We start from the raw sequence: 273,441 nt of genomic DNA on the forward strand, positions 1-273,441 counted from the left end.
ATCAAACTGGCCCCCCTGCTTACTAAAGCAACCTGGCACTGACTAAAGCTCAGGTTTTAATTGAATCTTAGTCGTTGGGGTCGCCCCCCTTCTTCATTTTAGTAGAGTCATAAAATTACCAATACCGTTTTCATAAACTCATTGGGATGACAATGGAAGTTGACAGGCTGCAGCAAATACTTAAGAACACATTCAATACACTATATTATAGCAGGACTCTTGCAGAACACTCTGCTGGTAAATAACTGGTAAAAATCTCAGTTAAAATTGTAGCAAGGCAAGATACAGTATATATATATATATATATATATATATACACACACACACACACACAGGCTGACACTGGCCAGTATCCATGATATTCCTATGAAAGGAAGGAGTAGAAATTCTTTTTCATTGCACATTTTATTGTTTAGCTGCCCCTCTTAGTCAGTTAGTCAACCTGTCATTGGGGTCTTGGTTGACATAGACATTTCTAGCTGATTAGTCATTTTTGTTTGGTTAAGGGGTGGATGACATTTTAGTCATTGGTCAATCATGAAGCACGATAACGTTCATTTAACAATCACACCAGTTAAACAGATCACAGAGAAACTCATTCTTATTTCTTTTATATCTTGTATGCATTTGTAAATGTCTGGTACGAAAACACCTCTCAATGTACAGGCATACATCCTGACTGAAACCGCTTGTGTGTGTGTATCAGCTCTCACAAACTCTTATCTATCTTTAGCAATGCCAATGGATGCAGCTGCTGTACAACACAACAGGGGGCAGCAGACTTCAATCTCTGTGCATTACAGCAACAATTAAGAATGTGTGGGAGAGAGAGATGAGAACACAGTGTTTTGGTTTATATTTAAAGAGGAACCTAAACGCCAAACTTTCACTTCTTGATTTATTCTACGTCCACAGTTTAAGTCAACCATAATACAGGAATAACAAAGTCTCGTGTATCCCAAATGAACTGTACCACATTACCGTCACACTGGCATCGTCTGTCATATTGCTTCACAAAATCAAGACAGTTTGCATACATCAATGTTAGTAGAGAGAAGGTTTCCTTGTTTGATAGTTGTTGTTTTCTTTCCTTTTTACAATTATCAACTGCAAAATGCACAATAAATTAATAAATTAACACACAAGCAATCTGCAAATGTTTTACAGTAGTAGCAATAACAGTGGTTAAAAAAATGATCTCTACTAGTACAGTACGTCAACCCAGTGACAGTCTGACAGCAGATCTGAGCAGTCTTTTCAATCTCGCCCAGTCAGGCTGTCATTTAACATACTACGACTCACAATCTACCACGACACATACACAGCTCTTCTGCTTACAACGGGTATCTCTAGATAATAAATTACACATCCATTTCACTTCAGAGACTGACGGGGAGACAGGCTTTTCTTCAGTCTTTTCTTTCCTCTCTCACTCTTTGTGAATCACAGTTCACCCGAGAAGGGCTTTTGCCAGTGCAACTCAAGCTGCCAGCCTCCCCATTTCATGTATAGATCATACAAATTCAATTTGGGAATAAAATAAAAAAAAGAATAAAATACACGCTGTAACAAACTTAGCTTCATTTAGCCTGACCCCGTCCTCATGAATATCACTTGCTTACATGTTTCAGTAAAAAATAATGATAAAAAGAATACAAAAAGGAGTAAAAATGGTAGAAAAACATTAAGAAGTAAATCCTAATGAAATAATCCATAATACCATCTAGCACTGCATGGCCACACGATTCATAGAAAGGTCAAATAGGTATTCACCCTTTAGTGGTTCCAGCCCACAATGAAATACTGGACTTAAGTTGAACTAGAAACTGATCATTCAGTTGTCCTAAATACAATATGGCTCTCACTTGAATAATATTGTGAATAATTCAATTTCTCCAAGGCAAAATTTACAGTCAAAACTGAAATAAAAATATAAGGCAAATTAAACAAATAAAAGAGTTTAGGAAATTAAGAAAAACATTCTTTCCTAAACAATTTTTAAGTGACTCGGATCACTGGCAAATCTTCATTGTGGCACGCTGCCTTTGCGAGAAAAGCACGTTACATTACTGCAGTGCACCGTTTGTCTCAGACAAGTGCATCAAACAGTCAACAAGATGTGCTGCAAATATGTCATTCTATTAATAATTTACATACAGAAAACAATTACTCTTCAGAGACAGATAGCTGTAGTGTGTGGCGTATCAAAGACCGAAGACATACATCAGGAAAACATAAATATGCTATTCTCCTTCTACTTAGCTTGTATTTATGGTTTCCTTTTATTTATCTCTAGGGAGAGAGAAAGAGAAAATGAGGGAGGGGATATCTGAACTCCTTGGAAAGTACGCCTCCTGCTTCGTTTCTGCCTCCTCCAACTCAATCATTTTCTTGGTCAGTACACATTTCCGATGAAATGTATTAGAAGACTACCTGAAGTGAATTGCCCACTGAAGTCAAACCTACAAAGATACAAGATGCTTTTTCTTCTTCTTCTTTTGGTCGGCCTTTCTCTCTTCATTCTGTACATTGAGACGTTCCTGACTTTGTACCTGCATTGAAATAATTGGCCTGCCATCCAGCCCGACAGCTTTTAAATATGGTTTGGGCTCATACTTAATTGAAACCGAGGCAACAGCCATGTGCAGTCATCATTAGTGCTTCTGACACGGGCCTTTACGTAGTTGTAAGTCTGTATTTTTTCTTTTTTCTTTTACCAGACATGCACTGCTAAGCTGAAATGATTGCCCGCAGTGAAAATAATCTCTTCACTGCTTCTGCAAGGCTCAGCACAAATGATAGATTGAAGTGAAAAGAGAGAGTCTGCCTGCATGCCAAAATTGGAGTGCATCTTGGCATTCCTGAGACCAGTAAGCGTACTCTTACAGTATATTAATATGGTTATCGACCAGTTAGCCTCTGCTGCCCCTTTCAATGGCAGCAATTGGGTAAATCACCTGCTAGATGCCAAATGTTTGACTGTTGCAGAGGGAGAGGGGGGACGACAGCTTTGAGGAAACACCTAATTCATAAAGGATGGATTGATAAGTAAGGATGATATTTTCATACACATCAATTGTCCACAGACTGTTACAACAGTCTGCATGGAGAGCTTTGGCAGGACGCTTCACCTGTATATGGCCTGATATCCTGCATGTTAGCAGTGCATTGCAGTAAAAATCATCACAGAGAACAGGCATAGGATAGGTTATGGCTTTTTGTCCAAATAATTCAGTTTTAATCAAGCCCAACCAGTATTCATCGTGATGATAGACACATGATACTAGAGATGCTTGACTTAAGGTTGGTTGGACTTAAGGTCATTGTTTTGCACAGGCCAGTGTCAGGACTTGACCCCCTTGGCAGGTTCAGTAGACTGCCGCACATCGGTCCACTCTTGCATTGTGCTTTGCAGTGCCTGGGTCTTCTCCTTGTCAACTTGCACGTAGTCCACCTTCTCATCCGAGGTCACGGAGGATGTAGACGGCTGCGGAATGATAAATAAGCAGGAGTGAGATTCTGGCCCGGGGCGAACTGCACTGCGGTAGAATTAAAAACTAAAGCAGAACAAATTGAGTCTACAAAATCATCTGCTTACTTTTCTGTGCGGACTGGGTGACCCTGGCTGGAAGTCCAGCGCTAGGTAGTCCACGTTGCCACACTTCCGAGGGGCCGGGCTACTGGTGCCGCTCACGGCTGGGGAGGTAGACGCTGGGTTCTGCTAATGGGGACGAGAGAGGGAGGTTTCACTCACACAGAGTAAGCGTAGCACGAAAACAAGTGGATCATTAAAAACAAAGAACACAATGTGCTCTCCTGATCTCCCCTCCGGCTTTTGGGACTCACCATAGCCACATAATTCTCTTCACTGTCTGCAGAGTCGGTGCTGGTGATGCTTTGTGTGGAGATGGGACGACAATGCTGGGAGGACATGGAGTTCATAGCAGGCCTGAAGCAAAGCAGACAGGACTGTGAGTGCTTCTACCTTCTGACCGTGCTGGACAGTGTGTGTGTGTGTGTGTGTGTGTGTCAGTGGCCTTAGGTAACCTAGCTTGAATGACTGATATGAGACTCACATGGGCCGTGTCCAGGACATGGTGACTGGGCTCTTAAATGGCAGCTCATCAATGATCCCATTGTTCTTCAAATCAAGAGGTGTTGGCTTCGCTGTGGAAAACAAGAGCAGAGACTGTCAACAAAAAATCATTGTCCTTGTGAAAACAATCAACAAAACAAACAAGACAACCCAAACTTTGGGATCAGCGATGAGCTTTGCTGTCAGGAACTCACATTTTCTGTTAGGTTTGAGGTTTCGGTTGATGGGTGGTGGTGTGACATCACTGAGGCGGCTGGGCCGGTGACACAGGGAGGCGCTGCTCCCCTTACGGGCAGGTAATGTTGCAGAGAATCCTGGGAAATCAAAGTGATGTGGCCCAGGGCTCATAGGGATGTAGATATTTTTAGGGCTGTCAGCCTGGGCAGCGCTGAGTGGCGAGGAGCCAGGATTCATGGGCACGTAGTTGTCATCTGAGTTGCCGCTGTCTGAGCGAGTCAGAGGCGCTTTGGTTCTCTGTTGTCAAAAGAGACAGAGCGTGCATTCCTCTCTGAAACTCTCTGGGCTCAATATTGCAGGAAAACTGTAGCACTCAATTTGAGTAAATATAGTAGAGATGCTTTTTCTATCCATGCAGTTTATGATGTCGCACTAACAGCATCTGTCTGAGGAGGCAGTGCAGCTGAAGGGAGAGAGTGACTCACCAGGTAGGAGCTGAATCCGTCATTGACAGACTCCACAGACTGGCCGGAGTTGTTGAAATGGATGGGACGGTGATGGCTGTTCGTTTCAAACGAGGAGCCTGTGGAGAGAAGCGAGGAGAGAGATCTATGTTTACAACCGACGTGAACTCTAAAAAGAAAAAAAAGGGCTCCTCAAGTAAAGTATTACAGTATAGACAAAAAACGCCTGACATTTCCAGGAGAAAACTCACGTTTCTAATGAAACAAACAGAACACAAGTGACATTTCATTAAATGCTTCGCTGGGTTATAATTAGTCTCTGCAGCACAGGTGTGTGAACAGCCTGTAGCCTCACTAACAAGGGTCACAGGTCAATTCTAGTCTCTGGCTATACAAGGCCTGAGCATGGGCTTGGCGAAGCAGAGAACACAGAATAATAAGAGGCCGCGCATTGTGTCTGCTAGTGTTTTTTTTCTTCTTTTTTTCATTGCTTATCAGCCTGGAACGAGGCATTCTGGAGCGGGCTGTATGGCTTGAATTTCATTAGCGTCTCAACAGAACAGTGTCTGCTAGACTGGCCTGTTTGTTTCTGCTCAGCTGCTGGCGGTAAATCAGTAAAATGAGAGATAGAGGAAGAGGGAAAGAGTGAGAGGGGGAGGAAGAGGAAGCACAGAGTCAGAGCCGCACCGCAAGAGATCGGACTGATGAAGTCAGACGCGCATTTGAAAACAGGAAACAGGTCAAATGTGCGTTTTCAAAAGAATCTGTGCGAGTCAACTGCAATTGCGTTGAAAGAAACAAGTGTCGTTTTGAAGGAACGTATTAGGAAAGCAGTTAAAGCACTAATTGCATTCAGTGTACCTCTGTGCAGCCTGATGTTCTCGACAGCAGGGAGAGTATTCCTGCGAGGGATAACCGACACTGCAGGCGTCACCTCTCCATTCTGGCTCCCTACCGACTGGGGACTCCCCCACTGCCCCTCTGAACCCTGGCTAGGTTTAGGGGGCCTGGGAGGAGGAGCACAAGAAGACTCAGAGCTGGAGGGTGTCAAGGCATTGTGATTCTTATCAAACGTCCGGGGGATCTGGTAGAAGGAGCCAGGCGTCGTAGGAAAGTCGTAATTGTCAGTCGGACGTTCGTTGCTGTGCACGGTGGCGAGGGCGTTGCAGGGTGTCTTGAAGGTGTAAACCTCCTCGTCCTCCAGATCTGGATCACCTAGACCGCTGTGAGCCGGGGCCTCAGAGCTGTAACCTCGTGGAAGCACATAGCAGGCCTCCTGCGGGGAGTCATCAAGCCCCGGTAACTGGTGTTTTCCTGGCTTGGGCAGGCTGTAGAAGCCGTGCAACTGGCCGCCCATGCCGTTGAGACAGTGGGAAAAGCCATGGGAGAGTTTCTGCACCGCAGAGTCGCTCCCAACAAATAGATTGCTTCGCGTGGCCTGGGAGAAACTGGCACTCCTGCAACATGGACAGAGACATACACATATTACACAAATGCACACATTAAGTCTTTATGGTCCCCCAATTTTCACAGTGCCTAAATGCTCCCTCCAAAACAGACATCTGTCTCATACTCCAATGCCAACCTATGAAGGCAATTCCAATGAAATTATCCACATAGCCACTAGATGGCACTGTAGCACTTCAGGTCTCAGCCTTGTTAAAAAACAACAACAACAAACACACCTTGTCGTCACTGTCAGAGCACATTTGTGCAGCTCTAGCATACACATTCAATTTGAGTATTCTTCACATTTCCCTGAAAAGCTGATGCGTTTACATGTTTTCTGTATGTCGTCAGGGAGAGGACATTCGCGCTAAGAGGTAGAATGCTATGACTTTCCCACAGTTCTTCAGCTTCGGTGAGACACCCAAGGGACATGCCTCATTTATTCTGGCTCCTTCGTAGGGCTTGACCTTGAGTGCCTACTAGAGCAAACCTACAGCTTAGACATTTCTAGCCAGTTAGGTGAGCAATGGTCCGATTCAGTTGGCCAATGCAAAGACGAGATATCCTCAATGACTCGTTTCTTTATGTCTGTACTGATCCTCCTTGGGATGTTCTGCATGCGTCAGCTACACTGCAGGTTCCAAATGCTTGCGTTCAATCTCGATTATAAATGTAACCATTTGAAATGAATAATGCATCAAAAGTAACACAATTAATATTGACATAACATTTTGCTCTCTCTGACTTTGTTCCTTTTTCATGTCAGATGGCACGTTGTGTTTCATCAATTCTTCCTCCGTCTCCTTCCTCAGGATGTCAATCATCAATCAATGATCTTGTTCATTACTCTGCCTTCCATCATTGTGGCTTCATGGGGGCTTTTTACATAGATTAATTCATACCATTGGTCCTCAAACCAGTGGAGTTTCATCCTGACGTGAATCATACCCCGCCACCAGATGCCTGTCTTAATTAGCAGACCCACGGAGCAGAAGCTGGCGAGGGAGTGACAGAAATATCTGCATAAAGCTGATGAGATGGATTGTGAGGTTTGGTTTCACAGAGGTCCAACGCAGCAGATTTATGTGCAAATCGTGTGGCTGAGAGGGCAGTTCTACCCCGCACGAGTCTAAACCTATAGGAGTGATGAATTGCACCCTCAACCTCATTGATCATCTACTGTGCCGGCTATCTGCTGAATGGCATCATTATTAAAGCTGCCTTTTGATTCTTAGAAGCGGGCACGGCGGCAGCAGGAGGTGAGGTGAATGTTAATGGTAAAACTCAGGAGTGCATTTCACATAAACACTTGTTCCTTTTGTTCTCCCGCTCAGCATATAGCCGAGATAAGCATGCATGTCCTTATACATACAGTTGCTCAACAACCATCTTTTGGTGCATTGCATATTTTAGTGTTTATTTTGTATTATTGGGATGAATTACCTTTATTTTTCTGATATTTCATACAGCGGACTAACCAAAAACAGACATTTTATCTTTAAATAACTTTAAATATTGCAATGTAAAATTACATTACTCTATGTCAGAACATGTTATCCATATTGCCGATCCCCACCTATCCCTGTAGTATTTTATCATTTTAAATTGAATTCTAGCAAATAACAAAAAACTTGTTTGTTTGTAGAACCACAATGCTCGTAGAAACATTTCCTCCAGATTATCTATTACTCATTTTAGAATATTTTCAGTTTAGAATATTCACTTCAATTCAATATCATTGTTCAAAATGGGCACTTCCTCAGTCAGAGCACTTGTAAAATACATTATAACATTTCCACAATGCTTTGTCACACACACACACACACGTGCATGCACACAAAGCAGTTGGATATTTTTCCCCTGCAACAGTTGTTCCAACCCTTAGGGGCGTCTGAACTGAGGAAGCGTCGTAAACCTGTACGTTGACCTGCATTAAGGGATAACAGGAAACTGACACAGGACGCCTGAGGGTCGAGACCTTTACCGTGCACTCTCTGTCTTCCTGCTCATGCACTGATGGAGGAGGAGGTAGTCCTGGGGTGCGCTGTTGGACAGGGAGCTGTGGTGTGTGTGGCGAACAGGCACATCAAAGGTGAAGAGGACTGGCTGGCTGGAGTGGATGGGGGCAGAGGACTTGCGTTCTCCGGTCAGCGGAGCCATTGAGCCGGTGACATCTGCTCCGACAGAACGGGGCATATGGTGTAACCTGCCATCTGCAGACCGGAGAAATTGGAGTTATTGATTGTTTAACCCATAACATGTGCTTGTTTTATTTTTTTTCGAAACCCAATCTCACGGCTTGTCTTGGGAATTTAAAAGCAGATTGCAATCTTATGCTACAGAAAGTAACAATCTGCCAAATAATTGTTCATCCTTAAAACATTTTCCTTTTGTTGTCACAATTCTTGGAGTCAAAGGGCAGTGTGTAATTCATTTGAAGATTTTAAGCCTCAACATGACCTTGCCTTGCATGGAGTCTGGTATTCAGTAGGTTTCCGCCTGCACTCTGATCAATAGAGATGAGGGATCTGTCTCGAGAGAAAACAGTATCCTTCGGCTTTCTTTTAGGCCGCAGGGTACGAGTGATTTAACAGCCCATGATCCACGCTATTCTTTTTGACCAGTGTCTATGTGCTTTGTTTGGTTTTATTGAGTTGCATTGTTTTGCACAGCGGGACTGTGTGAACGACATGGTGGTACAGTCTTATTGTTTATGTGTGACATCCCTGATATCTGCATCGAAAGGCTACAAAGAAAAGATGAATCTGAGAAAGGGATGCTGCAAATAGACTAGGCAGGAGGCCAAATAGAGGAGGCGCACACTGAGCTGTAGGAGTAGAGAGTGGGCGGCCCACTGATCCATCGACCCATGGTGCTGTGTGCAACACAAGCTGATGGGGGGGGAGAAAAAAAACTCCACCAATCCTCTTGTGCTGATACCAATCTCTCTCTTTTTCACTGTACAGTAAATGCAAGGTACATACTACTTTCATCTATGTGAAGTCAAAAAAAGTGCAAAAAGAAAGACTAAGGTGATGTCTTAAAATTGTATGTTTTGTCCAACAAACAGTCTGGAACCCAAAGATGTTTAATTTACAAGGATATCAACAGAACAAGAGAGTACACCGTCTCATTTTAGAAGCTGGAATCGGTGTATGTTAAACATTTTGTTTTTTATAATTCACTCCTTTCTAACAGACAGGCATTTTGCTTATTCTCCACCATTCTCCTCCTCCTATGTCAGACCTTTACAGAGCACATTATGGGTCCAACTGCCCTTTAAGAAGAGGCTGATGCCCTGTGTGAGTCATAATGTGAGCTGACCATACAGAGGGACCACAGCCACTGCAAAAAAAGCAGAAAACACACACAAAACATGGAGTGTGAGCGTGTGTGTATGCATGTGGGCTGGTTGGAGGGCGGGGGTATTCTGAAGCCCAGTTAGCTGAATGAGGTCACAACCAGGCCTGAGGGGGGAAAAAGGCCTCTGCTGTGGGGTGCCCAGGCCAGTGGACATCAGTGAGATGCCCAGTCCCACCGCCACACAGGCAGGCCCCCCCCCCCCCCCAATGCTCCTCAATTACACCATTGTTCTGAGAGATTCCACTCTCCATAGGCTGGTTAGGCATCATCTCCTTTCTCCACAAAAAGCTTTGTAAAAGCTTTCATCCAGTGCGGTGAGCACTAGGGCACCACTAACATGGGTAGATATATTGATTTGTTGTAGAAAGACAGTCCCCCCCCCACCCCCCCACCCCCCCACCCCCGCCAGAGTGGAGAGCTGCATGGAAAAACACATGCAGGCTTAATGACTGAAGTACTGACGACACAACTTCAAAGCTAAAATGTAATCTGGTTCATTTTCACGACGTGTGTGTGCGCACAAGAGTATGTTTTTGTGCGTGCCCTAAATGGTTTTTGATTAACTGCCACACATGACTGTCAGAATACGAAGGAGAAGAAAGACGACTGGTCCAGTCCTCTGATGGAATAGCCTACATGGCTCATCACTGACACTAATGGGTCTGATGATGTATGTTACCACTGGGGAGAAATTCTATCAAGTCAGTCCACAACACAGAAATAAAGAAAAGAGCAGAAAATATAACACTAAAACTTTCCCTTAGGTGCTTCTGGTAATATTTTCCTCCACTGACTAATGTACTGTCAATATTAGGTGGTGAAATGTTTATTAACCAAAAGGTAGAAGTCATTTGTTACACTGCATCTGACAAAGAAAAGTAATAAAACTGGGAGAGACTGGCACAAGTAAAAAATAAAGGCTAATTATAGTTTTTTGAGTTACGAGCCTGACGTCATCACCAGCGGCTGTTTTCTCTACGACTACTCTGAAACCTCAACATCAAACAAGGCACTGACAAGAGACAAAGAGTTCTTCCCATGACATTCCTTCACTTTTGAAACAAACATCAGACTATCAACAACAATGCCTTAAAGGAGCATTTTGGTTGCTGAACGACATATGGCTATTCTGGGTCAAAGAGCTCCTAAGTTCATGAGCAATTTTTCAATTATGCTCTATAATACATCACCTATGTCTCATCTGCTCTCTGGCCATAATCTAATAGAAGCCGGCTGCTGGACTCAGGGGGCCAAAATTAGAACCCTGCCAGATCACTAAGGACAAGAGCGTCTTTGTAGGGTGCTCATTTCCTCTCAGCCCAGGCAAATTTAGACGAGGACATATGATAATCTTATCTGAAATGAGATATAAAAATAGAGAACACCACTGACCCATTGAATCGAAATGGTGTCTGATGGAAACATGAAGGAAGAGGAAGCATTTGAGTCGTCTCAATACAGCAGTTGTACACTTTTCATCAGGCTCACAATCGCTCCTTAAATATTCCATACAAGATAATCATCGAAAGTACGCCTTGTCCACCTGCCTTTAAATTGAGTACACAAAGAAAAATGCAATTTCCTTAATGGTTCCATACGAGATTGCACTTAAAAATATAGCCGCGGGGCTGAGACAGCTACAAGGAGTTTTGCAAATGAGCCTCTCAGATATGGCTCTGCAGGGTGGCCTGGGTGTGGTGGTGGTGGTGGTGGTGGGGGGGGGGGGGCGCCATCTTGTGACATAAAGGTCAGGGAGTAGGTGTGATCCTCCCAAGGGTCCCGTCAAAGTGCCCTTGAAAAAAGGCCTCTACGTGTACCTGCTCACTCAGTTTAAGTCAACTGGGAAAAGAGCAACGGCTCAATGACTGCAGTGTTAAGTATGTAGATACATTATTTGTTGTCCTGCATGGATCTGCCGGACCAGTGGCTCTTTAAAGCAACACTGTGTCCCAGGAGGCCGCATAGTGGGGTCCATTTGCATGTGTGGTTAGCAGATGGGGGGAAGAGGGGGGGGGGGGCAGACTGACATTACTGGATGAAGAAGAAGCTAGCTGCAGCGGAGGTGGGTTAGGTCGACGCCGCGGAGAGTTTTAAGCGCTGTGGATCGTGATGCTCTACACAGGACGAGGGGAAAATGGCGTCCTTGCTCTGCGGGTTGGTCTGAAGGGAACAAAGTGACGTGGCTGTGTCATTCTCCCTTGAAAACAGCCCACTGTGTGTCAAGCAGAGCAGGCACACAGTAGTGTCCCCTGATCACATTACTCCCCTTTGCCTGCCTGCTCAGCAGCATCACGTGAGCACCGCCTACATCGACTACACTGCGACATCAATTTGCCTCTAAAGACCGGACTGATCAATCACCTTAAAGGCTCAGGGCTTGTCGGGGCCAGTGCATGACAGAGTTCGGTCTAAACCAGCAGCTCATTTTCAACCCTCTGACCTCATTTTTGTAAGGCGGCGGGTGGATAAATACTGTAGACCTGCAACAGACGGATGAAGAGCTGAGACAATTTGTGGTGGAGGTTGAGTGTTGGTTTTCATTGTCTCGTTGAAAAAATGCAAAGGGCTGTGCCGCCGAATGCAGCCAACTGAGCCGAAAAACGAAAAAGGATAATTTGCTCTGACAATGCAGTGCATTACAGAATGGGAACACGCTCGTGTGGAAACTCAGAAGTCATGATGGATGGAGAATGTGATACTTGTGTATGCTCTCAACTACAATATACACTTTAGTGATTTAGTCAGGATGCTTTATACAATCACTCCAATAAAAATAAGTGCATTTCTAAGGGTGAATGCGTTAGATTCTGGGCTGAATCAATTCCCTTTGATTGTGTTTATATGCTGCCTGGTCACCTGTTAACACAGTGTCGGCAAAGCCACAGCTCAGTAAGAACCCAGGTTACCTTTTGGGAAAGAAAAAATTAACATCTCCATTGTGGACTCTCCATTTTTGTGTAGTCTTATAAAAATAATACTGAAAATCTCAAAAATAACAGGGATATTTTATACTCCATAACAAACTGTTTTGGCAGATTGGAGTAAAAATCTTGCAGCACCGGGACAGGAAACAATTTAAGGCCGACCGTAAGAGTAAAAGCAGCAGCAGTGACCTCTTCATTGATAAAAAGCAGAATGTCCTCCACTTTGCAAATACTGTGGACTTGCAGCCATGCTGTAAATCTGCCCGCATAAACGTATTTGCATCTAAACAGTTACATGAAATGTCTGCGCTCTCCTGAACACAGGAAGCAGCTCTGTAATTACGGCTTTATCTGCGCTAACACTACCAGCCTACCAATTACGTTGACTGGGTTATAGTGTGACAGAAGAGGCAGGCCTATCTGCACAACAGAAAGCAGATTGGACTCCAAATTGCTGATTACGAGATGAAGACAGGTATAAACATCTACTTTCAGCAGCAGAATTGCATATAAACAGTCAGCCAAAAAAAAAAAATCCCATTCCAGAAGAGTCCATCTGCAGCTTCCATGTGACTTTAGGCCGGGTAGCAGCCACCAATTAGAGTGATTGGCTTTGCCACAGGGCCAATACTAAACCTGTCATTTCAACAATTGAGCTGATGCCAAATTGAAGATGAAAAATGGCTACACACACACACACACACACAACCAGAATCTGTACACAGAAATCTACAAAGATAACCAAGGATGAAGGAAAACTCAAAATGTAGAGAAATGAAGGTTGATTTATGAGCAGCTATGCTTGTGGCATGAAGCTATCTAAACCAGAGAGTGAGCTGCAGTTTTATTTCTGTTTCTACAGCATACTTGTACCGATAACGACGACATAAAATTCGAAACATTTGCCTGATGTCACAACATTACACTACTACTTGGATGCTTTTGGTTTGTTGCATTTTGGGACATTCCTGTCTCGTCGGGGGACGTTTATGTGTTGGCAACACCAGTCGCAGTTTAACTGACATTTCTCTGGCACGGCTACTGTTGAGGAGAAAAGCAAACAATGGCCACAACTTTACTATTATCTTTCAAAAAAGGTTCCTCTTCAATGCTTGCTGGTATGTCTACATTTCACAGAGAGTAAAAATCTATGCCTCTCTTATGCAAGAATGAGCAAACGGGGGAAGTTCTGAGTCGACTAAATCAACAGTAACATTTATTATTTTGGAAACTAGATGAGATTGATGATTTGTACATCTGCACAAATCATCAATCATCAACACATGGGGTTTAATATAACCCCCCTTTGAATAAATCTAATCTCTTTTCAATAGCTATTTGACAAAAACTGCTGAGTCTGCTGTTGGAAATGCTGATTTAGTAGTTATTCTTTTTTTCCATTTCTCACCATCTTAAGGGCAACAGTTAAACTGAAAAACAATCCTGACTCTTTTTTTTTTTTTTTTCCAAGGGACAGCCAGAGGAACAGACAAAGTGAAGAGGAGGAAACCAAAACAGTGCGAGAGCCGTCATGAAAAAGAAGGAACAATAAAGCAAAAAAAAAAAAAAAAAATAAGGACTGCTGACAAGTAAAAACCTCATCCCTTAGTTGAGATTATCCTCGTCTCGGAGTTCAAACAGCTGGGAGAGAGCCGAACAAAGCCCGTGATTGACGAGATGATGTTCCATTCATTAGATTGTGCTCGGGGGTGGGTCTCCCTGGGTGCATACACACACCACACACCCAGCCATCAGTATCTGATAACAACAGCGCTAACACCCATCGACAGATTGAGAGAATTAGAAAAACACGTAACTCTGTGCTTATGTGTCGGTGCAAGAGGAGCTCTAATGTCCAATTTCTCCTGAAATCTTTTGCTTTTGGTTGTCAGGGGTTCGTCCAAGATTAAATGAGTGACAACTGGCATCGCTCTATTCAGCTCAACAGTTTCGTCTACATTCTGTCGGATTTCTTTATTTTTACAACCTTCTTTGATGATTTTTATGACGGGTGTGCACAAAGTATATTCAAGTCTCTGGTCTCCAGCAGCTGCTGCAGATGCTGCCAGTGGTATTGTGGGATGCACGGCAGTGGCATCAGTAGCAGACCGACCTCAGACAGCTCTGTGGCAGCAGAAACCTGACCTTCCAGGGCCATGGAGTCTCGTTATTTCAACAAAAAAATCAATGCACATGAAGGGCACTTTGGGAGGGGAGAGAGAGAGAGACAGGCGTGCGTGTGTAGAGAGGGAGAAGCCAAAGGAGAGGCAATGTTTATGTTTGTGTGTACTGTACAAACGTATCTGTAAAATGTGTTATATATGGAACACTGGCCTGTTTCTCTGTGCCTTAGATAATGCCAAAAAGATCAGAATTAAATAAGACGTTGAGAATGACTTCTTTCCTGAACGGTCATTTCAACCATATGTCCAGATATTTTCTGCTTGGCCTTTGTATTAAGCATGCCGGTAGTTTTAGTTGGATTGGCCCAGAATTTAAGATATCCTTCTCTTAGCACAGTGAAAGGGGCGGATGGAATTGCATTTGTGCTGCTCAAAGCTTTTAAAAATTAGATTTCAAAAACTCAACATCCAGGTTTCTTTATGGAAACAATGTCCCGGTCACTTTGGATATTTGACATACCTAACAGGAACTACTTTCTGCTGTTAAATGTATTTACATTTATCTTCTTACTGTTTTGAGGAGCACAAACAAAATTAAATTCTCCTCGGTGCATGCTTCAGAGGCAAATATCTTAAAATATTAATAGCACAAAACTGTCTCCATGGCCACCACCAGGATAAATTAAGCTTCTTTGCCATTGCAATTGAGGTGAATTTACTCTTTAAATTCCTTTTTTCTTTAATCAAACCTTTAAGAAATAAAAGTAATTGCAAAACAATCAAAGTAAAATGTCAAAGTAGAATTGTAGGACCTATAATGATGACAAGCACCAAAACATCAGCACAAATATCTTATATATTGTGCAAGGTACTGGCCACAAAATGAATGTCAAATGGTCAGTGTGTGTGTGTGTGTGTGTGTGTGTGTGTGTGTGTGTGTGTGTGTGTGTGTGTGTGTGTGTGTGTGTGTGTGTGTGTGTGTGTGTGACAATGTGTGGGGAATTGAGTGTGAGAGACAGAATATTTATACAGAATAAAAACAGATCTAACCAAAGACAGAAAGAGGGAGAACGTTGTGCAACAATGAGCTGCAGTCATGTGCTGCCCTTGGCCAACCTTCCTCTCAGTCCCAAGAGGCAGCTCACTACTGGCAGCAGAGGCCAACTCTGACTGACAAAAGTAAGTTCAGATCAAAGTGCCGATACAACAAATGCAGCCGGAGTCTCAACAAAATCCTCTGAGAAACACAAACACTTCTACGCTGCTTAACACTATTGTGTAGCTAAGCCTGATCGATCTCGTTCACAATAATCTTAGACTTCCGATTGGCACTAGCTGTATTGGAACAAATAATGTCACTATGTAACATTATGGCTGCAGAATGCAATCAATATGAACCTCAGACACCCAGGCTGATGTGTTCTGGTTAACACCTTCTGTCTGCCTCTGTGTGAAATCAAACATGTTATCTGCGCTTCTTCCGTTCGTCTCCGTCGGCTTGTTTACTTTCAATAAGAGGAACTAACTTCTTCGAACTTTCTTTTTTTCCCCTTTGTTTACCTTTCAGAGAGGGAATTCCCAGCCAGTTAGGAGACACACTGGCTCAGATCTGCAGCTGTCTTGCCAGGAGGAAAACCCACAAAATACCTTTACTACTAAAAGATGTTAAAGTTATCCCTCTGTTAGCTCCAATTACCATCCGCATGTCTGAGTCACTTCATCAAGCTGTAATCACAAAAGCCACAAGTACATGTTTCTGCATCGATTGATAAAAGCTCAGCATGTTGAGCAACAGTTAATGTGTTGGTGGTGTGAAACCGTGGCTCTGATCCATGCGCATCGTGTGCTCACAGGCTGAAAGATCAGGATCGGAGATGTTGCAGGAGGAATACTGATGCAGGTGGGGTGTGCCCCTTCTCTCACATACTCTATTTCTCTTTGAGGTCAAATTAATGGTGGCTTTGGCAAGAGCATACACGAGCAAGGGCTTCAGTTCCCCGTTGGATAGGGCTGTCTCATGGCAAGGTATATCAGAGAAGAATATGATAAATATAGCGTACAGGCGGGCCTTTCTTTTAGGTGTCTAAAATACCCTTTGCTGCTGCCCCGTCCACAGTACATGGCTTTGATCCTCCAAACTGGGCGCGTGCAGACCGCCATCTACTTTAGGTAATACACAGACTATGGAGTAGATCCTCACACAACCCCGCTTCATAAAAGACCCGAGCTGTCCCTTTAAGAGAGCGGCAATGACGTAACAGGGAACCAGTGGTAAATCGAGCAGCTATGCCCTTGAGGAGCAGATGCATGAAAGAATAACATCTACGTTACCACTTTTCTCCAGGATGTTTAGTTCACAATTTAAGGAAATGGAAAATGGAAAACTACTACTAGTAGTACTTAAGGACTGAAAGATATTAAGTGGTAGAAGAACAAGGGAAGCTTATACCTCGTAAGAGTTGCGTAACATTTCCCACGTTTGTCCAGAGCACTGAAACGCTTAAAGAAGGTGTTAGTTTTGGTTTATAATGCTTGTCAAAGTCAGTCAGGGTTTCTATAATAAATACAGCCCTCTGGCATAAATTATGCTGAGAATTTGTATTTAGCTTGGAGCAAAAAGCTAGCACAAAGTGGGGCACTAACAAATTCTAATTTCTAATTTGCCACCAACTAAAATAGAGTATGGAAAATGGATTTGGGGCACAGAGTGATAACAGTTTCTAATAAAGTTCCTCAGAAACAGTAACCACATATTTCGGTGAAAACAGAGTTACATGACCCAAAAAAGCCTGGACGTGATGTTTACACTACAGGGACTGCAACCACTAACGCAGCTGTCATGACATACACCCTCTCACTCCCCCAACCCTTTCTCCCAGCCACACCCCGCTGGCTACAGTTGATACAGTTTTAGATTCATAACAGGGCTTTGCTAATTACCGAACTTGGACCTGGGGGAGCCCCTCCTAATGTGAGCATTATTACACAGCTGTTTTTTATTCCACACCTGCACATATTGCATGTTACAGATGATCAACCATGTGCAAAAATATTAACGTCCACCAGCTGCCAGATGGCGGGAAAACAACATCATGAGTGCAATCTGGAAGGGTAGGATGAAGAATATGAGGGGAGTGTGTGTGTGTGTTAGACAAACTCATGAAACACATGATACTGAATTATGCCGGTCACTATAATTACATTATTGACTTACCAGAAGATATATTATCTTGACCTTTATCATGACATTTTTGCTGACCTGTTCTCTTTACATGCATGTTTGTTTACATGAATAAAGTAATTTTAGACAACACATTGTCAGAATAAACAGCAGGGTTTTCCATTATAAGCCACTGCACAGACATTGCACACTTTTTATTGTTTGTTGTGTGGTTTTATTCATTTAGGATATTTGAATACAGTTTCGATATTCTGATTCAATGTGTGAATTTTCTAAAGAAGTAAAAGTCAATTTCTCTTTGAAAGGGTGCACTTGCATTACTATGCTGATATATTATCATTATATCAGTGTCCTGGCATAAGATGATCTTAGAATGACAATAATATCTGAAGAGTGAGTCCACCCTTAAGACCACCACCCTGCTGATTAAAGGGAGAAGAGTTAAGAGTGTTTGTATCGCCATCTTTAGTTTTGACTCATCATCTTGTAATTGCAGTGCATTTGTTTTGTTTAATGGTTTGAGATCAGAGCAGAGTGCAATTCAGGTAATTAAGGATTGCTCTTCTCTGTCCCAGACAGAAGCCGGTTTACATAAGAACACTGCTGCATAAAGGTGTTATCACTCGCATGTCTTGCCTGAAGCGCTTTAATCCAGCGTGATTCAAGGTTTATCAATGGTAGCCCCGAAAGTGACACAAGCCCTTCTCCTGCACAAAAGACCAAAACAGAACACAGCTGTGGCAAAAACACAAAACTAAGCCTCTGTATCTGCTGCTGACTTTAAAAATGGCCCATACTAAGAATTTCCATCATCCTGAACACAACAGCTCGGACCCCTTCTTTAACAAAACAAATGAAGAGAAAAATCAATAACACTCTCAGACACTGTGTCCATTTATTTGGCAGGGATGTTCCTATTCCACTCTCTCAAATAGCAAAGATGGAAAGAACACAATTGCCAATGATATCATGTGACTGGACCTCTGCTGCTGATTTCTTTTGTGAAAACTAAGATGCAATCTGTTCCAAATAACATGAGAAAGCACAGAGGGAGACTGATAAAAGGGAGGAGTTATTGTATTTGGTTTTCTACGGCATATATGCCTTCGACAACAGAACACATTGTATTCAGTCAGTAAAGATACAGTATATGCATATTATACTGTTTATATTGTGTATTTAGCCAATAAAATGTCTAGAATTTGTGAAAAAGTCCCATCATTATTATGATATAAAACAAGGAAAAGCAGATAATCATTCATAATTAAGAGCAAAGCCAGCAAGTGTTTGGCAAGTTTTGTTAGATAAATGACTTGCAAAATGAATCGATAACCAAATTATGTCGCTCATTTTCTGTTAACCAACAAATTCATGAATTGACTAATCATTTCAGCAAATATTATCACACTGGAAGCATGACTGTCTGCCGTACCAACTAAGTGTTTGAACATTCAGATTTGAGATAGTAGCAGAAGAGCGAACGATTTCCAAAGCTAACCTGAAAAGTTGTAACTGAAATTTGAAATGTTGTAATGAGTTTTTAATGAGTTCATTTGAAACAAAACCACTAAACTTGGTAGAGGTAAAAGCGGAGACGGTGGAGAGATAAACAACACAGTGGCAGAGGGACAGGTCAGGGTTTCCTACCGTGGTTGTCGTCCGACTGGTTGAACCCACACAGCTGGCAGATGGAGCGGACCCACTTGTTCATCTCCTCCTCTGTCTCGGCTACGAGATAAAAAGTGCGGTCTGAGGTCTTGATGTCAAACACAAAGCTGTCCTGGAACTCCTTCCTCTTGAAGGTCAGGCCGGCGTCCACCTGTTCGCAGCAGTGCAGGTCGATGACCCGGATGGGTTTCTTGGAGTGGTCGTTCTTGTAGTACTCGAGGACATCGGGGTCACCGCTCATGCGGCCGCTGCGGAGAATGAACCAGCGTTTCTTCCAAGCCTGGGAAACGACATAGAAAAAAAAAAAAGGTATGAGGACATCACCTCGGCACACACAAAGAAAACGCCTACCCTGTGAGCCAGAAAGTCCAAAATCATACATGTGTTGATGGGGAGAATTTGATAAAAAAAATCAATTCTACAGATTCAGTTTACTTTCTCACTATATGCCATGCAGAATGTTGCTGTGGCAACACACACTCAACAGCTGGACTTCAGTTGTGATGTTAACTGTTGATCAAACAGACCTCAGAGAAACTTAAGTCGGCTCTATTGAGAAGGTTACTGTGCTTTGGCACGCATGCGGTTGTGTGTGGTTTGCTCTGTGCGTTGGAGGCTGTGCGATGGGGGCTGGAGGCAGCAGGTGTTTACTCCCTCCCAACGTATTTCCTGTGTTGATATCCCTCCGTGAGCTATAAGAGAGAAGCACAACTCCTCCACCAAAAACTTCATCACAAGACTGCGGGCTCCTCCCACGCGAAGTGCACGGTGAATGGCACCGCTTTGCTCCAATCAAAACTACATGAACGTGTGTCAGTGGGGCTGGAGTCCTCCACGAGTGTAAATAAACACCCCTTGTCATAACCACATGAGAGGCAGAAGCACACGCTCCAGTTATGATGCAAACGCGAGGAACCTACAATGAAGCGTGTCGATTTTTTTACACCAACAACACAGCTGTTGTATTTGTCAACTGGAAAAGCGTAAAGGAAGAACAGTATGTTTTTCCCAGTGGCTGTCTTAAAGGGCCTCTGTGTTCTCTGTGCTCGGAGACAAAAGAGGAAGATAGACCAGGAAGGGAAAGGGGGAGTAAAGGGGGGTTTGGACATCTGCCAGTGATGCACTTCCGCCAGGCAATGTCTCTCACATGCAGGCTGCTGACACACAGGATCCTGCAGGCCCCCTCTCTCTCCATCAACACAGACGCTGCTGCAAGGCTAACTCCCCCCCCACACACACACAGACACACACACACACACAAACGCAGGGCAGAAAAATGGATCGCATTGCATCTCTCTTGAGCTTTTCATAGAGGTGTTCCTACTGTATCTTTCGCTGGAAATATGTGTGCAACCTTGCGCTTTATGTTATTACCTCTGAGAGGCATTTCAGGGCTAAAATTAATGACGGCTGAATTAGCTGCTTCGGTATCAGCATTCCCGGTACTGTGCATGCATGCTGGCTGTCTGTCACACTGTCATGGGCTCACTGGCACATTGGGACACACACTGGGACACATGGAACAGATCCATCTTTAATAATGGTACACCTGCCTGTGCTTTTACATAAAGCTGTGATCTGCATTCTGCTCAGTGGTCATCGCTGTGGTGCCTCTGCATCAATCAGATCAATTAAAGAGTGTGTGGTGCCGTGAGATGACTTCTCTTCTTTTTTTACTATCACTGCTAATGCTAACTACAGGGATGCGTCTCAATTCCTGTCTGTAAACATTGTGTTTAAAACCTCATATGCAGGTTTTTCCTAAATAAACACTGCCGCAAGACCATTTCTCTCTCTCTCTCTATATATATATATATATATATATATACTGTATATGTATTTTTGGAGACGAGATCCGTCAATCCTCACTCAAAACGTTACTGAAGTGCTATTTCAACATGTTAGCAGTTCTTTTAACAGCAACACATTTGCTTTCTCTCTTTGCTTTTTTTTTCTCCAGGATGTGCAGATTGTGATCTTATCTTCCGTGTGTAGCTGAAGTACTGCTGAGGTTTTGGGGGTATAAGACTTTTTCATTTTATTTTCTGTCAGCCTGATACACAGTATCAGTATGACCGTAATGGAGGGAGAGCCGTGCTGCTGTGTGCATCCTACCACAATAAGTTCAATCAGCTCTATCTGATGAGTTGTGCAATTGTATCGGCTCATTTCTCACGATGAGAGGATGTTGGGAATGTTCACTAATACAGATTACACTGGTAACGGGTGGGAGGGAACAAGATTCCAAAGAAGTCAACAGTGTAACTCCTCAAGTGACCTTCTAAATGACTTCGTTGGACTGTGAAGTTTCTCTTTTCATGAAAATACAGTACAGCCGTCACACTCTTCTAAAGGAACACTGCACACATTTTCTTTCCCCCGTCCAGGTCCACAAAGCTCTTCGGTTAAGTGCCATTACAGCGTTGACAGAGAAAATGCTATAACTCTTGCGAACCCCATTTAAATATTATTGCCTTTTCTGGAAAGAGAGAGCATCACTTAATTGAGACCTGGAGCGCTGCCCAGCTCCAAGAGGTCAGTGCGACACAGCTGGGTTATTCCTGGCATCCTTCAGCTGCGGCCAGCGTATTAACCCAGGACAGCCACAGCTCTCGACCACGAGGGAAGACAACTCATTTAGGAGGCCTTGTCATACTAAAAATAGAACGAGTATTTTCCATAGGAAGAGAAGCTGCTGCCTAATTCAAGAACAAATTAATTTACAGCTCGCTCTGAATGAGAGGGGTGAACAATGTTTCCCTTTGTCAAACTCTCTGCTGAGCTCCTCACAGATATGTTGCATGCAAAATGAGAGGCAATGTCTCAAGCGCGTTCAGTTTCAAATCAGCCCTTTTACACGCAACTGGCAGTGCAGCTTTCCCTCCGTCTCTCTCTCTCTTTCTCTTTCTCTCTCTCTCTCTCACGCACTCTTTCAAATTTGAGCAAACTTCCCCAGTGAAGTAAATCATGGGGGAGGAGGACACAACAAAATGAGCTAACCCACCCACCGCCTGTCCTACAGAGCATGTCTAAGCCCATCGATCACTGTCTAAGCGCTGGGAAGTGAGGGCTGAAGCTGTAAAACTAGGCTGAACTCTCCCGGCTCTCCAACTTTCCCCTCCCCCCCATAGCTTTTGGTTTAAGCTGCATCACTGTTATGGGGAGGAGAAGAAATAAAGGGAGCGAGACAAGCGAGACCCACTGCCCTTGTTAACAGTGGACCACTGAGAGAGTCGTGAGCCACCCAACCACACCCAAAATGAACATGATACCATACATTATTGTTTCAGCAATACACTGCAGACAACACTGGACATGTTGAAGCTTTTGTCATTCTTTCCGCAGAAGAGATCAAAGTCAAACAAAGGTCAAATCTAAGCAAAAAATAAAGAAGACACAACTTCATGAAGCACAAAACAAACATTTGACTGTAAATGAGACGACAGTAAAGATAGAACTCTGTGAAAACATCCTAATACCTAAAACCCTGCTATGTGGATTGTCAGGGTCTCAACTGTACACTGTAAAAAAAATTAAATAGATATTGCCCGCCAGCACTTAAAGCTCTCCAAGAAGAAGAGCAGCCATCCGTATCTATGAACGCACAGCGTTTAGTCCCCTCCGTCTCATTCAATCACCCCATAAAGGCTTGATCCTACCTTGCTCCACCATGGTCTCATGTGTCCTGCGCTGGTGGCAGCCAGCTACAGATACAAGGAGACTACAGTGGAGCACAACGGCCAACACGTCCGCATCTATTTCAGATGACTGGGGAAGGAAAAACCTTTAATAACAAAACTGCGCGAAACAATCTTTTGAGCGAAGTTCGCATCTATAAATAGGATCAGAACTGGTTTGTCTGGCCAATTCCTTTCGTCTCTTTGCCTGTTGATAAGTGGACATGTTTTGTTCTATTTTTGGCAGGCAGCAAAACAATGATGCTGTGGGAAAACAAACACAGTCATACAAAGGGGATACGAGCGTCTGGTATGTGTTGATAGTTCTCCAGGGCTTCACACCACAATTTTAGGAGATAAATACACAGCGACGGCTGATAAGTCACGCAGTGATGGTTCACTGTATTTGCCTCATATCGTTAAAGACAAGCCCAGTCTCGCGTCTTTGTATCCAACTCACTCTGCTGTCCTGGCAACCCTGACTAACGAACTTGGAGATGCTTGTGGCCTAAAACAATTATCCAAGGTGTGCCTTTTACGGCAACAGAGCAAAACATGGTGTGTGGCTAGTAGCCGGCTGTGTCAACAGGGCCGGCCGATAAGCATCAGTCCGCATGTTTTTAAATGTGCGTGAGCAAACATCCAAGCCAAACACGTATGTCATTCGCGTTGCGGGTTAGAATAGTCTTGTTTACCTTTCAAAAGCAGGAGAGGAGGAGACAGCAGCTAGTTGTTTTTGACTCCTCTGCTTTACCTGCTGCTGCAGTACACACACCGCACAGCTGCACAAACACCGGCACTGTGGAGCTGCGGCGGAGCCTCGCAGCCACCTCGCCCGAGTACTGTTCTCTCATCTAGCAGCTCTTGTAAAAGGTCGTGTGCATGTGCCGTGGCAGGGCGAATCGCCTCTTGTGACGCTGAATGCTTTGGCTGCAGTCTGGAGTCTGCAGTCTGGCCTCGGGCCCAGCTCTCACACACACACACACACACACTAACAACACCATGATGAGACGGCATGCACTGGTGCTGGGCCATTACTGCTTAATTATAGTACAAGGTGAAGTGAGAGGGGTCCCATCAGTGTTCTCAGAGGTCCCACTGGTGGGCTTCTAAGGGATGGGAGAAGAGCATGGAGACAATTAAGAGGGGGAGAAAAAGTAGTGGGGGCGGTCTTTGGTATCTAATTGCAGCCAATGGGGACTCCCAGCAGTTCAGTATGAGCTTTCACATAATCTGGAAGCTCTATAAACAACCTTCGATCTCTTGTAATTCATTTAGGGAAACTTATTTTACGGCTGGTTGTGTTTATTGACAATATTGAACATTTGAATAGCCAAAAGTTTAGCTTCTTTTGTAAAACGAAAAAGGAGTTCCTAGAAAAACATGTTGACATCCCTCAAGCAGTGTCGTAGTCAGGACCACCGAGTCCGAGTCCGAGTCATGCCCGAGAGCAGAGTGTATGGAGACCGAGACGAGACCAAGACTTTAAAGAGGTTGAGACAGAGTCGAGACCAAAACCAGAGCAGTGTGTGTTTCATACTGCATGACACACTTCAGATAAAATGTGCAACATGCAAACCAGAGGCACTCCTCAAATTGATCTGAAAGATCCACATTCCCATTTAAAACAAGATTCCTCTTCACTCACCTCTTTAATTGCCTCACAGACTGTAAGTGTGCCATGAGAAATGACTTGATAAACCAATCAAAAGGCTTAGCAGAGGTGCATTTTATGTGGCAACTCCCCCTTGTTTTCTATGAGCAATCACATTAATGATGTTCACTAATAAATCAGACAATGCACAGGGAATTTAGGAATATCTTTGCATTTTGGGTTTTGATATAAAATCCTGATTTCTCTTGGTCTGAGACCTTGAGTGACCCTTGTTTTAAAAGGTTACATACCAAACATTATAATGAATGATCCTGGTTGACATATGTTAGCATGCAGCAGCTTTCCACTTATCATCCTGAATGGTTACTGGTTCTAAGTGAGGACAGCAGACAGAGCCCTCCTACAAGAGTCCCCTGTAATGCATTCATAGCACATCTATTCTATGTGGGTGCTGCTTCCCAGCTTCTCAAAGTTAAAGAAGAACAAAAGAGGAATATTTAGCACATCGATGACTTCATTTCTTGTCCCTTCTGGTGCCTGAATAAGGCTAGAATTTCATAATTCAATAAAAAAAAAAACTCACAACAAAAGAACGGCAGCGAAGGAACGCTTTGCAACGCATTAATTAAAAGGTGGGACTGCTAGAATGGCCATTATTGTGTGAGCGAATGCCCGAACACTTGTGATCCTGGTTAATGTGGTGAGAGGGGACAAAGCTGGACGGGCTGCAGCAGACAATGACGACAGAGCCCCGATTATGTGGTCCTAATCAATAGCGGGTCACACGTCAGCCCACATTCCAGGAACAGATGGGAGTTTCCGCATGTGAGGGAGTGCAGCCCAGTTACATTTGAAGAATATCGCCTGGCCATTCACACGTTCGCACAAAAACACCTTTCAGATTTGCATTGCAACGCTTTCAAAGTTTGACCCAAAAAAACCCTGAAATGCAGAACATGAAAGATGCTCTGTCATTTCACCCCTCCCGTAAGAATCACTAAAATAGGTTTGTCCTATTTTTTGTCTCTGACAGGTGTCCTGTACCTGTATTTACCTATGTGACATCAGTTTATGTAACAGCGAGCTTAAATAAACCACACATGGACATGAGGGAGCGTGGGGACGTTCCTTGGAAGTCTTACAGTTTACACAGAGCTCCCCGTCGCGGCTCGGAGCTAAGATGTTAAGCAGACAGCTGTCCCAGACAAAGTTTATAACAGACATTTCTGGAGCACTTCCAATAAATTCAACGTCACAAACGAAACAGGAGTCCAACAGCGTGCCTACAATGTGTGGCCATTTTGCCTTTTTCAGCAGCTTCGGGCCCATTATCTGTCTTCGAGCGGTGAGGAGATCCAGATGCTCCCGGGTCGGACACGGCTCTGTCCCATCCGTGTGCCCGGAGAAGTAAACATGAAAAAGATGTAAAACAGAATCGCTGAGAGAATAAAAAACTACAGGCGTTTAAAGTCCAACGGATGCATTAGAGCACCGTTAAATCAAACTGCTCAGGTTTCCCCAATAGTCAAAACACTGACCTTGGAAGGCTGGCAGCTGCAAGACATAACCCATGCAGATAACACCCAAACAGGCCCATAAATTATTGTGTGTTAATAAAGAAGGTGGGAGGTTAGCGGGCCAAGACGGACAGGGTAGGAACGTTTAACTGTTTTCCTCATGCACACAATTGCTAAGTTCACATTCTCCTTTTGAGCAAGGCATCAGATTTGAAACCCGTTCAGTGCGTTTAGAGCAGGGCCTGATGTCGTTCCGCTTTCATGACATTATGGGAAACAACATTTCCACATACAATGTCATCATATGGCGGTGACGGAAAACTCCATCCCACAGGTGTGATGATGATAAAAAGGGACGCTGCATTTCGGTACCCACAGTGCTTATTCACTCACTTCACGGGAGCAACGATCTGCAAAATCTGCGGCGCATCCCATGAAAAACAACCTCTCAAAAGCTCTCGGCAGATATAATCAGCCTCAATTTGCAGTTGAACACTTCCATCATTAGGGAAAATGAGTAATCTCTCGCCGTGTCTCCGTATCAGCAAAAGGCTGGGCTTATTTAGCGGGAGCCCGCCCTGACAGTTTGACTAACGGGGAGCATTATCTTTAATCAGAACTCTTTGTGTTACTTCCGCTGCCCCTGCCATCTGCTGCGGCTCATACACGGCTGTGTGCGGAGGGTGCGCCGTGAGCATCTCCTGGTCTCTCTGGCTCTTGTGCACCAAGGTGGCTTTGGATGCAATGACGCTGGATAAAAACACAGTCTCTTCAACAGCACAGAGTAGAGACATTTGCATGCAAGGGGAACGTCTGACCTCAGCTTTTCACTTTGTATTTGATTCTTTAAAACACACTGGTATCGGGAAGGGGAAAGAAATGTTATTGAACATCTCATGATCATTAAAGCCGACCACAGATGCTTGTATGCCATTGTATGCCATTGCAAAGTATATTGCGTGCACCAGCACACACAATCCCACACGTTTCAGTAGTTGCCATTAGTAATATCTTCATGCACACAATACTTATGAGTACAGTTTGGAATCTGGAGTGTGACAACTGAATAAATGCACTTGTTCGTGGTTAATAATTTGTGAGATGGAATACGATATAAAAGGTTGTATCCAAAAGTATTTATGATTAGTCCAAAGAGATGCTAATGAAGTACAATCAATATTTGGCACATTTAATGAACATATACATTTTTCCAACACTTAAATTGATCACTTTGTAACTTATCATTAAAGGAAACTAACTGCAGCTAATAATTTGGGTTGCATATGGCGGAATCCATAGATGTTTTCGTCGTGATAAATCATCAGCTCAGCTAAGTATCTCCTTTGTCATTGGCTCTTCTGGCCATGTAAACACTGTGTTTTGCCATTCAGAAATGGTATTCTTTCGGTAAGCACATATTGCAAAAAAACACAATGTTCCCCAGTGCCGTGGTGTGTCTTTGTCTACACAAATTGTCACTTGCCATGCTGCCATTTCTGTAAACAAATAACACATCACTGCATAGCGGAGCACTCCATGTTTTCTGGAACATGCTGATACCAAATGAATGAAATGTCTGAATAACACCATAAAATAGCCTAATAAACATAATAACAGAGTATATATTTAGCTGAGCTGATCATTTATTATGAGTGAAACTATCACATTGATTTGCTAAAACGATTATTGGTGAAATGCATTAATGATTGTGCATAACGTCATCTGAAAGCCTTAGACACACGTCAGTGATCTGAACCACTTATTACATTGTCTTATTTCATCTCACTGCGTTCTAGTGAACTCTGTATTTGTGCACTGGCTACATTACTCATTGTGTATTTCTATCTGAGCTTTAGTTGTAGGGAAGTTCAGTTCCTACAACTGAACTGCAATGACTCATCACAGTCTGGAGAAAGAATAATCCCGAAAACTAAACTATGTCGGTATTAGAGGTACACAGAACGTAAGCCTTAAAGGAGATAACTGATCAAATATTCAAATGACAGAGATGCACTTCACTTTCATCAGCTTGGCTGAATACATAAAAAAAAACATGTTCCACTTCATCACTGTTTCCTGAATCAAATTAATCATCACTGCTGTACAGAAAAACATCTGCGGGCTAGTAGCTGGTTTTTACCTAGACCACAACCACACTTTGCTTTCACATTTCCAGCTCCTACAAACTATCACCCAAAGGCAAGTGTTCCACATGAAACAGAGAGACAACACATCCTAACGCTCACATTTTAGCATATTTACAGCTGCTAGTGTTAAAATCATATATCCTACAGTACCCATGGCCGGTTAAAATGACTGTCAACTCCCACTTCACTTAGGAACAACGTGTCTAAGGGTTATGAGCACGTTCAAATAGTAGGGTCACTTTTAAAGTGCATAAGACACGTTTTCAGGGGACGCATGCTATCAAACTGTTGGCCGATATCCTGAATTGCGTGATCATTTAGACAATTTCATTGCAATTCATTGTGTGTGCCGTGTTTTCCATGAGAGGAGGATCACCTGTTAACAATCTGGTCAGAAATCTTTCACACTGACAACTTCCCTCAATTATTCTGTCACACTAATCTCACATGTCTCAAAACATGTTTGTACTATTAAAAGAGAGAATGTGTAGGTGGATGTATTTTAGAGCTCCAACATACTGTTAAAATAGATTATTTCCACAGAAAATCACTCCATAAAAGCTCTACTTCCTTGTCGCGAGTGGCATCACAACCCCGATGTGTAAAGGATTTTAAAAATATACAGTACACAAATTACACACTATATGACAAAGCAAGACAATATTCACAGTCCTACTTCACAAACATTAACATGTTGCCAGGAAGAAAATAGCCGCCAGCTAAGGTTACGCTTGCCGGAACCCGTGTATAAATATCATCATATCATTGTTACATCATGAACACACAGACTACTTCCTATTTCAACATAATTCAAATTGATGGTCATTATGGCATTTGAATGGAAGATAGGTGTTGCAGTAATTCACATTGTTGCATGCACTAATTAAAAGTATGTTTATTTTAATAAACACAGGGAGTTTCCTGCACCTCACCAGCTACTATCATGGTGCATCTACAGCACGCTGAACCAGCTCAAACAGAGTTTCTCGGGGGCGGCAGAAAGGCGAGGCTTTAGAGGCTGTTTTGACTGCAAAGCAGGGAGCCGGTCAAGAAGAGCAAGTGTGCTAAGTCACCCGTCCCTGGGTAAATAGAAATAGAAAAAGAAATAGCTGTCAACTGCCTTTTCTTTTTTTTTCAAGCCACACACTGCAACACCAAAGCAAGCATCTCGCACTGAAAGTTCAAATGGCAGCACTGGTATTCATATTTTCAAACATAAACTGCTTTTTCTTTTTGTGCCAATCTCACTTTTATGTCCCTCTATGCCGCTTTACTGAGTGGGAGGCTCCAAACGTATTTCTACTAACTGACATCACAACGGCAAAGCCCATTTGCTTCAGAAGGTCAATCTAATGACAGTCATAAGACATGTAAGTTACCGGCACATGTACGAGCTGGTAGCATGATCCCTGTATGAGTTTGTGTTTGGATCCAATCAACAGTGCAGAAACTAGATTTCTACTGAAGTAAAACCTGACAGTGGAACAATCCAAATGGTACACTTAGGTGTGTTAGAGTTTTAAGCGCCATTATTTAAAACCATCACCGCTGTGATAGTGTACTTTCTGAGAGTGCGGCAAATAAGTACAAACATTCTCACTGCTGGTCCAAATCACAAGTGAAAAATCAATGGGATCTAATTCCCTTCAGAACGGCAGTATTTTCAGCTCAGCTTGTAGAGGCGTGATGGGACACTTCCTGTAGGTACCATCCAAAGGAAGTCTGACATCTGCTAGTGGTGCAATAGTTAAGTTTTGTGCAGAAAACACAGTCTAAACCACAGTTCATGGCAAAGGACAGGATATTATGACAAAGGTTCAAACAAGGCCACCCGGGGATTTTTCACAATGAATGTAAAAAAGAAAATGGATGCACTTGGGGTTGGAGAAGAAAAAGTTGAGAAAGTGTAATTTTGAGACAAACAATTGTGACTTTTAGGCACAAGAGGTTCTCTATACGGGATTCAGAGCATTAATAGAGCAGCAATGTAAAGATATGGTGGAGTGACGTCTCCCTCAGTGTGTGTTGTTATCCGGGCTTCTCTTTGCTTTGTTGACAGAGCCGCGTGTGCCTTTACTGGCCCGCTCACGGTCGCCGCTCTGCACTGCCCTCGTACGGCGGTTATAGCTGATAACGTCGTCACAACCGACGCCGGCTTCGCAGAAGTTGCACCCACCCATCGGTTTTCCCTCAGGTTAACACTATAAGCTCTGTCAGCACTTTCGCCGTTGTTTGCTCGGTTAGCGCTGTTAGCACCGTTAGCCGTTACCTGCCGGCTCAGCAGTCACCATCTTAAGAGCCATTGAGAGGAAATCATGATGCATCTAATGTAAATATAAGGCACCTTTAATTTGTCACGAATGTCAATGACGATTGTCAATGCCCTGCTGAAGGACTACCAAGTTGATCCATTTATAATGTATCAACAACAATTTTCTCAAAGAGATTAATAGTTACGAACAAGAAAAACTTCCAAGCGTTCCCTGTGTTCAGCTTCTTAAATGTGGAAACATGCTGCTTTTTAGAATCGGACTGTTGGTTTCACCAAACATGTAATTTGACGTCACCTTTGCCTCTGGGAAATTGTAATATGTACTTACTAACCTCAGTTAAGGCACCAAATGAAGTTAAAACAATCAACAGATCAACCAATAATGAAAATGATCGGAGGTTCCTTATCTCAATCCCGGTAGGCGAACGTATCCCATAACGATAAACTAATCTGACTTTAATACTGCAGTCTGTCTCATCGTACCCCATTTGTGTAGCTTCTGGGGGAAAGGCCCATTTGAGGGCCCACAGATAAAGTGAAACAAGGAAAATGTCTGTGAGCGCTGGGTGTCTGTCAAAGCAGGAACTGGGAGGCGTTCTCCGTTGACCTCTGAGGGCAAGGACTTCCCAAAGCCCCTCTGCAAAACAACAGCAGACCCGGCAGCTGACAGTGGGACACAGGCGGCTGCTGCTCTGCTGTGTCTGCCTTGAAAAACCCGCCGACACCCCCCCCCCCCTCGGATGTACCATCCACATGGGCAAGGCGGTAAAGCCCTTAGAAACTGGCGGCGGGAGACAGCAGAAGCAACAGCTATCACCTCGCCGATATGATCTGTCTGGAATGTGGCAATGCTGTATGTGAACAGACACGTTTGTGATTACAGATACAGCAACGGGCAGACGGGAAGGTTTAGCCAACAGTAGCTTGATCCCGACCTGAGAACAGGAATCAAACTGTTTACAGTGTGACACGTCGCATGTATGATTCATATTGTGCCGGCAAAGTATGATTCAGACGTACATGAATCCTTTGGAGGACTTCTTATGCATATGTCAACATTGGATGTCCCGAAGGGGTAGGACTAAGGATTTCTTTTGTTTATTACAAGTCAAATAAAAGGTGGTTTGGGGGTTAATGTAGCAGGCATGGCGAAGCCTATTTGAACAATAACAGAACACTGCAAGAGGCACTGAGTAAGCGCTGGATCAGTCAGTTGTTTTCATGTTCCTTCTGCTTATTCTGGACATTATTCAACAAAAGCACTTAGGCCACTCCCACTTGTCCTTAAAACACTGCCCACCTCTGGAAGCCCCCATCGGCCCGGCCCCCGAGAAGAGATAAACCCCGTCCAAGTGATTCATTCGGCAGCACTGAGACACCAGAGCGTGACTGTTACTCCTTGTGGAGAAGCAGCGTGTGTGAAAAGTGACTATACACGCGTCTCCAGTGGCGCTGTCACATGGTGTGAGGGGGGGGGCGGAGGGGGGGGACACAGCAAGTTTGTGCTCATCATGTGTTTGTGCAACAGGGCGCTGTTGTAGAAAGAATGAGTCACTGCTGAGAGTTAATAGCAGTTTTAAACAATTAGCATTTAACCAGGACTAGTCATGCGCGTTACTGAGCACAGGCGTGTTGTCTCCTGTCTTTTTTCCCCCCGCAGTTGCATCCAGGCTTCAACTGCCACAAGTGTTTTTGCTCCCTGATTTTGCATACCATTTGCATGTGGTAGTACCAGTTTTTAGTCTCTCCTAACGCTGCACTGGGACATGCTGGGTGCCACATTTTTCCCAAACCATCCGTGGAAGGTCACAGAAGTTGTATTTTAAAAATACAATGACAAATCATTTCAACGACTAACTACTGATTAACAAAACACAGACCACGTCTGGTTAAAGGAGGACTTCGCTGTACAAAGGGGTGGAATATTGACAGGACAAGTGTTGGTAAGGATTAAAACATTTTTCCCTCGTTGCAAATGATCTCCTAAAAAGACAAAAAAGAGGCACGACAGTACGAAGTGTAGCGATCAACTTGGCAGTTACAGCCCTGAAACTCCTCCGCTCATTCCGATTTAATGACCTATCAAACTTGCCACCGTGTTCTCTTGGGAAACACACCTTCGGGCTGGAATGTCTGCCAGTATGTGAAAGTAGTATCTGAAAATATCCCTCTCCATTACGACGTCAACTATGTCAGATGACAGCAATACTGCTGAGTAAATGGCCCCGATTGTCCCTAGCCTGACTTTAAGTGGAAGGAATTTGAGATGGGCCGATTATCGCATTCACAAGTATGCCTGCTCTGGACACTCCATCTCATGACACTGTTTTCTGGCAGTGTGTGTGTGTGTGTGCAGTTGCTTATAGGTTATTGCTCAGGGTGAGAAGCACGGTAGGAAGGGCTGAGAGGCTGTTCCCTCCTCTCTCTTGCCTGAGGAAGGCCATTATTATGCCTTTTTTTTCTCGTTGTTTATACAGTACTGCTATGAACTAAGCACGTTTTTTTTCCTCTGTGCCATTGCAGCTGCCGTTCCATACGGACCACGGTGGTCTCTGTGTAAACATTAGCCAGCTTTAAGTGGAAGACAATGAGGAAATGACAGGACAATGGAGGTGAAATGGGGGGGGGGGGGGGGGGGGGGCTACATTTGAGGACATTCGAGGATGGATTTCCAGATGAAAACAGTGAGATGACATCATGGCAAAGTCAGCTAGTAGGAACACGGAGAAGGCCCAGCAGTGCAACACCATACATAAACAGTGGACAGCTGTATTTATAGGAGATTGTCTCATGGTTCTATCTGCCGCCATAAATCCTATTATCCGATTTGTTGCCATTCCCCTTTGCCCCGGCACCCAGCAGGAGACTGGAGCAGCTTTTGGCCCATGGAGCCTCATCAAGGCTCTCAAAGGGCTATCTGCAGTTCTCACTGTTGTTGTGACATGAGTTGGCTTGGCTGCCATGAAAATTGGCCACACCAATGCTTCATTAGAAATTACCTCATCATGATCGGATAAAGCCAAGTGGCAGTTTGTGTCTGGGAGCTATCTAGTCAAAATCATAGACAGCTGTCGAGTATTACACAGGCTTACCTCCATGTTGGCCCCCACAGTGGGTGGCTATGTCAAACCTGGCAACTGCTTTTTTTGTTCATGTAAAACATACATTTCTAGTTTATTATGTTCGGGGCTGTTGTTTTTTTTCCTCCAGAATAACACGTGGTGCCTCCTGTAGGTCATTAAAAAGAGAGGAGCGGTCCAGATGGTGGTGGTTGGGGTGCACCTGCTGCTACAATGGGACTTTCTCAGTTTGACACAACTTATCGGAGATGCAGATGTGCACAACACAAAGCGACGTGACAGAGAATGAACTCTTCAGACACGGAGAAACTACGCGAAAGTGGAATTGACTTACATATCTTCTGAGCTTCTTCTCCGGTGGTGACTTCCTCAGCCAGCCCTGGAAGATGATTTCACCGCCGCTCATGTTTGTCAGTGTCTGTTGTTTCCTCTCGCGCTACAACCCGCCGTCCGTCACTACTAGTACATGACGGCTCCTGAAGGCTTGCCCGTTCAAAGTGCTGTCGGCGTTGGGCTCCCACTGGCGCAGTCTGCTCCCCCCATTTGATCAAATAAATAAATCAAGTCAAAGTGGTGCTGGTCGGAGATGTTGCCGGTCGCTCCCGGTGGCACTGTGCGCAACAGCCAGCGCGCAAAACGGGGAGGAGAAAAAAAAGGCGCAACTCGACTCTCGGGGAAATTACGCACGGCCAGCTGATGAGGAGCCGCGGGGAAACTCAACTGATGCAGGGTGAGGAAGTATCGTAGAGTGTCTGCAGTTTGTTTTCCCAACTCACACCACGCCCACTGAGCGACGAGAGGGATGGGCTGCGCTGGGACGAACAGGACGGAAGAACCGCTCCGCCACCAAATAGATACAAGATGCCAACACGAGTGTAAACAATGGAGGAACCGATGTTTTTGTAAAATACTATTTATCCACACTCACACCAAACAGATGTTTAAGTATTTCAGTTTTATTCCAAATACGGAAACACATCGGATTTAACATTATTACATCAAACGCGTGTTGTATGTTTCAGTATAAATCAAAGCTTAAAGATGGAGGTTATTTTTTAAAGATTTTCCGCACTTTGGAAAAGAAAATGTCAAGATAAAAGTCAATATCTGCTGAGAGTAAATTATTCGCATTTTCTATATTGGATGGAATGGGAAAAAGCACCATCTGGTGGACATTTACAATACTTGTCTGTCGCTCTAAAAACCGACATTGTTTTAAAATATGGAAGTCGGTACAGACAAATACAATTATTCATGAAACTAAACACTCCCTTGCGATATGTTGAATAATTAACTGTGGATGAATGAAATTCCCTCTCAGATGTGGTTGTAGGATTATCTTTTGTTCATTGTTGTTATATACTGCTGCAGATACATGTTTGATAATAACTAATCATATTTTAAAAAAACAATAAACCAATAACAAGAAAAACTATGTTGAATATAATATTTATTTGATGTTTGACAGACAGCAAATACGGACTTCAAAATATCTACTTGGCCAGAATTGTGTTTTATAGAAGACAAGAATGGGAAGATCTGGGGAAAGCAATCACATCTTTTATGTTGTCAACACCGAGAATGCATTGCAAAAATCGCTCAAATCCCAATCCAAAGCCACCATGGGGGACGGAGCCAAAACGCCTCAAATCCAGATACCTGCCAATAAATGAACATGTCATTACAACTTTGTTGGTGTGGAAGGACGTCTCTATTCAAATGTTGGTAATGTAAATATGTTTTTTTTCTTACCAGCTGTAGGTGTCTTCTAATCCAGCCCTGGAAAAGTATGATAAGTCATGTATGAGCCTTTGGTCAAAACACAAACTCAAAACCTAAATATAAAAATAATCCTTTATAGCATTATTTTCCTATATTATCAATCAATGTGAAAATAACAAAACTGACTTTATTTGCAGACTTTCTCCTCTGTGCCTAATTGAGGGTTACAAACTCAGACCAGGGGCTGATGTACATATTAGAGCGATAGAGTCATTCACCAGGACATTGTTCTGATGATGCATTTTTTTAGAATAGAAGACAGTCAGTGTTGTCCAACACAAATGTGACAAAGGTTTTTCTTGTCCACAGCTAGTCAGTAAAACCTGCAATTAATGTTAATGTTATTTCATTTGTACAATAGATTCATTGTTTATTGTTCCGTTCTTTTATACCAATGAATAATAGATACATAAATGTAATAGTATATGCAGTATAAAAGTCCATATATCATTTAGTTTCTCTACCACTCAATATGTGTGGTGAGTCAGGGGGCTTAAAAAGCTGCTAACCCATCCCGTTAGTCTGGATTTGAACAGCAGAATCACTAACTTTCTGCACATTGTTGCTCTGTGAGGTGGTGAGAGAAAAACAGATTTCTATTTTAAAAAGACACTGCAGCACTTGTGAAATGCGCCAGCTATCGCCTACTGGGATTATGCCTGATCTCAATTAATTAAAATACAAACAAATTCAAAGCAACTCAGCAGATTTTGACAACCGTAGTCTAAATATATTAGCATGGGCCTTGAACTGCCCCTGGAGTACGAGAGCTTACTCTTCCAGCCGAGCCCTCAGCAGATCCAGCCTCTCCTCTCTCAGCGTGCCCCCACAGAGCTCTCCAACTCCCGGCACCAGAAGATCCACTGCAGCTGCCTGCACACACACAAACGACAGCCGGGAGTCAGCGCAGATATGCAAAACGCCGCGTTAACCCAACTGACATTACAAGGAAGGAACTGAGCTGTTAAATCATTGATTTCGCTCAGCGTATTTAACGGAGTGGTGACGTCTTACCGTATGTTTGGGATGATCCTGGTTGTCTCTCGCATAAAAAGGCTTAAGATCGTACGGATAATCAGTGACAAAGACTGGAACGTTGCCGCAATGTTTCACCAGGTGCTTCTCGTGTTCTGTCTGAAGGTCACAACCCCACTGTGGAAAAGCAGAGCTGAGGTCAGTATGGAGCTCTGAGGGATAACAGTGTTAGCAGCAGACATACAGTAGAGATAGAGATCAAGTCTGCTCTGTTAGTAAATAAATAAAACATCCACACTTACGTCTGTTGGGAAGGTAAATGTCTGGGAGCTGTGGTTTAGGATGTCTATAGCCTCACTGTAGGTAATCCTAAAAGTATATGGAAATAGCATCAGTCATTCAAGGACTTTATTCTTTAGCTGACAATCATTTTACTTTCCATGTTGTGAAAAATCAGAGACTTACACGGGGAATCTCTTCTTCAGCATAGCTTCCACAGTGTTCTAAGAGTGAATGGACGCAATAGGGAAAGAAAAGTAAGTTGAGATAATATTGAAGTCGGATGTATTTGTGGCTGGTTGGTATAAGGAGCCAGGTTATGCACCCAAGTGTCCTTGAGGACTCACCCTGTGTCCAGGAGTCACATGCTTGTGAAACAAATCCACATCCTCGGCACAGTGAGCCAACACATGCTCCGTGGCAGACCTGAACATGTCCTCCATGACCTAAGGAGCGGGGCCCGGTTTAATAATTAAAGCTTTGTCTGGCCAACTGCGCATGAGGGCAGCTTTAAAAGTCACATAAGGCAAGTGTAAAATTTGAAATTCGGTACACAGGAATTGATGTAGTGTGACAACAAGTTCACTTCATCCGAGATCCTCACGTTTAAAGAATTAGCCGGTCCATGATGTCTGCATTTTATCAGACAACTTTAATGCTACTTAGTTTCTTCAGACAAAATGAGCAATATTGAGTAAAAATAAAGGTAAAAAGAATATAAAACATTCTGTTCATGTAGTCCAGGACATATCAATACACAAATCAAAGTGTATTTTCATAGCATGCTGAAATCAATCTGTTCTATGCACAGACATAAGTTGAGTGTGAAGCAGTTAACAGGCTAGAACGTGTTAACCAATGTGCTACTTTGATCGATATCGCCGAGCAACATTGTGTTTGTAGGACAATAACACAGTGTACCTTGGTGAGATCCTCTAAGGACTGTGTGAAGGAGACCTCGGCCTCCACCATGTAAAACTCAGCCAGGTGGCGTCTGCTTTGGGAGTTCTCTGCGCGAAAAGTTGGCCCGAATGTGTAGACTCTCGAAAAAGCCCTGGAAGAGGAGGAGTGACAGGGCATAATTAGAAATCGTCCTCAGTGCGTGTATGATCACTAGAAGATAAATTCATAGAGTTTATCTCACCCTGACATCACTTCCAGATGAAGCTGACCAGACACGGTCAGGAAAGCTGGGACAGAGAAAAACTTCTCACCTTCTTCATTGTCTGGGCCGGACGTCTGCGGTAAGAGCAGAGGTTCTGAAGTTTCAAACAATGTCATTGATCCTTTGTGTTCATATCAGCGCTTCGATCGACAATAACACACTGGATGACACACTCACCTCAACCTGAAAGAGCTCTCCTGCCCCTTCACAGTCGTTTGAGGTGATGACCGGAGTGTGAATCTGCACAAAGCCATTTTCCTGAGAGAAAAAATGAATAAATAAATACAAAAAGTCTTGCTCTGCATCCTATTAAAAACTCCTCCACCGATGAGCTCACCTTGAAATATGAGTGAACTGCTGTAGTGGCCTCACTTCGTATTCTCAACAGAGAGCTAAAGGCATTTGTTCTACACCTGAGATGAGGGAACTGGCGAATATACTCAAGGCTGTGTCTCTCTTTTATTTTGAAGGGAAAATCCTGAAACAAGAATACAAAGCAACAATACTAAATGTCCTAAACAATGGCCATATTACAAAGTTATAACATAAGGTGAAGATAGCACAGAGAGCACAATTACGTCTGATGGTTGAGGAGACTTCTTACCACAGGGTTACAATCTCCAACTACGTGGATTTGGTCTGCTTCCAGTTCAACTGGCTGTTTTTGGTGTGGACTTTTCCTAAGAGTACCTGTGACTTCAACAGCACTACCAAGTGTGAGCAATCTTAATTTGAGAGAAGAGAGGAAGACAGTCAGTGACTATTTTAGTATGTGCACCCTTCATACCTAAACATTATAATGTCAAGGATTATGCACGGGAAATGAAACTGCAGTGCTTACGGATCATTCAGCTCTGAGCTGGCGACGACCTGCAACGACTGCAGAGAGCTCCCATCATTCACATGGAGGAAGAGATTTGCCTTCTGAGGTCTAACGGAGCGAACCCATCCCTACAGCAGAGAAACACATCAAATACCCCGAGGCTGTTCCCTCTGCTACTACAGAAATATCCCCTTTCTCATTTGCATGCAATGTTCATGAACCCGGATGTTGGCAATTTGAAAATTCCACTCCTCATTCTTTCACAATAAAATATTCAAAAATAAAATCACAACTACATGTATACACTGGCATCAATATGCAGTTTTTTTGTACATGATGTGTGGCTTAACGTAACGTAATGATGATCTAGGCTTCATTCATGTTTACTGTGAGGTTGCTCATTTATTCATGCATGAAAATACGCTGACATTAGCTAAGCTGCATGTCACTGGAGCATAGTTGTCAGCACACATGAAACATATGAAGTGATAAGTAGGCGTTAAGTGTTACCTGTACTTTGACACGTGCTCCCAATTCAGCTCCTGAAACAGCTTGGGACACTCTGAGCTTCGCTGGTGTCTTCTTGCAGTAATATCGAAGACTAAACGATGTTCCCCGAGTTAACGTTGCTGCTGTGGTCGTTGCAACAGAAAGCGTTTTAGCTGCAGCCTGAAACATCGTGACGAACGCTGCACTTTGAGTCACGAAAGCATGCTAAAAGCACAAGATGTTGCGACAGCTTGAAGATACAATAAACGACATGTTCAATAGTATATTTATCGTTTTGCTCTAACTTGACTTTCACGTTGTGTCGCACAGGGACACTTCCTGTTTGGGTCTTTCACCATTCGCCGAGCTCCGTCACGTGGATTTCAATAAGCCAATCAGGTGTCGCTATCTGACAACGAGTCTTTTCTTATCGTTGCAGGGTAATGTAGTTTTCTAACAGAAGCCGTAATGCCATTTTAGGAGTTCAGGATTATAATTTTGTTTTATTTATTGCAATTATTCTATCAATGTTTATGACATTACATTTTATGGTGGACACTATAGAGAGACGCATTTTTAAATAAAAATGTGATAAAAATAAGTATCATGGGAGTTTTAAGGGAAGAGCAGTATGCAGATGATGACATCACTTTAAATCCTTTAAATCAGTTTGAGAAAAAGAGAAAAACATTCAGTGTTTGAAGTTTTTAAGTAGATCACTCACTTTTTGACTGAATACAACTGAATGAATACAACTACAAGACATGGACAAATATACACAAAACCTCAGGATAAATTCACAAAAATGAAAATAAGCAATTCATGATAAACATTCATGTTCTCTCTGTAAGGAGCATTTATATTTGAATGTCACCGTCACTGTCTATCAGCAGTAAAAAAAAAATGGTTTTAATGCAAGCAGCATTTTCCTGATGCAAAACCTCTCTTCAGAACCACTGGCAACAACATATCACACAAAAGAACATCAGCCAAAGTTTATTCTACATACAGGGAAAACTGTGAAATATATTTCCAACACCAAAGCGTAACATGTGTGGAATGATTCAATAGTGTAATGAAGCAAACAGAACAGCCATCACAACCACATGGAAATCCTCTTTAATCTTACATGATGTATCTGCCGTCAGTGTGAGGTCCATTTGTGCGTAAACCTCGTTAATCCAATACCCACAACGACAACTGGGTCTATTCCCACCATTTGCTGCTGGAGTAAATCAGATCATGCCAGCAATGTAATAAGATGCCATAGACAATTACTCACCTGGACTCGCCTGTCAGCTCTGGAGCCCCTGGTCTGGGCCTGCCAGCAAACACAGAGCTGGGTGTCTCCACCTCCGGCTGCTTATGACACATCATCATTAAACCCAACATGATGCATTTGAAAAGTCAGCGGGGTCATTGATATTAATTATCTCCAGCATGGATGGAGCAATTATGCACATGGTCTCGTCTTAATGGGGAGCAGAACAAATCCATTTTCCGATTCATTGACGGAGAGTGAAAAAATATGATGGGTGATTTGCTGAGGTCATGATGTCTGCATATCGCATGCTCCTGTGCCCTCAGAGCAAATTTGAAACATGGTGACTGTCAGACCGATTGAAACCAACAATCAAGTTATCTTTAATTTGCTGCAAGGAAAAACAAAAATAAAACAACAACATAAAGAATTATACTATTAATTATAAAAAACACCAGAAAATGTATCAAAAAATGTAGTGTGTATTAACGGAGTAATATACTTCTGAAATCAACTTTCTCTCTCCTCCTCCATAATAAAGTGCAATATCTTACTTTACCATAAGGTAGTGCTGTAGCTCTACGGCACTTCCACTCCTCCCTCTAAATCCCCACCTACTGCAGATTTATTCATTTACCCCTGAGTTGCCTTCAATATATTATTCATTTGCAGCTCCAAGGTCTACTGAAATGGAAACAAGCTGGCATTGTTATGTTCTCTTTGCAGTTCTATCAAGAATAATGCAAAGACCCTGCTGGCTTTCATCGACATCAGATAGTCCAGAGCAACAGTGAATTCAGGTGGCATCCAGCAACTGTTTTCTACGCATCAGTAGGAACAGCGAGGTTGAGATACCCCCCAGTGTTTATCCATAACTAGATTTGTAACCCCCCCCCACCATCCCTCTTTTTTTGCAGGCCTAACACATTCTGTGACAACCTGCATATGGGAGTGATACCTGATGGCGTGTCGCATGTATTTATATTTCCACAGACACACATCCTCCCCCACAAACCACCAGGCAATGTATGCATGAAACAAGGTGAGACAGTATGCTCTGCTGTCTGTATGAAATGAGAAAGAAAAAACACACCAAAGTAGAGAGTTATCCCGTTTACACTCTCCATATGATAAATCAAGAGGACAAGTTAAATGGTGCGTCCAGTGGGAGACATGGCTCTCTGTTCTTGGAGCCTCTACAGGTAGAGGAGTTGTTTGGCAGCGGCCTGACAACCTTATTTGGGCTTAACAACTTGTTCAAATCAATACACGATTAGTCAGCAAAACAAAGGATTTTGCTGTAAAAGCTCGGATCTCAGGGGGATCACTGAACTCAAAGGGCAAGCGCGTCCTCTGCTCTCAGCAGGCCTGTCCACTCTATCGACAGCATCTCCCGCCCCTTCCTTCCAACGAGCCTTCATCAGCCCCACCAAATATTCTGAATTCTCAAATGGAAGGGTGCATTGATTTTATGTAACATGGCTTGTTAAGTGCTGATTAGACCATTATAGTGATGTGATTTCAGGGAATGTGTCTGGGTGACAGAAGGCCAAGCACAAATCAAAAGGAACTAACAACCCTTTCTGAAAGAGATTCGGGCCGCTGCATCGCATCACCTGCTACGACTCTCCGGTTCCTACCAGCAGACTGTGTTTGCTTCGGCTCATAACTAATGGACCGGCTTCAGAAGTCAGCAGTTTAGAAAAACTATCCTTTAAGAGTGCTCAAGACACTCACTGTTTGGAAATGACGATGTTCAGCCATCACAGGGCGATCATAGAGACTATATTTGAAAAGATCAAATGAGTGTGTTTGTCGTGAAATGCTAAACCGATTAGTTAAATGAATAGTCAACTATTTTGATGATTGATGAGGGTTGTTGAATTCATTTATAGTAGCAAAGTTTAGAGTAGCAAACAGTTGCTGTTTCTTAAATGTGAGCATTTGCTGTTTCTGTTCTAAACCAAACTGAATATACATGAGATTTGGAGTGTTTTCAAGCAATTTTCACATAGAGCTTTGGGAGACTTGCACTATTTCATGCCAATTTAAAAGCTGGATTCATCAATAAATTGTACACCTAATTGACAGAAAGTCAATATTGAAAATAGTCACTACTTGCGACCCTAATTCGTGCTGTGAAACATGCTGAGCACTCTGCAGAAGGCTGCAATCAGAATGGAAAATGTTGACCGCGTAACATCAGGTTTGACGTTGCATCTTTTAAGCAGACAAGAATAAATGAAACATACTAAAGAAAAGGAACTGGAGCTGTCCCCTTGAGGGCTCCAGCTGTAATTATCATATTCATCATATGTTTGAGGTGCATTCTATCATGAGCCACATCACAGACAACATTTTCATCACCTTGTGATGGATAATAGTTTTTCTGATCCTGATTTCAAATACCATTTTCTACCACTTTTGTGTAGTTTGGCTTACAGCTTAACTCCTTGAAAAGTCAGCATGCTGTTCTATAAAGTCCTCTGTGAAGTCTTTTGTGAAAAAATAAATAAATTCTGCACTCAAGCCTCCATATAAATCAGTCTCTGGCTGTAGGTAGTTATATTTCTGATTACACTATTGTTCTGCCCTGTGTCGCCCGTTTCTTTTTACATGACTTCCAGCAAAGCTTTCTATGAGATATTGTTGCACTGACTCACAGTGGGACCATCAAATCAGTACCCAACATTCATGTAGAGTGTGGTGTATAATTTGGGAAGCAACAATCGTGCAGTAGTGAGAGTGCATATCAGGAGGTTAACATATGTTTTGGTTTTGATTTTACTGAACACAGAGAACACTGACAGAGTTGGGGTAATTTTTCACATTTCAATTTTGCAGTAGAAGAAAATCCCCCCCCCCCCCCTCTGTGCTGAGGAGATGGAGAGATTTGAATAATCAACCAAAATCACAGTTTAAAAATGTCACAAAAGTTTGGCACTTGAACTTTTTATTTTCTCATGCAGTAGGTACTCTCCCGAAATCAAACTCTGCCAAGATGGATAATAATAGACGATGAAAAATAGAAAAGAAGTAATATCAACCCATCGTACCTAATCACACAGTGTTATTCTCACCCACACGCACACAGGCCACAGTCAAATGAAACAATTCATTCTCATCCCCACTTCGCCCTTTACCGCAGCATCACCTGTCAATGCCGGCTTCCAGGAAGATACGGTGTGGGCTCTGCTTCATTTCCCCAGGTTCTTTAATCTAACTTCCAATGAGGATAGAGCTACCTTATCCTCATTTACAGAATAATTTGCACAAATGATCTTAAATGCTAACTCTCAATTGCGATGCAGGGATTCTAGTTATATCTAGGTCAGCCCGGATGAATCTGGAATTCATTGCCTTACCTTATGCAGGGTACAGAATGAGAACGCCTGTGTGGGGATACTTAGCTAGTAAATCCAGCATTTGTTGCACAATTGTCTTGACTACATGTTGTCATAATTAAATATATATTTGTAGTTATCTGTATAGAAAAAACACTGAAACGGAATGGATGTTTTCTTTACCTCATGCTTTGTCAGCATGGGTCTGATCTCAGTGAGACGACTTAGAAAACGTTCAGCGCACATAGTCATTTTCTCAAATGTCCTGATGTCATATATTTTTCGTCAGGTTTTCGCAAAGGAAAGTGCCTGCTGTGGGATTTTTATGATCTGTAGCTCCACTTGAAGATTTTACAACTCTTTCAGGACATTTTTAGCTGCCTAACATTCCTGCAAACTGCTGTGAACCTACAGAGTTTACCTCATCTGCTTTATATACATAGTTATCACCTCCTCCAGAGGGAGTATGTATTTGTATATGTCTGTCCGTCCGCTTGGGTGTTTGCTTGTGTTTGTGGGTTTGTAACACTACCAGCCAAATAATCAAACACTCGGAACATTATGCAGCCTTTGAGCCAAGAATGCCAGTAAAATAATCAACAGTTCAGAAACAGCAAACTACAAATGAGCAGTGAGAGTTGTTCTTTTTTATTTGTGCGGGAGCATTCTTTCACAGCCCTATCATTGATGTGTCCCTCCCTCACTGATCTATTTCATTCACCTCCCCTGTGAAACCAGGAACTGGTTTCATCCCAAAAGCCAAAACACTATTGCAGTAGAGCAAAAATAACGTATCAGCCTTGACACAGAAAGCGATTAGAATTGGGAAACTTCAGCAGTTCGACATCGACTCCTCTGTAGGCAAGAATATCCGAGACATGTACATTTAATCACAAAGGTCAGAGTGCTGAAGTAACTGGTGTAATACACCTGGGGCAATTCACTGTCTTTTTTCAAGGGCAGCTCGAAAAGTTAGATGATGTTCTCCTGTGTTAAAACACTCCTGCTTGCACCGGAACACGTGTGTCTGTCCTTCTTATGTCCTACTGTCCTCATATATATTATTAAATCACAGGACGAAGCAATCTCCACTTCTTTTGCTTCCTTCCAAAGGCAATAATCCCTTCCAGTAGATGCAGGCAACTGCTGTCTCAGCAGACGTCCGGCCATAAATCTATGACTAATTACTTTAGTTTATCCAGACACACCAACTACACTCTAATTAGCCAAACAATGAATGGTAATGTCTTGGGTATCCATGTGGGCTTTTGAGTTACACTCGCTCACTGCATCAAACTGAAGATGTGGGTATTCAACCAAAGTATTCTCTATTTTTCAGTGTATTTAGGAAAACAAAGGCCTGCATCCAAATGCTGTTGTGTTAATTATAGAACAATTAAGACCAGCCTGAACTATCCCTCAAAATTAAGGGGGCCGTCTATTCACATCTACAGTACAAAGGAGGTGCACATTTTGCAGAAAGCAATGACAAAAGATCACACTGAAGTACACCTCGTGCAGAGAATAATTCTAAAAACAAAATTATTTGAAAACTCTTTCTATTGTCACAGCACAACACTTTCCTCCAGCTGCATCTGATTTATTTATTCATGCAGTCAATTCCCATTCAAGCACCTTTGTTGTACAGCAACAGAGAGACTGAAATATCATCAATTTTTATTTGATAAAACTAAACACATGCACGGTAACCTGGGAGTTGGCACTATGGCTGATGCGCTGTGTTCCTCCTGCAGCATTATGTCGCGGTGAAAAGAACTGGTGTCTTGTGTGCTCAGCAAACATTGTTTTCTGGTCAATCGCAAATTATATTTCAGGCGTCAGGTTGTTATTGTTCATCACCAGTCAGGGGAAGTAAAAAATAAAAAAACAGCTGTGGAAAGTTGCCTCTACTTCTTTTTCTCTAAGGATTTTTCATGGAGATTCTTTATCAGTTTTGACAGCGTCCCTCTGTCCCAAATAAAAGCTGATTTTGCTGCACCAGGGCATCACTTATCAAAACTGGGAGCTACTACTGATTTTCTTTTCCATGGCTTAACTGTTGCCAAAAGTCAGAGGTAGTGTATTGCAGTGTCCTGGAAAGATGAATATAGTGTTTTCCAAGTTTACAAGTGCAGTGCAGTAGTCACATCAAGGGTAGCGGTGAAAGCTGAGGGGTGCGCATTAGAATTATAATCTCGACTCTGCTCCACTGCATGCACATGTACCTACTGGTCTGAGGCTTATTGCCAATAAACAATGATCTTGCTCATGTAGAACGACAGTGTATAAAAACTCCACAAAAGCCAGGAGGGATGGTAGAAATCTGAGTCATCCCATAAAAGGGTTTTTGCATGTGTCTGTCTCTGTCTTCCTGTTTCAAATCTAAATGGCGTTCAGCATGTCACACAACGGCAGTATTCCAGCTTTTCCCAAAAGATCTTTCAAATAGGATGTGACTTTGAAAACCTGAGGTTAAATATTTATTTTTCCCCGACAGCTTTCGTCAGTGTGTTTTCATGCTTTGCCAGCGGTGTGGTGGTGTGTGTCAGTGAGTGTCTGCCTGTGGAAGAGGGGGTGTTGAGGGGGGTGGGGTTTCAACATTTAAAAGAGAGCTTGGTCGGGGGGAAAAAAAATGAAAGAAAACAAGGCTCCTCAGTGAAAATGTGCTAAAAAAACTTTAAAGCAGTTGGACTGGCAGGCTTATTTGTATGAGCAAATGAAACGGGAGGCCAGCCGTGTCACAATCCAAATGCACAACGTGGAAATCCATTCCCCGAGGCTGATCTACATAATAGTATTCGTAATGGGCCCAAAGGTTCTGTAACCAAAATAATTCTGTCAGGCTGTCTTCAGGCTTTGAAGTTCAAACTGAAAACACACAGCAGCAGGATTCAAATGAGGGCGAAGAAAACAAAGCCTCTGCTATATACCCGTCTATGCATCTCATCACTGCTGCTAATGTTCATCATATTCTTTCAGATGACTGAATTTCCTTCTTGAGTACTTGCACTACACGACATACGAGGCATTCAGGTTGGCGAGGCAGTTGCTAAACAGCTGTCTGACACCGGATAGATATTATGTCTAAGTAATGCCGATGGCAATAAGAATATGCCTGTGGCAATGAGCACTTTGGGGATTTTGTCCGACACCAGGAGAGGGGGGACGACGACGACTACCCTTATCCCTTTTTGTCTTTGGTGTAAAATTGCCTTTTAAACATAGCTTCACTATAAATTGCTTGTATCACCTGGAAAAAGAACTCCACGAATAATACGATTTGAGCCATGAAGACGGGTAACGTGACAGATTTATGCAGTTTGAGAGCTCACCCCCAGTCAGGGAACGATTTTGTGTTTCGTCTATGCACTTCACGGACTGTCACACATACAAAAATACAACCAGTGTAAGTCAAGCTAGCACAACCTGATCTCAGCTATTCAGATCAGTTGTAGCCTTGAAGGCTGAACAAGACATTCTAGCTCAATCTAACTAAAGAATTAGCTTCCGCACTATACGAAGAGTTCAGACAGAGGGGGGTCTGAGCATCCTTACATCAATTTAACCTTTAGACCGAAATAAAGCTGACTCGTTTAAAGAAAAAACAACCTTTTCCACTGCTCTATATTTTTTTAATATGGCCTGCTGTTAAATACTTTGCAGCAGCTCAAGCTTATTAAATATACATATGCCTTGTTTCAACCCTGACAACAGAGAATCTCTGCTGAGGACGCATCTTATCTTTACGGCTCCTCTTCGCCTTCGTCTGTGATTAACGTCTTCTCTCTTTCATCCCACTCTCACCTAATGGGGGGGGGAGGCGGCTGTGTAGATGCGTTTAAAGCGTCTTGTTGCGTATCATAGAGAGTTCAGGGTAACAAATTACAATTCGAATTTTTTTTCAAAAATCTTTCCATGTCATCCATCATGCTATCCATCGCTGCTGTCGTGGTAAACATTGACGGCGGCCCCTGACTGATCATCACTGGCGCTGATGTCACAGACAGAAATCAACAACACCTATTTTTTTTCTGTTGTTCATGGACATAAAGTGCTACATGATAAGCTGTCCTAAGACATTAAGCATTAGCAAACCTTTCAGTCAACACAAACACTTCCAGACACTTGGTTTTGAATGAGTGCTGATCTTTTGCTATGAACAGATTTGACCTTAGGTATAATTAGCCTAATAAAAGCATTAGATATGCTGTCAATATGATTTGCATAATGTGCAAAGGCAGTCACTCCTGAATGCAAGCGGTGTGTCCGAGCGACTTAAAAATGCTGCAGTGACATTTCTCTGGGTCCTTTGTTCACACCTGTCAGGGGAAATGTGATGGGAGACGGCAGCTGCAGCTGCGGCTTCCGCCTCCAGTGAGTCCATCAAGACCACTAAAGACCCTGCTGGAGTGCGGCACACGTCAGCCACACACATACGTGCACTCGCAGTATGTATTTCTGAAAAAGCCAAGAAAAGAAATCCACATTTTTTGTACAGCACCACGTCCAGCATCACCCACGGAGATCAGAGAGAGAATAAAGACCGAGTTGTTACGCTTCTCAGTTGCACAAGCTGAGGTAACCGAAGAGGAAACAATGAAAAACAAACAATTTAATGATGTAAAAAAAAAAAAAAGACATGCAAATACATTTTTTCACAATATGTTTTTTGTTGTTGTAACGCTTCTCAAAAGAGGTAAAAACAATGCAGATTGTGACCCTCTGGTAGTTATTACAGTCTGCTGTTGCAGTGCTTATTACTTCTGGTAAGAAACAACAAACTGTGAATTTATGAGGCTCTACTTTACTGATCATTGATTATCTTGGCAATGTTTGTCTCAGCGAAAATGACAAAAAAAACACTGAAAGCCTCTCATACTAGCACAGAGGTCAAAAAGGTGGTGTTGCTCTACAATGGATGAGTACAGGCTCTCTCACAGGGCTCTTACTGTAAGAGTCCCTGTTTTTGTATATAATGCCTCTCATATTACCAGCATGCAGCATTGTACTGCTTAAGGTGCTAGTACTGCACATTATCCGTTTTCCCTTCGCAGGTCAGTTGTATGAGATGCAACGCTGGCCTTTGCGTGACCCACAGAAATATGACACTTTGGAAACCATCACCTCGGTTTCATTTCCGAGGCTTGCACTTCACTGAGTGTTTCTGTTGCCGCTGTGTTTTGTCATCACGGTGGGCATCCAAATGAGAGCTGAACCTTGAGGAAAATTCAGCCTCACTTCTCTCTATGTGGCCAGTTGGTTTACCATTCCTTGCCCCATTAGCTTTTATGATTGGTCCACCATTTGCATAACTGTTAGAGAGGGGAATGTGGACCAGAATGATTTAAGACAGAATCTGAGGCAGTCCTATCCATTCAGGCATATGGTGTTATCAGGCTACGCAGCAGATGTGGACCATCAAAGCAACCGGTTATTTTATGGCTGTTGGGAAAACTCGAACAAGTGTAGCCAGCCTGGGATGCTACAATTTGTGCAAACTGGAAGATAATGTGACAAGGGGGTGCTTTTTGTCAACTGATATTCAGAAAAATAAACGCAGCCGACAGTCATGTAATGACAATACCTGAGATTTACAGGCAGAGGAGAACAAGAGACAACAGGTGTTTCATTCCAGCCATTATTTTCAGGCGACATACAGGATTCATTGAGGGGATGGATGGCTGGGCCTCAGCAGGAATAAGCCTTTTGCTGATTTTAGCAGCAAATAACCTGTGCCAGTGTTTATTCAACACTTGGTTAAAATGATCAGTGAGGGGGCAACAGATAGAGTGTGAAAGCAAGGGGAAGGTATCTCTTCGTGTAAGACTCAGCACAGGTAATGAGAAATAGTTTGTGCATGTTTTGTTTTTGTTTTTTTTGAGAAAAGTTTTGCCTTCCAAGCCTGTCAGTTGTGAAATCCTGCTAAAACCAGGATATACCTCTCTCCTCTCACGTAAATATTTGGAAGGGGTTGGTCCGATTTGAATGTAGTGGTCGGTGTTAAGTGAGCATGCACCAGAGATGGTGTAGCTGTCCAACTCTGACTGTGCTCTGAAACCTATTCCTGCAGAGCCAGCTGTCTGAAATAATAAGAAAAGACAAACGAGCACAACAGCAAAAAGGATTTTGTTTGTTATTTGAATTGCATTGGGATTAAAAGATCATTCGTTATTTGTGGCCATCACGATGTGTTGCTTTAATTGATTTAATGTGCGATTAGAGATCTTTTTGCTGCCTCACAGCACAAATGACAACAGATTGGTGAGGTTTATTTTATAAGGTCGTTCATTGATACCATTAATCCAGCCATTTCTTTCAACGCTCCGTGGCTCATGCTGTATTCTTCACCCTCATTTCAGCCACTCAGTGATGGAGCACAGTGCTATGTGCAAAACGGTCAGAATCACAGGACAAAGGGTTCTCGAGGCAAAAAAGAAAAGTATTGTAACGGACTGAGTTATGTTATAAGTGTTACTGTGTTAGCAATAAGTTGGTGATTGCATTTACGGAAGTCAGTGAAGGCCTCATGAGGATGTTGTTGTGTTGGGGCTGCGAGCCGGGGGAAGAACCGGAAGCTGAGGGTTAAATCGGGAGTACGTTTAACGGTCGGACTGTTGTTTTGGCGTAGGCTACGGCCCACAGTAGCCTGTGTACTGTCCGACAATAAAACACCACAAATAAGAGCACGTCTCGAAGCTTTCTTGACCAAGGGTCGCTACAGTATTGTAGTTATACTGTTTTTAAATATATAGTATTTATCTGTAAATGACATGTAATTTGGACCCAATTGGTTTAGTAACTTATGTGTTGGCTTTATGAATGATGTGAATGGCTGTCAAAGCTCCATTCTTCCCAAAATAGATCAAAAGCAATACCGAATGCTTGTACTTAAGTAGACCTGAATCTAATCATCAGCTACATTTAAATATACAATTACCTGCACTGTGGCAACTTCCACTCTGCAGCTGAGGTGAAGTTATTGGTATTATGATACCAAAAGACTATATTCCTCCAGGCGAAAGGACATTTTGCCTCTCTGCAGCAGAATTCATTCTGCGCAGACTCTCTGCTAGCAGGACTTTCTGTTCCCTGTAAGAAATCCTCTTTACAGCAGGCATGTGGGGCTCGCGGCTCAGGCTGTCTCAAGGAAGACAAGAGCCACCTATTTGGAATTTACTTTGCAAAAAAACTTGCGCAGTCAAACTGACTAAAGCAAATATTAAGGTGTGATGGTTTCCTACGACGCATGTCTGTCACGCATAGAGATCAGCGGTAGCGGAGAAGAACAAATAAGAATACTGTCTGCTTTGGTAAAACAGGCCATCACGCTCTCTTCTGGGCATGGGGCTCAGCTCTGCCTGCAGTGAGTGTAAATGTTCCAGGCTCCCTAGCCGCCACCACATACTGGCAGCTAACTCCCGAGCCACCCCGCCTGCTAACAGGATTAGCCCCCGAGCTCCACTTGTTTCAACGAAGTTATCAAGTTGAAAAACACACAGTCTCCTGGTGGCTCTTGTACAACAAAGGACTGGTCCTCAACTACGACAGGTTAATTAATAGTCAGGTTTTGCACAGCGTCCCTCGAGGCTGCCTTGCCTTGTGACAGTGAAATACATTTACTGTAGAGATGCCGTTATTAATAGTCTTTATTTTACGTGCTGCTGATCTAGCCATATGTTCACTCCATGTGAGAATTGAATTTAATAAGATGTGAGGTCTTAACAGGTGGCAGTGCATGTCTGACTAAATAATGGCACAAGGTGCCATATTACATTATCATATTGCTTCAAATTAGCCTAAAAAAAAAAAGTCTTGTAGGATGAGAATGAATGCATGTAAAATAAAGTGTCTGTAACTTCTAAGCTGTGAAAAAATTATATTAAAATCTACACAATAATGTGTGGCAGTTAAGTGACTATAACACAATCTATCGGATGATATATTACATGTCTCCGTTTGAGATGAAGCAATTCAAATATGTCTCTGTATTATATAGAATATACAGGATTTATAACAAAACACCAAAAATAAACACAAAATATTCCCTTTATTTTTTTTCTACCTTAAGACTACACAGGGTCACTGATGTAGCTCTAAGAGGTATCTACATTTGCATTTTATTTACAGCTTACTTGGATGTCTTCATATTTACATGGTCAAAGAGAAGCGCTAAAAACACAGTGTTGAGAACAAACCCAAACTCAAAATGAGTCCAAAACTTTAGAAAAAGATACAGTCTTATGACGCAACAGTTCTCAGTGCAATATTCCACAATGCAAATATCCTTCATTCATATAATGTTGAACATACACATATATATATATATTTTTTGGAAACAAAACTTCACTGAATCAACCAGCAGCAGAAAAAAAATAACCGTGTACTGTTTACTTTAACATTTGTACAGATTGAGACACTCAATCATGCTTCCACCAGCCCTTCACACACAAACGGGTTCGTCTTTTGATGGACAAATGATAAGGAAGAGTTTTTGCAGTGGCTTGGCATAGTTCAAAAAGTACCAGAAGTCAAATCAATGTCATCTTTTCCAAAATAGTCCTGATTCCTCTCGAGTTTTCACATAATGACATTTTTTCGAATGAACGGAATTGTCCTTTGCGGTCTCCACTGAGGAGGTCACAGACACATGGGAGCTGGAATGTGTCCATGCGGGTTATTTCCAAGGTTGCCGTGTAGAGACGACCTTTAGTCTGTAAACGGGAACTAGTACACCTGCAGGACTAATGCGTTTCAGCCAGCCACGGGACCGAGCGGAGCCCTATTCCGGAGAATGAAAGCACTTTCGATGCTGACCTGGGGGCAGCCCTTAGGGCAAAGGCAATTTGTATTTCATTTCACCCACAACACAATGTGAAGCCTATCTATCTATCTCTCTATCTCTCTATCTCTCTATCTCTCTATCTCTCTATCTAGCTCAGCAGTCAATATGTTTATGTAGTATGTATCACTGATGAGATCGGGCTCTTCAACCAAGCTTTATTTGATTGGACGTTGTGTTGAGGAATACTGACTTGAGCTCATTGATAAACAAACACTGCCTTTCAAATGCAACTGAGATCAGTAAAATGTAGTCGGTCTAATGAAAAACACAGTAATTGATTTAACTAAACCACCTTTCATAGTTTATTCCATGTGTTGAAACACCCTCAAGTATTGTTCAAGTACAACAATTAACAATAAAAGGGACAATTGTTCACATTTATTTTTTAAATTCACATTTGTTATACTGTTAATTCATATAGCTATTTATAAAACAAAACTAAAATGTAGTTCAAAACCATTCCTGTAAAATACCTTTTGTTGTTTAATACAGACATTAATTCCACAGTATTTTCTTACAGGGTTGGCCTTTCGCTATTTTCATAATCAAGTTGTTTGACCACGGTCTAATAAAAGGGAGCAGAGAACAATTTCAGGTTTGCTTTTTTCACTTTAAAAAAAAAAAGAAATTTCCAGTTAAAAATTAAAATACACACAAAATAAAAAAAAGTGACCTCATATCCCTTTGTTGGCTGATTAAGCAGTTTTGCAAATGTTGTAGTTCATAAAGAAGGCCATCAACATGCACAGTCAGGGTGCACCGAAGCCTTCCCAGCAAAGACCACAAATAAGTATCAATCCTCCTCTTAAGAAAGAAAAATAAATCACATCACACAAATGAAAGTGCTTTGACAAGTTCAGCTGGGGTTTTGATGAAGGGCTCTACCGCCAACAGAAATCTCTCTCATTATTTATGGATGACTGGAGCTATGAGGGTTTCAAGTATAAAAAAGAAGTGATTAAAAGAGAAGGAATCTCCTTGGCTGAGGCAGAATGGAGCGAGCTTGTGAATAACAATCTGCAAGTCTGGCAGCAGGGTGAGCCAGTGAACATAATGCATTACCAATACTCCTCTTGGATTTCTTTGAACAGAATCACCAACAGGGATGAGGAAATGGAGTCACAAAAATAAGTCACAGACATCGCACATTTTTCATCCTCTTGCAGTCGCACTTGGAGGGAAAAGACTGTTAAAGAATCATCAAAAGGAGAAGGGCACTCTTCTATTAATACAGTGCAACTGATTGCAGCCATGTTTCTTTTTTTTCTTTTCTTTTTTTTTACAGTATATTAAAAACCAAGTTGAGCACAGTCAAAGAAAAAAAAAAAAAAAAGTGGTCATGTACACAACTGTCTTTGGCAAGAAGTCCCATGTCCTACATCTGAGTCTGTCACTCCAGAACCTTGTGTTCATGTCACCTTCGGCCCATTTCGCTCTGTCTCATGAAATGAATGTTGTTGACACTGTCTGCCAGCTCCGGGTACTGGTCAACCGAAACCACGTAGTATCCGTCGTAGCCCTGCACCTTCCCCGAGCCCAGGAGCTGTTGCTTCTCTGCCTCGGTCCAGGTTCGCGAGCCCTCCTCTCCATCCCTCAGTCTCTGGCGCTCCCGGGCCCAGGCCTGGGCGACAGATCTCTGCCGGGCCAGCTCCAACACGCGGGCCTTCTCCTCATCCACGCTGCTGCCGTAACGCGTATTCAAGCAGAGTGCGCCATATTGTAGTTGGATGTCCGTGATGCGCCTAGTCCTGCCATTGAGAACAGTGTTAACCTGAGACACCGTCACGTTGACGCCGGTCTCTAGAGTGCGCCGGCCCACCGTCATGCCAATGAGGGACAGGTCTCCCTCCACCGAGCCCAGTTTGACAAAGTAGTGGGTGTCCATTCCAGCGATGGTGAAGTGGAGGTCTTGGAGGTAGAACGCGTCGTTCAGCACTGCGGCCATGCGGCGCCCGTCCTCATTGGCTAAGCTGATGATGTCGGTGCTGATGCGGCCCTCTCGGATAGCAAATTTCACCCCCTTGCCGAAGATGGAGCCACCGGAGGCGAAAATCTTCTTGTCCTCTGTCTGAGGACATCCGGCACTTTTAGCTCTGTAGATCTGGCCAAAGCGCTCCAGCTTGACAAAGGCCTTCAGCTGCCTCTGAACCTCACACTGAACGCCCAGCAGAGACTGCAAAACAAAGAAAACGTTGTTTAGTCACGCAGCCCCCGCAGCATCTACATAGACAGTCAGATGTATTTTCTGTTTGTTATCAGACAACCTGGCGTGTAACCTTTATCCTAGACTGTATGGCGATTAAAGACGGTGCCCCTGCGTATGACTGAATGAAGATGATTCAACACCTTGTCTAAAATGTATGTGTATGAATGCGAAGGAAATCCGCAAAAAAAACATGATCGGGGTCTAATATACACTGTGAAACCTGTAAGGAACAAGAACTCATTAAACAAAAACAAAAACACATAATCATCCAATCAACCAGATTTTCTTAATTAAGAACTGGTTCATCAAAGTTTTACTAAACATTAGGTCTGGAGGTCTTTGGCCGCGGTCTGGAATTAGATGGTGTCGTCAAAATTCATTCAACAATACATTTAAAGGTGTAAAAATAAAAGATTACAGGTGGCACAGACAATATCCCATTGATGCCGCATTATTATTATTATTATTATTATTTGATTTAACATCTTGAGAAAAAATAATGATGTAATTGCTTCCCATCCATTATCAATGGCAAACAACAAATACACGATGCTTTGAAGCTGTGAATGTATCACACAGTCAAGGTAGGGGCAGAGGTGTTTGTCAGCAAATGAAAATCTCTCTGATCATTTGTGACAAGCATGATATTATGAAAAAGGGTGAAATTACTGTCTTCTGACAGCCATGCTGGGCCAAATACGAAACAGGAATCTGTTGGTAACTACTGTGTATATATATATAATTCCTTTAGGGATCAAAGCCTTGTATGGATACCGCATTCCCTAGAGCCCAAATTAATACTTTGTCCTAATACTACTTGACAAGAGTTAGTCCTTAGGAAGAAAGAGAGCGACGTTAAAATGAGGCGAGAGATATGAAATGGAAGCTGGCCAACACGCAGCGAGACAGTCGCCTGAACGCATCTGAGCAGCAACAAAAAGGCTCTTGAACACTGTGCCTTCCTGCCATCGCCCGAGATGAGAGGCTGTGAGCGTCTCCGAGGAGCCGACCAGTCACATCTAAAGACCTCCCGACGGTTTCTAATTCCGTCTCGGGGTTCGAGCTGGGTGGGGGCGGGGCCTGAGGAGTGTGGGAGCAGGTTCGCAGTGACCAGCGTATCTGCCCGCTCTTTGACGTGACTATGCGTCAGATCCTGCATGAAGAGGAAACATATAGGGGGGGGGGGGGGGGGGGGCGTGTACAGGGACAGCTGTGCTGTTGGGCCCCTCAGGAGAGACGGCCTGGGGGGACATTTCACACCATGCCACTCCATGTTTGTTTACTGTGCCAACACTGTGACCTGGTCAGCTGTCCCAGCGGCAGTCGGGGAAGAGGGGGGGGGGGGCGAGGGGGCAATGTCCTCCACTTTACTGAAACAGCCTCCTGGGACACTCCCAGAGAGCCATCATTCATGTAGCATGGGGTGCAATCAGCCTCCAGCGAAACCCGGAATGAGAGATCAAGCCTAGTGCAGCACAAACCTCATCTGTCTGGCCCCTCACGGCACTTTTTCAATCGGTGTGCGGATTCAGCAGCATGGCGAAATGGGGGCTTAAATGAAAAGAGATAGAAAGGCAGGAATGCCGAGTGTGTCCAAGATACACCTGCATGTGTAGTTTTAAAGCTATATCCCTGCTTCAAAGAATCCTACATTTAATTAGGCTCTTCTGGCCATCTGCAGAGAGGATCAGCTTGGCATTTAGCAGCTCAGATCACAATTTTTGAAGCAGGATTTCTAGATGAGAATATCATGTCCTGGCTCGCACACAGGGTAAAGACTCATTATCTCAATCTTTCCTCACACATCATTGACAGTATTTACTCCAGAGCTGTGCTGAAGGAAGAGCTCCCTAACAAATCGGAGTAAAACCTTCAAATCTAAGCTAAATCTGCTATTTAAAGCCTCAGCTACGTGATTTACAGTCTATGGAGGGGTCTTCTTCAATATATGCTTGACAGGCTGCGTTTCAATGTAATCATCACTCAAATGGACAATCTTCTATTCAGTGCTTCTGAGTAATGCAAACATAATAGATTCATTTCATCGTAGTCCTTTTGTCAAGAGTGCTTCCAAGAAAGTGATGGTAAAATTTGCAAGCAATCTGTTACCTTCTGTAATTATGGTTTAGGACTTTACTTTAAAAAAACAGAATCTGAGTGTTTCCTTAGCAATTAAACGTATTAAGTAATTTAGAAAAAAAGCTAAAATTGCTTGTTGATTAATTTGTGAGGTCTGTCCGATTTAGTCGGAATTGCAACTCCATGTCTTAAATAAAATCATCTACAACACGCTTCCATCCATCCATATCTACTCTCAGAAAACAGCTGGGGTGTCTTTGGAGTCAATTAGAGCTTTCCTCTGCCGCAGCTCCTTTGTAGATTGCTACCTTGAGTGAGTTCAGAGATTCTCAGTGGAGTGTCAGGCACAAGCAGCAAGCATGAGTCAGTAGCAGGGAGCTTTGACTGTATCCCTCCATAATGCTGGATCAGTCATAACTGGGATTCCTGCTATCATGGTTCTACACTTCATATATGATCCGTATAATAGCTGAGTGCTGGAATGCTTGGGGCATATAAATAAAATAAAAACATATAAATAGTAATGCATGTTATTCTGACAGTAACATTGGATATATTTATGTCCAAGGCCACAGGCAGAAAAAAGAATGAAATTCTTTAGGATATGAAATAGAAAACATTATGTCTGACATTTTATTTTCTATTTTAAATGCTTTACATTTGTAAGTATTTCAAATGAAAGTCCAATAGTAGATAGTATTACAGCATAGTGTCACTTCACTGCTGTCTCTGTTTATTACGCTCGGTTGGTGTGTCATTATGGTTGGTTGGCCAGATCAGAGGTCATGGATCTAGATGACCTTGTGTTGTATCTTCCCAGTAGCTTTTAGGCTCACAAATGTTTTATAACAAGTACTCACTGACTGTGGTGAGGTAGCAGCCAGAGTGTCACTCAACATGAATCTGGCCCCCTGATGGGTGGCATTCACTCGTCTAAGCTGTAACCAAACCCAAGACAACAGTGGCCTCTTCAATAATTCAGGTGAGATGGAGGCAACTTGAAAGGGGCTGATAAACGCGGGAATTAGAGCATGTCTACTACTTCTCAGACCTTGGCTAACAGTGTAAGACTGAGATGAAATCAATGGCCAGTGGTGGGGGGAATGGAGAGTGGATTTCCCTAATGGCAGGACAATTACAAGAGCTGTTTAGCCTGACCCCATTCCCCAAGATGAGGACTAGGGGCAGGGACCTGGTTCGCTGGGCTGTGTTCTGTCCTGATAGCTGGCAGCTCCTCTGGGACTGTGGCTACGCGGAGCATGTCTAGTTGCTAATGATGTTGGGAAGGAATGGAGCAGAGTTGAAAAAGGTGATCTTTGGCAAGGTTAAAGGTGGATTAGGTGAGAGTGACTGGCTTACCTTCGTGCTATCCCACTCCTGTGTCTTGATCTGGGTGCGGACTAACTCGTAGGACGGCTCCATGGCCTCGGTATTCGGCTTGCGATAGCCGGGGATCACGTTGTACAGCTGGAAGCCGAAGGTCACCAACCAGCTGTTGACATCTGCAAGGAAAGGAACAAACATCACGTCTATTACGTCTCAATAGAAATAATCACTCCAGAAGGAATTGATTTGTTCGAATTTCAACAGTTGGCATTCTGTGGTCAAGTGGCCGTCTCCTTGAAATACTGATCAAGCGGTCTGAGCACTTGATTTGTTTGTGAAAGTGGACAAGCTTTATTAAACACTCGAGATGCTGCTGATGGTTAACGTCCACTCCTGCAGGTGCCACGCTAATGACACACAGCTGGGGCCCAGAGAAGTCGAGTGACATCTGAGAGCGTCTGCCGCTCTGATAATTATATACTATAATTCCATGTCGTTTCAACGCAGCCCGGACTTCAACACAAGATATTTTTTTCCTTTTTTACTTCCAATGAGAAGCTGAGGAAAGTGACGCGTCTGGGATTCAAATCCATGCGATCATGTTAACGAGGTTTGTCTAATAGCAGCCACCGGCGCCGTGGTCATAGGTGCTACTGCCATCTGTCATTAATTCTGAATATCACAGAGAAGGCTACAGACATGACTCGGAGGAAAGCCTGTTAAATCTGAGCCGTTTGATATCCTTGCCCCTTTCAATGTGTTCGTTATGGACAGCAGAATCATTGCTGGAGGGGTGGGGGGGGCAAGTTGGCACCTGACAAAGCTTTTTTTAAATAAGAATTTGTTTAAGGACAATGAAAGGACCCTGATAATTTAGTGAAATGAATGGAAATGTCAGCGCCATCAATCACCATTGAGGCTGACTCACTACAGTACATCTAACAGTCTGCTTAGCATCCAAATGCCAGGGAGTCCCCTAATGGTGGACTGTGAAGCTGAACACCTCTCTGTTTGGCAGGCGGCTAAACGGCTTTGTTTAACAGAAAGAAGTAGAAGCCACGACTCCACCTGGACATTTGACTTCTTTTCCTCTCAGTATTGTTTAAATGTATATGAATAAAGGATAAAAGGTATAAAATGAATATAATGAGTAAATATAATGCTGAATGAACTTAAGAGAATTAAATCTCCCATTTGCGAAGGAGCTCTGGCTGAAGCCGATTGGTGTAACCACAGAGTATCCAACGAGTATCCTTAACAATGATGTTTTTCTTCCAAGCCAAAGAGGTTGATACAACCGGCCCTGGCTGAGGTTTCTATGGATCCATTGTGCTCTCTTTCTCCACTGGGGTGCTTTCACTGCCATTTACCTCCTCCCTACCACAAAGCAACACAAAACGATGCGATATTTCTGGGAAGGGACCTGAGTGTTCCACTACAGAGGGGGCTTTGCCGTACAGCATGGTTCCCTTTGAGCACTTTCAAAACGATAGCCACCGGGCACACGCACAAGCACATATGTATGCCTGCACACACACACACACACACATGCACACACACACGCACAGCAAAGCAGAAAAACTAAACCTCAGTGTCCCTGTGAGGAAGCTTTTAAAAGCCTCTATAGCACACTGCTTTTCAATTTAATTTTGGCAGGGTTTGTTCTTCCATTTGTGGCTTGTTGTTTTGAATACAAAACAACGAAATTCGACAAAAAATAAATAAAAAAGCCCCGAAATGAGCAGTATAAACTGCAAGCAATGGCAGTTTATACAGAAATGAGGACATGGCTCACCTCCCCTACACACATGTCATTTTAGCACGATAAAAAAGTTATGTGCATCACTGATTGCTCTAGAAGGACTCACTTAACATCTGTCAACTGCTATTTATACACACTTACTAACCTGTAAACAATTCAAACAATTCAATTATTTGAGGATGCTTCCTACTTCCTTTCATTTACAGCTGTCAGAGGAACACTTCACAGAGTTTGCTACTTTGCAGAGGATGGCAGCTGTGGTTTCAGAAGTTTCTATGGATGATTTTATACTTTGTCATGATGAATTTCTATTTTTTTTATTCTCCGGGTAAACACTGGAATTCAATCCCCGGCAAAGGACGGTTAGGGGAAAAAGTTTCCCTTAAAAAGCAAATCCTCTCATCTCTGTAAAACATAGGTCTGTTAAATGAACTTACCGGTCATGTAGCACTTTATCTCCTCATTGTTGCTGAGTGGATTGTTATTCTTGAACATGTACAAGTTGAATGGCACAATGTGGTTGCTGTTGAGACGCTTCCACACCTCATGGTTAGGTGTTGTCCAGCGCCCAGCGAGGACATCATAGTCCCGTCTGCCCATGTGGACCAGCCTACTGAGAGGCTCATAGAGGCCTCCCTGGTAGCCAATGATGAGCTGGAAGCTGGGGTTGGTGTCAAGGTAGACCTCTCCGAATGCTGTATGGAGGACCTGCTTGATCATGAGGCCCGAGCCACTGAACACAGCCAGAGGGGTGCCTATGTTGTCACAGGCCACATAAAACTCATCCCCGCTGCTTAGCTCCATGGCGAACAAGTGTCCCTGCAAGTCGTAGTACAGCGATGTGATTTCGGAACTGGAGTGATTGTACATGTGGGTGACCCGAGTCGGGCTGGACAAGTCGGCATAGAAGAACTGCAGGTGGTGGCCCGTGCCGCTTCTGCTGGACACCCTCCTGCCCAGGCCGTCGTAACGGTATCTGATGCTCCAGCCGCTCACTTTGTTGTACACCTTGACCAGCAGGCCCGCCGAGTTGTACTCAAAGTAGTCGTTCCCTCGCTGCTTGAGGAAACCGTCCTCGTCCATCCTGTACTGGATATCTCCCAGGCGAGTGATGCGGTCTCTGATGTCGTAGCGCAGCGGCGTGAGGCGCGCGCTGTTCCCGGGGCTAAGGAGGTGCAGGTTGCCGTTCAGGTCGTAGCTGTACCTCCACAGGGGCTTGTCGTTGATGGAGACCACCTGGAGTTGACCGTCGGCGTCATACTCGTATGTGTAGCGCGTGGTGTTGGCGTAAGGCCCGACCTTTAGCTCCTTGGCCACCACTCGTCCCATGTTGTCATATTGCACCATCATCCAGTACATGAGCGAGCGAAAGATCTCATACTGGACCTCCTTCACCCGGCCATACGCGTCAAAGTGTTTGGTGTGGGTCATCACTGCCGTGGTGATGATTTGATTTATGTCATAATAGATCACTCCAAATTTGCCGAACTGCTCCGTCTTGCCGGACACGTCGTCATAGCGATACAAGTCGATTGGCAGCGGCGTTTCATTGATGACAGCCTGCATGCTGGTGGCGCGGAAACTGTTGTCGTAGACATAGTCAAATCTGGCGTTGACCATGCCCTCTTCGCTGAACCTGAAAATCTGTCGGTCGATCAGGGGGCCAATCTGACGGTAACGAATGGTGCAGGTAAAGCCCTCACTCTGCAGGTTGACCGTCTTCAGCATGCCCGCCACCTCGTCGTAGGAGAAGCCGATGCGCGTGGTGTCATAGAGGATCTCCAGCAGTTTGGAAAGCTTGCCGTATTTGTAGATGACCCTGCGGCCCGTTCCCAGGTAGGTGGTCTGCAGCAACTGGCCCTCCTCGCTGTAGTCCTGGAGCACTGAGGCGTTACCTTCAGGGGGCCGGTAGGTGTTCCTGTAGTAGCCAATGGAGCGGGAGGTCTCCAGGGTCTGCCGCGCCACGTTGGGCATGGTCACAGAGGATAGTCGGTCGTTTTTGTCAAATTCAAAGATGTACTGCCTCTGGCTGTAGAGCAGCAGTACCATGGACTGTAAAGAGAGAAGGAAACACTCATACTTAGAGTAGTTTAAATACAGTAAAAGTCTCATTGCATTTAATGTATTTGGTATTTTAGATAAATACACAGTATCACAAAACCAGACAAGATTTAACATTACCTTCCTACTGCGTACTGTCACTAAGTGTTGGTAGGGAATATACAAGACACTGGGCTGGTATACCACAAAAGGACATGCAAAATGTCAAAGGCAGTAACACATTATGCATGCAAGTCTGTTTCAGACCAAATATAATTCCCATCTTGAAAGTGGTGTTGATACTCCTTTGACATTAAGATTTCCTTGAGAGATGATTTCACAAACAGGCTGCTTGGCAAATCAAAAATGTCCATTCGCGCCTTTCTTGGACCAATAAAAGACGTCAGCTCAAAGGCTGTCACAACCGGCTGCCAGCTTCTCAGCACTTAGATGTTGCTGAATAAAAAACGACTATAGACTATTAGAAAGGCTACCATTTTCACATTAGATGTCTATGCTGGAGAACTGCAGCTATTCACCTTCTCCCCAACAATCTATCCTTCAATTAGTGGGTAGAAAGTGACATTTCACTCTGTTCCTCTCATCGGAGCTATTTCAGTTTGAACTTTGCTGTCAGACTGTGGTTACAAAGTATAACGTCTGCGGTGCACCAGACAGGTTTTAATTACATTTCTGCTGATATCTGTGCTGGAGCCTGATAATGCAGCACAAACACTGCTGGAGTATTACAAGTTAACTTTTAACTGAAGTCTAAAATCTCCCGTCAAGGCTCTTACACAGACACACCTCCAGAATTTATCTGTATAACATGTCCCGACCATCTAACAGTACATTTTTTATCTATGAACCATTGAATCAACATTGCAACAACAACAATTCGTACCTTCTCAAGGTAAGTGTAGCTCCACGATTTACCATCAGCAAATATCTGGGAGGAGATTCTTCCACTCTGGTCATACTCCATGCGAACAGACATGGTACCTCTTTGGATGCCTGCCACGTGCCCTTCAGTAGAATACGTGACGTTGACTCCATTCAGACGACTGCTTGGCGCCCACAGAGTGGGCCGCCCAGCATGGTCGTAGTGGATCCGTAACGTGAACTTCCTGTGGTCGTCGTAGACCTTTTCAGTCCTGGTGATTCGATCGAAGTCCAATGACAGCAAGTTCCTATTGTGAACCTATAGGAGAGGACGCAGGCAGTTAGAAACATTTCATTTGAACACAGCAACTCCACCAAGAGGAAATAAACATGTTGGGAAGTTGGAAAGGATTGAGAGGAATTGGTGCGCACTGCTCTTCTGAGGTGGGACCTTATGAGGAGGGCTTTAATCACAAAGTGATTATTTTATATTATTCTTTTCACAGCTGTTAATTACAACAGAGGAGCTGTATCTCAGGACTGCAGGAGCCATTGAAGAGATGAAATTATAAGAATTACCATATTTCTTTGTTTGTGCTAAAAATTCTGTGGAGTCTAAGTGGGAGTATGCCTATTCATGCAAGAAACATTAGAGCCACATCGATCATTAAATTCATTTTCACTGCTTACTGAAAAGAATTACCAGGCGCAGATGACTCTCGTTTTATTTAGCCATTTCCGCAAATTGGAAAAGAGGAGAAAAAAAATCTATTCTTCTCCCGTGTGAATATTGTTGAAATGACACCTTTTTCTTGCCTCTTTTGAATATAGGAGGCTGCACACGGTTTCACTATGATCCGCTCTGAAGAGTGTAATCCTTAAGACCGTGTCCAGGTCAGCACGGAGACTGACCCGCTGCCAGGCTTTATCTGGGAGGCAGCTCCTGTGCTGCAGCCAAAAAGATCCACAAAAGAGTCCCAAAACGCACCACGTCTCTCAGGCAGCAGCCTCTGTTAGAAGAGGCTCCAGAGGAAGAAGAAATCAAATCAGGGTCTTAGGATGCAAGAACTACTTTAGACACCATCTGGCAGATGATAGTCATAGAGGTCTCTGGCATTAATTCAAATGACCTCTCCGATTCTGTATTATCTATCACGTCTTTTTCTTGATGTACATAGTTTCTCTTCAGATGTGCTACTGTCCGGCTTGGTAAACATCTTGGCAAAGCTTAAAAACATCTTAGCTAACAAAGCTGCTATTGGCTACTTTCCGGACCAATGCCACAGAGCAGGCTTGTGTCTGTCATCTGTGAAGGGACAATTACACCAGAAGCAATTAATGTCATTGATACCTAATTGAGAGGATTACTTTACACTAAAAGCAAGAGCAAGCACCAGCAATTTGAGCCCCAGGCCTCCTCCGATGGATCTAGTAATAAGAACGGGAGGGGTCCACATTTGTTATCTTCTCTTTTACTTTAACTTACCATCATAACATGAGTCAGACTGCACCGACGGATGAAAAATGTGTTAAACTGACTAGATCCTTAAAGATAAGAGACTAATATCAAAGACTGAGCTCCTTCTCTAGCATTTCCTAAAACACTGGCAGCAGTGTTTTACACTCTTTCATACGCAGCAGATACCTGCGGTCTGTCCAAAAAGATTATATTGAGATTGCCTTAGGAAATAAAGTATAAGAAAGAGAGAAGGTTATTCGTGCCAGGATCTGTTTCCCCCAAAGACTCAACAGGGTGGAAAAAAACCTCTTACAGCAGAGATCCCAGGTTCCCATGAGAACGGAAACCCACTCAAGAGGAATTATTGTAAATTGGACATTGCCTCTAAAATAAAATTGTCAAAGAAAGAAGAAATACAAGAGAGACTTTTACAGTGCATTAAACCTACTATGTTACAATTTTCAACTTCAGAATAAAACATTACAGCAACATCTGAGCTCTCAATCAATACAACGGCTTTTGTGTCAAATGACAATATGAATCTGTTTCGCGAGTGGAAATGCTTTTCATCGGTTCTCGTGTTTAATTTAACAATTACTGTTTTCTTCAATAACATCAGTTCTTGCTTTTTCTCACATTGCAATCAAAGGAAACACATTCTATCTTTTAAATTGTTTTCAGCTGGTATCTCTTTTGAACAAACATTATAAAACCCGATGATGATACTGAAATGTTAATACAGAGATACCAACATTGTCGCCATTTTTAATTCCACATTGAAGTGGTTGGAGTTTCTTGCTATGGCCAAGTGGCAGCCACAAGGGCTCTCCCATTGATGTACATTTGCAAACTACTCAATCTGAGAGGAAGGTTTGTTTCCATGGAGAGAAACAGAGCTACTGCTCCTCGTCAACATAAATCATAAATGTTGTCGCGGCTAAGAGGGGGTTAGCCCGAGCGGCACGTGACGTTGTGGAGGAGACAATCATTGACCCATTTCACTTTGACACATGAAAAGCACAATACAACAAACACGTGTAGTTCAACTGTGTCAGAGACACAAACTGGAACACAGACAGCAACAAGCCAAACACGTTTAATTCGCTTATTCGTAGCACAACAAAAGATCTGTAAAGACTCCCCCCCCCCCCCCCCCCCCTTCCCTCCCTCCCTCCCTCCCTCCCACTGCCACACACTCATCCACCCACCCACGTAATATCACTTGACATGCCACTCAAGGTCGCTCAATGATTCCAGCTCTGCTCATCCCCTCTGTTCTTGCCATTAGGCTGCTCCCATTTCCTATCTCACCCCTGGGGCCATTGTCTGTAACATACATTAGACGCTTTCGCTTCCAAAGGGACGACGGGGCCATTAAATGAACAGCCAATGACAGACAAAGTGGCACCTCCGCATTAGCTGTGTCGCCTCCCAGAAAACGTGGAAGACAACTCAACCCAAGTTTTGATAAGCCGTACAAAGCTTATCAATCAGGATGCATTTAAAAGGTGCCTTCTTATGTTGCAGCATGGACAAACATCGGGTGTTTATCCCATTATGAAAAGGGACCTGTTGATATTCTATGTGTTTAAACTCTGTCGGCTTAGCAACGTTAGCTTGCTGAGGTCATTTACAGACATTTCTTATCAAATACTAAGACTGTGCAAAAGAGTCGATTGAAGATAAACATCAGCAACATTTTTTGTTTTTGTTTGTTTTTTTTGGACGCAGTGCTAATATTTGTGTGAACGTATCCCTCTAACAGTCTTCCAGTGAACCGGGCTGTTAGCCTATACTTAAGACTCACACTGAGGAAAGCAGAGGTCCTCGAGTCAACGCTAGATTGCACAGTGAGTGGAGTCATGTCAAGCAGGTAGCTGAAATTCAATGCCATTTTTGAACGAGATAGACATTTTCCTCACTCCCAACCATCCGCCTTGCGGTCCCTTTTAAGTGTGTGTGACCAGCAGTTGCTCTTAGCAAGGCGGCGTGCTTACCCTTAATCTTCGCCCGTACACTGTGACCTGGCCACGGGCTTGCTCCTTCCTCTGTCTCCATTCCACCAGGTTGAGGCCATTGTCAATGGCCAGGGTCACGTTCCTCTTGCTGACCGTTGGGTTAACTGTGCCGGCCAGCGAGTGGGGTTCGGTGTGCAGGGACACCTCCATGCCGTTGGCCAACACTAGCCGCAGCGAGCCATCTAGACCGATGAAATAGCTGTTCCGAACTTGTTCTGAGGATGTAGAGGGGGATAGGATTAGAAGAAGAGAAACAACCAGCAAACAACAGAAGCGCTCCTGGTAGCTGATGCAAGAGGACTACATCTAATATTCATCTCAGTGAGACACAATCTTAATGACCTAAAATGGCTGCTCAGCAAAAAGAAAGCCTTTAGCAGCAGTATTTAACTGAACCCCTGCGATAATGTCGGGTCGGTGACAACAAAGATCAATAGTGAGAGCTTTCACAGCGCCAGTAAAGTAAAGTTTTACAGCTGTTGCAGCAGCCTCGAGGATATGGAGGAATGAAAACTATCAAAGCTGCTAGGCTGCCTGTGGACACACACACACACACACACACACGCTCACACACGAGGGATAAATCTGAGCCTGTCTATTACTGTCCCTAGGTGACAACAGCCTGTGTTCCAGCTCCAGACCAGTGACTAATGTTTCCACTGAGCATCTCATGTACGTTCATCAGAGAGAGTCTCCTTCTTGCCTCCTGTCAGTAGACTGACGGGGACCAGCATGAATATTATTCTCATTAAGAACAGTGGCAAATGAACGGCTTGTCAAACACTACGTTAATTAGTTGACTTAATTTAAAGAAGAAAAAGAAGAAAAGAATCACAACATACACTGTAATTTCCTCGTGCCGACATGTCAAGTTAAAGTGACCGTGACGAACTATTTTCTTTGCACAGCAAGCAAAATAATAAAACTTCTCATGAGGAGATTGGGTTTTGTGTTCTTTTTCTGTGCCACAGGATGTGCTGTGCTGCTGAGACAAGAGATATGGGCAGAGGAGGCAGGGCTGACCTTGCACTGGCCCTTACCTCTCTCCATCATACAGACACTTCAGGGGTTGACCAGAGGCCTCGGGGGGCCTACCCTACCTAAAAGAGGCCACTGAGACCAGATGAAGCTGAAAATACTGCTGAATTCGGCACTTCACGCAAATGCGTGCATACGGTCAGGGTGTATGCCCACCTCCCCTCCCTCTGGTCTATATATCCCTGCCTCTGATGAAATATTTTCATACCTGATGGGGACAAAATGTACCCCACCCCTCATAGTGATTAATGCTACTTCAGCAAAAGACCATATGAAATACCTAAAATAACAAGAAAGACCCTGCAACGGTTTATGGTGCAAACAACAACAACAACATCACAAATGGACTTTCAGTGTCAGCCCTCGCTCTTATGTGACTTTAGAGACGACACCCCATCTAAGCCATGTGATGAACGTCTTCGTGCTGTCAACAGTCTGCTGTTCATCTCTGCTAATGGACCAGGGGTTGATCCTTCCCTGACAATTGCAGAGATGTGGGTAATAGAGGGGCGGAATGCAGCAGATGACCCCTCCACAGGAAATCAGAAGAATCAGACACAGGTCCGTCATCAAAGACGACCGTTTTCGTATTCTGACAAACACAATATTTATGTTGACAGCACATTGTGCGATTGCATTTGTAGTGTTTTTTACTGGCAGGTTAAATTAGCATTTAACCTTTAGTTTTGTTGTATATGATTGCATCCCCTATGTGTCCGCAAAGGACAAGGCAAGAGTGTGAAAATAGCGCGCTACCTGATGGATTCACTTTAAAAAATATTATTAAAATATTCCTGCAAATGCAGTGGTTGAGTGCAAGTTAGTGGTGTAACTGCAGTGGTGGCGAAGGTAAATTATAACGTTATCAAATGTTCAAATGTAATCTCGTAAAATGTAGTGTTGGTGAGAAACTTGAATAAATCCAGTTGTTTAAAGGAGATTTTTTCTCATTAATAAAATAGATGTTAGAGATGAATTATAACCTGTTTACAGTAACAGCTTATAATACATCATTAAAACTACTAATGACAAGATAAATAATAATAGTCTGGAGTACAAAGAGAACTGTTTCTACCAAAATAGATCATCAATGATCGGCAAGTATTGGCAGCAAAAAAACCAGATCAGGTATCTCTAAAAGTCATATTAGCTCCCAATTGTCTTTTGTGCGGATCATATCTGTGATCCGATCCGTGACTCTGACCCGTGATACGATCCGAACTGTGAGTTTTATGATCCGTTGCACCACTAGTTCAAGCTACGAAATTGTTTTACTAAAAATCACAATTCTATAAATGTTAGAACGGGTGTCAGTGTCTATAAAGAAGGCCCACTGTGGTTCAGGATTTATTTTTATGAATAAAAACCTTTCAACCCCCCCCCCCCCTGATGTTCTCACAACTCACACCCGGCATACAGTTAAGCAGGGGAGAGATCTGTCTTACACTCACATTTAGGGAGCTCTAGTTTGCATGAAACATAACCAATAATGGAACAGTACACCTCACCATCACTATAAGGCTCAGTATGATTAGTTATCAATAACTAATGATGTCTTTGTCGAAGAATAAAAACACAATGAGCACAGTTAATTAATACAACTGAATAATGACTGATGACGATACATCTGATTGGAGTGACAATTACAATTAAGCTTCCTTGAATCTTACATTTCTCAGCTCCATAATGATAACATGATTAACAGCCTGGAGGCTGAAGCGTGACGTGAAGAGGACAGAAACACAACCAGATGACCAGAAAGGAATCGTGAAGGCCGTGCATTCATGTGCTATGTGATCCCCCACTTGCGAGCTTACAAAGCAGACAATAGTGAATTAATTAACAGCAGAGTTCCTGGCGCCGCTCTTCTCACTGGCAGATGTCTAAGACAAGGTCACAACGGAGGTGACCAGTCCATCGAGCAACGGTGAGAAACCAGAGACTGTCGTCTTCCGTTTCAGAAACAGCTTTGAGTAGGCCAGAGGATGGAGTACACGCTGGAATCTGAATCAAATGTTAGAGTGGGGGAAAAGGCTGTGTGTGTGTGTGTGAGGGGCAGTCTTTTGAAAAGTGAGGTATTAAAGTTCAACGTTATTAACGGGTAATCCATGAAGCAATTGGTCAGGTACAAAACAGGATGTCAGAATGCCTAAATGCGTGAGACAAATCAGGCGGAAAAAGCCACACCAGTCCGCCCTCTGCCTGCATCTCTCTCACTAAATGTCCTAAACCTGGAGGATCTCGCATATGGGCCACCAGCACTGTGCGTTATGAATTGTGTTTTCTGACAGAAAGTCAATATGTGTTTCCATTCCGGCAAATGTGAGTTGCCCGACACATTTCATTAAAACAACAGAGGTGCAACAAATACTGCAGTGGGTAAGCTCTGTAATTGATAATTACTGAGACAATACATCTTCATTTAAAGGTCAGCTCGCCTCAATGCCACAACGCATTGCTAACTAATTCATTAACCCCTCGATATAGCCAGACTAGTAGTGTTTGAGATATCTGTATCTGAAACGTCTGACTCTACATCAGCACATTAAGATAGAGGTTAATGGAATTTTCTTTGTGCCGCTCAAAGCACTGAAAAATGAATTTGAAAACGTCAGAAACAATGTCCTGGTTAGATGACCCACTAACTTCACTGCCAACAGTTTGCATTTGAACTACCTTTGGTTAGCTCACATGGCAGCAGCCCCACGACTCCTTCCAGATGAAGCCAACCAGGCCTCAGATGGTGCTTGGCTGCAAACATGTGTCTATTAGCACATTCAAATTCACTAACCCTGCATGAGTGTGTAGAAGGCGCCAGAAGCCGACAGGTTGGTGGTGATGGTGATGTCCTCTTTGTTGGAGCCCTCTGTCTGGATGCGGACCGAGCTGTCGGCGTCTGTGCGGTAGCTGCTCACTCGGCCCGTCGGGTAAGTGACGTTTGTCAGACGCCCGTAACTGTCATACCTACAAGGAAATACAACGATGAGAACCGAAGAAAGCACAGAGGGGCATGACATCTGGAACTGTGTATAAACAGTAACTACAGCAGAATTCTAAACAGTGCTGTGGCCTAAAAAAAAAGAATACAGAGACTTGTTGAGATTTGTTATATCATAAGGAAGCAATCACAAGCACAAATTCAGGTCAGGTATGCATAAACGCATGCAGGTACAGATTTACTGCAATGAGTTGAGCAGAATGAGTTGCTATCTGACATATACTGTTCTAGTAAGAATTGAGAGTTTTTTTTGTAAAGTCAGATTTTTCTATATTGGTGTGACAAATTGTGGATATGTGTCAACACAGGCAGTAAACACAGCAGCATAAGCGTGAAGGTTCTTCTCGCTTTTGCAATAGGATGTAAAAGTGACATTAATATGAATGATACTCGGTTTGTAAGTAACTTTCACAGGACACACCTGCTTATTAGCTTATAAGATTAGTGATATCACCTAATCTCATTATAACAGTCTATCTATGAAATAGGAGCGCTGAGGTGCGACTCCTTGGAGAGATGCTCCCCAGCCTACGAATCAGTCAGTCCATCACATACAGGAACATGAGTGGCCAGATTGTTTCATTTTGCTCAGAGAGCACATCAGCATCGAACAATTTGGAATCTTTTAGATTGCCAGTGTTCCAGAATGGGAGTTGAGTGAACGGCGCATTACATAGAATGAAGACTCTTATTTGCGCTCTGAATACAGATCGGGAGGCCCTCTTCAATGTTGCTGCCTGCCATAATAAAGCCTCTCATAAATGAGATGGCTGGTGCTGGTTTACGGAGATTTCCTCAGAGCTGCCATCTCAAATATCCAATATGGAAAGGAAGAGTGGGAGAGGAATCATCTCCCAGAGATAAATGCTATCTGATCGCAACTGCACACGGGACACGGATTCATAGATGCATTTCAGTCCGAGTCTTCCACTTCAGGAAATACTAAATATCTGAGTAATTCATATCTAAAGCGTTTGATTTCTTTTGATACTGCTCGTATTTTATCAGCAGGATATTCTCCCCGCGTTTGTCGTCATACAGTCAACGCTATCTGCACTTTTAACTGTTCAATTCATTCAGACGAAGAGAGAGGCCCTGTTTGCCTTCACCTCTGCACAAAAGACAAGAAAATCTCATTCTAGAGCGACGCTGCGCGCCCCAGCTTGATCACTGACCCACACTCTCCGTCTCAATTAGAGCCTTGAGCCCGAGCGAATTCCTCGGGCTTCACCGCCGAGCTCTAATGGCTCCGGCCTGCTTCAACTCAGCCGCCTATTAGCTTGCGTTCTCTGGACACGAGGGGCAGGCAGGTGCAGGGTGCTCAGCAGAAGGGGAGAGGACTGCTTTCCCCCTGGATGGCCACGAGTCCGTTCGGATTGCATCACCTCTGCGTCACATGCTAGCTCTATGACCTTTTCACGCTGAGTCCCAACAATAGGCCGGACACTTCATATCAGCGTCCCCCTCAAGCATGCCTAACCTCAGTCTTGTGCAGAGCTATTTCCACCGCCTCTTGCTGCCTGAGAACGTCTGGACACATGTGACTGATGACTGTGCGTACGATGTAAAGGCAACAGCCATGTGATTGCTTCTACTTCATTAGCGGTTGTTTTACATGATTTAGCTGTTATTGTTGATGTATGAAATCAACCCAGGAACATTTGCTTGAACCCAGTGACTACTAGATGCATTACTGCCCTGTTAATTAGAGGCCAAGAGAACAATAAGGCATCCCTCAGAATGCCACACGATTTAATGGATTTACAGCAAGCCTTAAGCATAAGCACTTATCATTACAACAAAAAACTTAAGAGGTCAGCGGAGCATCTGTGTATACAGTAAATGTCAGAGCAAATGAGGCTGCCAAGGGTTACACCAGTAAGACAGCATAGCAGATGTCTATTGATCTCAAGTCAGTCCTTTGTTCCTGCATTCACCCAAATGAATTTCAATGTATTGGCTACGGGACGTAAGTACACATTAATTAATATGGCTAAAATGTTGAGCAGTGCACTTTGCTGAGCGAGATAAATGGAGTTTCCTTTTCATTTCATTTCGGATGATAGTAAATTATGTTGGAGTGACTTTCAGAGCTGATTATTCAAGAAAAACAAACTCTTTATTGGGCCTGAATGAAACATGGACGGTTGCTCATAGGTATATATGAAGTTATTGTTAAATATAAAAAACAGGAAACTGAAAAAAAAATTATTTTCTTCATATTAACTGTAATATATTTCTAAATAATCAAGCATGTTTTGGATGGAGAGTATGTTGTACTCTCTTCCGTTTCAATTAGGACATTAATTAACAGGTGATGCTCCACATCTGAGTTGTGGTGTTGATAGTTATTTATATTAATTGTTTCCATTTCACTGGCCTCCTGCAACAGACTGTAGGCACTACATGATTAAACACTATTTTCACACTTCGTCCCATTTATGACATTTAATGTACATACTGTACAGTAGCTTTTGTTACAGATGCGATGACAGTCAAATTCTAGAATGATATGCTTGCAGGCAACAGTATCCCTATTTCTTCCAGTGAATCCATTCCCTGTGATGTTATTAAATATAACGTGTAATTTATACATTGGAAGAATGTAATTATTGTCTGTTTTTAAGTATATGTGAGCCTTTTGAGAAATTCATGATATCCTGATCATCCATTGTGACCTTGCAGCTTAAAAAAAAAACAAAATTTTAGTTTCACTGGTGCAATAACATCTGTCTTCTTTTCTTTAAGTCATTGGGAAGATATATAATATTAACAGCAGCCATTTTGAAGTAAGACAAAGACAAATAATTCAGAATCCCAGCCACCCGCTGTATTTGTTGAAGCCGTAGGCAATTCCCTCTACCTTGAGAAATGCTTATGCGACCGTCTCAGGTGACGACCAAATCAAACACAGGTGATAAATGTCTGCTCAGATTAAACAGAGCGTCTGATTATGTGTCAGAGTGTTATATTCCTCCAGCGAGGTGTAACAGATGTGTGACCAGCTTAATCACACTTTTTGGAATGACACCCAGTTAGGACAGTGTCCCTTGGAACAGTATATTAAGCTAAGGGACAAATTGCTCCATTCAAGTCACGAGACCAAGAAATCTGCAGCGTATGGGAGCGTTTTCAACTGTTCCCTATTACTGCCTCTGGCTATTTTTTTTGGCATATATTTCCGGGGTTTCGTCGCAGACCTACGAGTAAAATGTGCCAGCCAGCAGATATGTGTTGTTCCCTTTAACCTAACAACTCCAAAACGAGCTACGGTCTGCAGTTTGTCACTACAAGCAAGGGTGCAGATGAGTAACATATCATCCAGTAATCCTATTTTGTATGATAACAGCAAATAGGATTACTTCCATACTTCCACAGGTCTTGTATTGTGAGTGACATAGACGCCAACACGTAAAAAGGTTGCTTGTGCGCCAAAATACTAAACTCAAGATGTCAAAGAGCTCTTCAACTCTAGACATTTTGTCACTCAAGAATCTTAGCATTAAGTGCTACCACAAGGGTTTCCAGTTGAGGTATTCCAGAAATGACAAACTGTATATTGGATCTAACAGATTTATTTAGAGCCATAAATTCCACCTCTTAGTTTGTTTTGATCTGGTTCTGCTTTATCACAAACTCTCCTGTCGTCTCAGGTCCTGCAACTTTCTTAGGCCATGCAACCAACTCATTCCCTTCACCTGTTCTTCCCGCCCATTGCTCATTCTCTCATTAGTCCCTCAGTATTTGTACCAGTCCACTTTCACTTGGTGTGTTCCTGCCCAGCCTTTCCTAACCCGTCTTATAGGATTCGCCTTTTCTGACCCTGCTTGCCTTTTTGTTGGACCTTAGAAATCTGTCCGGCCCCTTTTTGGGATTTGTTAGCCTTACTGACTGATCTCCTGGTATTGAACTTGCCTGAACTGATAAGTGCTTATCGTGCTTTTGGGTTCAAGTAACGTTTACATTTAGTTGCTCTCTTGGGCGAAGTAATAATCTATGATCAGCTCACCTGGCATTAAGAGTCTGGGTGTAAGGAATATTATAAAGGAGTTTTCTTTTCATGTTTCTAAATATTACTCACTCAAAGAAGGTTGTCCATCCATTTTCATTTGTCTTAGTTGCGAGGAGTCCTGAGCTTCCATGGTAGGTCATTACAGCTAGTTCTTGACCCTGGGCAGCAAGAGTTTTAAGGGCATTGTTGGTGCCAATGGTGAACCAGAATGTCTGTCCATCGGGGACCATCAGCCACAGAGGCATTCCTGTTGTGTCTCGACGGATGTTCACTATGTTTTTGTTCCTATCAGTGATGCTGGTTAGATCTCCTGCTCCCGTGTAGGTCAGATTGTAGAGGTGGTCTCCTGTAGTCAGACTCTGAGTGAAAATGTGGCTGCCGTTGGAGTCGAACAGGTAGAGTTCATCGTGAATGGGAGAGGACACCTCGTACATGCTGAGGGGATTCAGGTAGGGCTTGTTTTTGCGCACAAAGCGGATACGAATGTTGCCCAGATCCGCAATATAAAGCTCCCCGTCCGGACACACCGCCAGAGAAGAGGGTGAATTCAGCTTAGCATCCTTGGCGTAGCCTTCGTCTCCAAAGTAACAATCACAGTTGGCGTCATTCTTGCAGTCACAGCCACTCGGTGCCCCTGCAACCAGGGAGATCTCTCCATTGGTGGACACCTGTCGTACTCTGTTTATTTTCTTTTCATCTGACTCAGCGATGTACAGAACGCCAGTGTGGGACACAGCCAGGGCGTTGGCGGACTCAAGGGTGGCATGGATGGCCACTTTGCTCATGAGGAAATGATCAATCCCAGGCACTTGGCAGTGCATAGGCCGGCCCGCTACAATACGGACTTGATGGTTTTCTGAGATCTTGAGCACTACGTTGTTGTCCAGGACGTACAGGGAGTTGTCCATGGGACTCACTGCCAGGTCTGTGGGCCACTCAAGACGCACCTAACAGGAAGAGAACACCAAGAATATCAGCTTTGGGTCACAAAAAACAGACCATACTTTTATTGATCCACACATTTTCACATTATCAGAGGAAAACGGTCCCTCAAGGGAAGAATGGTTGAAAACTGCTCACAAAAAAAAAGATAGGGCTGCTGTGAAAAAGGTGTGCTATCTCATAGCTTACGCTGGAAGCAAAAACAATTTTTGAAATGATTTATTATCTGATAAGGAGGAAGATAGCAGCTGGTAAAGTTGTTAAATGGGGAAATACAAAAAAAAACATGATTTTTAAGATCAGAGATGATAACAATAGTGAAGAATAAAATGAGAAGAGATCATTCAAATGATCAGATTAACTGAGAAAGAGCACACTGCAACTGATCAGGAGAGCTCTGGACACCTGAGGACTGGGCTTGAGTCCTGTATTTTTCCTCGCTTTGGGTTATTAATTTGTAATGACAAGAGATTGCATAAGTCCTTGAGAAAGAAACTGGAGCACGCTTTCCAAATGAAAGCCTGCCTCTAGCCTCCCAAATTATAAATTATTGTTCTGCTAACAATATATCAGGCTTTTAACAAATTGGAATGATTAGATTGATCCAATTTACCGGTCTCCCTCTTACTTATGATCCCAGGGGGATCTCTTGGGAACATAATATGAAGTGCAATATTTCAATAGAAGCCTTGGAGCACCATCAAAGGAAACTAATTAAAATCTGGACAAAAATACAAAGAAAGGTCCAGATTTTAGGGCACCTATTAGATGGGGGCAGCTTTGGCATTGTTTTGGATACTTTCCCCTACAAATGGGAATGGGAAGGTGAATAAATTGATGTAGCTCTTACTGTGGTTGACTAATTTGTCATAATGACCTGGTGATGCAAATTGCATAAACCCTTATCCCGATAATTGATAAGGGAGAAATCTCTGCGCATCAGGTCATGTGTACTTTGACATTACATACATTGTTACCTCATGACACCATATCATGCTCCTTAATTACATGTTATGGGGGGGAGACTGAATTGTGCACTTTGGGTATGTCAAGTGAGTAGAAAGCTAATAAAAAGTGACCAATGCAACACGTTGAGTTCATTGTGTGAGTGTGTATCACAGTAAAAAAGGACAATGCTTTTTGGCCATGAAGACGGCATCAACCTATTGTCAGTGGTCTAACAAAAAATTCAGCAAAAACTTTTCAATTAAAAAATGAAGGTAAAAATGCCTCAGAGAAATGGTTTTTCACTGATAAATACGTCAAGGCTGACACATTATAGTCAACTTCTTACGACAAAGTCTGCTCTCCATATAATACCTTTTATTTACACGCTCTTGGCAATTTTCTAATTCAAAAGGCAACGCTGACAAAACAATTAATCCAAACCTGAGAAGGGATTCTACAGAGATGGTTCCCTGCCACTCTCTACAAGCAGAGCATTTGTCCACCTTTGATTGAAAAAACGATTTGAGCATCGCACACAGCTCACATCCCATAAACCTCCTTTCATCCCCCACAAAACAGAGGAGGTTTATATAATAGGACATATCTTGGGTCACATACAACAAACAGAGGGGGACCGGCAGTGGAAACATGTCTTTCAGTGAGCAGAAAATGCATTTACTTGGGAAATGAAGGGGAGACTTTCAATTTCTTAAAACCTATTTCTTGTCAACACTAGTGGCTAAATATTTCATGAGCCAGTGTGTGGAGTGGCTCGGGGGAGCTGCCTGTAAGGAGGTTTTCACGCCACTCTGACTGATGAGGGGATTTTCCCCGTGCTGCTGTCCCATATGCTGTAACCCGATCATACCCTCCTCTTTATACAGTGGGACAGCTGTCAGTAGTGCCTGTCTGACTCGGCCGCCACCAGCAAAAAAAACCAAAATGCGCTCATCACCCGAGGAAACGAGCCGCGGATTTGCACCAACACAACTATTTTTAAATGGATTTGAACTTGTATTAGAACTGTAATGTCATTTTCCATTAGCAATCTCTTTACTCTGCCAGCATGATGCCTGTCTGAAGGAGAGTAATGTGTCATTATTTGAAGTCCCTCTCAGATTTGAATTGAATGTCACAGTCAGAACCTTGATAACGCTTTCTGAAGCTGCTAACACCCTTGAAACATGTTCAAATGATCGTGTTTTAAGACATGGATTCCTTCTATTTAAGTTTGAACTCGGCAGGAGGGTGCGGAGAAGATTTTCAAGAGAAAGATAAAATGGAAAAAAAGATTTCTGAAACAGTGAGGACCTTCGGCCTCGGTGTAAACAAATTAAAAGATTCACCAAGAGGTCAAACTCTTGTCCTTTTGCATGATAATGAAAAGTTTGAAGAAAGCTTACAGAGCTGCACGTTGAATTAAGAGTGAGTTTTGCTGCAGTGTGCTCGCTACACAGATGGCATGGCAAGATAACAATGACCTCATCAGGAGAGAGAGAGAGAGAGAGAGAGAGAGAGAGAAATTTGACATAATTTCTTTGCCTAGAACAGGTGAGGTACAACAAAAGTAATGACCACTGTGATGAGGCTTCTCCAGAGAAACTCTGGTCCTAAGTGAGGGATTGGGGAGTGTTTGAAGTGGGAAGCTATGTGCCCTGGATGAATTTTTAATGGATGCTTTTTACTGTCTGAGTGTCTCTGGCAGTGCTAGTGCGATTTGTCATCGTTGTAGAGCTGCAGTCAGTCTGCCTGTGTCCTCGCTGCTGTGGAGCACGGATGGCGAGAGCATCTATAGGCGCTTGTGTTTGTGTGCAGGGAAAGGGGGGGGGGGGGGGGGGGGGGAGACTAAGGGAGCAGCAAGCACAGGTCATGAGGCGGATGGAGCTCCCCCAGGGCTGGAAATGGGCAGCTGGAGGCTTTGCTCCCTCCACTGAATACATCATTTCACAGACACACAGAAAGCTTCTCTCTGCTGGCATCCGAGGCTCCCTCAGGACCTGTTTGCTAGTCGTCGTACTCGATAACATACAGGATGGGGCAAGAAACGGACTGGTGCATGCAGTGCAGGGCTTGGACATCAATCAAATCTTATCATTAAAGCCCGGGAATGTTCTTCTCATGGGAGTAAAACTATAACAATTAAAGACACTGTAAACAACACACACATACATAATCGTGTTCTTTTTGGATTATACATTACTGCTATGGCTTGTATGGCAAAACAACCCCTAACTACCTGGGTTGAAAATTATAATTACAGGAAAGAAAAAAAAAGCTGCTGGAGTATGCAAACAGTCTGTCTCGTCACCTCCAAAGAGAAGTGACTGAGCTAGAGGGTGATGTGACCTCGGTGCAGTGTCCTTGCCTGGGGAATGTGCGTCTGAGGTAGCGGTCTGGTTCATATGTGTGCATGTGTGTCTACATGTGTTTGCCTGCATCATAGAACATGTGTGCATGAATCGAGAGCCAGCTAGGTTAAAGGTCATCATCCCCCTGCAGCTATAGGTCAACAGCCCCTTGCATTTGGGGTTGTGTGGCCACTTGACACAGACATGGAAGCTGTGGGGACTACAGTGCCACCTCTGGTTTCAGCATGGCTCTGTACCGGGGTGCTGTGTTTATTCTAGTTCCTGTGTGTTTTCTTTTGTATTAGCTTATTAGCCATAAGATGATTTACATTTTGTAATTCACTAAGCTGGCACAGATGCGTTTGGGGGCTGCTTTACTGAATTCATAATCTTCAGGATCAATGGAGTTAATCTAAGCAAACACAGACCATCCTCGGTGTATTCAATTCCACATTCTCTCTGGCTAAAGATGCAGGTTTTGCAAAAAAAAGGTGCAACATATTAAAATAATAATTTATTCTATGTGCAATAACAATACATATTTCTATAGCACAAATTGCCTCTTGGTTAACCTAAAGCCTTCCACTTTATCTGGTCCGTATTCTTTTTTGCTTAAAAAACTCTATTATAAATTGTGTGTAATCTACGTATAGTTTCACATATTGTCACATTGTGCTTTTAATGTTTTTTTGCGGCTTTGCTGCATTACAAACTTCCTCTGGATCTGACCTGAACTGAATTATTTCAGTCATCAGCCTTCATTCATGACAACTCAGAGGTTCAGAAACTTTACTAACATGAGCTTAAGTGAACACAGGGAAACAGAATCCAGCCTGAAAACTGGCAGTGGAATCCCAACAGAGTGCCAACAGAGAGCCTGTGGGCTCTATCTTCCCTCCTCTACCTATCCTTTGCAAGTCCTGCGGATCTAAAAACTGGCGTCATGCAGCCGATAAACAAATGTGGATCAAAACTAAGCCGAGGGCCGCTGGATCCCGGCTACAGACACAAAAGCTCACACAGGGATGTCAGCATCCTAAAGACCGGGGTCAGTCAAGGAGACTGGTGTAGGCTGAGAGACAGGACAACACATGCCGGCCGCCCGGGTCAGAGAGGTGGTACCTGAGAGATGTCCATCACTGCATCGCAGCTGAGAGGTCGGGCAGAGGTCAGGTCATTGAAGCCCAGAAGAGTAGAGATGATACCGTTCTGATCAATCCTGCGAATCATGGTCCCATCCACAAAGAAGATTACACCGTACTTATCCACCGTAATGCCTGTAAAATAAAAAGTCGCCCGATGGACAGGAGAGGGAAATATCCATCAGTTATTTTGTTTATCTGCAACTTAATGTGCGGACTGAGCACCACTAAATGACAATTAAGCCCTATTCACTGCAATCAAAATTAAAGACTAATCACGGCAATGAAAGCTGATGCGAGGATTGATTTTTCTAAAAAATCAATAGTGGAGAACAATAGACACATCAAATAGATGATGAGTGCTGTATGTATTGATTCAATTACAACAAAAAATGTCATCAATGTAGGCTCTTTCTCTCATGCTCTCTCAGCCTAAAACAATGAGGCGGAGAATACTACCCTTAGCCAGGCACATCTCTGTATTTTTCTATCACTTCAGGGTCTGTCAGACAATGTTCAAGTAGCTATGCACATCTAGTCACGACAGTTATGGCAAAATGTTCTATTTTCAATGCAAACCTGGAATATACTGTAGCCTTCATGCTGAGCGTTATTTCAGAGCATATGAATCACAATGTCATCCCGATGGAGGACAACAAGTAAGCATGTGATCTAGTGACTAATGCATCATCCAGATATGGAAACAAGAAGAAGACAAAGAAGACCCCAGGAAACAAAAGGAAAAGCATGCTATAAAAAAAATGTAGTTTTAAATAACTGAGCTAGTGAGCTGTATGTACGCGTAGTTAGTGATGGAGGTTAGATAAGACCATTTAACGCATGAAAACTATTATTATGTAGTATTGATCTAGCCTCTGGGACTAATGTCATTAACTATCAAGCTTGAAAAGAAAAAAGACCCCCAAACTGACTTGGCACTGCACATTACATTGATCATAACAACCTCCATTCAATACCTCTGGGGTTGGTGAGAGTGGCCTCAACGGCCTTTCCTCCATCCCCGCAGCGAGCGTCATCGTATGGGAGACACTGGTCGCCGGTGCCCGCCACCAGCTCTAGATTCTTGGCCACATCTTTCACAACATTCATGGATTTCACCTTGAACACCTTCCTGCTGCTGGTGTCCGAAAGGTACACGGCACCGTTCACCGGACTGGTGGCCAGGTAGTACTTGTGAGCGGGGCTGTTGCTGAGAGAAGGGAAAAAAGGAGAGGAAGAAGCCCAAGTCAATACAACTGGAAGGGCTACAGCGCGTTCAAATAAGAAACATTGTTTAATACAATTAAAATGGATTCAAAGCCATTTAGAGAGTCAATTGGGCACAATTACAGTTTAAACCATGGACACGGAAAAAGAATAATGGAATGAGATTAAACATGGCAAAATAGAACGAGATTAAACATGACATAATGGTGGAGCTTATAACTCATCTACAATACAGTCAGCTTAGTTAGAAATCCCTGGTGTCAAAAGAGAGTGGAAACTCCACTCGTCTCTATAAATGTGTTAGATACACAGTAGCCATGTGTGAAAACACTGTCGCATGTATAGATATAGACGTCTAGTTTCTTTTAGAGTATTGAAACAACAGCAATGATGGAGGGGATGCAGAGTTAGGAAGACAAAGAGAAATGAGGGTCTACTCAGAAATCCTAATCACGCCCTCATCCCTGACCCACGAAATCTTGGCAATATTATCTGTCTATACAGTAGCCTAACTGTTGCTTATAGAGGTACAAACTAGTGAGTTTTCTTGGTCCCCTGGGACTTCTTTAGAGAAACCCAAATAAATAGCTGAAGCAATACCACACATATGTGTCCATCAGGCACAGCACAGTAAAAAAATATCCTATTAAACTTCCAACCAAGTCAGCAAAGCAATCCTTCATATCCACAGGAGGTTGCCCAACCTGACAGATAGACAAAAGAGCCAAATATAACCAATCCTGCTGTGGCGTGACGCATGCAATCTATTGGCACACTCAAGTCAGGATATAGGTGTCAGAAAACACAGAAAACAAAGATGACTGTTGGTAGACAAATCCATAGTAGTACAAATGAAGTGGCAGGGAGGACTATTTCCATTAGGAATCTGCTCCTGTATATAATAAAGACATGATCTTCTGCGGGAAAATCAAACCATGACGAATTGTAACTAAAAACACCTGATCCCAATAGGGCTGGGTAACAGAACTCGATACCTTTAAGGCGTCAACCCAAATAACCCAGTACCAAGTAGTAATACAACTGTATACCATCCTTTTATTTACCCAGATCTACAAAACAATGTAGCCATTGACAGTATACACTATAAGACAAGGCAAGATATGCAAGAGGCATCTTATCTTGAAAGTGGCAGATTTGACAAACTTCTGTGTTCCCATAAATGCAGTACAAAGCACTATTTGTACATGGATAAGGGTTCCTTTCTCTAGAGATGATGTCCACATAAAGAAAAGGGAAATAATCCCTTTCGACTACTTCAATGATTTGATTAATTGATTGTAAGAAAATGTACCAACAACAATTTAGCTAATCTATTATGCATATAAATTAGTGGTGTAACGGACCACTGTCCATCCGTGATCCGTACAGATCACCCCTCACGGTTCGGCACACATGTGAACCGCGGATTAATTACACAGTTTACCTTAACCATCACAGTGTGAAATAAATCGCTATCCGCCAATGGTAAGTAAAATATGCGATCAGGACATCGTCATTCATGCTTTCTAGCTGCCGATCTCTGATAATGTTACATTGTAAACAACCAATCCGTGTTGAAAATGACCGGAGGACAGCTGGTAAAGTGGCTGATGGACAATAAACAGAAGTACCATTCAGTTACAATATGATGCGTTCAGGCTCTGTTCAGTGAAAATGAGTTTTGGGCGAAGGTACAGTAAATCATAACGTTATCATGATGTGTTCACATGTGAACTGAAGGAGATGTTTTCACAGCAACATAAAGAGATGTTAGAGATGATCTATGACCTGTTTACCTAACTCTAAGCAGCTTATAATACGTCATTAAAACTACTAATGACAAAATGTGTTTGAATCAATGAAAGTACAATCTTTTATTTCCTTATAATTGAAATTGTGTCCCTTTATGAAAAAACACTATAAATTACTATATCAAAGTAAAAGGATAACATTTAGAATTTCTGATGGTTTACTGACTTCAGAGCGGTTGAAATGATGTTTGGGACGATGGCAAAAAAGCCTGAAGCATTAGACCAGCTGCTATAATCAAACAACAAAGGGATCTGTATCTGTCAATATGGATCATCAATGATCTGCAATTAGTATCAGTGACAAAAAAAACATGATCAGGGATCTAAAAGTTATATTTGCTCCCTTTTTTCTTTTGTGCTGATCCGATCCGTGACTCTGATCCGTGATACTATCCGAACCGTGAGTTTTATGATCCGTTGCACCGCTATTATAAATCATCTAAACCGTTATCAAGTAAACAAATAATTGCAGTATTTCCCTGTCGTTGTCGACTGTTGGTGAGACAAAACAAGGAATTAGTGACCAGTTTAGCAGTGTAGTGTTTAGCGTCACCTTCATGATGACCAGCGTTATTAGGACGGGATACAGCACAGTTCTGCCAGACCTGATAAGCGTTACCCGGAAACCTGTCAGCAGGGTGTCATTCAAAGTGGATTAAGATAGAATTTCAACTATAACCTTCAGGGTTCTTTAAGGGCTTATGGCCAGCATGACAGGGCCAAAGCTTATATTTTTATAATACAACAAGAAAGAAAGACCAGTGGGTCTGTGGGATTGTCAACTCCGGTACGTAACTTTAAATGACAATTGACCTTCAATGAATCAGTGATGACAGCACACTGCAGCAAACCTCAGGCACACATGTCACAATCAGCCCACTGACCAAGTTGACTGATATGTTGGTCTACAGTACATTCCAGGTACAACTGGATGGCTTAGACAAAAAACAACACTGCTGCTTTAGAGTAGGTCAGTATCAAGCCTCAATAACTGGATTCTACTTTGCATTCTATCTGCCATGTGCAATCGGCTGATACCTTATCAGCTCCCAGTTGCATGTAGAACAGTGTTGGTCACCCCCATAGTGTTTGAAAGTATGAGGCGTTATTCCGTGACCTTGAGCCATGGCCACATACTCCATCTATATTCACTGACAACATCTAGTTTGTAGAAGATAATTGGATTTTGCTGCATGCTGGCACGGCAGCGGAGGGAGCGCGGTTGGAGTGGACGGGGACATCCTTAGTAGGGGGTCAATGAACATTGCAGTGAGAACAACCACCTCCCAGTACTATCGCTAGCTCACACATGAACAGGAGGAAGCCATCCGTTTCATACGGACACATGCTGTGTTTTTCCTTCAGAAATCTCCTTTTTAATATGTAAATGTGTTAGGGGTACTGAGAGCGAAGGGACGGAGCTTTGACATTTCTTCAGATTTGCTCTAGCAAACACGGCACGAGTCTGTATGGGACGGTTGTAAGTTGGTGTATGTGAGCGTACTAACGTCTTGTTCGTGAACAAAGACATCCGAGATACAAAGACTGACAAAAAGATAGATGCGGAGAGACGGGAAAAGCAATAGAGAGCATCTGAGCGTTTTGTTAATGTGGCCGTTCTTGAAAATAGAGGCCAGTGACCTGCATCCCTTCGCTTTTCATGCTCAGTTTGACTACATGTTCCCCAGCTGTAGACAAGACCCTTTGATAGAAAATCAATCAATAGCCCTTTGCCCGAGACATGGTATCTAAAGACAGCACGCAGAGATTTCCCCTTGCCGCCACCTGCCAAGCAAAATGAGGTCTTTGTGTCTTGAACCACTGATAAGATCTACACTGAGTTGCCATCTTTTTAGTCGCACCTAGATACATATATAAAAGCGTTATGAAACTTCTTTCCTGTCGTGCTGTTGTGTTTCATTGCATGTAGCAAGATGTGCCTAACACACTGGCAACGCAATGTATGTTCTACATCCCACTCTGAAATGTTGACTCGATTCCTTGACTACTTGACAGATGGCAATTCCAAAACCATTTTAATTAAAGGGACACATTAAAAAGCATAAATCTAGATGACTCAATACTTACATGCCTATATTGGTCAATGTTATTTGACCCCCATTATCAATCCTGAGGAAAAGTGCAGCCTCTACTGAGCCAACAATTCTCTCTCTCTTTGCAATCACACACACAAATGCACTGTTGTGAGCAAGCCACTGAATCCAGAGATTCAGTAAGATCATAAACCGCCAATAAACGACTAAATCTACAGCTTTTTACAGCTCAAATTTAAAGATATGATCTTCTAGCTGCTCAAAAGTGCACGTCTGAAATGGGCTCAGACGGGCACTTTGACATCAAGTATGTGGACTGTGTCCTTTTTCTATATTAATTTGAGCAAATACTGTTTGGCTTACCTATGCCTGAAGTCTTTATTTCTGTTTGCCAAGAGCAGCAGAAAACAAGAGAGGAAAAGAAAGGAGAGGAAATGTTAGTTGTTAGAAGACAGGATTAAAAAAAACGGCTGTTAGTGGACAGATTTATTTAAAAGAGAATCATGACAAATAATAATTAATTATTATTACTAATTCCTTATCTACTCAAACCTCCGTCTTTGCTGACGATAACAGAGAAATGAATCTTTTCCTGGAACATCTTCTGTTAAGACCACATTACATCCTCTTCAGCCGCTATCAGGGCCAAACTGCAGCTGTTACAGGTGAATGAGACAGGCAGGACCATCAATCCTGGGCCTGAGGGCGTTTCTGTCTAGCTCAATCGACCTCAGTGGTTTACGACCTGTGTGCAAACCCATCTGAGCTCATGGTCCTGAGTGAATGTTGGTAGGCTACTCCTCAGTTACCTGAGCTCCAGGACACTGGTGACGTTCCCCGTGGTGAAAATCCTCCTCACATAGTTGAAGTCGCCCACATACAGACTTCCATCTGAGCCACACGCCAGAGCCACGGGGGCCAGCAGCTTGTTTCCGTCAGCAAGGCCATTACAGCTGGGGCAGGAGATGCTGCGCCTGCGACCGTTCCCCATCACGCTACCGATTACAGGAGGCTGCTGGGAGATGAAGACGTTCTCCCCGTTGCCCATGTGAAGAATACCTGATGAGGGCACAGGAAAGAAAAGTAAGTAAAAACACCTGCAACATGTCTAGGTTGAGCAGAGTTGACTGGGCTCTATTTCTCTAGAATTGGATGCGAGCAAAAATGCAAAGACTTGTGGAGCGAGTGAAAACGGATGTGACCAACTGGTTATTTCTAATTTTTGCGATTTTGGTAACCGGAGGTGGGCTTCAACAATAGGCGGTTAAATCAGCTTCTCTTTTCTTTGAAGGCAGCAGTGTTTCCTAAAATGCCAGGAAGTGCATCCGGGCCAGTTTCTCCCAAGACAAAAACAAGAGGCTTTATTATACGATGAATATTTAGCAGCAAAAATATGTTGCCAAAGGCAGATGAAATTGGATTCACATTTTACGAGGCACTTGAAATCCTGTCAACAAACCTTTTTACAAGAAAATGATATTCAGGCAGTTACAATACAACTACAAACATATGAAACTAAAACCTAAGTTACAGTTGACTGTACTTTCCACCACAGTGATAGCAAAGGTTTAACCTAATTAGTCATATTTAGGCATGTTTGCATCCAGATATAAATTACACTTCTGCAAATTGTTCATGCAATTCACATTACGACATTAAGTCAAGTCAATTTTATTTATGAAGCCCAATATCACAAATCACAAATTTCCTCTGTCCTCTTCCACTTCAGCTAAGGAAACCTTTCCCAATTAATCACGTTCACACAACATACATTTGATATGATTACAGGAACATATATGGTTTGGAGTTTTACTTAAAGGTGCTCAAGACACATCTGGCTGGATGCTGCCATCTACACTTCTGCAGATAAACGTTGAATCTGTATAGAACAGCATTCCAGACTGGTGTGTAGAGATGCATAGGGGCTATATAAATAGGTTTGCAAATTCCTTGTCAGAAGGTTTAATTAATTAAGACACCCATGCTGTGTGGGTGATAATGGGCAGTGCCGTTAACAAATGGCGAGCCAAAGGATTAAGACGGAATGCTCAAGTCGCTCTGTTTGTTTGTAAATGGGCAACTGCTCGCTGACACGTTACTGGTGAGAACTTGGTAAGCTAATGCTATTCTAGTGCCACCATGCTGCAAGACGCTCCTGGTCGCTGATTGCAGATTAAAATATATATTGACTAAAAACTTTAAAAGAGAGTGAAAGTCAACACACAGACAATAATCTGATGTGATTTAGAACAGGTCCGTGTGCGCACCTCTGCCAACTGAAACCATGGAAATTGCTCTGTGTGCCCGTGTTTGCAATAAGAGGTGGTCTTAGCGGGTGGAAACACAGGCACAATTTCACGCCAAAATGGGGAGCAAAAAGCCCTTGGCACAAGTGGAATCTCTTGGAGCTAGAAAATTACCACACAGGCACACAATCCCCAAAAAAATTGACTTGCCCCGATTAAAAATGGCAGCACGCCTGCCTCCACCGGCTTTGTGCATGAATAAAAGTAGAGCCATATGAATTTAGTCCATGTGCAGGCATTCAGGCATGCAACCCCACACACACACACACACACACACACACACACACATTATGTTTCCATTAGTGTTGCCAATCTACTCTTGGAAAATGTTCAAATATGTTAATGTTAAGATGTTCCTGCTGCCCAATCAATGTAATCATATTTGAAAGTCAGCATCTGTGTGTCTGCAGGAGTTTCTCTGCTTCTGATGGTACTTGGTGACCTGAGTTCTTTGAGCAGCACAACATTTGGTGCATCAGAAAGGATCAGCCAAGCATCTCCTTCCCGGGACTTGATTTAATATTAGGGACTGCTGCTGCTGGGAGCAGCAGACTGACAGCAATTAAATAAGGGATGATTCTAAAAATGCTGGGCATGAACAGCACATGGAGGTGCCAACTGGGGTGGTTGCATGGGGGGGGGGGGGGGGGGGGGGATAGCTCTCTCCCTCCCCCGGACAACACATTCAGACTTAGCAGGTTTAGTGTGACGGATCAAACTGCAACCTTCCTGAGCACTTTTCATATAAGTATGCCTCATCTCCTCTGATGAGCCCTTCCAGACACAAATAAACTGTAAAGCCTGGCCATTGACAGGCGCTGCACTAAGTTTTTTTTTTCTCTTCATTCTGCCTCTCAGGAGTAATTCGCTGGCAATGGGAAAATTGACCCCCCTCCCCTAAAAATGGACAGCAGTAATAAAAATGTCAGATCTATCTGAGGATACATGACTGCTGAATTGAAAAAAGCCTCAAAATGCCACAGACGGGGAGGACAATTCAATGTTACACAAAAAGCATCATCTGAGGCACTCAGTGGACATGGTGGTACTTATCTGCAGTCGTGGGCACATGCAGAATGTTATGTGTAAAATGCGATAAGTAGCGGCAAACTGAAGAATTACACCACCAAATGTTTCCATCTTAGCAAATGACAAAGTCTATTATTGAGTCCTAATGAGATTTAGTTAAAAGAAAAAAGAAAAAAAACCTGCTCGTTAAATAGGATGCTTGTTTCCAATGTATATTAAATAAAATAATTGTCTTAAGATTTGTAATTTCTCTGATATTAACGTGCAGTAGTTATCTTTATTATGCTATCTTCTTCTTAATCGCTGACACAAATTCTTAAAAAAACGAACTGCACTGCCACACAAATGTATTTACCTCGCTGTGCTTTTAAAACTAAACTTAAAATCAAGATTTCTTTCAGCATGAAATCATTTTTTGAGTAGGTGGTTTAATGAACGAGTAGCGGAGAATAGGCATTTCGAAAGGGATTCGTCGTTGACTCACCGCTCTGGATATTTAAAGCATGGTGCTTGTCGATAGTCCATCCTCCCAGTTTGGAGGCGGTGTTTTCGTGGCCCTGAAGAACTGCTGTCCTCTTCTCCCAGAGAATAAGGTCTGGACAGGACTCATACTCAAAACCAACAGATACTAAGGAAAGATGAAACTAGCATTAATGAAACACATGTCTTCTAGTTGAACAAATATGACATTATATGCAATAACTACTTGATCACCTACCAAATGCTTCAGACAAGCCGTAGACCTTCTGGCTGTAGACATCAGCCTTGTCCCACACAAAGTCATACAAGAGGTTTGGGGCTGCAGAAAACCACTTTCTGAACAGCCGGCCTTCCACAGCCACCATGAGGTGAACCTTCATCAAGTTGAAAGGGATTTGGGAGTGGGTGAGGGTCACCCTCAGTATTGACTTGTAACCTGGAGTCCTGCTGCTTAAATAGCCGAGCTTCATATCGGTCCCTGGTATGGGCACTTCCTCCTGCAGAGACTACGGACAAAAAAGAAAGCTTATAAATGACAGAAAGACAAACATAAATCCCTAAGCTAGCTGACGGGAATTGCAAATTCTGAAGTGCTTATAAATCTATTTTCCTCAGTGTTTAAGGTAGGATTAATAACATGCCTCTGCATGTCCTTTATTTCACACACATTATCAATTTGTCATTCCTTTGGTCAGTGGCCACTGCAGCATTTGTTACATATTTTTCATAGTCGCCCCGAAACAAATATATTGAACCATGTGAAGATTAAAGACATCAATTAGAGGACAATTACGTTCATGCGTTACAGGGAATTCAATGACGGATTTCTTCATTATGTACTTCAGGGACTATTTTCATAATTGAATTAATAATAGAAAGTCCTTCATTTGGACAGTAGTCGTCCCTGCAATCCATATGACAATGGCATCACGAGAGCGCCCTTGGGCTCAGAGCTAGCACTGTCCGATAATATCCAGAGTAATAAAAGTTGGTTTAGTAGGAGACAACGCTGTGGCCTTGGGGATTTTCCACTGAAGTCAGACCTGTAACCTCTTGATGATTCAACAGTAGGTCAGCACTCAACAATATTGTACAGTATTCATATTTAGGATCAAAGGTCAACAGCACTGGTTTGGTTGACCAACTCCTCTCTGCTCTAATTAAATGACCTCTCGTCGCCTGTCTCCACAGAACAAGATGTAAAGTAACAATTAAAACGGCTACCCAAAGCGTCATCGGTCGGAGGACATGTCACTCATGATGCGTTTTTTTCCAAATGTTCACAAGTGTGTCAACGCCTGGTTAAATGATCAAAATCGTCTTTTATAAGGACAAGTGTAAAATGGACGAAGTCATAGTGTGGCGCTCTTGCAGCTCAAGGAACAGCAAAGACAAGGCCGCTATAAATAGACAGGACTGCATGCTAAATTCACTCATATGCCATAAATCTAACGAAGCAAAGTCGGAGACAAAGTAATAAGAGAAGGGCAGAGAGATGCCTGCTGGACGTACAGTGGCCACGCATTCACCTGCCCACGCAAGTGTGTGCTTGCACAAAATAAGACACATGCACGTGTAGACGGATAGCAAAATATATGCAGTCATGAAATATACGCAAAAAAGCAAGTCGTTTCCAGTGTTGCTTGTATGCTTCATCTAGGAGCCTACAACCCAGGAGAAATTAAAAATGTCCAGGCTGTTTCCTGTGTGCGAGGTAATCATCATCACTCTGCAGCGAGGCAGTGCAATGCACATTGTAAATCGCCAGAGTTCCACGGACCAATTACACAGGAGAGATAAAATCACAGCACTGCCACGAGTTACTATTGCATTTGTGCTAGCTGAAAAGTCTTCAGGGTCGCCTCCAGATGTGGGGCATGATTCATTTGGAGGAGAGACCCATGTAGACCACAACCTGCAGGGTCGGTGAAGAGGGGGTGGGGAGTGGTCACCTGGATTTCGGGTACAACGGTGCGCCTTTCAGAGCAGGAGCCGGCGAAGGCGGTGAGCGGGGCCGGGGACACCACGGGCCCGGGCCGGTTGAAGCTGCTGAGGTCACAGCTGGGGATGTCATTCTCCTCGTGCCGCATGACGATGGTATCCATGACAAAGAAGCGTCCCCACGGCAACCAGAGAGTGTGCTCCTGCGTAATGAATGGGGCGCGCTCAAAGTGCAGGGCTATGGCTATGCCGCCGTTGGTCACCAAGTCAAAACTGGAACAGAGAGGTGCACAATGTCAGAGAGGATGAATGTTGACTCACATACAGTGAATGATGTCTTTTTTTCAAATAAAATACTGTGAAAATTTTCATTAGCAATGCATGTAATCGGTTGTGTGTTGCGGATTAAACTAATTCACTGTGAATATAATGACTATTTTCTAATTAAGTGTTGTTATAACAGATCAAACTGTAATAAATTCCTTGTTTTATGAAAAGGAGGCTGTGAAGAAAGAATGCCGTTTCACTATTTAGCATTATCTTTTAGGCGCACACAGGCTGAAAATACAAAAGGACGATTAATCACAATGTTCGAAGCGCATATCTTAATTACTGTCAGAATCTGTAGATTTTACTTGATGGATGAAAAACAGTAGATGCTTGCTGTAAATTCAGGCATGGCTGTTTCACCCATAGCGTGTGATGCACTGCTCCTGTGCTCATATTTATGTGTGTGTGTGTGTGTGTGTGTGTGCGTGAGTGTGAGTGAGAGAGAGAGTGAGAGAGAGTGTGAGAGAGAGAGAGAGAGATGTGTGCCGCAGGATGGAGGCAGCCGCCACTTCTCTATTGATCCCTAAGATGAAGGCTGTCCACTCGAACATCAGTCTAAAAGCCCTGCAATGCAATCCCATCTACTGTTGCATTTAAGGGCCCCTGCCTCTGGTCTGACCTGAGTGGGTCTCAGTAAACAGGCTGCACTCTGGCGATTTAATCATGTCTGACTGCTGCATGGTGACTGCTGCATTGTGACTGCTGCGTGCCTGCACCTGCACTGAATTTCTGCAACTCTTGTCACTTCTCTCTTAGAGCCAATTAGTAGCTTTGCACAAACAGGCCCATGGGAAGCATCTTTTTTTCAAAATACAGGTCCAAATAGTGGCCTCTAATTTGGTAACCTCCCTCTTGGTTTAAGGCACTATGAATAATTTGCTCAGTTTAACTCCCCTTGAGGCTAAACATCTGACTGGCAGTGGCGATAAACAAAGGTTTGCCGTGGTATTTTGCCCTTGGCTGGGTGCGAGCTTGTCCACTAGTGCGGAGGCTGCAGAGCTGATGTGGGCTGATAGTCGTACCCTTGTGCTGCCGCGATCCGTCAGCCGCCGTACAGTCTGCATGATGCCTGGCAGGGCTAAGGCTACGAGCTCTCTAAACACTTCTGGACAGATACCCATGGGCAGCGCGGCCAATCGATTGGAGGGATTCGCCGGCTGTTATCAATCATGACAACAGCCTTAAGCCATGTGACAACATTTATTAAACTACCTACAGCAGCCTTGGTTGCTTGTGCCCTCAGGGAATGCATCAGACTCAAAGAGTTAACCCTGCCAAAGAACTTGGCGTGCCTCATACAAATTATAGGCAATCATTTCTCAGACAATGTATACTTATAACGAAGTGGACTGATAAGTGAAAAATAAGTGAATCAAGGACACGTAAGTTTAATAAGAGTGAGTCAGAACTACTGTATATACTGTAGATGCTTAGCTGACAGGTGAGGTCCCCTTATGTACGTCTGAAGTGAGGGAAAGGACACTAGTATTAGTTCCTCACCAGTTATAATTATATTCAGATTAATTATAAACTGTATCTAAACATAATAACACATTAGTGTCCCCTTTGACAAGGCTGACATGTGTTTACAGGAAAAAAAAAATCACCCACCAAAAACACAAAAAAAATAAATAACAATAATTATAATTCTTATTATATATAATTATAAGTACATGTGAGATGTGACCATTATACATTGTCATCTTAGGATATTCTGAGGGATATTTTCACAAACACAAGTAGTATACAAGTTGTAAAGTGGACACTGGACTTCCCATATCTATACGTGGCTCCTATAGAGGTCATCTCAAGCACGTAATAATGTAATTAGCTGGAGCCCCGTCAGCATTCTTCTCATTATTGGAGAAAAGCATAAAAGGGAACGGGCGTGTCTCAATGCCCAGCCAGTCAGAAAATGGCTACACAGCTGTAAAGAAACTGAACTAACCTCTTTTGTTTAGGCCAGAAAACTTTTCAAGATAGTGGAAAAGGTAATTTAAAACCTAAGCCCTTGGACAATAAAGAACACATCATAAAAATGAGTTGAGACAGCTTTCCCATTTCTAAATGGCTGAACAGGTGCATTTCTGATTTCACGCTGCACTGAGCCAGTTTACAGTGATTGCAGGGGAGTTGCAGGAGACTGGGCATGTTTACAGGGGAGCCCGGGAGATGGAGTAGTGTTTACACATATGCTGGGAGGGAGAAAGGAGTATAGAGCTTTGCGAAGGAAAAAACGGAGTGATGCATAAGAAAAATCGGACATGCATTAATGGGAAAAAGATAGAGATGAGGGGAGCCAGTGCAGTGGAAAGGACATGAGACCTAGGCTCAAGGAAAGTACAGGACATAAGTGAAAGAGTAGTGCCCAGAGAGGAAAGGCTTAAGGGCGGTGAGGGATTAGAGGAGGAGCAGGGCGAGGGGATGGGGAGCAGATGAAATGAGCGAGGAAGGTGACGGCGACGAGGTGGAGATGGGAGATTTTTGTAAAACTGGGAAAAAGAGGAGTGACAAGAAGACGGAAGAAATGAGGAGAGGCAAAGAATGATCCAGAACAAACCTGCGGCAAAGATGTGGGCCTTTAGAGTGCCGGTGACTGATAAAAGTGTCAGGAGGAAGTGGGGCTTGGAGAGCAAACACCAATTCATGCTGTGCTGTGATAGAGAGGCTTGGTTTGCCACAAGACCGTACAAACACTGACTACTATGAGAGATACCGGGGGATTGGAGGTTGGGAGAGTTTGCAATCTGATGCAAAAAAAAAAAAACATGATCAGAGAAGAACACAACACTCTAGAGACAATGTTACCCAAACTTCTTTCTCTCTGGCCTTTCTCTTTCACTCTTAGAAAGTAAGAGATGAAACACATCGAATCCAGCGAGAGGGGTTTTTCTCTGGATCTCTCGGAGTAACTCTACCGGTGCCTAAGCAGCTGGCATCGAGTCGCTCAGTCTTTGTCCACTTGTTTCATGAGAACACTTTCTCCAAGAGGTCTTGTGGTGGTGTAATGAGACATCAAGAAGCTACACAATGAGTTCACTGATAACGTTTCCTTCTATCTTGCAGAAACAAGAGACATGCGGATTCGTCTGAGGAAGGTAGCGGTAAACATGTTTTGTTTGCATTCTTTTATTGACATATGTTTAAAACAACCACACAACTAACTAAAGTTGGATTTATTTTGTCACCCATGACATCTATGGCAAAACAAATGGAGCTACAATAAGAGCAGAGAGAGATGTAAAGCAAATTAATCGCAAGTCTGATTAAGTGAGACCAAACTTAAATGTCTCACTTAATTCCGTAAATCTTCCTTTGTCAAAGAAATAATGTCCATCTGCACTATGTTTCATGGACCCAGCGAGCTGCTTTGAATTGGCATATTTTATTCTTTCCCCTCCCTGCTGCTACTGAAGCATAACTTATGAGTGTACCAGAAGGGCTTTGTTTGATTTCTCTGGGAATTGAGCCGAGAACTCCAAAATTGGACCAAATGAAAGCACAAAGCAGATCAATGGCGGCACAGTTTGCTGTGGCAACTGTGTTTTTTTCCTTCTTTCCCCCTTGCATCATTAGAAATCAGCACAGCTTAACAACGCTCTCTGACAATAATATAAACATCGTTGTCACATCTTTGTATATTTAGGCAGCGGTTGGTGGCATTTGCATTGCATCCCTTGTTTTGGTGTGTGTGTCAATATAAGGACAAGAGCTCTTACCTTCCATCCTGCCGGGTGATTGTGTAACCGTAGGATGGTTTGTTGATGAAACTGATGTTGACGCCAACCAGCGGTGTTCCATCCGAGGTCACTACTTGTCCACGGATGACACAAGCATGGCTGCACGGGGGAGAAAAAGGCCAAAGCAGTTGCAATGATGAAATACATTTTCGATATTCACCAAGAACACTTAAGTTGTAAAAAAAGCATACGGTAAGAATGGATGCTTTCAGAAGGAAATACTGTACACAAGAAAAAACAAACAGCCATAACAGAAACAGAACAACCTAACGCCTCCTAGGATGTCTCTACAGGTTTTTTCATCCAGAATAATGAGATAAGGAAGCTTTACTTTGCTTTTGCTCTAATTAAAAAAAAGAGGATTTATCTTTTCCATTACGGAATGCAAGAGAGGAAAATAATAGGACGGCAGATTGCAAGACTTGCTTGGCTGGTTATCAAGACCTTGACAGATTTCCAGACTGACATCAGGTCTCCAGAAGCTGCATAAATTAGATCTGATCATCAGTCCCCACCGATCAATAGTGGGAAGTCATCCAAATTCACCTCCTAATCTTACTGAACTGATGAGTTGAGACCTTGCTATTTCACGTCTCTCCCCGTCGAGTTTTTGCCCATGCCATTAGCAAGGCCCAACTCATTTTCAGCCATCGTTTCTGTGCTCGTCCGCAAAAAAATCGGTCCCCGAACAAATGCCTCACTGCCACTTCTTCATTAGACCATGGCTATTTTTAATACTTTTGGGTCTTAAACACTGCCACGTACTGGAAACAATTAACACTAGTGTGTTAGTAGCTGCCCTCAACATGTCCTTACCAGAGGCAAGATCATTCACCCCACACAATCCCGGTCCCCAGAAACCCAGTTTTATGTTAATTAGGCCGGGTCTCCTTGAGAAGACCTTGGCTGTCCACCACTGCACTGTAAACAAGCGAGGAGATACTGTTCTGAGTCCTTGGGCTCGTACCCAAAGAGCTATCTTTAATTCTATTTACATACAATTACTACTAAAGTTAGCGCAGCGCGGGCCTAGCCGTCTACGATTAATCATTCATGCCAACAGTTTATTTTAGAGTCTTGTTTGAAGAAGCAATCATCCATATTTCCTTCAGACGGAGCTGAGAAAGTGGAACTATCTCCTTCCTGCCTCTGTGAGCCACATGGGGAGATGATTCTTCGCTGTCAAGACAAATGATTTAAATATTGACATCAAATAGAAGAGAAAGAAAGAGCAACAAAGGAAGCGTGAAGCATTCGCCGCAGAAACGTCCCTTCCGTGCGAGATTTCACTCGTCCAAGAGGATTCACAAAGTCAAAAGGGACCGGCGTCACAATATCTCCACCCTCCAGTTATTCATACATCATCCGCAGAGGGCGCGTTAGGACATGTTGAGAAAAATGAACGCAGCAGGAAATCATCTCGAGTTCATTTTTTTTTAAAGTGGAAGTATTGTGGATAACAATACAGGTCAGGTCTTGGGGTGGAATTTGCCACTGATGTCATGGAAGTTGTGTTGACGCACGACGCTAAAACCGCCTGACTTTTGAGACACGAGGAACTTGCACCATTGAAAACAAGCCCTTCTGAACGGATTCTCCCACCGATGTCTCAACAAAACATTCCTGTTATCCAACTCTTCTAATTGAGTGCGTGGATCAAGTTTGCTGTTAGATGTCTTTTTTTTGGGGACAACACTAATGATACTTACAGCTAACAAATCTGATCCATCAATTTACCACAACTTGCCTGTTTCAGCACAGTTGGGTGTGCAACTGTGGAAAACAAAAGACTTTTAAGGAGACTGAACAACCTTTGGTGAGAAGACTTTTTTTCAAAGATAATAAGCGTCATCGACACACGGCAGTCACACGGCATAAAGCTGTCACAAAATTGGAAAATCCCCCCCTTTTGTCATTGTGTAATTGTGAGGAAACTACACGACTCAGTAGTATTTCAGGCTAATAAATGGTCACCACAGAAGCAACAAAAACATAATTACCTATGCAAATGACTTGATTATAGGGTAAACCCTGATGCAAAGCCCTCTCTTTCCCTGCCTGTGTGTTACCCAGCATACTGAAGAGTGTACAATGAGGAGACGTCAGTATACATTTTCTGCTCTCCAAATATATAATGCTGCTAAAAGGGATAGAGCACACGGAGGAGGAAACAAACAAGATATTTTCTGACACTAAAGGCCTAATGCTAATAAAAGAGTTATAAACAAAATAAAGAAAACGCAAGCCTGCAAAAGAAACGAATGGCTTCTGCCTTGCTATTATAAACCAGCTATCAATCTTTGCCCAAATTGTTCTATAGACAAAGTCCCTGTTTACTATTCAAGTCAGCATCCACTGTTGAGCCTAGGAACTCTCTCGTATTGTGTTTCATGGTGGAGAGTCGAGACCCTTTTACGCAGTGGCAGATGCTTTATTCAGTGGCACCTTTGCAGCTTTTTCGTGGTGGGAAACATCAGAAATAGCACTCGGACATGTCTACGAGCATGAGGAAGCGGTTAAAGGATCAATGAAGAGATGATCAGGTGACCAGGTCAGGCGTATCAGGATGATGCTGAGACTGTGGCTGTAAGGCTCATCAGAGGCCCCGAGCCCCCTGTCATAACCGCTCATATCTGTCAGTGGGTGGGGAATGAATACCAAGCATGAATAATAGATTATCACTGATATTTTTAGGTGAGCCAAGGCCTCCAATCTTGTAGCTCATCTCTGGATCTCTTGATTTTACTTATTTATGGGCTGCATCTTCTGGTGAGAGAGAGGGACAGGAGTATTACTCAACCCTCTGCGCCTCCTCCACTGTCCAGTGAAGAACTGCAAAATGTTGAGTGGTTCTCGAAAGGCCATAAAAAACGTCAATGAGGAATAATGTCACAAAGTGCTTTTCTCAAGTATTCGGCTGACACTTGCTTGAATGGTAAAAAAAAACAGGAAAAGTATATATTCCAACAAATTACGTCTCTTTTTCGCCGCGTAATATGTTCATGTTCTGTGTGAAAGTACAGTTAAAAAACAAAATTGATGTGTGAATTAATGACACAAAATAAATAAATATAATATGTATAAAGGCCTTAAGAAATGAAAGTGTGTTTTACTGCAACCAATGAGGTAAGATGCACAGCATTAGGGTGGCAAACAGCACATTATTTAAACATTTCAACAAGCACCCAATGCTAGGACGTGTCGTGTTGCAGATTATACTAATGGAAATGATCCTGCTCGAGCAGAGACACTTTTGAAATCGATTTTTTTCCTTCAACACCAAAGCAACAGCTCTGCCGGACTAAAAATAGTAATGTCTGAAACTACAACCGTCTGCTATCACTTTGAACAGAAGAAGTAAAAAGCCTCAAATAACAACTCCACGCTGTGAAGTTTGCTTGATTCGTCAGCTGGTTTTGACACCATTTTAGAATATTTTATCACCAGGGACAAAAATTTGAAAATATTCTCAACATATTGTATTCTCAATTTATCTTGTTTTGACTGTTTGTTTCACAGAAGTATAATACGCCAGGATGAGAGAGATCCATAAGCAAGTGGGATGCAAATAAGGTGACACAGCCTCACCAGCGATTAAAGATGAAAAGAGAAGGAGACAAAGGAAAAGAGAGGCAGGGGAATCTTATGGGACTTTGACAGCCATCCTGCCTGATATGAAAGCGCCTCAGATTCCATAGCTGGGGTGTCGTGGGCTCTGCCTCTGGGAGTGGGCCTCAGATGAATTACGGCAAAAGTAATCACAATACATGAATATGAGATGCCTTCTGTGCAAGGGAATGCTCCGTGCATTTTGCCACATTCTATGTTTGTCCATCATCATCTGTCCGTCATCTTTCTAGTTATGCACACATCCGGTCCCTGCCCATTTCAGCCACTGCCGCCTATAGCGGCCTCCACTCCTTCATACAGACATTCTGGTTTTGGTTAAAAAAAAAAGCAAGCGTTTTACACTCTGTAAGTGCAACAACCACAGGATCGTGACTGCACAGGCCTACATTAATAATGAAAGCCACTGATTGACTTGTGCTTGCACCTGAAACGTCAATACTTAAAAAAGTGACGTTAGCGACAATGCAAGTTCAGACTAGATCCCAGTTTGATCAATTGAAAATTAGCGGAGTAGCTAAATTAAAATGTGAAACTTTTACATATAAACGAACGTCTGTCACATTCAAGTCATTGCCAAACAATGAGGATTAAAACTAGCGCTGCCAGGAAAAGCTCAAATACCGGATGTGTCTGGTGCGTTTTATGTCAACCAGCCAGAGCTAAGGGGGTCCAGAAAGACGATGTAATATGGCAGAAGCTATGGCGGGAAATCCTAAGAAGAGTCCAAGAAAAGTTCCTAGTGTGAATGCTCCAGATGAAAAAAGAAAGGGATCGTCGACTCACCTGCAGGCAGCGTCAATAGTGTTTGTGTAATTACTCTCTTTGCCAGAGGAGGGAGACAAAAGTTCTGCACTGCAGCTTTAAATCCAGCAATGGCTAATTCAACTGACTCAACTGAATGAGTGTGATTGATGCACGAGAAATAAACGACGATGCAAAAAAAAAAAAAAAAAAAAAAAAATGAGAATTCAATTTAATATTGATTCCCAGGAGAACATCAGCTTTCATCTTGTTACAATGTGATGGCTGTTACTGCTCGGTGTCTGCTGAGAGTAATGAGCAAGTCACTCACTTTCCGTCGAAGGGGTTGGCTCCGGGGATGATGTGGGTGCTGTCTCGGCCCACCAGGAAGTACACCCGGTCGTAGAAGGTCTGCAGGTTGCTCTGTGAAGAGGACATCTGTGTCTCCTGGATGATGTCCAGGGGGTCCGGGGAGCCAACGCACAGAGAGGTGGTGTGACAGGTTGCCTGGAGACAGCAGTCTGGATCCATGCAGTCCACCAGGCCATCTGACAAGGTCACACATACACACACACACACACACACACACACACACACACACACACACACACACACACACACACACACACACACACACACACACACACTCTCTAATTAAACAACAGCCTGGACACACACCTGGCAAAAGAAACTATATCTGAGCCACTGGGGCATTATTCATTTTGACCGTTGTTTCACTACATGATTGGAGCCGTGTCATGTACATCTCTGTCCTGGAGAACATTTGAACACCGCCAGAATTGCTTTGGATCCCTATCTGTAATTTGCATGAAATAATACAAGACAGAAAGAGCTGCTGTACTTTACTTTCCTAAAGTGGGTCATTGGACTCCCTACCCTTTGCTTTCAGGGGCCTATCTGGCCAGATGGGTGATAAAAATAAACCCTGCTGTCAGGAGTCAGTCAAATCCCCAGCAGCACCCCTTCTTTGCCAGTGAGAGCCCTGCAGTCGCTGCAGAAGTGATGGGGAGGCGTGCGGACAAACAGCCCCTGCATAAATAAGGGATGCTATCCCATAGCTCAAGCCCAGAATGAGGTCTGGAAGAAAGGAAGTCACGTCTTCCACTTGGCCTCAAGAGTAGTGCAGCCCCCTGGCTGGCTCTGTGTGTGTGCCTGGCTCTGCTCGGGGCTAGTTAGCGGGCAGAACAGGGACTTCCTCCTGAGGCCAGCCCATGCTCAGAGGCCTCAAGGCAGCTACGCCGCTTTTTAATAAAAACCCTGTTGTCCAGGTGACTGCCTGGAAGCTATTCCTCCTCCTCTCCTGCATAAGAGTACAACTGAGCCTGGAAAGCATTAAGCAGGTACAGTGTATTCTCAAGCACAAAGGGGCTTCATTCTGTAGTCAAATCATGTCTAGTTAAGAGTCCCTGTGGATGCTTGGCCGGTGTCAGAAGGCACTGGTGTGTGTTGTTTGTGATTTTACCTCCATCGTTGTCCTTGACATCACCGCAGGCCGTTTCCATAGATGTGTCACAGCCAGTGCCCCTCCAGCCCAGCTGGCACACACAGTACCAGCCATTGTTACCCAGAGTGCACCTACCATTTCCATTGCACAAACCAGGACAGCCCTCTGTGTAGCAAAAAGAGACAAAAGACAGTGGTCGGCACGGAATTTTGTGTATTGCTTGTGCACTAACACCAACAATAAAACAACGTGGGCCTGCTGATGACAATGGTTTGCTGCTACTATTTCTCTGACGAAAGTCACGTCAAGATTTTCAAATGGGTGCGGTCGGCTATAATGACTCTCAGCTGAAGTTGATTAATTCAATACACCTTTTGTGAAGCTTCTAATATCCCTTTGCAGTAAAATCAGATAAGAGAGATCTTCTAAATCAATATTCACTCATTACTACAGTAGATTGGTCTCCTGTATCTGCGCTACTACGGCTGAATAATGAGAGCAGTGGTGTGTGTGCTGGCATTCCCGCACATAATTGGATCAGTTTTTATGTGACTTTCGAATGTGACCGTCATAACGATCGTAGCATTACTGCTACCGAATGAGCGGCAACAAGGCTGCATTAGTTATTGAAAAAAAAAGAAGCTTGACTGTATATCATATTATTTGCTCTCTTTTTTGATCAATAACCTTATTCCTTCAGGCAGAGTGTGTGTTCTGTCATTAGGAGGAGCAGAATAAATAGGCGTATAAGGCTGTGCTCAGTAATATTATGCACTATGTTCCCGGCCATGTGACCCCAGGGGAGCTAAAGGCAGACTGGAGCAGACCGACAGGTGAAACATTCCCCTGGTTCTCTCTGGATGGGTCCTCACAAGGGCATACATCAGAGGATTATCTCACCCATTCTAGGGCTGTTTGGCATTTATATCTGGTACCTTGTGAATCGGATCCCCTCGCTGAGGGAGAGGGTAACATCTCAAGATATCAAACGCACGCGTCTGTCACAGTTTGTGTTGTTAGCGAGCTGCCTTGGTAGAGAGAATGCTAAGCTGACCCATTTTATCAACAAGAGAGAGGCTGGGGCGGCTGTCTCGATGCTCTTACATCACGCAGGGAGAATAGGAGTGGGAGCATGAGAGAGCAAGGAAGGAAGAGAGACGAGTACGGCGAGAGGGAGAAATGTATTAAAGGGAGAAATAACAGATGAAGCAAGAAACAGTGATGAGAAGGGAATACAGAGAAGTGTTTAGAAAGCTAAAGGGTAGAAGCAGTAGACTAGATGGGTGTTGTAGATCACATGGTTAGCTGAGGAATGCATCGGTTGCATTTTGGTTGTTGCAATACTGAGAAAGGACAGTATAATGATATGAGTCATAATACGGCCATGGATCAATGACAAATCCACATTTATGCCTTATAAATGTTGATTTAAACAAATGAAGAGCAGCACTAAATTCAATTTGATTGGAACAACAAAAGACTGCCAAATCATATCTCTGACCTTTCCGTCCTTCTATCATAGAAAGCTATATAATATTTCATTGTTATAAATGTTTAATATTGAAACATAATGAAGCGTTTAGCCACGTTGACTGACACATGGCAACCTTTCATTTATACGTTACACTCATACTATAGAGCAGAATCATGGGAGCTGAAGGGCTCCTTTGAAACTATATCTATAAAAAGGTGACTAACAAAAGGAGCAACTGAGATGCAGAATGTTGAACAAAGGGGATAGACTGTGGAGCATTCAAAACTGGAAGAAAAATATATAATCCCGTCTCAATTTTCTTCTCGTTTCCCTGAAGAAAAGGGACTCGCAGTCGAAGGCTAATGCCATTAGAGAGTGTCTTGCCTCCGAGACACGTTTGGACATTAGCCGTCCTTTTATTGAGCGAATGGACAAAACAACTCCGGTTGGACCAGTGGAGACGGATGATTAGTAAGCTCCGAATGTTTATCACAAGGATAAATAAAGATCCGCTCTCTGTTGGCACCGGTTCAACTTAATTGGCAGCCCTTTCAGAGTGGAGCCCCCTGCAGAGCCGTGCCCGAGCCCGCCTGAAACAGCTCCAAACGTGAGGCTGCGAGTGTTCGAAAGGACTCCTCTGGCAGCCGCTCTCGTGCCAGGTGGTCCATTACCAAGGACACAGTGAGAGTGAGAGAGGGAGCTGGAGGCAGAGAGGCAGGGTTGCTGCAGAGCCTCCACCCCCTGCTTGCCCTGCACCAACCAGACCATGAACTCTTTTAATTAGAGAGGATGCGGCCTCAGCACCTATCAAGCCCCGCTCACAGCTGCACACTCATCCATAATGCATGGTGCAGGTTATGAAGCCCCCTTTTCCCCGACACCTCCTACCTCCATCGAGAAAGCAAGGCCGCACACAAAACCAAATATCCAACATGTATAGAAAGCGTCACAACTTGACTCTCCAGGTGTGAAAGTGCTAAGTGGAGATTAGTGTGTGACAATATGGCAAAAAAGGTTGATGGGAGGTGGGGATCTTTAGAATGAGTTGTTTGGAGGTGCGTAGTGTTTGTATATGTCGATGTGGGGGAGGAAGAGCATGGTCTGTGTGTTCATGATTCGTTAAAGCCGGCTGGAGTTTACGATGGCAGGAGGGCAAAAATAGAAGGAAGGAGGAATGTCATACCTTTCACTACCTTATCCAGATAGTGAGCTTGGGAGATAAAAGACAGGACATATAAGGGAGGTTTGAACAGTGCCACTTCCATGACAAGACAGCAAGGCAAGGTGTTAGTTTACATTACAAAAGGTAAATAAATGAATAAATATGAAAAAAAAGGAAAAGTGCAGTCATGAAGCAAAACCATGCAATACAAGCAACACAACAAATACAATCCAACACAGAGGGAGAGAGGGATGGAGACTGAAAAAAAGACAGGGGGAGTTGTGGAGCACAGGAGAGAGAGAGAGAGAATTAAAGAGAGTAAGAGAGAGAGCAACCAAAAAAAAGTGATATCTTCAGAAAGAACATTTCAATCTCTCCCCATTTCTCAACTGCCAGGATCGGCAGGATATCTCGGGGGAGTATTTCAAAAGCAACGTGATTGATGCACATATTACCGCCCTTAAACCTCTCAAGCAATATCGCACAGGGGGTCAGGATGTTTCAACAAAAAGGCGCGTTTAATCTCAAAACACCTCTTTAGACGATGAGGTCACCAGAGGCTCCTGCGTTGGAGGGGGCCCGGATCGGACCTCCCGCTCTCCACAGCATGGGGCTCTGGGGCCAATGCAGAGCTCTCAATAATGAAAATTGATTCAAATTGAGATCTTTGGCTTCTTAATGGATGACACTGAGGAATATTCTTGTTGAGGGAGCGGGGATCTCAATATGGCACTTATAAAAGGCCCATCAATAATGTAAGGCCAGCGTATAAAACATTCACAGACTGAGTCAAGGCTCTGTACTGAAGCAGCTCTGCCCTGAGATATGCATGAGAATACTCTGCGAGAAAAATGATCTTTCTCTTTGAAAATGGAATAAAGCTTTCACCTATGAGACCAGCATTCTCAACTTCTGTCCCATCTCCCTGGTGACTTCTATGTGTGGGAGTTGCATATTTCTGTTCTCTGTGGCAGAGAAGACAGAGATGGCTATTGTTTTCCGACTTCATCTCTGATGCTTGAGCGGTTGCATCATAGAATGATAGAGATTGAGCTACCATGTCCGTTGGCAACTGTCAACTGGGTAGTTTAACCTAGATGATTGGATCATATTTTATATGATTGCCACATATTGTGTTATGTAAAAGCAGTATCTACTAACTACAACATCGATATGAATGTGGAACAAAACATATCTCTCTCTGAAATATAGTGGAGAAGAATAAATAAATAAATTGGAAATACTCAAGTAAAGTACCTGTGTCTCAAAATTGTACTTAAGTTTAATACTTGAGTGAAAGCATTCAGTTACTTTCCACCAATAAAAAGAAGCAATACAAATGAAATATAAAAAAATATATAGAAGAGAAGATAAGACAATGGATGGCACACAGGGGACAAATGGTAAAGTTGCAGGCTTGCAAAGCAGACATCACAATATCCTCTGCATGGTCTCCTCTGCTCTTTAGAGGAGGTTTGACAGCCCTGACGTCAAATATCATGCAGCCTAGTACATTAAAACACTCGTGTTAATGAGCTCAAGTTACACTTTGACGATGAAACTGTCAAACGTCAGGACATCCATCAGCTTAACTCAGCCGTCTTTTTGGCAGCGGGCGTTTCAAACAGGTGAGTGAGGTCACAAACAGTGGTGAACTATGCTTACTTGCTGTGTCTGTTGCTAATATTAACATAATACTGCAGGCACTAATTCTCTAGGATAAGCAAATGCTCACAATGAGGAAGGAACAAAATAGCAAACATACAAAAAGTACATTGTACATTTGGCGAAGATGAGTTGGCTCCTTTTACCTCTTTACTATTCTCTCTGTAAAGGATTTTATCAGAAAATGAAAGGAGCCAACAGTATCAACCCCTTGAACACCCCTGGCATACTCCGCTAAAGGATTATGAAATCCACTACAAAACACTTAATGACTTCCCTCTACAACACAATGAAAACTCAGTCAAAAACTTTTTCCTCGGTTGAAGTGAGCCAGTGCTTACAAGTCAGGCCTTGACATGCAGTAAAGGTCTTGAAAACTTAACTTCTGCAAGTGTGTTCACTAGAGAACAGTTGTTAAGTGTAAACACAGAGCAAAACGTGGTGGTTGATCTGCTCACAATGACCCACTTATCAGTATTTTGAAATAAATAGCAAATGGAAGGGGAGAAAAGAAAGAGATGTGGAATAGGATGGGTAAAAAGGAAAGGACACCTTAGCACATTCCCACATTAAAATGCATGAAGGCAAGCCTCAGATCCTTGAGTAAACCTGTTCATGCTCTACCGAGTTGCACAAATTCAATTAAGCATGCTTTTCCCTCTCTTCTCCAACTGGACCCTTCCCCTCACACCCAGTGCTTCATACCCGCACAGAAGGACAGACAGCGCCTTTGTTGCCCCCCCCCCCCCCAGACACTTCCCTAACGCACACAGAGTCCCCCACCAATACCAAAACCTCTTCCTCTCCTACCGATAGTGCAGTGTTCTCCGTTCCACCCTGGACTGCATTCACATTTGCCGTCCCTGCAAGTGCCGTGTTCGTTGCAGCGAGGGTGACACGCCCTCTGGTCACACCCGGTGCCCATCCAGCCGTCGTCGCAGCGGCAGGTGCCCGACACACAAATGCCATGGCCACCACAGTCCGCTGCACAAATCTCTGTGGGAGACAGGGACATAGAAAAAGAGTGGGGGGGGGGGGGGGGGGGGGGGGTGACAGAGAGAAAAGAAGGAGGGGGGGGGGGGGGGGGGGGGGGGGTGACGGGACAAGGCAACAAGGGTGAAGAAAAAGACAAATCCAGGAGTTATTGTCAAGGAAACGCGGCCACGCTCCACTACCTTGTCTGATGGCAGCTGAAAAGAAATTCCTGCACCTCATAAGGGGCAATCCTTTTTGACAATACAAATCTAATAAGTCCATTATATAGAAAAGACGTGGATTGTGGCGGCCTTAGCAGACTTATTCTTCTCCTTGCCTCTTCTTCTCTTTGTAAAGTCAACCTCTTTTCCGACACAGAGGGGGTAAAGAGGTAGTAAAAGAAAAAAAAATACGGCTGCCATGTTGATTAAACTGTGAAACTATATTAAAACTATATTTTGGTTGTACATGCTGAGTTCATATTACTACGAGCTAAAGGCAGGAAGTACGGCTCCACTGAATTATTCAAGGCATATTCAGGGCATGATTCAAGGCATGAGATGTCAATATGCTGTTTTTATTCTACCTGAGTGCAGTGCGCCACGGGAAGAAGTACGTTTGCGGAATGAAGGGCGACCGAGAGACAGAACCACAGAAAAGCTCGGCTGACGCTTTTGTGTGGCAGCTGAAAGACCTCCCTGACAGGCTGCGATAGAGCCTGGGACTTTACCCGCGTCTCATGAACTCGAGGGAGAGCGTGACAAGACGAAAAGCTCACAGAAATTAAACGCTGACATATTTATTATGAATCTCATTGAAATGTTAACCTCTTTGTAAACTTTAGTGTTTAAAAAAAAAAAGAAAAAAAAGGGAGGCTTAGCAGTATGGCCAACGTGGAACAAAAGGCGCTTATTCCTGGCTTATTAGCCAAGCTAATTCAAATGTGACCGCAGGGGACCTAACTGGAGGTAAAATCTTTTAATAAGTCAATTACTGCCTTTACAGGGCCAATTTCGTCATTGCTACAAATTAGATTTGAGTGGTATTTTCAGCCACAAACCATAACATGACATTACCAGCGTGAAAAGCTTTAAAAAAAAAAAAAAACACTCCCCTGCTAATTGCAGTTTAGCACTTAATCTAGGCAAATGCTAATTGTACACCGGACTTTTGATGATAAAGAGGTACAGTACGCTCGCAGCATTTTGATTGGTGCCCCTTATGACTGCTTAAACACTCACAAGCTAAAAACATAACCATGGAAACGTAGAATATCAGAACAGGATTCAGTAAAAGGGGGCTGCTCATCACTCATTTTCAAGTAATTATTGTGGAAATATGCCTTCGATTGCCTCTAAAGACGACATTAACACAGTTATAGAGGAGGTGCTAATGAACATAATGAGCGTCTTGAGTGAATTCGTTAACAATCATTAACATTCTCCTGTTGGGAGAAAAAAAAACCTACCAGTTCCTTACTCAGATTTATTAGAGCACATCGTGGTCAAAGGAAAACAGACTCAAACTGACTGTGAGACAACTGTTCACTTGGAACAAAGGAGAAACCTTTAACGTGATAAAGATGCAATTACAGCCTGCAGGCAAACCCTCATTATCCGTGGCCAGAGGAGTCAACAGTGAGAAATACCCCCATCCCCACGATGGCCGTTACCATTTGCACTGAAGGGCCGTGTAAACAAACTTTCCTCTGGGTGGGAGAATGGCAAAAACGGCATAAAAACACACATATTAAAGGACATAAAACCTCAGGCATTGTTTTATGGCTGGTAACAGCATTACTTCCAACTGTGCGCACCCAGGTTGTACAGTGCCAAAGCCCCATGAGAAAATGAGTTTGTGACTTAAAAGTGTTATGGGGGGGGGGGAATTAAAGAATCTTGAAAGATTTATTGAAAGCCTTCCATCTTTTTCTTCCCCCAGACTGTAAGAAAATGGGCAGCTAGCTGTGCTACCCCACCACCGAGCTTAGTGTTGTATTAGACCACAGAAAGCTCTACAATGAACAGGATAAAGGCGGATAAAGAGCCAACTCATCGTCATTTACAGAGCCCTTTCTCTACGAGGCAAACTCAGACTAACTGCCCATTTCCCTCAAAATCCCTGGGATTATCTAATAGGTCACTCTGTATGCTTGGAAGATAAAGGGATTCCTGGATCTAAGTGACTGCTGGACTAAAAACATATAATAAGAAATATTTTGTGAGAAAACAAATTATGTTGTCGAAATGAATGCAGCTTACGGCTGAAACTGCCTTTGACAAAAACAGAGCTGATGAACTGATTATCAACATATCAGAGTCCTGTTCAAACTGAGGTATCGGAAGTTTTAATCTGCCAGAGAATAATCATAAAACATGAATGCAGCCTCCCATGAGCGTTTTATAATGTGCAAAACTGTGAAATCTTTCAGCTGGCAACAGTTAAAAGAAGAAAAGAAAATCTAGAACTTTTGCATCTGCCAACACTGAAAGTCAGTGATGTTATATACCTACGTTTGACAACTCTTTAACAATCTACCCCTGAGTTCACTGAGGTTTTTCAGTAAGATATTTCTTTTGGTAAATGTGAGCAGGCAGGCAGCCTGTCAAGAGCTGAACCTGAATTGTGCACGGCTTTTTCTCAGCCTCAGAGCCTCTAGAAGATGTATGCTAGCTGTAAAACTGTATCTGATGCTCAGCCTATTCTGACTACCAAGAGAGAACGTTCCCCGTGGACGGAATGAACACAATGGGAACAATCCTCCGGAGCAGAAAAGAGCTATCATCAGCTGTGAGCCTTGTGCCAACGTGAAGAAAGCCAGAACTCAAGAAAGAGCATTAACTTGCATTAGATCACGGCTCTGACAATATCCCCGCTATGCGCGTTTCCCTCTCTTCTCCGGCTGCCAGCTAACCATGTGGAGCTCGAGGACGAAACCGTTCGGAAGAGAAATGCATTTGGAGCAAAACCAAACCAGAATTTGATTGCTAGCTGCGGACCTCCGACTGATCACTGATGTGAATGATTGAGGCTTTTCATGTAAGCCGTTTTCTTTTTAACATAATCAGAATTGTTTACTTCTGCGAGGAGCCTAGCAATTATCAAAGTTAAATTGAATCAGGCAGTGAAATAAATTCAAACAAAAAACAAAGGGATTTTATCAAGAGATGAAGCGACAGAGATGTCGAGGTCATTGCAATGTTGTTTGGCGGTTGTGAGGTAGTAAAATGCAAACACAATTATTGAAGGTTAAGAAATGATACTTGATACTGTGACATATTCAGAGATTGTGCCGACTATTTCTCATGAGTTGAGGATCGATAAGTGTGAGAGGTTACATAACTGAGACGTGTATAACTACTCATATAGGTATGACTAAGGTTTCTATCTGACCAGAGTGATACAACTGTGAAACAATCACCTGATGTTATGTGTTCTGTCTTTACTTACTCACTTCATACATAAATGATGCTTTGTTTTTTTAATGTAATGCTTCATTTAAATGCCTACCCTTAAATTGGTACAATTACCATCCATCTTTTAACAAGCCGCAAGATAAGTACAAAATTATGGCCTGAATGTTGAAAACAGCAAAAACAATTTAAACAATAATTGTAGTCTGTGCAATATTTTCTGCTTGGTAATCAGAGCAGCTAATTCAGCACCGATCTGTGAAAAGGAATGCTGCCAGTGTGTACTCTCATCTGAGGGAAGCACTCACCTGTGGAGCAGTCGTGGGCCGTCCAGTTGGGATCACAGCTGCAGGTTCCGGTGTCTGCCAGGAACGCTCCGTGTCCAGAGCACTGGTCCATGCAGGACGCCCTGGGGCTCTCACATCCTGGCCCGCCCCACCCCACAAAGCAGTGGCACTCTCCCTGGACACACACCCCTCGGCCTGAGCATGTCGGGTCCAGGCAGTCCACTAAAAGGGTTTGCAAAGAGACAGTGTCAAGACGCACCCAGTCACCTGCTGCTCGCCTTGTTCAGAGGCAATGTGGCGTCTCTATTTGAGCATTACTGGAATGACAACTGGGGTGAGCCGCAGCTCGGCTGCGACTGGATGAATGTACAGAGGGAACTTAAGAGAAAATGTCGCGAGGAGGCCCACTTTCTCCAACACCGGAGACAAGATTTACAGACAAACTAATGAAATGGCACTGGGGCTTATGGTACCAAAGTACAGGTAGTGCCCATGCTCCTGCTGGCATGGTACCTTCAACTCATAATGAAAATTCCTTACAAGGCGCGACGGTGCCTTAATAGGAGCATGTTTCACTAAAATGAGAGCCACGAGGATGAGTAGTTCAAAGCTGGAAAAAAAAACAAAACCCACATTACCAGAAAACTGGGTAAAGTAAGGAAAAAAGCCTGGAGCATCAGTTCGACTTCCTAGGCATGCTCCACTCTAGTTTACAGACTATTTGAAGATCACTGCGACGGAGAAAGCCTTGCACTTGCTTCCCTCTGCTGCATCTTTCTTCCGTGCACTTGTATCTGTGTTCAGTTCATCGGTTCAATTAGTATACAAAGATCATATTAATATGTGTTGCTATAGCATCCCGTCCCTTGACATCTTGTCAAATGAATGCTTGCTTTGTAAGGCACCAGAGTTGTGGGAGCATACAATAAAATTAATAAAATTCCCTCTACCAGACAATAACTGCACGGTACACACAGATGGCAAATGGGCCCCAAGCAGGAGCAATGTCTAGCTCCTGAGAGCAGCAGGCCCCGCCATGGCAGCTCCCCTTTACCATGACATAAATGGGTAAAAAGGCCTTCATAGAAAGACAAACAGGATCTCTCGCCTCTTAGCAGATGGTTTGGGCACAAGGCACAAAGATCAGAGGCTAACTGACAAGAAACTCTCTCCTGGCAATTAATCATCCAGGCTGAAGGTCGCACGGAAGAAAGGTAGAAATGTTAAAGGGCCCTCGTCTACATTCCCCTCCACTCCTTGCGGCCAACACTCCACCCCAAAATAGAATGGGGGCCTATGGATGTCACAAAGCCCCATTTATCAAACTCCCGGGGTCCATTTTTCATCTTGAAATGAGAGCCTTCAACAGCTGACAAACACAATGGCTCCTTCAATCTTATCTGGTCAAGCCTTATCCGGCACCGTGAATGTAGAGTTCCTAATGGATTAACATTATACTTTGCGTATGAAATTTCCGACAATAAATGGACTGTTTCTATTAACGTAACGACTTATATACATGATTTATACAGAAAGTCACTTAGGATGCATATTGTGAAGTGTTACGGCCACAACAATCTTCATAAAGGATGTCCTGTCTTAACTAGAGTACTAGACAGATTGTTAAATAAGCCATAGAAACTTAATAGCCGTTCCCATTATGTGTATTCTATTAAAATGTCACGCACTAACAAGCTGCGATGATGGTTACAGCAGTCATTTTATGTAGAACTTTATACGTTTAGGACACATTACCATGACTTATCAAAACAATCACCTTCTTCACAGTTCTCCCCTTTGTAGCCTGGGTTGCAGATGCAGGTTCCCACGATGCAGGTCCCGTGGCTACTGCATGTAACGTCGATGCACTGGTTGGTGGGAACGTCGCACTCGGAGCCCTTCCAGCCGCTGTGACACATGCAGCGACCTTTAAGGTATTGACCATTCCCGCTGCAGAGCACTGGACAGGCAGCTTTGAAAAGAGCAGACAGCATACATCCATTTGAATGGACCCCTCCAACCATAGCTTCAAAGAATAGCGAGTGTGTGCAAAAAAAAAAGCCTCGATCTGACAATGAGCTTCTGACCAAAATGCTAAATGGCTTCCTCTCCAGTGTACGGTGTGCAGACCAAAATACCGCGCTTTGGCATCCAGTGCAGATGTGACCCAATTCTAACAAAACCAAATATCTGATATCTACACAATGGCGTCTGGGTGTCTGTAGAAAGTAAATAAAAAGAGTTGAATTAAGTGTAGAAAATGCAGCCGATCAACACATGGATAACAGGTGGCAGTGTATACGTAAAGATGTGACTAAAACTAATTTTCATTATAACAGATTGCCTTACGTTGTTTTTATAATGAGGTGGAAAATAAATACAGCCTTGGTTTCAATAATTGAAATAATTCAATATCAGTCCATTAATCTAAAGCTCTCTTCCCTTTACGACCGTTCAAAAGTTCTTTTATGCGTGACACAAGACGCCATTAGGAGAGAAAAAAGGTAAAAATGAATCATCTGGAGTAGAACTGCCTAATTTAATAACAAAGATCTGAAGTACAATAAAAAGTAATAGGAAGATTAAAAATGCTTTGCTCTGGTCACGCAGTGAATATAATTTGGTCGGCACCCTAAAATGTTATGTGTGAACGATGTAGATCAATAAAGTCGTTATGACTGAGGGAGTGACTCACCTCGCCCACAGTCAGGTCCCTTGAATCCTAAAAAGCAGCGGCATGTTCCAGCAACGCAGTCGCCGTTCCCAAAGCAGTTACTGGGACAGTCATCAACAGAATCTGCAAGAGAGCAATCAGGAGCTTTTCTGAGTGATGCGGTTTGAAAAACAATTTTCCTCCCACTCATTTTCTTTGGGTTGATTATTATGCCTTTGCTAATGACAAGAACGGGGGCTCCAACCCTGTCAACATTTCTGTTTCACTGCAAAACATGTTTGAGTGTCGCTAATGTTGCACCAAAATGGTGGAATTCACTGAAAGACTAAACGAGTTTCGATCATCTGGGCTTCGACCAGAAAAATTCTCAGAATTTGCCAACGCACTGGATGTGATAAGTGACATGCATCATTTCACAAACCTAATTTGAAGCTTTGATGCCCACTGCCATGGGTCATGTGCTCATGTTCTCGTCTATGGTCTGGTTTTCACTCGGCTTTAGGTATTGTCAGAGGCAACGAGTGGGCCAGGCAGACTAAAGGCTGTGTGCTCCTGTTTTATCTTTTCATCACAATGACTACAAGCTCTATCTGGTTTAACACTATCTCCAGTCTACATATAAATACGTTTGTTTTTCATCTACCTCTTTTGTTTTGGTGAACATTGCTGGTCAATGGTGATTTACGGTGTTAAATGTCCTTTTTTTGGGGCCCATGACAACAGCGTGTTTTAAACAGTGTTTTAACGTGTTCTTTCGTTCTATTATCAATCGGGTCTTTGAAAAACAACCTGCCCACCAGTTCTGTATAAAAGAAATTATAATAATTAGCAAAACGAAACAATTAAATTTGCCTTGGGATATACAAAAGGTATCTTGGCAGCTTGTCTAAATGTAGTTGGGCCCAAATCAAACAGTGATGTCTCACCGTGTACAGAGACGACGCATTATAACAAATTGTAAGACTAAGTGCTGTTTTGTCTTTTAGCATGTCACTGGAAAAAAAAAATGATTGTGAGACAATTGCAACCCTTAGATCTGACATTCAAATTAATTTCTGAACACGAGATGGCCGCATGTAGAAATGACTTTGTTGTTATGGCAGAAACATGTGAGCTTTAGTTACCTGCTTGTAATCCATTACAAAAAATAAATAATAAGTCTCTCCACCTGCATAGAAATTCATTAATTTTCTATTAAAAGAAACCAAAACATTTTCAATGAAAGTTATACTGTCTTACAACACTGTGACTGGAGTAACCTTGACTCCAACTGACAGTGTGGCGTATTATTATCTTCCTTTGTTTGAGAGCACTTCTGTGTGAGGCAAACAATCAGCACAACACTCTCCGTCATTTTCTCTATTGATCCCTCTAACTTAATCAAAGAAATTGGCGAAATAATTACTTCTACTGCTGTGTTCTGACACTCGCTTTCATTAGAAATAAGAGTGACCACTGAGGCGCTCGACAGCAGCGGGATCCTGAAACATGACGCTCGCTGAATTAAGCCTGAAATGGTGCTGAAAAATATTCAATCTTGTCCGTTGCCTTCAGGCAGCAGAGGCTCTGAGGCAAAACTTGCAGAACAAAGAGTCTCTTGTGCTCCACAATGGGCTAGAAATGTGAGCCATGGATTCAGCTTCCCTTTACTCTGGAGAGTCAATCATCACTGAGGATGCAACACAAGACGGAGAGAAAAGACAAAGATACGGAGAGAGAGAGAGAGAGAGAGAGAGAAAGCGATTGAGAGAGAGACGGAGGGGGGAGAAAGAGATAGAGGCAGAGGAGATACAGAAGTGCTGCTGATGTTTTCTGTGCTGCAGGCTTGCCTTTGCCATGTCGGGTTAGTGGGGGGGATGCAGGGGAGACTGTCCTCCGGGGTGGTGGAGGCAAATCAGCATTTTGGTGAGGTTTTGATGGATTCCACCAAGAACATCTACCGACACTAGGAGGCCTTGGCATTTATTTATTTTTTATTGCTCAGAGCTAGTGAAACCACACTGTGTGCGGCCATTAAAATTCCTCCCAGAAGTACAATTATGCAGAAGAGATTCTTGGCGTGAACCTTAAAGCTCATGTATATAGGGACAAAAAAAAGAAAAAAAACTAAGCGGGGGTTGTAATTTAGCGTTCACCAACCAAGGCACTGAAAGATCTAAAAGAAAAAGATCATACCTTAAACTGCAATCCACTGGCATATTAAGGGGGCAGGCATCCGACATTAATGTGTCTCTAATCGCGAGTATTTCTTTGAGGAACAACAAAACTGTCAAATCCAACACGTTTAATTGAGTGGTCGTGAACTGCAGCGCTCCCGTTCCGAATGCTGACGCAGTTCAGCAGAATGCGCACTTCCTATGTCTGTTGGCTGTGGTTCCTCTGAGAGCAGCGAGGGAAGGCCATGAATATCTCTTAGCCACATACTCAACATAGGCCAACGCATAAATCATGGATTCAAGCAGAGCTTCATTGAAATTCATTACCCTTTCACATCAGGAGAACTAACTATTGTGCGAGTCCTCTCGAGTCGGCGAGGGACAGAGTAGCATGCAGTAGGCAGGTTTAATCAGCGACTTGCCATGCTCTCGGAGGATGCTCAGCACCTTTGAATGATGGGTGGTTGTGTGAGGACGTAGAGAGAGAGAGAGCCTCTGCTATATGGTGAGACAGGATATAGAGTAAGACATTGGTGCTGGGTCTTCGAATGCCGACACTTTGCTCGCCCGTATAGGGAGCCGTGTCTGGGTTGAAGCATGTCTGGCACCAGGCAGCGGGGACAAATGGCTTCATGCTCCAGAGGGCTGTGATACAAAGCATTCAGTGGGACACGTTTCACATTGCCATGGAGCCACAGCCAAGTAATGAGGAGCCCAGATTAAAGACAGGGGTGCTCCATCCACCCAGATGTATTATGGCGTGGCTGTGTGCAGCAAGCAGACCTGTCATGTTACGCATGTTAAGAGCACAAGGTGCTGACGGTAGAATAAGACACGTTGCCCTACCAACACTGTCGGAAATAATTTGAATGTTATTGTCTTATAAACAATGCTGCTTGTGTCTCTCAGTGTGTCTTCTATAGATATTGTTCTCATATATTTCGATGCCCGAGCTGCTTTATTTGAAGGTCAACTCTATCCCTCCATGGCTCAATACAATTCAGGCAGTTGGTGAGATTCAATTTCTGCTGAAGGGCACTTAACCGGTGACCCATTTTAGAAAGGGCCCCTCTGCCTCCCTCTGAGCTCCTCTGGGCAGATCAGCTCTGATACAAATGAACAGAGGCAGAATTCTAGCTCTGACTAACTCTGCCCCACTCCGTCCTCTCCCAATTCCCCATCTGTTGCACGGAATACCTCATCTGCAGAGGTAGTGTTTTCTCTGATGCAAACCACAGGAGGCCTTCACGTACATCCAGTCAAGAAGAAACAAGCAGAAGTAAACACGCGGCCTTGACTCCCACTCCTTGTGTCATATCATATATTAAGTATTGAATTACAGCTGTTGTTGGCACAGCAAAGGTGTGTGTGTGTGTGGAGGGGGGTGGGAGGGGGGGGGGGCATCTCTTGCCTGTCTCCACTTGGTGTTACATTGGTGTTGAGGACAGCTTCTCATCGATCTGCTGCCTGGCACAGCCCCTGTCACAGATGGACTCTGGCCCAGGAGCTTTTAATTAAAGAGCATGTGAGAACAGCTCCCAGCTGCCATCCCTGTGAAAGTCGACACCTCGGGCCCTCTCACACCTTGCTTGATGCGGCGATGCCAATCAACGGCGCTTTAGGGAGAACAAAGAGGAGCGTACAAAACGAAATCACCTCCGCGAGAGAAGGACGCGTGTCTGAAACACGGTTCCGCACGCAGTTAGTCGGAGGAGGGCCATGTCTTCCCTACTTTGATATATGGAAAGTAGATGGAAATTGGAGCAAATCGTGATCAAAAACGACACTAGCAGGAGGGTACAATCATACTTTGAATTGTATGCAAATGGCTCCCAGAAGCTGGACCCCTGATTCGCTCGGGAGACACTCAGGCTAATGAGGATATTATGATCTCTCAATGCCCTACTCAGGGGCATGGCAGGATAGCACTGATGTCCTGATTTTTGTCATATTCAACTTCACCTTGATTAACCTTCACTTAACTTGGCTATTGAAATCTGCCAAAAACTACCTCTGACTCATGCTCCAAGTCTGGGCTGTTTGCTGTGGAGTGCTGCGAGTTGGTATTATAGGGATTATGTGGATTTCTATTACAGGTTTCAGCAGCAGGTCATGCCCAGGGCGCTCACCTATGGAGGTGGTGAGGTAGGAGACCGTTTCAGTGTCTTTCCCGTCGTTGTAGACGGCCAGGTGCCAGATGCCCGAGTCCATGTACTGGATGAAGCCCGTGTCGTGTGTGGTGATGGGCGCCAGGCTCCGCTGCATCGCCATGGGCCCCTCCAGACCGTGGATGTCCTGGGCCAGGAGCCGCCGCCCGTCCAAGAGCTCCACAAAGTCGAACTGTGGACAGACGCACAGAGAGTGAGAAAGACTGATGGATGGACCGCAGACACGCCATTAGAGTGACACATGAGACTTGAGTGCTTTCAGCCCCTCTTTATAGCGGAGCATCATTTGGTCTGCATGAATAACTCATCATTCCGGAGGAGCTTGAGTACGTCTTGGCACATCGTGGCTGGATGGGCTGTGATAATTTCTTAATCCACATATTTTATATGAAAGCCGTGTTTGAAACTATTAAAGTGAAAAAAACAGGGAAGCTGGGGGTGGAGGAGAGGAATGTAAGTTAGTCTTTACCACATAACATCTGCACCGATTTGCTTCATATCAGTGGTGACTCAATGAATACCAATGAGACGGCAGTTCATTTTCATCTACATAAGCAAGGGAGTCTTGACTCTTCGGCCGCTCTATGTGTGATCTGACACAGCACCAAAACGCTACATTATTTGACAAACGTGATCTTTTAACTGAAAAATAAATCACACTGGACATTAATGCAAACACAAAGCCTGCTATGAACAATTTGTTGAACTGCAGCTACGTTTAAAATAGCGGTCTAAACTCTGTGAACCAAGCAGTCAGATATGATTAATCACACGATATATCTGATCTGTGCTGCACCTAGATGGGAAATTAGGGTAAAGAAAAACCTCCCTTTCTTGGTCCCTAGGTGCTGTATCTTTGTGTGATTCATTGATGATATTGAACCTGAACGAAACGCGCTGTAAATCCTTTCTGGAACAAATAAAGTGATTCATAATACAATAAAGAGATTTATGATTTTTTACATGGTTAGATAGATTTGTTTAAACAATATCGTAATTTATGTTCTGCGGCATAAGGGAGAATGAAAAAGAAACTGAATCCTTTAAAATGCAGACATGATTGGAAATAGTTTTTTACAGCTTTACGTTTTGTGTTTCGCAAACAAGATATAATGTTTTGTTACAGAAAACACAAAAATGTGATAATTTACAACCCATAAAACGTTAAGATTTAGTAAAAAAAAAGAAAAATCTCCTTTCATACACCTGCTCAGCAGAATACAATAGATTACCAGTAGTAACAAATGAATGAGCGTCAGTGACATTTCAAATACATATTTCCCACCTGTGTGTGTGACGGAGGTAGGCCTCTCCTTCCATAGATTCCCACTAAGGCATCTTTGCTCAGGGACACGTTAAATTTCAGGTACATGGGATGATCAATGAAGACCTGGGACCTCCAGAAGATTCCGGGGGGAATCTGCTGTGCGACCTTGCGCCCCACGTCAATCTCCCCCATATCTATATAGCTGTCATCTGGGAACAGGCTGTCCAATTTGCCTGCATTGCACAGAGAGTAAATCGGTCAAAGAGATCACACCATTAATCCAGCATGTGGAGGGCCGAGGGAGTCGGTCTGCCGAAGCATGATAGTCTGACCACATCACAGATATTCAATCACATCGCTGACAGCCAGAGAAAGAAATATTATGAATGACCCCTCTGACCATTGCCAGCAATTTAAGTCCCAATTCCAGTGGAGGGAAAGTACAGAACTAAGAATAATCTAATTGGACACCAGTCTGGTCCTCAAACACTATTCTGGTTATAGCCTGAAGTGTTTTGTGTTGATACCTCTGAAATGATGAAATGTGTTTTGAATTCCTGCTACCATTGATTATTACAAAGCAGTGCCATCCGATCATTCGACTGGGGATCAAACTTTGTTAATTTTGTTGAGGCTGCTGACTGACTGGCAAGTTTATTTTTAATATTTTTTATGATCTTTTTTCATAAATCTTGCTCATTAAAGTGAAAGGTTCTAACGCTGTGATTTAAAAGCTTGTACAAATGGAGTTAAAATGGTACGAGAAAATACAACTGCTTCAATACTGTGATATAATTTAAATAAAAGTAATAAAGTAAAAATTGTAGTTGTGGCAGGGAGGGTTCTCTAATGCTAGAAACCTGCTCAGGTACTAGTGAATCCACTGCCAAAAGTCGTCCATATGCTCCATAATACACCTTATATTGGACTCCGTGGAAATGGCGAACATCTGCTTGCTCATGTAGAGGAGCTAATTTCAGCACCGATGTCTACTAAAGCAGACCTCGACACAAACTACCCCCAGGACCTGGTGGCAGACACGGCTTTAGGTTACGCATAGTGCGGCAGATGGCGGTGTTCTCAAAAGTCCATCAGTGGTGAAGGGTTTTATCAGAGTCGACGGGGCACACGCTCCCTAGATCTGGGCTTTACATAATGTTACAACACACGGGCTCCTTTTCCACACGTCGGGGTGTGTTTGTATTCATGCAGCACATTAATGGTGTACTTATCAGGCTGTTTAAATAAATCATAAACAGAGAAGAGTGATAATGGGCCTCATGGTTAAATAAATGGTTGTTGTTCTGCAGGCTTAACTACAACATAATGCTTTGATGGAAAGACGCAGGAAGAGAGAAACTTGCCTGGATTTCAGCACATCTGCATCACCTTAATAAAACATCAGATAGCTCATCATTGTTGCGGTCGACAGCGCTGCAGAATGAGACTTATTTGGAAAACTATGGCTATTGATTTCCTATCAGCGACGGCTGCCGTGCGGGGTCTAAAGCTCAGCTGTAGCTGGGCTTGTTGTTAGCTAAACACACTTTCTGCTGTCTGGTAAATGAAAAAAGACAACTCCTGGATTCATCTATATGGTAATGACCCCGTCCCCTACCTATTGTACTCTGCCAGTGGCAAATCACATGGTTGAATCTGGGACCATTTGTTTGAGAACGGAGTGGAGCAAACTTTCCTCGAGTCGAGCAGTTGGTACCGTGGGGTGAGCACATGCTTTCTTTGGCTGCCAGGAAAAGGAAGCCCAGACTAGGAGATGAAAGGATCACATCCGTTCTGAAGAGGACAGAGTGGCTAATCCCCCTCCAGCCCCTGGATACTCGGTCCCTTAAGCTGCCCCCATTTTCTCCCTCCAGGAACAAATAGCACTTTCCCTCTTACAACAACTTTCATAGGATTACAATGCAGATCCCTCTGCATACCATGGAGACGAGTGAACACAATGTGAAACTGGATGACAAAATAATAACAAACTTGCTTGAGCTCCAAAATGTCATCTTTAAACTTTAAGATTTGAAAAACTTTTTTTTTCCCTTGTGCAATGTTGTTCTTTTCCAATGCGGACGCAACAGTGTACTACAGTAAACTGAGAGTCATGCTAATCATCCTGGAGAAAATCAGACACATTTAGGAAGATTTACTTAATTATAAGTTGGCAAACAAACACATGTAGTAGTAAAAATGCATTATCCTTGTAGAAAAAGGCACTTACTCTCATCTTTTCCCTTGCGGTTAGGTATTTCCAAGCCTGTGTTGCCTAGTGGTGGCAGGCCCAGGTCAGTAGGAAACGATAGGCCACTTGTATTGTCCTCTGACAGCTGGTACATCTGTCTCTGCATCGGTTGCAGGTGCCAGTTTAATCCAAAAAGGTGCATGGCTGAAATATCAAACAGAAAAAACAACCTCAGAAACCATTTATGTGCAGATGACTTTAAACGAATTTCATCCAAGCAAAACAATTATACTCTCTAAATTACATTCAAAGTGACCCAAAGAACTCAGGAAACTTTTTGTTTTTCTGGGGTGGGGGGGGGGGGGGAGGGGTAATTATGCAAAGGTAACAGCTGTGAGCTGGAGGCACAGGAAGTAGATTCCAAAGAACAAAGAACAATATGTGGTTTAATGGTTAATGGCATGTTTTTTTTAAAAGTGCTGAGCAGTGAGATCAGAAGATGGATGCTGTGCTGACCTCGTGGGACAACATCTGTCTCACCACACCAACATCAGCACGGACCCTCCCCAGTGCCGTGTCATTTTTCCAACCCCATTACCTTTCCATTCTTTTGCCAAACTAGGGGACAAAAGGAGGAAAAACAACCCACATCAGCAGAGAGACACCAGGGTGTTTCAATGTGAACACAGTGGATGAAGCATGCTGATATTTTACAAGGTCGACAAAAGGAATGTCCTTTGGAACAATGGCAGCGGAGAGCAGGACAGAGGAGGAGGGGCTGACCATGACAGATCACCAATAAGAAAATGGACAAGACGAGCTTAGCAAGGCAAAAGCCACCTTGGAAGTCAACAGTCAGCAGAAAAGGCCCATAAACTCAATATAGCTATTTTATTGGTTTGTTGGTTCTCTTAAGCTCCTCAAGTAAATAACCGCACAATCCAATTATAAAGAGTGAAATTATCTGAAGGTGTTAGACTGAAGCAGAGAGAAAGGCCTCTCTAGTCCCCTGAATGTTGGTTTCCTCTTTTGTCAAAGACCCTTTTACAAGAACATAAACTACTTCATGTCACCAATCAGTGACTGTTCAGACTGACTGTTCAGACTGACTGTGCCTTTCATTATTTGGATACATTGGGAAGAAATTGATTTGTTAGAGGACTTAACATTTTAAAGATGTAACAGTCTTATTGTTATACCACTGCAAAAAAATAATCAATTAAAGAAACTTCTTTTTTTTTTATACGTATATTCACATTCACATTAGCGTGTCGTCTTATATCACCTTACTCAGGACCTACTCCACTTCCTGCAGTCTCATGTCTAGTAATGAAAGATTTACATTATTTTAAAAGCACAAGGAACTCCAACTAACTCCATCTTAAGTATGACGCTGTTTAGGCACGCACTGATCTAATGTGGATCGCTGGATCGGGTATCGGTGACGAGGGGGGTCGATCAATTCTATGTTGACGTCTGATTACACATGCACGTTATTATTCCTGGAATATGATACTAACACATATTGTGCAACTTCATCATGAAAACAAAATGTGTAGAAGCAAAAGGGTGGGCTTTCTGCGCATCTTCCATCTCAGAGCAAGGTCAGCAAACTTTAGATAAAAAAAGCACAGGAGCACACTGATTGATGCAACCTTAGTGCAAATAGTGAAAACCGCATCAACAGAACTGCTCCTTCATTAGAGTCTAAACAAAAGTGCTTTATTGTTCATTTACCAAACATATTACCGCAAGCTGCTTCATTAAGCAATGGATATCATATTAAATCTCTCCACTTCAAAATCCTACAGCAGTGATCCCCCAAGAATAAAAGGATGTTTACTTGACCAAGCTCAGCTATTAACTTCAAATTGAAATCTGAAATCTGAAACCACCATATGAACTTGACAAAGTGGCAGCTCAAACCGAGCTATAGTGTCTGATGAATCGAACACATTGGGTCATTTCCAGAGGAAACGCAGACGTATCAGAGAACATCACCCTGTGTGTTTCCCCCATTTAGTAGATGAAAAAAACAAAACAACTAGATGTGCACGATAAGTTCAAAGAAAACAAAATATTTTCAAGATGCACACACTAGATAAACAGTACCATATGGTTACTGATATTTTTCGATGGATTTGTGAAGAAAGGTGGGTACCAACAGCGTGGTTATCGGGCAAAACACAACACAAACAATCCCGAAAATCATTCAGTTCAACTGCAACATCAGCATCTGTTCAGTGTCTGTCCAGTGCCTGTGGAAGTGACTGTGTCGGTGGAGGACGACCAATGAGGAGACAGATGGCTTTGTTTGTCATTCTGTAAGCTCCAGAAAGACACTTCTCTTGATTTGTAGCTCTACATCGACTGGCGAAACGGGGGGACAAATAGAGTCAGTGTATGATTCCGGCAGAACCAACGCAAAGTCACCAAGCACGGTGTCATTCCAAGTGTCCTCGTAATCACGTCTTTGTGAGTCCCATTCTTTATCCCGTCCGTCCCTGAGGCCGCTAATGGAAAACGGTTGAGGAGGCGTCCCCCTCCCATCCTAAATCCAAAGATTTTCTTCAACGCCTTCTTGGTATCTCTGATATGCAGAGCATTGGACCGGAGCCAGTGAAGAGCCTCCTGATTTTGTTTCGCTTGCCTTCCAAACTTTGCAAAACATCGTGCGGCGACGCTCAGAAAGTTGCTGCAATTGGCTGCAAAAATGAAGACAGGTCGTGGGAGCAACAAGGCACTTCTAATGAGATGGCCACTGGCAGAGACAAGCTGTGTCTGTGTTCCAGCGATGCCGCTGACCTGTCAAGAGTGCTGCACTCCGCAGCATCGCCCATTTTGTCCTGAGCACACGCTGTGCCCTCCTTTCGCTTATCTCTTTGCAGGAAGTTGGGTCACGCCATGTGCCAATTAGGTAACAGAGGTAATGTAGTAGAAGACTTCTCAGCCAATCCGAGGAAGTCAGCGCTTATTGCTGTGGGTCATCTGCCAGCATTCCTGTGCCTCTATCCTCTGATCTGAGGAGCACTTTCCAACTAGTGCACACTTCAAGGGAGGCTGTGATGAGCTTTTTTCCCCTCATTTAACTAGTCAAAATCATCAAATACTGTTAGCATCTAAAAGAGGCAAACTACCTTGAGGTATTAAAAAAAAGAAAAAAAAGAAAGCCAGGATAGAATAGAGTCTCGTACACACCTTGGTTTAAAAAATACTTCATCCATATGGTTAATTAATCTCTTATAAATAGGTGCGAGACACAGAAGCGATCAGTTGCTCATTTCTCACCTAACTGCATTAACACCTCTCCTCCGTTGGCAGACTGTTGTGTAAATTATCACTCATTGTGTTGTGAATCATTTTAAATTGCACACAATTGTACATTTCCAGGTAAACGGTTGAGACAGATAACTTTTACAGCCACACAGTCATTCTAGCACCACTTCATTCTAATACGGTCACGCTGTATTTCATGAAAAGAAAGTACTGTAGGACTGCCTTGGTAGTCGAGTATTTGCAGCGCATACCGTGTAACCGCAGCATCCCCGGTTGAATTCCGGCCTTTGGACCTCTGTTGCATGTCATACCCCTCTTTTTCTCTCCCCTATTTTTCCAATATACTCAAAAATAAAAACGAAAATGCCAAAAATATAATGTTGAAAACAAAACAAAAATAACAATGTAAAAGAAAGCTAAAGTAAACCAAACATAGACTGACTGGAATATCAAATGTGTGTTCTGGCAATGTCTGAGTGAGGGATAATACATTTGAGCCATTACAAGTCTGGTGCAAATCAATCTTTTCAATATCCACATTGAGAAGAACTTAATTATAGAAAGTATATATTTCCATGTAAATAAATTAACTGGTTTGTAGCTTGGAGACATAGCACCACTGCCATGCTATATTTCTCTAAAGACACTAAAAAACAATAATGAAAGATTATGTATAACTGGTGGGGGTTTATGATTCACTTTCAGTTTATCATCAAACAAGCTTTTTACTTGCTGTTATTCAAGGCAAGTGTCTTATTAAAAATAGCCTATCACTTATTTTCTAATCATTTGTATTGTGTTTTTATGCAAATATCCACTATAGACGCCAATAACAAAGTCAAACATAACATTTAGGATGGTTGACTTCGGGATGGTTGAAATTATTGTTTGAGCATTGCTGTTAGAAAAAATAAAATCTGCAAAATTCCGAATCTGCAGGTCAGACTTTAAAAAATATCAGAATCAACCAAAAAAGTGCAAATGGGTGCATTTCTACTTAGGATGCATCAGGGAGTATTTTCTTTGGTATCCCTGCAGTGAGAAATGGCAGATTTGAATCAAAATCGGAAGGCATATAGGTTTCAACCCTATCACCATGACTTTAATAACTGTAGAAATGATTAATATGTGCCGCAAAGTACAATAACCTAACCTACAACAATACACAACCAGTGTAATGCTACATGCTAGTGAGCTGTATGTGGCTAACACACTTTCAAATTGTCACGCTTTCACACTACATGTCATTCATACACTGATGACATGCAAGGTGCCACCTGCCCGTCAGGACTATCTAACATTCATAAAACATTAACACAGCGTATAAGCACAGCTACGAGAGCAATTTGGGGTTAAGTGTCTTGCCCAAGGACACATCGACATGGACTAGTGGAGCGGAGGATAGAACCCTGCTCTACCACTGAGCCACAATCGCCCTAGTCGTATTCAATCAAGATTACAAATAAGAAGACTGAGTTTGTTTTTCATTTAGAGTAACATCATATTAACAAACCAAGATAAAGCAAATATCAGTTTGGGAAAATGAAAAGCCAAATCAAACAAAGCAGTGATATCCTGCTGAAAGACAGACAACTCTGTGTTGCAGAGGGGCCTTTTCCGAGTTGGACGATCATGCAGTGAAAAAACATTTCTGGGGCCCAACCTTTTTCCGTCCATGGGTTCCATTCCCAGGGTGAATAGACATGAACACAGGAGGATACTGATGACCTTCAAATGAGGAACATATAACAAATGTGCTAATGAGCGAGCGACCACAGAGAAAATAGTGCCATCTTAACACCCCCGACCTTTTTGCACTTCAAAATGTGCCCATTTACAAAGCTGTGACAAAATAAAACCATGCTGCAAGTCAAAACATCTGTCATGAGGCATAATTGGGTTCATTAGACATCTCACCCGGAGTTCCCAATTACAGGCCTCAATAATTAATTGCACTAGGAATTAAATGTATTTTCTCATCAGCCTTTAATTAAATATGGCCCTCGTTCTTGATTGGAAATTCCGATCATAGGGTGAGGTTTGGTCTCCAACATGTTTACTTGTGGTGCATCGGGAGATGTTCTGAGTTTTTGTAGGGTATAATTACACAGTCTGATTAAGCACTATCAGGCTGACGGGGCTCTCTGGCTTTTGGCCAAGTCAAAGCAGTAAAGTGTAGACACGTACTGTATCTCTACTTCTACAGCCAAACCACACTGCTGATGCTAAACACGAGCCAAACCAGAACTTTCTCACACCCGTCGTCACTGATTCGAAATGACTGGATACTTAGATAATATCCATGAGCAGCAACCAGCTCATTCTTTTTTTTTGTGTTAATACAGCACTGTTCTGAATTTCAAATTAAACAATTTAAATGGCTCTGGAAACCCCCCCAAAAAATGAATAATCAGATTTCAGTTCGTTTGGCCTCGAGGAGGAGCAGAAACGATTGCCTCCGTGATTGTTACAGCATAATGCATATCTATAACAAAATGTCCTCAATAAAGATTTAATTTATCTCACTGATGAAGGCCATGCCGATAGATCAGGCTGTTCTCACCATCCTTCAATTTGAAAAAAATATATATATTTTCCGTGCGAGAAGGAAGTCAACAGTGTAGCCATTTATATGTTAAACAGATATTCAAAACCAATCAGATGCATATATTGGGAAAATATATTCAAGAGAAGTATGAATTAGATCCTTATTTGAATTAGTAACTACGACAGGGGCAGAACCTTCATTACTTGTATGACAAGGGTACTGCTAGCTTTCTCATGTAGATCACCAAATCCTTGGAACTGTCTACCAAACTAGGCAACCAAGATATTCAACCATATCTAAATCCACACCTCAAAAATACCCGTTTGACATTACATTTTAAGAAGCTTTACCCGTCTCCATTTGTCCTGAACCCAGTCACTGATTCTTTTAAAATCCTCTCAACTCTCAAATTCCCAACCTTAGCCAAGCTTATACCACTAATTCAGATAACGTGTGGTTTACTTACCTCACCCATGATCCAAAAGCGTTTGCTACGTGGCCTTGAAGGGCCCAAAATCCACCAGACCAACCCACGTTCTCTACATGATCACACTGTTACTGCAGATGCTGCTGTTCTTGTTGGTTGCTGTGCACTCTCTTGTATCGATTTTTGTTTCAGTAATATAACACATATTCTCTTATGCTTTCCCTGATTGATTTAACCATAGCGATTCAAACTCTAGGATTACTGGAATAAACAGAGGATGAACTGGGTTGCCAAGTGATGGTTGGACAGACCAGAAAGAAAATCAACACAAAAATCCACAGAGTTGGGAACACAGATGAGTGATCTCTGAGAACCAACATCACAGCGATTACTTGCAGAATCCTCTTACATGTACATTCAACTTCCCTTTTTAGTTTTTAATTTTGCGTCTTTATCAACTGCTCCTTCGTTTCACTGTTTACAAGAGAAATGTTGTGTAATCAGTCTTGTATAACGATCACACAAATAAATAACAGACTGTATTCTTGGATATGGATATCGTTTCCTTAGGGAATGATAGCTGTCAAAAAGAGAAGAGCTGATCTAATAGCAGAACTCAAATTTCACAGCTGATAGTCCTTAACCCAACTGGGACCCGGGTATGCTGGTCGGGGAATCTTAAATAAAATAAGATGAATATTCTAAACGTGCAAGTCCTCTCCTGTGTGATGGCTGATGTCTTTTTTAATTCATTCCCTATATGACCTATTCACAAGAGCAAGAAACTGGATTGCCTATCTCTTTGAATTCAGTCAACCCAATCTATGAATGATAATGTTATTTCAGACGAGGTGCGTGGGCGAGGAGTCAATCTATAACTCCCTATATAACCAAGCTCATATAAGACCGCGGAGTGCAGATTCAACACTATTAAAACGGATGAGAGAGGGAACATAACCGAGCATGGACCCATTCTGTGTCTGTAGTTAAGTGAGAGGTGGGGCCGGGGGCGGATAGGTAGAGGCGCTCACCACGGCGTGCAGAGGCATTCAAAAGGTGACTCACCGATGAAGTAGGCCAACAGGAACAGCAGTGTTACTGAGATGAGGATGGCGCTGAGAGCGGCGCACTTCCAGTTGCAGTGCTTGTAGGGTTTCTTCAGGCTGAAGGCGGGTCGAGAGAAGGTGTTGCGAGGCAGAGGGCGCGGGGGAGGCGAGTACACCGTGCTGGAGGTCAAAGGGTATCCTGGTGATGTTGTGCAATACATTGGGGACGTTCCACCTGGTTTGAACAGGAAGTGTCTGGGAGGAAGACAAAATCTGGTGTTAGTCTTCACAGAGAGCCCTCATTTCTAAGGGATGTCTATCATCACAACACTGTAGGTTACTGTGTGTCCAAGTGCAGTCCCTTCCACTGGTGAGTAATTCTGCTTCCAAGCACATTCAATACTGTTACCATAGTCACGCCTCTGCTAGATTAGTGAGAATGCTAAAGCATACTGGCTTTTGCTCAGTCGAAACTGCGAATCAATATAAAATCTAATTTACAGGACTAGCGACCGCAGCTGGCTCTTGTTTACGTATTCATCCCTGCGCGGTGCTGAGTAATTCCCGGTAACTATGTATCAAGGCTGTCCACGGGAGAGATGCAGCATATACGGTTGCAGCGAGGAGTTTAGCAGATTTATTCGCCCTTGAAGAACATGGACGGCTAGCTCGGAAAACATGTGTAGAGCTGCATGTCCAAGAGCCATATGATCGGCCCATCAGAGAGCCAGTGGTGGGGCGGCGCTGTTGTGAAGGCCGTTTCACTGACAAGTTTACACAAAGCTCCTGAGCGACAGGGACATGGACGTGATTGAGTGTCACATTACAATGTATGATGTGGAAAGTCACCGAGACCACATTTTATTTATTAAACATCAGGACACATCTCTGGCATATCCTATTCCGGCAATAGGAGATAACACAGGCAACTGTGTTTCATAAAGCGGTCATGCTTAACATTATTCAGAAGCAATACAACCCAACAATGTGACTTGATGCAAATTGTTCGTTGTATCAAACAGGGAAGGGACAAACATGGCAAAGATTGTGGTACAGCAGGAGACGCACGCTAGTGATTGACAGCATTTCAAAACAGAGGATGTCTGATGGAAAAACAGCACAGGCATCACTATTGTTTTCATGGGAAAGCAGATTGTGACAGTGGCGTGAGCCAGATAGCAAACATGCAACATACCCGTCGTTGTACGAGGCATCGTGGCGTGCTGATGCCAGAATGTCCATCTCAATGAGGTTGTCCTGTAAAGTCTCTAGGAATGCCTGCTTTGCTATGTTTCTACATACAGGTGAAAAGATGGATATGAAGCTAGTGTGAGATGTGCGTGCAAGAGACACAGAAATGCCAATACAGTATGTGATCACCAAGCAACATCAACATCAACAACAACAACAACAACAACTGACAAATGGGGGTCAAGACGGACGGCGTGGGACAAAGAAACCAAGGCCCTTATGGAACTACTTCTACAAAGGTGTGAGACAAATAACATCTAGCTCTCTTGATCCCCCTCGTTTGGGCTCTGCCATACCTGGTTTTGTACGAGCCCTGCCCTTCTCTGCAAGCGTCTTGCTCTTCTCTGATAAACATTAGAGTATTCTGGCTCCTTTAAGGTTGTGATTGGAAGAAAACAATGCATCACTCACAAATGAGAACCTTAAGCTTTCTAACACTTATTTCAGACAAAACACTTTTCAATATCTTAGTTTTTAATTACAAATGCACTAAAGTTCCATAGCGTCCACACTGGATAGTATCCTTAGGTGAAGTTGAGTGTCATTTAATGGTTGCAACACTGGAAAAAAAACACATTTTCAGTTTGTTCTAAAGTTTCTAGAGGCGCGTGTCTCATTTCTCCCCATGATGCACTCCCCCTGCAGCAATGCAATGTAGAAATGAACTGTCCACATGCAATGGGCAGGCTGAACACGTTCAGTGGTACAAGAGAAAAGCCTTGTTTTTGATCCCTGCCCCTTCGAGGTTAGTGTGAAGTCTCTCAAGCTTGTGTTCTGGGAAGGAATGCAATTTTTAATGAAGAGAGGGAGCAATACTTGGCAGAAATTCTGAAGAAAATGGTGAGGCTGGAGAGGGCCTTCCAACTGCTGGCACCTCTCCACTGGCAGAGCAGAATAAGACCTACCAGTGCAGAATTTGTCAGGGCCATTACATTTCACAAAAGTGACCAGAGAGGTCAATTCCAATACTATTAATTAAGTAAAAGGGACATTAAAATATGTGTGTGTCTGTGTAGATGTCACTAATGGTTTCAATTTCCTTATTAGAACTTTAGCAGTTGATCATGTCAAACAGACATATGTGGTTTGAGCAGCCCTCTTGCCTGTTGCAGATTCCCTCTCGCCGCCATCTGGTTTCTGCTCCACAGGGAATACCTGTGCGGGATTAACTTTGGAGCTGGATGACATGTAATCATTCATTATCCCACTAACTGTCCTTCCACCATCCAAAATTGATGCTAATTTTCCTGTTGGCTGAACCGTCTCACAAAAACTGAAGGAAGAGACAGTCGTTCTCTTCATGGCCGGTGTTTAGCCGTGCCAGCTAAGCTATTAGCTAGTCTCCTGTCAACAACGGTTTCATTTATGGCAGCGTGTTTTGACTGTATACACCACAGGCAACAGTGAGGGCTAAGGTTTTCTATTGGATCGCTTTGAATAGATTCATCTCATCAAATCTTCTAAATGAAGGAAGAAAAATCAAGGCTACACAATGTCCTTTTTATTTAAATTTGGTCAGCAGGCTACCTGACCACATGAGAAGCTTATAGAGAGAATATTGTGATCATTATGAGGTTTGAGATAACATGCCACGCTATTCTTGATTTCACCCCACCTTGCAATAAGACCAGCAGAAGAAATACCAACAGATATTCCCTTTATTACAATAACACTTGACAGATCCACTTCACACAAGGGCCTCCTGTTGAGAAATGTGCTAGAGAACCGGGCACTGATTAATATGAAATAATAAATAAAACTCAGGGCTGAAGTGGAGGAGCTATGAAGCCATGCTCACGGGAGCCCAAATGTAATTTAGCAAGAACCGTTTCACATCCAGCATGATCGTAATTACTCTTTGTTGGGATTGCTAACGTCGGACAAAGACCCAAAAGCAGCACTTTTCTCTTGTTTGCCACAAAATCACGTTCATCTCAAACGTAGGCCTTCGCCCCTAGCAGGATATTCTCCATTTCATTACTTTGCTCCTTGTAAGCACTGCGGTATTTTAATATGGAGCAGACAGCATGAAAAACTCAAGCTCAGACTTGCCAACATCTCTATACATCGTCGGGGAGACAAGTCACAGGGTACCTCGTTTCCAGGGGGATGTTGCTGTTGAGCAGCCAGTTGTCCTGCGTGCCGCCGGGATCTTGACCACTGGCCGGACCCTCAGGAGGGACAGAGCTGTCTGTGGGCGCGGGGCTTGGGTTACTCCGCGGTGTGTAGTTGCCCCTGTTCAAGGAGTTAATGGAGGCCGCATGGTGCTGATGATTGGGCGAGTGGGAGTGGGAGAGCGGTAGAGGAGGCGTCCGCAGCCGAGAATGGTTCTGAAAGGCTCCGTCTGAAAGTGAAAGAGGAAAAAAAAGAGAGATATTCAACGCTACTGCAGAGCCATTGCGGGTGCATATTCCAAAAAAAGGTTGGTGAAAGTGTGCGCGTGTGCTAGCAGGGTAAGAAGAGCCTTATGGTGTTATTTCAACTCCCCGAGCTGCAACATGACTGATGAATGATTAGCCATAGTTTCACCAGCAGTGCAAAAATTAACACCTAAACTAATTTCAGTGAAGAGCTGCAAAGCCCTTATGTGACCCACTCACAAAAAACGCCCCTCTTCTGCTCATTATTTCTCCTAACTGGTCTCTATCAGAGTGTGCTTTCTGCCTCCCACAGAGACCTGTGGCAGTTTGCTCAGACCGAACACTGGCTTCTGTGTAAATGGTCGAGCTGGCTTCTTCTTCTTCTTTTTTTACTTTTATTTAGCCAGGGAATGATGTTTGAGCATGCATAATAATAATAATAATAATAAACTTTATGTTGTAAAACGCAGTTACAATGCACTTTACAATAAAAACAGAACAGATTTAAAACATAAAAGGAATGAATTGAAATAAAAGCCAAAAACTAAATACCTAAACAAAGAGAGTAAAATAAACTTAAATGTAATATATATATTTAAATCACAGAAAAGCAATTTAAAAAAAAAGTGGGTTTTTAAAAGTGATTTTGATCTCATTTGGCAGATAATTCCAGAGTCTATTAGCTCCTAATGCAAAGGCTCTATCTCCTTTGTGTAAGCATCTGGACCTTGGAACAACAAGGAACGACGCATCCGAGGATCTCGGGGGATAGATATAGAGATAAATAACTTAAGCAATAATAACAAAATCAATTCTAAAAGGTAGACGGTCATGTTTACTAGCAGCAGAGTTTTGGATGAGCTGGAGGCTGATGCCAGAGAACGAGGAGTTAAATCGACTAGTTACAATATGAAGGCACGGATAACGTTTTTTAGGAGACAGATATAGTCTAAACCTTGAAATGCTTCTTAAACGACGAAAGCAGGATTTCATTTGGTTTGTCTAAACTCAGGTTTTGATTGAAAATGACACCATGCAGAGTTTTTCTTTATTAACAATAGCCTTGTGCAGAATGTTTTACCACGGCTTGCCTGAAGCGATTTTTGAAACTGAAACCTCATTAGAAGTGATTGCAGTGGTCACGTACTGTTCCAGAGCTTTTAGCAGCCAAAACCGTCTCTTTTTGTCTCTTCTTTTACCAGCTCTGTTGTCACTTCCCATCAGAGGTATTAAAACTATTAGATATGAAGTCTATAGGAACAGATTGTACCCAGTGGTCCTATATGCACGATTTGATGCTCTCTGCTCTTCACAAGAAAGAAGACCAATGTCCTTGTGCACTCTCTATCCATTTATTTCCACATTTGTTAAGCCATTCATCAATCAATGAACTCCTGGCTTGACTGAGAATGAAAGACTGGCTTTTCTTTAAAGCAGAAAGCCTCCTTTATTTCACAGATATCCCCAACACTAAATTGCCAATTTACAGCAGAGGGAGCGGAGTAGACACATAGAGGGCTTATTTTGTATAATCAGTTGCTTTATTAAAGCGATATCTGCTCGCGCCAGTCAAGGAGCTTAGTGTCATTTCAGGTTTCTGTAGGGGTCAGGAACATGAAGATGCTATATCAACATGTGTCAATCAAGGCAGACTGATGCACAAGCCGCTGAGGTGCAAAACTGAGAACAAAGTAGCATTAAGCTTCGTGGCTTGAGGCATTTTAGGAAAGCGGAGCGAGAGAGAGCCCTTTGTGTTCTCAGGTAACGTGCAAACGATTGGCTCGGCAAGGAAAAACAAGACAGAAATGTAGTTTAATCCTCAAGCACATGCTAACGTCTCTTCCAGCGAGCTTTTTAAACACGCGGGTGCTTTACAGAAAGTTTAGCAATTCAGCTCATCTATATTGTTACTCTGTATGTTTCGTTTGCAGTCAACAACAGAAAGAAAAAAGCCTTCCCCTCCAGACCCTATGGTGAACCTGGCTCTCTGCCTCATAGTGCACATGTTCCATAAGGATGAACCCCAGGCAGAAATTGAGTGCCACATTATGCATCCGCCACACTGATAGATGGTCCCATACTGAGGACACTTTTGCACAATGCTGCCCTCGTAATTAGCCGAACCAGTGAGAGAGAGAGAGAGAGGCGCACCACAGTCCTGATGAACAATAGACTGGTCTGAGGTAAAACCGCACAGATGTTGATGACCTCCCTCCCGTTCCGTAATGTACCTGATCCCTAAAGCCATTAATAAGGTTATGCAAATGTGATGCAAGGACGGCACAAACATACGCAGAGAAATATATCACAAGGACAAATGCATCACTTCGCTGGAATGCATTTAGTGCTCGGTAAACAAATACTTTACTTCCTGTGACGATCAGGCGAATGTGGGGCATTTCAGTGTGATTCATTTTTCTAACACTTCTTTTTTTATCTGAGGACCATACTTGCAATAAATTGAAAGTCACGCTACGGCTCAAAAATTACAGGAAACAGGTTGCCTGTTTCAGTGTCAAGTGTTTCACAATATTGCAGCTTAAAACAAGCTGGAATATTAACATGTCTGCTGTTGAGGCAAACTGTTCCCAAAATGTCACAATAGAAGGTTAGTCTAGGGCGAGCACGAGTGAAATCGGATCAAAGTAAATCAGCTGAACATACCATGGAGTGACAAATCACAAAGCTATTGTATCATCCCAAAGAAAAGCAGCTACCAAACATATTTAGAACCCAAATGTATTTAATCTAAGTTACATTAAATGATTAAACTGGATGCAGGAATAGATTTAGGTTAGAAACATACACATCTGAAATATTTGATCACAATCCAATCCACATTTAAATCAAGTTTCCAAAGTGCCAAGTTTAAGTTATGTATATATTATATACATTTATATGATATATATTTTCATGGTATGATATATATTTTTTGGAATAAAGAACCAGAGTACTGCTGCATTATTATTTGTCAGTAGCCACAAATGATTATAAAGTGTTTAAAAGAATCTTGTACAAATGCTTTGCAGTCTACATGGAAGAGTTGCCGCAGTAAATCTGCCTGCTTCACTCTGCTGTGTATTTGCATACAAGCCATCACCATTTGAATGCATCGTAGAACTCGTTCTCCAGAAAAAGGACGAGCACTGCATCGTGATTTACATTCACTACTTGACTGTATTGCATGTCTTCCCTTGTCCCTTCAATAACCCTTCAACAGCCAGGTAAGTAGTCACTGCTATCTCCGGGGGAGTTGAACAGAAAGACGAGAAGCAGGACAATAAAGGACAGTTTATGAGACAAAGCCACACGACCCCCACATATGTGGTGACTCAGCAACAATTATTCACTGCTATCCAAAAGGACAGAGAAAAAATAAATGATTTTCTTTTGACCCGCTTTGCACAACGAAATTGGCATGAAAAGGAGATTCATTTGTTATCGGAGAGACATAGAAGGGGGACTTGGCTACAATAACCAAACCTTCACGCGACATTCAAGACAGAAGCCTAAAGATATCCATTCAGTCTGGGAATGTGGGTTTTTCATTTTTCTTCCTAACAGATGTATGGACTGGTTAAGGCCTCCTGACGCTATTCTAGATGAGTAATTAAGGCAAATCCATTTCATTAGCCAAGACCTCAACCCCCCATCATGAGAGATAACGTCTGTCTAATGGTTGGATGTTGTAATTGCTGGGAGGCAACTATCCAACTTGTGAGGTACCAAATAGCTGAACTAAAGTTACATTTGAAATATTTAAACTAAGGATTTCTATGGGAGCTCTGAGCATGTTCACTATTTACTCAAGAAAAAATCTGGCAAACGTATCTCATGATAGTGAATCAATACCAGGTGTAGAAGACACGTTTTAAAACATATTATTAAGAGCTTTGGTGGAAGATAACACACACACATGTGCTATCTGAGGGCTTTCTATTTCTAACAGGTTGATGTTGAATTTCAAATGCATTTATTATATGATTTGAAAACTGCAGTGGGGATTCTTGTAGACTTGTATTGGGTTTTATCCAAAGAAGACACAACTCAACAAAGCTCCTTAAATAAGTAATTCAAAATGACCTAAATATGATAATCTAATTAAATTGAGGGATTGCCATACTTTTTTTATAGGTGAAGGTGTGCAGTACTCTACTTTGCCAAAAGCCATGTTGTTTGAAATGCAATACAGTTTCAATTATATCGTAAAATGAACGAACATGAAAGTTTAAGAATGAAGAAAAACATTTTTATAAGAGTACATTTTCTTGTGTCTGTGATTTCAGTGAACACCAACTGTCTGAGTTACACATCAACACAACTACACAACTTGCGTTAGTTGGTGAAAAGAAAATCCTTTTTTCTGGTCGTACATGTTCTGCAAAGTATCACAATCGCATTGACCTGTCAGTAATGATGCCACTGTACAAATGAGAAGTACAAATGTCACCATACCTGCTGCCCTGCCTGACTAAAGATCAGCAACAGTAGTCATGGAAACAATTCAGAAACCTGCACTACAGCAGTACACCTATATTTAAGAGACCAGCATTTATATTTATTTTGGTTATATTTATTTATTTACGTTAGCTTTACGTGTATATCTATGTAGGAAAAAAAACGTTTCAGTGGCATCATTCTTGCCACATTTGTTTACATAAGGAGGAACACTGGGTTCAGACGTGTCGTGTCACTTTGCACAGTGTCCAGGGAGAAGTTCTATTTCTGAACGAGACCAGCGGATCAAATCCACAGCACCGATGATCACACCTGATGAGATAAAACGATGTGACACGCCGCGGACACTCGGCCCGACGCACTGAGGTGTGAGCCACTCAATGCAGAATTAATCAAAAGCTATCCAGCGGCCAGATAAATCATTGAGTCTTACTTACTGCTACAGCCCCTATGGATAATCATAAGAGCAAAGTTTCCAGTTGAGTAGCGTTTGTCTATAAAAATACAAATAGAATTTGACATGAAGGCAGTGAAGCTGCAATATCTCTCCTGGCTCCCTGTAGCCGGTTCTCTCTGCTGGCCCTGCTGTTTCCTCCACCATTAACGAAGTCTGGAGGGAAGAGCCATGCGGGAATACTAGCTGTCTTTCCTGGGCTCATTTGAGAGGTAACAGGTACCACAAATAACACATGGTGGGGGTAACGCTCAGCTCTCGACTGGCTCTCTCGATGGGAACGAGGGGGGAAAAGACCTTCTGGAATCCGAAAGTAAGTTTGCCGTCATTACTAACAAGAGGAGAAAAAGACCTGCTATCGTTCATCCTTCCACCAGCTTTCACTGAGGACACCAAATGAGGTACGGAAGCGAGAAGAACTAGTTTCACACGATGCAGTCTATGAACATGGTCACGTGAGCCGTTGCAGAAGTAAATTCAAACATATAAACATGGAAAAAAAACCATTCTGGAAACGTTTTATTTTTGAAACGCAGCAATTTAAAAACAGGAGGTTTACTGCTGTTTGCAACCTAATCCATTAGGACTAGTCCTGGCATATGCTTCTCTCCGCCTCTCTGAGATCAAATGGATTTTCTGTCATTCTTTTGAGCTGCCTTAGCAAGAACAAGACAAGTGGTTGTGTCTGCTCGACTCTGTGTGTCACTCTGCTGCATATCCATCAGGAGGTTGAAGATTTTGTTAGAGGGCACAGATGGTCTGCAATTATCGTGGAATGAAAGTGATGCATCTCGATATATGTCAATGAAAAGAAGATACGTAGGTATGCAAAACGCATTACCCGTGGACTCCGTGCGCTGACGAACAGCAAGTCAAACGGAACTGGACAAATTGTCTGTTGGCTGCAGTTCATTGATAACTCAACATCAATAGAAAAACGATTCCGTTTGATACGTCAACTCAAAAATGTAACCTCGCGATTCTCTGGGAAAAACAGGGGCACGGCATGCGGGTTGCCATGAGCTACTCATTAAATTATCATTCAGCCTCAGATAGCTCATTCCTCTTGGTGTCCGGTGGATGAATTACTCTCTGGAGTGACCTCTTTTAACCACATTTTCCCCGTCCTCGCAGACACAGGGGGATGATTAAGCAGTTTGAATAAAGACTTATTTGAATTCACGCACAGCCACGTCCCCCAGGCCTTCCACCCACCCAGCCCTTCCTGCTTGGTCAGCTGTGAGGTGGTGTCGGCGGTGCGCTGGCCCTTTCACCGGGGGAGCCCGGCTGCACTGAAAGCCAACACTGGCCCCATGCTGTTTTGCATTAAGAAATGCTAATACGGGGAGGTTGCAGTGTGTCAGATCTTGCAGCTCAGCGTGGCAGCGGGCTTCCCACTGGCAGTCTCCCCAGGAAGAAGCCCCTCAGAGAAAGCCAGGGGCCACGGGGAAACACATGCTCCACAAAAGGAGTGCAGGCCTCAGCGAGCAGCTTCGTCAGCCTTACAGAAACTCTGGCTCAGTGTTCTTCCGAATGAAAACAGGATCGCGAGGAACAACAACAACAACGACAAAAAACAACAACTCTGCAGCCTCAAAGGCTACTAATGTGAATAACGATATGCTGCTGAGAGCATTTACTTGTTCAAAATCCAGCATAACATTTTAAGTCCTGTGTGCGGGCTAAAAGATGACCTTGAGCAAATGCAATCCGAAGTGATAAAAAGCCACCTGTTTTCCAGTGCAACAGATACACTGCGAGCCAATTATTTTAGGCACACATGGTTCTCTGTGGTTGTTTACTGACAGCAAAAAAAAGCAAATATTCCCTGCACTGTGTCAACTCTGAATTTGAATATTTCTTCAATAACTGACCTGTATGTCAAAGAGATGTGATTTGATATTCCAGCTATTTTTTTTACCATGGTGACTTTAAAATTAGCTTTTTTTTTTTTTTGCTCATGTAATTCTTACCGAAAGCCTGAGATGCATACTCAATGCCAGATTACACTGCATTTATAACAACATGAAGTCTGAATGAAGATCATGCATAAAACAGAACACATTACAATTCCATGAATTACCATTTCCATAAATTCGATCAGACGATTCAGGGAAATGTGTAATCTTCGATTTAATCACATTGGCTGAGCAGTTGTGTGCAGCCCCGTTTTGTGAGACAGACCTACACCACTACCGAGCTGGCTCACTCTAGTTTTGTCACCTTGAGAAAATGAAGTTCATATTGCTGAGGGGAAAAGTCTCACTACACATCCAACACGTTTTAATGAAATCATTTCATCCTTTAAATGCTGAAACCAGCCTGGGTTGAGGAATTAACATAAATGATTTGCCAAAAAAAAAATCAACACACAAAACCTGTCAAGGCAAAAGCTAAAAATACAAAATAATATCTACTTAAATCAGGATTTTTCCCAATTTGACTGGATTAGTCACTTTTTCATTAGATTCAAGCAGCGGCTTCAAAGAACAGCCAAAGAGTCAAATAAATTTCAACCAAAAGTGCAAGAGAAGCAGATTTAAATAAACAAAATCTGCAAGCTCTTAAAGTTTTAGGTTGTGATGTGGAAATTGCGCGAGGAGGCATGGAGCAGCTTACATGGCTCATTAGGTGGTTTAAGTGAACAATGGAAGCTCTTCTCTCTCTCTGATTGTAATTGGCTCCTTAGTGTCAAAGATTTTCTGTAATTAAACAATGACAAGCGTCATAGAAAAATCTCAAAGAGAAACTTGAAGATTTCACTTATTTATTTCTACGTAACTGCAGCGAGGTGAAAGGTCCTCGGAATGGTTTTATGTTACAAAGCTATACAAGCAGGGAAAGACTTTGCACCCAAGAGACACACAGAACCCTGCTGTACTTTGCAACTTAAAAGGATTCTTTCAAATCCTGTAGAGGACTGAAGGCGCGACTGGAGCTGAGGATATTCCTCCTCAGTGCTCTCCCACTCCTTTCTCAAAGCCCCGAGGCCAACCTAAATGCTGCACCTATGCAAATCAGTATCATTGTTATGAGACAAATCTGCCGCGGTAAAGGCCATTCCCCCCACCCATGTCCCCTTAAGCACAGTCATGTCACCGCCGGTGACCGGCGTGTTGCTACTCTGGAATTAGGGGGGGGGGGGGGGGAGGAGATTTGCGCCTGGATTAATAACTCATTCTCTGGGCTTTCTGAGCAGGCAGCTGGGGCACTTTGGAGTTTGATGTAATGCAACCCTTTGGGAAGTTAACTTGGAAGCTGGATCAATTATTTAGACCCTTTCATTTTGTTTTGTGGTTGCCGCGCCAGTGGGAGACGCAGCAAGTAGTTGTAGTTGAAAGGCATCAACATTCAAATATTAAAAAAATACCCTATTTGGCATTCAAAGCGATGGCTTCTGGGAGACATGCGGCATAAATGGCTGAGTTTGAATGACAACATTTCATATTTACATATCGACGGATCACAAACAGGAATATGTAACCTGCTGCAGTTACAAGTGTGGAGTTTTGTGACCATAATAATAAATCGGGTTTCCTAAGGTTACCTTGAGGAAATTCTTCTTATGTATTTTTTATTTGCCATGCATTGAGCTCTTGCAGTGTAATAAACAAAGTTCATTGAATAAGTGCACATCAAGGCCTTCCAAGCCAGTAATGGATCCACGAGATGTCTATGAATCTACAGCAATGGGTTATACAGGAACAAACAAAGAATGTCAAAGCAACGCGACACGATAAACTATCTCCCAAATAAAACCTGTAGGTTAGCTGCTGACACGCGCTGACAGCGACTTCCTCAATGGACTGCACATGTTTTACAGTCACTGAATTATTTCCTCGACCGTCAACGCTATGTTTGCAGTTTGAGCCCAAATGTCCTTCTGTCAGTCTGAATGAGTGTTAAGTCAACAGCAGGAAACACTGAGTGTTTCAAGAGGAATGAGTAGCTGACATGTATTAATGAGAAACCACGTAGGGAGTTTTCAATCCTAATCTCCCTCAAGGAGCAGTGTCTGAGATGCTATCAAAATATGACACTACAGTGTGCCTTTCGTGGGGCTATCACTGCTTTTAATACAACTTCAAAGGGAGTCAGTCTTTGCAGCGATATATGATGATAAAGCAGGGACTTGCACCTGGTGTGAAGTAACTTTCTTCATGCCTTGCTTACTTTCTTTATGAGGTGCAGAGGATGCAAGCAGGATGTTTTTGAATATTCTATAGAGGCATTGTGATGGGTTTCTCCCACCAGCACGCATTGAAACTGCAGAGAAATATCTGTGACAAATATCTCCCACTGAACCAAAATTGCCTTTCTCTTTGAGTGAGGCTCTGAACTCTGCAGACCTCGCTTCAGAGAGTTCTGTACTTTTCCTGAGGCTACATATCGACTCAAAGTTTCAACTCTCTCTCATGGTGCTCGAAAAAAGAAAAAAAAAACACACTCTTGCCCACAGCCATCTGCATGACCTATAACACAACATGTCCAGGAGCAGGGGAAGGCTAACCTCCAGAAAGCAACAGTAGTTTGAAAACACAACTCACCATCAGCAGTTGCAGTGGCAGGAGCATACAGGTTCTCTGAGCCAGTTTTAACTAAGAATGAATTGGGGCCAAACTCATCCTCAGAGTCAGAGTCCTGGGCTGGCTGAGCCGCACAGTTACCTAGCAACCCTCCCTGGCTCTCATTGGCTGCAAAGGAAAGGGGAGGGTATGGGAGTTGCTCAACAGGGGAGGAGGAGGCGGATGAACAATGCAGCGGAGGACCTGTGGACCACAAACAGAGACAACAAATGGGGGGGGATATGAAACACACCCAAACATAGGCAACATCACAGAACAGACACACACACACACACGCACGCACACACACACACACACACACACACACATAGGCAAGACTTAACTCTGACACTTCAAAAACAAACAGGGACACATCTGCCTTTGTCTCCGCCACCTCGCCCCAGCTGGCAAGAACAATCCAAACAACGGAAATTACTTTGAGATAGAATAGAAAAAGGTAAATGCCTGCACTGGTTTAGAGAGAGAAAAAAACAACTAGACACCTTTTTGGGATGTTAAATGCAAATGAGCCTTTTGCTTTCTAGAGCACAGCCCCGGTCATATTGTGCACATATTTAACAATACGATAAATAAATCCAATTATCGTTTCTTCCTGTAAAACATGATATGAAGTGTTTTTATTGAAGCTAGTATCGACCGTTTTCAACCAATAATATCATGACATCCATCCACCAATCAATCTGCAACTTTTACAGCGGCGTGCGCATTCTAAGCCCGCCCACCTTTGAGCAGTCCAATCAAATGTGAGGATTTGATGGGGTCTAAATCCCTCTTGTAACATTACACAGCTCAAAAATTCTCACAATACTCACAGTATAGAAGCTAAAGAGGCTCGAACTTCAGTTTCAACAGCAATTAAAAAAAATAAAAAGAAGAAAAAACATTAAAGAATAAGTGCATCTACTAAAATACAACAAAAGAGTATTTCAAATTCCAGACACCATCTCAAATAACTGTCTTTCAACAAACATCAAAAATTACAGTAGCAGATTCAAATTTGTGTGCGGTGCAGAAGGAACATTAATATGCTTCCAGATGTGTCGTGGTTGTTAATGCCCCCCTCCTGTGGAAACACATATAACCCCTGCCAGCAGAGAAATGCATTCAACCTGAACCAATCCTTCCTATTTCTTCTGCACTCTGTGTCCATCTCCGCTTTCCTAACTTCTCAGTAATACAGAACACAATAAGGATCAGACTGGCCATTGACCTTAACAGAAGAATATGAACAATTTACACTTGTGATTATTTATAGCTCCTTATTATATACCAATATGCAACCCTGATTCCTACATACAAATATAGCACGACTTCGTCTTTCAGGGCTTATTGGCTCCAATCCCCATGCTGTCATGGAATGTTAAATCTCCACGGAGCTCCTATTAATGTGTGATTAACTTCTGATGCAGCTCCGTGCCACGCTGAAAATGGAGTACTTAAGTAACATGACTGCAGCGAACAAAGCCATCAGTTTGCCGCCCTCCCCATCTTCCCATCAGTCCGCCGGTCGTGATGTCGAAATTCCTGCTGACTGGACCGCCATCCATCAGGAGAGATACATTTCCTCTCTTGCTCTGTAATGATCCCTGAAGAGTATTAAAATACGACTCACTGACTCGCATCTAATTAGGAAACAATTAGTGATATTAACATATCAGCCGCAGCCCTACACAAGCAGCCAATGCCCACTGCCCCGGAGAGTCACAGTTTGTGCTTCACAGACACTTTGCACTGCACACTTCATTTCTCCCTCAGTCCTCTGATGCTGGTTTGCAGGTAATGGTTGCAGGGACACAGCGGTCATGCTGTGGGTTAATGACCGGGACACTGTTGTACTTGAATGTATAGCAATGTACGACCGGGAGAGGAAGAGCCGCTGAAAAGAGCATCATTACGGTCATGTCCGGAATCCCTCGGTTACATCCAAGACACTGCATTTAACGTGTGTCAAAACAACAACACCCTGCTGAACAAAGTACCACCTGCACAGCTAGTATCTGCAGCTGCAAAGCACCGGGGGCGAGACTGAAGTTCTCGGCACAAAAGACAGAAATGAGCTGAACCGGGTCCCGGTCTGAATATTAAAGCATTTCTTCCCTCAAAGAGAGAGAATTCATCAACGGGACAAGAAAAGATTAAAGTTGTCGGAAAAACGGTCAAAGTCGTAACCTAAATGAGGTCAAAGTGGTCATGCTGAGCCGCCATTAGTCTGGCGCGCAGAGGTTTTACTGTCTCACTGGGTTTAATTGATGCTGGCTTGTGCCGCTCATGCCCGGGCCTCGTGAACCTAAAGTCACAGACAGGGCGAGAAGCCGCAGCTTGAGATGGCCAGTGAAGTCTCACTGGCTGCCAGAGCTGATTGCCTTTGCCTTCACTCACTATATTACAGCAGCAAAGGGGGACCTTTACTTCGGAGCCCCTGGACCATGCACTATTGCTTTAGTCCCTGACATCTTCAGGAAGTGCCCATCACTACCTGGCTTGGCCTGACAGCAAACAGAGACACGCACTGCATGTAAGGTCTTAATCAACTCATTAGCAACCCAATTAAAAGAATAGACAAGGCTGACTGTGAGCTGCAGGTTAGGACAACTGCTAATGATATTTTAATATTTAGTGCAACACCTTCTCGAATACATGTCTTGTAATACATTTTTGGAATACAACTGATGTTCTGATCCAAAGTGAGTGACTAAAGGTGCAACAAGTGACCAGCTGTGATTGTGTTTTAATTCTAAGAAAAAAGATTTACGGATTCTGAAATTCTGCAGATTAGATTCATATTCATAAAATGCATTTCAAGAAATACTTTTAAAGTATAACATTTCCACAGAACAAAAGTGGTTCAGGCAACAATAATCCAGGAGCAGCAAACCTCACATCAAAGCCCTAGTTCAAAGAATGACATTTATTTTCGAGGGAAAACCGATAACAGTATGAGGTGCTGGTATGAAAGACAGAAGCTGAACAGCAGCAGAAACATGAGAATGTGGGCGGACAGCTATGCATCAATACTTTTTTTACAAGCCTACAACTTCCAATAAATAAGCAAGTAGGTGTTCTTTGTTGTACTCAAAAAAACTTTGAGGAGACTCGTGAGTGTTGACGGGCACGCACACTGGCTGTTGCTGAGATGGTGCGAGACTGCTTGGTTGCAGGATGATATGTCATCAACATTTATATTTATACAACCAATGTGTTTATGATTCAATTATTTACTCGAGGACAGGGTTAAAATACAAGTTAAAGTCCTGGATTCAAAATGTAATTAGCATCAATAAGTATTAGCATCAAAATATACTTTAAGTACCAAAAGTAAAAGTAGACTCATAATGCAGAATGGCCCATTTTAAATAATATATTTATGGTAGGCCTATATGGTTGGATTATAATTATTGTGTGTGAATGTGATCATCACTTTAATGTTGCAGCTGGTAAAGCTGGAGCTAATTTTAAAAATGTTATACATTTCATAATTAGGCTATATTCTATTTAATAATACATCATAGTTAATAAGTTGATTACTATTTGATTCTAGCCTTGCTCTCAAAGTGCACCAGATTGATGCATTATGGGTGCAGGAGGGTCCAAAGTCCACCCGCCGCAGTCCCAAAAGCCCTGGTGGGAAAACACACAGCATTATGTTAATCAATCTGTGTATGCATGTCTGCGAGCGTCTGCCTGTGTTGACTAACGAGAGGAGGCAGGAGGAGACATCAGCACGGTTGTTTAAGATGTACGCACCCAAGCTAACTGCTATCATTACTGGAGGGACTGTAGTGCAGAATCATGCATTGGAAACGATGAGCCCAATCACAATGATCAAGTTTCAGCACGAGAGAGAGAGAGGCGGAATCAGTCATTAGCGCTGTGCCTATATACACAGGAACATTTATGTTTAAAAATGCCTTTCTTTGAGGAGGCCCGAGGGAGGGAAAAATTAAATCAGGTAAATAGAGAATATAATTTTGAGGGCGAATGTAGTCGAGTGAAAGAAAATTGAGCAAGAAGAGTCAACATCTTTCATCATTTGTTCCCTCTCTCTTTGTCTCTATACCTAGCTAATCTTTCTGATTTTGCCTCCCACTGCTATAAACTCTGAGGCTATACATAGAAATTCACACATGCATATATATGTTCAAGGAGAAAGAGGTTTTCATTCTTCAAACACATAACCTGGAAAATAAAATCTATGAATACCTTGTTAAATGTTAGTACACACCCACAACACCGAGGAAAGTGAAGCAGATGTGCGACGCCGCAGTGACAACGGGGATTATCTGTTTGCTCAAGGACTACAGCTGCAGGCAGCATCCATAAAAAATGCAGTGTATTTGCAGATGAACACCGGTGGGAAAAAAACAAACATCTCGTCGGCTGTCCTGTACCATCAACTGATGCCGTGTGGCACACAAAGCTTAGAGGACGCAGAGCGATGACTCAGAGTGTCAGCGGCGACCGTGTGTCAACATCACACCGCTACCCTCGTAGGTAAAATGCAGATTGTGTAGAATCTCTATTTTGCCTGCATTTAGGATTTACGTAACAAGACAAAGGCTATATTCACATCTTAATATTCTACAATGACTCAAGCAAACAGCTGAAAAAAACCCCCCATCTCTAATACTGTGTGTTACTACACTGACTTGGACAGTTGTGCAGTAGTATTTGTACACGGGTGTGTGAATGGTTGGCAGATCAGTCAAATGTTGCGTAATTGACACACATTTTGTCATCCATGTAGGCGGCGTGGGATTCGCTCCAAGATACGATGTTTAAAGCTTTTGCCATATTTTCAGCCGTTTGACTCTATTGAATTTTGTACTTACTGTTCCCGCGACCATCAAAGGGCCAGACTCATAATAATATTATAATATTTATTCCGATTTCTCCTGTACTTGTAGTTAGTTTGCATGCAGAGGTCAAAGCGAAATGAACGGATCTATTTTTGTCTGGGCACGTGGCGCGAGAGGGTTAATCCTAAAATGTAGTCGGCTTTATTCCCTACCTGTGGCATTTTGCAGAGCATATCGCAATTCTGGTGGCAAGATTCACCACATTCTTATGCCGCCCACAGCATGCATGCTCAGACCAAGTCAACGGCACACTGGTGAAAGTGTACCTTTACAACCCCTAAATCAGACCGACCCCTTTTATGTCAGCTTCACTTTCATAATACATTCTTCAATCAGCAGACATTTAATTGCACAGATAAAAAAAAAGATCATGAGAGTGATGTGAGGAAGGCCCGCTAAAGATTAATGTCTGATTCTTACCAGCATCTGTCAGCAATGACAGCTTTCATGTATGAAGGCTTTCCTTTTCAGTTGATTAACTCTCTTTGGAGACATCTGAAGGCGGCAGGTATGTGTCGCTTCTGCAGTGCTTCATTTGAGAAGCACGCATTACGTCTGTGATCTTGTGCACTTTAAACTGGGTATATGGAAGGAAAAAAAAAAATCATCTGGAGCGTTAGAGACCTATTTATAAATGCATGCCTCTTGTTAATGTCATCCTACATGCGATCCTCAAGTAAGTGTTCGGGCAAAACACATTTTGTACAGGGTAGGTAATAATCATAATGAATCGTGAGCAGTGTGTACACTCTGTGGTTCTTAGTGAAAATGGGCCATGAGTTTTCATGTTGCTCCGACTTGAACACTAAGTCATAATAACTAATTCATACTGTAGTGCGGGCATGCTATGAGGCATTAAGGATGCATTGCAAGTCTGTTCAAAGGGAAAAAGAGAACAGTTGGGTTTTGGAAACAAGCCAATTATGCCAAACCTAATACAAATAATGGTCATTTAATTTAGTTGTATTTGCCTACAAGGTGCTTTGGCCGACGAGGCACTTTAATTGGATGTAATAGCTTTCAAATTGCCTGGCCATCATCAATTCCTTTTTTCAGCGTTTCAACTTTGTCCCCTGTTGCCCAGCTCTAGGGGCTGTGTTTACACCGTGCAACACAAATGCACACTAGTCAGGATCAAGTTGTCCGAGAGATGTTGTTACAAAGGCTTTAGAGCTGCTAAACCCATGAAAGGAGGTCTGATACCCTTTTTGAGTTGTATTTTTCTAACGGACTGGCAGTGTTTGAGCTCCGCCATGACTGATTAAATGTGCCCTCTTGCCTACTATATCACTGCTCTTGGTTTGGATTGAACTTCAAAGACGGTGGGATGGCAGTGAAAGTCCTGCGTCTGTGTCACTGACGGTCTTTGTGACCGAAGGAAGCAAAGGCACCGGTGGTGATGTTTTTTGGAATGTAACATGATGAAAGATGTGGTAAATATTGGCTTACAGACCGACATACCGGCTCTGGTTGGGTGACATGACCATAAAAAGTATACTTTAAATTAGTTTAAGGACGCTATGGGCAATGTTGCAAATCAATAAGGTGATATTGGATTTACGGGACATTTAGCACCTTCAATTTTCAAGTATTTAAGTGACCAGCTGGCTGTTTTATCTATAAAAAATATTTCATTAAATGTACAATATCACAATATATAGATACTAATAGTCCTGGCTATTCGTCAAACAGACTATATTTGACTTGTGTCCTAACTAAAAGTTATAAATTAAAGTAGAATTCATTCTGCTGGGCTGATTAGTTTTGGTTACTTTATATTCTACATTCTGTGAGTCTGTGATTTGTAGGTCACTTTCAATGACAGAGGGGATTTGCACATACCCAACCAAATTTAGTCAAAACTATTCAGCACTGTTAATGGTAATGTAATTACTTTCATTTCTCTGTTGTTCGATAACTGTGCAAAAAAAGACGAAGATATTACAGCTGATCAATGAGAAATTATGTTGACAATTCTACCAAACAAGTGCACACAAACAGAGTGACACTAAAGCTGATGGTGTCCTCAGTGTTAGAAAATACATGTTCTGTTATTCAGTATGAATATATTTATATTTATATATATTTTTCCCCATCTTTTTGGCTGGAGGTCGACTTTTCACACTTTTTGCAGAACATTGAGGACATATGATCAGTAAAGGCAACGGACTTCACAGGGACTCGTGTGTTTATCAGACGGACAAAGTCACTGCAAGTAATCAACAACTGAGGTGATGCTATAAAATGAGCTAAATTTATAATAGTGCCTAAGAATGTATAAAATAATTTAAAGTTGTATTATTCACTTCCATGTTGTGTGCTTGGAAGTTATCGGTGTATGCGCTCGGGTAATAATTACACACTTATAAGACCTCTCCAGGCGATACGAACACGATGGGGTTATTCTGGTTTTAGCATTATTAGGATTCTCAAATTGACATGATTGTTTTGTATTGCACAGCTGCAAGCCATAACTAGCCTTTTATGAAATTAAGATTTGATAGGTGATCTCATCTCACAACACAAAACAAAACAAATGAGACAGCGTGAAGCTCAAAGGGACGGATTTGAGAAAGTCATAAGCCTAATGCAGCAAACACCGGTGATAAGCTGCCTGGTAAACACGTGTGTCATCTCCAGAAAATGTTTACTTTTCACTTTTTACTAAAGCTAAATCAAGCTCCTGCTGTACGATTACAATTTCCTCAGGTGATGCAATGGCATTAATTTGTCAGGCGATAATAACAATAATTCTGCAGGACACTGCACATCGTCCAACACCCTACCCTGCAGCAGAAATCCACAAACAGACACATACGGCAGAAACATTTGAAGAGGAAGTGGGAAATGGGCTTTTATGAACCAACATCGGAAAAATGATAAAATGTGCTCTGACAGTGCTGTTTACCTGCTAGGAATCAATAGCACAATAACGGAGAGTGAACATAATGCATAATAAGGTTGAAAACAAATTGTAACTACCCATAAATGTTTATTTTTTTTTTTTTTTAGAGACAAGACCATTACTGAGAAAATGGAAATTATATTTGTGTGTAATAAAAAAGCATTGCCGCAGAAGGCACAATTCCATTTAAGGCTGACCCGCAACATTTCTATCAGCACTTTAAACCCAGAATCCATTACTTACAACTACTGTACGCTCTGAAAGAGATATTGAATGCAGAATTAGAAATGGGTGGTTAGAATAAATCCAGAAAACAAGCGCAAATACCCTGGTCATTAATACAGCTATTGCGGTGCCTAGAGAACAGTTTGGATGGTCGAAGTAGCGTTAGTTGGAAATGGGGGATTTAGATCAACTAAGCAGTTGTCAAATTCCCATTAACATGTTCACAGGCCTCAGATAGAGCAAACCTCTACCCAACACTCCTTTTTAAATTACACCCATTAAAGGATGTAATCACTCAGTGCTAATCTATTCCTCTGCATGGAGGAGGAGGAAAATATCAAACTAAGATAAAAAAAAAATAGCAGTAGCACACAAGTCTTAGCGCTCAGCAGAGCACTAATGCCAGAGGCTTTGCAGAGTATCACCTAGGAAGATGAATAGAAGGCCAGAGAGGCTCAGACGAGAGATGACATTTCTTCTCTGGGTGATTATAAGCACAGACTCCTTCCCCCAGTCATCATCTACCCACACGACCGTCTGCCTGGCTTCTGCCACTCCCACCCATCCAGTCCACTCTATTTCTCTGTGCTGGAGAGACCGTCTGCCCCACCAATCCGTCCGAAAGACGACATCTGTTTCGACTTCTCCGTGACAAACGGACGAATGAATCAGACTGGAAATGGGGAATTGAAATCCTAAACTAACGGAAATGTATTTCTCTTCTTGAGGAGAGACCGCGCTGCTGCTGCACTGCCGTGTTCATAGAAAACGGAGCAGCAGCGTTTTAAGTGTCGTGAGGCCGCCTGAACCGTGTCGAGACAGCTTTAGCTGGTGCAGTACAACAATAAAGACATGTTTTCTAACTGTTCTTTAAGAAGAGAGTAATCGCTGACTGATCCATTTTCAAGACTCCTTAGTCTTCGAGACCCAAGCCCAAATTTCTGTCTCTTTACTTCACTAGTCTTTTGAATCAATGTTGGTTCTGATGAGCTCTGACATTGCCAAATCCCTCCATGCAGGCCCATCCAAGCATCCCCGGGGCTTACTTTGTTCTGGGATGAAAACTAAAGGTTCCAATCTCCTCACCTCTTGCTGTTAACAACATCCTGCAGGCATGTCGTGGCTGTTTTTAAGGATCTCCTGGTCAACGCGAGTGTTTATAACTGACATTGTGACAAGATATCTTCTCTAAAAAATAAAGAGACGAAAAAACAGGCTTATAGATGCGTCCACACCCATTTGGTAAGTCCTCCAGACTTCAAAGACATGCACATGGTAATCTGCTTTAAATGGGTGTTTCTGGACCTCTATCACAGCTCGATCATCAACTGAGCCGACATAAACCATGGCTGAAAAAACAATGCTAATAGTGGATAATTATCAGCTTTTACTCCGCCTGCACTAGCTGCTCTATTCCCTCTCCCATAACACACAGAGGCTGGTGAATAAACACAATGGCATGAATAAATAATGACCCCCACAATCCTCTTAAGATCCCCGAATAGTGAAGGGGGGAAAAAAAAAAGACAAAAGTTTACTTTTGGTGTTTGAGAGCAAGCAGAGCCTGAAATTGTAAGCGACTCATTAGGGCTACATGTGGCTTGCCTGGGGCCTTGCTAAACAAAGATGGCACCATCCCCATCCTGTCATTTCTCAGCGCACTGGCCTAATAAAATTCTCAAGTATACCCATAAGAAACTGCTACATTCCCAATAAAAGACAGCAAAGAGCTGAAGCACTGCCTTAAAAAAAAAATGTTTCGAATCAAAATGTTAGCAGTGCTGAGAAGGCCACTGTTGTTTGATTTATGCAGATTTGCTATATTTTGTACAAACGCCAAAGCTCTTAATGCTGAAAGAGCAAATCTTCTGTCTAAACATGATTTCCCCCTCTGATAATGCTCTCCAGAAAGCTTACGTAAAAACCAACAGTTTTTCATTTCAGACAGTTTGTCAGTGTTAAAGAATTGATTTGTGTGTGCCTCGCAGCTCTCACTGAGTGCATGACAGTTCAAAGGGTTATCTAAAATACATGCTGTCAAGAGGCTTGTGTTTCTAAGTGCTTATATAATTCATACCGTAGTGAAATGAAAGCCACCGAGAGTTTGCCACATGGCAAATAAGGTGTGTTTATAACAGAAGCAGTTGAAAGAGTTGGTAATGGTAATATAAGGCTGGCTGCATCCCTTGGACAGGAAGAGGAATGTTGATTTAGTACTGCTAAATGCTAAATACATTTGTGAAATGAGTTTGCATTCAACACAGCGGCAGTGACAAATATTACTGTATGTAGAGAGAACCTTTTCACCTTTTCTGGAGCGTAATTTTAGAGACTTTGGACAAAAAAGGGTAAGCCAATTTCAATTTCATATTTCCACTGAGGTGATAAATATAAAAGAAGTTGCCTGGGGTAGAAGGGGTCCGAGCAACAGTAGAGGAGAAACAATATGAACGCTAAAAAAACTATCCTTCAATACTCATACCAGTGATAATTCAGAAAGCCAATTTCAAATAAATATTTTGCCATTGCTGGACATACACTCTACAATAAAACACTGTTAAACAACATATCTCTCCGCATTGATATTCTTTACCTCAGTCAATCCAATTCATACATTTGTATCGATGTTTTGCTTCTTTTTGCATACGAGTTGTATTCTGGATGTCCAGACTGTGCTGACATGCAGGTTCAGGATTGAGGCCGATCAATTTTTAATTGATCCGTAGCAGCCGTATGAAGCCTGATCCATTTCCAATCCTTTGTTCATTGCACTCTGGCTGCAGGTTGTGTAGACCCTTCTATAGACGAAGCCATCAACAATACGCGTGCACATGTTGGCAACGGTAGTCGCGTTTTGCCCCAGACGTCCAGACTAGTTGGCCGGCTTCAAACATTTAATCAAAACTGTTAACAGCATCAACATGTCTGCTTGTCGCATGACCGGTTGTCAGAATCTACATTCCAACAGCGGACGAATGCTTTCTGCAGAATCAGGATCACGACCTTTCACGACTTTTTAAAGCAACAGATATTCCAATTTAAGTCCGTATTAAGTGGTGACTTTCAGCTGTGGTTGATCGTAGTAACTGGACGCTGTAGAGACCACATGGATCGGGAAAGTCAATGTGTTTAGGTTGCATTAGAGATCTTTGGTGGTCAATGCCCTTGCATAGCTTGCCAAACTGCAAAATCATCATTGTTTACAAACTGTAAAAGGGTCTATTGTTACCCGTTTTCCTTTTTTTAATTTTAGGTCTTTTATTTTTTTATTTTTAAGAATCAACTACTCCTTTGTCAAATGCATTTTTCCTGGATGCTGAAAAATGATAGCAGGCTGAGTATCAGACACTAATTAAAGATATATCGTGTCATGAATCATGCTATATTTTTTGACACTTCCCTTGCATGTGTACAGTGTGAACAAGGCAGAATGATGCATAACAATTCAGATTTTTTATCCCACTTTATGCTTTTTCATATAAAATGTGAATTGCTTTTTTTATGTTTCGAAAGATGTGTTTTTTTCTTTTTTGTTTGCGCTCATAAATTCTAAATGTAATACCTCTGCTTTATTGCCCTTTGTACACAGGGCGCTCATGCAACAGTCAACAACTCTCACTGGACCACCCTGTATAAATAAAGGTTCACCGAATGAATGAAAAAAATAGGATCCTTAATCAAATCACTTTTTATAGCAGCGCAATTGTGACTGTTCAAGTCTGAACAAAAAAATATATCATCGCAGACTGAGTCCAAGGTGGAATTAGATTAGGAGACCCTTTCCTCTTTGCTTTCTCCAATGCTGCACCTTTACTGTCTATCCAGCAATATTGATGTAAAAAAAACAACAATGCGATCTATAACACGGGCGGCTACTGAGTACAATGAGAAAAATAACACAACAATTAAAGTCAGGATGAAAAAAAAACAAGTATCCAATTAGTGGTGTGCACTATCAAGCTGTAACCTGAAGCCTCTTGCTAGGTGAAATATACAGAGATAATTCTTTCAAACTTTCGTAAAGTCAAAATTACTTCTGGACTTTAGGGGAATCAAGGTCATCTCTCAGACTTTGAATGCTATTTAACCATATAAACAAGACAAACGAGAGAATCCTCACTTTAATCTCTGTAAAGGCCTCACAATACAGTAACCAACCATGCACCAGTCCTGTTCTATAGGGTCTAGGGCTGCACGAGTAATCAAAAATGAATCTCTATTACGATTTTGGCTTCCCACAATTAAATGCGCTTCTCAACTAACAGCCAGCCACCAGAGGGCAATCAAGATGTTAGCAGCAGGTAATAAACTGTATATCACTTTAAATTCACGGAATGCAGATGAAGAAGAGCCTTATTCTTATTTTGATGCAAATATTTGAACCGTAGCGGGAATGTAGCACAACATAGAAGAGAAAGTAGTGCTCTGGAAAAAAACACATTTTGTCACTGAAACCAATGAATAATTGTGCTAAATAATCGTAATCTCAATATAGATCAAAATCGTGATTAAAATCCTGCAGCCCTAATGGTGTCATACAGTCAATGCATGTTTGTTAATGTAACATCTTATCAGGCTGCTGACTTACATAAGTCAATTTATTTTGTATTTCCTGAATTAAGTTGTAAAACTTGACGTTTTTAAAACAACTGCCTCAGGTTGCCAACCATTCCTCAGCTCCGTGTGGAAACGTTTCTGGCTCTCCTGGAACTTCGTATTGGCACGAAATGAAAGAGCTAAAACTGTTCACACATCCAACCAGCTGTAAACCACTATTAGGGCTCAGCTGATAATAAGTCAGTTCAAATCGTCTAAATGGCTCAAAGTGCGTCCACGCCAAAATGTGGTAATTCACACAGTCCAAGCATTGGGGGTTTGCAGACGGAGAGAATGCAGCTCCGGTGTGACCTGCTGCAGAGGCTGGCCATTCATACAGCTGAGATAAGACTAGTGTTTCCCGTGTGACAGCAGTACTTTAGGGGAACCACTGAATGCAGAGGGGGGGGGAAAAATCTAAAGCTTATGTCCCGAGCTATTTTCTTCAACATGCACAGGCTGTGAAATTTCACTGCGCCGAGTGACTTTTACTGGGAGAGGAATGATGCAGGAAGAACCTGCACGCTTCAGCACAACAATGAGATGGAACTGCAGGGTCTTAACATGTGTGGAAATCTGTTGTGGGCATTAGCCCTACACTTAAGCATGCTAATGTTATTTTGATTAAGAGCAAAATAATAATTGATCACATAATAGAGTTTATAGTGTAATGTATAGTATATGCTCACGGACGATGCTGTACAAATTAAAGACAAAAAAAATAGTATTTTCTTGTGCTGTGTTTTCAAACTCACACTTTGATCTTAGATATTTGTTATGTGAGTTTTTGTTCAGGTTTCAATATTCTGCACATGAATGTAACACATATGAAGAAAATATGTTTCCAGTATTCCCCAAAAGAATGTAACCGACAAAAGTTCAAACATTGCCGAAAGCCCGAGCCAAAGCCAGTTTTTAATGATGTATCTTTTGTAAATTGAGCGAACCCGAAGGTTCTGTACCTGAATTTGTATCAGAGACTTAGACATATCAGAGGTGACCGGTAATGAGGGACATCTCAGCATGGAAGTTTAATTATTTCTAGCTCGTACTAGGGCAACAGCACGGTATGATCTCTGCTTCCTCGGCATCAATAACAACCGCTAATTGCTTTCACTAGAGATTACTGGTTGTTCAGAGCTGGAATTTTGTTGCAAGATACTGGTATACAATATTTAAGATTATAAATATGTGATAAGACAGAACAGATTAGATATAACATTTTTTTTTGGTAAAGTATGCTCAATTGAATGTATGAGGACAGAAATGAGTGCAACTAACCTGCATCTAGAGACCAATTACACTTGTTGTGGTCAGGCTAGAGGACAATATAGATCTGATATCAGTGTTCTTTTTTATCTTTATAAATTAGAAATACGTTTAACTTACTGGGTGGAAATGATTGGACTCAAACCAGACAACACTTCATAGATACAACTTGTGGAGGTGTTCATTCACCAACTGTCTTTTAAAGTTTGTGAACATGTGCTTTATATTGTTACAACTTTTTCCAATTATATAACAAAAACTTGTTTTTTTGTATCCCATTCTAAGCAGGGAGTGTATTTCCTGGAACTAATAAATACAACATGAGCACAGATCGTTGACAGTATGCTCAATGAATATTGCTAAGAGAGGGACAGAAGTCGTAAGACTGGGTAAGGATGATCCCCCACGGAGGAGGGCTCATCCCGCACCATGTCGTGCTTTGAGCTGTAGCAAGGCCCCTGAGCCCTGGTGGTAAGATGGGCCCTGATGTGCTGTTGGTTTAGACTGTCAGAGGCACTGGCAGGGAGCGGGTATGCAAGTCCACAGATAACAGACCAAAACTGTCCACAAGGGCCTGTAAAACCCAGCAAATTAGCTTGCAAATGAGCCAGAGAATATCTCTACTAATCCATGATCTGAGCGGAGACTCTGCCAAAGAAGTAAACAAATAAATAACTTCACAAGAAATACTGAGGGTGGAAATAACCACGGCTGTGTGCTGGGAAATCACGACTGATTTCTTTGAAGCATCATTTGGCCTGATATTCTGCCGCTGACACGCCTGTGACCGTTTCAGAACGAGCTTCCATGTTGCGCTCGATGCGGTTACAAAATTACAGATCCCAATATTACAGGAAACACTGTCCCCTGCAGCAAATGATCACAGTCGCTGTGTCTCGATCGCAGATGTCAAGCGGCAATGAAGCATCAAAATACCAATGTTTAACAAAAGCGATTATATTTCTGTTCCACAAGAAGACTGATATAATTACCATGACTAACTGAATAAATGGTATCATTGCTCCTGTGGTCCTTCAAACACAATATGCTATACACATGTGTCGCATATTTCAAAACTTTGCAAATACAAAGATATCTGTGAAAGAAAGGCATACATAATCTGTATAAATAGCTCATACTGTTTCAGTTCCTTAGATCTTGATTCTTTGAACAAGCACCCTGAAACATTGCACAGAGGAGTTATTTCTAATTGAAAGCAACACTGTGAATGTAATATAATTGGCTGTGACAAAGAAAAAAAAGCTACATTTTAAGACCAAATGTGATAAATACCTAGTAAAAGAATGATATAATGAAAGCTTTTAATTCTAATGCCATTTCTGTCATGTCATGAAGACATGTTTTAAATGACATTATGAATACATTCTCAATCTGCCTCTTTCTTGTCTCTTGTCACTTTTGCTCCCTGCAACATGTACAGGAAGACACAAGCGGATAAGAATTGATGTTTACTGTAAGTACTGACATGGAATCGACTGATCTTACAGAATATTCTGTGGCACACAGATAATTACAAGCCAGGAGTGCGATCAAAAGTAAAACCCTGCAGGACAGGTAAAGAGAATCCCTCAACATGGTCTGTTAAAAGATTCAAGGGAAGCCTTCGCACTCAAAATAACATCATCTAATTATGTAATTATTACATTTCAATGTGTGCACAGCTACAGTCCACTGGGATGTAAATTCCATGCCATGCTATTATAAATTTAGGATTATTTCATTTACTAAAATAATCCCATGAAACAGTTTTATGTTAACCATTAAATGCTTCTGTATAAAAACTGTACTGATTTAAACAAGAAAGGCTTTACTGACCATATCAAAAACCTCATTAAAATAAAAAAGACTAATAACAAGCCTGCTGTTCCGCACGTCTTTGGATTTTTTTGTCAATTTTATATGAAACAAAAACCAGACAGACCTGATGACAATAATGCTTTCACATATGATAATTGATTTTCCTGCCAAAGTATGCAGTAAGAAAAGTGTATTCCTTATTTGCACATATGCCTTGTTGGGTGTGTGTGTGTGTGCGTGTGTGAGCACATGTGCAAATATGCTACTTCTACTCCAAGGTCACAATAGGAAATCCCATCTCTGTGGTCCCACCACACTGCTGTAAAACATGCTCTAATGAATCCAGCCTTCTAATGCAGCAAACGTCTCGTCTAATTGGAAGTCTGATTTCTCTTCAACCCAACAGGCTCCCAATACGGTGGCGGCGCTTTGGGGAATTGGTTCAAAGATAAAACACATCTTAAGTGTGGAGTGGGCATCAAAGGCATTTGCTTATTCACTGCAGGAGGGCGTGGCCACCAGCATCCGTAAATTCAGCATGCACAGTCTATGAGGTGCAAGATTGAGGTGCACAGTTTTGTATCATGTGTAAAAAATGCTTCTTGTTCTGGGGGTTACTTTTAGAAAGCACGAGAGTAATACTTATGCAGGGGGGGGACAACTCTATGGTGACTCATTGTTTTCATTCATCGTAACGCATCCTAGTCCAGTGGATTACGATCAAAGATATCTCAACTAGGAAACATTGATTCGTCATACAGGACTGTGGTAGTGCTGGTATAAAACAATGAACCACTCATAGGAACAGATTCATTCTCAAGGGGCTTGTACGGGTGATTTCGGAGAACTTGTTGCATTCACCTATTGCATTTTGAATACTAGTAGTCCAGACCTGTTCCAGGAGTCATGTGTCATTAGTTGAGTTTTTCACTAATGGATTGTTCATTGCATCACTTTGAAGCAATTTTGAGTTTGAAAAAGCGCATACAAATTAAACGTCCTAATTATCTTGACATAATCCTGTTTGACTCAGCAAATCGCATTATAGGCTATTATAATTATAAATTAATTAACATAGCCTAACAACATCACCATTTATACTGGCTGTTGATGCTATTGGATAACACTACACTATCATTACGAACGTCTCAAACTGCATCACTTGAGCCTCTACTGTTGCGGTCATCGATGGCCTTGCTTTGGCGAGACCTTTTTCATATCGAACCATTTTCCTTTTTTATGGCAGTGACGCATACGTCCTATAGGTGACACGGCATTAACAGCACTTGTTATTTTCCCTCATTCTTAGGCTTCAGCTGGTCTCTTAATTCCGCGGCTGATGCTGTTAGAAATGATTAACGTTCCTTTATGGATCTCCAGAAGCAGGACTTCAATATAAGAAATATGTGGCAGGACCCAAAGCCTTACAAGGAGTTATTGAGATGTTAATTATGCTAATTTACAATTATCTTGACCACACGCTGATTTACACACTGGTGGCCTTTATCACGTTTATGCTGGTCATTTATCTGAAATTAGGAGCGTTTGCTAAAAGAGAAAATGGAGCATTAATATAATTAAATTCCTTATAGCCTAATAAATAGATTGATCGATCACCCTCAAGCACGGTTGAAGCTCTCCTATGCAAGGGAAATGTTGCTCGGGGCCAAGAATAACAAGAACTGAACAAACGTTCTTTCAATCACTATCGACGCGGTCTGGGGACGGGCTGACGCACTCGCTCAAGTTCAAATCTGCGAGAGATCTCGCCGTTCAAAGCCCCTCGGCCTTTTGGGGCTGCGTCACGATTCTACGAGGAACAGCTGTCCCTCATAGAGAGTCGTGCTATGTTCAAAGATTCAGTCACTGAGCACCTCAATCTTTCAACAGTCTAAATACTTCAAGTATCTGATACAGGTGGCAAGGGCATGAATCCTTTTTTAAAAAAAAAATGTTTTTACTTCTAGTCCAAATAGTAGTAGAGGTTGAAACAAAGATGAGAGGAAAGAAGATGGAAGAAATTGCAGAAGTTTTAGTTTATTTGTTTTAGTGGTTTATTCCTACAAGTTAGTTGAAGCCGTTATTCATAATTAATTTGGATTTGTGCAATTATGTACATAGCAGACCAGCTTCATTAACATTACACAATCTGAATAATACTAATGCACTTTATATCTTAATATGAACATGTAAGGTTATAAGCTGCAATAAAAGGCAGAAACAAATCTCATCTCGACAGCTGTAAACAAATCTGTTTGGAAACGCATAAAATAGGCTGTGCATGGTAGAACCACATGAAAAGACTTTTCATCTGACAGCTCAACATCGATGAATAGTGCTCCTACACCAGCTAAAAGCATGATCACATCAGCACATTAGCCACTGCGCTTTGAAGGTAAAAATGCTGATTGATGACTCGTACTTAATCATGCAGAACAAGAAACAGAATTAAATTAAAGGACCCGACCATCATTCATCTTTAAGTCTCTCTTTTTTTTTTTTTGTAATCATTAGTCAGTGCAGGAACCTCAAAAGGTGTTTTGTTGCAATACTTGCTTGGTGCGATAAAGACATGGTGATGTGATTAGTATGGACAATCATAATGTTTTATATTTATATTTTATATCTCATTAAGTCTACTGCTGGCTTATAAAAAAAGAGAGAAATTAAGATTTTATTGAGTACTTTAAAGGCGTGGATGGATCTGTTCAATACTTGCCACCCTGCTTGTTGTTTTGACTTGTTCACTTCAGTTGTGACGTTTGCAAGAGTTACGGCTGCTAATTTTACACTACTGGCTGCTTTTGTGCCACATTCTGTTAAAATCCCTCTTAAGTCATGTCATGACCACCTCTACTACTACTACTAGTATTAGTTATTGTAGTAGTAATAGTAACGCAACCCAACAGTCAAGGCTATGTGCTAACAAAATTCAAATTCATTTGACAAAAAATACAAGTTGATTTAAGGATTTTAGAAGTGTGTGGAGATCTCAACAGAAACCTCCACCAGCCGTGTGCCACAGAAAATCAAAATGCAGCTGGAAGGTTGTGGAGGGACGTTAGCGAGAAGATTTCACTGGAGTTCCTAGAGGCTTTGCCCTGAAGCAATGCCTGCAGCAAACCAGGATTTGAGTAATGAGCGATAATAAAAAAATAACATAACTCCAAAAATGTAATATCACACAAGGCCCGCACTGTATCTGCCATTCGTTGGCATAAAAGAACCCATACTTAAAATCTATATTTAAATAAAACAATTCTGCTCTGAATAATACTATTATGCAGAGGGATCAACTTCATTGCTAAATCACACTCAAGAGTACATACTAAAAAATATATATATATATATACCTTCTTAATCAATACAGGACAGATCTCCCAGGAGGATTTAGTAAGTGAAAGCCAAATCAGTACATAACTAACTGCCCACTGAAACTAATTACATTTTGTTAGTAGAAAAACCCCAGAGTCAGTCACACGAGCACTGTTCTATCAACAGGAACTGTGCAGGTATTAGCGCATTCTTCTTCTCCTCAGGTTTTGAAACACATGACTACCAACAGTCCCTCAGCAGGCTTTTGTGGCTATCTCCAATGCAGATTCTCATGCCTACTGAAACATAATAGTCCAGCCACAACAGTGATTCGAGTACACATCTGGATAAACTGTAATAGGGCAAACCCCAAGAACAGCAGCCCTCCCCCAAACCCAGCAGGTCGGGCTGGCCTCCTTGCTGTTCAGCCTCTGTGGGATGTGCAATGACTCAGCAGTTGCTGCGTGCTGGAAGTGTCCTCAAGGGCCTCCCTAGGGACTGGAGGCATGCTGGGTAGGAGACACACATACCTGTACACACTGCATGGATGCATTTTAAATGCTTACCAGCCCATACGCATACGGTAGTAGCAGTCCCTGGGGACGGGGAGGGTAGCCGGTTTAAGTCCAGCACGGTTCCAGTCGGTACAGGGTGTGGACCGGTAGCTGGAATGGTGTCACCTCCTGGGCACTGCCTACGTGCCCTATAGCAATCTCGCTACATTAATGCATGTCTGTAGGTCCTGTGTGTGCATTTATTTTAGGGTTGTGTATGTTAAAGAAGAAAATGGCAACGAATAAAGTACATATAAAGTACATATTTGTATTATTGTTAATATTATTATTATTGAGTACCCATGTAGCCAGCCATCTATAGCCATGTCCAAACAACACACATCTAATAACAACCCGTGCTGGACATAATTACTTAATTACCAGAAATCCAGAAATAAAATAAAAAATACAATTGTTAATCATGTAGAAGATTAGACCGAGAATAAAGGCATCAACTCATTTCAGCATCACATCCATGTCATTATCAGCCAGGATTTGCATTCATAATATATATGTGCTGCCTAAGAATCACTTGAGCATCAAGAAAATTGTTCCAAAATGACTCTGGCTTATTTGCATGCATTAAAAGCAGGGTCAAGTAAGTCACATGTGAAGAGGGGGAGAACTGCCCAGCGGCTTGAATACATTAAAGCAGAGTAAATGGTTTGTTGATTTAAAGAGATTAGAGCACACACAAGCACGCCCGCTCCATGGATTTTAATTAACTTGCCATATATAAATTGTATGTTATCAGGCATTACTGAATTAAATGCTGAATACAAGTGCTCACTCTGCTTGGGTGAGCTGAATAAAAAGCTACTTAGAATCTTGATTGGGTCTCACCGATGTAGCACGATGCCGCAGCTACGGGTGCTCTGCACACTTTTCAGCGTACCCGACCCCCGAACAGCCATCTAAGGAGATTCTCTTTAATTATGTACAATACAGCCAAATTCTAGTCCCATGGCATCTCAGATGATCAAGCAAAGGGATGCCCTGTTCTCTCCCGGAGTCATTCGGGCAAATGGATTCCACTTCCAAGAGTTATTTCTGTCAGTTATAATAAGAAGCCAATACATAATGTGACACACTCTGAAATGCAAAGCTATTCACAAGGTTCTTTGGAAGTCTGTGCAGGGGCAATTAGAATTGTGCTGCTAGGCCCTTGATGAGATCCTCTATCTCTGAAGTATCCTGGGAACAGTATCATAAATCTGCCAGTTAATATGTAGGATTTAGGTTTAAACTTTGCATAATGCAAAAGAGAACTTCAATTTCCCTACATAGCACCACAAGAAAAAAAATGAGAAAATAATCTATTTTGACAGAAATTCAGGTCAACAAATGCAGAAAGGTGTAGGCACTATGGACACAAAAGGGCATTGTGGGTAATGTAAATACCAGGTACTGCAGCCAAACTGTCCTGAATTCATTCCAAGGGATATGCTGACAAATAAGCACTTGGGGTACTGAGCTGAGTATCCAAATGGCATTTCTGCCATATATCATATCATGACTTTATAACACACTGATCTACAATTTTAAAGAGAGTATTTTCAGCAGAACTGCTCTATTCTCTTCTGACATTTTTTGGCACTTGCCATGGTTCACAGTCACATATTCCCTGAGCTCAAGTGACCTTCTGAGAGCACGCACAACGGCTCATCTGGCCCTCAGGAGAAACGCCAAGCAACAGAGAGATCAGTTCAATAAATACGGCTTCCCACTTCCTGGCACTGATTTCACCAAGAAACCTGCCAAACCGTTTCCTGTCGAAGTAGACACGTACACTGCGACAACAAGGGGAATGATGAACAGTAGAGGGAATTGTATTCCAATGTTCTGGCCTTGCTGAAACACTGGTAAGTGACGTTTCTTTAAGAAGTGAAATCTCAAACATTTTTCACTCTTCAGCAAAATACAGAAAGAAAATGAGGGATGCAGCGATCCAGCAATTTCAGTCCCAATAGCGATTCCTGGGCCAATACCGAGTGCGGATCCAATAGTGTTAAATCAATAAGCTGTACTCCTCACTGGGCAGAAGTGACTGGGATCACTATCTTATGCTTAAGGCAACATCAGGCTTGACTTAAGCATTGCTTTCTTAACCATGTTAAACAGAATGTAACAAATAAATAAATAGATATAAATGTATTCAACTGTTAATTATTATTAAAATATGAAATGGTGCACAAGCAACTTGGTAAAAGAAATCTTCAAAATTAACAGGAATTACAATTTCAGTACATAATGTATATGGCAGAGGTATTTAATTAAAATTCAGCGAGGTCCATTTAGAGAGAATTTCCTCAGAACATCACAGTAATATCTGACTTGCGCTATGATTTAGTGCCATATGTACTGAAGTAGCCTAACAGTTGTATTAACGTCTGTATGAAGTCAATAACTTGTCAAATCAAATAAAGAAAGTCCAATTGAAAAATATCTAATATTTATTGTCAGATTTCAAATTGAACTGGATGAATTCTAAATAATACATAACCTAATGATAAATAAATGTTCTTCTTTCATTTCAAGTAAAATAACGGCTGCATTTAAAAAATTAAATACATAACAGAAAGCTTTTGAAAAATGTGACTCTTAAAAGAAATGAATTTAACTGAATTGCCCTGCAGCTTTAAATGAATTTAATTCAGGTGTGAAGTGATGTCAATCAAAAAAGCCAAGATATCCACATTCTTCTCATCTTCTAAAAAGAGAAAAATTGTGTGCAGGGATTTTATCTGTGGTTGTTGAAACCAACCACTTGTTTCAGCTCTATTCCTCTCTGTTACCATCATTGTTGGACAGTTAAAAATGTTGTGTTAGGATTCTGATCATATTGGGCTCTTAGGTTTATTTTTCTGTGCCTTCATTTCAGATGTGAGTGGGTACGTTTGCTCAAAGGATTTGTGCTTTGCTCTCTAAACATAAGGCACTGGTTTTTAAATGCCCGTGGAAAGAATAAACAGCTGTCCACATTTCTCTTTTTCGAGCCCGCCATGTGAAATAACGTCTCTGACTCACACTCGAGTCGAGGGCGACACTTATCAGAATACACATATTTGATTGGCCGAGCAGCACTACGTGAGATGGTTTACAACGCATGTAATTGGTCAGTTTCCTGGAATTCTGAGTGCCATAAAGGCTAGAAAAGCTTTATCCGATACTGGTATCGGTGCGTCACTAAAAAAAAAAAAAATTGCAAAAGAGTTTAAACAAGCTTAATCACAATGTCAACATCAACATCAGCTTGGTCGGACTGAAATAGTGCCAGGGTGTCAAAGTGCACCAAGACATTTAGAAAGACAGAAAAGATGCAACTCATCTTGCGGCTGTTAAGGTTTCCGGTCTAGCATTGTCAAAAGCACCACAAATACAAACCAACATAATGCACAACAACCTGCATCAGTGTACAGGGACAGGCTTGAAAAGATTAACACAACTCTATTCCATTTAGACATGAAAATCAAATCTACCCGACAAAAAAGACAAAATCTGCTTGCCATAAATAAAAACTAGTAAAAGAGAAAAGTGCCCTACCGTTTTCTGTGTTCTCGTGTTCAGTGTCAGTGAGAGTGAGATTGGAGTTCGCCCTGCTGGAGAGGCACGAGCTGCGGCCTGACTTGGTGTTGCTGCGGCCCCATAATCTGACCGCGTGCTCCGGCGACATGATGCCGTCCGTCTCTGTGTCCGCATCTGAGCCCACGCTGACCGAGTACTCGCGGTGTGGCATCCCCAGGTCAGTCCTGTACGTGGCTACGTGCGACGGGAGGGCCTCTCCGAAGCCGAGGTTTCGAAGGGAAAAGTCTGCCCCTGCAGCAAAACAATGAATACAAAGCTCTGATTATGAAAGAAAAAAAGATGACAGCAATATCTTGGCCTTGAGAGGACCTTGAACAGACATCTTTTAAAAGCAATGGTTCCACTAGAAATCGCTGTGCAGCTACATGGAGATGCAGGTATATTTAGTATTCAAGCCACTATGTACAAGATTGTTGTGTGATTATAGCATCATGTGTTGCTTTCACCACATTCATCTTAGTATCCGTCAGATCTGAGTCTTGTTCCAACCGTGAAGATTCGCCAGAGAGGAGAATCTTAAAAACTTACATATTTGGGCCTTGAAAGTAAATACAACAGTTTTTTTTGCATTAGTCTTTTGTTCGTAAACAACAGCAGGTTTCAAACGCCAAATTCACAGCTTTTATGTCTTAAAATGTTGTATTTAAAACTGAGACATCTGTCTTCTATTTCTTCTCTACCAAGGTATTTATAAATTACCAGTGCAAGCCAGGAGACTTGTAAATCAGTCCGTGGGGATTTGAGAATCTCACTAGATCCCATAACAGATGAAGATGAAATAAATAAATTAAAGACACAAGGATTTTTGTTTCTTTCCTTCAGTGCACCACAAATGGGCTCTGATTAAAAATTCATTATTTTATTTTTTTTAAGTAAAATTGCTTCTTGCCTTCTTAATATAAGGCTACCTTGACAGTGCCAGCACATCTGGTTTAAACTCTGATGATCAATAATATATTTGAAGGAGCAGGTAACGGTCTGCGTGTCCTCCATGCAGCTTTTAACACTGGCATGGTAAGTTCAATCCCCGACCACCTCTGTTAATATTCAAACTATGCGGAGTGACCTCTGCAGCGACGGAAGGTGATTTACCCAGAGACTCCTCATGAAAAAGCAATGATGCTAATATTGAGACCAGGCAGTAACATGCCCTTAACCTGATAACAGGCTTTTTCATGTCGTTGAGCCCTGCTACAGTATATACTTATATATATATATATATATACCATGTTGATATCAATGACAATCTCTTCTATTGACATGATGGCACAGTATTTCATAATATTGGCACAGCTGAGGCCAACCTTGCCGGTTGAACTCCTCCACTTCGTGATGAACCATTTCCTTGACGCGGGTCCCGTAGGCCATCCTAGAGTCATGGTCGAAGGCCTTGAGTGTTTCGCTGGAGCTGTAGGATTTGGGGTTGGGTTTGCCGTCCTCGCTGTCCGCAGAGGAGCTGGTGTAGCGGCGCTCTGTGTCCTGCCGGGCAGTGAGCGAGCGGTAGGGTCTGCGTTCCTTCACTTCCATGGCGGCCTCCTCGCTGTTTTCAACACCAAACGTGGGTTACACTGCCAGTTTAGTTTGAGTGATTCTGCGGAGGACAAACACAAACAAAAAAGATTATGATACCTGAAGTGTGAAAAGATGTCTTGACAGCAGAGTTGATTTTTCAAATGTAACCTTTCAAATCAGCAAACATATAATCACTTGCAACCATGATTAACTAGGATTTAAAGAGGTATAGTGCTAGTTCCTGTTAAAAAACATCACTGATTCTATCCATACACACACACACAAACACGTAGCAGAGTAACTGTGGAGATAAATAAAATGCAAATGCATGTTTCCAAGCAGCAGTGTATGCATGGCTCAGCACACACGGGGAGAGCACGAAGAACTACCCGGATTAGATTTAATAAAATACGGCACAACAAATCTTGCACCTATAAAGTTTACGGTGCAAGTCTCCCACAAATTTTCTATTTTATGTGCCGTATTGAAACGCGGAGCCTCCAGCATCTGTAAAAGTGGCAGGTGTCCTTCCATGAATTGTGTTGTTTATAAGTTACAAATCATCACCAGTTGAAAACGGAGGAGCCAAACAAATCTAGGACTACACTGAACCGGCAGAGATGATTAAAATCGGAAACATAAAACCACAACTGTCAAATAGTACAAGATCAACAGGGATAGAGAGTTTTTAGCATTCAGCCATTTCATTTTCTTGCCTTGAAGGACAAAATATTGAGGTGGAATAAAGAAACATTCTTTAAAAGAATAGTACACTAAAGTAGAGTTGGTTTTGGTTTTGGCGTATAATTATTCTCTAGTTAAAAAAGGTAAAACAGAGAAGACGGAAAAATAAAACTGCTGTTCTAGTGCAACATTATATAACATGAAAGTGTAATATTAAAGTACATTACTGACATTGCCTTGCAAACAGCTCATTCTAAGAGACCACATGGTTTAAAGATATTGAGTCGGATTAACAAATGTCAATGTGGATATAAATGTGATTAAAGGCTTGGTCACTGTGTACTTTGTGGCTCAATTACCGAACACAGGGAATTAGTGAGTCAGATATTGTGTCCTTCGAATGCATTGTCACAAAGACATATCCATAATTAAATATCATGAGCTGAATACCTGGTTATTCGTATTGCAGGATTCTACGTCTATACTACTTGCCCACCACATTTGAAAGTGTATTATACTATATGCAAGTCACTGTATAAGAGACCACATCTCTTTGAAAAAGAGATAAGAACTACTCCTGGAAAATCTGTTTTGTTCAGACAAGGATTTTTCCACAAGATAAGCTCTTTATGAATACTGTATGAGATTGAGATTTATGCCGGACAAAACAATAAACAATAATCCCTAGTGAACTATATTTGCCCCTGCTTAAAAAGAAACTTTTTTACTGAAGACACCATTGTTTGGTTTGGGGGTTTTCTTTTAGTATGTATTGACAGCTGAAAAGATCTTGGTGATTAATGACTCGGGGCCTCAATACCAGGACCTCTGCCACATGGGGGGGGGGGGGGGGGCGGACAAAATGCCACCACTATGCAAGGGCACTTCAGCTGCTCCCAAGATTTTCAGATGCAGCTTGTGTGGGTTGCTAATTTTTACCTTTTTTTGCTCGACACCCTTGACGCTATGCAAATTGCGAGAGAGCGGAGAACAAGCCAGCTTTCTAAAGTTTCAAGAATGTTCTGTAAAGTGCATTGTTTTTGTTTCCAAAGAGCTGGGCTCAGTGCTTCGGCCATCTCTCTTCTGCAGAGCCCTTTTCTCCACATTATTAATCGGCTGGGATGCCATGAGACGTATACCTTTGAGGCCATGGGAAACTCACAGGGGTTTTTTTTTAACAAAAAAAAACACAACAAAAAAACAAGAGGCCATACAGAGTGACAGACGGTATGAGATGCAAATGTTAGGTCCTCGAAACGTATACACCTCAAGTGCAGGCAGCTGTGAGAATTTTTTCAAGCAAAGCTAACTGTAAAACTATAAAAGCGTTGTTCTCCATAAATAGGCTACATCTGGCATTATCGTTGCGTTTCGGCGCCAGAGAGCAAAGCTGTTGTTCTTGTTCATCTGTCTAGATTTAAATCCTGGTAGAAGGATCCAAAACAAAACAAAAATGCCACATTATTTGAATGTACTGGTCGGGGAAGACGATAAACAGAAGGTTCTATTTAACCAAGACGTCTCAACACTAGGAGTGTTATCATCTCATGGTAAGACACGGGGCGGAAAGAAGTAGCTCAAAACTTTGGAGGAGAAGGTTAATGAGGGTACACAAGGACTCAGTTGGAAAAGTTATTTACAAAGACCAGTGAAAAATGACTGCCATTGGATTGAAATCTCTGAAATGAAAGATAACAATCACGTGTTTTCATTTCAAAGACCAAGGTCCTCTATGGGCTGCAGAGCGTGTGCCAAAATGAAGCTAACTGCATATCTATGCAGTGATCCAAAATCAATTGAGGTGTCTCTGGATAGACAAAAGAAATGATGGATGCTCTCTGTTTCCCCCTTTAAAACAATTGCACACTCTCCATTTTTTCAATTGCATTGTCTACAATCGGACAGGGTAGAGTAAGGTGTCTTGTGTGGTTGTAAAGCAAATGTATATAGCAGCTGTAAGCAGAGTAATTATGTGGTTGTGCAGAGAAAGTGTTGCAGAAAGCATTGAGCAATGACTTGGAGTCATCGGGCACAGTGATGTTGCATAAAATCCTTGATGTGTACGTGGAGGGACTGCAGATTCAAACATTATGAAAAACATGATCAACCAAACAATCATTTCGCTGAGGAGCTCAACACCCCGTGGAGGCAAAGCCTTTGTGTCACTGTTTGAGTCACCTGAGAGAAGAGGGACATAGTAGAAGTAATCATCTGAACTATGCTGCACTTCAAGGTTTCTATGGTGCGTCCACAACCTGAGAACAAATCATGATCAGCCAATTATTGTTTTGAAAAGGTCTGTGGCTGTCTGAACGTGAATTACTGTGTGTGTGTGTGAGTTCACCACCTACGATCACAGATTAAAACCAGTTCAGTATACTGGACAGAAGGCAGAGCTTAAGCTTGCTGCAGTGAAAACGTCAGGCCATAATTTCCCTAGTTTTTACTGTCATGGCAATTTTGTGTTAAAAATGTAATCGTTCTATACAGAGTCACGATCGATCTTTGCATATCCACAGTCCACCAGTGGCACAACTCTTCAATGTAAAACGCATAGCGTTGCATTTTTTTAGCACTGCAACAAAGAATTAGTTTAATTATCAATCAATACAATTATTATTTTTAAGTCATTTAATAAAATGTCAGACAGAAGTGAATAACATTACGGTTACATCTTAAAATAGTTTCTTTTTGTTCAGACCAACAGTGAAAAACCCTAAGATATTCAAATTACAATGACTGAAAAAAGGGGATCTATTATTCATGCTTGCTCTGCTAACGAAGCATGTCCCTGCCAAACACAGATTTTTTTTTTCTGATTGTATTTAATTAATTCTGGATAATCAGCACTTCTTAACTCCCTAAAACCAAATTATGCTTAAGAGGACATCTTTAAAGCCGTATAAATGTGTGTAGGCTGAAAACTTGAACCAACCCATGAAAGAACCCACCCACCAGTTCACACACAGCGGGTTACAGAAGCACCCCGTTAAAGCACTTGAGGTGTTTACCCGGCAGATCGTCCTGACCATTGCTCCAGTGTCAGGAGTTAGTTAAATATGGGATCTAAATACGTGGGCGGCGTTTGGGGTACAATATAAATGCAAATGGCTCCGTACTATCCATCAAACAATTAGCAGTGTGCTGAGAATTGCTATTCAGTGCTGCTGCATATAAATCTAGCCTTCTCTCTGCGCACAGCCCTGTTTCCATGATAATTAACGGCTTGCTGGTTTTTACATGTCATAGATGTTCCGTGCAAAATCCAAGACGAAACGCCAACTAACATTCTAAGGCCACACAGGGAACAGACAAAGTAATACACATGCACAATGTCAGGCAAATCCCTTGGAGTATAATCTGAAATGACTCGAGATTACTTGTCTGTGAAATCACTTAGTAATTAGTAATAATACTAAGTAATTATCACAAAGATTGAGACATAATGTGTCACTGATTAGCGATGACATTTTTAGACAAACGACTGCTGATATATGCTACAGTGCATGAGCTGAATATGTTTGGGAGGATAGCTTTTCAGTTCAGGGAGATCAAACTAAATTGTTAATATACCATCAATGTTAAGAAGCATACAAAATGTTAACATTGTTTACCAGATCCAACCCAAATCACAATTTACAAAGGATGTATATTTCTATATATAAGAAATCAAGTGACTTTTCTAAATGTACGTATATATATATATATATATTTTTTTTTTTTTCCGCACAAAAACATCTACACACAAAAGCAGCCTGTCACGCAACAGAGAGGAAATTTGGGCAGATATCAAGAACATTGTCTACGGGGCCTATTGAGAGCGAGCAAAGCTCCACACAGGCACCACTTACTTCTTTTCTGGAAATCTTTCACATGCCTGGGCTCCATAGAAAAGCCTCCTCGGTCAACAGAAAGGTGTGTTTTCAACAGAGGGAAAAAGACTTGGCTGGAGGGGGTGGAGGGGCTGAATAGCTTGCCAAACAGATCTGAATTCTGTAGTGCTAAGGCAGCCTGGGGAGCGATGGGGGGAGGGGGTGGGGGGGGGGGGGCATCTCAGCAGCAGCCTCCTTCCGGGATCAAAAGCGAGCCCCCGCCAGCGAATAAAACAGAATGCGTAAAAGCCTTAACATAAACAAAAGTAGCCTGGGACCGCTGCTGCAGCACACTCCCTGCTACTAATCACTCTAAGCAATTCAAGGTTTAGTCCTGACAGAGGGAGAAGGCAATGGAATAATGCCTTTAAACCCGGCCGGTAAATAACAGGGAGAAGCAGTCAATTTATTCACTTTCTGCATTGATGTACGTCCCCGGCCTTGGCCAGATGCAGCACAATGTTAACAGTGCTATGTCAGGCTGAAATGACCACTTGTCAATATTGCTGCTAAACCACATAGGAAATACATGCGTGTGCTTTGCCGGCTTGCCACTGCAGCATGGGTGTAGGTGGAGGCTAGCGTGTGAGGAATGATCCAAAGCTACATAATCTACACTGAATTAATGGAAATAAGTAATGTGGACTCATAGGGTTCATTATAGGGCCGAGGAACAACTGGGACAACAAATGAATGTGAGGTCCATGCAGGTTTTAAATGAGGACCTCTCCACTAGGCTAAAGTGCTTCTGTTCCCAAGCATGGCTGCTGAGTGCGGAGGTCACCTTAGTGGTGACCCGTCTCTCATTAGTGCACGATTAATGCACACACTATCCTGCAAAGGCTAGTCCTGAGTTTGATTTATAGTCTGGCCCGCAGTACTAAACCTAATACCAGCAAAGCAATAATCAACTTACTGTAAACTTGCTACTGTCAAACTCACTGTTACAAATGTTTGGGGTTTGCAGCAGTAGCCCGAGGAGGGTCTATGGGACCGAATGCAGCAAATAAATGATACTGAGCAAAAAATACTTCACGTTCTCGAGCCCGGAGGATTGGTTCACTGGAATTAGAACAGTCCATTTTCTCACTGTATGTAGACTAAGTCTATTTCATATGGCAGGCTTTAATATATCTGGCTTTGAGATTCCAGTCACTACCCCTAATACAATTAACCTCACCCACCAGATGGTTTGTTACACAGAACCATCTGAGAAGCAGTCATTGGAAACGTTTTGGAAAGGAGCAGGCACTTTTGAAAGATACGTGGCAGGTGATTGGATGAACCATCTGTAAATTAAACTCTTGCCGAAGCCAGTCGGGAGATGAGCGAAAACTTATTTTCCGTAGAGAAAAGCCAGTTTTTTGCACTTCTTTCAATTACGTTCTACTCTCCAGTTCCGATGCTATTGTAGCCTCTATGCTAACCTCATTGTTGTTTTGAACAAACAGTCGCCTCTCCATGCCGTCTCGCACACACCAAAGCCGTGACATCATGAGAATCCAGCTGCTGTGCAAGGTAATAATACAATGGGGGAGAATGGAATTTAGTTTTCGGTGCTCACAGCATCAAAAAAATCTATAAAAAAATTAATTAACAGCAGGATCTTTCCGGAATGAAATGTCCCCGTTTATCTATATAATCGAGAGACCTTGGTGTCAACAGTTTTCATTGAAACTACCTTCTACTTAAGTTATGGTCTGTGAAAACTGCCAACAGCAAGGACAGTGACACAAACAGAAATCTGTCTACCTCCACTGTATTTGGGTCAGAGGCAGAAATCCCAGAAACACATATCTCAGGTTCTTTTCAGATATATATTCTTTAGAAAATCAGTACAGCTAGTAACTGCTAGAGGTACGCATGATAATATAAACCCCCAAAAACTTGGCGAGTGTGGGTGGCGAGGATAAGAACAGACAATAAAACATTAGTAAGAGCCAGTGCAGTGACAGCACGTAGATTGCTTTCGCACTCTTTCATATACTTCATGTTGACCTCTGCTACAAGATCAGCTGGCATGGCTCAGTCTCACACTCACCTCTAGCAGTGGATAGGTGATATTATCAGCTTTCTGGGAGCTATATTGGAGGTCCCGGAAGAGATGAATGCATTTCTAAATGTATGTATAATTAATACTTTTATGGACAGCTTTAGCGGAGAGTTGCTCTAATTTGAACACTAAAACAATATTGCAATTTTGCAGTTGTAAGTTGGATCAACTCAGGAACTAAATTTGAGAAGTATTACATTATGGTCACTGCTTCAAATAACCATCAGTGTCCTTCTGTAAACAAACTTGTATAGAATTGTGGTTCCACATTACATTGTCCTGGTTCATTTCATGTTCATTTGATAGGGACAAATACATAGATAATTGCATAATGATCCAATGCAATGCTTCTGCTGATGTCCAATGGTCTTCCCTAGAAGAGTTGGTGAGCTCAAACCTGTGTGGCCATCAACACAAAATCATCTTTTCCAGTTATCTCACTGTAAATTAATTTTTTTTATCACAATTGTTAGATAATTCTCTGACAAATCTTCATGAAAGCACAAACTGTGCTTCCTGGAATCCTGTTGTTTTGTTGTTGTTACCAATTCAATTTGGCTTAGCATCTAAAAACATAATTATATAACTATAATTATAGACATTAAAACATAACTGGTTGTATTGTACAGCCCTGTTTCGAATTGGCCTCAAGTATTCATGCGTTTGATGTTAGCACTTAACAGAGGATACAAAATAAGGTGAAAGCTAATGTTTATTGTTTTTTCCTCCCAGAGCTTTTAGTTTTTCATTCAACCCCGAGTGTAGGCTGCCAAGGTCATTTAAAAGACTACCAGAATTAAAGCAGGTAACTCCCATGCTGTTGTCATTGTATTCAAATAATAAAATGAAATGTCTGCAGTTTGTTGGAAAATTATATATTTACAAAATGAGTCAGTGATGTTATCACACCTTAATGCCACTAACGATCCTGCCGTTTATTGGATCCAAACATGGTGCATGATTAACAGTTAGAAGAGTAACAGTGATGTAAGTGTGACTTCCACTAATTCTGTTAAAGAAAAATGTATTTAGTAAACATTTAGTTAATATGCAGCTGTTCAAAGAAAGATAGAAATAAATCATAAATAAATAAATCATGGACTAATCCAACTAGAGACGGTGTCAATCACAGATAATTACACGGAGGACAAGAAAGAGAAAAGAACGGAGGGAAAAACACTAAAAGGTTTCCCCAAATCAAACAGATGCTGCACTGTGAACAGACAGAGACTTGACTGAGTCAAGCCAGATTTAAGTTGACTCATGGCGTCGGAAATTGCCTCAAATATGTCTCAGGTGACCACTTGTCTTTGGATTTCACTTCCCTGCCCAATAAGCAAACAACCTTGTAAATCACTTTAATTTCTGTCGGCCTGAAATAACTGACTACAGATGAAGTCAACATGCATCCCTAAATTCTTCCAAAAGAAACTCCAACATATTGGATGTGAATGTGTCCTCAAAGCCTTGTATTCACACCTGTATTTAGAGCTGTCCACTTGAAATCAGATCACCTGATAAAAGCTTTTCTTCCATGAATCCCACCATCGAGATGCCGGGTGGAAATCCCCCCCCCCCCACTCTGCTTTCCCTGTGTGCCAGGTTACGAAGACAAAGGCAATACATGGCAACTGTGTGGCTCTTCAGGAGCAGCCCTGAGTGGAAGAACTCCAGTCAAAGAGACTGCGAGATAGTGCTGTCCTGCCGGATAGCAATTACAATTCCCTCACTGTGGGGGTCCTGAGATCTCCACATGATACGTTACTCGTGTAGGTCCAGAGTAAGGAAGTGCACTGCTAAGATCACAGACTTAATAAGGTCTTCCAACCATCCATCACCGCTGTCATAGGCAGGAGTTATAGCTCAGGAGAGAACCAGCCATTTCCTTTCAACTTTCCTTCTCTTAGATTGCTGTATTTTGTGTATGATTTCATAAGCCCCTCTTAGACCGCAGGAACTTTCTACAAGGACAAGGAACCGTTTGAGGAAGTCAATGCGTTTCAACAGCAGGGACCAGGGTCTTTCTGAAAGCACTGGAACTTCCGGTGGGTGGGATTTGCAGAAATGACTGTTGCCGATTGGTGAAACACACACAGCGACCACTGCTTCAAATCGTGGACCGCTTCATTCATAAAACAGGGACGTACTTAAGTCTTGATTTTGGGACAATTTTGGGACCTCGGCTTCCCGACTCATTTTAAAAAAGACAGAAATGAAAAAGATGGATCGCTTCAGCGGCCTGAGAGGGCGAGCGGTAGAATAGAGAGAGACTGATTGTTTTATGGCGGTTACGTTCTAAAGGACAAATAAATAAACATCATGACATCGGTACATTTTTCAACGTGTTTTTAGGCGACAGGCGAGCACACTTAACTGCAGTCTGCAGGGTGTGTTCCTCCCTGCGACCACCAGCAGGCCTCGTCCGTCTAGATCTTTAGACTGCTATGGAAACACAGACAACAATGGGCTGGAGGAACCTTTAAGTTCCCTGAAAATAATCCGGGGACTAAAATATAAAAAGGAACTTCTTGGTGGAAACACAGCTATGTACAGTCTAGTTGTTGAGTTGTCAATGAACATTTGATTTCTGCCAATAAATTCACAATGTGTGATCTAAGATGCAGGAAACAGTACAATTATGTATTGATTCCTAAACAGTATATATACACACACAAACAAAAAAAACCACATCAGAATCACCCAGCGAGTGGCGCTGTATTTGTTTCAAGCGTCAATCAATCACATAAACTGGGCTAATTAGGTTTCCCCACAACAGCAATAATATGGATCTTAGCTGGGCTTTGCAAAATGAACGAGCTAACTAGGTGGGCTCCGGACGATATGAACACGAGAACCGCGTGATGACCTGATGCACGAGCACAACAGGCAGCAAGCACAGCTCTGCTGCAAGAGACAATAAAAACCAGCGGCTGTTCAATATCAACAGTAAAAAATCAGCACACACAGCAAAGCTAGATGGAGGGTTCCTGCATGGTAATGATCTTACTCTAAGTGCCTAACTGAGTCATCTCCGCAAGCCCTGCTTTGACAACCACACACCTCCCACATCTCCCATCTCAGCAGCCTCTGGGTGGGGCTAATCACTCTGTAGCTTCATCATCGATTGGACGACAGCTCCGGCTGTAAAAAAAGATGCTATGTCTAGCAGGCGTGGCTGCTGCAGTGGCCTACTGTAAACACACAGTGCTGGGGGTTTTGGTCAGAGCTGAAGACAGAGCATCACAACATCACCATTTAAAAAGTAAAATAAAAATCCCTTTCCGGGGAGCAAAAATAACTAAATAAAATGTTGCCATCCTTTCAGTGCTACAGTACAGACAGGAACCCTGAGAGGAGTCTCCCGGGGCACTGAGAGTTGGTGTTTGCTGATTTGCCCCTAACTGATTATGACATGAAAAGGCTGACGGGTAGCTCGGCAGTGCAGTGTTGACCTGCTCAATCCCCTTTCCTCTGCCTCTGAGGCACCCGCAGTCTGCACTCTCTGATCCCGATGGCTGCACATTAGACAGTGCTGAAGCTTATGCACTAACGCCTGTGCAATTTATTTTTCCGGCTTATCGACTCGCAGTCTTTAATGCAGCTTTTATTCCCCATGTTACATGTTATGAAGACACAAGACGAAACAAAATCAAAGATGTCTTCTGTTACTTTTTTATTCCCCCCCCCCCCCCCCCCTGTCATCGTGATTGTTGATGCACAAGAGGGAAATGCCCTTTCATCTATCAGGGCAGGGCACTGCATCCTCCTATGTATAAATTTAATTCTCCAAGTAAATTAGAATTGATCACCACAGCTCCAGGCCACAATCAGCATCCATGATCTAATCAGGGCCCGGCCCTAGACAGAAAAGGATACTTCCATAAATAAAAACCATATGAGAGCCAGCGAGTGCCCATAACACTGGAGGGGGGAATTTGATTACCCTCTCCCTCTCCACAGGTGTGCTTTTAGCCTCCTACCTTCAAAGACGGGCCCGTCTGATATAATGCCACGCTATGCACACTGTTGTTTTGCCTGCACCGAGGGTTTTACATCACACTTGCATCAGCGGATGTGAGCGCCGAACGTTGGAGCCACTGCTAGGCAAACGATGGCCACAGAAGCCCAGCTGCGGACGTATCCCAGCGAGACGGGATCTGTCAGGAGCTCCTTCGCCCGGCGACACCCAGGGTAATAAATTACCCAGAATTAACACGTCATCCTGCGCTCCACGCAGCAGCCGCACTGCACTCGCGCCATGCTGCTTAATGGATCTATTAACCAAATGGATACGGGGGTAAACTGCTTTCAGAGCGGAAATACTTGTTTGGGATACGCTAACAACATAGGCTGAGAGAAACCTGCCCTTCCACTTGATATTGTAAAGTGTAGGTACGTTTTGACCAGGTTTTTAAAGATAAAATGTAAAATCCTCGGTCAGGTAACGCAATATTATTCAGTGCAAGAGCGCGATTTGATTCATGCAGGTTTGGCGTCTTGCACATTTTTAACACATCATCTGTGTTTGAGTAGCTATGGCGTCCTGCACTTGGTGTGCAAACAGAGAGCACTATGGAATGACAGCGGGCTCAGAAGCCTCCCGCAGCGCTCCCCGTGACACCTGTTTGGGAATTCCTCTGAGATGTGTCTCTGCAGCCATTAAAAGCTTTACTCTCCTGTTGATGCCTGTCACTGATAGCAGGGGATGTTTAGCAGAGGATTCAAAACGCCAGTCGTGCAGCCTGTATCTGCTTGGCATCTCTGGCACCCGACCAGCACTGTGACACGCCGACAGCGAGGCACACAGCACAAGGCAAGTTTTTTTTTTTTTTGACCGGTGCTCACTCATCACAAAAGGTAAATACAGATAAGCGAGAGGCTCGTCGTCTTATTTTCTTTCGGACTTGGCGGACGTGTTTTGACTGTGGAGCAGGTGACGGACGCTGTTAGAACGATCACTCATCCTTTACAAAAATAAAGAAGCAAAAATATAATATAAACTGTTTGGCACGTGTGGCTTTATCAGGGGAAAACAAAAACATTTTCTCATGGACTACACTACTAATAATCCGCTCTACTTTATCTCCATGCCATTAGGATAGCCGCATCATTTCTTCCCCCTAAGCTTCGTCTTTCCTTCACTCTCACTTTTTTTGCATATTTTTGCCTGCATCACAAAGAGACTAGACCTCTGGAGCCCACAATGCAATTTTTATTAGTGAGAAAGCATGAAACCTAAAAAGCATAGAACGCTGAAATCTGAATGAAGAAAGCTTCACTGAAAAGTTATGCATAATGTTGGTAGTTGCTGCGACTGAAAAACTCAAATGTATGACATTACTTCATGCACAAAGTGGAAGAGATCAATCCCCAGTGAACCAAGGCTGCTGTTACATTATGTGCAGCTTAGCGTTTTCTGATGGCATGTTTCTTGTTGATTCTGCCTGAATTCAAGACATTTAAAATGCACCATGGACGTGTTGACGAAAGGCTTTCCATGGCCTTTTTTTCTTTCATTAATTCATGTACTGAATGGATTTTTTTCTTTCAAAAACTCTTTAAATCTTTTGTTCAGCCTGTTATTAACTCAAGATACCAAATCAGTTTGGTAAGAAAACTAGAGAAACAGAGCTGAAATCAGTAAATGGATATTACTTACTTAAGTTTCACGTGCATTGCCTGTTTTTTTTCATTTCTTGTTCCTTTTTCATGAACTACGAAATTTTCTTACACATTTTTAACAAAGCTCCACCTTCCTTAAATGATTTTTCAAAAATAAATCCCCACACACGCTAATAGCCCCCGACAGAGCGATACTGCTCCCAATCGCACCCACAAGATGAAATCTGCTGGATGGAAGTGTTCCTGCAGGCATGTCTCTTAAAATGCTGCAAACCTCCGGCTCGTTTGTAAGGAACCCAACCGTTGCTGAAAGACGACTGCCACTCAAGACCACATCCAATTTGTGAGGAGTTAAGTGGGAAGGAACTGCCATTAAAATCGACTTCTTTTAAAAGTGTAATAACTGTAGGCTTAATGTAGCCACTGAGACCAATTCACAATTTGAGTACCCAGGAAAGCGGCATTTGAACTCATATCAGAGCAGTGACCAAAATGTAGAATGGATCCATTCCAAGTCGAATCCACGATACTTTCTGGTCCGATTCAAATCACAAGTGAAATTAATGTAGAGATCCTATAATCCTATAAAAACCAATGATATTTCCATAAAATACAATTTATGAATGTATACATATATATATATATATATATATATTATATTAAAGATATTAAATCCTATTTTATCATTTTAATTCAAGTCAAGTAAATTAAACTTTTATTTGGAAAAGTAAATACAATGCAAACCGAGGAATTTATTTTAATTTATATTAATTAAGCATACATCCACCAATAGTGACATTTTTCACCAGTGGTTTCATTTTATCTAACTTAACAGTTCTCTACAAACTTTCTCAGAGCACAATGACAATGAACAGCATAGTCAAATCTCCCCTTAGGACTGAAGGAGTGGAGTTTCAAGGTTCAAAACCGGGAAGATCTGCTCACATGTGCTCATTGTCTCCTGTTTAAGTGGGGTCAAGAAAGACCACATTGAGTCATGAGCATGAGGCCTCCGCCGAAAAACACCCACTCTCAACCCGGCATACCGCAGAGCATCTTTGCGCACAAAGACGAGCCTTTATCCCTCTGCACTTGAGGTGCTCTCTCCTGAAACCTCTCATGAGGTGGACTTGCTTAAAGTTTAATAGCCGAGCTCCTATTGAGTCCAGGGCCCGGGAAGAAAACCTAAACTATAGCCATCGCTCTGGGTCTGACACCGCGCGTTAGGGCATACGTTACTACGCGAGACGGAGAGATCTGGAGGCAAAGGAAGGGGTGAATAAAAATACTGAACAAATAACACTTAATTGAGGTCAGTGTGATTGAACGCTGCGAGGCTCGGATGGCTTTAACATAGGTTCCAGATGGCAGGCTGTTATTTCACTGTGCCCTGCTAATACTGCAGGATTCGATGCTGGTAACCTGAGTGTCCCATGGGCCCCCCCGGCTCCTCCACTGCACTGAATCAGGGCCAAGCTTCCTTCGCTGTTACTCTGCAGGTTTACTCAACTTCTAAAGGGGGAGTGTTTGGATATGGTAGTGGAGGAGGGGTGTGTGTGTGTGTGTGTGTGTGTGTGTGTGTGGAGGAGGGGGTTGTGCAGAAGTGCAGGAACAAAGCATGTTAACACCATCTCTGTGTTTAACAAGTTTGGAAACAAGCAGGGGTTTCCTTCAAATCCTCATTGGAGGGTGTTTCACCTCTACGTGACAGCAGGAGAGAATTCTGTCTTTGTTTCCTGCGCTGCCTGACTGAAACACAACTCACTGTGTCGTCTAACTGTCTGAGATATGGTGCACGTCAATGTGTCTTATTGCTAATTCCTCCGAAAATCAGGAAGAAACTAAAAAATTCTTTGAAAACGTGTGTGGATGTTGTTATCAGAGCTTTTCCTTGCTTGGTTTCCATAGCCGGGCCGGCCGCGTGTCCCGATCTCGTATATAGCACCTTTGAAATGTAAAAGGCCACCGCTGACAATTCCACTAACAGTAGTTTTGGGTCTATATACATATATATACGTAGTATAGGCTTTTTCTCCTATATGTTGTTTTCTTAAAAAAAGACCGAACCATTTGAATTACACCCTCATCAACATTTAGAATATGAACCTTTCCCCCCTTCCTTGCTATGAAATCACACAGACATGTGATCCTAAATTGGAGTAAAGAAGTAAAAAAGATGAATACTTAAATACACTAATTGTATTACTTATATACATATATTAAGTAAAACAATTACAGTTGTGCAGAATATACTCTTCAAACTGCTTTAATTTTAAAAGTAGAAGGATAAAAGAATCAGTGAGGCAAAACACCTTTAGATAAACTTGCCTAAATTATATATTTGTATGAATTTAGTCTACAGCTGTTTTCACACAAGACTGGTAGTCTGTAATGCTCCAAAGTCAAGTAATTATGAATCAGGGCCCCAACATCTGTTTTCATAAAGGATCAAAACTATGTACTAAAAAGTTCGGCACAGGAAAGAGCATTAGAGAGGAAATTTCTTAAAGGCTGGATATCTGAAATGAAAGTGCTTGCAGGAATCAAACTTGATTGTTTCAGCACCAACAGCGACCAAAATGAAACATGTGGCAGTCATTTGACACCCTCTCTGACACCTTGATTACGTTCAAGAATGTAAAACTAAGTCTTTTATTTTGCTGGGTCATTTGCTCTTCGACCTTCAACGCAGAATAAAAATCATGTTTAACGATCCAGATGTTATTCTATTCAATGAGTGCAGACTGATCTGTTCATGGGAGGAACTCTGGCGGATCATCACTCACACGTGTATTCAAATAAAAGGAGACACACCATACATACCACGGCTACTCTAGAAACTGACTCTAGATACTTCCTACAACTCAGCATTAATTCATCATGTCACAGAGGTGAGATACTGTAGCTTTTTGAAAATCGAAATCTTCATAATGAAGCAGAATGTATTGTTCTAATTCTGAAGTAAACTATGTTTACTGAATAATAAATGCATTCGCTCCAGTTTGCTTGCGGGTGTTAATAACAATCCCACACATATTTTAATATACAGTTTATTATGGCCGGTACATTTTTTTCCTATATTTTTCTGAACATATTTGCATAAAAAAATGATTTGTTGCCACTAAACTGGACTGGGGTGATCTAGATATCTTTCACTGAGGCATTTCCAGGCCAATGTGGTAGAGTTAAAGGCTAATTTAATGAGTTTTTGGAGGACAGAGCTATTCCTAGCATGTTTTAAGCCCTTTTACTGACTTATAATAATGCATAATATTTTACTATTAAGAAACAGTTGAGCCATCTCAGTGTGATGATTGATATGATTTAATACGCAGGACATTTTATGGGCTCCTGAAGCTTTAAGCTACTTCTTTTATGAGCAGGAGCTCATATGAATACAGGTCAGACTAGACCTTGCTGGCAGAAGCAGCTCAGATATCAGCTCACTATCTTACACTTAACTTGTCATTTTAGTTCTTTTCCTTTTTTTTTACCTTTTTGGGGTTTGGCCAATCGAGCTACAGCCTAATGCCTCTTTTTTGTGCCTGAGCTGCGAAATCAACTCGTGATGTGTCTAAGATATCCTACGACTATTAATAAATGAATGAATGTAGTTGACATCAGCCCTTAACTGGCAGCTCTAAACGGCTCATAGAATGGTGGTCTGTCTCTTATGTGTCAGCCCTGTGATTGACTGGCGACCTGTCCAGGTTGTACCCTTCCTCTCGCCCAATGTCAGCTGGGATCAGCTGCCACAGCACTCCTCGACCCTCCGAGGAGGATAAGCGGCTACAGATGAATTGATGGATGGATGGAACAAGCCCAGCTATAGACCGGTCTCACTGCAGTGGGTAAAAACCCGATGGATGTACATTAAACAAATATGTTTTATTCTTTTGCCCTGCACTTTGTTTTCAGGTGTTTTCCGACACAGACACAGGCCTTGCGCACACATACATGGAGATTTTTGTAAACAGGGTTTTTTTCCGTTTGTAAATATAGCGAATGAGTAACTGTCCATTTATAAGTGAAGATGTAAAAAGTCCTGTTAGGAGGTTATTGGGCCACGTCCGCCGTTCATGCATGTATTTAATGCCGCCGTTACACAACATGTGGCCTCATTAGTGACGCCTCACAAAGCAGATAGCGGCGCACAATCCCAAAACACAGCCACAAACTTGAAACTGAAAACGGATCCATCAATTCTAAACCCAAGACGCAGTTTTATAAAAGCTCCTTTTTAAAAACCAATTTGCCGTGGATGACAGGGCAAAATGCATTTTTAAAAAAAGCTACATTTAAAAAATACAAATAAATACCGGTGTACGTGTGGATGAGGCCATAGTCTATTCTCAACCCACAGAGCAACACAGTCCTTGAACTGAGGCTAACAAATACAAATAAATAACTAAAACGGGAGTTATGAGCTTTTCAGCTGACAGCAATAAATAATCCCTGCTACGGGTCAAGCCGTACAGCACAGCAGTTTCCTTTCTCCATATTCTTCTAACTCAGCACAACAGCAGCCTTCCCAGTCATGATCTCCATCACATAATCCTTTTCAATGTTTCTGCTTATGATCAGGCGTACACAAAAAAAAACAACCCATCTCAGGCACATGCAGAGCTCTACTTCCAAAGAGCTGGCCTGGAATACTGAGAACTTGGGAAGACAATACAGGTGAGTGATGGCTTGGAGTCATACTGTACCAGCACTGTAACAGTCTGTTCAGAAACCTTCACTCTGTGTTATAGCTTCTCCTGTCTCACACTCTTTTCCCTTTTCATTACCACAAGACCATAGGACCTGCAGAAAAATCTATTAATAACTCAACCCCCACGAACACATTGATTCAAAGAGAACGTAGACGTTAAAATACAATATGCACATTCACCTTTAGACCCTGATTGAGAATACTCATATCTGCCAGACTCGGGTCACAGTAAGATGTCTTTAAATAACACTAATACAGTGATATGGTGCATCATATGCAAAACTCTTTGACCTGTATGACATTATATTATTTTGATGACTGTTTTACATTTAAAGTGAAAAACCAACTGGCAGGTGACAAAATTGAAATAAGGGAATATTTCATTATATGTGTAACGTGTCACCACAGAGTGATTACTTTGACATTTTTTGCATCGATGATCATTTGCATACATCAGAGCCATCGCTATCGATTACCATCACTATTCAGATGAAAACTGGGAGAGCAGTTGTTGTTTTTTTTTTGGGGGGGGGGGTGGTTTTTGCGGGGATAGCAAATTTGCCAGGCTACCGGCACAGTTGGCCCATGCGCAAGAAACTAATAACTTCCATGTTTGCGTCTAATCACTGTTACGGTCCAAACGGAGCGAAGCGGGAGGAGGAATGCAAAATCCCCATTTTAAAATGAGCCCAGAAAGCACGAAAAAAAAAAAGCATTTCCAAACAACCAAGTTGTTCATTTTAACGCTGCATTGAACAATGAGAAGCTGAGCAGCAGAGACACGGTGAAGCAGTGTGTGGGTGGCACAGTGGGCAAGAGGGAGAGACAGAGATGTGCCAGAGCGCTCTGATTAAAACAGCTCTTTATATATATTCACAAATGAAGGGACACGATTGAGGAAACAGTTGATTTACCTCCACAACCTTAAGCTGATCCAAACACAAGGAAGCATCATAGACTACTGGCTTGTGTTTACGCCTCGACCTGCTGTGTGGCATTTTGACAGCGCGCTTCTCAAATCTGCTTCTATTGGACATGTTTTGGGAGCAGGCCGCCTCTGAAGCCTGTTGTTCTGCTGGAGAAGCCTCCAACCAGTAGCAGCTGACTACAAAGTGACTTTAACAATTGATGAAATATAAAAAAAGGTGCAACTTGGGAGTCAATTGAGATCAAGAGGCATTTGCACTGTACATTGTAAGACAAAGGGAAGCTAGATGTACATGTACGTATGTCCATGAAGTGACATCAATAAACTGCCCACAGCTCTCTTATATTGACGGGTCTCCTGGTATGCCATCTCTTTTTACCAGAGTAAGAGCAGGCTTCTCCTTTGCTGTGCTCCTTTATCATTTAGGATGCTACGTTGCATCTATGCATGCTTTATAAAAAAAAAAATGCTTTATGCAGCTTTTAAGCTGGTGCTTGGAACTGGAAAAGGCTGTGAGGGCACTTGGGACAGTCAGTGGGTTTTCGTCAAGCAACTCTGTTGATCTGCACTGTTAACGCATGCACGCTGTGGCAACCGCATTACTTATTCAACAGTGCACATGTACAACATATCAAACGGCAGCAATACTCTTGAACATGCAAGTGGGAGCTCTAAAAAAGCAAGCTGGCTGTGAAATCAAGAATATGTTCTCTGATCCAAGAATGCATGGCGTTATTATGGAAAAGGTCACATGCCTATGCATGGAGAGCGTCAAACGGTTTCTATGCACTTCCTTCAGCAGCAGTGCTCAGCTTATTAAGAGTTTTATACCCAAAGGTCGTTTAATTAATCTAAGCATTTAAAATACTGTTTTTTGTTACCATTCATTCAAAAATAAATGATGCCATATTAGATGTGATACACTCAGGAGCTGCTTCTCAGTAATGACACACCTCCATTGATAAATAAATGATTAAGGATTCTTTGAAAACAATACTTGACACAGCAAAGGACGTTATCAGCTATAGCTTCAAGAGGGGGGGGGGGGGTATCTGAATATTTAAAGAGCAACTTCACACTGAATCTTATATAAAGGAAATGCATAGCTGCACTGAGATCTGTGGACGTCTGTTCTCTCTATGACCACACCCATCTGTACTGTAGCATTACACTATGATACTATGTGAAGCAGTGCTCTGTACATGCTTTGGACAGAGCATGCAGCAACTCCTAGATGGCAATGAAGGGATTATTAGGTTTGCTAGCCAGGTTGTAGTTACTCTTTGGGTTTCCCTGCTAGAAAACATGTGTCAACATCTGAATTCAACTAAACTCATCATAATTCATGAGAAATCTATAAAATACTTGGGCTTAAAACTTGATATTCAGATGATTTCAATGTCATTTATCCTGTGTAATGACTTAAGACTGCACATGCAAAAAGCAAAGTATTCTTTTCTTTTTTGCATATTTTTAAGCTTTAAACTATAACTGCTGGCTTACACGATAACATAATATATTGCTGTAATGCTTAAGTGCAATATATAAAAATTAATTCAGAACTGAGCTACGCTATCGATATAATCAATCACAGTCAGAAAACCAACAAGCATGAAGGCGGTTAGTCCAAGCTTTATTCCACTGGCAGGTTAAACTATCCATCACCTCATGCTTTGTAACACCTATGTCAGCACGTCTTTTAAAATGTCAAGTTTCCTTAACACATGTTCTTGATCACTACGCTTTACACTTTTTATTAGCATGTTGCTAATAACTGCTATTGAGCGCAATATCTTTGCATGAATACAAAAAGGCTGTTTAAGATGTTACACTACCAACAGAAGTGTCTGTCCTCTATAAGAGCTCAAATTGAAATAAATAATATGCCAGACCTCTGAGCTTTCCCAAAATCGGCTGTTTATAGATGCATTTGCTTGAAAAAAAGAAGAAGGATAAAAACATTCATTGTCAGTAACAATGTTTTTATTCAATTTCCCCAAATATAAAAATGCTGGTCGTGACCCTTAGGCCAGTTTGAATTGCCTCCTGCTCCAGCTCTGTCATGTCTTCGTCAAGACACTGCGGTACAAATTAGACACAAACTGTTTATACTCTGCTCTTTCTCTGTTTGTCTTGCTCTCCCTTTCTTCATCGCTTATTGCTACTAACCGCACAAACACACACACACACCAACACACACTCAAAAGCATTGTGATGTGAAATGATTGCAGCTGGTTGTATTTCAAGACCTGCTTTATTTTGAACTGGAAACTGCTTTGACCATTATATAGATTTATCTTGTTTCTAGTTTCCCTAACAAACTGTTGTTCTGGGTAATTGAATGCATTGGAAGCAACAGTGTTAGAAGCTTATAGCTGTTTGTTAGTATTTGACAAAAAATAAACATCAAAAACTAATTAACATTTGGGCTGCAACTAACAACTATTTTGATACTCAATTAATCTGTCGATTATAAATTTGAATATAAATTTAATTAGAAAAAGCGCGATCATTTACATTTTATTCCCAGCGTTTTATTTTAAAACACTAAACTTATTCCTCGTCTTCTTGTACAGTGTACTATAATATGCAAAGGAAATGTAACTAAAATATACATGTACATATATGTACAATATACATGATCAGATATTTCTCAGGTTTCTGATTTACTTTAGTCCGTCTAACTAATGGCATGAAATATTCCCAAAACTCCATAACATTACGTTGTACTCCGGTGTCTGTCAGACCTAATTCCAGCTAAATATGCCGTCTCCGGGAGATTTCTGTCAGTTTTGACGGAGACAAACCCTCGATTACAGGTTAATCTAAAAACAAACGTAACAGACAGAAAGACATTAGCTTTATCAAGCATTAGCTATACAAGTCTATATATAGTCTATAAAAGGTAAAAGGTTTTAATCGATTAGGTGTTGCAGCCCTAATTAAAAAACAGCTGTTCTGGACAAATGTAGTTGTTTTCGTGTTGTTTTTCTTATTCCTGCAGCTCCAAGATGTGACATTGCGTGGATTTTATTTCCAAGAGAGTTACAATGAAAATCTTTCGGTGGCCTAATTAGCAATGGTAACCTTTACATATGTTTTCAAAAAGAGCAGAATGCAGTGCAGCAACATACATTCAGGGTGATTTGACTGCACGCCTCAGCTATTGCCTCCTGCTATCGCTCACTCTGCATACTTGTAAAACTCACATCAGAACTTGGCAGCCGAAGTTTGAGAAGTGGCTGATAATAGACAGCTGCAATGTTGTTTTTCCATTGGTTTGATATTGCACACTTCAGCGCCACACTAACTTCTATTTGCACCGCAGCCTCACAGCAGGGGGGTGACCACGCTGACGCACGAAATAACGGTACCGTTTTGGAGAACGGCCAACCCGTGATTGGTTCCTGCCATCGACCACACTGTGAGCACGTCATGGAGAAGTGATCGGCACAGCATGTTCAGTAGGTTTCATGGTTGTTGTTTTTTATTGGTTTCCAACGTAACGTGGGAGTTTAGTTTTATTCCTACATTTTCATTTCTTACTTTCATCAAACAGATAAATGCTCTATTCTCTGATACGCCTGTTGCTATTTGAGCTATTACGAGGTGTTCTGTAAGTGTTAACGCATAATAGCCCTCCACTGGAGAATCACTACAAGGCTTTTACTATGAAGCTGTTGCGCAACGTGCTAACTAATAAAGTTAGAGACTGACTGCAGACTCCTAGTTTGTAAGAATATTTTAGCACATTGTTGTTTAAATATTTCAAGGAATGAATGAAACAATGCAGCAACAATTGCAGCGGTTACAGGTATTGTGGGACGTGTGGTTATTTGGACTAACCTAATCTCTATCCCATCACCACAGTAAGCAGTCTCCTGCCTTTTGTTGTGGAAACAATGGCTCTGCCGTGTCGGCATTGTGATCACTGTTGCTCACTACCTGACACCGTATAGGAGCCCGGCCTGATGAATTTCTGCCTTTGGAGCATCCACTAGACATTTTTGACAGGAAAAAGGGTGCACTAGAAAATTGACTCAACATTCAATGTGGCCATATTTCTTCCCTTGTTATCTGCTTCTTCTGCCGTATGTGCGACCCAGGAATTGTGTTGATATTTTGCCAGGCGTTCCCTCTAAAAAAACGTAAAACCCTCCATCTTAATTAAGTCACCCAGTTCAGATAATATGTCTGAGAATGGAACACTGTATTGCGTGTTGCTATAATTGACACAGAAAGCCTTTCTTTTCAGTATAAAAGCCGCAGCTGGCAGAGTTCCCTAAAACATGACCTCTTTTATACGTTATGTCCTCCTGTATGGCACATTTGGAATTGCCTGCTTGGACAACTTATCAAGGTAAATATTCCCTGAGCTATTAAATATCACAGCTCCACCTGCTGTGTATTTAGTTGTCATGGTTCACTGATTCACAAAAAAGGACCACAAATAAATGGTCAACTTTTACCAGTTACAGGGCTACCTTGATGATCGCTTACATAAATTGTACTACAGCGTCTTAATGTGTGACAGTGGATGGCTTATTCCAGAAACGACTAATACAAAAACCTAGTTTAAAAAAGACATTAAAGCAATATTCTATGACATCAAAGCCACATTAGCAAATGTATTTCTGAACATGAATGGAATAAGGGAGCCTAAAAATGTTTTTTGTTAATAGGAATAAAAATGTATACAGGTGCACTGCCTTACATGTGTTAACTACTATATATGCTGCTGTGCTTATCGGTTTTATTTGAACTGAAACGAAGCAACATGATCTCAGGCCAGAGGGATTAGTGGGGAAAAAAAAATTTTAGAACCAGAAAGATTTTTGTCAACTAATTAACACCCTCATCTCGGATCTTACAAAGGCCGCTTAACATCAAAGCTGCTCAATTTTACACCTTACCACACAGGAATTATCTCCTCACTGGTGTAAAATGCCATTAATACAAATGCGTTGGATGCCATAAGCCGAGAGGTCAAGGTTTTTTGCACAATGGTTGTCATATCGAAGCCGTGTCTTTTAAATGCAACTGTTCTTGGATCTCTGGATAAGGGCGACTAACTCATGTTTGCTTGCAATTTATAGAGGCAACACTGAATGAATAACTAACCAGGCTGTTACAGTATAGACCAAGACGGTTTCCTTTGGTTCAATATTAATGTGTGATGGGAATAGAGGGAAAAGAAATGTAGAAAGACTGTACGGAGAGAAAATATATTACAATGCCCTACAGTTTGGTTTGGCTAGGTTAAATTAGCGTTCATTGTTTGGGGAAAAGAACTGTTTTTGTTTAAAGTGATGGGCTCTGTCTAGATACAGCTTGAGAGATAACCTCAAGGCATAGTCTATATGTTAGCTGTTGAGAACGTGTTAATGAACTGAATGAAAAGAAATCATAAATTGCTTGTGACAGATCTTTTCTTTTTAATAGATGTAGCATGTTACTATTATGAGGTTCATTTTAGGAAGCAATGTATTGACAAAGCCCAAGTAGATTTGTCTTGGTATTTGTAACGTAGAAAATGTGCAGAGAAGCAAAGATACAGGCGATGTCAGCACATCCTGGAACAAAGCCGATATCAGTGCTGCTGCTGACATAGAATCAACAAAGGACAATATACAAACAAAGCGACTTCATCTTTCTGTCAAGCTTAATCCAACATATTTTTACACACTTTTAACCCCTATTGAATAAATAAACACACAAAAAAAAAGTGTTGTCATCATATGTCACTTGATGTACCCTGCCACACAAATTGATGACAATGCTACCAAACCGGAATCTTCCTTGCGGATTACGTCTTCTGTGGAACAAGCCATACACTTATACAGTTGCATTTAGTACAAACAAACTCACAGTCGCTGTGACAGTTTCATTAAAATCAACTCTTTTCATTTGAATGACTGTCAGTATTGCTTCTGCGGATGGTTTTGAATTTGTTGTTCTCAGCCTCTCACAGAAACAATACCTGCATGTACTGCAGACCGTGAAAGAAATACAAACAGGGCAAACCCACATCTATTAGCATGCCAAAACACCGCGTTGCTGTTTGGTCTTAGCTGCATGCAACAAGTGCATCTTGGCAGAGCAATGTCAGCCGCAGCCAAACCCTTCTAAGTCCGTCTGCATTGTTGGTTCCATTACTCTTCAAGCTAAGCAGGCATGTAGTGTGTGAGATTCGAGTACACTGATTGCCAGAAAAGTTAAAAAAAACCACAACACAATAACCACATTGCATTTGTGCTTTTGTGAAAAATAGGTCATGATATGAGGCAACTTGTCATTATGCTAAAACAAGCCTCTGAAATAAATAGGCAAGCTAATCTGAGAGTAATCACATTGTTTACTTTATTTTTTGTGCATTGTGATGAATTAAATCTGGAAAATATTCCCAGTCCTGCTGCCAGGACTACATGAGAGCATCAAGTTGTTTATTCTCTTTAACTAACCAGCACATCTTGTGTTTCTCAAGAGCGCTCTCCAAATGCATCCAAAATGGATCAGTCCATCAATGGTTTGGCAACGTCTTCCAATACTTCATGTGATTATGTTCTGTTTTGGTGGTGACTGAAAAATAAATCAATCAATCAATGAATAAACCAAACATGAAAGCCACCGGAGGCATTGTTTGATGGGTCACGGTTCTGTAAAGGGAGAGGTCAGCAGACTCGGCTTCCGTTTTCACTGACGCCATTCATATCTGAAAAATGAGGCCTGTCACTAAATGTCATCTTCCCGCCTTTGTCATCTCATCACTCTTTTCATAACTTGTCACATTGAAGCCCAGTCTGTGACACGAGCAAACTGTTAGCTTCCTCCCAGGCAGGCTAGTGGGCTTTATTAATATTTATAGAATAACAGCTTAAGGCCAGGCCCCTTGAGAGCTATCACTCCACTTTGCCGCCTAACACTTGCAAAATATATTGACAACTCCTTCTCCTCACTACCCTGCCCCGGAAAAAAAAAATCCTGTGCGATTGTGCAGGAGGTTTGAAAAATAAGTTTTCTGCAGAAAAAAAACAAAACTGAAGTGAATTTTTCAGGGAAGCTAAAGTGAATTTTGAATGCGCTGGGGTTAAAACATTCCTGTTACAGAATTGAAAACAAATGAAGCACAATCACGAGGTCATGTCGTGGATGTCGCCCTGGTGTGTGGCTGGATGGAGAGACTGATGTGTCCGACACAGCCGGCCAGTTTGAGACAGTGTTCAGTCAAAAGTTTGGCCCAGGACCTTTACAGCACAGCGGGAGTCTTCTAATGTCTCTTGTCAAACATAGACACTTGTAAAGCTGACCCTTGGCGTGCACTGACATACACATGGACATAATCAAAGCGTGATTTCTTCGTGAGATGCTTTCTGATTGCTTGGATAAGCGGGAGACAGAATACAGGCCGCAAAAATTATTTCATCACTCTTTTGCCCAAGTAAATGTTTCCAGAGCCATCGTCATGGCTACAGGCAAGCTGTACTACCGCCATGATGGCGATCAGCCTCACTGGCTTTAAAAGTATGGAGAGGTCATTACTAGTCTTCTTTCAAACCAAGCTGCTAGATGCCCTTCTTATGTAAATTCCTTACATTTCTAAGGGTTCAGGTAGCTGCAGGCTGTGTTGGAGAAGGTTTATTTCCTGCTCTTTAGAGAGTAGCTGCTACTTGATCTTACATCCATAGGCTGAATTAACATTACCTCAAGCTGCACATCCAGATGACACACACACACACACACACAGTGGGATTTTCAAACAGTGAATAAGGGAAGAAAGAGAAATAAACCTCCCGAAAAATGATCCCTTTAATCCTAGCTCTACTGTTTAGTATAACATTTTAAAGTGTTCCATTACTCAACTTTCACTACAGTTTTAGAAGCATATAATAACTTGCCTGCAATCTGGAAGACTAGGTCCTAACAGATGCTGACAGGAAGCTGATGCCAACATTATAAAAAAAAAACTCTGATCTGAAAATGTTTTAATGTCGAAAGAAGGGGCTTAAATCAGTGAGAAGTATTAAAAGCTTCTAAATGTCCTCCACCTTCCCTTTAATGTAGCCCTAATTTGTATCCTTTTAAAAATGCCTCTGTCATAGCAATCACAGCTTAAACTCTCAGCAACAAATTAGCATGAGATCTGAGAAGAATTCACTGCAGCACTGAGAAGTTAAACCTGACAAATGGCCTTCAAAAGTCACGCCGAGAGACAACACAGCAACATTTAATGATGCCTACTTTGAAAGGCTTGAAAGCCCACAACCAGGTACACCCATTGTCATTTATGTATTAGGATTGTATTAAAATTGCATGTTGTTTGTCCACCAGCCACAGTCACAATCAATACATGACCTCCAGGTTAAATGGAGGCAAGAAAACTACAGTGTAATACAAAGATTACAAAATAAATAGAAAAAGACATATAACATGGTTAGCCAAAACATTAATGAGTATGTTTTGTTAGCAAAGCACAGCTATTCGTGCCGAGTTCAAATACTAAATAAAAAAACCTTACTTTTTCAGAGTTACTTCCTAAATACATATCCCATATCAGTTTCTGCTTTTGAACTACAAGCCACAGACCTCCAAACAACCTTCCCTTTTTCATCCACAAACTACAGAAGCAACTACTCCCTCAATGATGCAAAGAAATCACAGCTGATGAAATCCCATGTTCCTGAGACACATGGGACAGTACACACAGTACTGCTGAAAACAGAGACACCGTAGAGCAGTTTATTAAACCCACCTCTCACTGCTGTGATAGGGGGGGGGGTGTGAAACGTTCAAAACTCAGTATCAGTAGAATATTAGTAGATATCAATTCATATGAGCCGCCATCACTCCTCACTGAAAAGCATTGTGCTGTGTTGGGTATAGGTGAGCTTCCGTTGCCATGCATCCATTGTAAAATATGAAAAGTCCTGATAGTGCTGTAGCCAGATAATCATTCAAAGCATCACACATACTGACTGCAGCCTTACTGTATTGCTTATCCAACTGTAAACCACTGGGGTTTAATTACCTGCAAATTAACTGCCGTTTCACTATCTTGCATAAGATTATCCAGGTCATGATGAAATGCCACTAGGGAGGCTGTTCTGATGGGAGGATTCGAAGATCCAGAAAACACAAGATGCCACTTTGTTAGTACGATAGCTGCAAGGGACGAGATGCCTGTCAGCTACATCGCACTCATAATGCAACCTTCAAAAACTGTAAGGACATCTCATTATTCCTGCCGCTTTTTTGTTTGTTTGTTTTTTTCCGACTTGAACATGATTTGAGGTTCAGTCGTCAAATCACTGGCCTCTTCATCTGCCGTCCACGGCTGCGCCCGGCCACACAGTGCATGCGAGTGGGGCAATTTGCTGCACTGCATTTAAATGTAGTGGTGTAAAACACATTGACCCGACAGTTGGGCAGAGTCAGTCTGCGAGCCGTGGTCGGGAGCAGTTTGAATTGATCGTTCTCAGTTTCTCTCCATCAGCAGAGAGTTATTTCAGTGCATGATGGGCAATCAAACAAACAGGTTTTTGAGGCCAGCAATGCCAAATATGTTCTATCAGAGCAAATTGTGTGTGTGTGTGGGGGGGGGGGGGGGGACTTAGTTGCTTCCACAGGTCACCATTTTATTTGCACACTCGGGCGAAATCTGCCAAGCACCACTTTTTTTTTTTTTTTTCATTAGTCACACTAGAGCGTTTATGATCCAGCTAGCCTCATCAACATTTGATTCATGTCTCTGCGATGCATGTAAACTAGGAGCGGATGTACTCCACCTCCTGTGGCATCTTTGTAGTGATGCACCGAGGCAACATTGTACAAGCGGATATACAGATTAGACCAAGCACTAATGTAGACTAATTGGGGGGGGGGGGGGGGGGGGGGGGGGGGGTCTGTCTAAGATACATATACAGATTCATACATCTGAGGGATTGACCTTTACTCCATTATTCTGACACCCTGTGGTCATCATTCTGAACATTTCCAGAGAACTGTAAGTCTTGAGTCATAAAATGGTGATCTCAACGTGTCACCTACAGACGCAGACAAAACAGAACCTCTGATGTGGGTTTTTTTTTTCAAAGTTCTATTCGCAGATTTTAAGAAAAACATGGACAGGATAAAACTCCACCGTGGCATCGAGCGGACTAGAATATATCAAAGCAGCGTATGTAAGGATAATGAGCACCACACCTGCAGACGGTCATTAGCTTCCGCGGCAATGAGAGTCATCTTAAAAATTGCTACATGCGTTCTATGAAATGTCGGACACAAAGGGGAGTCTGTTGCCGTGTGCCCGGGGAGGAGGAACGCTACACACCGTGTCTGGGGGCTCAAGTGCGTGATTTCAACCTCAACCGCACTGCTCAAGTACTTTCTTTGAGTGGTTTTGACTTTCAGAGCACCATACAGGTGTAAGATTCCACTTCTTTGAAAAATGGATCTGATAGTTTTAGAGGAAAATGTAAAGACTGGAGTGCTCCAGGATAACAGAGAATGTAGAGATCTAAACAAATCCAACCAAATCTAGATCATGCTTAATGTTATTATCATCTATCATCACAATGCAAGTCTCTGGCTTGTTTAGGTGTGAGATCAAATGTTTCTTTGTTCTCTTCATATTTCCCTTCATTTTTAAATATATTCTTATTTGAGACAAAGATCCTTTCATCATCATTTTGATTCTTTTTTGGTTTCCAAGGCGCTGTAGTCAGTACAGCTTTGTTATAGCAATAGTTAATACGTTTTGATATATGTTTATCTTGGAGTAAACAACACCAAGGCGAAATTGACAAGCAGGGGCTGCTCTGCAACACAATTTTCAGGCTATTTAGTTGTTTAAAAAAATCCTTAGCTTTTGTCTGTCACTTTAAATGATTTGATTCAGCATCTCACAAGGAACCCATAATGCTTTCTGATTGGGCTAAACACACAAAACACACATACCGCATCAAACAAACAACTGAATTCTATTTTAAAAACACAGGTCAGGTCGACAATAGCCACAGAAATAACTTAACTAAAATAACTTCAGTTCTCTGCTTGCCCAATTAGAACGACGCAGCGTATGAAGCACACAATAGAGATTTGTTGCAAACAAAAATCGGAGGTCTTTGACTATATCTGCTTGTGGGAGCTAGCTGAGGCAATTAATAAGGAAAGATATGGTTACTATCCACAAAGAAAAAGAAATAGCTTTGCAACAATCAGTTGGTCACTTGGTAAACCCACATGCTTTTGATCTCCGCAGTGTCCTCAACGTATCACACAAAGTCTGGAGTTCTGCTGTCAACATTAGGGGGTTGTGTGTGGGAGTGTGTGCGTGTGTGTGTGTGTGTAGCTTTCATGTCCAATAAAGTGGTGTAACCCATCAGTGTGATAAATCACAAGATGACAGAATGCAGCTTCAACCAAACATAATGCTCCAGGCGAGAAAACGCATCTCTCCTTTTGTTAAACTCGATGCTGCCAAGTTGAACAAGCAGGTGAGGACCACTGACGATACGAATTAACAGGAAAACAAATGATGTATAATTTAAATGTAAATATCAAATATAGTAGTTTTCACTTAACTGACTTATTTTCACTTAACATGATCTTCCCACAGTCTTCACCATCCACAGTATCTATTTCCCTCAATAGGAGCCATTCCCTCTCTAGATGACCGTTCAGTTCTCCCAATAATTATTACTTGAAACACACATCATCACCCTGGAAAACTCCAGAGGGACAGAGACATTTCATTGTTTCCTCTCTGTCATCGTTCTGCGCCCCCCCCCGTACGCTGCCAACGTTAGTTCAAACGCGACAATCGTTTATGGGATGTAACAAGGTCCAACTGCAACTTGCATGTCATCTTTCCTTCCGCAACCTGTCCGTTGGAGACTAGCTGTGCGTTTCTTTTCACAATGACACGACAACAAAAGGCGAAAAAAGACGAGCAACAGATTTTTCATTTGTGATCACAAAGGGAGGGTTGTTTCCCCTCTTACCATGCAGATAAACCAGTGCTGAGGCGGCTTCTTAGAGCTCATCAGCACGACAAAGACAACTGGGAGAATGCAGCCTTGTTCTACAAAGGTTAACCTCGGCGGGACCTAACAACTTCAGACTTTTCATTTGATGACTCCACCAAACACTTGCCATGGAGGACGAAGAGCCCCCTTGAATCCCTTGGATTTCACCTTCAATATCTGAGGTCATGCAACCTGCTACGGCCAAAGGCGGCACTTGTGAGCTCTGTTACATGTGAAAAATACATCTCCCCCACGCAGAGGGGTTTTAATGGTTCTGATGTCTGCACTGCAGCATGTCCTGAAAAAAGTTTCACTACAAATTCAGATTGAACTTTTTTCTTTTCTTCAAATTAATATTAATCTTTAAAACACTCTCTTAGATCACAATGGGGCAGTTTTCCCTTTTGGATCGACTTGTTTTGACACAAGGGTATAAACTCTTCAGTCAAATATCAGGTCACTTTGATTTAATATTTTACATACAGCTCTTACTATGTATATTTTTGTTTAGCGTAGGAGAAATTCTCCATTATTATATAACACCAATAATCTATATTGCTGTGATGTGGCGTAAAACCAAAATCTATAACCAGCATGAGTGCTACTACATCACTAAGCTCAGAGGTGTGTGTGTGTGCGTGTGTCTTACAGCGTGCCCAATCAGAGTGCAGAGTCTGCGTGTAGGGCCCCAACAATGACTCCCAGGGGTCCTACTCACGCTTTTACTTCTCCAGTCTCAAATATTTGTGAACTGCAGAACATTCAAAGGGGGGGGGGGGGGGCTCTTAATATGTTTCACACGACTTAATTGGTTGGATTGTGACCCCATGTGATGATGCAGTTGTTAAAGCTTTGCCTCATAAATTTAACAGGACAGAATCGTAAAAATAAACTATGGTTCATCTAAAATGTGATTTAACATGACCTGTGACTATATTTGGTGAATGATTCATCGTTTGTTTTCATGTTGTTAAAACCACAGCATTTCTGGGGAGAAGACCCGTTTGTGAATTGTATTATTTATTATAGCAAAACTATCCGCTATGCAGTTTTCCCTCAGCCTTACCAAGCGTGTCTCCATTTAAAACAAGACCAGCAGACTGATACACAACCCACTGGTGCGGTAGTGCTACACGATGATATAGAGGCTATATAAAGTTGACTATGGACTCACCTGTATAAAAAAAGGTGTGTGTGTGTGTGGGGGGGGGCTACAGTTCCAATAACCATCTCTCTACGCCTTTAAATGCAAACAGCTGCGTTCATAGTACTGCAACTGGAAGCTTATTCAGACACCGTTAAAGAAGACGAGCTCTGTGCTCATATTTCGTCTTCATACAGCAGGGCACGTTCACCCACCTCTACATTCAGAGAGCATGTCCTAGTCCGTCTTCATCCGTTATTTATGTACCTAGCTCACGTTATTTAGGACGCGCACTGCAGCCATTCCTAATCCCGAGCCCGAATTTTAAAAAAAGGTAACGGTGGACCTTTTGATCCCTCACCATCAAATGCACACAGTGCGAGGTTAAGGCGGTCTACGGAACCCGTTATAGGCTGCAAAAACACCGAGGAGCAGGTAGGCTGCTGCGCCGTGCTGCTCCGTTCCGAAGCACCGTTGATCCCTCCCTGTCCGGGGAATAACGTGCGGGTAGAAAGGGCACATTGGTTTAAAAAAAAGAAAGAAAAGAAAGAAGACGGAATAAACAAACGGTGCATTTGCAAATCAAAACACACGCAGTCAAACTGATCGCGGCTCCCTACATTAGTTCTCCGTATGCGCTCCGCTACGGCATGATGCATGTGTGCAGCTGTCTGTTTTTTTTTTCTTTCTTTCTTTCTTTCTTTCTTTCTTTCTTTCTTTCTTTCTGCAACACTGGCAAAAAAAATAAATCTCACCAAAATCAACCTTACCATTCTGAAGACACATCCAATGTAGCAGGCCTGTCCCGTTGACAATTCAGCAGTAGGCTATAGTCTGAGGTGCTCACCCTCCCAAAAAAAAAAAAGCCCTTATGCTTCTGCTCCTTCGTCTCCTTCTTCTTCCCTCCCTTTCGTTTTGATAGTACCCGGAGCAGGCGAGTGTATTTCCACTGTGCACGACACGGTACGGCAGGAAAAAAAAACAGACCCTCCTCCTCCTCCTGCTGCTGCTGCTGCTGCTGCTCCAAGGTGCTGCCGCGACTACTGCCGCTGCTTACAGCGCTCTCAGAGAGGCACACATGGATGAGAGAGGCAGCATTAGCACGCGCTCACCTAATTGAACGCCGTGAAAAATCCCTTCGGGAGAAATACGTGAAATGGTCCCCGGAGCGAGATCAGGTGACACGGCGGCCGATATGGTGGGGAAAGACAAGCTGCGTGGTCCCTCACGATTTACAATTACGACTTTTGGAGCAGGGATGGGTGTGCGACTGTGCGTGGTCGCCCCCTTCGGTACTGAGCCAGACTCCCTCCAAGTATCTGCCCGTTTCTGTTTTTCCTCCCAGTTTTCTCCCCTCGAAAAAACACATCCATAGAGCCTAATAAAAAAAATCCTACAGGGAATTTGCAATGTGCAAACGTTCGACTCGCATTGTATTTAGTTTTAAATGACTCTCTGCAATCTGTTTTATGAATGAGTTAAAGTGACTATGCAGAATTTCCAACAAGCTTTTTAACAAACAATGTAATAAAAAAAAGGGAATTATGACACACCAAGACACACCAAGTCATACAAAGTCCTAGTTTTGAAAACCAAAGCAGAACTAATTAAACATATATAAACGTGTAACATTAATTGTGATGTTTAAGCTATTTTCTGTCTTAAACTGTGAGGTTTCTCGTCGAATACATGAATATTTGTTTAGCACTGAGATACTAACAGGCTCCCTTATCATAATGGACAACTAAAATGAATACAACTAAACATTTTAGCGGTTGCCAATATGCCCAAGAGTTTTCGCAACCTCTGCTGAAACCTCTGACACTAGAGTTTGGTAGGTTAGCGAGGAACAAGACCATCTGTCTTGTTCCATCTGACAACACTTTTGTCTGGTCAACTTCGGGTCCTTAATCCATTGCCATATACTTATCTCCCATTCCTAGTTTCTCCTTGAGGGTTAAAAACACTGGTCAAGAGTTCCTGGCCTTGGAAGTGTGTTTGGTCAACCAGAGAACAAGAGAGGGGCCATGTGTGGCCTTTAATTCACTGCATTGTCTGCCAAAAGCTAATCTTGGCCAGGCTCAGAGTCTTACTGCTCACGGGCTGTGAATGGATGAGTGAAAAGTTAAATATGCTTTCAAATGTAAAACTGAAGTCTGGTATTGTGGCCGTGTCATTGTGGGAATGGGAGATTTTGCCGTTGACCCAGGCAACCGGAGGAAAGGGGCCGGTTTGAGAGGCTGCATTCAGGCTCATGTGTGCAGGAGGTAGACTGTTATTCACTGGTTACGCACCACTTTCAATGTGGCCCCATGTGCGAAAAATAAATGGATGCAGGTTACATCTTGTATCTTACAGTGGTAGTCTGTACTCGCCCGTTAAACAGAATTGATTGCTTGTTATACGTAATTTCCAAAATCACACATTTTTAAGCTGAGTGAAGCGGTGATCTGAATGATAAACCCATTGTGCCGTTTTCATCCAGTCGGCAACAAACTGCAATTAGGTTATTTGTGTCTGATACAAAAAAGACTCCTGGTTGAAGCCAATTCATAAACTATTTCTTTTAGGCCTATCATTAAAGCTTGTGTAATCATTAGTTTCATCGTATCAGTGAAAATGTGTAAACAAAGTGATACTGTGAATGGAATCAGAGAAAAAATTTTTAAAAACCAACCGCACACTACCTGCTCAGCACCATACACAGCAGACAGACACAGCTAGCAACGAGCTTGTGAACACAGGGGAGCATTTAGCAGCTAAAGAGCCACATAGGAGTTGGAGGAGACCAAAAACAGAGCTAAAATAGAGAGTGAATATTTGACTTAACTTTACAAAGATGGCCATAAATATGACGATAATGTTGCTTTTATCTGCTGGAAGAGAACATTAGCAACTGTTTGCTTGAATTTAAAAAGTGATGATATGTTCACTACTTGTTCCCGCTGCCCCCAAATGGCGAAAAAAATACGTTTTTAAAGGTTTAAAGTAAAACAAAATTCAAAATGAATGATCTCTGTGGTGAAACTGGTGTCACTGTAGAAAATATAAATATATAATAAAACAATAATTCAAACATGCACAGATAACAGCAACAACATTGGCAGACGTTAAACAATACAGCATTTAAGAAGTATAACATAGCCATAGTAGAAACAAGAAGGCACTTAGAGAGTGCAAGCGTCTGCCAACGCTGAACATTATTCCTGTCACTTAAACTTTAATTGATTTCCCGACCATCCCCTTAGGATCTTGAATTAAGTCTGTGTCTCCATTAGTTTCAATAGTTCAGTATGGCAACAAAATATACTGTCTATTGGAAGTCCTACCCGGATACCTGAGGATCTCCTGCTGGCAGGCAGAACTACAGTACAAACAAACACAGCAAGTGGAAAGACTAAGATGAATGAAATATGTACCAGGAACGGAACAAGGTGCGCTACATCCACAAATGTATTCATATCACAGCTGTTCTCATCAAAACTCCAGATGGAGATACAGTACCTGTTCAGAGTAGTGACAATTATGTAACGTGAATGTGCATAGTCATCTGCTTTCATTATCATTTACAATTAGAACTTGCTGTACAGTTTATGGATGGAGACAGTACACAGAAAACATCTTTTAACGGTGTTACTGAAGATCCATATCTCCTCTCTTTGCCATTATCAAATATCAGATCAATGACTTTCAAACTGGAGACATATTTATTTGATTTGTGTTGTAATAATATAAATGATAAACTCTTTAAAGACAGAGTACTTTTGTTAATCAATAGAATATAGTGGGCTGCATTTCAGTCTGTGAATAACTTACTCAGGGGCAATGAACTTGTGAGATTTCAGTCTGCAGCACTGTGTTCTTGTTATATCCAAATAAAAAAAAACTTGTTTGCTTTTGAATCAAGGCTTAGTGCTGTGACTCAAATTATATGCCCCATAAAACTCCTAATTAGACAATGTAGGCCATGCTGTACCCCACTCCCTTCTTTTCCCCTTTTCCTTTCACTTTCCTATTTCTTTGTGAATGATTTGCTCATTAGAAAACACAGGCGTGCTATATGTGGTTTCTTGATATGTGTAATACATGTGTAATGCTGTTGAGCATGGGTGACATTTTGTAGCATCTTATCTGTCACAGCAGAACATATTTTGGAAGATGAGAATGATATATATTCATCGCTGGACTTAAAGTACATTCAAGATATGACCAAACAATTCTTAAATATTTACCTCTCCGTCTAGACTCACAAGTCAGTGTTTAAACGCTTCGCTGAACTAGCTATTCGGCAGACAAAGATCTCCGATTGTCGGACTACATCCATCCGTCCAACCACTAATATATTGGGTTTGTACATTAGCTTACATTTTAACATCCAAAAGCTTAAGCCCTGTGTATATGTGGGGAGGGTTCTGTCAGCAGTGACTGTCCTTAATGTCTTCAAGAAAAGCAACTATAAGAACACACTTTATGACAGTGGAAAATAAAGGCACAGAAGTACACAAAACAAAACAAAATCACATTTTCAAGATGTTCCCTGTAATAAGTAATATATGTATCTGAGGGGATGCTTTAAAAAAAATCAATTAAAAAAGCAGGCTGTTCCAAGCAATGTTAATTTAGCGAAAACCAACATTTTTCAGAAAGAGTTTCTTCAAAACTTTGAGTCATAATCACAACACATATTGCTCAAAGAGCGGACTAAATTATCAGCGTAAATAATGAGACATTATACTTGCGAAAGGTTTTGGCATTTAGCATTGCCAGTAATAACTGATTAGGTTTGGAATTCATATTATTTATAGGCTCAATATCAGAACCCAATGAAAGACTTCTAAGAACCAACATTATCTCAATTACATTCTGCTCGACAAACCGAAGGCAGCAAATGTGTGATGTAGAGATCGCTGCAGCATAGCAACGCCATCTCTAATAGCAACACCCTTACTTACTCTAAATCAGCTTTCCAGCTCATTAGTCTTGAGGTGGGGGCACATTTGGACCTAAGATGTTTGGTAAATCACAATTAGAGAAACTTTCAGCTGTGATGAACCGCCCATTATTCTTCCGCTTTATTCCTGAAATTGGCCACTTAAGAGCAACTTGGCCTGAGAACACTTTGTAAATTCAGACACTATTTAGGGTTTACAATGCATTTGGCCCTGCTGCCTCGGTGATGGCTACTTTCAGTGCTACGATTTCTAGAACCTTCACGGTTTCTTGTTGTCCTCGCAAGATGACGGCACATGCAATACCACTTCTGATTGTTTGTTTGCCTTCTATCGTGGAACCAGTTTGAGGCTTTTCTCGTCAAATTGCCAAGCCGACCCCAGATTCCATCACAACTTTCTTGCATGGCAAACTTTCACTGCACTTCTTGTGTTTGTCAATTCAAGCAATTCCCCTCAACCCGTAATAGGATCAGGTCTCCGAGCTGCTTCCACATGATTGATGAAAGATTAAAAGGATTGTAGGGATTGAAGGCACATTTAGCGACCTGCTGAGGTCCAATTTCTTGTCCTTGAGCTGGAGGTAGGGCTGCCGCCATGCAGATGAGAAGATCACTGCAGTGAAAAGACGATAATGCGAAACGGTTGTTTGAAAGTCTTGGAGACATGGCAACAGGGACAAGCAGGCAATCATTTCTAATCTGCCTATACTCTTTCCTCAGGAGAACTGGTGTCAGCAATGCTCATGGAGGTGAGAGAAAAATAAGACTGAAAAGGAAAAAAGAAAAGTGTGAAGAGAAGGAAGAAAAAAACTTTCAAATGTCATTTACGAAAATAATGTATGTGAATGTCGTGTTGATTTCTTTTTCTTCTTACTTGCAAAACACATAGTCAACAGTTAGGTATTCAATTCAATTCAATTTATTTTTGTACTGCCCAAAATCACAAATTACAAATTTGCCTCAGAGGGCTTTACAATCTGTACACATACGACATCCTCTGTCCCGGAACCCTCACATCAGAACAGGTGTGTCCTCCTGTAGGGCATCCATGAGAAGTCGAATGTGTAGGAATCCAGTCATACTGCTGCATAAAGAATCAACTGAGACAACGACTGTGCGTCCGACAAAAATCAAGTTGCAGCTCAGCGCCCTGCCCGTGTTGTCTTAATATGAGCTCAAGTGTGGCGTCAGGGTCAGAGGTCGATTTACCGATTCAGCAGTACATTAAGTCAGTGCCTAGGTCGGCTCACCGCTGCTGACGTTTATTCATTCGTGGCCCTAAGCAGAAAACGGCTGTGGCATGTCTCCGGGGACACCTTCAGAAGCAGGCTGTTTGAAAAGTGCAGCAGCTTATGCACCCATGCATGCCAATACGCTGGATGCTACACAGATGAGATTAATTACAAAACAGGCTTTGCTTGTGATAAATGACACACACTTATACGGGGGTGGACACTCACTCATACGTCATCATAAAGTAGTGCAACAACAAATAGATTTTTATTTCATCCAATTTCCTTCAATTGTAGAAGAAAACCTAGATCCTTGTTGAGTCATCTGCAATTGATCGAGGCAACCTCCAAGCAGAGTGCCGCCTCGTTCAGACGACGAGGAGAAAGCCCTTGATCAGTTCATGGTCTGAATATGAATGTAATCAGGATTTTTTTGCTAAGATCCCACTCTAAAGGCCACTCGAAGCCATCAGCTATTATCAGCCGGTGAGCAGCGTCTGTGGTGCGACCTCATCCGCTGCGCCGTCCGTCGCAAAATGGCTGAGTTATGACTGGCATGCAGGGGACCGCCTGCTTGTAAATGAGCGTGGTGTGTGACGGCGTCTTTCATGCGTGTCACGAACTGCCCATCAGTTCTTTTACAGGGGTTGATTTGAGTCACAGCCCAACATATGGGTTACGACGCCTCAGTCCGTGGACGCAGTATGTATTATAAGAACAGATGTGTTCCAAAAATACAATAGTGAAGCAAGTGTGTGCGTTGTGAAAAGGGAAGACACGACTTGCACTGCGTTTTACTCGAAGGATTTAATTTCTATTTTTGATGGTTGGAAGTGAAGAATGTATTATTTTGTTGTGACATATCCCATCAAGCATAACAGAGATTATGTCACAGGCTACAGTATGTCATTTCACTGCATGACTTTTTACTTCAGGCTTTAATTACAGTTTAAGCATGACTCATTTACTCAAGCCATCCGGTACAGTATGCGTCACATCGCCTGATGCTTAACTGACAAGGAAGATGACATTTTCCTACTTAACATTCACATTGTGATCAGAAACTCTTGATGTAAAATCAAGACTGAATATCATTTCAGTTAAAATACCAATGAAATGCTATATTTGCTTTGAGTATTCATTGTAAATATGCAAACTGCTGTTTATAGCTGAATCACCATCTTCTATTCTAGCATTTCATTCTCCTCATATTAAAGTTACATAAACACAGCAGCAATTAATGCACCTTTGACTGTCATAACCTAAACTACAGTCTACAAAGACCACTTAGTGATCCTCAGACTCGAAGATACGGTGTAGGCATAATAAAACCATGTAGCAACACGTCTCAAACCGTAGGTCGTCTAAAGCCTGCAGCAGCCAATTTAAGTGACCGTCTCTTTCTATTTCAACTCTAAAAAGCAACACAGCAGAAAGACATTTCAATAACAAAATATTTAACACAGTATCAGTAAACCTCATAACTCGCCAAACCAACCTATTTGCACTAAAAGGAAGATTAAGGCACACCGTCTCCCATCTGTGACTCCAGCTTTTTCTGGATGAAACACTCACCGCTGTAAAGTATGAGACACTTTTGGTACCGACAGATACATTTTGATCTGATGTCACATCCCGTAGTAGACGAAGAAGTGTAGAACCTGCTGAATCTCTAGAGTAGCATTTCTCTCCTTAAAAAACATCCAGAGACTGATTCTTAATTTCAGAAAGTAAGTCTGAAATGATATGTGAACGACAGCTGCCATGTGTTCTCCAGTTTAATAACCTGAATCACAGTCCAGGCAGGTCTGGTGCAGGAAGCATGAGCACGTCTACACCAACTGATCCAGTCACCATTTCAATGAACAGCAATATCTATTTCTTCTAGCCATACTTTAATGAGCTAGTTTTTCTATCATGTGGATAATTAATTCACCCCAATCCCAGATTTTGACATCAACATTGATGTCCCAGTACGAGTATTAGGCAGTATGAGGAAGGGGTTACGAGACATCCGAGCTTGCCACATGTGGTCATTGTTGGCATTAAGTGGAGTAATTAGGCTATTTTATAAATGGTTTGGCTAAGAGACTCTGCAGCAGCTAAGACAAAGTGCCTCTCAAAGTGTTTGAATCGGTTCATACACAGAGTCACCAAAACCAATCGTCATAAAACAAATGTGTCATACGCAGATATAAATGGTCTTAAATAATATTTTCTCAGTATGATGAACAGCCATTCCCACTTTTTTACCTCTCGCTACTTTTAAACTGTGAGGGGTCACTGCTAATTGTCATTCCTGTCTGTAATTTCTTAAATTACAGCTAAAAATACCCATTAAAGAGCTCTGTCCTCTTTGTTGATTTCTGAGCAACTCATTATTGTCGGAGCTTTAAAAAAGGAGTTTGACGTTAGTAGATGATGTAAGATTTCTAAGAATGCTATTGATGTCTTAGTTTATGATGATACAATAAAAGGGAGGCACTTGAAACATGTTTTTCTGAGGTTTAAATTACTTTGAAGGATAGATCATCATTAAGCAGTGAAAATTGTCTGCTATGACTGGAACAGATTTTAGTTTCGTTTTTTACCTCGAAAAAGACGACATTTTTCTTGATCAACGCATCTGGAATCTTATGTTTAATGCCTAATTACACTGTAAGGAATGTACATGCAGCATTATAAAAGGGAAGTGGATGACTTGGATGCGCCATTTTAGAAATGCCTCTGCAGTGTGTGTGATATCTTTACACCACCAGATATTGAATAGCAGATTTCTTTGTGTATTGTGACACTGGTTTCAATAGCTCTTAAGTGTTTTTCTGCCTTCCTGTGAAAGTGTAAATGCTATATTTTTAACTCAAGAGAAGCAGTCAATATATAATCTTCAGAGATAAATATCAATACTATAGTTTAACCTTCTATTAACAAGGGAAAGGGCTTTCCCTGTTGGAGCTTATTCCAGCATATAGTGGCCAGATATAGTATTGGATCTATATTATGGACAGTACTAATATCCATTACTCAGCTATTCCCACAACCCAGCATAATACAATTCAGTGTTACAAATAAAACGCAGCAGGCAGGTTTTAGATAGTTATTTGTAACCGTTAAATGCTTTTTAGATGATTACATGTGCACATTGAAACAAAATCCTTTATGTGACAAACTGACTGTTTTCTCATTGCAGTTCACACAATATGTTCAGTGGTTTCATCTTTCACACTTGACTCTCAAAGCAAGGTGTGCTGCAAGAGCCAGTGTGCTAATATGTACGTCCAGAGAGGCTGAAAGATTGTCAGAAAGAATGAATTGTCAATCAGTTTCTTGCATCAAGTTCAAATCCTTGAACAATTGAAAGGTCCTTGTCTTGACAACTAGTCAAAAGATTGCTGCAAAGAACAGCAGCTGCCCTCATAAGAGTTTCGTACCAAATTAGCACCGATGCAGAAGAGCTCTCACACATTCAGTATTGACCTGCGAAGACTGTGTTTCCGCCCACTCGCTTATTGCCTCCGGCAATGATCGTGTGAGATGACCCGGCATGTCATGAGACCCCATCCAGGGCAGCACCTGTGAGTTTCCTCAGAGAGCGCGGTGCCTGATAAATGAGTCTACGGTGACGAGCAGCTGATGGAGTGGCTGGCAAAGGTCATGATGCTCGGGGAAGCTCCATTCTGTCTCTCTCATTTCAATTTGGACCAACACCACCTTTTGCAAATGCTCGATAACCTCGGCCAAAGGTCGGCCGGGTGGAACCAAAATCCATCATTTTGTCCAGACTCTACCTTTTCTATGAGCTGGAGCAAAAAATGCAACTTGTTGGTTGAAGCAACACTGGTTTACAAAAGAACGGAAGGCATGTAATTACTTTGCCTGCTGAATTAGGTTGCATGCTGTGATGCACTTAAGTGTATAGCCGTGGACTACCAAGGCCCCACAGAGTGGTTGGTCACAATAAATTGTTTAAGCATGTAGAGCAATTGTGTATTTTTTGTATCTTGACGTATATTCCTTTTTAATTTAGATGCACCCATCGAGTTTATCACCACTTCACACACAAGCGTTTGGAATTCTTTACGATTGCTTTTGATATCATAAAGCCGCACATTTTTGGGGAGAAGATGGCTCTTCAGCACACAATATGGATTTTTAATAGGGGAGAATTGTTTTTTTTGTTTTTTTAAATTAGATGCACAAAGATATTTTGTCAGCTTTACACCTTTGCTGTGGGGATATCTTCGTATTGCTTCTTAGCTGTAATCTTGTTTACACTATATTTGTCTCTCTGTACAAACAGTGTTTGTGAGCATGAGCGAGACAGGGAGGGGGGGAGAGAGAGAGAGAGAGAGAGAGAGAGAGATACAGGAAGTGGTGGGGTGAAAAGGAGAGGGAGAGTGCAATTTGTATGGCAGTCCAGACACCTTGCAGCACATATGGACACAGGGGACAATTGACCTGAACGCTGTCTGCACTCACCCGTACTCACAACTGAAGATGGCCGTGATAAAATGTCATCTTTCAAACGGTCGTGCGGCAAGCTATGGCCCCGTAACCAGTCTGCACCACACCAGCTCCGTAGACTGAGAAAGCAGGTGTGAATACTTTGAAAAAATGCCCTTTGCCATCTCCTGCAGTAAAAATTTGAATCACAGAGAACAACTGCAAAATGTCAGTGGTCAATCAATTCAAATAATCTTGGCTGCCGAATATAAAAGCACAGCATATCCATGGTGTTGATAGAAAATGTAATGAAATGACCTCTTGTTCCCCAAGAAAAAAAGAGTGAAAACTAATTTGCTTCAGTGAGTCAGTTTTAGTAAGGGAAAAATGTGAGGGGCAATTCATCCATGGAAATTAAACATATCCCTAGGGTAACATATCTAAATATGCAGGGAAAATTGTTTTTTTTTCCTTTTTTCATTTCCCTTTCACTGTTTTGCATTGCAAGTGGAACAACATGTAGTTACGGGAGGCTGTTCTATTTATATTTGTTTGCATTTAAAAATAAAAATCCGACTCGGGGCAGTTGAACATTATTCACAGGATTTACAAAAGCACCATAAGCTATACATGATAACAGTACAGAGATGTTGAACAAAGCCATTTTACAATAGCCCATTGAATTCTGCCCAAGTTCAGATCCTCAGGTCATTAGGGAGCCCCGCGTGTGGCTGGCAGTGCATTCCAAAGCTAGCTGGGTACGATTGTTTGGCTCAGTTCTTTGCTTCATTAATGCACATGAACTGCTCCCAGGCACCCTCGTCAATGCTAATGAGCATATTAGTTTGCTGCGAGGCCAGCGACTGTCTTTTGATCAACTTAATATTAATCGAAGATGCGGGGAACCTTGCACTGCCAGCGGGGGGAGAGGAAGCTTTTGCATCTGTGGCTTCTTTATGTCAAAAAGGTTTGGGTTCCTCCTCTCTCTTTTCACCACATCTGCCTAACTAGACAAGGTGATTTAAAAAAAAAAAGAAAAAAACAGGCAGTTCCGGTGCTTTTCTTGGTGCTCCAAAGCGAGCTTTTGAGTAATTTCTCCTGCAAGTGAATTAAACAAAAAGTGCTTTTCATATGCCCTTCGGTGGAAAAGAAGCACTCTGCTCTCTGTTTAATGGTGCCACAGTTCATTAGTATTTGATTTTGAGATGACATTTCACAGTCATATCATAGTTCACTGCCTCAGATGTCTTACACTGATGCTTTAAAGTGATACGTCACCCCACATGTATCTTTTGTGTGTAAAACACTCACAAACTGAACTGTTGTCCAATTGAAGAGAAAGCTCTCTAACATGTCGAAACAACCGCACGCGCCTTTGACAGGGTTGCACCTGTCTTTGTATTGAGAGAAACTCTTAGACTTAGACTTGGTATTGGAATCCACTGTAACCACTTTTAATTCAAACTGACCACGGCCTCCATTAGCTGTGAGGCAAGCTACTTATTTTTCAAATAGACTTTTTAAGTCTACATGGAATGATTGTTTGATGGTGGATAAAATATCCCTTTAATGTTGTTGGTATGGCAAACTTAATATAATTTAAATAAAATCTCTAAAACTCTTGTATTTGATGAATACTCTTGTGTACAGAAACATTTATCTCATTTGTATGGCTTAGTTCTTCTCCTACATCCTCTTCTTAGTATTATTATGTGTTATTACTTTGAAGCGGACTGATTACAACTACGCTGAGAGGGAAAAGTCCTAACAGAGGGTGTGAAACACTCAATTCTTTCAAATCTGCCCACATACTGCGAGTCTCAAAAGAGCAATATTGCCATAGGTGGGAGAGAAAATGCACCCTGAACACTGCGCGGAGTGCCAGAAAATGACAGATCCATTTAAGCTACTTAAAAACACATCTCATTAATAAAAGCAAAATTTACTGATTACTCACATTGCAGTTCCATTTTACACCCACTCGCATTCACAGTTGCGTGCACCCACACACACAAACACACACAGACACACACACAGACACACACACACACACACACACACACACACACACACACACACACACACACACACACACACAAACAAGTGTGCTTATAGTGATGACCACCAAGCAAAACAGACTGTCTGCATCATACTAGCGAGTTCAGAACACACTTGGCTTTTACATTGTGGCAGTTCTTTCACAGATTCTGACAATCTGTCTCCCACACAGCCTCACAGTGAAACAAGTGAAATATAACGTTATAATGTGGTTTTTAAAAGCTGCAAAGTTGGATTTATTTTAAATTCTAAGCGAAAAAGTTGTGAGGATTTCGGGCTGGAGACTGGTTACAGGTAAATAATTGAACATATGTACAGCAAATGATGAGCACGGGCAGTATCCATGCCTCCTTATGTTCATTACTGCATGTGCCAACAGTCCATAACAGAAATGGGACGGTAAAGGAGGGAGTTTTGAGACAAAAGGAGCCGTGGGTGGTGATAGATGGGGGTGAAAAAGCGTATGAATCTGGCCGGGATCACAGACATCCATCCCCACCTGTCAGACAGTGACTAATTTCCAAGTGGGAGCTGGGCACTGGCAGGCCGAGTGCCTCGGGTCAAAAGAGCCGCTCGGGTTACGGCGAGGTCCTCTCTACCGGCTGGGAGATATTGGCTGGGAGCTTGCATGACACACCATACACACACACCTTGTTACAGAGGCTGTCCCGGCAATCTGATCAATCACACCAGGAGTCACTGCTGGTAACACAGCGTGGCCATTGTATGCAGAATGGGCAGTGCGCTCCTGAAAGTGGCTGAAGTGACGCAGTGTGGTGAATACATAGTGAGTTATGTTCCTGACAGAAATGCCTTCAAGTAGGGCATGTAAAGAGCGTGTTGTTCACATAATGTAGTCTTTCTGGAAGATTATACTTCAGTCGAACTGACAGAAATAATATATTGTTGTACCTAATGAATGCCAAGTTCTGCTGAACGCTGTAACAGCAAAAGGATTTTGCTGAGCCGTGTTTCTCTCTGACCATTTTCTCTTTCTCAATATTCTTTGTCATTCCATTAACGGGATGTAATAAAATATATTACTACGATATTTGTACTATCTACTAATGTTTCAGTCTTTTATTAGTATTACCAGCTTCAGCATCTGCAGCTGTTACTACTGCTGTAGTTACAGCTACACCTGTGTCTACAGTTACTTTAATCGTTACTGCAAATCCACTGCCTCATTACTATTGATGACACTACTACTAACACCACTATCACTAATAATGCTGATAGGAGCTTTATTTCTATGATTAAAAATGATGCAGATTCTCTCAGAACAAAATAGAGAACAAGCACAACAATATAAAACAGAATAAGCATAACAACAACAAAAAACTGAGTGAAATAATACAAGCATTACAACTAGTTAAATAATAGGCTGGAAAAAAACAAATCTAGATCAGATTCATAAAATGTGCTTTAAGAAACAAAATGACATAAATGATCCCAGTGAGATGTCCTCCAGCAGGCTGCTCCAAAGCAGCAAAGCTGCTGACATTTTGTTTGCAGTCTACACTGAGGTCATACTAAAATAATAGCATAATGAAGTGCCTCCCAATAGCTCTAATATCTTCAGTGACTCAGGCTTCTATAACGACAAAATAATTATTATCAGTGCTACCGGAATACCAGGGTAATGATCCCTTAGTGCAGCGTCCTGTGACCGTCATAGTAATAAAGTTGAGCACCGGATTAAAGGTGAGGTTGCTCTCTGAACTGTGCCGAAATGACATCCTCCTCTCCACCTCTTCACCACTGCTTCTTGCTACAATAATAAAAAAAAAAAGATGTCTTTGACCTCCGCTCTCATTGTGATGGGTTGCTAATAATAATAATGGTGATCTTTAAGGATCTACAATTTGGACTTCTGTGGAAAATAAATGCTCAAAATAAAATTGTGATATACTAAATACATTAATCTGCACATACGCTCGCTGTAAGCATTGATTTTGAAACGTGTTGTTTACAGCGGGTGGATCTCTTTTTCATAGAGAGGGCTTTAAGTGCAGGCAATGCGCTTATGTCTGAATTGACCTTACAGCTGAAAATGAGGCTGGCTTTATTGGGAAAGGTGAGCAACAGGGGTGATGCTTGTATAGTCAGCAAGGCAATCGATTTGTTAAAAGGAGTGTATGACTTCAGGCAGATCTACTTTGTTCCAGATGAAGCTGAAGGTGCGCATTCACTGGGTTGTAGGATCTTATTTCTGGTACGGTACATCCACAGACTCGTCAAAATTTGACTTTGACAGAGAAAGAGTTGTTCTAATCCTTTATCACATATCTTGCCTGGCATTAAAAGTGGCAACTCCTGCTGTTCGAGCATAATCATTTATCTTTCATCTATTGGGATTTTGGCTGCGCTGAGGAGCATTCGCAAACATTAACATAACGCGAGCCTTGTGACATTAAATTATGTTGTGGATCATTTCAGTCATTGTAGTCGAGAACGTTTTCAAGGGGAGGCAGCTTCTGAAATATTTTCAGAGCCATCTGTTCAATTTTAAATCGTAGTTAACTGGTGAATCATTTCTCCGATACATGCTGCTAACAAATACAAAATTAGACTACTCATTTCATATTCTTGCAAGATAATGAATGTGGAATCAGTCCTTAAGTGAGTAAGTCCTGAAGTCAGTGAAACTATAATTGCATATTGCTAATGTCGGCTGAGAACTTTTCTGTCTCAACTGTCAGTTCTACTTTGAAAAAAAAGTGTTTTTTATTAACTTGATCAAGCTTTTTTGAGTTTATCCAAGTGCTTGAGCATTCTCTACACATACTACCCTGTGCTGATATTGGTGAATACGTTTCATGGCAAGTGACTGAAGCAGGTATATATATATTCTGTGCAGAAATACTATAACTAATCGCAAAAAGTGTAAAAGACTCCTATAATCCTGCTCCCCTGAAAACAGCCCACAAGTTTTTGGATGGTCATGCCATCCTCTCACAAACAGGGACAATCCCTGTGTAGTGGAGTGATTACAGACATTCCCAAGGTGTCTTTTAGTCAAGAGCCATCATTGGTCTCCAGGAAATTGTTTTCTGCAAACATAAATGTCGTGTGATATTGATGTCAGCATTAGAACATCGTTCGGAAAGAAGGTCACGGATTTCTTAAAAGGTGTAAATTACTTCCCTACGAAATGAACTGGACATATTTCTGTCAACGTGTGAAAGCTGGAACCAATTTAAGTGCTGAAATATTCTTCAGATGATAAGAGCTTGTGGCTGTTTTTTCCTTTTTTTAAAAAAAAGCTGATAAGTTGAGTGAAGAATTGTGACTGCTGCTAAATGACTGCAAAACTAAAGATACTCTATAAAAGAAGAATATCGCCAGACACGGAGGAGATTTGCTTTTACAGTGAGCCAAGATATCTCAACCGCTTATGGAAGTCTTCGGCTACTGATAACAAGGTATTGCCACAACATTAAGCTAAAGCCAAACGAATGTGGATGAAGCCCATATGGAGGAAAACAAAACACAATACACAAGCACATTGGCTGGAGAGTTTATCCCTCCCATAGTGTTACAAATACTTTTCCTCCTTCAAAGAGGAGGAAGAGGGGGCAAACAGGCACGATAAGGTCAGACGCTCATGGGGAGGGTGCGTCTCTGCCCAACAATCTGTGTCAGCCGTGAGGTTACCGAACTCCCAAAGAGAGTGCAGGACTGTTTTAGACTCGGACGGAAAATGCGGCGTCCTTTAAACCGGTTTAGTAAGCCTCCAGGATCCAAGTGGTTCCCGCGGGTGGAAGCCAGGGGCTCGTCCTGACAAAGGGGGGGGGGGGGGGGGGGTCCTGCTTCTTGTCCACCACTCGGGGAGACGTGTGTAATGCAGAGTGAGCAGCTGAGAAAACATTTCAGTGGAGACAGACAGCCCCAACCTGCCTTTATTCCCGACAGCTGTAATAATAAATGCTCTGATTTAAGATGGTTTAAATCCAACTCTGAGGAACACAAACATCGTCTTAGACTACAGGGAACATATCAGTGGAGTAAAGCCTGTGTTATGAATTACTTCTTTAGTTCATGCTACATTAGAAGCAAATTTATGTTCAATGTTAAAACAGAGGGGAAACACTATAACTTACAGCGGAAGTGTATAAAAATCTGCTTTTGTAGTTTGGCAACATCTTTGGTGATAAATTATCACGGCTCTTGATGTCTTGTATTTTTTCTATTCTGAAATTTGAGCTTTTGTGGGCGCTGCTGTTTCTGTTTTTCTTTCGGCTATGGTTGTTATCATGTCTCGTGCAATCTACCCTGTTCTTTAGCATTCCCTATAGTAAATCTAAGCGAGCACATGGCAGAGTCTGAGTTTGTTTTTTTAACAGGTTGTATGTTAACATAAGTTGGCAGCCAAGAGCTGCAAACTGAACATTTATCTGAACATTTTAGGTGTTAGTCTCTTACGCTGAAGTAGCCTTTCCACTTTCGTCTGGTTGCAAGTAAAAATGTCATAAACTGTATCGATGTGTGTGTGCATGCTCTTTACTAAAGTACAAGTTAGAAAAGACAAAATAATCCAAAAGTTGTGTAAAATGAGTTATGGTTAAATTAGTCACTGAGAGCAGCATGGCCCTTTATGTTGACCCCACGTGTTAAGCATAACACGATCTTAGATGTGCATATTTGCACAGACATTGTTGGAAAGTCACCAAATAACACTCTGGTGTTAGTAATCAGCCTATTAACCTAATTTGCTCCAGGTGTAGCATCATGCACGACTGGCCGTTTGCCACTTTCTACACCATCCTCATGGAAAATAAATTGAAATACAGCAAGCACTCCAATCTGATCAGTTGTCAGTGGACTATTTCTGCACCCACAAATTGAAAGGCGACATTAGCTGCCAGCTTTAAAATGGACATGGAAAGCAGATTGATGGGCCAGAGGGAGACTAAATGAAAAACAGCCACTGGGTCCCTTGATACAGAAAATTACTTGCATATCGAGTTTATCTTCATCAAGGTGTTCATAGCAGGCGCTGCAAACCTTTTAACTCTCCTCTGATCAACGGAGATGACAAAATACTACAGTACGTACTTGTCTATGAAAATCGTGGAATTAAGGGCTCTTTTTGGTAAGTGCATACCAGAGCTCCCCGGAGAGTTAAAAGGCAAATTAAATGTGAAAAAGAGAGCACTGGTTTTTAATTATTTTTTCTATGCATAATAGATCATTGGGAATATTTTCCGCGCTTCGTGTTCTTGTAGGTCAGGGAGAGTCCAGTGTTTATTAAACTGACCAAACAGACATGCACAGAGCAAAGAAGGGGGGATAAATATATGAGAGCAGCGGAATAATGTAATTACGGGACAGAAAATGGATTTTTCAACCTTTGTCTTGATGATCTACTGTTTGCCCATATTTAAGGATTTCTATTTGTACAGCATGGGCCCCGGCCGGGGGCAAAAGGGACATGACAAGACGTGACTGAATGTCAAATGAGGATCATTCTGTCAAACGTGGTTGTAAGACAGAAGTTTGTTGAAACGCTGTGAGCACATGAACGGTTTGTGAGGGTATGGTACGAATGAGGAAGTTAAGGCACAATTTGGTGTTTTACAGGTTCAGGTGTGTCAAATCTAAACCTCTACTTGAGTAAAGCTACATTATAAACTGTGGTGTGATATGCTCCATCCTTTCTTCTTCCTGCACATTCTGCCGTCCTCATCCCAACAGCAAAACAGAGGGCATTTGCATAATATTATTATGGACTTATAATTGTGCATCTGGGGGCCATTGTGCTGTGGCGTCACTACTGGCCACTAAGTGAGATTTTCTTAGGCCTGGACCTATATAGCTCAAATACGAGAGGGAACGAAAGAGATAGAGGGAGAGAAAAGCAGAGTCCACGAGGAGGGGGAAAGGAATGGGGGAGATATTGACAGTGTTAAAGGCTTGGAAACAGATGGCTGCTAAAACCTTCCAGCCTTCAGGAAAGCACAAGAGGTATCTTCAACCGTATGGTGAAATTGCTTGAGCGAAGGTAGAGAAAGGCCTTGCTACCCATTGAGGCCCCCCCCACCTCTGGAACTTAAATCAACTCTGCTGTCATTGTGTGAGACTTGATGTATTATACAGAACAGAAATACCTCAACAAGTCACTCCTTGTACTCTGGACAAAGGTTACAATGACACCAGTGCTAACTTATTAGCATTACCGTGGGTTTCCAACTTGAATGGAGATGTGTGCTCTTTGCTCTAATTATTTCAGACAGTTTTTCATGCAAATACATACATTTAAGGCACTCTGTATGTTGAGAGTTATCTGGTCATTTCCAGTGGTTGTGCTAACGCAAAGCTCAGAGCCGCTGGATAAACAAATCAATTAAACGAATGCTATATGTGCTCAATTATAAAGTAGTCGACACTTTCTTAATTCAGACAGTGTTAACTTGAGCATAGCTTGTTTCCCATGAATAGTCAGACTTATTTAGTGCCTGTACATGTGGCACAATTCAAGTCAGGTGATTTTCGTTTGTTGAGTTGAGGCTAAATTCGGTTGAGAAAACCATCAGAGTTCATATTACATTTGTAATCTTTGCTGCCACTCTCAGGAGTTTAATCTGCAAGTGATTGCATTTTTTAAAATGTATGCACACGTCACCGTCTGTGCAAGAGGGCTGGTTGTCTGCCACATGGAGAGTGGGCTTCCTCCTGCCACACAAGGTTAAAACCTGTCAAGATTTGGGCCAGGCCAACTGCCCCCCATTCTGGACAAGGACCTGGCCAATAAAATGTCCTTGTTGTGTTTGTTCTGTTGACATAGGTGTTACTTTGAGAGTAAAATCCGTCCTGAAAAACTATGTTGCACATCCACGTGTAAGGAAAAATGGTAAACACGATGTCTCTACCTCAGAGTTCCATAATGCCATGATCTGGATACATCTGTTTACACAGTGACTGGGCAACCTTGAAAAAAATATCTAGATAGTTCTTTTACTATTATTTTTTACAAGCAACTGGTCGCTAAGTAACTTAATATAAGTAGAATGAGTTGTTTTTTTTCAACTAGCAATCTACATTTGTTTTCATTTGTTTTGGCCATTTTTTCAATGATAAAATTCAACAATAACATTTGACATTCATCTAGCACGAAATGTTCCTTGAAACATTAAAAAAATGTTACTCAATGTTAAGGGAAGCGGCTGCACTAATGCAATGGCATTGTTGACGGTCTGGAGCTCACACTGTGCAGCCGCTGCAGTGAAGAGGTGCACGGCTGGCGTGAGTGTGAAAGACAGATCGGCGTAGTAGTATTAATGGAAGTCCCTCTGCTGGGGAGCCTCGCTGACCTTGGTCTTATCTCTGTGACCTCATGCATGATTGATAAATAAAAATGAAACTCAAGATGTCTTCCAAAGCTGTGGTGTCTAATCTCATTATGAGCTGATTCTTTTGGCAAAATGAGAACGGACCCGGTTGGGTCTCGGCTGGCACGGCGTTTCATTTTGCAACGCGTCTGCTGTTTACGCACTGTCAGACAGGGACCGGAGACACAAAAACAATATCTCTGCGACTTCTCTACACCTCAAAAACAATTGGATTCACTGATGGGTCAATAAATATTCCATCTCCCAAGTAATAAACATGTATTAGCTGGCGGTTCTCTCTGTGCTCCGTGTACGATGGAAAGTATTAAAAAAAAAATACTTTAAACATGCATTATCACTTTGCCTTGAGCAATTTGCTTACAGTTTGGCTCATGAATTATTAAAAAAGAAAATACAGTGTTTACCCTTGATATGACAAGGCCCTCTGAAGCTACAATTCTGCATTCAATGTTGTCAACATAAGTGCCATGGACGTGTCACCATAGCGATGTGGTTTACGGCTGTATGTGCTCTAGTATTAGGATGCTGCAACCGGTGCTGCAGAATACAAATAGAGGACAGGACCTTTTTTCTTTTTGCATAGCTTTACACGAAAACCAGCCACTGCTGCACATTTGTCTCCGTCATTAGATGCATCCACAACATGTTAGATTAGAATAGCTGCGTTCTTTCTTTAATAGCAATATTGTTTTGAACTGTTTATCGATTACTCTCTCAGCCAATGAGGGTGTGCGGAAATGTTTATTCATAGACTCTCATATTCCTTTCAAACGCTAACTCAGATCACTGATAACTTCAAGACGAATTACTCTGCAACAGTGTACATGGCTATTAGTAGTCCATTCATACGACCTACCAAAGGGTCTTACCGGGCAGAGGGTAACGTAAAACCAGAGGGATTGTTTTCTTGTCTCTGCCTATGGTCTGCCTGTGAGTGATGATCACCCATGTAATTACTTCCATGAACATATCCCACTAACACAAAACCATGTGCAGTTTATTATTTCACAATAGTATCCTGAGAAACTTTTTTTGGTGTATGACTAGGACAAAATCTGTTAAAAATGATCGTTTTAACTGTTGGTACTGTGTTACTGGCAAAACCTCAAATGCACAAAACTGTACATTGCACGAATCATTCTGCATGAAGTTTTTGCTTCAGACTGAATATAAAATATTAGTTCTCTCACTCGGCATTCGATCAGTTTAATCAACCTCGATGTCATTTACTTTTGTTTCGAGCGTGTGTGAAATGGCCTTTTGACTTTGGTTGCAGTAAATAATCACACCTAGACACCCACAAGTCCTCCAGGTAAACCGATTTGTCAGATATAAGAATCTAATCTGATCAAACCAAAAGGACAATGTTGTTTTCATGGGGATTGGGAGAAGAGATATTTCTTAAGCCAATAAATGTTTTGTACAAGGTGTTTACAGAAGGAAAGGTACATTACAGTAAAGAGAGCAGAAAAAACCCCATCCTGCTTGTCTAAAATTACAGGAACTGGGATCTGCCACAAGCTGGGTATCTTATTTCACAGGACTACAGGTTAGCAAAACTCCTGTGATCACAGCCAATCATTTCATGTGTAGGATTGAATATCACAGCACTGTTTTGGTGTTTCTTGTTATCCGAGCACAAATGAGATGAATAACAAAAATAAAAAAGAGAGAATGCATTTCCTCTGTATCGGAGCTTTACTGCGGTCAGCTGAGTAAACTTTCCCCACTGAAGGACCAGAGGGAAATGCAACATTTATGTAGATGTGTCCTATCTTGCTCACCATATCCATACAAACATGCACGCTTATAATTTAGTTTCCTCATTTAGGGATATGGTTATTTTGTGTTCCGTTTGTCATTATGAATCATGCCATTATATACAGTTGTGAACCATTTGGATTTTGCGGTTGGTTTTTCACTTGTTTACTCTGAGCCCCTTATCTCCAGCGCACAAATTTGCTATTTATTTGCTTTTCTCCTGTGATCTTATACCATTTTGTTTATTATTTTTTAATGTTAATGCGGTATGAATACACTAATTAATCTATTATAAAACTACCATTACATTGGGGAGATTACGAGCAACCAAACTTGAACTTGCTGCTCTGGAACCCTTGTTGCTGCTGATATCCACGCTTTCTACAGCTTCTTCTTAATGTTATAAACACTGCCGCTGATAAATTTAACTAAACATTAAATATCATAGTTGTCATTTCAAATCAAGAAACACTGATGCAGTGTTTTGCTGGCTCAAACACTACAGCTCTCTGCCAATGAAGATAATTATAGACTTTAACTGAATTAGTCTGTTTTTGAACTTAGAAAAATATCCAAGTTTGATGCAGAGTCATTCCATTTATCCTTGCAGTATTACGCCATGTCAAAAAACAAACGTCTGTGGTGAAGTAGAAGTGGGCACATACACCTTGACACGGGGGGAAACAAAGTAATTAATAAAAATGTGTCTATATAAAGAATACAAGAGAATGATCTTTGTGTTTTTTCTCTTTCTTCCTGCCGTAGCAGCTGTTAGGGGTGAGTGTGACAGCATGGCAGGAAATGGTTCAGCAGCACTGGAGTGTACATATGATGGATGGCGAGAACATTGCCCTCTATACTTGTGGCTGTGACCTTTTTGCGACTAATGTTACATGTAGGCTTATCCTGACCTGTTACAGATAAAGAGGCCGAACTCATCAACGCATCCTCCCCATCAGTCAGCCTTTTCCACTGGAACATCAGCAGCAAAGGATCCAGCAAGTTGAAGGACATTCGAGGCTCCAACGATACAAAAGGGTATGTGTCCAGAAATATATTATCCCTGAGGTACCAAAATGGACAGTGTTTGGATTTTGAATATTCACAAGCACAGTATTCCACATGCAGGGACGGAATAATGACTTCACAATTGAACAATCTAGCTCATCAACGGCTTCATTCACTTCATAATCCAAAAAATCCCTAAAACAGTCGCTGAACTGTTAAATTGAACTAATATTTATTCATGAGCTGCCGACTGCAAAGGTTATCCATGCGTGTGCCAGGGGAGAGTAACCATGTGACCCAGACACCGAAATAATTTCTTGATATCCTGGAATGTTGGCAGAGTAATAACTCCAATTATGTGCACCATGATGGTGGCTGTCAGCGACTTTACAGTGTTACTAAAAATTGTCAGAGACAGAAAGATAAAAGGATGTTCCGAACTTTTCATCTGCCGGATCCATGCAAGGTAGTATTGAGAGTGGAACACTGAAACACAAGCACCGATCCCAGTCCCCAATTAATACACACTGTATGAGTTGAAATACTAACTTCTCATATTATTAATCTTTCTGCAGATGTAATACAGTGGACCGTCTGCATATGTTGCATTCACAGTGTGCAGGCGATACAAAGCTCTTTTGAATAACTGAATTCTGTTCACAGAATACTGGAGATAAAACGACTTTGATACAGCATGATTTAATATCTAAAATGTTATTTTTTTGATATTTTAAAATACTCAACAGATGGTAAAGGTAGAATTAAAGTGACCAAACTGTGGTGTCAGGTCATATTCTGACCGAAGTTTTAATAAAATCTGTTAATGTGTCTCTTTGGCATTTGCAAAGTAACTACTGACGGTAAACTTCTGCATTTAACTGAATACTTCGATGCTACAAGGACTATAATACTCATATACTGTGACACACACTTGTCTTGCAAGATGTGTGCTATAGAGCTCCAGTCAAATCATTCTACAACCACAAATTCAACATTAAATCACCAAGTGCATTCAGTCAGCATGGCACACAGACCCTGATTTCAATTGTGGTCGTGATGCAGTAGACTGTCCAGTGGTGCAGCGGATCAGCACATCATGAGGTAGTTATACTGAGCAGAAGGGGACACATGAAATAAATTAGGAGCATTGTGGACCATGGACATCATTCTTGGGCCTGAAAAGTGGCATTGTGTGGGAGCGCTGGAGTCCCACAGTGTTGCTGATGATGTGAATAGTGACAGATTGTGCACATGACACTTTAATAATAATACCCGAATGGGGTTTCTAGTGTGAGACAGAAACGATGCCAACCATCTCACACTTGATTCTTCCTAGAATTCTAAAGATTGTGCAACAAATATCATTTCACACAATAATAAGGATCACCTACAATAGGGACTGTAGGTGATCTGTAATACGGATGTGAAAAGAATAAGAATCAAGGTCAGGAGCAAAGGACCGCCGTTGTACAGGGGGACACCAACCCTCTACGTATAATAGGGGGCGGTGAGGCTCCAAGACGTTGTCTCCGATGTGCCAATCCTGAAAACTTTTGTGACTTTGTTTCCACTTTTGTTTTTAATATCCGAATGGGAGATCAGATCACAAGTGGACAGGACTTAATATAAGTGTAAACGATCACAAAGATGCATTGTGATCTGATCACTCAAACCACTTGCCGAGGGGTTCCAGGACGCAATTCATCGCATATAGTCTTTGTGCTTCCCCGCCTCACAGGTTTCCATGGATCGTGGTCCTTCCTCCCGCCATGGCCCTGCCGACTCCCACTGCTAATATCACTTTTATTATTACTCACATTACTATTTTACATTACCTATACCACTAACGTACATTACTGACTTTGCTTCTTCACCAGAGTCTTTGTGCTTTCTCACCTCGCAGGTTCTCCTCCTGCCGTGGTTCTGTCATATGCATTGAATGTGTTATAACTCTGTTATGCTGTTCATTCTGTACACATGACATCTATTGTACTTCTGTCCATCCTGGGAGAGGGATCCCTCCTCTGTTGCTCTCCCACAGGTCTTTCCCTCTTTTGTCCCCGTTAAAGGGGTTTTTGGGGGAGTTTTTCCTGTTCTGATGTGAGGGTTCCGGGACAAGAGGATGTCGCATGTGTACAGATTGTAAAGCCCTCTGAGGCAAATTTGAAATTTGTGATGTTGGGCTATACAAAAATAAATTGAATTGAAATTGAAATTGAATTGAAATTGAATTGAATATACTGTATATTAGTGGTGTGAGTGCTAATAAAGCCTACACAGGAAAATGAGTCTACAAAGCCGCGGCTCTCCTTTTGTGCCTCTTTTTTCTCCTCTCCAGTTCGCAAATTTAACTTCCGGCAGGCTAGGCACAGGAAGTGCACTGCTGTCTCCCGCCTGTTAAAAAACAACAACGCATTTAATCTTTGCAAGCGGAAATAATGTACGTAGGTGATATCCGATCCCAAGTGGTCACTCAAGGCGCATTCTAATGCCAAGTGTGGACTGATATTCTTAGAACTGTCCACTTACACTCACATGCTAATGCTGGTGTGGTCTAATTCATTTGAACAGCAAATGCAAATGAATGAATGAAAGCAGATGTTTTGTTTTTCATAATATTTGGATTATTACAAAATCAGATTATAAGCACATGAACTACATGCAACTTTGGTTTGAGCTCACATGGAAACTTGTTGTCACGGTCACATCCGACCTTGGCCGATACGGTACATTCGGTGTGCGTGCAGCTCTGCACAATGGAAAGAAATGCTTTCCAAACTCACGACAGGAAATGTGCTTTCTACCACATTTCTTTTCAAAATGTCTGCCATTTTACACTGGTCTTGGGTTATAGCCTTGAAAAGCTATGGCGCGTCTTCGGAACAAAAGAAGAGGATCAATCCAAAATAATGCTAGAACCGACTAAGAGGGTTGTACGTTAACCGCAAGGTCGACGGTTAGATCCTTGGCTGGGACGTGTCATGTGTCGAAGTGTTCCTGAGTAAGGCACTGAACCCCTAACTGCTAACTGCTCCCCAGGTGCTTTTCAGCAGCGTTAAATGCAGAGGTCAAATTTTGTGTAAATGTATATGACAATAGAAAGACATTATTATTATTTTAGTGCAAGTTCATGCACGTTTGTGCACGTGAACGTGCCCCACTGGCTGGCTCACCCGCCACTCTTCACTGCTCTCATATTGCGGTTACAGCTGATCACGCTGTCCCAACCGACAGCTTGGTCGTGGAAGCGTAGCACTCACCCTTCAGTTGACCCTTGGGCGACCACTGTTAGCTCTGTCAGTTTGCCTTAGTTTGAACTAGCGCTGTTAGCTGCTGGCTCAGGCGACACCATGTTGAGAGGCAATCAAAATGCTCTCGATCTTGAATTATGGACCTTTAATGGCGAGCTTGTTTGCAAACAGTTCTCTTTTAAATATCCAGATGAGGAGCAGTTATATTTCCAGCCATCTAGCTTAACGATTCAGTACAATATTCACTCACTTTTAGCTCTGATTTTGGTATCCATCAACATATTGGATGGGTGCAATGTAAATATAGTTATTATTAACCCCTGGAGGCCAGAAACCAGTTAACTTTTCATTTTAATTAAAGTGAATTAGAGAGAGTAAAAATGTGCAATCCTGTGCTTTGAACGCTGATGTTAAACTTTTGTGAATATTTTATGTTTTGGAGAGCAATGTTTAATAAACTGGCACATTTCAATTTGCAGAGGCCGTATGAAACACTCTGTGATTGGATAGCTGATGTGTCTCATTTTTCAGTTTATTAGTGCAGCCACTGTCACTTGTTCGCCATGCATTGCAGTCGCAAATGTAAGCATCAAATAGAATCTGGATTTTCTTAAGTTTAGGTCAGTACTGGATAAATACTGAATTGTTATTTCTCAAAAGTCACTCAACTTGTCAAACTCATACCATAATCATTGCATTTTTACAGGTGAATGGCAATGTGTCATGCTCTCTTCAGTCCCCTCGAAGCTCTGCATTAGGTACAGCAGAGTAAATAAAGCAGATAACTGTCAATTGAGTTCTACCTTTTTCTGAAAATGACAATTTGTGTTGAAACATGAATTTGCTGCCGTGACCTCAACTCACATTCATGTCAATTATCAGGCCACCATGTGAGGAACTCTCCTCGCTGTCAATGTCACTCAACATTTATTTGTTTGTACTCATACCAGCATTTGGATTGGTCTACAAAATCCTTGGGCATCACAATCAATAATAATGTAGTTTTTGAACATTGAGGATCATCAACATACTGCTTCTTTAACTGCATGTTTAATGAAGGTGGACCATTCTGAGAGAAACACTCACTCTCCAAAATGACTGTGCCATATTTAAGACTTTAAAAGATTACATCATTATAAAGTGCCAATTGGACATTAATAATGACAGTTAATAATTAACAGTCTCGCTAAATACATATATAGTAAACAGCATGTCAGCAAAGCTTTTCATTCTCATGTGAGATCAAGGAACGAACCACTTTTAAAAGGAATTTGTGTCTCCCACATGAATTTCTTTTTAGGATGAAAATCTGTACCTTTAGTTGAAGCAACAGAAGTAAAAATAGACATCATTGTCCTTGTGATGTAATCTTGCAATGCCTTCACATGGCAAGCAACACGATCAATAAGTCACCCAGAGTTCGTACTGTACAATTCCTTTGAGAGTGACGTGGAATTATGACATTTTCATTACCAAGATGTTGGGCCTTGACAAGTCGTCTCCAGCTGAACATTTTCATGTCAAAAAGTCATTCAGGTTTCAGCAGTTCCTTGTATCCCTACTGTTATTATTTGTTTTTCAGGAAAAATGTCTTCAAGGGGCAAGAAAAAAACGACAGACCAGTTGATGACTGTCGAAAGTTCCAAAGTTCTCTTTTTTGATTCGAAGGATTATTGTTGGATCAATGAAAATGTATTATCTTGTCTTTTTTAATAGTCACTATGCATGGAAGATTAACCTCAATTAAATCTGCAAACTGTCAAAGGGAATAGCTAAAGAAGCCATTAAGCAACACAGCATACACCCAAGTGTTTACTCTGTAGACACTGGTACAATTTAAACATTTATGTCTTTTCAGAAACATTGTTCTGGTTACGCCGTATAATCCACAGACCCTGCTGTGTTCGGAGTTCCAAATAAACACTCCAATCCACCACATTTCAAATTCTGCTCTCATTGTCATCCATTGTGACCTAATTGGCTCTTGCTTGCTCAGGAATGTTACCTCATCACAGTGATGCAACATTAAAAAGTGTGCATTTTTGCCTAATCAACAATCGGCAGACCACCATGAGCACCACACAGCAAACATGGTCAGAATATAGCGACAAAAAAAACCTAGCCGAACAGGGCGTCAGTACAACATACCCTTAAACCCAACAATACTCTGACTAGAGTCATATTTTTTGACAGGATCCTTAATGGCTGAAACATGTCGGGTCTGTTCTTGACTTACAGCAATTTCACTGACAGTAACATTCTGTAATCCATTCTGCACGCCTCTTTCAGGTACAATGGCTTTCCACCTCTTTCATATTGTTACATTTTCTTCTTTTGTTTTGTTTGCTGGATGTATGGAGCACATTATATTATGTCAGTATTTCTAATAGAAGCCCTGTTATTGCTGTTATTCTGTGTGGAACTGCATGCTTGTCTGTGTGGGAGTCTGTATTTATGAGTGAGTGTGTCTTTGTGTAGGCGTTCATGTGAGGGAGAGCGTGTTCTCTCGTTGGGGGGCTTATTGCTGGACTTTAAATCTAGTACCCAGTGACTGTGAGACAGTCAGTCTATTGCTTCATTTACACTGCATGGTTTGATTCGACGAGACTCACTTTTGGTACCCTTTCTGTTTATTTTGTTTTGAGTATCCCCTCAGTGCAGACGGTGTTTCCAGCTGATAGCAATAGCAACATCGCGTGAAATTATGTCAAATCATCGACTTCATTGAGACACTCAGTGAATTCTTTCATCTGCAACTTTGTCACTTGTACGGCGTAATGTACAGCGCCGTTTAGCAGGTTGTCTTTTTTTTTATCTGGGTTAAGTGAATGAAATAATTGCAGTCGCTGTCCCTGTTATAAATATGCTTGAATAAATAGTAATGTGATGGAAATATTTTATTTATATTGTTATGTGTACATTACATGATATACGCTTAAGCTGAATGAACCCCCTCTTGTTTGTACTCTTCCCGATCTGCTGCATGTGCCACACGGTAAAGAGTCCAATGGGGAAACAGTGCAACAATGATTATCACTCACATGCAGACAATTCACTGTTGGTTACCTTCCCTTATGGTACTCATCCTCATTGTTCATTGCTTTCAGATACATGTGTCTAATTAGACCGCAAAGACAATTACCTACTTATATTTTTAAAGGAACTCAAAACATTTAGTGTAATGTGTTTGTCTGACATCGTACATGTGTCTGTGTTTGGCCTATCTTTGCACAAAGCAAAACAGCTTAGTATCAGCTCAGCTAAACCTACTGTCTGACTGAAATGTAGCATTTTAGTGTTTGCCTAGTATTTTACCAAGACAGTTCCTGTGTCCGCTCACGCAGTCTGACCAGGGAATTCAATTTGGAGGGTCAGTGACGGCCGCTCGATGTGGGAGGATCCCCTTGTGGGACGGGGGCTCCCAGCGCGACTGTAAACCAGGGCGGACTGTCCTCAGTGCGTCAGGGGTGTGTCAGGGACAACGTTCTTCATAGAGCTAGCCCGTTAATTTAGCTCTCAAAGTTCCCCAGGTTGATGCATTCAATTTTAAAATGTACACATTCATTACTTTTTTTTATGAAGCCCATGTTTACATGCATTATAAGCATGCAATACTTTTCTAGTCTTCTTATGATGCATTATAGTCACTGTTATAATGAATTGTAATGTGATAAGTGGTCATTGTTTGCTTTAAGTAAAGTGAAATAAAAAGAAAATGAAATGTAAGAACACAAATTGTTATAAAATGTATTTCTACTAAAAGCATACAATGGCCACGTGTGACTTGTTGTCATATTATGCATATTATGCATTACAATCCCTGATATAATGCATAACAGAAGAGGATGATGTGTTATATCACTATGATCCTTGCTGTAACAAATTGTCAGTTAGTGACTGGGAATAAAAGTACAGTATTATGATACTTGATTGTATAAGTCATGATAAAATGATTTATAATATGTTATGACTATTGTTATAAGGCACTTTAGAGTACTTATGACTATAATTATACAGTATAAGCAGACTATAGCGCAGTGGAAATATGCCTATAATGCATTATAGACATGGCGTCATAGAAATGTTACCAAACACTGCAGCATGCATCTTGTTAGCTTTAAAGCTAGCGAGCAATACATTCGCTGCTTTTTATTTAAAAATACAAATGTCACAAAAGCTGGCAACTTTGCTGTGAGGACATGACTTCTCAGACGCTGCATGAAGTCACTGCACCCAGCTGCAATCTGATGTTTCAATTTGTAAGAAAACAGTCATAAAGAAAGCTTTTCTGTTTTCCACTGCACTCTTACTTTTATTATTGTATTTTATACCTGTTTTATTCCATTACAGCTCATTATCAATTTCTATTCTCTTGGCTCTGTAATGACTGTCTTTAATTGTTTTTGAATGTCCTTTTATGATGCGTTTCTTTTGCACTCTGTCTCGAAGCATTTTATGTTTTATGTAAAGCACTTTGAATTGCCTTGTTGCTTGTTTCTATATAAATAAACTTGCCTTTGGAGACGTTGAAAGGAAATGCTGACGAAGCTTCGCTAACCGTTTCTTTATGCCTCCGGTCCTTTGCTAAGCTCAGCTGGACCGAGAGCTTTTTCCAAGTGTTCAGCAATGTTCTATCCCTGATGGTGTGAACTACGATGGTACAGACCTGTGTCATGGTTACAAGGGTGTTTTGGAACATCTGTGCCATTATGGGGAAAAGCACACGAGACCAAAGGACGACTGTGTTGACTGTGGGAGACACAAAAAAAACCCAGGAAGTGTCAGTGTGAGGATGTTTAGAACCGTATGGGCCCATGAGGAGACCACAGCCTAAATCAAATGGACCACCGTGTTTGAAAGGTGATCCATTGAATGTGATTTGTTTGCTTTGATCTACTGATGGCCAGGTGACATGGCACATAGGACTCCTGTAAGCTGCTTGAACTAATGCGATGCTTTGCTCCGTTCTAAGAAGGTGCTCATGTTGAAAAAATATGAAATGCCACCAATTTGACCCAGCCTCTGCCATTATTCCAGCAGTAAAAAAACCTGTAATGTGTTGTCGGTTAGTCATCTCTGGCATGGTACAGTACTAAATGGCACCGATCTGTCCTTTTAATGTTCATCTACAGAGCACAAATGACTACTTATACAGAGTGATCCTTTACGACATGCCCCAGTCAAGGTCGTTTTCAGCCCACTTGGCTTCGGTGTTCTGATATCCATCTGCATGGCCTATAATGGATGCTAGTTGATGTTTATCCTCATCTAGTTTCAAGGCAAAGGTTCTAGTCTCTCCAAACAGCTGATTTTCATTTGTTGTTGAGCTTGAGCGGTTTTTCGAGATTTGTGACGTTTTAAGCTGCCGCTCTAACGAGTGTTGCTAATTGAGTTACAAATATCAGCCAGTGCAGTTTCTTTCTTTCTTTTAACTTGAAATTAATTAGTATATTAACCAGTAATTTTACGGAGGTAAAAGGCTTTTTTGTCTCATCCATCCGTTTTAAGCTGTGACCTGCTAAGTGTTGATTCGACATGTATCTTCTGCATGGCCATACTTCACATCTGCAGCACAGTTTGCGTGCAAAATGCTTTTGACCTCTCTTGGCACGAGTTAGAATATTGATCCTCTCGTCTTGATGACAACCAGGAGTCAGCTGTAATTGATCCAAATCAATTAGAGCGCCAAGTTTCCTGATAGCCATCAGGAAACTTCACAGTGTGAAAGCCAATAGTTTCTGAGAATGCATTCGTTTACTTGTGTGCACACACACAACTCTTCGCTGATGCCAAAGCACTTCAATTGATAAATGATCTATGAAGGAGGGCTCAAGTCTAAACACACAGGACGAAATAATTGTTGCACCAAATTTGATGCAGGAGATCAGAGATTGCAGCAGCACCTGCACATGTATTTCACCATCATCGTGATGGGTTAGATTAATGTGGCAAGTTCTTCTTAATTTCATTTGAAATTTAATGAATCATGAATACAGTAGGAAAAAAAAAGACACCAAATTGGGATCGCTAACCCCCCCCCCAGCATTGTCTGGCATGAACATATATAATCATCTATAAACCGCATATTCCTAAACTAGTCTAACGATACAAAAGGAGGAACCAAAGAGAAACATAATTGCCTTGCTGAAAAAATTGCACTCTATAAAAAGATACCGTTCACTAAACATTATTCTGAATAGAATCCGTGCACCTGAACACGAATGGCCTCGCTGTCCCCTGAACGGAGAGAGATTTTTCTGTTGATGCTCAAAAATGTAGCCAACCAGACGTCTGACACCTCCCAGCATACTTGTGAAAATGATCCCCACCACCAACAACAACATACTTTCAGCAAATTACATGCATTGTTTTCTCTCTTTGCTACATGCATACAGTTTTTGACACAAATTTGGTGTGTTTAATTGCCTGTAAAATACTACTGAAAAAAAAATCACAAATAGGCCACGTTTATTTGATATGAAATATTCTGTTTAATTAGAATCTAATACCTTGAAACAGGCTGTTTTATATGGTTAGACCTGCAGGAATACACTCCGTAGGCTACAACAGTATGAAGCCAAACAGCATTTTCTAATTTCTAAACGCACAAAACAAAACATAGTGATTCACTGCCAGAACAGACATACTCCGTTTTTCATTGCCAAAGCCATGAACCGGTTTTGGTACCCTGATTCATCCTTCCCATATGTTAATAATGTCTGCTTGCACAAACACTTTTACACTTACTAATAGTATTAATCATTGTGCTCGTATTACTGTGGGTTCACAAGGGATTCCCTGTACTTCAGATATAAGATTTGCTCTATAATATTTAACTAAGTTAAAAACAGGAACAGTTGAAAACAAGCATCAGCTACGTGCCACACAAGCAAAGATCCTTCCAATGCAGCAGAAGCACCGGAGACAGAGGCAGACCACTACAGGCTGTCCATTATCATTGTTGTTGGCTGGTTTCACACGTCTTCAGGCACAAAATATGTTTACAGGGTCAATCACCTGCCACCTACTCAGTCTGAGTAATTGGAAATGACAACTGTTACATATTGAATTTCCAGCAGAGAGGAAATTCGGTTCTGTGCTTCAGTAAATACTTATTCCATCAGCTGGGTCCTTTGTGCTTTACATAAGCAGCTGCTCAGACGACCTCAAAGATGTTGTTGCAATAAATTTACATTGCACACTGCGTCTTACGGTGACCAATAAAAAAAGCTCAGAGGAAATCTTGACGACACTACAAGAGCTGACAGAATGCCTTCTTTGAAAAGTCTATACATGCAAAGCAAGCAGATAAAGTTTGTGAAAAATGCAGACAATAAGTTAAATATACAAGTATGCTAAGCTAGCTTCAGCCCACGTATGTCTTAATGTCTCTAAAGTGTAGCAGTTAAAGTAAATCAGCATATTTGATGAAGATGATGTCCTTCATGATTCTTGCAATGTTTGTTGAATGTACTTATTTTAAGTCACTTTGGATAAAAGTTTTGGACAAAAGCTAAATAAACATAACATAATGTTAAAATATTTTTTGAAATGAGTGGCAAAACTAAATATTTAATGAAACGCGTTACGTGTTGCAGAAATAAGAGCCCTGATTGCTTTTGTTAAAAAGAGCGGCCATAGTCATACCTTTCATATTCTACCGTCGCCGTCATTGAATGAAGTCTATCAAGTTCAATCTGTAAAATTGAAATGACTAATGCAAATAAATATTTGCAGGAGCCAGAGCGTCTCATAAATAAAGAATGAAGAATTAACGGCCTGCACAAATTACAGAGCCATTTGCCTAGCATTAAAGAAATGACTTTGAGCGAGCAGTTCAACACAGCATTAACGTAAGTTCTGGTACACGCTACTTCAGCTTTTAGAATAATGAAAGCTAATCACAAAGATTGTGTGTGTCCTTCACTCTGCTTCCCTCAAATAACATTAACAGCCACGCCCAAAGCGAACAGCGGCACTACTTGTTTCAATTAATGCGGATGTGCCATTAACAGAAGTAATGAGAAGCACTCTCTTCACTTTTGGTCCACATGTACTGTGGGTACTTTATTAATAACATAATGACATTTCATTTATCTCTGTGGGAATTGATATACAACAACACAACGCACAGAGGCAGACAAGATGTTCACGCTCATTGTTCGCAGAAATGACAATGTCCAAAGCTATTTTTATCACATGTGCATTTTCAATTCTCGTGTGAGAGCTTTGCTTAGAAGCTCCTGCCAGCAGAAGTGGGCGTGTTTGCGATGGGTAAAGCATGCATGGATTAAACGGTGTCAATCATTTGATGCACTTTAAGTAAACAAGCTTAGACACGATAATAACTGCAGTGCTATCTCTATGCTGCAGGTTATTTTATATAATATAACTGAATATTAAGAAAATGTATAGTCTAAAGTGACTACGGTTTCATTAATATCTTCAGGATTGATTAAATGCAGAAGCAAATAAGGGACACAACTGAAGTTACAGAACAATTGTATAATAGCTTCGCTCCACTGGACTGCAGTATGTGTCATCATCTGTCATCATGTCACTGCTCCATGATATAAAGAATAGTCGTGTCACAATGTAGTTTGCTGCTAAAAGAAGAAAGAAAGAACAAATCATCCTCGTGGCCTTGTTGTCAAAGGAGCATGTCATTTAACAGCCATGGCACGTCTTAATTGTAAATTTAGATTGTTTTATTGTATGTCACTCACTTTCTCCACACACTTTGTATTTATACTTTGTCATCTATTCAATTGGTCCTCCAAAAGGGACAAGAGACAACATAATTGTACAGACGGTAAAATGATGTTGATACAGACCCAGGTTACTAAACAAGATATATTTGCTTTTAGCTAGGGCCTTTAAATGAATAAATTCAACTTAAGATCTTGAAATTAATTTGTCAGCAGTAGCATTTTTCACATTGCAATGATGACAAATGCAAGATCAAATGAGGACTTTCTGGAGTGGATAATGATTATTGATGCCTGTGGTGAGCAGAACTGAACACAAAGTATATACTGCTATATTTCTTTATTACACGTGTATGATTTCTGTATTTAGTCATTGGATAAAAGTGTGACAGGGCTGCCTGTTTCACTTTTCCTTTCACTTACACCTAATGACAATACAAATAATCTTCATGGCAAGAAAAGGACCTTGGATAATAAAAAAATTAAAACGGCAAATTGACCAATCAGGATAATGGTAGAAGAACAAGAGGTAAACTACTGCTTTGCATTTCAGTTATATGAAGACAAAGTAAAAAAAATAATAGGATTTGAGGTCATGGTATTAAAGTATGACCTCTAAGCAATATCAGATGACCCTGAGATATTGTTTACAAAAAAGAATTACTGCCTAAATAGCACAGTTACTACAAGATGTGTATACTATAATGCAGCTTTTAGATTGGATAAATAGAACATATGGGTCGACATACTGTATCATAGTTATAAGAAGAGTATATCTAATCTTATCAGCACAAGATTAATATTAACATCAGTATAATAGGAAGGACTAGATGTGAGCGTGGACGAGGTCGCAGCAACCCTTTCAGCTGAATCCATGCATATCAAGTTTTTTTCAGCGGGGCCGACTCAAAGACAGGCGTGACATTCTATCCAGCTGTGTCAATGGCCAAGCGCCTCTGCTAAAACGTTTTGTACCATCAATGTGTTACTTTGCTGCTTATTTCACATTTAAAAACATAAATAGTAAGCTAAAGTATTTTTTACAAAGATGTGTTAAGTTATGTTTGATTTTTTCCAAACTCATCATGCACAATTTTTCCACTTCTCTTCTACTCATGAGTATAGCTCCTTCATTTCGGGTTTGAGCACCCAGTTGCAGAGCAGCAGTGTCCATCAACAGCCTGCATGCAGGAGGCACAAAGCTTCACTCTACAGTTGATTCACTGGAATCAGGATTTTTCTGCTTTCACTTTTATTGAACTGCCCGTCTCCTTCATTGCTAAACCTACACAACTGTTAGCAAGATTGCAATGAATCGGAACATTTGTCATCTTCAAATACTGATAATGACGCGTCACCACCACCCCACACACATGCACCAACACACAAATGTACACACATAACCTAAATATAACCTGCATATTATGACCTTTTCGTACATCTTATCAATATTTCACTAACAGTTAGTCTACAGCACTTATTTCGTGCAACGCATCCTAAAATGCAAACGCAAATCTATTCGGCTATGCTTTTGTATTCCAACAGGCACTGCTGGTCAATCGTAAATGAAACGTAAAAAACAACTAATTTATGCAAATGTTCACGTTGTTAGCAGTCTAATGAATTTTAATGCAGGTTATCAATTCTGGAGCAAGCAATTCACAAGAAAATAAGAGGCTTTGCCTTACTAAGCTGCTGTCTGCTGTGCAAGCTATCAGTCAAAGAGGATATTAACGGAGCACGGGGAACCTCCTTAATCAAATTTTGTCCAAAGAACCACGACTACGGTCATCTGCCGTCTTTCTCTCAAACTTTCACACTATCCTTGAACCAGTCATTTTGTGCATTTTGCATTGGAATTTGACATCTGCATACAGAAAACAAATAATGGATTGTCCTCAAGAGGAAACTATAAATTCATATAAATTAGTTGACAAGAGGAAATATATTATAAAGGGGGGTTATGTTTTGTCAACCACACTAAATTAAATCACCACAATTCCCTGTTTTAATGGGCATTAAGAGGGCGAAACAAGCATTAGATACAAAGGCTTTCCCCCCCTCCTTACACTTTAGCTCCAATGTCTGTAGATATAGAACACCCTGAGGCATGTAAACAATCAAACAGTAACTCATTTTCCAAACAAAAAGTACTGATTGCTTACTTTATTTAACTTAATTCTTTCTGCTCATGAAGGCCACAAGGGAAGTCAAAGTATTTCTTGTTTACCCGATAAAGACCAAAAGAAAGGAAAATGTGTTTGTTGTGGAGGTTATTGTGCAGTGGTCCAGCATATTCAATGTTAATAAAGCTACCAACCACTAAATCTCAGGGGGAAATGAAAAGTGACTTAACTGCATGTGGGGGAGGGAAAATGGGCCCAAGAGTTGTGACTGTGCATGATTATCAAGTGTGGTTGGGAAAATAAATGATTGGCCTAGGGAAAGGCTCTATTATTTATATGGATTAAGTTGTAAGGTTTGTATTGGGAAGGCTCAGTTAATGTTATTGTAATAAATTGTAAAATCACTTCGTCTTAGGAGTGTACTTAATACTAATTTATGTGTGAGGTAAACTTGTGTGAATGTATCAGTTCTTAAAGGAGAGGCTTTGTTGATAAAATAAACCCATGAAAAGGCTTCACTATAGTGCTGTTGGGGAAACAGGTACACTTTACATAAGGAGTCACAGCTAAACTAAAGTACCTTTCATTTCTCAAAATCCTTTTAAAAAGTCACTTGAGGTAAAGGATTTCTATTGCCATTTGCTATTCCACTCTAGCCTTTAATCTGACCACTCCTCCAAATGAAAGACTAAAAGGATGTGATGGCCGAGGACAACAGGTTGACAAATTGGTAGAAATGCATCAAGACAGAAATAATCCTCATTTAGTAAAAGAACATCTACAACTTAATGTAAGCTACAGTAAACTTTCTCTATGATCATACCAGCTCAGCAAATGCATTACGTTAATATGGCTATACTTTAATTGTTTCATACTATTCAGTCTGAAATGACTTCCTTGACAACAGCAGTTATGTCCATACATGTGATGCATTGATTGGTTTGACTATTTTACACAATGCAAGGCACCAACACCCTTGGGGGAAATTATTTTAGTGTGTGGACGGACATATCTTACGCTGTGATTTAACGGCAGCGCCATGCCAATGAGTCACATGTTCACTCTGAGATTTACCGCTGGGCTTTTCTCTGGAGGTTGCCCCCACTGAAGCACAGCCACAAACAAAGCACAGTGCTTTCTGTCCCCGTCTGGTCTCTCCTCTTCTCCTCTAAAGACATTGTTTCAGTTTTATGTTTCCTGAATTGAGCAGAGACATGGGGGCAACATCTTTGTTTTGCACTCTAAATAATGAGGCCAGGACAGCTGATTGTGCCGATATAAAAAAAAACATGCCGCTACTCTTCACTCGATTAATACTAGATGCATCCCTCATCTTGACAAATAGGGTCGACAAAGATTTCTTCCTATCTATAAAGTGTGACTATGCGAATAATAGCATTTGCCCGTTTTTGAAAGTGCACTTCTGGCTTGCGATGTCCTATCCTTTCTCAGAAGAGATGACCTTTCGGTGTATGTAAAGCCATTCATCTGTAGCGCACTGCTCTGTCGCGAGAGACGAATGATAACGCATTGATGCTGTCAAGCAGAACCTTTTCTAATAAAGTCGAACCACAGTGCAGAGATGATTCAAGGGGTCCAAGGTATTTTAAGTTACATTCAACTTGTATGCAACTATGAAACTGCTTACTGCAATGTCCCCAAATGATGGTTGTTGGCTGACTGAGACCGATACAGAGTCAGTCCCCATACACTTACTTTAAGTGTCCGCTGGGTGTGATGTTATGGGGAGAGGTAGCTAGCTGTAGTTAAGGAGCTAGCAGGCAGGTGGAGTGTGAAAGGAAACACCCAGCACTCTAAATGGAAGTTTGCGCTGAACCCAAGCCACAAGTCTTCGAACCGCCTCCAATGCAAACCAATGGGTTTTATCACACCTCTGTATGTCCATCTTTGTAGAGTCCATGGCGTGCAGTAGCTGCACATTAACCATTTTCAAATTGTACTTTATTTGAAATGGATTTTACACAGAAGCATGTGGAGCATGTTGTGCAGCTCTGGCGCCTGCTGATAAACTGTTGTTGTTCACGCAAAGTCAAGTCCTCTGTCACATGAAAACTGTTCTTAGGACACAGAAGGTGCCATTATTGCTCAATCTGATGGATAAGCTGTTGGCTGAAATGTGAAACTGCCCTGGCCTCCGCTTTGGTTCAAGAAAGTGCTATTCCTCGAGGGGAGACATGCTGTGATTGAAGTATTTACGACAAGACAGAAATGGGATGGCACAAAGAATGTGGGTGACAGTGACGCATGACTGAACAAATCACTGTGTACAGACTGGAGCGGCCTTTTGAATTGTGATGCCTCACTTTATTGTGCCGGGGTTAAAAAGGCTCACCTCTCGGGGAGCTGCATTACTCCACCTCGTGCTCTTTTTGATACAGCGGTCCACGGAACAAAGACCATGTCAGCAAAATCAGACGAACCCTGACATACAGTTTGGTTACATCTACAAATGCAGTGTGACAGGACACCGACCATGACTGATGGAAAGACAGTTTCTCTAGCACCTAGGTGTCTTCTAGTTCAGGACAAAACTGCCTCAAAGCACTTATTATTTTTGCACAACTACTAAAAAGTCTGCGTGTTTGATAAAGCCAGCAGAGAGAAGTGCTTTCCCCTGTACAAAAAAAAGAAATGGTTATAAAAGCAGGAGGCACTACTTAATGCAGTACAGCGCTTTTAGCAAATTCAGATGACTACTTGAATAAGTGCAGTTTCTCCATCTCTATGGTTAATATTAATCATGATGAGGGGCTTAAGCTTTACTGCTCCAAGTAAAAGCAAACAGAAAAATTGGATGGAAAGTCTTACTGCTTTAGTTTCTCAGACTCATTATTCTGCATATTCATCTTCTTAATTCTTTGTGCTCTTAGAATCATTTACTAAAGAATAATGTGTCAGTGATATCAAAACCCAAATACATTAGCATTAACCAACTGCAGGAGCTGATAGAATGACACAGGTTATCTTGGAGATACGTGCGTGAGCCATTTGTGCACTCCAGCTCTAAAATATCCTAAAAAGAATGCAAAGAAACACTATAATGAAAAATAATTGCATTACCATGTTAAAGTAGTTTTTTGTTTATTTGTTTCTTTCTTAGAATTAAGACCGCATTTCCTATAATGTTGGTTCTAGTTGGTTTGTTTTCTCTGCATCTTTGGTTGTTGTTCAACGCCACTTTAGCACTGGGTTTTCAAAATATAAGGCTTATAAGATGTATAGCTAAAAAACGTCTAATGAGTTGCACACATTTTGTTCAACAACACCACTTTTGAAACAATACAAACAGAAAGCTAATTTTGTACATCTTCCAAATTAAGATTTTAGACATTTTTCATTAGTTATGTGTAGAAGAAAAGCAGAAAAAAGGCACAAAGGGCCCGTCCTCTCACTGTAACATCCAACACTACATATCAAGAAGACAACTGGTCGCACCTTCACTCATAAACGATAACAGATGTAATTCCATCCAATTCGTCCAAGTGGTGGCACACTTTGGATGAAGGAGAGGAAGCCAACCGTCTCAATGTTTGGTCTGCTTTAATTGTTTACTCAAAGAGAATATAGTAATTATGTATTGCTGCTAAATTGCAAACAGCACCTTCATTAAGTATGAAACAATCATATATTTTATAAAATAGTCAAATGCATGTCAGAAAGATTTTCCCTACAGATTCCTAACATTTTACCTGATGAGATTCAAGCTCAGCCATTTGTCATTAACAGACCCACAGTAACAATACCAGACAAGAGACTAAATACATTCTGACATTACATTAGTTTCATCATTATAATGACACTATTATTTAGACAAGCGAGAGGGTCATTACTGACTGATTGGCTGTCCCGTCCATTAGGGACAAGACAAATGGACCTGGCCTTTCCATTTACACATCTCAATGTCTCATATGTCCATGGGACCCCTGTCTTTCTGCTTTGTCTCCTGTGTCATAAAGATGTGTGTATAAAACACGCTGCCTTTGAAAGAGAGCACTCTCCTCTCTTCAAGAATACAAGTGCACCTCTTGTGGAATTTGCACAGCTGCAGACGCATATCTGTCTGTTCCATTTCAAGGGAAGCTGATATAGAATGATGTACATATCAGTGTCAGGGTATAAATCCTGCTGTCAGTCTCAGCTGCTGCTATCAGTTTATGTCCTGTGAAAATGAAATGGTTACCTGAGCAGATCATCACTGCTTACACTGATTGTACACACTGTTACGCAGCTGCAAAGTCATCTTGTTCCCTTATTGCCGGGCACGTTTTAAATACACTCGCAGTAATAAAAAGGAGGCCTGCGGGAGTAGTGAGCCTTTTTCGGTATTCACCAAGGCAACTCAGACTCCTGACTTCATGGCTTTTACTCCCAGTAAAGCATAAGCTTGTGACTGACACTGCTTTTTGGTTTTTAGGAGTGTAGTGGTACACAAAAGTCACTGTTCGAGCCATACCCCGGTTTTGGTGTCATGGTTCGATGCAAGTTCAGTACAGCAGGGAAAATGTTTTTGATTTATTGATTTTGATCAGACAATTGCTCTTGTCAAAGGCAGAGAGAAGCTCCTCGCTGTAGACTGAGGTCGCATTTTTTCCACTGGCAGCTTTGGTAAAAGAAAAATCATTTCAAACACTTCTGTATTACAATGGACGAACACCGAATAAACACTTTTTTAAAGGAAACGAGTCACAATAGGCTATGAAGCTGCATCTCTTATACTATGAAATTGAAAATACATACAATAATAAAAAAATGCAACTTGCTATATCCAAATTACCGTTCCTGTCTTACTACACAGTTATTGCGGTCTTAGTATTGTAGCCGACTGGGAAAATGCAGGCTGGTCTTCCAGCTCCGGCGTCACAATGTGACTGACTCGCACGCCAATCTGCTTATTGTCTAATCTCAGCATATACGGCTAAAAGGCTCCAGGTTGAACTCGCACTCGTGAACTTTAGTTCCACATTACGTGCATCAATCTACATGCCGTGTATTCTGCGTGTGGCGCACCGGACCGTCACCCCCGTACCGTGCTGGTTAGGCGACAATACACCAACTGTTACAGTTCTATTTGATAGCCATGTCTGCTCTGATCACATTTTTTCATGTTTATTTAAGTCTATTCTGTAAAAATAGAACAAAATAACTCATTGGGTGTAAGTGAACCTCAGCAGGATACTGAATTAATAGACTCTATGTCAACTGATTTATCAAGTGGACAACAATGTCTCACTGACCTGTTTTCCTGTGCGATCCCTGTACAGAAATTCAATAAAATTCCACGAACAGATAATCTTATATGGTTGTATATCATCAACCTGCGATGTTCAGTGCATTTCAGGGGTTACTTTGTGATGAACTGTTGTAATTAAATTCTTTCTTGGTGTACCCACTTTTCCTCTGGCTGGCTTATCTACTTCAGTGATTTTGTGCATTTCCCAGACTATTGACGACCTCCTGTGAACTTACGTGTAGGTGGGCATCAGAGTGAAAGTGATAGCGATAGCGACGGCGACAGTGAGAGCAAGAGATCACATTTTTCCAGCGGAGAAAAAGAAAGACATATCCTTTACTCAAACTCATATCTTGTGTCTGTATGACATTGTGCTCTATTGAAGCTACTGTCAGCAGAGAAATTGGTATCTCTGCCTCTATTGTCATAGATTTCCTTCCTGCATGAGAGCTGACCATCAGCCCTTGGTATTCGATTCAATCTGACGTTTGATATTTACTGATTTTAATAACATTTATGCGACTACCTGGAGAACAGAGTGCCACCTTCAGCTGCTAAGGAGACATATTTCTCTCAGGACTTAGAGGACAGAAACACAGCTAAAAGAAGAATTACTATTGGACTTACATTTGCCAGGTGGCCGGAAATATTTCAAATCAACACTAACGATGCTCTGTATTGCTGAGTGTGCAAATAATCAACTGTTTGCAGACAAGTTTGCCATATCAACGTATAAAAGGTTATATTAAGTCAGTGTCATGTTTACAACTTCCCTCCGCTGCCCCCAAGTGGCCCAAAAAAAATCAGTTATTGCAGGTTTAACCATAAAATGTGAATTACTTTGACTGTTTTGTGCCAAGAGGAAACATGATAATGTGGTGTAAAGAGAGTGAAGTACCTTGTTTTAGTTTCACCCTGTTGCCAAGCATCCACCCTGCTGTAGTTCTCTTGGGTAAGACGCTGCATCCCGTCTAACTGAGACTTTTAACTGAGACTTACTTTCCAGTGAAGTGTCCTGAACTGAAGAGGTGGTAGCAAAACATATTAATTGAACAACATGTTTTCACAGAAGAAGGGAAGGAACTAAAAGATAACACAATCTGTCATGTTACCAATCCCCCCCCCATTTCTCACATTGTGACAAGCTGACAATGATATTTTTGGCCCAGAGACACATCTCCAGGTAATTGGTTCCTCAGCTCTCACCTAACGGGAGGTGTGAGCGGTTGTGCTGCCACACACACTCACAAGTTTAAGGTGAGCTACTGTGGGTCAGGAGTCCCTCATGTCCTCAGATTTAAAGCAGGGGGTCCAGCTGCTTATTATCGGTTGACAAGACAGCATGTGCAACAGCCAGAGATGGGACTGAAATTGATTTATGAAATGCAAAGCTTTGTGATCTTCTCCTGTGAAAATCTGTCATATGAAAATGATCTACATAAGAGCAGTTACATGCATCATTTCAGCAATAAATAGTTTGAGCAATCAATAAACAAAATCAATAACAACTCTGCATATAATACCATTCCCATGCCTATTAAGGCGATAGTCTATTTCCCCATCTATATTAATTGATTGTCTGTAACAGAACAGTTCCGCAGTTACTATTCATGTTCAAACTGCAGATTCACTTTTAATTCAATTATAACTGTCTTATCTGTAGCTGTAGCTGGGATTGGTATGGAATCAGAGGCAGCTCAAAGTCAACGTGTGTTTTCTTCTCTCCCTTTTCATTAGATTGAGACAGGCGGGGGGGGGGGGGGGGGGGCTGCATTACCACTGCAGGATGAGTCTTCAAAATACACCCAGTGAGGGTTTCCTGGGGCGCATAACTATTCACGTTCTGACTGCAGAGTTTGTTTCGAAAATCTGAGGCTGGCACCAGGATCTGATCAGACCTTTGCTGAACTGGTGTTCTACTCTTACTCTGACTCTCGAGCAATGCAAGGATTGAATAATGCATTAGGCCTCAACAGGATGATGTGAAACCACGGTCTGCCAAAGCCGCATCTGGTAGGGTAGCAGCCTGATTCAGCCCTAATTTTTATTTACACATGTTTTATAATCAATACTAATACTAGAATTAGCCAAAAATACAGCACAAGACCTAAAACTGCATTTACTCTTTAACCTACAAATGCAGAAAACTATTCTAACACTGTACTAAACAAACAAAAACATACCTTAATTTAAGTTTTTGTTTGTGAATGAGTTTAACATTGATAAAGCTGATAAAGGGGTAAAGCTGATAAAGGGGACTGTGGCCATCAGTGCATGCGGTGGCTGTGAATGCACAGCTTGCTTTGCAGTAATTGTAACAATCGCCATCTCATCCTTCCCTCTCTAATCCCTTGTTGTCTTGAAATAACATCCACTGACCAACTCAGGCCTGCTTTTCTTTCCCCAAGATGCCATGTTTTTCTTTTTTTAAAAGGCTGCTTCATTACATACCTAAACATGTATAAAAATAAAGAATCAAATGAAATAAATATCCACCAGCGGATCGTGTGTAACATATAAAATAATGGATTCCACAAAGCTCACTTTGTCTATACACATCATACAAATAACTGATAATGACCATAGACTGAACATACAATAACAGCACAGCGGATATATATATATATCTGTTAGATGTGTGCTTGAGAGAAAAACTGTTGGCGGCAAACAATTATACTACCAGTAAATTCAGGAATTTTAACTCGCTGTTGTCCAGCTGTGTTAACAGATAGGGGGGGAAAAAACTCTAGCTGAAGGCATTTTGTCTTCCCTAGCATCCTGCCAGTTTTGTTCCACTGCCCATTTGTCAACAGTGATGTCCAATCGCTCAGTGCCAGGCAGGCAAATCAGCACCTTGTCACTTTCAAAATGACAATTTGATACTCAGTCAAGTCTGCAACCAGTGTGTGCCTTACAGCCACTCACTACCTCAAAACAAGCACTAAAAATAAAAGCCAGCCAATCTGAGAGCGCAGGCTCGCATGCAATCTGCAAAAGTGACCACATTAGAGCTCGGAGGTGACTTTGAGATCGAGGACATTTCTTTTCATTCATCAGGCGCGGTAATGCAAAGTTGAATCGCAAGACGGAAAGCCTCTGCGGAAGCTTATTGGACAGCGTGACGAAATTTTTGGTTTCGTGGCAAAATAATCTAAATGCTGGAGGATCGGTCATGGTCAATCAGCCATGTAATATAAGCAATCTAAGATGAATATGGAGCCCCAGTGGTCTTAATGCACAAATTGAAGGCATACACTACTTTACATGATGCCAAACCCAGTCACAAAGCCGTTCTCATTGTGCCAATTAAAGTTGAAGCCATCTTGTTATTACCATATCAGCCATCCCAGAAAGTCGTTTTGTCACTCTTAGCTTCCCGTGGCCTGCTGTGATCGTTATCATAACTTGTAAATATTCCACACACTGATGTAAGCGTGTGCAGCAAGAGTCAGGATTAATAGACAGTAGCACAGAGAAGAGGATGGATTCAAACACAGACGCTAAAGTCTGTTATCTTGAAGAGAGTAAATGCCTGGTGGCAGAGTTTTTGATCGTCTGACAGCAAACTCATTAAAAAGCCTCTGCATGTAGGCTCATGCATGTTGCAAAAAAAAAAAAAAGCACTTCAACGTTTCTTTTTTTGTCAAATAGGTGTTAATGAGCTGTTGTTGCGACGAGAGAGAGAATCCTGTATGAGCATCTGAAATCTAATAGCTAAGCTCACGGTCTTTTATTTTCCATAAGTATAAACAAAATGAACATCTATATTGCAGGCTTTTCTGTCGTCGTCCTTTGATTGTCTCAGTCCGAAACTCAGATCCATAGCTTTACTCCCGCCTCCCACCTACATGTCCTTCACGGGATGTTTCTGAAGCAGCTGGTGTCCACATTGCACACGGCGATGCAGTGAAAATACAGTGGGTGTCATTTTTACCACCTACTACAGGCCTGCGCTTGCTTTCATGAGTGGTCTCATTTTGGTTAACAGTACACACTTTTAACTCCCACTCCACATCAGGTTGGACTCTCTTGACCACTTGCTATTGTTTTACATTTTCCCCTCTTACCTGAATGTTAGAAATATGTTGCTCACAGCTCAAAGTGGTCTATAAATCATTGCTAAAGACTACCAATATCAATTTCAGCAGTTTAACCACAACCGTCCCTAAAACATGTTTATATAACAAGCAAATGTGGCCCAAATTCCATTATTTGTTGTGCAGGTCTGTGCAGGTGCAGATCACTCACGAAAGAGACTTTCTATATTACTGAGTTCTTCTGCTAAATTCTAGGTCATGATTCACTCAGCAGAACTCAGATTTAATAAATCATATAAAAAGAAGTGAACTCTGTCGGAAGACAAATTTTATCTTGGAAACATCACGTAGATGCACTTTACATGGAGCTCAAATGAATACAGAATTATACTTAAATCATGTTCACTGAGTGAGTTTGTGTCGCAAGAAATGTTAAGGTGTAAAGTCGCACATACTACTTTAGTTTGTTCAACTTAGCTCCCAGAAGAGCTGTTAAAGTTAAATATCAGCTGATGTGAAAATAATTCTTTAGGAGTCATACAGTCATACGTTATGGTTTAGAAGTGTCATATAATGGGGAACCAAGATCTGGTTAATTGGGCAATATGTTAATGGTTCTTGCAAGTCATTGGACTTCAACAAAGATCACTTCAAAACATGAATTCTTTCAGATGAAGAATCTGAATTGAGCTCTGTAATGTGAACGAAGCCATAGGGTGGTAATTTAGTTCTGAGGATATCTTCTCTCATTATTTCCATAAGTTATATTTAAGTGTCAATCAAATCTGTACATACTGAAAAACAAATGATACCATGACGACCAAAGCGATCCTAAAGGCTCAACCAAAATAATACAACCTGAATACACTCAAAGCAACTCATTTCAACCTCAACTCAAATTGTTTTACCTAACCTGATTCTCAGAAACAAAGTATGTATCACAGCCATTTCATGAAAATACATAATCATAGCATTGGCACAAAAATGACAAGGAAATGAGTGCTTGTCTTAGGAAACCATGCAAATCCGTGGGAGTAAGATCAGGAATGCTTCTTGTTAAATAAGTTTGCGAGCAGTCAAATAAAGCATGCCAACCACCTTTGCTAAGCACTCAGTGGAACGTTGTTCCTCCAGTCCCGACGTAACGACTGAAGGCTCTTGGGTTAAAGGTGAGCTTTGAATATTTCACCTGAAATTAGATTTATGTTAATGCTAAAAGGGTGCCAAACACTCTGCCGGGCTGTTTATTCATCAAGTAAATTGGCTGAAAATGAATGATGACATGTGCTCTGGCGGTCAACATGGACCCTCGAAGAGACCAGATGATTGATATGCTCAATCCCACTTTATTTGATTAACTTCTGTGCTCAGTCTAGAGAGACATTTGAGATCACCCCAAAGTTACAAAAAGGAAAGGAAAAAAATGTATTAATTACGTGATGACCACTGACATCTCCTAAAGAGGTATAATCCATAGACGTTAATGTGATAGGTAAGACCTTCCAGGAATCCAAATCAGAGTGAAGAAGTCAAGATTTTTACATTTTGCCAGCCTATCAAGGTTATGTGCGCTAGTTTGTGAGGTTTAGAAATAAAAGTGTTTTTAATTATGTGGATCTGTGGATCTACAGTGCAGTATGTTTGTGTGTGTGTGTGTGTGTGTGTGTGTCAGTCATCCTCTCGAAAACGACTTTTTGTCAGGGCAATCACCAGTGATATAATATACAGTATATGCAAGATAATCTCCGACCCCGCTACCAGAAATGTAATTTAGTATAGCTTACAATCAAATACATCATTACACTGACAGTTGTGAACCGGCTCCAATAAAAATATTGAGCAATGTGATTAAGAGGATGAACATAGCAGAACAAAACCTTTTCTAAAATCCCCCCCTAAGATAATAGTCAGACATAATTAACATAATCTAACAAGAGAGGAGACACTGATCACTCTACTGCACACAGCTATACTGTCCAATTCTTTCACAGAGTTATGTAAAAACATCATGCAGCAAAAACAGTATGAGATGAGCTCAACATGTTTGGGAATGGAATCAGATTATAAAGGGCATGTAAGTCAGGGCTCTGGATAACTTTTGCACGCCAGAAACCAACCCGTGGGAACATGATGTTATCCATCAAACTCTAAGTATATCATCCTCTGGCAACTTGACCTGGTGTCCAAGACCTGAAGCAGCTCTGACCTATATACATTCAAATGAAGCAAAGCACTCACTTTCAAATGAAGGCGTACTGCTTTCTCGGTACTGTAAATGTATGTATTTTTTTCCCATAACATAATTTTTTTTAGCTTGACGAAAGTTATTTGAAAGAAGCTAACATTTAATAATAATAATAATACAAATAATTATACATTTTATTTATTTATATAGCGCTTTAAAAGGCACTCAAAGACACTTTACATGGTAAAAACTGAAACAATAAAAGCATTTATAATAAGAACAAAATCGATGACATCATAATATGCTGTAAACATACTAAGATAAGGCCACTATTTGTGCCTCGCGTGTTTGCCCAGAATCATCACAGCCTCTTCCGGGTATCTGGATCAGAAAATATTCCGTCCGCAGAACCATGAAAAACACTTTTAAGCTGGCCCGGTCCCAGCGTCCCCCCTACAGCCTCAAACCCTGAACACTTGAGGACTTACTGACGTCACCTGCTAAGTGTTTGAGTGTGAGAGGCTGTGAGGACTTCAAATGGTGCAAATAGGAACGGGACAGCACTTTGCTGCAACACATCACGTTACTATGACAACGACAACAAATAAGATGTACAATTGTGTGTATTTATTTTTTCTTTGTACTCCCTAATTTGAACGTCTTCCAGGATCTTTCCTCACAAGGTGAGAGGTCATTCCAGATAATCTATTTACTCGTTTTTGTCAAAACAGCTTCAATGACAAAATCAAATATATGATGAATAAATAAATAAATATCTGATTTCATGTTTTTTTTTGTTCCATCTTTAACCCTTAATGTTTCTGTGTATATTTGATATGACAGGCTGAACACACGTGAGCCGTCCTTTTTGTTTAACGTCACATTGCAATGATTTGTGGGTAATTCCCTTCGGCAAAGTCTGCATCTAATGCTGACTTACGGAAAGGGTTCATAAAGGGCTCAACATGTCTGCCAGAGAGCCCTCAAACACGCGGTGATTTGACATTGGGACAGAACTAAACCCTCACGGACTTTGAGGGAGTGCGCCTCAAAGTCTGCGAGTCCGTAAGGGGGGAGATCGGGACTGGGCCCCAGTTTCAATTGCGACTCTCTTTTCTTAATCCTAACAAAGGTGGTGGGCGGAAGTGACATGGATCCATCTGGTGCGGTTGGCACGAAAAAAATAACTTGCATTCTCCAACGTAATGTAATTTACAATTTACTTGTCATACATAAGGAGCAGGACACATTCTCATTTGAATTAAGAAATAAAGCATAAATATGATTGAATTTTGTCTAAGAGCCAACGTAGTGTGCAAGCGTATACTGAACCAAAATAACATCTGTGTCAAAATGATTCATCTTTACACGTGTGGAATATTATTAGATCGACATTCTTAGCTGTGAGCAGCCTACTCAGTTTTTATCTTTCAGGTTTAAAAAATATCCTTGAGAAATACAGACCAACCAGCCACAGCTATGCATTTGCATATTATTATAAGTTGAAAGCATTCAGACTATATACACATTGTGAGCTCTCTAGCATTGGAAGCAATTCAGTTCAGTGATGTGTTTTTAATGATATTTCAGGAATAGGCTGTTAAGGTTACAATCAAAGACTGTCTCATTGTCATGCACTTTCTGCTGTTTTTCTACATGTCAGTGTAGAGTAGTGTGCTGATGAATCTCCATTTCATTAACTAGGCTGTACGTAATGGTAAAAATATGGGAGCCCTGTATTTTCCATTTGCATTATGTAATTTATTCAAGACATGTGATGAACACAGCTTCAGTATACCAAAAGACATCGACGATAAACCAAATTTTGAAAATGAATACCTTTGGCCAAAAGATTTATCTTCCGGGTAAATTACTTGATCTTGTGCTTTATGATGCTACCTTAGGTCGGTGCCTAAATCATGCCAGAGAACATCCTTCCACAGTAGCTTTGATGTTTACATTGTGGTGCTTTGCCCCAGCGGAAAAGTGATTCAGAGAAGGATTCCTACACCCCTTGCGGCATGGATAAAGTCTCCTAACTAGAACTTTCTGGCCCTAATGAGGCCCGTCTCACAGCATATCAGTATGAGCATCCTTGAGCTGAGAACACATCACACTTTAGTGTGATCGTTGCACATCAGAGTGGAGAGATGCTCTAAAAGGAGTCAAAGCACTGGAGCCAAGTCGCCTGCTTATGCTTGTTATGGCTGGGGTAAAGAGGTAATCCTCATCACCCAGGCTGCTGTGGGACGGTAATGCGCTGTTTTCATTGCATAATTCAGAACGTCATTACATCAGTATTCAATTTACAATTCTTATTTTGTTTCCCAAACTCAAATGACAATGTCACCATCACTGCATGTGATGGTGAGGTTCAAGATTACAATTAATGTTTGATTTAGCTTTTGACAAACTGATGGGGATAACAAGATGATTTTCTCCATCAGCAGGCTGTAGTATTTTGTTCTGCCATTACCATGCATTTATTCAGTACCAGGTGTTCTGACTTTTTCTTTTCAGCGAGGAACTCAAATGAGAATAGCATTTCTGTCCCTTGGAGCCAGGCTCATTAAAACATCACTTTGTTTAATTGGAGAGCCACCAGACAAGCCCATAGCCCAGGTGAAGACCTGTGTGGCATGCCATGGCTGTTCGCCTCAATAAATAGCCCGTTGAAGAGCCTTATATCCTTTTGAAATTCAGCTCTAATTTTCATCGCCGCAGCATAACGATGCGGCTAACGTCCACGGAGGAACTCTGAGTATTTACCTGTGATGGCTCAAAGCCCATTTTGGATAACTCTTTTATTGTACAAACTGTACATTTAAGGACAACAAGCTTCATCTTATTACGTTTTATAAAATGCCATGGAAAATTGTGGATTTTTGGCAATAATATCAGCGAACAGAGAGAACAAGCTAATGCTTTTTTATTACATTTCTTGATCTTTTTTTCAAAACCTCGCAATAATTGATACATGCAGCACTCAAAATCTCAGAAAAGGGGATTGGCAGTCAACACATGCTGCATACTATAATAAAGGCATGCATATGCTTAACTTGCACAGATGGAATTACAGGGCAGAAAATAGGCTTGTCAAGGTGAATGACACCTCATATTTCTATAATTCACAGCAAATAAGCACTTGAAGCTTCACTGGAAATGAAGACAGGGTGTCTCGGTCCCTCTCATTTGAAATTTACATTTTTTTTCTTTTTCCAATGGGGGAAACACAAAAAGTCCAAATAGTGTGTGCCTTATAATCACATCACGTAAAAACTTCACTTGTTCTTCTGCTGCAAGGTACTACAACAAAATAAGATGAATTCGGTGTCTAAAAGCAAAATCAAACAATAAACGAGCAGAGAGTTTTATTTGTTTGATAGCTTCTCTATATTGAATGTTTGACTGCTAATCTGGCACCACATCTCTTCAGCGAATGCACAGATCTGGAGTGGCACCGCAATCTGTGCAACTTGACTGGCACATCGGCATGCTGTCAGTCAGCCTGTCAGCAGTGCAACAGTGCCATCTACGGTGGTATGGCAAACGAGCCTGGTCATCCATGACATAGTGATGACTTGATTGGACTGCACTCAGTTCCCAAGTCATTACCATGCCAATGAGGAATGGTTTGTCCATATTAGTAAAATGAGTGTTTTTATGCCTGACAAAACCTAATGACATAGAGAGGTGTATGTAATGTGCTGGAACCCCATTATGTCTTGGCAACACATCTTAATAATCTTTGGACATTGCCCCTCTCTTTGCAAAAAGGACGTTCACCCTCACCACCCTTTATAAAAGGCTGCTATTAACCCCCAGATTATAGTGACCATGAGCTCTCTTTATGCATGGACATAGTATCGGAAATGTGAAATGCTGCGATGAGGTTGGAGGCCACTACAAATAGTAATGGAGCATACACTTTTGCAATTTGCATGCTGTGATAGGTAAGGAGACAAGACCATCATTGTCATTCACTTATTTCCAAGGTCATGGAGTACTTCCCGAAATCTGGGTACAATAATCGTGCATGTGCAGGGTAAGAAATTGCTTTTACGCCTTTGCACACAGTCAAACTTTGCTCCCATTGGGGAAGGGTATTCTTAATTAAAACAAAGTTACATAATTAAAGTCATTCTTTAATTAGGAAGTTCACTGAGTAAGTTCTCGCTGTTAAGATGCACAAATATGGATGAGATTAACAAGATGTGACATAGACAAAAATAGACACTGGTGCTGCAATTCTATCAGGAAATAGTCTTTCTCTGGAATGTATAGGCCTACAAGGATTTGAAGGGATATTATTCATTCAATTTTAGAGTAGTGTGAAATCAGGTAAATGAAACAATTAATGTAGAAATGAATAAACCTTTTAAAGGCATACTTCCAAATGATTTTTTGAAAATCAGGATAAAAAACTAAATGTAAAATCCGTCTGAAATGCATTGTATAAAGCCCCTCCTCGCACCTCAGATCCCAGTTTTCAAATCCAATTTGAGGTTTAATCAGAGATTGCTATGCCTCCATAACCAAGTAATCATCAGTGGAGAACAAAAAGCAATTATCAGCCATTCATACACACTGCCTTTTAAGGGAAATAATTCGACATTGATACATAAGAAAAATGGAAAATGCTTAGCTGATTTAACATCAGTTCATTATCTCTCTCATGGAAATAGAAAAACCAAAAGGTCTTATGTGCGGTTAAATGAACGTGCAGTAGACAAGAGCAGGATTTATGTGCCACTTGTCAGTGCTCATTTACCTTTACATGTGGGGTCACAAGTACACTCAATTTATGATGGCAATGAAGCCAAAAAATAATAATTCCAGTATTGCGCTTATAATGGAATTTCAGAGCCATTGGGGACTGAGTGTTGCCCACCTCACAACAGCATAAAAACAAATCCTTGACCAAAGAATGGGTTCGCGTTAATTCAGTCCCATAACACACTGTAATCCAACCCTAGAAATCGCTTCCAGAGGCTGAAAGAAGTCCATTAGACTGCAGCAGATGTATTTCAGCAGCTCGGAAACCCCACCAAAGACATCTTTATAAGCATACATTTTTGCAATGCATGCTTTCTACCAAATGACCTTCCCTTCACACTGTATGAGCCCATACTGAGCATCAGCTTTTACAATCATATTCATGAGGGCTGCTTTATGGGACTCATAAGGCCACCTTCATCCAGGAGCATAATATGTTTGTGTGAGGGATATAAAGCGCGTAATGTGCAATAAAATATGTCCTTTAATGAACTTTATAGAAAGATTGAAGCGCCCACACCGCCGTAAGTATGGGGCACATAAAAAATGGCTAATGGCAACTTCCTGTACAACTGCTATTAGGGAAAGTGATCCGTCTGGTCTTCACATCTGCACTGCTGTCTATTTGAAAGATTGGAATTACAAATAAGATGCATGTCATGGATCATGATACCCTTCATTGTAAAGGCCATCAGGGGTGTGTATAGGGCATTAGCTAATAAGATACCTCATAATTCTAAGATGATGAACGCCCCTTAAAAAATTGAAGCCTAACATGATTAATTTTAAACTACGTTTACAGTTTGTCTTGAGTTTGATCTGAAGTGATCTTATCAAATGTAACGTATGAAATCTGTTGCATGCTGTGAATCCGGCCGGCATATGATGGATGACGGCGGCGAAGGAGCTGAGAGGACCGGCGGACAGGGCAGACCCTTACACCTGAGCAGCCAGGGATGGCTCGGCCACATGCTGTTCGCATCATTACACAGCCTCAGTCCAGACCTCTGGTGCCGCCCTGATTGATGGGCTCCACCAGGCCAAACGGCCCAATGGAGGCGTTCCATCCAGACTGTAGCCCAGCCCATCCATCTTGAGTCCCTAGTATAGAGAGTCATGTTACTGTAGCCTACGTCTCCTCTGGCGCTGGGCTGCTCAGGCTTAATCCCACTCCCTGATTAAATGGGCCGGTGGGTGCAGCGAGGGCACGATTCAATATTGTACGCTAAATTGCCAGTGACCAACCAGGAAGTGGGAATGAATGCAACACAGAATGAATAAAACACAAAATGTCAGTGTGTTGTGATCATCACATGCACCACGCAATTCATGATGGTGTCTGTATGTTTTTTGAGGATGGCAATGATCCACAATACTCTCAAATAATTAACATATTCACTTAAGATCATTCTATACATACAAATCTGCTTCAAAGATAGAGGCATAATGAGCCTTAAAAAGAGCCCGGTAAAATGCTGTTAGCCACAAAAACGTTTTTGTCACCAATTAGTTTTTATTTATTTGTAAAATTTGTTTTCTCCTGCAGATGTTGAGGGAAGCCATACATTGTTTGGGATTAGGCCCAGTGACATAAAAATAAAGTAAAATAGATTTTAGATATGTTTGCCTTTTCTTTGTTTTTAAAGCAGCATGCGCTACATCTGTGCTTGAACATATGGAGGATACTGAAATGCTAATGACAATAGCAAAGATAAGCCAATTTATCAACTCCAGGCTCATGATATTAAGCATAAACGGTGTCCACTGTGTTGTGTGTTGTATAGCACCATCCCAATACAATGGTTTTGAAGCAGCAGCTCAAAATACAGGTAAGCTGCTGCATTAGTTTAAATAATAACATTTCTGCACTGGTTTAATGGAAAGCCAAGTTTGTCATCTTTTGTGGCTGCTTTTGCCAAAACAAAAGATCTGAGTCGTGAAAGTAAATAGGCGTGAAACATTAACAGTTATCATTTAATGCGGTTTCTTTACTGATATACAGTCTCTGCCAGCAGGAATTAAACGTGTGCCGGTGTCTACTGGTCTGAGTTTGGTCTTTATTTTAGTTTAGGAGTCATAAATCATCAGGGCCTTATGGAACATGACATATGTGGGCTATTGTGGGCCATGATACGTGGTGCAAGCATGATGCATGATGCAGAAAATCAGCAGCTCATAATATCTATCTCGTGCTCATCTGTTAAAGCAGGGGGAGGGACACCAATTGCCCACTGAATGTCATTCCCTCAATTTACCCTGAATGACATCTTGAAAATTTCTGACAGTGCACTTAGTGTCCATCGCAGTGTATGTGTCAATATGCAGCATGCGAGATCATTTTCAGCCCATGACAAATACTGACAAGCCATTTCTCCATCCGCAGGGAAGGAATGGCTATAACAAATGAATGACTTCCCGCCTGCCCCTTTGGATGTTCTGCCACTGCAGCCAGATGCAGCAACCAGATGCACACAGCTTGTCTGCTACCTTGCCGCTTCAATAACTCTCATTACGGTAATTGTTGCTTAATGTTTTCATAATCTGCTGCTTACAGGAAACTGTTTTCCTTTCTCTCATACCAAAGCTGCCTCCCCATGGTCCTATTCTCAATGCTATTTTTTTTTCAAATTCTTTATCCATGTTTTTTCCCCCCCCTGCTAATAATGAATCGGGAACTGTCCCAGCTGGCTGCTTTCCCTGATCGAAGAAAGTCTCGGGCAGAATTGCTGCTGGTTTGAATGAACGACAGAGAAATCAGAGAAAGGAAAATGGATTTCACTCTTCTGATTTAATGAGTCACTCATATGCCACGTTGGCACCAGCACGCAGCATCTGGCACTTGGGTGGCCGTGCACATTCACAGAGTTTACTTACATTTCACCTCTGCGTTACTCAGAATGAGTGATTGCCTACTTAGCCCTGCTCTATGGGGCGTTTTTCACACACACACACACACACACACACACACACACACACATAGACAAAGGATTTGGTTGGAGTGATAATCTCAATCTCACAAGGTGGGGATGAAGTCTATTACAACCTGCATGGAGGTCCAAAATGCTTTATTTTCATGTGAAGATTTGTGTTCAGGAGGGTTCATCAGTGGGAAATTACTGTTTAAACCACTTTGCAGCGTACTGACAATTACCCACTTCTTAGCTTCATAATCTGTGAATTTGAACAGAAAGTTATGACGAATCATAAAATATATTGCAGCTAGAGTGGCTGATATTGCTTTGCTTTGGCAAAGTAACACGTTTGCAGACTATTGTGTAGCACAGCAGGGCAAGGCCACACTGCCTTGATGCCTTTGTCAAAAGCATTTACATGTTGGTGTAATGGAGACCTGACCTTCTGTCCGGCGGGAAATTAGGAGAGTTTGTGTTTGCTTCTGGTTCAAGACGTGGTGACGTAGACATAGAACTGTCAGAGTTTACGTTTAATAAGTATCAAATTAATTTAATAAGCAGTTTTTGTATGAAATAAACAAAACAAAAAATGTTTTACTTATATTTAAACTTCAACTGTTCTTTTCCTCTCCAAAATTTCAACTCCACAAGTTCTACTCTGCGTGCCTAATGACAGCCTCATCAATAAGGACAAACAGTGCAAGATTAAACACTTACAGTAATTATGTGTTCCTAGCAGCTCGTAAGTGTGTGTAAATTAGTGAGTGCTTTGTGCTCAGTGTTTCGTTCTGAACAGCAACAACTGTTTTGTTTTTTTAACAGCAATTACCACGCAACAGGGAACCAGTGCTGCCCTCTAAAGTTTGCAGACGTTTATGTAGTTGAACGTTAACACGGTTTGACTTTTACAAGTTTCCCCTCTGTTGAGGTCATTAGTTTCACTTTTCTAATCATTACATTTGAGCATCGACCAACATATTATTGGGATGGTATTTCAGATCGCTGATAGCGTTCCCAAGAAAGTCTGCTGTTTTCTGTTTGCTATCAGCAATAATGAAGACTGACCAAACCATCTGTGGATCATTCATTTCTCTCTAATTATCTCACATGTGCATTCTGCCCGTGACATTTAGCAAGGGCTTTTTCAGTAAGTCACAGGGTGGGCCGAGATGCCATTAGGTGATAAGGTTCATTTATCGTGGACCTCTCATCAGCACATTTTCCTGCCTTAAGGCATAAAATACAATCCACACTGATTAGCATCAGCCCCATATCAGGAGAAACATAATAGCCCACTCTGAAGGTGAACCTTTTGAGGGCACAATCTTTACCCAATGCAGACAATCGCCACCGATTCTTTGCAGTTAGAGGATTATCTCTTTGGCTTTGTGTCCCGAGTGTTGCTCACACACAGGGGAGCGGTGTTATTTTGTATTCATAAAATGTCAACTTAGAATTCGGTAATTAAACCATTCAGTTACGCCATGTCCTTCATACTTATGGTGCGTACCTTGATGTAATGTTGCTGTCAAGGTTTATTAATTGATATAAAGACAAATTAGAATGGAGCCAAAGTGTTTCACCAAACTCAGTAATTGAAAATAACCAGCCCCCCCGTTCGCCCTTGGGAACTAGAGCTGAAAAAAATAGTTGCAAGTTTTAGCATCGCTGATGATCTTCCTGAATCAGAATCCTTTTCAAATATGACGTCCAATATGCCTTTTCTTCCACTTTGCTGGTTTACTATCAGATGTGATCCGTTACAAGCTGCAGTGAGACTGATAATGAAGTTGATTATGTAAGAGAAACCCCCTGCAGCAGTTGTTGGTCGATGTTATGGTTAGGATAGCTAATTAGTTGGGTTGGTTGTCTGTGATTTATATAGTCTTTCCTATCATTCCTTCATCAGCTGAAAGCAATGATCCATGTGCAGACAAAACCCGTTTAATTACAAAGCCTGTGATCGTGACAGAAATGCCAAGCTCCGAGAGGGGTGTTTAAAACTCACATAAGATTGTCACATTTTCTACATTGATAATTCAGATAATGGAGTTGTAATTAGACACATCACATTCTTTAGAGGGCAGCAAGACAGCGTGCCAGAGAATCAGCTAAGGGCGGGACATCTACAAGAGCAAGACTATAAGTAACGTGTAGCTCCAGATACATTGACAACCAAATGAGTAATTGTTAACAATAAAATAATTGTTTGCATAATATTAGCCACCCACTGTTAAACAAACGCAAACTTAATCGTGTGATCGTAGACTAATTATTTCAATACAAAATTGTGAGATTGAAAGGGCTTCAACGTAAAATGCCCGAGACTTACAGTAAACACTGGCAAGTGGCATTTCCTAATGTTACAAATCATTATACCGCTTCAAACACAAAGAACAAACAGAGGACGGGCGACCTGGGAGGGTCTAAAAAGAGCAGCCGAGGAGAAGTCAGGAGGGACATCAGTTCGATCAGTGGCCAGGGAGCAGAAAAGAGACGGAACATGAAACTGAAGAGATATATTGAGAAAATCAATAAGCAAAAGAACTGCTATGAACAACTTATGACAGATGGACACACTCGCTCACCCAGACTGTGCAAACATCGTTCTAACTGTTGTGTTGTTGAGCCAAGTTTTGTTTGCTGTTATCCTTTTGGAAATCATAACCATATGAGTGCAATATGTTGGATTTGATTTTACAATGTTATGGAAGGAGAAATAGATTCTTTGTTCGGAGAGCAAAATCATGAGAAAATAAAGCTTTGCTAATTGGGACACAGCATGAACATGTGCAATCTATTTACAGCTAGGACAGAAGCACATGATAAAACTTCAAACACTACAGTTTGCAGCAGGAAATCTTGGCTGATGTTATACCTGTCATGTAGTCTTTTGCATTGTATCATTGAAAAAATAATGCATCTTACAAAATGAAATAAAAAATGGAGAAGATATGCACAACGGCTGTATTTCTTAAGGAAACCTAAGAAAACAAAATGACTATTCAAGTTCTTGTTAACTTGTACAGAGGAGCAATAGACAGAATCCTGACTGTAAACATGACACATTTTGCATGGGATGTGCACGGCACAGGACAGTAGGGCTCTACAGGGGGTGACTAAAACTGCCCAGAACATCAATGGTACCCATCTACTGAGCATCAGTGACAAAAGGTGCCTGTGAGGAGCTCAAAGGCTATTAAAAGACAATAACCACCCCAAGACATGCCGAACGACGTCAGAGCAGCTTCTTTACTTAAGCTGTGGAACTCATCAATTCATCCTCCGCCCTCCACATACACAGTTTATACATGATCTGGGTTTTTTGTGCATTTTTCTTGTAAAGGAAAAATGGACTACGAACTGCATTTTGTTGCACAACGCTGTGCACAAAGTTGTAGCGTATGAGTAAAATACAACAGAAATTAAAAAAACACCTATATGATGTAATGCAATGCAATACACACTTATCTGCAAGTGATCAATCATGTGATTGGAGGCTTTTTCCAAGTTCTCTGGGCCTTGTTTTCCCAGTTGACTTTCCCGTTTGGGTAATTATATTACAAGCTCCGCCAGGTGTTCAAAGCCAGTATACCAGCATTTGCTCACTAAGCAATATCCAACAGCTATTCGACAGCCTTTAAGAACAGATCAAATTTGATTTTGTTCAGAGTATATCACCGGGTTAATCCACTGCAATAACATTTGTTCGATGAAATAGATAAAAAAAAGATGTGTTTCACATCAGGCATCTCAACCTTTTCAAGATACACAAATCGGCCAATTCTTGCCTAAAGGCAAATTTACTGATGTCTACAGAAACAAACCTTTTTTCCTCAGCGAGTGGTGGCTTAGTGTTGGTCTATTGGGATTGACCAGATTTATTTTCTAAACAGTCGGTAACCATGGCGAGGCAGACTTCATCACCCTCATGCCGAAGCATCTCTCCTTGCCTGCAGCAGGAAGCAGCAGGGCATGGGAAGACCAGCAGACTACGCGTCCCCCCACCGTCTCTCTGCTGTTCCGAATACAAGGGCACCTCTGAGCAGAGGACAGCCAGCCTGTAAAAAGGAAAAACCCAACAGAACATTGTTAAAAACCCACCTATAGGCTAGTGATAACACTCCTTTTTGGCGCTAGCTCTCTGAAAATGTGACGTTACGTTGAGATATTTGGAGTTCAGTTGTTATTTAGTAAACAATAAAAGAGCGCTACGTTTGCTTAAACATGCTTGCACCAGGTTTTGATGCCTCAGAATCAATGAGCATGGGATTTTCACTAGTCTAATCACTGTGCACTGATGCAGCTACAAGACCCTGTGATTTGAGCGGGGGTGTGGCTGCAATCAAACACAGTACAGCTAGCTATGCTCCAAGCCAAATGCAAACACCTTTGATTGAATGTAACAAGATCACTCCAGAGGTTGTTTGAAGTTCAGCAAGAACCATGTACAATCATAGAAAGCAGCAGTTAATGAGGAATGTTGAGGAAAGGTGGGTTTCACCAGAAATAATATCCAACCCTTCAATACATTGAACTACACAAACTGATGATAACAATATAAGAGAATCTGAAGGCAGATTTTATTTTTTTTGTCCTTCATTATCCATTTTCATCCGCAGAGTTGAAGCTTTATTTGTTCTTGCTATTATTAGTTCACGCTTTCAGTTTCATCAAGCCATTTCGCGATAATCTCTGGGATGACATTGAGATGATACTACACAGTATGTTCCACGCTTGCACACTGCCATGCATTACAGTGCATCCAATATAGCTTCCACAGCATGCCCATCACTGTGGGATTACATTCAGGGACATGTGGCTCATTAAATTGTAATGTCATATGTATTTTGTACAATTCTTTGAAGAGGAAGTGTCCACCCTTGATATTGCCTTCACCTCCAGGAGCAGAGGTTTGTAGGAGAACACTAATGGTCCGTTACTTTGATTTAAATCTGTGACAAAAGCTCCCTTTCCTGTTATTACCTGCTCTAGAAATATGCAGTGGAATTGTACTCTGTCTGCTATAACTGTGTGATTTATATCAATCATGATAGGGAGAGTGTCAGGTGAGGCAAAAGGATATCAGAGAAAGGAATCAGGGGAGGACAAAGTCATGTTTATTGGTTTTTATTTCTTCAGCTCATTACATGTCAAACATCACCTGCAGTGACATGCACTACAGAAATACAGTGCGTCTATTGAATGAGTTTGTTCTTTTAGCATTATTAATGCACAATCTCTTGATTTTCATTAAAGGTGTGTTCATTTGCCCTGCCCTCTGCATTTATCCGACAGAATGATAGCGTGTCCAATTACAGTTTTAAAATAGCCCTTAATTAACATCAACGCAAGTCAATTAAGATGAGCTTAAGATTCATGTATGTTAATTAAAAAAAGGAAACGGTAGGTAAGCATTGTGTGCCAAAAGAAAGAAAGAAGAGCCTCTGGTGCTATTCTGTTATCACTGCCTGTGCTTTGATTGTTACTGGAGACATCAAATGTCATGACAACACCTACACAATGTGAGAACAGACAATGTGCAAATATCACATTATCACATTTTCAAGCACAGGACAAACCGCAAAAAATTATGGGAAAACATGCTTTTAATAATGCGGTTGACATTTTACCAACACAATTACAGTACATATGTCTAATGTTATCACATCATCAGATCCCTAAATCAGTCTATACAATTACAACATTTAGTTAAGCTTAAAAGGCAATCTCAGACTCAGGCAAAACGTCTCAAAATGAAATCAATAAACAGTAGAATATGTTTCCATTAACACCTGTGTCTGTGCCAGGATCCAGTCATCACAGTGCAGTAAATCCTTTTCTTCATGGTTGTCAGCTACTTACTGATTTTTTTTTTTTTTATCGATTTACTAATCAGTGCTACATGAATGTAACATTTTGCATCTTGGCGTCATATATGCATACCGGCCGAATGTTGACAAAAAACATGACTCATGCTGTTACGAAAATTAAGAGCAGGTGTTACGAATATGACAAACCACTGAAGGCAAACTGTTAACTAACTATTGGCTCAATAGATGGCCTCCAACTGCAGATGGTGTGATGATGGTGGTGCTGTATGACTGCATTTTACAGTAATGTTAGCTCTGTAATTGCTTTCCTTGGCCGAGTAAGAATGGCCATAGACTCGATCTTCAAATAGAGTCATATCATATCTGACTGTAGAGTAAATTTCATTGTTGGATGATTTGAGATGATACAAATACTAAGCAGAAGGTTGTTGAGGTTAACCGCAATACTGCCAACCGTCAGAAACAAATGATCACCAATAGTTAAGAAATAGTGTGACCAATTCTTTCTTTATTGGAAACAAATATTTTAAGAATATAAAAAGTAATTTCAAGCTTTGGAAATGTAGCTCAAACTGAAAAGGAAGACAAGTTGTCCTCACCACTAGTGCTCTACCGTTAGCTAGAGCTGTCATGGTACGGAGAGCAGGCAGCTGATGGGATGGGGATGGTCCCAAATGCAGACAAAGATGAGTAAGCAGCAGAACCAATGCGATAGTTTAATTCCAAAATTCTTACAAACTAGAGTCCAACATGACAGGCAGGAAACGGCAGGCAAGTACAAAGCACAAAACCCCAAACAGAACTGAAGACAAACCGACAAAGAACAAAGGAACTTTGCTGGAATAAATCGGGACTGAGTAATGGTGCAGTGGGAGCAGCTGAGCAGGAACACACGTGACAACAGGGATGGCGACAGACAGGTGAAGCTAATGAGGGCGGGGCAGACAATCATAAAGACGGAAAATCGAACAAAGGCACATGAGGAGAAACAGATCTTTAAAACATGCAGCAAAGTCCAGTCTTCACATAAAAACTCAGAGGTATAGCCAAACTGTGACAATAGCCACTACACATCAGAATAGTTTATTTTGGAAATGTGGTTATCACACACTAGAGATTCAGTACTGAGGAATTGTCATGTATGGTTAATGGTTGGATGGTTGTACAATAAGTCTCATCACATAGTCTAACTCATATACTGTATATACAAGCTGCTGCACCACTTTTATTTCAGAGTATCACTGACAGACAGACAAATTGAAATTCATTTCACCAGCCCACGGGTGTTCTTTCCATATTTGCCCAAACCAGAAGCCTATACAGCCATGGTTTCACAATCAATAGAAAGTCCCAGAGAAATTAATTAATGCGGTTTGAGTTCAACCTTACCTGACCAGAATTAAGTGGCTAAGGTGAGTCAGACCTCAGTTTGCTCCGAAGCTAGAGGTTCTGCAAACATAAAAGGTATTTGTAGGTCAAGAAGCAGACAGTTGGTTTCAGTATGTTTTTAGTCTATTAATGAGTCATGAAATCTGACCTTTTCAAAAAGAAAGGAAAACAAAGTGGCAGTGACATGATTCCACGTTTGCAGTATTGACACTAGTTTCTAGATAATTCCTGAAATATTAAAATGTAAGACTTGATTTGAATATGCAAGAAGAATTTGGCAGATTGTCTTTCCTTCTAATACTAATCATAACAAAACATTTAATTTCAAGTCATCATTATGGTCATACAACAAGTCGTGACAGCTGCAGATAAGACTAACGACTTAAAATGAGTCTGTCAGGAGATCAAACAAAACAGTACGAGGTAAAGTCTGCTTTGACATCTACAGGTCATGCCCATTTGTATCTGTACGACTTGACTAACTGGCATGTAACAGGTTAAAAGTGCCGTCTCAAATAACAAACATAAGCTTCCGCGTAGTGTCAGCTGCATGTGCTTTGTTTATGGGCCTTTCCTCATCAGCATGTTCCTCGGTCCTTCCTGTAATATCTAAATCGGAGCAGCTCAGATTGTGCCGCCCGCCTCTTTGTTACAGAGAGGACACTGTCTGACCTTCTCACTGTGTTCACTATCATAATGCGATCTGAAAAGGTCACAGAGGACTACACTCATACTAATGATCCTGATTGATGGGATTGGAGCTGTAGTTACACATAAAGCTAACATGTTTTCCGGTTATTATTTAATGAGAAAAGATTATGTTATCCCTAAAAAGAGCTGCTATTATGTACAGAAAGATCTGAGCTAGGCTGTTGATTCAACTCACCATAATGAGGTAGGTCAGCTTTTATGGCGGGAATCATTCTTTTGTAACTCTTCTTGAAATGTAGCGCATTGCGTGTGAATGTTTCACCTAAATCCTGTCGGGTTCCGGAGTGAGCCAGCTTTCATTTTGGCATCATTTGTATGCAGATCTGCACTTCTGTGTTAATGTCAATAGAACACATTAATGCGCCCTCATGTTGAGGATCAGACGCTGTTGGTTTGAGATCGTATTTGATTAAGCGTTTGACAGATTCACTGGTGTGGGGTGAAGGTTTATTGATGAGTCAATAATGTTATTGCTGTGCATGTAAATAAATGCCTTGTCTTAGTCCTCGCAGCCACACCTTGAACCCCTTTGGCCCGGGCTGCAAAGCTGTGCTTGTCTTTATGTGACCGCACCCTTTACCCACTGACCTTTGTTAGATGTGCTTGTGTCATAACAGTGAGAGCATTTATAGGAATCGGTAAAAACATGGGCAATGAGATGAGAGACTAGTTTAATTTTTAATACAATTACTGCAACATCTGTTAGATTTACTATATTAAATAGAGCCCCCAAACATGTCACGACTGGCAGTAGTTTTCCAACAATAACCTGGAATCAAATCAAACTATAATCTGACTCCGAAGCTCACTCTGTCGGTCGGTCTGTACACGAAGATTTCCCCACGTTTTGTGCTTCAGGAGGTTGAAATTGTGGCATTGAGGTCAAGCGTGTGTGTGTTTTTGTCCATGCCAACTGGCCAAAGGGGAGTGTGCCACGGCAGACTCAGCAGAGAGTTCCTCTTTCACTGCTCCCATATGCTTAAGCTGCGCCCTCTTACATAACTCCTCGCCTCAAGCAGCAAGAACAGAAACGATTAGTTGTTCTACTATTTCGCCGATGGCACCGCAATGTTGCCCTAAAGCCGGGCCGCAACATGCCGCTTCGGTTTTAACACCACCCATCCCACACATGCAGATACAAACATCAACAGACTTGTATGACTGCCGCAACTTCAAAAAGCCATATACTGGAATTACCGTTAGCGCCATCGACCAATCCATAAAACAGGCAGGCTATGATGCTATTCACTATTCAGCCAGCAAAAATAAATTAATGTCAAAAGCTCACCAACTAAATCTGCCTTGGGCAAACTTAACGGTGTCGTAGGCGGTCTCTCTGATGGCCCATTATTCTGAAACCCAAATAGTCCGAAAAATGTCCCATTGGAACGTGATCCCATTAGTGCGACGGCCTGTTTTCCTGAAAACAAAAGCTCACTGCTCCGAAAGCCTGTTGCTCTAGAAATAAAAAGCCACACTGGAACAAGTTTATTAAAAGACTTGGTATTTGCTGTAAAACCTTTACATTTAAAGAAAGGAATACATAAATACAAAAAAGTCTCAATAAGAAAAGATGCTTAATTGAAAAACCACCTTTCTTTCACCTTTCTGGTGTGTGTGTTGTCTTGTTCTGTTGAGTTTATCCTTATCCAAAAGAGTCTTTCTTTCTTTCATGCGTTTTCCTGTGTCGCTTTATAAAACACTGACCTGCCCACTTGTCTACTCCAAGTTGATTTCCAGCACTAGTTCTGACTGCAATCTATGATGAGTCAGCACAAAACAGCGCCATCAATAACAAAACCGTGAGGTACCGCCCTAGATGAAAAAGCTGTCTTGAAAGATAAATGCCATTTTGATATGCCCAGTTACTCATCCTAACCCATGAAAACATTTCTGTTCATGATTTTGGATCTTAAAAGGTTTCAAAAATATTAAAGTATTCACATTTTGTGAAGCTCAATATTCTACTCAAGAGGCTCTGCCAGGTCATTTCTCAGTGTGGTTCTATGTTTTTATTGAATGTAAAATGCAGTTTATTGTTTTGCGAGTGAGCCGATTGTGGCAGCGTTAGATAGCAGAATGAATACTGTATACAGAGAATGGATACAGTAGGAGAAGGTAATGCACTTAGTGAGAATATGACTGCTGCCGGTAACACAGCGGTTAGTCATTTGTCTTTGTATGGTCAATGGACCAGTATTGAATACAGCTGCTCTCGACGATCTCACCTACACACATCTGACGGCGGCCTTGCACTTTGTTAGCTAGCATTTAGCTTCCTGTGGAAGAGTTCGAGATATTCGCCAACTTGTGATTGGATGTCATCAGGCAGAGATTTCTGCCTGAGGAAATTCTATTTGGTAAATGGCTGTTGGAAAGAGAAATGCTTAAGAATGATTGCCCCCCCCCCCCCCTTATTTTTTTAAACACACACCTCATAGAGGAAACAGATTATTTTTCTAACTGTATTCCACAGCACTTATGAAGCATATCTTTCCAAAAAGTAATTGTGTTGTCGGAAACTAGTAATAATAATTGATATTGCTGGAGAATAGGCTGTCTGGTTATTTGGAAAGCCTAGAATTATTTTTTTCAGAGGAAGGCTAATGGAACAATTTACCAGATGAGGAAAAAAAAACTTGGCTGGTCTACGTGAATTTTTTGTCCCCAGCAATACAATCAGTACATGCAGACGTCTCCCGGGACAGAGATGCTAATGGTCCCCTAATCTGCATACATTAGCATATCACAAAAACGAACAAGGACATGAAGAGGCACCGTGTCTTTATAACTTTGTTGCATTAACTCAGGATGGTTAATAGTGATTTAGTCAATATGACTTGACAACTTTTCATTAAGAAGGAGCTTTTGTTTAATTAGATTACCGGAATATCGATTTGGTCAAAATTGGTCTAAATGTGGTTGAAAAGTGAAAGTCGTCAGATGTAGGTCACATATAGCCATCGCTTCACCAGCATTTAAAAGAAGGTCTTAGATTGAATTATAGCCAGTGAAATGCCGTTGATATAATAATTGGATTTTAGTAATTAAAGAACTTTTAAACCAGTTTTACAAATTTTTACTCGAAAAGGTGAAGAGAGGGGAATCTTTTCTGCAGGCATTAGAAGGGCACACTTTACAAGAACACAGAAGTCATTACTCGAGGCAGAGTTTATCAAGTCTGTTTATAAATTCTTGGATTAAATTGCCTGAATTTCCTAAAAGGTACTTAACGGTACAAATGATGTTCTTCATCACTGGACTCTAAGTATGCCATATTTTCTGTTGCTGCAATGACTAAAATCCACCTTAAGTATCAGTAAACGTTATGTTGTCTTATTATGACCCCTTAGATGACCCAACTTACAAGGGAGATCACAGAAGAAACTAGAAACTAAAACGCAACTTGATATCCTCAGAGTTGACGTCTCTGAATCCCATAAATTATTAGAGATCACTCCTTTTATCTTTCATTGCTCTTTTAAAAGTGTACAAAAATCTACATTTCAAATTAGACAAAACAAAAATGTCACGAGCAGGGTCTCTTTCTCTCTCTGTCTCCATGAGCAAACATCAATTGTTGACAGAAGAAACAGACACAAGATAAACAGTTCATTAAAAATGGGGGCACGCCATCATTCACAGAGTCGCTCCGCTCAGCCTGCACCTCGATGCAGAAGAAACAAAGAGACAAACAAACAAAGCAGTCTCATCCAAGGATACACCTGGACAGAAGAATTTCTTGGATATAAGTCAAATCATCTAAACAGCCGAGAGGATTAAGCGATAAAAGAAAGAAACACAACAGAAATGTGCTCCAGCAGAGGACAAAAAAAAAACCTGAAATAATAAGACTGTACCGTTGTATGAAAGAAGAATGAGATGCTCAAATATGATTTATACTACAACCGTATTTAGATTTTTTTTAGCAGCTTGATATACTGTTCATTTAATACATTTGTATTCATGTGAAGCGACTGAGGCTTATATAATGTCTGCAACCATTTGTGGCTTAGTATGCTTACATAACTTGCAGATGAATACATTCAGTTTGCACAAGCTACATTTTTATTTCATTCCTGTTGAATTTCCAGATCTTGTTTATTATATTGTCAGGGGGAGAAAGAAAAACCCACAGCCATTTAGTGGACAAGAAGACTCTGGGTATTTCGATACTCTGTAATTGGGTTGACTTAGATGTAAAGCTGAACAAACGGAGCTGAGGGAGCAGAACAAAGGACTGTTGGGGCCGTGTGATCTTTGGTGACAGAGAGTACGACATTAGTTCTCTAATGTCAGTCAGCTCACATAGGCACAGGGTTTAAGTCGCTCTTGAGGTCTTCGTGCTTTGTGAACCAACATCACCTTGTTTGGCCGGACATGGTGGGATATTCTGTGCAGTGTGCGGTTTGCTAACCTGACCCGCCAGACGGTCTGTTATACAGAACCGTCTGAGAAGCCGCAATTAGAAACCGTTTGGAAAAGGGCAGGCCCTTTCAAAAATAAATATGTGGCAGGTGATTGGATGAACAATCTGTCAATCAAACTGTTAATGAAGCCAGTCAGGAGACACCTAACCCACACACGTAGCTGCCAGTAGCTCCTCACAGCACCATGCACTGGCTTACAAGCACTGACACAAACGCATTGCTTGCAGCCTGACATGATGGGTATTTGGTTCTCACGTGATCATGATCTTGCGATATCACGAGAATCCAGCTGCCGTGCAAGGTGAGACGTGGGCCTGTACCAAATAGATGTGGTTGTGCTTGCCTGTCCTCACAGCATTGGGAGTTGGTCGGCCCATCCAGTACTTTATGGACTTGGAGTAAGCTAATGGCTGCGTCTCTCGAGTGTCAGTGACGTTGCACCAAAAGGTCACCCATAGGTAGGTGACCAAAAGAGTGAGATTGTAGATACACATACTGTGTAGCCAAAGTGCTTCATAGGATATCTGGGATTAGAGGAAGGGTTAGAAGGGTAAGAAGAAGAACCTCTGCTCCTTCACAATGAGCCAGTTGAGGTGGTTCAAGCATTTGATGCATGAAGGTGCTTTCTCAAGGGCTTCCTTTGCAGGTACCTCAAATATCTTGGACAATATATCTGTAATACCTTAGGCAATTACAATTAGAAGGAAATGTATCTCACCTGGCATTGGAACGCCCATGAGTCCCCTGGAAGAAGTTTTCTTTGCTGAGCTTGCTCCCCAACATGACTTGGATCCAGAGAAGAAATAATGGCTAGATGGACCAATCAATGCCAAAATCCCCCTTTAATGTGTTATTCAAACAGATCATTCCAATCTTAAATACAACACAGATTTTGTTCCGATAAGAGGAGGATAAAAAGACAGAGAAAGCATTTTTACGATCATAAAAAACTTAAAAAGAAAAAAAAAAACTAAACTGATGAAACACATTTTGTGTAAGTGGCTTTTAAATGACCAGTTATCATTTTATGGACATACAACTTACGGAAATATTGAAAGCAACTGGCCAATACAATAATTCTAAATCAAAGACGGATATTAGCAAACCACCACCTGCAAACAAGTGGTGGTTGTTAGTACACCAACTCAAGGTTTAGGTCTTCAGCATCAAATGATGGCGCAGTGGCGTCATTGCAGGACTGTTTTATATCCAAGCTCCTTTTCAACAATTGAGAAAGGCCAAACCTTGCTATTGGGAATGACAAGCTGAAAATAGATGTCCCCTAGATTTTTCCTGAAGATAGTCTGATATCAGTGCGTCTGGCGTCCTTCACCCCCTCCCCATTCCTCCCAAAGGAGAGGCTCCAGCAATTATGAGGGAAGAAATCTGTGACAGGTAATGGGATTTTCTCTGCTTTTAAAGATTATTATGCTTCTCAGGGGATGTGCAGGTGTTATAATACAACTTCCTCTCTTTCAGATGATGGGCACATCATGTATATCTTTGGATCAGATCCTGCCCTCGGTGTGATACAAAGACAGAGATGCTTCACAACGTACCTCCATCCTAACATCCTTGAACATTTGCATCTGACAGTAGCTAGGGAGGAAATTTATTTTACGGGATGTTATGAGCCATAAGTTAAGACATTCAACAGAGAGATAATTGCAGCAACAAAAAAAAAACACAACAGAAAAACTCTGTGTGCCGAGGTTGACAGACAATTTTGATTATTTTCAAAAAGTAACATCTATTTTGAGGTGAGAATGTCACGTTCCCACTTTGCATGAAGACAAGCAGAACTCACAAAAAGAAGTGTTATCTTGCCGTGTGCAGTGGCAGACTTGGCTGCATTAAATTACCACAAACAAGCTATACATATCCAGCTCTCAGCAAAGGTGTTATGCAACAATCTTGTTTCTCAAGTCTTTTGCTGCCTAAAGCCAGTAAGTGATGATAATGGAAATGAAATTCCTAAAGATGGAATGCATTTGTGACTATATCCTGAAAATGTCTGCACGGTAAGTGTCAGTGCGTGCTGAGTGGGACCAAATCCTAATGTCCCCCCTAAACCCTAGGTCCTGAACCCTCAGGGACTTAATTGACGTCACCTAAGTCCTCGAGTGTGAGATGGTGCAAGGGCTCGATATGGTTTAAACAGGAATGGGTCAGCACTTTGCGACAAAGTTACATACACGTTACATACAATTGTTGGCTTGGGACTTTTTATTTTACGTAACTAACTTCTTCACAGCTAAGGCAATAACGGGATTCCAGGATCTTGCCTTACAGCATGGACGTGAGGTATTTGTGAAATCAATTTACTTGTTTTTGACAACAGCATCATGAAGTAAAAATTAAAAGGAAAAAGTGTGTCATATAATCTTGCATTCCTCTGATTCCTATAACCCACTGCTAGTATTATTAGTATTACTCACATTTCTATTACAATTACTGCTTTTATTATCATTATTATATCTTTCCCATTATTAATAGTCTGCTTACGACTCTTATTATATGAATCATTTATATCATATGCATTGACTGTGATGTAATTCTATTATGTTGTTCATTCTGTACACATGACATCTATTGTACTCCTGTCCATCCTGGGAGAAGGATCCCTCCTCTGTTGCTCTCCCTAAGGTGTCTTCCTTTTTTGGGGGTGAGTTTTTCCTGTTCCGATGCGATGGTCGTGGGACAGAGGATGTCATATGCTGTACATATTGTAAAGCCCTCTGAGGCAAATTTGTGATTTGGGGCTATACCATTACATTAAATTGAATTGATTCCATGTGCTTTTATGTACCATCTTAATCCTTGTTAGTGCAGTGTTTCTTTGTAAATGTAGACATACCAGTACACCCAATATGCCACGCCTAACACCCATGTGTCAGTCCTCTTGTTTACAGTTACTGGCGTTTACTGATGGACATAGTCACCGTTACGTCACCCACTGGTTTTTGGATGACAGTTTTGAAGCCTCAAGTCCGGCACTTTGGCTGTCACCATCTTGGTTTTTGTTTGTCTCCATCTTGGTTTTTGCAATCAATAATGACAAGAGAACGTGATGCTAAGTGCAACAGAACAATGAACATTGACATTTGTTGGTGACCAAAATATAACAGTTAACTTTCATCAACTGAAAACACACTGTGAAAGGGTTGAAGTTGCAAAACATATACATGGACAACCCTGCCCTGCTTTATGGTCTATTTGACTCGAAATGAGACCATCATTTACTAAATAAACATTTGTATGTATTGAAGAAGACTTGAAACTTGCAAATAAGACCATAAGCTCATGTTTACAATGTTTACTGAGGTAATAAATTAAGTGAGAAGCAGGGTCATTTTCTCATAGACTTCTATACAATCTGAGATTACATTACAGTAATTTAGCTGACGCTTTTATCCAAAGCGATTTACAATTCACATGCTATCATACCCTACGGGAGCAATTTTGGAGTTAAATGTCTTGCTCAAGGACACATCGACATGCAACCATCAGAGGGTTGGAACCGCCAACCCTAGATGTTTTTGCAACCAGAGGAGTTGCCCCATGACGGCCATTAGAAAGAATGAAAGTTTAAGGCACGTCCACATTGGCTTGACTTTTCAGAACCGGAGGGTGGCCCAATCCCAATGTCCCCCCTAAAGCCTCAAACCCTGAACCCTTAGGGGCTTACTGGTGTCACCTGTTAAATGGTTGAGTGTGAGAGACTGTGAGGCCTTGAAATGGTGTAAATACGGCAACAATTGTTATGTACAATTGTTGCCGTATTTATTTTATACTTTTTACTTCCTGATTTTAATGTCTTCCAGGCTCTTTCCTCACAAGATGAAAGGTAACTTCAGATAATCTATTTACTTGTTTTTGTCAAAACAGCTTCAATGACAAAATTAAATAATTGATGAATAAATAAATCAACATCCTCTGACTTCATGGGTTCTTTTTGTTCCATCTTTAATCCTTAATGTTTCTGTGTAAATGTAATATGCCACACTGAACACACCTGTGTCGTCCTCTTTGTTTACCTTTTTTTACGTCTCCATGCGTCCACTGGTTACCCCGTGGTTAACGTCCCATTGCAATGAATTGTGGGTAATTCACTCGATGATTTGACAGTGGGACAGTCCTAAACCGTCACGGACTTTGAGGCGCGCTCCCTTCCGTGAGTGTGGAATTTGGGCCGATAGCACCTGTGTAACACCTTATTTAACATCATGAATTGTGGGTAATTCCTGCAGGCAGGTAATTCCTGTGTTCCATACTACCATATTATTTAGTATGCCAGAAAAAAGATTTAGTATGTCCCCATACATTGTATGTCAAATGCAGCATGCCAAAAATACTAGGATGTTCTCCTGCATCCGTTGGAATTTTGCAGTATGTAAGACAGCATGCTTTTCTTGCAGTTGGTTCCACAATCCTCTGTGGAGCGGATGTATGAGCGAGAGGGTCAAAGTTTATGGTGCAATGTAATGTAAAAGTAGTTGGCCTATGTTGCAATTGAATGTATAATGCATGCAACAGTAAGGATTTTTTAAGGGAAGCCTCAGCAGAAATGCAGACTTATTAAAAGTGTGCATGAAAAAGCTCAAGATGTCTTCGAGAGAGCCCTCATGCACTTGATAATTTGACAATAGGACAGCCCTAAGCCCTTGTGGACTTTGCAGGAACGATTGGGGCAAAGTGTTCCTGCTAATTTTGTTTGGCATTGGCAATTATAATGAGTTCACTTTTTATTGCTGAAAAGATTTATAACGAGGGCGCTGGGGAACAGTACAGTGTGAATTACCTGGTATTATCAAATTACTTTATAATTGTAATCATGATTAGGTCATCAGATATCTTTCTGTCAGGCCGGTGAGTGTAAGGCAACAAGAAAAAAAGAACCCAAATGCAGACAATTGTGCAAGAGCAGAAGCTTACAGCCAGGCTGGTACAGGTTCCAGATTTCAAGGTAGATGGTCCAGGTTGCAGGTTTCAGGTTCTGGGTCAGATGACTGGAAAGCAAAGCAACAATCTGGCAAGTGATTGGAGAAAGGGGACTGGAATATGTTCTGCAGGGCTCATGATGGAAAGTGGAAACAGGTGAGCAGGTGGGCGGGGAAGCTCAGGTGATGGGAATGGCTGGAGAGGGTTTACAGCAGGGCAAGAGGGAGTGGCTGGATGTGAGATTTAGGGGACTGGGACAGGTGGAGCAGTCTGTGGGCATCTGGTGGACAGGTAGAGATGGCAATGCGGGTTGTGAAATCAATGGACAGAGAGGTGACAGTTCTGCTTGCTATGTACATATTGTTTTGTCCATGAGTTGTCTTTTCTACATTTCAAAATGCATCACAGGATGATAATTAACCAGGGAAATGTATCTTTCACATTATTGTGTCATGGCATGTTTTTTCTTTAATTGGGGGTTCCAGGGTGGGCAACAGGACATTCAGAAGATGTCCGGTAAACAATGTCAGTGAAGTTCATTCCAACAAATCATGCTGTTGTTGGAGGGATGGAACTTGGCTCACTGAGCCTATAGACATGCCGCCCAAATAAATGGTCATGCAGTTAACAATTAACATCAACCACTGCCACACAGCAGAGAAAGAAAACAAACTCACACGTAAATAAATAAGCAGTCCACGCTTTGTTTTATCTGTAAACACTCAGGCGGTGCTCAGTTGCTTGGACTGAAAGAGGCATTTGCTAATTGTTAGTATGTTTGAAATGCTCTTTGTGCTAGCCGCTGTCACCTGCTTAGTCTAGAATCCGGCACGGTTTATCCACCAAGGGTGGATAAAGTGGTGGGAAAAGGACTAAACTTTACATTTAAGTGCTACTGCAATATGACACACATTTTAACTGGGGGCTTAAGAGAATATGTAAATCCTGTCTGCATGTGTTTGGAGGATTTGGAAAATGCTAATGACGATGAGGTGCTGCAGGTATGGGGGCTGAGATCACCAACAGTTACGCACTGTTCCTATTCCTGTTTGATATATTCAAAGACAGGAAATTAAGAAAGTTTGTGAAATTGATGCACATGAACGGCATGTGCATAGTTTATATAAAATGCTAATGGGGCTGTTTTGCTGACGATGTCATCCTTATAATGTTTACCATCAACATTATTGTGAACACAACGGTTTTGCAGCAAAGAGTAGTCAAATTGAGGATCATTACCTTCAAATCATAGGCAGTGTTTCTCTGGTCACCTGCCCCATACAGAGAAAGCAGCTATGACAAGGCTAAGAGTTTGACTGCCATTTAGAAACATTCGCAATAGTAATATCAGCACTGTCATGGGAAAATTGCACAATGCAAAGTTCTTGATTTTCCAGCTTTTTTTTCTGACCTTCACCTGTGGTCACATGCCTTGGACAGTGACTGCATGGCAGTGACAAATGGCAGAAATTGACGGGATGGGGGGGGTCATCAATAAGAGTTGACCTTGGTAGAAAGCCAGAGTCACCTCTCCTTGGAGGTGCACAGAGACACTAATTGATGGGGGGGAGCCTTGAATAATTCACGGGGTCCAGAGCTTGACAGAATGTGTTTAGGGATATTAGATATTCAGTGTGTTAAAGCTTCTGTTTAGCTGTTGATAGGGGGTCCACAGTTTCTAGCAGTGGCTCTCGTGAAGCATGACCAATTATGAGGCGAGGAACCTGAGGAGGCTGCTTGGGTAGAATCTCTATTATATGCTAAGTAGCCTAAAACAATATTATTGTTAAAATATTGTTTCGGCATCCTTAAAAACAGCATTGGATCATCACCAGGCAGTTTCCTACAAATTTAAAGGGGCTAAATACCAAATTGGGAACATTTCTTTGGTGACAGCTGAGCCGGCGGGTCGCAGCTAACGGTGCTAACAGTGCTAACGGTGCTAACAGCGCTAACAGTGAAAACTACAGCACGAGTGCGGACAGAGCTAACAGTGTCTGCCTGAGGGGGAAGCGGAGGGTGGGTGCTTTGCCTCCATTGCGACACCGTCGGTTGGGACGGTGTTATCAGTGGTAACCGCCGTATGAGCGTATTAAGTATGAGTTGATAACAACACACACAGAGGGAGAGCGACTTCAGTCTCTGCTCAGGTAGACATTACTTCACTATGTCTTTACATAGCTAATAGGTGTTTGCTGCTATATCGATGCACTGAATCCCAGATATTGCACCTTTAAAACATCAGACAGAATTTACTATAGTGACATTTTGCTTCCTTAGACCTGTTTCATAGCTTGTCCATTTAATCACGCAGAAATAAAAGTTGTTTTTCTTTAAGACATAACAGGAGCGACTCCACCTATTAAAGTCTGTCATCCGAGTTGGGAATGGCTTTGAAATTGATATTTATTCATGTGATTTGCACGAGAGACTTGTGTCTTTCAATATGGGTGGCATATGCTGGAGATGAAAGCATTGTCTTTAATCTACCCAAGACTTTTGTCTTCTGCTCAGTTTCCAATTGTTATCACACTGACAAAAACACACAGATGTAGGCAAGCATACCCACAACACCCTAAGGAGGGAAGCAGTGCATCATAGCTGCTGAAAATGAATGCAGACTTAAATGGAAAGCAGTCAGACATGAAATACATGTGGGAAGAAATATATTGTGCTGTGAGCAGATTGTCTTTTTGGGGTAATCTCACTACCATAGACAAGAAAAAGATCAGGAGGGATACATTACTAATTCAAAATAAATGTCTACAGATACTAACTGCTATCACTGGTTGAGGCCTTGCGATACAAGATGTGAGAAAAATGCACCGTGATGTTGTGTCTCTCTGCACCTTTATTTACAGCCTTGCAGGAAAAAGGTCCTTGAAAGGTGGGAAGCAGCCTACAAAACCATCTGTGATGAAATAACATTTCTGGTGTTAAGGTTTTAAGGTGTAATTTAGTGCCACCTATCTTGAAGACTTTGATAGGAAATCTTTCGGAGGACGTGGGAAGAACCAAAGGAAGACATCAATTGCTGGGCTGGCTGATAGTATAAATGCACTTTTTGGACATTGAAGCACAGGGGTTAAAATGGCTAACATTTGGTTATGACAGATATGTTGTAAATGTATTATTGCAAACAAATAATGTAATCTTTAAAGCAGATAACGTATCATCAGCAGATACCATGATACCACTCGCTGAACCTGCTTTGAAATTTTCCCTGGAAAAGCAATAAATTCAAGATAATGGCAATGCTTCGATAGCCAACATGTGAATTCTTTCTTTCTATTATTGTATTTATTTACCCTCCATGAAACAAACACAAAAAAATGATTCTTTGACTTGAGCTTTGGGACAAAAGTTGCATGTCACCGAGAGAGGCTACAAAGCCTTGCGGATATCATCTGGCACCGTGCTTCCACCCCGGTGGCGTTAACAAGACATGAGGAGAACAAGCTGAGAAAGGTCAGTCAGAGGCCAAGTGCGGATGGATACTCCATTTCCAGTGTAGCACTATGAAGCAAACAACTCTGAAATAAAATTTCCGCAGTGGAGTTCATGTCAGTTCTGGTAGTATTTTTAACCATGCTCCTGTGTTTCCATTTGTTGTATGTGTGTGCATGTACAAACCATTATATCACATGTGTGTACCCATTATTATTACATTTTGTTTGCATGATAGGACATCACATACCATGCCAGGGAAAATCTGCAGAATATTATCTAGTTTACCTAGATATCTGGCTCTTGTTATTCAGGTCTGCCCCAACACGGATCCTGTTAATCGCTTTGACAAACATAGCATCTCCAGTGTGCCATAAATCAAAGCAGGATACAGTTGTGGCTCCATCAGTAGGGTCTAATCTGAATGTATCAGCCAGTGTCAACTCAGGGACAGAAAA

General features: G+C 41.7%; 3 protein-coding genes across 5 annotated transcripts; all 3 read right to left on the minus strand.

Moving 5' to 3' along the window:
* Positions 1 to 884: 884 nt before the first annotated feature.
* Positions 885 to 34,422, minus strand: gab2 (GRB2-associated binding protein 2). Of its 2 annotated transcripts, none has more exons than XM_079165634.1 (10): positions 34,088 to 34,422; positions 19,425 to 19,725; positions 8,171 to 8,399; positions 5,599 to 6,194; positions 4,759 to 4,856; positions 4,291 to 4,570; positions 4,077 to 4,167; positions 3,847 to 3,949; positions 3,599 to 3,718; positions 885 to 3,487 (listed from the first exon to the last, which is right to left on the minus strand). In XM_079165634.1, the coding sequence occupies exons 1-10, from the start codon at positions 34,157 to 34,159 to the stop codon at positions 3,344 to 3,346; spliced, it is 2,034 nt and encodes a 677-aa protein (XP_079021760.1). In that variant the 5' UTR covers positions 34,160 to 34,422; the 3' UTR covers positions 885 to 3,343. The 2 variants fall into 2 exon arrangements, with proteins under 2 accessions (XP_079021760.1, XP_079021759.1); XM_079165633.1 differs by having other exon boundaries at positions 3,599 to 3,721.
* A 775-nt stretch (positions 34,423 to 35,197) lies between these two features.
* Positions 35,198 to 39,584, minus strand: nars2 (asparaginyl-tRNA synthetase 2, mitochondrial). The gene is made up of 14 exons (XM_079166545.1): positions 39,288 to 39,584; positions 38,796 to 38,905; positions 38,559 to 38,679; positions 38,292 to 38,432; positions 38,132 to 38,212; positions 37,934 to 38,028; positions 37,711 to 37,843; positions 37,137 to 37,235; positions 36,976 to 37,013; positions 36,813 to 36,879; positions 36,550 to 36,687; positions 36,311 to 36,408; positions 35,506 to 35,532; positions 35,198 to 35,412 (listed from the first exon to the last, which is right to left on the minus strand). The coding sequence occupies exons 1-14, from the start codon at positions 39,453 to 39,455 to the stop codon at positions 35,268 to 35,270; spliced, it is 1,461 nt and encodes a 486-aa protein (XP_079022671.1). The 5' UTR covers positions 39,456 to 39,584; the 3' UTR covers positions 35,198 to 35,267.
* A 14,543-nt stretch (positions 39,585 to 54,127) lies between these two features.
* tenm4 (teneurin transmembrane protein 4) lies at positions 54,128 to 165,155 on the minus strand (the record flags this gene model as incomplete). Of its 2 annotated transcripts, XM_079165745.1 has the most annotated exons (30): positions 54,128 to 54,886; positions 58,358 to 58,500; positions 60,524 to 62,138; positions 63,031 to 63,327; positions 66,465 to 66,700; positions 70,315 to 70,487; positions 74,603 to 75,480; positions 79,894 to 80,048; positions 80,891 to 81,123; positions 85,369 to 85,389; positions 85,815 to 86,064; positions 88,825 to 88,968; positions 89,059 to 89,326; positions 90,773 to 91,034; positions 94,811 to 94,930; positions 99,534 to 99,750; positions 100,686 to 100,832; positions 103,325 to 103,351; positions 105,779 to 105,964; positions 109,665 to 109,865; positions 111,421 to 111,615; positions 112,339 to 112,440; positions 116,603 to 116,813; positions 117,927 to 118,141; positions 120,139 to 120,303; positions 127,416 to 127,651; positions 128,592 to 128,690; positions 130,742 to 130,991; positions 163,587 to 163,859; positions 164,933 to 165,155. In XM_079165745.1, 30 exons carry the CDS (start codon positions 165,153 to 165,155, stop codon positions 54,128 to 54,130), a joined length of 8,301 nt encoding a protein of 2,766 aa, XP_079021871.1. The 2 variants fall into 2 exon arrangements, with proteins under 2 accessions (XP_079021871.1, XP_079021870.1); XM_079165744.1 differs by lacking the exons at positions 85,369 to 85,389; positions 103,325 to 103,351 and adding an exon at positions 140,467 to 140,688.
* Positions 165,156 to 273,441: the final 108,286 nt, after the last annotated feature.

Source organism: Pholis gunnellus, assembly GCF_910591455.1.
Source record: "Pholis gunnellus genome assembly, chromosome: 9".
In the NCBI taxonomy this organism is placed as follows: Eukaryota; Metazoa; Chordata; class Actinopteri; order Perciformes; family Pholidae; genus Pholis; species Pholis gunnellus.

Coding starts and splice junctions, on each gene's coding strand:
- gab2 (XM_079165633.1), bottom strand. CDS start 34,159: ATGAGCGGCGGTGAAATCATCTTCCAGGGCTGGCTGAGGAAGTCACCA. Junction 19,726..34,087: donor AGAAGAAGCTCAGAAGATAT/GTAAGTCAATTC, acceptor GTCGTTTCCCAG/GCTTGGAAGAAACGCTGGTT. Junction 4,168..4,290: donor CCTCAAACCTAACAGAAAAT/GTGAGTTCCTGA, acceptor TGTTTTCCACAG/CGAAGCCAACACCTCTTGAT.
- nars2 (XM_079166545.1), bottom strand. CDS start 39,455: ATGTTTCAGGCTGCAGCTAAAACGCTTTCTGTTGCAACGACCACAGCA. Junction 38,906..39,287: donor GAGCACGTGTCAAAGTACAG/GTAACACTTAAC, acceptor TCTCTGCTGTAG/GGATGGGTTCGCTCCGTTAG. Junction 37,236..37,710: donor CCTTAGAGGATCTCACCAAG/GTACACTGTGTT, acceptor CCCGCTCCTTAG/GTCATGGAGGACATGTTCAG.